Raw genomic sequence first — 262,735 nt, 5'->3', positions numbered from 1 at the left:
TCCAGCTTTTCCCCGCCAAACTAACCATCCTGTACTCTGTAATAATGCCAAAAGCCATACTGGTATGTAACCAACAGTATGTGTCATACGTAAACACAGACACGCACACACACGCACACACTTGTAGAGGTTATATTTAGAAAGCACTGCCTCAGCAGGACAGGGGTCCTAAATTAGCTGCTGCAGGGAGAATGGGAATGTGTCATGGATTATGCTGAGAAGATGACATGAGGACACATGCAGTTTATTTATGGACATAACAATTCTAATAAAAAAAGAAACATGATAAAACCTCTCTGCCTCAGTCTTTTACAACAGGTTACTCAGTCTTTTTTGAGATAACTGAAGGCTTTTCTATTAGCAGGCAGTGAAGAACCACAAGAGGTGTGTCTGTTCTACATTCAAACCCCTGATGAAGTAAGTGCATGGCGTGTGTACCACCATGGTGGATCTGGAATCTATTGTCAAAGGCACAATGAATGTTCAATAATGTGTTTTGTGTTGAGAAAGAGGAGGAAGCCAGCACAGTGGGGGTCTTTATGACACTTGGAGTCAGTGTGCTTGTTTATGGATTCTCTGTTTTTGTTTGGTAAAAGGCTGTGTGGAGAAATCGGGAACGTCTTGGGACAGATATATATTTCATACAGTAGTATAGTGTGTGTCTGCAATAATGGAAGTGTTAATATTATCGGCAAATGTGCCGGCAAAATTGAGTAAATCGAGTGGGCACTTTCATTTCTAAAATACTGTGAAGCTGAAAAAGTTCTGGCATGTATTTCTTAAATGTTAATGTAATTAAATCCAAGATGATGTAATTTCATACTCCAGCCAGCATCCATTATGTTATAATCATTATATACTGTGTATTATAATACATCAAGTCAGCTGGAGAGACTTTTTAATAACATCATCTGGAAGCTATTACACTCTGAATTGCTGCAGTCCTTAATTACCAGTTGTAAAGTAGTTATGTAGGTAGCCGGTATATTATCTGCTTCTCACGGTTGTTTATGTAGTCCATTCTATTTCTGCACGGGTCTCTCCTGCACAAAAATAGACCAACAGTACAATTTATGCAAATGCTACGTTCCTCATTTTGCTGGGTGTGTTGAGTTATGTTTTTTTGCATCTGAAGATGTATTGTATTCTCATATTGCAAGTGTGGGACTTTGCTTGTGTGTATGGGTGTCAATGTATTTGTTTGTGTGTGTCTGTTTTGATGTATGTATGTGTGTATGGTTGCACTATACAGAGTGTGGTGGGAGACCATTAGCCCTTAAAAGTGAACGGGAAGAGGATTGCTGATTGATGTGGTATGGGTGGGACTCTAGTGTACCACACACACTGCCCCCCACACACAGCTTCCTCCAGCTGTTTCTCTCGTAGATCTAGTACACTGTATATAATAAGAGTCTGAGAATATTAAATGTATGTCTGCGCTCAATTCCCCTCCTTCCTCTCCCACAACAAGGGAGGCATTACGGTCTGTCCCGGGGGTCCCAAATGTGTTTGTGTGAGCAGCAGGAAGGGAAATAACTGGGGAAAAAGATTTGCAAAGCACTGTGTGTTTAAGTTCTTACAGCTTTCATGCATGGCTAGCAATCCTGTATTCACGCATGTGGAAGAGAGACAGACATGGGTATGTGTGTGTGTGGTGGGGACTTTGTGTGTGTAATTAAAGAGATTGGGGACAAGGACGGCACAGTTCTCACACTCCAAATATATATATTTAGCTGCTCTCCCATGGGTACGAGCCCCGCAATTCCTGTCATACCAGGAACGCACACACATAAAAAATAAATAAACAGCATGTAATACTGATGAGGTCCAGACAGTGCAACAGTACAGGAAAGAAAGTATGAGTGGGTGTGTGTGTGCTGTGTCCATGGTACAGATGGTACTTCTCACCCCCTGATATGGAGGCTCGTGAGGGGAGTGTGTGTGTGTGTGTGTGTGTGTGTGTGTGTGTGTGTGGCATACCGTGAGTCAGCCTTTTGGGTACACTGAGAGACCGACAGACACGATAATAATCACCTCCACACATACTCACACACCACACCACGAGGAGACATACAGCAGACAGACTGGCTCAGCACACCCACATACGGCAGCATGTAGCCGGCTAAAGGAGAGCCTGATGATTAGGGCCCTTATTCAAGGAGAGAGGGGCCGATAGGGAGCCCGGCTCTCCCTGTAGGTCTTCAAACAACCGGCTAATCCCGACTGTAGCGCTATGATAAGCTAAGCACTCCAGTCCCGATTAATATACTCACTATCCCAAAGTTATACATAGTGAAAAGTCAACTCCACTTAGAGGTGCTTAGAAAGCTCAGATGGCTCTTAAAGGAGTACATCACATTTTCAGCAGATTGTCTAATTGGCGTATTTTACACTTTAAAAGGTGAACAGATGGACACAAAATCATCAATGTGTCCTATTACATTTTTGCACATCATTGACATTTCGCTTTCTAACTCACACCCTCTTTTTCTCAACCCACTGCCTTCTTTTTGAATGAATGTGTGTATTTTACTCCCACTCTTGTGTTACTCACTCTCTTTTGACATATCTTGCCCTCTGGCTCTAACCCTAACCACCACAAAGGTGTGTGTGTGTGTGTGTGTGAATGTGTGTACATACATGTTTATGTGTACTTAGGTATCACCGGATAATAAATATATATAAGAATACAATTAGAAGCTGGTCAAACCCAATTTCTCACAATCAAAAGTGATGTCTTTATATTTCTTGTTTTTTCAGCTAAATAAAATGATTAAAAAAACAAAGAAAAGCATTAAAATCTCCATTATTGAGAGGCTGAAAACAGCATTTTTCTACCAATTCGATTGAACTTATTTAATGATTCATAGTTGGCAATAATGGTCAACTAATTGTTGCAGCTCTGCTTTGAAATAACGCAATTGTTATTTTAAAAGCATACAATAAACACTATGTATGTATATGCTTAGGCATTATTGTGCGTATGTGGCTGAAAGAAAGGATGGTAAGATAGACACAGAGGAGGTGAGGTAAAACCAAGGGAGAGAAAACTAAGAACGCTAAAAGAGAGCCTTACCTGGTGATCAAGTGTAGTGTAGGCGGTCTCTTTCAGCATGCCACCATGACACCTCCCAGCTCCTGAAAACACAACATGGAGGAACAAAGGTCAGTCTGGAGGTCGAACAGTCAGCAGCAGGGAGGAGCTTCACAAAACTACATTGAATATTTGTTGGTTACTTAACCAGCATTCACGCATAACAGAATCAGTCACTGAGGACTGAGCAAACATAAGGTTTCCCTTTTATGTGTGTTTTTGGGACAATGGACCGTTTCTATTCTCAACTTTTGTCAAATCTAGGTCAAACACGTCTGGCATATTCCAGTGTGAGTTGAAGCAATGGTCAGCAATTCATCAGCACTTTATTTAAGGGTCAGAGGATAAACACGTTCTGCCTGACAACAGGAGTTTGTTTTTTTGTAATTCCATTGGCTCGTTTCATCATGCATGTGTGATGTTTGCTGACTGTTCTGTGGTCATGATGTTGTTGATATGTAATGTTGTGTGGCCTATGAAACCACAATGTGTGTGTGGGAGTGACAGCCAAAATGCACAGCAGAGCCTGGACCAGCGCTGTGGCCATCTGTGTGTGTGTGTTCCTTATGTGCCGCCTGTTCAGTGAGTCACAGTGTCAGTGCGGGGCCACATGACTGAGAACAGGTGGCACTCTGGTGTACCTACCCACCCCCAACACACACATAAAAACACACACACACCTCAGCTTGCACCCTGAGAACACTAGGCACCTGCGATCGTGCTCAAACCCTAAAGTGGACATGGATGCACACTAATGCACTACACACTCTGCAGAAACAGAGAAAGAGAGGAACAAATGTACACACACAGCTGTATGTGAGAACCCAAAAGTTATTGGGACGGTATTTAAAAGGGATTTGAACTTGCCAGCTCCTTAGTAGAAAGTCTGTACAATACAATCTCAAAAGAATTGTCCAGAGCCCGTACATTCTGCTTTCTGAGGTATTTTCTAAAACGTTTTGACTGTACTGTTGATCAATGTTTAAGTGTTAGCTTGGAACGATAAAGCAAATTATCTGCGTAAGAAACATGGTGTCTTGGTGTCTGCTTCCACAAATGAATCCGCCCAAGGAAACCATCTCTCTTTCATTACTATCATCTTTCCTTTCTCATTCTTTTATTTCCTTCACACACACCCACACATGGCAGAATCCATATGTTCCTCTATTGAGCTTGTTCACACAGAACCAAAGCATTATACATTGCCTAAGGCAGCTTGTGTGCATGTGTGTGTGTGTGTGTGTGTGTGTGTGTGTGTGTGTGTGTGTGTGTGTGTGTGTGTGTGTGTGTGTGTGTGGGACAGTTGTGTCAATACGAGGCAGATACAGCTGGCTCAGGCCCTCACTGATCTTGCAGCCTTGTGGTTAAAGCTTCAAACCTTTGAACTCAAGGTCAAAGGTCAGCCCCCCAAAGGGCCACAGCTGGCCACACTGTAAAGGTGGACAGGCTGCATGTGTGTGTGTGTGTGTGTGTGTGTGTGTGTGTTTGTGTACATAGTGGGGTGTGGGAGAATGTGGGTGAGCAGAGCCACCTTAAAGGAAGGCACACCAGAGACATCAAATGTATGTGTTTGAGGCAGAATTCTTGCAAGGGTAGAATATATTCTTTCATGACACATCGAGTAAATGTCACAAGCTTTGACATAATCATTTGACCTTGATCGATATCAGGGCTGTGGAGAGAGAAACAGGGGGAGGGATGTGAGAAAGATAAAAAGACAGTTTAAGAGGGTTAGGGACCTTAAGAGAGTTAAGGAGCGAGGCGTGGCAAGGCATCAGAGAAATACAAACGTAAAGAAAAATACAGTTTAAAATGATAATTGCATTGTCAGAGACAGATTAAGACAGAGACCATGTGAGAGAAAACATGAAAGAGATAATGAAAGGCTGAGCAGCAGAGATAGAAAGATATAGAAAGTGGTGTTTATCTTTTGTCTGTAAAGGTTAACCAGTGGGAGCATCTCCCTTTGACATTAACCGGCTCGGGGGGGGGGACGACGACGACGACACACAGACTCTGCTCACTCAGATGTGGAGAGCAGCAGAGATGTAGAGGGAGGGGTGGGAGGAGGAGGATAGGGTAAAGGACTTGAGCCAGACAAAAGATGAAAAAGTAGAGAAATGTTGAGACAGATAAGGAAAGAGTGAAAACAAACCAGGGCAGGACCAGAGAACGACAGCACTGTGTTAAACAGCAAGGGGGTCTGAAATGATGGTCCTTAAGGCAACAGATGAAATGTGATCCAGCCCAGTTTGAGTAGTAAAGATAAATGGGTTATAGGCTTAAAATGCACCAAAAAACGACACAGGTTTCAAATACAAGGGATTCTGGAGGGGTATTCTACTGACTCAAAACTTGTAGGAAGACAGACTGAATTTTCACTTATTGTGTTTCAGCGCTACTGCCGAAAGGGTTTAAATATCTCTGAACACCTGAATGTGTTAGTGGTGTGTCAGAGAGCAGCACATCTTGAATACAAGTAAAAAGCTCCATGCATCGAAGGTCCCTAGCTGGAATCTTATCGGGACATGGAGATAATGTGGTACGTATCGTGCCATTGGGCATCATGCTGGATAAATTATGCCACCCAAAGACCAAAAATATGAGGTCAAATGGCATGAAAATACTGTGACGATACACACATCCATGACATTGGACAAACATCATCTTCTTTTAAAAAACTAAAAAATTAAACTTTCAAAAGCGTCTAACTTACAGACTGCCTATTGTCGAAAAAACAGACCTAAAGGTTACAGTTACAGGTTTTCCAACCCAAAAACACACACGTCCTGTCACTGTACAAACACACACAAACTTGAAGTCAACATATGTTCAATGAATACGTCCATATGCTATAAAGTACACACACTTCTTTCCAACTGCTGCAAATGCACTCAGTTTGCAGCTTGCGGTACATATTGCCCTATTGTACAGTATAATCAGCCTAAGGCTTTCTCCTAATGGCACACACCTCGGCTTGTGTGAGCCTGCATGGCGTGAGGAGAGTAGCCGTGCTTAGGCTGCTCCAGCCCTTAGTCACTGGTGATTCAGTGGGTCTCTTCAAGTTAGGGCAGCAAGCCTCATACCTGCAGACACACACATACACCTGAAGTAGCATAGCTGTTGTAGCAGTGATGATAAATGCTGATAAATCTTCCAGTCTACATTCACTATGGGCCATCGCTTTTTGTTTGCTGTTGTGTGTTTGAAGTTGGTTAGTCTAACATTTTTAATCCTTGAATGACGCTTTAGCTATGTCAGCAGCGCTGATTGCATATACACACCAAGGAGCTTATCATGAGCGAGGACACTTTGTATCGTAAACATTTTCAGCGCGCCTTGGAATGCTGTCACACAGCATCCTGTTATTGTGCGTGAGATCAGGAGGTGGATAAATAAGGACATTTGTAAGTGGCTACTCTTGTTCAATTTGTTGGTAATGAATGACATAGTAAAAGACAAGTATACAGATTCAAGGAATTACAGGTGATCACTTTTCTTTTCCATTGAGTTAGTTGGCCAAACTTCCAAAAAATATTTTTAAACTTGCCACTTCAAATGCTAGAGGTCTACTTTATCAAATGTCATGCCACTCACACCCAATAAACTGGATTATGTGGAGTGCAACTTTTCTAATTTGGTGTGCATGCATGAGAGTGGCAACACGTGTTCTGTCTGTAAACATGCCTGTGTTTTCAAGCTCTGATCTGGCAGAGCTTCAGACAGCGAGGAGGAGTGTCAGGTTGAATGTGGTGGAGGTTTTTTGACTCAGTGAACTTCTGCCACATGGCTTCAGTAAAAGGTCATGGTCAAAACCACGCCTGGCTCACAAACCGTCACACCCACTTTAACTCCCACACACACACGCACATGTGCGACCAACAAATGGATAGACCAGGCAGACAGGCTGACTTCCTCTTTGGGGACAAGCAGGAAAATGACACCCACTTAAAAAGGCGGAGGGTGACAGACAGACTCACCGACTAGAGCCACAGCACACGCACACCAAAACTGTCTGAAAACTCAGCAGCAGTGAGCCCACAGCCAGACACATAGGAAGACAGAGAGACAGACCAAGAGGGGGAGACAAGAAAGAACAGTTGGTAATAAATCGTATCTAGACCAACACTAATGAAAACAGCCAGGCTTTGGCTGCAGCCAAAATCAAGACCTGTGAACACTAAAATTGTGTGTGTGTTTGTGTGAGAGACAGTTTGTGTGATGTTTGTACAAGCATGTGTAAATGAGTGTTTGATGAATATAACCCTTTTAACGCTTGTCATGTACTGTTTCCACCCTCACTGTCCTTTCTCTTTATCTGTCTCACACAAAAGACACACAACAAGAACACACACAAGCAGAGTGTGTTCCTCACAGCTGTAGGCACCATTCAGAGCCACAGCAGTCAATGTCGGCACAGTCTTGTGACGTCAATCCTCTAAGATTAAACATGGCCTTGTTGTCAAACTCTGTAACTCTGACCCTCCACCTCCATGCCCATGGCCACGAATGAATAACACAGAGGAGGGAAACTTGAATACTTCTTTCTCTAGTGCCACCACCAGCCTAAGGTTCCCATAGATAAGAGATTAAAACTGTGGGGAGAAGTTTTTACAGACTAAATAATAAAAGCAGACTTTCATAAAGTTTGCTGACCAAATGTGTTCTCCAACTAGTTTGAACCCCTTTGCTTTACTTGACTGGCATCAACAATGCAAATCTGTCTGTAAAGATTCTTATATATCTCATGTTTAACAGACTACAAAAATCATGGCTTTGTAGTTGCACAATTGTGAGTGTTTTAAACAAACAAACATGACAAGAGAGTAGTGGTGCTGCTTGGTCGAGCGTATGACATGCATCTTACTCTGTAGGGACACACTGTCATCAGCAAGGCATCTCCAAACACTAAAGACTGTTCTGTATATGCTGACATACTGCTGGTAGCTCAAAAACAACAACAACATTAGAGGCATGTCTAAACTTGCTCCACGCACACACCGTCTGGGAAGTTTGGTCCGAGGCGTCCCCTTTATTTGAGCTAAACAAAGTAAACACAATAGAAAAGAAAGAAAAGAAAGTGAACCTTTTGTTGAAGGTGAAAAGAGGATGGACTCTGATTAATATTCATACCAGCAGCAGAGCCTTTAAGAAGCTGTTTGGTGTGCTTGGATGTGCAATAAGAGGTAGGTGTGTTTAAGGCTGCAGGCATTAGCCCAGGATGCACTTTTACTGTCTCTGTGTGTGTGTGTGTGTGTGTGTGTGTGTGTGTGTGTGTGTGTGTGTGTGTGTGTGTGTGTGTGTGTGTGTGTGTGTGTGTGTGTGTGTGTGTGAGACAGAGTTGGAGAGTGGTCAGACAAGCCCTGCCAAGCCCACATACCACTGCAGAGGTGCTAAACTGTACTATCCAGTTGCACAATGCCATTTAAGTAAACCGTCACATACCAAAAAGACTGACTCAGGCTTTTGTAATCACACCGCTGCGTGTGTTCGCTCCAAACCGCAATGATTTCATACCTAATAAATATAAAAGGATAAAATGGAAATGTCTAATTATGCAAACAGCCACACTTGGTGAGTTTAACAATGCCCTGCTTGAGAGTGAAAGTCAGCTGAGAAGCAGCATGAGAAAGAGCAGTAGAGTGCGTTTGTATAGGTTACAGTGTGTGTGTGTAGCTTGAGCTGCATCTCATGCAACTGCTCACAAAGACTTCTTTATCTGCTGTGGTAGGCACACGTGATCCCCACATGGTGCTCATACCATCTTTACAGGACCACACACAAACACACAGTCTTGCATTTGTTCTTGCACAATATGACAAACTATCAATCACTTTCACCAGCAAGTAAGCATACAACCCCATAATGTACACACACAAACCACGCCTCCACCTCTCCGTCTCCATGGTGAGTCTCTTCCTATGTGCTGCTTTCATACAGGCATGTCAGTTTCTAATATGAGAAAACAAAGAAAATCAGGAAATCACAATTTCTTTGAGAATTGTTTTTGTGATCAATTGTTTATCGACATAGTTGCTGATTTTTCTGTTGATCAACTAATTGATCAGTCAACTAATTCAGAACTTAATTCAGTTCACGGGGTATTGCCATGACAATGAAACTAAGTCAAGCGAGGAGGTATTTGTTAACAGCATGGAAAATGAACTGCCTTGAGTGCTGTCATGTCAAATATAAATAGCCAAATACAGCTATAAATATTGTATTGGTGTGTGTGTGTGTGTGTGCTAGTTATAATATTTCTACTATTTGCAAATCGTTTATGTTGGCCGTGGAAAAACCTTATCTATAGGAATTTAAGTGCAGGAAGCCTTATGAGCCTGCAAACAAACACACACTCCTTGTTTATGCTAGTGCTGCATTTGATCCTTCTGCATCTTGTATTATGTCTTTATTTTGAGGTGTGTGCACTATGCATATCTCTGTCCTTTTGTTTGAAGTGTGTCTGTGTTCATAACCATGTTTCCAAGAGCATGTCTGTGTGTGTGTTTGTGTGTGTTTGTATGTGTGTAAATGTGTGTCCTTGACCAGCTGCACAGGGCAGAGGAAATGAGGTGGAACTCAATCTGGTCCACACCTGTCTGTTTCTCTCTCTCTAGAGGGAGGAGCCTTGGGCCTCGCACACACACACACACACACACAGGAACACGCACACACACCTTCATAAGTGCACTGTTCACATTCTGTATAAGCAGATAGATTATGCATGCAGCAGCCAGCTAAGGAGCTCGGATCTATTAATGTATGCACCGAGACGGTTTTATGTTTGTTTACGCTTCATGAGAGAAAGGAGACAGAGAGAGAGAGAGAGCAATGATGTGTGTTTGTGCTGCATGGAGGGGTGAGAGAGAAAATAGAGGGGGAGATTTTAAAATAGTGACACACATGAGAGAGCGAGAGAGAGAGAGAGAGAGAGAGAGAGAGAGAGAGAGAGAGAGAGAGAGAGAGAGAGAGAGAGAGAGAGAGAGAGAGAGAGAGAGAGAGAGAGAGAGAGAGAGAGAGAGAGAGAGAGGATGACAGAGACAGGCGAGGGGAGGAGACTCCTTTAGGAAAAAGCAGACCGGAGCGAGATATGAGGGAGGAAGATGAAGAGATAGGGGATGACAGCGTGAGCCACACAAGGACAGAGGGAGAGAGAGATGGAGAGGGAGAGACATTGCAGTTGCATGAGAGGATGGGGGGTTACTCCGGGACGCCACAACCTGGTGACATGACACAGATGCACTGTGCTACTGTGCAGAAGCAAAGAGGAGGAGGGTATACAAAGAGAGAGAACAAGATGAAGAGGGGGATGGTCATGTTTGAGCTCACTGCCTCTCTGCTCTGTTTCCACACTATTCTGTGGAGGTGCGATCAGAGGGAGAAGAAACTGCAGCTAACACTAAATGATCATTATAAAACATTATAACTAATGGGAACCTGGTACAAAACACAGCTGCTGGACACATTTGAGGAGAGGAGTTCACCACTGCTCGGCCCTCTCCTCTCTGGTTAGTTTTGGAGTTGACTTTAAGAATGAATTGCTGATCCTCAGGACATTGTCTAAATCCCTTTTTCATAAATCATTTTTGGGGCATCTGCAATGGTGAGCCCGGTGTAAATCAACTCCTACAAACGCACATATGTAGAACATTTCTCAACGTCTAGACTCCAAAGTAAGGCACTGGTCGATTGGAGTCAGGGTCCCTGAGCTTTGAAACCCTAATTTTTTGTCATTGAAAGTTAGATGAATGACCACGGTGAGAGCAAGTGAATTTCACAATTCCATGTTATAAGAAAGCTAATTCTGCGTCCTGATTTATAAAATCTGGAACACGCATTAAATAGCAGGAGATGAAGGTGGGCTCTCGTTCTACTCGTGTAAAGCTGGCTACACACCAACCCGATTTTGGGAGTCAGAGGCCGTCAGAGGCAGTCGGGCATTCGCGGCGCCCTACTCAGGTTGGTGTGTCCCGCACCGTCGTCTCTTTACGGCACCTTTTCACACCTCCCGATGCCTGTCGGCCCAAGCAATCACTCTGATTGGCTGTTCACACTACCGCTGCCTGCTGGTAAGGACAGTTATTGCCACTCGTCGACTGAAGTATTTGCGGTGTGTTCGTAGGCAGGCGACGTAGCTGACGTAAAAGTCGGGACGCCTTCGGTACGCGCTCTTTGGTCTCAGGTGGATGTGTAGCGGCCTTTAGCTCACCTGATTGAGTTGTCTCGTGTAGGGAAGGACTATCGGTCTGATTATTACTTAGTTTTATAAACTCTTCTGTCACCTCTCTCTATCCTTTTACAAGAGTCTGCTGCAGTAAGTGATGTTATGTCTGACCTTGTAAGATTTCTGTCATACATTTTACTTAAATGTGTCTCGGTTGCTAATTCAGACATGAGACAGACAAGTTCAATTGCATTTACGTTACCTTAAAAAAATGCACTTTCATAAGAGATAAACATATATTTATCAACATCTTTATGGCTGGAAGTAACAGGGAATATAAGAAGTGTAGTCTTATGATATTAATTGTAATGGTGTAAAAGCTGCCAATCATCACTATCACTGTCATTGTTTTACAGAAAGTATACTCATGTGATGTTTTAAAGTGGTGAATGCAAGAATGTTAAATAGATTCAGATGAACAGATTGTAGCATATAGAAAAGTATATGTACCGTCTTGTCTGCTTAATAACACATACGCCCACATATACACATACACTCACACAAAAGATCTCAAGTTGCATGCAGCAGAAGAATGGGCTTCTACCCACACACACAATAACTTGTATTTCTTTCAGTACGGAGTGCCAAATATTAGCATACATATACGTACGTATATACCATCCATCCATCCATCCTCCCTGTTCCCCCCATCCCTCCCATCCCCTGCTTTCCTCCCTCCCTCCCTTCACACCTGCCATGCCTACAGCAAGGTCACACACCTCAATTACACTGCGTGCAACACAAGCACACACACACACACACACACACACACACACACACACACACACACACACACACACACACACACACACACACACACACACACACACACACACACACACACACACACACACACACACACACACACACACACACACACACACACACACACACACACACACACACACACACACAGAACAAGGGACAGAGTCTGATAGGGAGGGGGAGATAAGAAAGGAGGGGGTGAGAGCAGATTTCACGCTACCCTGAGCACTGGCTAGCATGCACCGGTGTTTCTGGTTTCTGACATTTTATTTATGATGTGCAATGTTCACAACCTGCCCTTTCCTCTCTGCGTTATCTCTCTCTTTGTGTCTCTGGTTCCATACTCTTTGATTAATACCTCTATCAGCCAACCATAGCAATAGTAACAAATTATCTGCACGTATTACAAAAAACACATCATTTCATCTCTACTGATTTACACAACAGCATGGTTGCAAAGTCTGAAAAGCTACAATGATTTACTATGAATAGATTGTAGTTTTTGTATGTTTATTAGAAGGATTACAGTGTCAGGTTTAGATTCTAATATACTCAAAAACTGTTATCACCATTTTGATCAGAACAGCCTGCAGCAATGTAACCTGAGCAGCCGCTAAGAGACTCAATAATCACCGGCTTAACATTACTGACAGTCTGGATATCAGGCTGCAACACTAACACTAATGTGCCTTAAAAACACACCATGAATCCCAATGTGCTTAATAGCCATATTAATGTACTAGCGTTGAATGTGATCCAGCTCTTCGGGCTTTTTGTATCTGTAGGCAGACTGCTGTTCACCGATGCAGCCACAGGAGGCAACCAGCTGTGTTTACACTGTGGGCTAATACAGCCGCCATATGGCAACACACACACTGCTCCTGGAAACTGCAAACACACTGCCCAAACAGCCCACAGTGCATGATCAGCCCGGGTTTAAAACTACAGTGAGATGGGACATTTTGAATGAAAGACTAACAATGGAGAAAACTAATAGAAAGAGAGAATATGTTGTAGTATTGTGCGGGTGGTGCTCCAATATATCAAAACCGCCTACACACATCAACTGTCCGTTTTTTTAATTCTCAAGAATATATTTAGGGTCATAGTTTCGATGTTTCTGCTCAATGAATACAGGAAGAAGAACACTCATTATGCAGGGTTGGCCATCTGACAGAGATGGAGTGCACACACTGTAAGGCTTGTAATTCTATACATCAGTGATATAAATCCTGTGGGAGAGAGTCAGCCTGTCTCATGACCTCAGCCGTCACCCTGCCCCACCCAACCCACACACACACACTGTATCCTATCAGCACAGTACAGTATGGCAGCTTCCAGAGTGACATCTAACACTAGTCAAACAAAGGGAACAGAGAAAATCAATTACAACACCAACATTGACCCCCCCACGAAACACACTTCTACCTTCTCTGATCTTTGCAATCAAAGTCATCTGATCACAGTGAGTGTGTGTGTGTTTGTAAAGAAGAGAGAGAGAAAGAGAAACAGAGAGTGAGGGAGAGACAGATGCAAAAAGGCTTCTGACAGTTGTATTTCTATGTTTTGATTGACCTAGATTTACACATGTATGGTGCGGAGGAAGAAAAGGGAGAGGGGGATGAAAGGCAGGAAAAGGGGGAGACAGAAGGAAAGAAGAGAAGGCTGTGAACGGGTAGGGGGAGATACAGGAGAGAGGGAAGGAGAAGCTGGGTGCAGACAGACAGAGGAGGGATGGAGGGCTCAACTCCTCGAGACAGATCAAGTTACAGGTCTGGGGGCACACACACACACACACACACACACACACACAAACAACACACACACACACACACACACACACACACACACACACACACACACACACACACCACACACACACCACACACCACACACACACACACACACACACACACACACACACACACACACACACACCACACACACACACACACACACACACACACACACACACACACACACACACACACACACACACACACACACACACACACACACACACACACACACACACATATCCTTGTAAACGCTCCAGGGATATCTAATACTTTATTTTCTACACACACCTGCTATTTCTACAAATGCATGACAAAAAAAAGGACAACATATTATCTTCATACACACTAGAGAATTTGCAACAATACAAAAGAAAAAAGGCATTACGGAGAGGAAATTAGGCTGGTAATAAAGTAGCTAATTTGAAAGACTCAACTGCATCTTACCAAATAAATTGCCTCCTGTGTGTCTCAGCTCTGACTTGTGACTCATGTATTGAGAATAAATGGTGCAAGAGACATTGTGGGTCACACATGCGTACGCACAAAAGCCCAGTTATCATAGAAGTTACAGTACACAACTGAGAGGGGTCAAGGTTCGATGCGGAACTGGGTTAAAGAGGAGGATGATGCAACACACAGGGGATAAAGAAAGAGAGGGAAACAAGTGGAGGAGAAGAAGAAAGGAAAGAGGTTGTAGCAAGTTAGGAGAAGAGGTGGCAGAAAGGAAAGTATTAGGAGTAGGATGAGAAGACACTTCAAACCAAAATATCTAAAAGCAACACAAACATCGAATTGTTTCGTCTCTTCTCCTTAGAACAACCCCTCCAACTCCTCACAATCATAATTGGGTTAATGCATTACTGTAAGTAAATCAGCCGGATCGATGGAGCTCACTTTGGGGTCACTAGCATAGTCAATTATGTGTGTGTAGTTGTTTTGCATGTGAAGGTAGTGAACATCCATAGATGTGTACTAACTTGATTACTTTGTTTTGCCCATGTTGCTAAGCTTCTGCTGAATGTGCAAGTAGTCGATTGTTTGGTAAGCATTGGGTTCAATAAAAATGTGTTACTTAACCGTAATAAAAATTGGATCACACGTGTCTTCAGGAGCAGCCCTGGGGTAAATAGACATTATGATTAAGCGAGTAAAACTAGACAAGACAGGACTAAACACTGTGTGTAAGTCTTGCATCGTTAACGACAGGAGCCAAACACGTAGCTGCAAGCTAACCTGAAAGACCTTTTCATTCACAAGCTGTCGGCACACACTAACAGCTAAATATATCTACTTTGGAGAGTTGTCCCTTGCACACACACTCTCCATCCTCAGATGCAGACACAAGTAAAGAAAACACTTTTGCACAGACAATGAGAATCTGGGCAGTACCACACTTTATGAGAAACACCACAAATAAACAGAAAGAGAGAAGACGAAAAGGAGAGCAGAGATCTTCAAAGAGCCTGCACATTTATCCAGTGCCCAATTACAGAGTGCAGTAAAAACACAGCGCCAATTGTCATGTGTTTGTGTTTATGTGAATCTCTGTTGGTGCACTTTTATTATACATTCAGTTTTTTTTGTGGCACAATTAAGGCATTTAGCAGCTGCTCCTACCCAGAGTGCAACAGTAGGACACACTTCAACGCAGATATCATTAATATAACAAGCGGCTTATAATGAATACAAGCACTACAACAGAGGGGGAAAACACCTTCCGTTATCTCAGGAGCATTAATACGTCATTGTTGAGGAAATAAAGATGGGCCCAGTTTAGAAACAGGAGGAACGTTGAATTTCTAGTGTTTTACCATTATAAACAATTCTCTTTTTTGTCATCTTCCTCATTCCCTCCCCTTACATCATGCACTATAAAAACTCTGTATCCTCATTACAAAGCGAGCAGGCTTTAACAATCCACAACCCTTCACACGCATTATGCAAGAGACGCCATAAACATACACAGCCCCACTGTTGACCTTTGCAAAGGAGTGATAAAAATCAGCCAAGCAGCAAAGGACACACACACACACACACACACACACACACACACACACACACACACACACACCTGTGTCAGTCAGTCACAAGCTAGTGTGTGTTGTGTGTGTGTGTGTGTGTTGTGGATTTCACTCAGCCAATCCCCTGTCTATCCTCAGTAGTAGTGACACAGGCGTCTCCTGACTGACACAACTGGAAGCCATTACCTTAAATCAACAAACCTCAGCCCGTCTCTATCACACGAAGACGCCATGTGCACACTCAGCATTCTACCTTTGTGTGTGTGGGTCCATTCAAAATGTCTCAGCAAGGATATTTTTCTCTCACTGCCCAACATATATCTTCATCTTTCTTCATTTTCTTTCCACTTTTGCAGCTCAGATCCAGACCAGAGTAAATGAGAACCGCTGCAGGATCTGACCTTCCACCAGCCTGCCTCTCTGTCTCTCATCATGTCTCTGTCGCTCCCTTTGTCTTTCTCTCTGCTAATCATATACAGCTACCTACACAGGCTAGTTTCTGTGCTGGATATTAGCTCCAAGGCCAAAGCTAATCTGCCTGAACCCTTTGACCCCTCATAATAGAATTAACCACTTAAGCCTTATCCCTCTGTGCCTTAACGAACTGTGCTTTTGAATAATATAACTAGTGTAGTCAGAGATAAATCCTCAGACCAGAACATTCAGCCACATGATCAAATGCAACTACTATACAGTCTGTAGGTGTGTGTTCTACAGAAACACACTGAGCAACAGAGTCTGCATTTGTAAGGAATTGGCACAAATGATGGCAAGTATGCTTTGAACAGCTGACTGTTGTTCAAAAAGAATACTGTTAGCATTGCACCAATAGAGTAAATACACCACATTGCACCTTGAACATTTCTGAGACGACACAATGCCAGCTGGTTCCACCCACTACGTATACACAATCCTCAATACTTACTTCGAACATACTCTGTTTAAAGAAGTAAATATGCAAATCTGAATATACATCCATGTCTGAATTATACTCTCTGAGGCCACATGATGCAACGTTTAACTGTTTTACTAAAGCTATTACATTTCATGATCAACACTTACTTGCACAACGCCGCAGAAATACACCTGGGAAACACAGATGAACATGAAATCATAGAGCAGACATCTTTAAAGGTTATCGCTGAAGTTAAGAAGTATCTTTAGGGATTATCATTTTTGTTACTTTAAAGGATCGCAACTGAATGAACTTTCTTCTGCATGCCAACTACACAAGAAATACTTTCCAGGAAATATCTATGCCACAAGAAAACGCATACATATATATATATACAAAGACACACACTATCAATAAGAGTAACATTTATGTACATGAGTGTGTCTCCTCAAATGATTCCTTGAACCCAAGCTGTTATTAGCCCAGCTCCACAGACACAACCCAGCCACGGCGCCAGCCAGCCTCCCCTCACCTCCACCCCTCAACCTCCTCTCCTGCCTGTCTGCTCCTCTCCCTCTCCTCCCCCCTTTCCCCCTGTTTTAAACACAAGGCAGCCCACCCCTCCCCCTCTCCTCGTCTCTCTCTCTTCTTTCTGTCTCCCTTTTTCTTCTCCAGGCAGCACACTCAATCACCCTCACCCTCCTCCTCCCCCATGCCATCTCAGCCTCCATTCCAATGAATGCACAATCTCCCCCCTTCAGCTGTGGGGGGACTGCCCTGAGGCTGAGGAGGGGTAGAAAGGGGAGCATGCACACACAAATTCAATCACAAAAACACACTGCCCCCACCTCCTGTGTGTGTTTGTATGATCGTGCACATCTGCAGAGGAACACGGGAGCATGGTGGGTGACAGACATGGGGGGGGGGGGAGGTTTGGGTGGCGTCCTAATGGCTCTCTGTGCAGGAAATGGCTTGTTGCTACACAGACAGCCTCAGAATCAATTGTTATCATGGGCCAAATCCCCATATTTTATCTGCATCTGCAAAACACACAGCTGGGCCGGGTCAACCCCCCCCTCAACAAATGACTATGCAAAACTGTAGCCTACAGAGAAAAAGACAACAGCCATAATGGAAAGTAATTGACTCTTTCTCGCCACATTATAGATGCTATAACACTATCTAAATATAGATACAAATACTTTTATCAGGAGAAAATGTAGGCAATTGTTTTCAAAATGCGCATAAACATAACATCAAGAATGTTTTTGTAATGATATAGCCCACATGCGACAGCAATTTCATTATATGATTTTTACTTCTATACCATAAAAGTCTACTCAAAATCAGCAATGTAACCAAATGCATATTTTCATTTATCTGACCATTTTATTTGTCTAGTAATGTATCCTAGCATAATCAATTCTGCCATACCATAATATAATATATCATGCAATATCCTATGCAGCATTAGTGCTGGCTGTGTGCTGTGTACAGTAGGAGTCAGCCAGTGAGCGAGCAGCTCTGATGTATTCCAGCCCACAGCAGGCGACCCTGGCTGAACCGGGCCTGGCACGCCATTGGATATTGGATAATCGCAGTAGGACAGGAAGTGGTGGAGGAATAAAAAAGGAAAGACAAGAAAAAAAGGAAAGAGAAATGTCAGAGAGTAAAGGATGCTCTACTTCCGCTGGTAATGAACTAATGAAAAGAAAGAAAGGAGGAAATTCCCTAGGGGGGAACAGGAAGGGTGGGGGCAGCAAATGGAATAGTAAGAGGGATTTTGCCTTGTGTGTGGAAGTGTGTGTGTGTGCGCATGTGCAGGCCGGTCACTCACGTGTGTGTGTGCAGGAGTACTGTAAGGATCAGTTTACGGTAGTACGCGTCAGATGTCTTTCCAGTGAGGCTTTTATTCTAGGAATATTAGCATTGGTTTAGACACGGGGGGGGGGGGGGGCACTGATTTAATTAGGACAGGGACTGACACACACACAGTCACAATATTAGCTCCAGGCAGACGCCAGCACAAGTGTTGTGTTTCTCACACCCTCGCGCAGGGAGGGAGGAACACACACACACACACACACACACACACACACACACACACACACACACACACACACACACACACACACACACACACACACACACACACACACACACACACAACACACACACACACACACACACACACACACACACACACACACACACACACACACACACACACACACACACACACACACACACACAAAAGCCCTTTATATATCAGTTACGCACATACATTTACAAAACGGGTGCTGACCGCAGACCAGACTACTGATGAGAACAACCTGAAAGCCCCCAGACCACAACACACCGGTCAGGACAACACACACTTTGTAGAACAGGGCTGAGTGTATTTAACTGTGTGTAAAGAGCTAATGGGAGCCGGCATCTGTGCGTGCTTGTGTGTGTGTCTGGGCTTGTGTTCACTGATTAATGCTTAGGCTGCAAAGTCACAAGAACCAAGTTCAATACAGTGACCTGATTATTACACGATGCAGAGATCATGAGAGGATAGGTACTGGTGGAAACATACAAATGAGAGAAAAAGAGAAGAGGGGGAGAAAGAGAGAGGGAGATCTTTTGAGCAAACTGGCAATTTAATCAGCTAAGAGCGAGGAGTGAAGATGAAAGACAGAAAAAAGACACAGGGGAAGAGTGTGAAAGAGAGGTGGAAAGGAGACAAAGAGGTAAAAATGAACTACTTTTGTGTTTTGTTTCTGCGCCGGTGAGCCAGCTGGCTGCAGAGCCGTCGGGGGTATTTAAATCGACCGGCTCTGACATGTACCACTGGTTTTTAAACTAACACGTTGGGACCTTCAAGACTCTTCTTATAGGATTTCCTTTTGTTTCCTCCTTAATGACAATGATCTGCATGATTGCTGTCAGTAGAATCCCAAGCATACACTGTATAAGGATCTGATAGGAGCTCTTCCTGTCTCCTCCTTCAGAACACAATTACATATTTTTTCCCCAAAAGGGGCTCTGTGGTTCAGTGCTTGTCTATTTTGGGGCATGCTACACATGCAAAAGTTTTGGAAGCCCCGTGACACAAACATTCAAGCCCTTCCACAAAGACACACACAGCCCCAGCTGGAGCACACAAGCTCCCTTTGTGCTGCATTCCTCACGCCTTTTAGCCTTAGCTTCAGCCTTTAGCTTAGCTCCTCTCTCAATCTGCACACACACACAGCAACTTTCTCCTGCTTTTGTCTGCAGAGCGGCGGCGGTGAAACAGCTGAGAGCTCGGGGATAGGAAGCTTGTCTTACCGTGGCCGGCTCGGGTTGATCTCACAGAGAGACGCAGGGTCGGCTCGGTGGAGTAAAATCCCAGAGAGGTCTGTTAGTTACAGCGTCAGCCAGCTCAGCAGATTCCCACTACCTTTCCTTTCCTTTCCTGCGCTCCCAGCTTTGTGTGTGCCTTGCTTTTTCCCTTTAAACTGCACAGGCTGCCTCCCCCCACCTCCTCAGCTCACACACACACACACACACACACACACACACACCCCCCCCCCCACACACACAGAGCCAGCACAGAAAACATACACTGCTCCTGAATATGACACTGTTGTCAAAAGCATGCAGAGCTGTTGTTGTTATTATTATATATTTTGCTCTTATTCTACAGCCTGTAAGGAAATGAAGAAAGAAAAAACAAGAGACCAAAATAGAAATCCTTTGTCTTTCTTCTCTCCCTCTCTAAAAAATAAAAGTGTTTTAGATCCTCTTCTTTCTCTCCTCTGTCTATGTTTCTCTTCCTCACCCTCTCTCTATATTCTGTCTCGCTTTCCCCCCCCCACTCAGTAGTCAAACAAAGAAAGGAAAGGAACAGAGCGAGCGCACACTCACGCACAAACACACACAGACATACACAACACACATTCGCTTGCTGCTTTCTCTCTCCCTCTCTCACATGCACAGGCTCGGAGCCCAACCCCCCAGCCTGCCTCCCTCTGATTTTTTTTCACTCCTTGCCTTTCTCTAAACAGCACCTCCCCCCTTTCCTCCCCCCATCCCTCCCTCAGCCTGATCTGGCCTCGTTCTCATTCGTCTACCACCCCTCCCTCCCTTCCTCTCTCCATCCTTCCCCTCCCTACCTCTGTGTGTCAAACAGATGGGATTGGAGAGCAGAAGGAGCCTCTGTGTTCACTCTACCTCGATTTCTCTTCTTCATTAGTGCCATGTAGCCTGATGGAGACGTGCTTTGACCTACAGTGAGCTGTTGATTAAAAAAAACGAAACAAATCGATTCAGATAACCTTCAATTGGGGTTTTTAAACTCAGCAGTGCGTTCCTGCACAGATGTGAATTTATTGCACCGACATCTTCATGCCAACAGATGTGTGAACCCAGCGATAAAGGTTTAGCATAAAAGCAGCTAACATGTGGCTCGATGAGAACAATGGCCTCCAGGTTCAGACTCCAGATCTGGTACAACATGACCACTGGGATACATGGTTTCTGTTTTCCTGCATGTAGAGACTCCTGTCAGCCTGCGTTTGGTGTTCTGATTGGATTTACTGCATCTCATTTATCTCCCTAATTAAAAGAATTAGATTAGATGATTGCTTTACTGCCATTTCCTTTTTGTAAACTCAGTTATGATCCTTAACGGAACAGTTCACTAACTTACAAATTGGGTCTATTTTCCTAGTTTTGTCTTTCATATAAATAATATAAGATGGCATTGCACTTAACATGGTAAGTTGTATCAAAACTAACAGTTTAGACCAGCTTACAGTGCATCCGGAAAGTATTCATACCCCTTAACCTTTTTCACACTTTGTTATGTTACAGCCTTATTTCTAAATGGATTAAATTCATTTTTGTTCTCAATATCCCACACACAATACCCCATAATGACAAAGCGAAAACGTTTTTAAAGAATCTTTTGCAAAGGTGTTAAAAATAATTAAATGAAATATCACATGTACATAAGTGTTCACACCCTTTGCTTTGAAACTGAAAATTGAGCTCAAGTGCATCCCGTTTCCACTGATCATCCTTGAAATGTTTCTATTACTTGATTGGAGTCCACTTGTGGTAAATTAAATTGATTGGACATGACTTAGAAAAGAACACACCTGTCTATATGAGGTCCCACCGTTGACAGTGCATATCAGAGCACAAACCAAGTCATGAGGTCCAAGGAATTGACTGTAGACCTCAGAGACAGGATTGTATCAAGGCACAGATCTGGGGAAGGGTACAGAAAAATGTCTGCAGCATTGAACGTCCCAACGAGCACAGTGGTCTTCATTATTTGCAAATGGAAGATGTTTGAAACCACCAGGGCTCTTCCTAGAGCTTGCTGCCCAAACCAAACTAAGCATCGGGGGAGAAGGTCCTTGGTCAGAGAGGTGACCAAGAACCTGATGATCACTCTAATGCCCCTTTCACACCATCTCGGTTCCAGGGCCGGTTCGGAGCTGGAGCTTGAAAAGCACCTGTTTTTCCTGTTCACACCGCAGCGGAGCCGCCTCTAAGCTCCGGAATCCGGTTCGTTTCAAGCACCAAAAAGTTGTTGGTCTAGAAAGCAAGCACCGCATACGTCACACTTACGTCGGAGGCGGGGGCAGGGGCAGGGGCAGGGGCATCAGTTGTAATGTTATACCATAGTAATTAATGCTGCAAAGCTGGGTATGTTGAGCTTGGCGCATGCAGAGGCTAACAACAGCTAGCTCTAACGCCATCGAATAGGACGTATATTTACCTTCTTTCTCCTACGGAATCGTCGTTGAAGTTGATGATTGTAAAGAACTTTTGAATGTAGCATGTAACGACTGTAAAGTTGGTAGTAAAGTCGTCCCATTTCTTCCATTTCGTTTCGACAGAGCAAAACCAAAACGAGTAGCGCTTCAATACTATCGGTCATTGTTGTTGTTGTTGATGTGAGGGGTTTCCGCGCGGTTTGGCTTTATGAAGCAGGCACGCAAATGGTTACGTCATGATGCAAACGATGACGCAATGACGCAGCACCAGTCGGGCTCTGAGCGGTGTGAACAGAGCGGGAGCTGAACCGAAGAACCGGTTCCGAACCAGAAAAGCTCTAGCACGGAGCTAGAACGGGAAAAGCCTTGGTGTGAAAGGGGCATAATAGAGCTCCAGTGTTCCTCTGTGGAGATGGGAGAACCTTCTAGAAGGACAACCATCTGTGCAGCACTCCACCAATCAGGCCTTTATGGAAGAGTGGCCAGAAGGAAGCCAAAGGCACATGAAAGCCCACATGGAGCACCTAAGGCGCATTTCCACTACAGCGCGGAGCGCGGTTTAAGCGTGCCGTGCCCGGCCCGCTTTTGGATGCGTTTCCACTAGGCGTAGTTCTGGCTAGCGGGTACTTTTTCACAGTTTCTCTGGCTCTCCAAAATCGAGGTTCTTTCCGGGCCAACAACCGGGCTGAGTATGCTAAACTAGCGAGAGAATCGCTGGCAACTACAACAAAATGAACATATTTGACCGTGATTTAATTGTAATACACGTTTCAAAATGATGCCGAAGTAACAACATACTGATACCGGTTAGTAAAAACCATGAATTAATGCTTTGACAAGTCTGCAGACAGACGGCAGGCGAAAAACCTTTTAAAATGCGTGTTTTCTGAATGGAGATCGGCTAAGCTAACGTTGTATATGCTCCGACCATCCACACTCACAACGGCCTACAGACATAAATAAAGCAGCGACTGTATTCGCCATGACACAGACAGTCTGTGGTTTGTACTTGTTTAACTTTTGTCTAGTTTCTGAACAGATATGAGGAGCTCTGAGCTCTGAGGGCTAACAGCTAACGGTTGATGTTGGTTTTGTGTTTCGCATTGAAGATGACGTCACGGCTCCGCCTACACTGCGTTACTATAGTTACTACCCCAGTTCCTAAACTGTAATGGAAACGCAGCATAAAGTGAGCCTGGCCTACCAAGGCCTAACTATACCGTACTAAGCCGTGCGAGGCCCTGCAGTGGAAATGCGCCACTAGAGTACTCTCACACCATGAGAAACCAAATTGTCTGGTCTGATGAAACCAAAATGGATCTCTTTGGCCTGAATGCCAAGCATCATGTCTGGAGGAACCCAGGCACCGCTCATCACCTGGCCAACATCATCCCTACAGTGAAGCATGGTGGTGGCAGCATCATGCTGTGGGGATGTTTTTCAGCGGCAGGAACTGGGAGACCAGTCAGGATCAAGGGAAAGATGAATGCAGCAATGTACAGGGAGATCCTTGATGAAAACCTGCTCCAGAGTGCTCTGGACCTCAGACTGGGGCAAAGGTTCACCTTTAAACAGGACAACGAACCTAAGCACACAGCCACGATAACAAAGGAGTGGCTTCAGGACAAGTCTGTGAATGTCCTTGAGTGGCCCAGCCAGAGCCCAGACTTTACCCCGATTGAACGTATCTGCAGAGATCTGAAAATGGCTGTGCACCGACGCTCCCCATCCAACCTGATGGAGCTTGAGACAATCTGCAAAGAAGAATGGGAGAAACTGCCCAATGAAAGGTGTGCCAAGCTTGTAGCATCATACACAAGAAGACTTGAGGCTGTAATTGCTGCCAAAGGTGCTTCAACAAAGTATTGCGTAAAGGGTGTGAATACTTATGTTTATGTGATATTTGAGTGTTTTATTTTTTTATTCATTTACAAAAAATATTTTAAAACTTTTTCCACTTGGTCATTATGGGGTATTGTGTCTCGAATGTTGAGAAAAAAAATGAATGTAATCCATTTTGAAATATGGCTGTAACATAACAAAATGTGGAAAAAGTGAAGGGGTATGAATACTTTCCGGATGCACTGTATATAGAGCTCTTCATTTGTAAGTAAAAACCAGAAGTGAGCGCACAACAAAGATGGTAATAATTTCTCATGGCACAGAAAAAGGACGTACAATATAACTACTACAAGTACGGTAGGTCAAAGTCGAACCAGGAAGTTGATCTGATAACTGAACGTTTACAACGGACAAATCTTTTTCTCTTCCAAATAGATCAGGCTGACCTGGGAGTTTGTTTAAAACCTCTGCTCGTTTGATGGCTCGTGTTTCTTCGTTTCAGTTTTGCCTCTTTTTATTACCAATAAGAATGATAGCCAGTGCTACACAATAATTTTTCTGTGTTGTTCTCTAAGAGATTGAAAGTCGGTGCTTTCAGCATTGCATTATGGATTTCTTCCCCCTTCTTCCACTATTTCATTAGTGTGTGATTTCTAGTTTGTTTCCTCAAGGAAATCTCTTGACTGGTTGAACAAAGCAAAACTTTCCAGATCAATATTACTTAATGTGCATTTGATAAGTCTGACAAATGAACAGACTTGAATGCTTTCTACCACATAACCTTTGGATTGAATGTGTTGATACAAAAGGTACTGCATTTACAGTGAGCAAATAAACTCTGGTCTCTGCTGTGCTTTCAGGATAGGACAAGTAGTGCCCACTTGTTGACCTGTTACACTCACACTCAAAAATGCATGCTTCATGTTTCCTTTTTTTCATTGGAAGATGTCTCCTATAGATCACATTCATACACACTCACACCTGTGCACACAAACACACACACACTCTTGAGTGCCGGCTACATGCAGGAAGATAGAGTGGAGAGAAATAGTACATTTGGAAATTCGGGGAAGAGGGTGGGAAAGGGGAGAACGGGTGGGGGGGGGGTGAAGGTATGGAAAATACAGCATGGAGCCGCTGCACTCTCTGACCAGGGCATAGGCTGGAGGAAATATAGGAACTACTACTGCACTCAATGACTCCTATAGACCCCCCCCCTTCCCCCTCTCTCTCCATAAAGAAGCCGGGGCACCAGGAGATACAGCTTCAGACTGCATGACCAGAATAAAAAAGTAACAGAGAATACTAAAACAAAAACAGTGAGGGCCAAACTGAGTTTTATTACAAATGTGCCAGTTGTTCAATGCGTCTGCAAGGTTAACTTCATGAGAGCTCCTGCTGTAAAGCACGCACGCTGTTTAAAGCTGTTTGAAGGGAAGACATTTCATCAGAGAACAGCTGCAGTGGAAAGTTATCACAGCTTCTAATTAGTGATATACCATACGGTGGAGTCAGAACATCCTTGAACTCTGCGCATATTTATTAACACAAATACATTATGGGTTAATATTTTAACCTGATGTTAAAGCTGTACATCTGGTGTGTACCTACTCAATGATCAAGAATATTTCCCATCCAAAGCTCATTGCATCTTTGTCCATTGTCAACAGTTTATACTGTCCAATCAACATTTGAAAGTATTAATAAACTATGTAATTGAATGTTCTACGCTATATAGAAATCATTGTATTATTAATTTATCATAGATAAACTCAGAGGATTTGGTTATAGTTGTTTTCAGCCTCTCAAATGGAGATTTCCTGCCTTTCTTAGTTTAATATGTTATTAAATTGAATATAATATTTGGGTTTTGGACTGACGAAACAAGACATTTTAGGACATCACTTTGGGCTTTAAGAAGCTGGAATGAAAATGTTTTACTATTTTATGACATTTAAGGGGATTTACAGTATAACAAAACAACAAGTTTAACAATTAACCAACAAAAAGTGAGTTAATTATTAATTTGATAAAACAATTCAAATGCATAGAATAACTGTGCATCATAACATACTACAGAAGAGCCACTATTCTAGCCAATACAATGATAGAACCTGCAAACAGAAGCCAAGATTCACCTAGATAAATGTTTCTTTACCGAACATCACTGGGCATCAACAATACTTGCTCCAGGTAAAGTTAAAATGTTCAGCCTCACCTTGCAAATAACTACTCAACACAAACTAACTGCTCCCCTAGAGCATACATAGCAAACAGCAGTTTGAGTTGATTCATGTTTCATTGCTAGTGTACTGCCGTGGGCTCTGGGTGTGCTGTAATTAAGCCTCACAACACAATAACAAGTGAACCAGCACGTACACAGAGAAACAATCTATTTCTTAACTAACCTGTCTGACTCTCATAGGGCTTTCACACCAACGCGATTCCCGTTCTAGCTCCGTGCTAGAGCTTTTCTGGTTCGGAACCGGGTTTTCTTTTCAGCCCCCGTTTTGTTCACACCGCCCAGAGCCCGACTACCGCTGCTGCGTCATGACGTCACCGTTTACGTTGCTGATTTTCTCCCCAACGGCGTTCACTACAACAACAACAATGGGGAACTGCGTCGGGTCGATGATCGTATTGCTTTTAATCATACAAAGCCAGATTCAATTAAATAACGACTTCTACAACCTTATACTTTTCTGAGTGCCATGGTTAATTGTTTATTAATGTGTTTCAGCTGCATTTACCGACCGCTGAAGTGCTGCTCTTCCACCGGAGTTTATTCTCCCGTTAACTCACAAGGCAGCGGCCGCTGTAAAGTATTCACTGTCTGACTGTCACACAAGCAGCTGATACATATCCACAATTCCCCATAAGTGAATGTGTTTCAACGCTGTTATTAAAGTTTCTCTGGTATAAAATGGGTGATGTTAGCATAGCAACCGAAGCTAAACTGACTATCTTGACTACTTGTTGTTGCTATCCTATTGTGGCATAAGCCGTTTTCTACAGGCACATTTTACCGGCGTATTTTTCATTATGATTCTACTTGTGATAGTCGGACATGACAACCTGTGAAGCCCATGTATTGATTCCATCCGATAGCTGCTATAATACAAAACAAAACGTCTGCCTGCCCTCCACAATGATCAATAACAGCGAACGGATGGTCAAAGTAAGGTACAAATAAACAGAATCACACGAAGCCTGGTTAGTGTTGCCTGACTTTGTAAAGTGTGTTTTTTTACAAGTGTGTGGTTGCCTTCTAGTGACTTTGCTCAGCACTACTGCTTGTTACAACTTCTATTTGCCGTACCCTTTAACTGTTAGCTCAGGTTAATCTCGCCCCCCTCCGACGTAAGCGTGACGTATGCGGTTCTTGCTTCTAGACCGAAACATTTTTGGTGCTTGAAACGAACCGGATTCCGGAGCTTAGAGGCAGCTCCGCTGCGGTGTGAACAGGAAAAAACTGTGCTTTTCAGGCTCTAGCTCCGAGCCGGCCCTGGAACCGCGTTGGTGTGAAAGCCCCATCAGAGGTGAGCAACACTTTCATTTTTAATGATTCAAACCACTGTCAGGTTTAACTTATTTTTACATCTATCACATTTACACTAATATGTTTTCTCATTATTTGGCAATTAGTCTCCTGTCGCTTTTAATAGGTGCTAATTGTTTGATGACAGAAGTCGTGCTCTGTATGAAGCTGTGCATTAATGTTACTTTACCCCAAAACAAACCTAAAGACTGAGTCTTCAAATAAGAGTCCTACAATTTATCTAGTTAAATGAGGGCAAGTGAAACCAGGTGAGTCGATGCCAGAGAGCAAGGAGCAGAGGAGAAACCATCCAGGGAGGGAGGGAGGAGAGAAAGCTAGTCAATATGGTGGCACGTTACATAATTCTCTCGCTGTATTGATTTATCGCCTTGCTGATTTGGCCCCTAGCCAGTATGCAATAGCATTTTAATATTTGAGCTGGAGCCCAGACGGAGAGAGAGAGAGAGAGAGAGAGAGAGAGAGAGAGAGAGAGAGAGAGAGAGAGAGAGAGAGAGAGAGAGAGAGAGAGGGGGGAGGGAGAGATGGTGAGGGCAGATAGATGGCGACTGATAGGACAGTGAAAGAGAGGTAGAAGCAGGTTTAGTAATAGCTGGGAATTTTGGGACGCAGCCAAAATGACACCGATAAAGAAAGCGGAGAAAGAGGAAACAGCGATGGATAATGAGAGGAGACAGAAGGAAACAAAGCGTTTAGGGAGCGTTTAATTGAGAGAGATGGAAATAGCGGAGATTTCAGGGAGAGGAAACAAGTGTGAGCGGGGATGAAGAGATAGTGACAGATCAAGGGAAGGCGGGACACAAAGAATGTGTGTCAGGGAGTGCACCGCAGGTCACCCTTGTTGCTGTAATCAGCACTGTTATATAAGAGCCTGCAGCACTGGGCAGAACAGCCGACACAGTACAGGACAGACTGGGTTTACTGCACACAGTATGTCTTCAAACACGAGCACACAAAGTGCCTGTGGCCACATGCTGGATATAAACTTCAGGTTGCTCTAAAAGTGAGGGCACACTGGCTGGCTACATTTGAAAATACGATATTTCTCCGAGCTTTATATCTTGAATCTCTGAAAAAAATAAATCTCTGAAACTGACAAGCAGGCACATTCCACACAGCTATTGGTCAGGTGGTGAAGCTCTCTTTTTTCATTCTTCACACAACTATTTCTGTCACTTCTCATATCAGTTTAGTTGCCAGCATTGTGAACATATGTTGAACATGGTCCTCTTAAACTTCAACATTGACCCAGTAATCATCACATTTTGGGTCGAACCAACCAGGAGCACAAATATAGCCACTTTCTGGTTAAAACTGTCGTTTTTTATCTTCAAAATTAAATGGATTCAGCATCCTCAAGAACACCCAAAACTCATGCTAATTAACGCAACTCATTTTTAATGTGCAAATTGCCCAACATATGCAAGTTAGCATCCGGCAGCTCAAAGTGCTGGGGACCCATACTATACATTTCTAACATAAAACTTTGGGGTACTCAACATTTCCGGGTTCACAATAGGACTCTATGAGCTTGCGAACATGCACCACTGAGAGCCACATCATGTATGCATTCAAATAGAAATGAATAGTCTACCTGATCTTCAGATACTAAACAAGGTGACCTACGACCATAGTCACACTGTTCACTGATAGTACTGTTCTTCATGATTCCCTTCATGGAGGAGCATCAGGGCCTCTTGTTCCTGCTCCAACCCCTCTTTCCCCTCTGGCACTTCCTCCTTGTAGTGACATCTCTTTCACTACCTCTCTCTCTCCATTTCTGGATGAACTACAGACGGATGAGGGGAAGGAAGCGGAGATAAAGGCAGAAAACTAGATTAATGGGCTGAATGGAACGGAGAGGGAGAAGATGGAGAAGAGAAAAAGTGGAGAGAGGCTGAGCGAGAACAGGCTTTCCTTGTGCTACTGTGAATAATTTACTTTATTCCCCACTCTCTCCCTCGTTTAAAATATATATTCAAGATATATTCAACTGGGGGGGTGTGAGCTGATTAATTGCCAATTAATGTTTAACGAGGTACAGCTGTGTTCAATTAACACTAGTTTAGGCACCGTCCCTCCCGACACCCCACCCCCCCTCTTTCTCTCCCTTCATCAAATATCCTACCCTCTTCTTCCCCCTTCTGCTGTTGTTTCCTCACTTCAACAAGTCTTACCCGAGACAGATGAGAGAAAAAGAGAGGTTGATGCGTTGGAATTAAGAAGCTGACGGGACTGCAATTTCTGATCACTTATCTTTGGATGCCACTTCCATGTGTTGTCGATCAAAGACGTCTCTACGCATGACTTTATACTGTCATACATATTTTTAGTGTAGTGTGGGTTTTTCATTTCCCACGTAGAAGCTGCTTCCCCACAGGAAGTTGGCTCAGTCAGTCAGGCGGTGTAATGCACAGAGACAGACCACACATAGCGATGCACTGACGTTTCCATGTGGATATAGAGCACATTTGAGCATTAAAGGAAATAGGAAAGTTTCTTATTTGCCAAAGGTTAACGAGAAAGGAGTGTAAAAGTCACACAGGCGGGTTGGTACCACACAAGTAACGAAAAGACCATGGGTGTTTCTCAATGTCGAGGAGGCTTGCTTGGTAGCACATGTACCTCCGAGTGAGTTCCTTAAGAAGCGAGGCAAGAATACCTCCTAGCCTCGGAAAACGAAGAGTGGAAGAGGCTAGCAGGTGTGCAGGTGTGCGTCATATGAGAGCCTTACATTTTCCGCCAAAGATTTTGGAAATTGGTCCGTGCGCAAAGCATTGTGGGGATTTTAAGACCGCGGAGTCTACACATGTGCAGCCTCGAAATTTCCCGCAACGAAGTATGCCGGCCTCGGTAGAATTCCAACTATCCTGGACATTGGAACAGTCCTTCGGCGGGACTCGATGACGTAGTATCCTTGAAATAGTGGCTCTGGAGCAGCTTTCCTCGACATTGAGAAACACCCAGTGTTTCCCTGTTCCAACTCGTTATGCTAAGCTAAGGTAACCAGCTGCTGGCGGATGCTTTATATTAACTGCAGATATATGAGGGAGGTATACCTTCTAATCTCGGCTTAAGATAATAATGCTATTACAGTAAAGTTATTCAACGGGTTGGTGGATTGGAACGATATCATGTCCAAAAAAACCTAATGCTGTTGTTGAAATACTTTTTCCAGCTTTTTCCAGCTTTTTCATGGACATTTGACATGAGGAGGCCTATTTTTATTCACTTCAAACCGACAGATGGAAAACACCAATTTGCATGCAACATTTTTTGCAATATTTCACAGGTTTGCATAAAATTCATTTGACAGTTGGACTTAAACATAGCTAGATTTGAGAGAGAGGGAAGTCTGGCCAGTAATAAAATAAAATCAAACTACACTTGTTGGGCTGGGAACACAGAGTCCCTGCTGGCAGACAAGCACACACACAAGAACAAACACATACACACACGCAAGCACACAACGGCAACCTGTAGTAGACTCAGACTGGACACACATCACCCTTCATCCTACATTTGGGATCAAATAGTACCAATTTCAATTAAAAAAATCCATAAACTGCTTTACAAAAAGTAGACTTCAAAAAGAAATCTCCACAACTGTATATTCTGTGTTTTATATTTCATTTTATCTAATCGACTGAGTTTGACATTTTTTTTGATTTTCCTTCCTGTCAAATATTGCTTTTTTACCGACAAACATCCCTCTGATGCCTTTACTAGAGCGATCAGGTGTAGTTTGGTATTGGTGCGCTTAATGTGTGCAATCTGTGTCATTTGAAGCTGCCAACACAGATTTGTCCCTAGTGTAGCTTTAAAAATGCAACAGCACATGACACACATTTCATCAGTTCCATGCTCGAGCCATAGTGTATATTATGATGTGCTATGGATTCAGCGCAGACTGCCGGTGAACCCACTGACACCGAGAAATTTGAATTCTCCACCATGCCTCCATTTACCCTCCACCCCCTGCAAGCAGAGACCCACAGGGCTTCCTTCCTCTCATCTTCCCTTTTCTTCATCCTTCCTTATCTCTTTCTTCCTACTGCTCATCTGATCCATCATCTGCTTGGAGCCTCCCTAACGCACTTTCTATCTATGCCCGTCTCTCTGTCCAGGAAAATCATCAACATCAGTTGGTGTCAATTCAGATTTGTGTGCGTACATTGTCTCTATTGTGGGAACGAGATTGTAGAACCTGTCTGACCTGACTAGTTTGTGATAACTACACAAAAAACACACTTACACACAATGAGATCATGTCATATGTAGACATGATGTTGGGGAGATGAGCAGACAGAGAGCAATGAGAGAGTATTGCATCTGTCTGGTGGAGTGAAAGTGTGTGTGGCTGCCGCTGTGCTTGTACTGTATGTATGTCTGTCGGTCCCTTTTTTCCCATTTTGGCTTTCATCACAATCTGATACCTCCACCCATCTGTTCACAAAGGAGAGAGGGAGAAAAGAAGGTGGGAGCGTGCAGAGTTGGCTATCACTCTTCATCCCTCCTCTTCCTCTTTATCCGCTATCTTTCTTTGTCCTCTACCTCTCTGCCAGTCTCCCTCTCTCTCTTCCTCCTGCATGTCTCTCCACTCCTCTCCTCCTTTCATCTTCAGATACAGGCTCAGCTTCCTCTAAAGACCCAGCAGGTGTGTGGTGTGTCTAATTGTGCATAAGTGTGTGTGTGAGTGTGCAAAATGTGCTTTAAAGTCCTGCGCATGAGAGCTTTTTATATCAAGTCACATTGTGCCTGTACTATATGTGTGTTAGCTGTGTGTATGTGTGTAGGAGATATCTTGTTTCCTCTCGGGAGTCCAGACCCATTTCCACTGTCTGCTGTAGCAAACCAACCCAGCAGTGCATCAATAATCTATTAGGGTAGGACTCTGTGCACGCACGCACACACACGCACGCACACACACACACACACACACACACACACACACACACACACACACACACACACACACACACACACACACACACACACACACACACACACACACACACACACACACACACACACACACACACACACACACACACACACACACACACACACACACACACACACACACACACACACACACACACACACACACACACACACACACACACACACACACACACACAACACACACACACACACACACACACACACACACACACACACACACACACACACACACACACACACACACACACACACACACACACACACACACACACACACACACACACACACACTCCTCCTACCTGCCACTGCTGAGTGCACTCTGGGTGTGTACTGCCTGTTTCCTGTACCTGAAAAGCAAGCATAACACCAATATAAGAATTGATATACACATATATACTTCAAACTGTTTCTAGATGGTCTTTTCTTTGTTAACAGGGTTATAAACACTTCCTTTGACACAGGGATGTTCACAAGATTCTGTAACAAAGAACTACAGTTAATTGCAACACATTTTCAGTAAATGTAAGTAATATGCCTGATTTAACCTTAGGCATATCTAAAATAAAACACAGAAACACGGAAAGACAACACAGTGTAAATATGGATCAACTACTAAGACAAGATGGCACAATAGCTGAATATATAGAAGCATTACAAATAGACCGATCTGATGTAATTCTCCTCGTACATGTGAAAACTGACACACAAACGTAAACAAAGATTCTAACAGAAACCAATGTACTGAACGAGTGATTACAGCTACCAGACCAGAACATACACCCACTGTCAGTATATCGTCCTATCCAGAGAACACACACACGCATGGAGAAAATGTGATGGACACTCACAAATGCCCACACACAAACAACACACGGCCAGACAAAACACATAAACATGATACTAGCATGATGTAAGAAGGCGCAATATCAGACATCACCGTAATTAAAGCTAAAGCTTGTTTATCAACCAGTTAAGTAGGACAGGATGAGCTAAGCCCCAAAGATGCAGCTTGTTTACAATAACACACTCATTTTAGTCATGCACGGAACAACAAGGTTTTGTGCCATATACAAGGGGGTCAGGGGAAGTCCAGAGGTATTGTGGGAATGTTAAATTATAAATGAGAAAAGCAGACAATACCTTTTCATATTCATCAAATATCAACACATTTATTATGTTAACTAGTCTGGTTCTAATTTGATGTCAATAAGTAAACCATTACTTGCTGTTGCACCATCATTTTGTATGGACACAAATGAGACGATACGATTGACTTGCATCACAGCAGCTCCATTTGTAACATCAACATGGACAAATATCAAGACAATACATGCGATCACTGAGAGAAACTTGCTCAAAGATCCTTTAGCGTGCATTTGATCTTGGATTTCAGGAGACAGGATTGGATGACAATATCATAGAATATTGGAGATAAAGAACGGCAGGTTACTTTTACTGATAATCAGTACAGATTGATGGGAGTTGACTGAAGGCTAATGTGACCTAATTATGACAAGTTAACAGGACTACAGCAGGCTAGTGCTACTCGACTTCAAATGTAATAATGATAGTAGGAGACTTATTTTAAAATATTTTTTACGCCTTAGGGTCTAATTAGTAGACAACACATGCACAAAATAAAAAAAATATCAAGCACATGCCATTGTTGTGGAACCTTGGCTGCATACATTTGAGTTGTTTTAAACAAAAAGTATTTTCTTTTTTAAAATCTGGGTGTTCACCATGGACCTATTTATCTGAATGCATAGGTTTCAGCAGGACGAGAATGCAGGCCAGCATAATATACTGTAAATGTCTGAGAGAAGAGTCAACACATCGTGTTTTGGCTGATGTCTTGTTTAGTTAATTTATCACCTTATTTGCAAAACTGAAATTGGTCATGCTGTCACAAATATAAACCTCAAAGCCTTAAACCCGAGCAATCATTTCAGGTAAATCCTTAAATATTCCATCATCTACCATTTTCCTCTTTGGATAATCCCTGGATTCCTGCCTTTTGGAATTCCTCCACAGATTATCCCTTTCCTTAAACCACTCCAGGACCAAGGAGAGGGGGAGGAGGGGGAGAAGAGGATGAGGATGGAGAGGGGGGAGGAGGGGAGTCTTATTTTTGGAAGTTGGGAGTCTGTGAATCTTGCAGGGCTTGCAGTTCCCCCTGCGGACACGTTTTGTTCAGTCGAAGAATGCGTTCGCTCAATCTCTCATCTACCCCCCCCCCCACTCCCATCCCCTATCTCCTTCTTCCCTTTTCCCTTCTCCTTCTTTAGGGAACAGAGGCATGTAGGTAGACACCAACAGCCAGGCTTGCTTACAACACTCCCGTGATCTGCCTGACAACAGCCTGGGGGCCCACACATACACACAGTCACAACAGAAAAGGGACCAAAGAGATGCCCCAGGAGGGAGCCTTGAGGCACTCCAACCTGGTGACAAAGCAGTAGCAGCTTCCCTCCAGGCCCGGCCCATAAGCCTGACTAACCACAGGTTGAAAACAGCTCCACTCCTGTTTGCTGACTGCCTTTGTTTGGCAGAAAACAATAACTAGCCCCCCGCTCTCTAATTTACAGGGGAGTTGGCTCTAGTGGAATGTACAGTGGGAGCAGCTTGCATTTCATGACGGGGTGGAGAGATCCGCGATGAGGGGGGCTGGTTATCCGGCCGGAGAGGGGACTGCGTTAAGGGAAGGGTGAGTGAGTTCAGCTGCTATTTATAGATGACATGTCATTTTAAACTCGTGGTCTGTTCCTGTACTATGGTCAAGGAATGAAACACCAGCGGGGATACGTGGCCCCGCAATGTACTCATAAATCTGTGTGACGAAGTACAGAATCTGCAAAGTGGCCCTTTAATAAAGCTTTTAACGACCAAAGCTGCAGCACTCACCCAATGCACACAGAGATATCCACTTTCAAACAATGAGCAATGCAAACGCAGGAAAAGCGTATATGGAAATCCATATCTACAGCAAATATAAATCCTGAAAAACACACAAAAAGAGTATTCAAACAGTTACACAATTACTCCGCCCAATCAATCCATTGTCACCCTACTTAACCTGCAGGACATGGCGGACCGAGCGGTGAGGAAGACGTACAAAAGAGAAGGAAAGCAATCAGTGAGCCAGTGAAAAGCCTGGTAAGAAAGGGAATGGGAGAGGGAGAAGAAAGTGGGAAATATAGAGAACATATGGTGTATGGGGACCTAGTTTCCTTCCCCTTCCCTCATCTCCTCCGTTTCCCCTCATCTCACACACCTGGGACCATTACTCCTCATGGAATCAACACCCAACTAAAACTCTACTTTCTTTAATTAGTTTTTCGCTCTTCCTCCCCCATCCATATGCTCTCATCTCCCTCTCACATTTCCTCTCTTTGTTTCTACTTCAATCTGCGCCTCCCCTGTTGTCATGATGTCTTACTAACTTGGATTTGTTTTTTTTCCTCTCTGACTTCACAATTTGCCAATACATTTTTCATTTAGAATGACTTTATTAGACAAATAGACTTGGTTTTAAAGTATATATGTGGAGCTCGCACACTTCCTATGCCTGTGGCCTCTGTGTGTGCTGTGCAGGTATGTTTGTCTGGGTGTGGTACGGAGGATGTGTGAGGAAAACAAAGATTGAGGAAGTGTGACTATTCCTACATTCTAAGGCTTAACTAATCAATGAAGAAAAGATGGGGGAGAATATATACTGCTGGCACAGTGGATCCGTGCGTATGCATGAGATGGAGAGAGACATGACGGAAAACTATTCTAGCTGCAAGTAAAACCAAATTACATGACAAAAATACGAAAACATACCCTTGTGTGATTTAATGTAAAGACTATTCTGGACAATTGTCAAAACAAACATCATAAAATCACTTGAAGCCATTTTCAAAGCCTCCTGCACTGTAAGAGTACATCTACAACTTGTGATGGTTTAACACATTTAATTTTCAGCATTTAAAATGTTGTCTTAGTGGAACAACACATGCCTGCAATAACAAAATGAATACAAAAAAAGGTTACAACATACGTATGTTGTAACCTTTTTTTGTAATTGCATTTATTTATAACTAGTCTGGTAGCAGTGTAATGTAAATGCAATCACGTTTATAGTCAGACATCATGGGGGACTTTTGCATAACCCAACATGACGTGGACACCAAAGACTGCCAGCACATCTACGGAGTAAAGTGCACGTCTGAAAGTGGCTACTGATTTGGCTGTCTGCTTGGCTTTGATGTCTCTAACCCTGAACTCTAATGGGACAAGTCATTATACGAGAGTGTGTGTGTGTGTGTGTGTGTGTGTGTGTGTGTGTGTGTGTGTGTGTGTGTGTGTGTGTGTGTGTGTGTGTGTGTGTGTGTGTGTGTGAGAGAGAGAGGGACATAAACAAGGCATGAAGGAATTTATTGCTTACTTAAATCATAGTGACCTAAAACCAGTAATCCCACATCAAAGTTGTCCACTTGCTATGTACTACATGTGGTAACTTTCTCTTTAAATTAGGAACAAACATATACCTTTATGAATAGCATGTGTGTGTTACCCATAGAAAAAAGGAGTGTCAAAGAAAATGCATAGTTGAGATGTATAAAAGGTACACATGAAAAATAAAAACTTCACATAATTGTCAGGAGTGATTACAAGACACCGCAGGAGGAAAGTAAATGTGAAATATATTTCATTTTCATGTAATCCATGTGACCGAAAAGCTGTGGAGGAATGTACAAACTAGATGAAGCCTAACTAAAGCAGTGCATTTCTTTGTTAGGATGCAAGTAATTTAATTATGGGATAAGAATAGGTGGCGTAAATACACTTAGAGACAAGAGTAACCTTAAACCTGTGATTTATGCTTCCCAATAAGGCCCCAGCTTACTTGGGTTTCATGACAGCCATTATTATGAGTTATAGTGTTCTTAATGAGAGTTTGGGGAGAGAGTGAAATAATGTAGACAAAAATGTAAAGACAAAAAAAGGCCAAAAACTAAACATGACCTGCCAGCGACCGGGCGATCCATCAAACAAACTACAGGTAGAGACTCAGTAAAGTTCAATAAAAAGTCCAGTACAGCTATTGAGTCTATCTGGGGAGGAGCAACCCTTCAGGTTACATTTGGAAATTCGCACAGAGTAAATTAGGCCATGTAATGCAAAACCATGATCATGTGACTGTAGCGGTAATGTTTTTGTTATACTAATTAGAGGATGGAATGCAATGAAAATCAGTGGGCGGGGGCGACCAAAATGACGCAAAAGCACTAAATCAGACTGAGAAAGAAAATCCCACAACTGTGTTCACTGGTTTTAATTTTGTGTCAGAGAAGATGCGCGTTAGGATTTCATTTCTTACATTAGCTTCCCTCCTTTTTTATAGATCTCACCTCCCCCTGCCTGGTTGCTAGGCCACCTGATTTGGGCACGTGCAGTCTGGCCTGACATTTGACCCCCACAACGCTCTAACCTTCATGACCTCAGCACTGGTCTGGCACTTCATCTTACTGACCACTCCTACCACACTGCCCTGTTTATGTCTGTATGTGAGTGTTATGAGAGTGTGTGTTACATATTTTCTTCTACAAAGAAAACATTGATACAAAAAAGTTTGATTACCTCATTAAAAATAATTTAAATGTACAGCTCCTCCCTCTCGTTTAAAAGCAAAATGTCAAATGTATGCATGGGCAAATGCTTTTCAGTGAAAATATGTGTTGCAACAAAATCTCTATTCACAGGACACTCAAGTAACACTCATGTAAGCAGCATATATGACCACGATTGGCTTGCAAACTATTTGTGATGAAAATCCTGCTGTACCTACACCTTGCACAGTTGTGCTGAAACAGTCAAGTGGACTAACAATAAGAAAAACAGTAGAGGGACATGGACTTGGATTGGTCTTTCTGCGGTTTTTAACCTTCCAAATCTTCCCTTTCTAGACTCAGGGAAGAACATGTCATTACCAAAAAGTAGTTGTTTTGTATTGTATGAGAAAGATGCTCACATACAATACAAGTAAGAGCAAATGGTTGCAAAGAGTCTTGAGTTACAGCAGTATTGCTGCAAGAATTAACTCTGCACTTGAATATAGTTTAGAAAAAGCAAAGAGGCTATCTAACACAAAACAAGCTCCACACATAGCGACACACTCACACATAAATGCAGAGGCAGAGAACAGGTACAATTCTCAGCCTGAGTATCACAGGGAACCAACATTATTCCACCGTGCAAATATAGCACTGCACACAGAGTGGCAGATGGATTGTGAGTAAAGTGCGTGTGATTGACATTGTGTGTGGTGTCGTTCAGTCAGACACAGGCTCGCTGGGGAAGCGTCACGCCTTTATTTATTCATCAACCTTCTGGGAACTGGCAATAACAGACAAGGTCAATACATTATTGCACACACTAGCCTTCAGTCCACCTATAGAATGAGCAAATACAAATTAAATACTTCTCTCTCCTCTGCAAAACACACAGCCTATATATTCACACACACACACACACACACACACACACACACACACACACACACACACACACACACACACACACACACACACACACACACACACACACACACACACACACCACACACACACACACACACACACACACACACACACACACACACACACACACACACACACACACACACACACACACACACACACACACACACACACACACACACACACACACAACACTAGATTCATGAGCATGTACAGTTTGCATGTCCACAAGAACAGAAAAGTACATACAGTCACTTCACTCAGAAAACACAAACACAAAGAAAAAGATACACACACATTTAAAATGCAAAAAGTCACAGGTACACACACACCAATTTGGGGAACACAAGCATGTGCTACTTCGCATCTGGCTCTTCTTAGAGCAAGACACAAAAGAAGTAGTACGTGTAGTGAATGTGGCATTGTGTGTGTGTGTGTGTGGCATTTGGTCAGTGCTTTGATAGCTGGCGGATGAGGAGGAGGGCTCACCATGGGTCCAGACAGGAGAGAGAGAGGGGCCGCTGTCATACACATAAACACAAACCACATGCAGCTGTTCAGTGTCTGCCTGAGAGGCACGTGACACACACACACACACACACACACACACACACACACACACACACACACACACACACACACACACACACACACACACACACACACACACACACACACACACACACACACACACACACACACACACACACACACACACACACACACACACACACACACACACACACACACACACACACACACACACACACACACACACACCCCGTAGCAACAGAGGCAAACGTATATCTTGGGCGGCGAACAAGTATGTGAGACTTTTTCTCAACTATGTGCTTGAAGTGACTTGTGAGTCATTTGGCGGGTTGCGGGTCTGAGTGTGGGGTAAAAATAGCTGAGTGTGTCAAACATAGTTACAGAGTGATGATGAAACAACTGGCTGTACCAGCTGCTAACACACACACTCATTGTTTTGGATGCACACAGCATAAAGTGATTGTGTGAACGCTGTTACTCGGCGGTGCCCTCTCTTGTCTCTTTTGGTGTGTGTAGGGGCGTCTGTATGTCTAATCTTACTTGCCCCCGCTTTATCTGCAGGACACTCCTGTGCTAGTCTCACCAGATCAGAGAGAGAGTGTGTGAGGAGTGGGGGGGAGGACGCAGCATGAAGGGAGGGTGGGTGACCTGAGCGTTTGATGTTAAAGTTTGGGGCAGACCAAGGGAAAACTTCAAACACTGCATAGAATTAGAAAAGATTACCTCCCCTTTACTCACACACTTATTTCTCCAGTTGTGCACATGCACTCACAAACACAGCAGCTATCAGTCCACAACAGGTCGACATGACCTTCGATGGGAAACATAACAAAAGATAGATAAAGAAACAATCTGCCCTGTGTAAAAAACGGTCTCAAGCCAGCGCTGTCTCTTTCAGAGAAATACTGACCTGATGACAGACAGTAACACAAAGTAAGTCATTGAGGAGCTGCAGCAGAGACAATGTCAGAATATACAACCCAGTCTCACGGCATTTCGTGTTATAGTCACGAAATTAATTTAATCTATTGATTCGTGTTCACCAACACGATTTTCGCATTTTTTTCGTGTCACACAGAACGATTTTAAAAGCAATGTATTTCTATTGGTAGTATGTTTCGTGCCTGCAACACGTCTTTTTGTCCGGTTGGGTCTTGGAAGACCAGAAGCTGTGTGGTTCATAAAAAACATGTTCTTACTCAATATCTTACCCTAAGCCTAACCCTATCTCTTTTATTTTAAATTGTATAATGTGGGAGTTTTTTTGCCGTCCATGAGGAAAAGAAATGGCTCAGAGCCTCAGAATACTGACATCTGTATTTTTTGTCATCTTTTTTTCCTTCTAATTTGTTATTATTTGGTGCAGGCACGAAACATACTACCAATAGAAATACATTGCCTCTAAAATTGTTCTGTGTCAGAATATTGAAATCTGTATTTTTTTAAATCTGTTTTTCCTTCTAATTTGTTATTATTTACATTGCTTTTAAAATCGTTCTGTGTGACACGAAAAATATGGCGAAGTCGTGTTGGTGAACACGAATCAATAGATTAATTTCGTGACTATAACACAAAATGCCGTGAGACTGTGTTGGAATATAATGTAACAGGATGCGCTACATTAGCCTCAACAGAATCCAACTGAAGCCTTTAATGCAAGAGCATATAATTCAATAGATTGTAACTAACATCATTTTACAGAGATACACCATGACGATGTGGGTCTATGTGGTAATGTGATAAGTACAGATCTGCAGGCATATGACATGCATGAGTTTGGCATGGTTGGTGTATAGAAAGCTATTCAGTGAGCATATTATGGAATATTACAAAATAAGCTTAGTTTAAAGGTCCCAACACTAGTATTGAGACCAGTTACTGGTCTAACATCATGTCTCCATTGGGGTAACAATGCGATTAGTTGTTAAACCACTAAATCATGCACATGTACAAGAGAGCTTCTGTTTTTTGCACATGGTTGCGATTCCATTCATAATTAGCATTGTAGGCTAACATTGTTATGCTCGTATCTGTGCTTTGTTACCTGTGGGAGAGACTTACCTGTTTGACATACTTGGCTAAATAGGGACAAGTTTCCCTACACCTCAGAAGGCTTCCTACATCGGTTTTCACTTAAATGTTTTACCCTCACCTATCCAAGAACACTTTCCAACTGGCAGCTGTACTGGAGGAATTTGTGGGTCGAATGACTTCCATAAGAACATGGAGAGTGGCGTTTCAGCAGAGCCTTCATAAAAAGGGTTACACTAAAGGTTGGACTATTCTTGAAATGATCTAGTTAATATGATGTTTTTTCTGATCTAGTCTGAGGGCAACAGCGTTTATAGATCATAGATGGATTATAGTTCAGAACGACCACACTTAAAGGCAGGATGAAAGCTATTATTGACAGCAGTAAGATGTGATAATTGTCAAAAACACATATTTGGACAGTTTCAAAGACTTTCATGGTGTTGCACATGGTCATGAAATGCCTGAGTAGAGCAGAGAAAGCCATACATACATTGAAGAGAATATTCAAAATATCTCATTATTCAGATTATTGAAGATAATGAGGAATTAGAATAGTGTGTTGAAACTGTGCATATGTGTACGCTCATGTTGTATCTAAAAGGTTTGAAACCCGGCTTTGTTTGCGGGTATCCTCCTTAATGTGAGGCGTGAAGTTTGTGGTTCAGAGTCTATACGATACAGGGCAGAGTGGCAGACAGAGTGGTCATTCGAAAGTGATGAGAGATGAAGAAAACAGCCAAAGAAAGAATAATGAACATAAAGTTAAAAAGAAAAACAAGTTCAGTGAGTAAGAGGCAGAGGAAGTCACCATACAAATACAAGAGCAACAGATGAAGTTGAATATGAGTGAGAGAGAGTGACAAAGAGAAAGAAACACTTATCTCCTCATAAAGTTTGCGAGTCAACAAGAGTTGTTAGCAGCAGCACCGTGGGTGGTTGTGGAGGATGGAGCGCACCAACACACACACACACACACACCCTTAGTGAGTGATGCATGCTAGCCGGTCTGAGGGCTGGTGGCTACAGCTAGCCTTTATTGGTTAGGCAGCTGGTTTGATGTGGAGCCCACACACAGCGACAGAATGACAGACACACGGTAACACACACACCGCAGAGAGAGGGAGGGTGGGTGGGTGGGTGTGAGAAGGGGATGTGTTGAGTAGGGCTATATGTGTGTTTATATGGGAAAACTGTGATAGTACATCTGTGTGTGGGGGCTTGGAGAGGGACTGGATGTGTGTGAATATAGTGTGGGATTGAAATGTGTTGTGTGTGTGTGTGTGTGTGTGTGTTTGTGTGTGTGTGTGTGTGTGTAGGGAGGTTTTTTGCCTTTGAGCCTGTATATGTGTAAGAAACAATGACTGTGTGAAATGATTCGTGAGAAACCCTGGACATTAGTGAGAGATTAGATCCAGTGCACTTACACATAACACATAAGATAAACAAGACCAAGCGACGATCGACACACATTACAGTAATTCATAGAGCAGAACAAAAGGACAAAGAAACAAAGTGCAGAAAAAGAGAGGGGATAGTGTGGAAAAAAGGACTATATGACCCCTAATGATTGAGAAGAATAAGAAAGAGTCTAGAGAGAGAGAGAGGGAAATGATGGAGAGATAAACAGAGTGTGGAGTGCCTGGCTGTGTCCCAGCTTTGTCTCAGCTCTCAGGGGAGAGGGGGGGGGGGGGGGCGCTGGCAGAGGCAGGCAGGCTGGCTGCTCTGGCCCTCAGCCAGGCCACACACTGTGCCACACTGCCCAGGAAAAGCCCCGGTCTGAGAGGGACAGGGGGTTGAGGGGGATCGGTGGATAGACCCAAACGTCCGGGCCCCCCCAAAGCACTTCAGCAGGCCCCGGGGGGCCCATTGTGCCCCCAGCTAAACCACTTGACACATCTGGTCCCCTCAGCCTGGTGAGGACTCGTTCACCTTGGCACGGTGCTGCGGCTGTCTGTGGTCTGACCCGAGCTGGAGCTCATTATACAGACACAGCAAATATACAACGCTTACACCATTGGCTCTACAGCACAATATCACAAATGACAGCTTTGAATTATGGGTGATTACTGGCTACTAGATACTAGGAAAAGTCATATTATTGTAAACAAAATGTGTGCGCTTATGTATTGCTTTGTTACCATATATGTGATGCAATATCACAGTGCTTCATGCCACTACTGCTCAACATCTCCACAGTGTACACATTGTACAGATTGTTTTTACAATTAGTCGTACTCTGAGCTCCATGTTTGATTCAAATGGTATTATCTGACCAACAATACTTTTCAATTTACACTGATTTATGCATGCATTTTGCTATCACTGCTATATAAATAAACTGTTCTGTGATCCTGGGTGTGCTCTAATGGATATTTCAGTGCTTCTAAACTAACTGTAACTAACAATCATTCCTGTGTGTTTAACATGTTGAACCAACTAAAGGGATCGGGACAGGTGGGCCAACTGAAAAACTGGGCCAAGTTTTCTAAACTTCACATTATACATCAATGGAAAAAGTGAAAGGCGAGAGTCTCTGAATCAAAGCCAGAAAAATATTCAGACTGGGATCAGTTCCGCAGCTGCAGCAGAGGCCTGTTAAGATCAGACTTCAGTTGGAAGAAATTTGAGGACAAGAAAGAAAACTACAGCATTGAGCCCCAATCCGCTCTCTAATGAACACTGTTTCCCCATCCCTGCTAGGACTGATTGAAACCCAATGCTACCGCCCATATATCAGTCTCCTTTTTCTCAGATTGTTCAAAGCTAGACAAAGCTTTCTGTTTAATTTCCATTACTGTTCTATTCTTTTTAACCTCTGTGTGTGTGCATCTCTGTTTCTTTTCTGTTTTGTTATGAGACACATTCCCACAGCTGTAAACAAACCTTTCAAAAACAGACATCCAAAACATGTGTATTATGTGGTTTGAAAACATGTAATAGTACATAATCCTCAACAGGCCATAATGGCATAAAAACAGAGAACATAAGGTTCCAAAACTAAAAACATGTTTTTTGCTTTTCCCACTTCCTACACCTAATATTCCACATTCTTTGATCCCCACTGCTCACACTTCCTGCAGGTGATTTATCTGTGTTGAGTATGTGTACTGTATGTACTTGTGTGTGTGTTAGAGCATGAAACAGCCCGAGGGCACAGAGCTGACTAAACACCATTTTCCAGCCGCCTGGACGAGCCAATCAGCCATGAACCTCAGAACCTTTCTCTGAAGGATGGGAGAGGACAATTACCACTGCAGCGTTGCAATGCATTACATCACTGATAGAGGGGGAAACATGCTTTTCAAATGTGTGTTTGTTGGATGTATACAATTGTTTCGGCAAAGTGTGGAGACTGTGTGTGTATTCACCCGTATCCAGTGTCAACTAAAATGACCTCTGTGTTCAGTGTACAATCACTAAAGCTCAAGTTACCAGCAACCCTTCCTCTCTCTGTCTTTCTCCATTTAGATATAAGGTTACCACTGGCTCCAGACAGTGAGGCTAATACTCCTCCTCCCTCACCTCTCTCTCACCTGACCGGAGGAGGAGAGGCAGGGCTGGAATAAAACCATGAGAAGGATGAAGAAGTGAAATGGGAGGGAGGGGCGTGGATGTATATAGAAGGGGGAAAGAGAGATGAGGATGAGTGATTGTCTTGTTGACCTGCAGAATGCACACACACACACACACACACACACACACACACACACACACACACACACACACACACACACACACACACACACACACACACACACACACACACACACACACACACACACACACACACACACACACACACACACACACACACACACACACACACACACACACACACACACACACACACACACACACACACACACAAGCTGGGGCAGCCACAACAGTCAATAGACGGAAACCTAAGATGGCGGAAGATGGGGGCCCAAATGACCCCTCCCTGATCGCCCCCCCTCTTAATCAAACTATGCTAGGGGCCCCATCAGGGTCATGAACACACACACATACACACTCACACCCCTGACCCTGCCCTTCCCCCAAACGAGCCCCTCATGATGAGGTCACCGGCCGAGAGGTCAAATCACAGTGACAGAGAGAGATGGAGAGATTAAAAGGGGACACAAAAGTGATCTTACACATTTTACCCAAATCTTTTGGTATTGCACAAAAAAAAAAGCGGTGTTACATATACATATAAAAGTGCATGTTCTGGCTTCAAATACAGAGTAGTGTTGAGCAGAAGCTGATAATCACTTGCTGCTTGTATTTCTCAGACCCTAATTTAGGTTGAAAAAAATGACAACGCCCACTTCCTTTAACTAGAGATTAGTTTTGTTTAAAGGTGTGAGGAAGTTAGAAAAAAGCCATTTCAGTCCAGCCTACAAGTCCATTGTCTCCTTCAACATGTTGCAGTGTTTCAGAGTGACATCACATTACAAGAAACGGCAAAGGAAATGTCGATTTCACGAGAAGCTTGTTTTATTTTCCTGTCTCATTGTCTGTCTCACTGAAACAGTAACATTGTCAGTCTTTCTCTCTTGCATACACACACTAACAGAACACAAAATATATGGCATACATATAAACATTTGACACAATGATGCAACAGAGCCCTATTCTCTTTAAGTGGCCAAACCTCTTCCACTGGAGAGGTCAGAGAGTCATCAATAAAGCTGGAAGCAACATCTATCAAAGTTTTCCTGGGAGATAAACAAAGCGGACCCAGGCCATGCAATATTTCACACAGTTAGACTGATTCAGACTCCGAATCAGGCTGTATTCGGACCGACAATGTGACATTCTGGTCAAGTACTAGCAAGTACTACTTTTTTTGTAACATAAGCCGATTCACACCGGAGTACTTTTCACCGTACTTTTCACGTTTAGTTCCGTTAGTACCCCTTATGTCGCGTTCACACCAAAAAGAGCACTTAATCTCAGGAACTTTTACCCTCATTTTTAGTGCCTGCTGAGAGATGGTACTTTCCTGGGGGGAAAAAAGTGCCCCAGTTCTGATTGGCTGGGCGAATTGCAAACCACGCCCCGTACAACTCTGAAATGTTTTGTAGAGCCGCCATTTTATTATCCTGGCATTAGCATTATTAGCATTAGCATTCGCCCAGTGCACAAACGCAGAGAGACTAACTTATGGCAACACAAAATAAAACATGGGAGCGGTGGAGCGGTGGAGATGAGGAGGTGTCGGCGTTCTGGCGATTTACTCGGAAGGCTTCAGTAGAAGCTGCTGGGAGTCCCAGCAGCTTCTACTGAAGCAAGCCCCCAACTCCGGGGACTTCCGGCCGGGGACTCCGGGTGGCAGTATACGCCGTGAAGTTGTTTGCGGCCTACCAGTAAACCCAAAGAAGAAGACGACGAAGTGACGTCAGCGGCTCATTTGCGTAATCTTCCCTCATGGAAAAGTACTCCGGTGTGAACGCGATCTGTACTAAATGCCCTGGGGTAATAAGTGCCGGCACTAAATACGGCAAAGTACTTGGTGTGAACGCGCCTATAGTTGAGAGAAAAGTACCACGACAAGGCCCATTTGGCTGCTGTTTTGGAGCAATAGTATCCATAATAATAACAATGAGTTACATTAAAGCTTATCGATCTTTGTTTACGAATATATTCATGTTTTTACCAAATGTGAGCGTCTGAACAATGTAAATAGTTATGTTTGATTTCCTCTGCCGCCCCTAAACATCACACCTCAACAAATCAGATGTCGTAGAAACTCTCCCACAGCTGTTTTGACTTCTTTTGCTGTCTCATTCTTATCCACATCAACTTAGTCAAAGTGCAAAGTGGAGGAAAACAAAGAGTGTAGGTGATGAGATTTCATCTTGCTCTTTCTTTATCTCCCTCTAGCCCCCTCTCTTCATAGCCAGCATTATCTTAAACTGCATAATAATCGCCTCTCTCTCCTTCCCTTTCATCTTCCTCCTCCCCCTCTCCTCCCTACGTCTTTCTCACATCAAGTTTTCTACCTCTTCATTACTCCTCTTTCTTTTCCTCTGTGTAGGGGGATGAGAGGGATGATACACCGTCACTGTGCTGCATGGAACACTCGCACCCAAACACACAGTACATGTGGAAAGACGTGCAGAGTGATGAACGGAACTTTTGTTGTGTCAACAGATAAATATTGGCAGTCACAGTGCGTTCTGTTATTCACCATGACACTCGCTCTACCCTCACACTCAGTCTATTACTCTTCCAGTTTTCCTTTCTTTTGAATCTCAGGTTTTTTCTGCCTCCGCCTGTGAGGCAGAGAGAGAGAGATTACTGACATTCTATAATCCAAAGTCTCACTGTCACTATCTACCACGGACATTTGAATTGATGCAGACTTTGCTGCTTTCACACACACAGCCGCACATTCACAACATCAAACACTCACAACTTCCTATGACCCAAACACATGCACGTGGTGCTGCGGTGATGCAGACTTGTGTGATTCCCTCGGATGATCTCTGTTATTTGAACCCTTTTCTATAAATCTTCTTTACTCTTTTTTTTTCTACTTTCCATTTTCATCTAAGTTTACAGCAATAGGTAGAAAGAGAAACAAATACAAGTGGAAAAAGAGACTGGGCTTGGATGCTTTTTGCCTCTTTACTTCTGAGCTGCAAGCCGAGTGTGTCTATTTTTAAACCACAGCACAGAGGCTGGCTGCTTGATACTCTTCCAATAAGTCCCACTGCCTGGGAAACCTTTCAGTGTGTGTGCACATGTGTTCCATGTGTTCCATTGTTACAGAGGTGGAATACTCGCACGGAAGTGTATTTTTGGAAACACAGCAGCAGCAATTTTCTAAACTTGCCTTAAAGCTTATATTCCTGATTATTCTTTATATGTATCATTTCATTTCAAGCTGGAACTGTTATTTTGATGCAACACAAACGCACACACTATCAATAATAAGACCATAGTGATAGCCCAAATGAAACCAGTGGGAGAGCTATGAGACAGCTGGGGCTCCCTTTGATCACACACACACACACACACACACACACACACACACACACACACACACACACACACACACACACACACACACACACACACACACACACACACACACACACACACACACACACACACACACACACACACACACACACACACACACACACACACACACACACACACACACACACACACACACACACACACACACACACACACACACACACACACACACGCCTGTAATTTCTTTGTTTTCACGTGGAGTGAGTGAGTGCCTCCCTCTCCCAATTTTTCACTCGTCCCTCCTCTCCCTTCAACTCTCATTCTGAATAACTGATTGTGAGGATTATTATGAATGAATGATTGGGGGCTATGGGACGGCCATGGTGTGTGTGTGTGTGTGTGTGTGTGTGTGTGTGTGTGTGTGTGTGTGTGTGTGTGTGTGTGTGTGTGTGTTATGTCATCTCAAAGGCAGCCATGCTCTATTAGCAGAGTTTGATTCATAAGTAGGAAGCCTCACTTCAGTGATTCCCCTGGCAGCCATCGGCACAATAGATCCATTATACACACACACACACACAGTAGGAAAAAAAAAAGCAAGTAATGACAGCGGAAGGAGAGAAAAATGTGCCCCTGAGAGAGAAAGCTGAACAAAGAGAGGATGAGAGTCAGGAAACAGGAAGTGTGGAAGGAGGAAATGAGAGTAGGAAGGAAACAGGAGCGGGGGGGACATAAAAATGTGAAGAGAGAGCAGATGCTTTGTTTCTGCTTCTGTTTATTATTCCTGCCTTTCCAGAAATGAATACAAATGTCTTTCTTTTTGTTGCTGCTGCCCTTTGGCGAAGTTTCATTATTCACTATCATATATTCTTCTCTAGCTTGATCAAGATATTAAAATACTTTAAAATTGCCTGTAGACCAACATGCACAAATCAAATGCTGCAGGAATAAAGCCGGACAGTAGACAAGTCATCCAGCAGCACCGTCATGAATAAATATTTGATGATGACTCTATGTGACGGATGCCAACCCACATTCTCATGAGTGGTTGCACACGCAGTACCTCAGCCTACTCCTATGCACCATGAGTGTCATTAACACACATAATGGCACTGGAGGAGAAAGTGGTTGTAATAAAGTCAGAAAGATGCCACCCGGGCTAATGTAGATTGGTTTAATGTTCAAAAGGTGGGAAATTAAACAATACGGGGACTCATTTTTGTGGCGTCAAGGCAATCACTTGAAAAATATCGCAAACTGTCTCCGAAAGTTATCATGTAAAAACAATGTGCGTCACTCTACTAAAACCATTGATTCATATAAGGATAATCTCATCATGAGTAATAACAATAACTTCACCCACACCTATTGTATAAATGGACAAACAGGCACCAAAAGTGTTATGAGGCGCATCTAAAGACTCCAACATTGTTTTAATATTTTAGGCATCAAATTTTGCTTTACCAGGGTTTCCCACACTTTACTTGGGCTGAGATAGAGGACTCTCTGAGTGTTTAGATAGTTAACTTAGTCTAAGTTGTCAGTGGGTCTCAAACGGTTTGGTCACCATTTATGTAAACACATATTTCCATTTGAGGGGGGAGTGATTAGTAAAATATGCATGACTAAAAATAAAAAAATTAACTAGGTGAAAAAAGGTAAGATACACTTTTAAAACTTGTTGAGAGCTAAAACTAGTCTTTGCTGCTGCCTCAAAGAGGAGCAGAGAGGAGGGAGAGGAGGGAGACAGGAGAGGAGCAGGGGGGAGGGAGAGGAGGGAGACAGGAGAGGCTGATTCAGGAGCCCAGACACACTCACAACTATAAATGAACCAAAAATAAATAAATAAACAAGTTTCAGTGTTTTTTCATATTGGAAATGGCATGTTATTGGTTATGGCCATGATTTCATGATTATTGAAATGTATACAGTTATGTTTCATATAGGTGTTCCCATAGATCTAGTCTCTTTATTTTCCCCTCAAAATGCACCAGATTGATGCATCGAACTCCAAAATGTAAAATAAAATCTTACCGGGGGAGCATGCCCCTAGGGGTTAGGGGTCTGCTAACAAGCGACCAACAGAAAGGTTAATGTTGTTGCACGTCACAAAGGCACGTCACGTCACCTCAACCGTCACGTCACCTCAACCGCCACCCCCCCCCCCCGCTACCACCACAAGTATATTTCAGATCTGTGGGAAACACTGTTTACTAAAGCCACAGTGCCTGATCGCTCAAAGGAAAATACATTTGTTTTGCTCCAGAGGACGATATTTCTTTCAAAGAAATATATTATGAATCCTATCATAGATTTTACTGTTAGAGAGACAAACATTGTCAGCAGTAGGTCCCATCCACCGCCACCTAATTCACTTGTTTGTAACTTGATGTCTGACTAACATAAAACGTGTTTGTTGTGAGGTTTGTGTGCTCTCTGCAGGACGGGGACTGTACTCAGACAAAGATTGTTTGTGAAGGAAGAGAAGCTTTACTTTTTAGAACCACTTTAGAAATGCGAGTGGTTTTTGAAGACTCAACAACTCTAGACTCTATTCTTCCATCTAACTGATCGTGTGACCTCAATTTCACATTCATCCATTTATTATCAATAATTTAGGCTTATCTACTTTCTAGTTCTTAACCAGGACCTTCATTATTTAGATCAAGCTAATTAAGATGAGGTTTTAAGGGGTGTATAAAATATTGCCTTAATAGGGACTCATCGTACTGTATATCAGTAAAACTGTTACCCAAGCTGCATGAAAAGCTACAATAAGAACCCAAGAAATCAAGAAAAGACCATTTACTTACACCTCAGTTGTACGAGAGTTGGCATGGCAACCACTAGCACATAGAGCCATGCACTATGGGAATCATCAGCAACGAGTTGAAACATGCAATTGACATTTCATCAGATTGCTCGAGACGAGCCATCCTGTGCTTCATTTCCAATGTACTTGCTATAGTAAATGCTACACTTTTATATAGAAGCTGAGGATTTACTTTTACAAATATAGATTTTTCTCCCTGATATATTTTTGGGAATATTTCCCATAGTTTTATTTTATAAGATTTGTTTCTTATTTCATAATTTTAATTTTAATTTATTAAGGACCAGATCTACATACTAAGTGCTGCCTCAGCAGGCTATTTGTTTTCAACATGGACATAATGTAAGTTGTAGTCGAGGTGTCAGCAAATGTGTTCAGTAGAGCACAGATATATGGTGTGAAGGGAATGGCTGTAAGGACGCAGCAGTGTGGTATGGGGTACTGAGAGGGTGGAGGGGGGGGTGGAGGAGGGGGTTCAGCCCTACGTGACGCCAGGCGCGTACCCAATGCTACCTGGCTCATGTTCAAACACACACCCCACTTCAGCTAGAGAGCCCCAAATCCCTGGAGAGCTCCCCGACATGGATATACAGACATAATACACACTCACACAAACTCATTGTACCACTTAAAGACCGGAAAGATGCAAAAGCTGAGGTAAAAGGAAGTGTAAGTCCACATGAAAGTACAAATAAATAAAATAATACAAAAACACACAAAGGCGAGACAATGCACTTACTCAGAAAACACAAAAACAATAAAATAAACAAACAGACACAAAGTTCCATGCATGCATGCAAACACACACACAAACTCACACTCACACACACTACTTTGTGTGCAAGGCTTCTTTGGATATAGACCAGGCTCAGCACAACAAGCTGCATGAAATATTCAGTGAATTTTTCAACATGTGCTCTTTCCCCTTTCGCACGTGTAGAAGTGCAAAAAGAAAATGCAGGGGGAGACAGGAAGGAGGGGGAGAAGGAGTCAATGAGGGCAAAGGCAGAGTGAGCAGCGGGAGAGAACAGACGAGCGAGCCAGAAACTGACTGGGAGATGCAGAGAGAGAGGAAAGAGAGGAGAGGGAGAGAGAAAACCCAGCTGACTCTGATCCAAGCTACTCCCCTTAGCAACAGCCCTGGCTCAGCTGGCCTCCCATTGGCCAGCTGGCAGCATGCATCACAATCCCATGCATGGCGCTGCAGCCAATCGCTGGTTTCCTTGCAGCCCTGCATTTTGGATTTCATTTTCACCATGGCAACACAACCCTGCTCTTGGCCCTGGGATGTGGCCTGTGTAGTGTGTACACACACACAAACATATGCACATACCTTACTGTATATACAGTACAAACTTAACCAATCCTCAATGGTCACAGGCAAAAGCCTTTTCTCAGGAAGCACCAGAGATATAGAGCAAAACTCACATAGCAGACAAGCTAACTCAGCACAGCTGAAAGCTGGAATAAAAGTTCAACCTATGAAGATAACTCAGGAAATGCTGTGATGAGTACCGAATGACAAGTTCTAATAATAAGGATACACTGAATTCTACATCATCAAGTTAAAGTAAACAATCTCCATAGTCCTCCTTTACATCCCCTCTCTCGGTCCGAAGTGAAAAGCGTCTGAAGTTCCTTTTACAGTTACTCTTTAAATGCTCTAGGTTATTATTATGTCCCTGTTGAAAAGGACCTCTAGTCAATGTTAAGATTGTTTCCAAGTATCATGGATAGAGTGTAAAAATATTTCAGCAGCATTCACGGATGGAGCATATACAATTGCTTTACAACAGCAAGGTTATTTACAAGTGTAAATACAAATGTATTTGTCATTTTCTTTGTTATTGTTTCTGGTTACTGCAACTTGATTTACACAAGAGCTTAAAGCTGAATTGAGTAATCCTACCATTTTTATTTTTATTTAAAAAAAAACTTTGCACAGGAATACTATTATTTAATTTCTGAACAGCATGGCTTCAACGAGACAGTCAGTACTGGTACGGTATTAGTGCATGTGAAATGTATAAATCCTTAAAAAGAAAAAGTGACTACAGAAAATAGATGGACAGATGAGAATGAACCATTTTTGATAACGTTAACTCTAGCGCAAGTGAGAAGTCGAATGCTGAACATCAAGTACAACTTTCCAAGTTCATTCTTGTGTGAATACTTATTTATTTTATTTTTTTACTGTATGTCCGAGTTATTATACGTGTGAGCTGCCATTATTGGATCTGATATTAACTGAGGGGCTACAACAACTACATAGCAGCATAAAACACTAATACCTGTTCAAGTGATTTCTGTGTTCCTGGAGAATGGCACATTTCAAACACGCACACAGCCAGGCAGACAGACAAGGTAACTAGCTACATCCTCTTTGTTCTCTCAGTGAGTCGAGATATATAAAGGGAGTGAGAGCGGGAGGGAGACTATCAAAGATGAAAAGACACGAGTAGAGTGATAGTGGGGGGCAGAAAGACAAAGGGAGAAGAAGTGAGACAGGTACAGAGATGTAAGACAGAGGCCGGCTCCTGAAGAATAAGCAGAAGGAGAGACAATGAAGAGCAGCTTTTCTACAGACACACACAAGATAAATGGGTCTGCTGCTTAAAGAGCCAGCGTGTTCGCTCCAACAGTGTGTGTGTTCGGGAGTAATTGTGTGTAACTACAGAAGCCATCCATCTGGGCCATTGTGGCAGTGACCAAACTGGAGGTGGATATCTAGCAAGCCCTTCCCCTCCCACAAGACGAAACACAACCATCAGCTCCAAAAACAGCACTCAGGGTCAGTTGTCAAACTTAACAGCAGGTAATTAAAAGTAATAGCAGAGGTTCCCCTTGGGTTGGACGATAGGGGATGTATGTATCCCACCAACAGCAATTAGTCAGCCAATTACCCTCGGGCCTAATTATAACCGCCGTCCATAGGAAGGCTTTGGGAGGGACAATAATAGGCTCTTATGGTAAGTTGTGTTTATCTAAGTGATCAATAATTAGCATGATCACTGGAGAAGGTCAGCACCTCACATCAAAGGCTTGCCTCCTAACTGACATTTTTTCTGTGCTGCGGTTAATTGGTACAATAGGGGCAAAGTGGTGTTTTCTATTAACAGTTTGTAAAAGTACATATTAGCATGCCACATTGGAGGATACGTTGGGTGCAATGAATTTGAACCGACATGCTAGCCATTCCTAAACCCTGAAGTTACATTGTTCATTTTTATGCTTAGATTTGCGAGTCAAAATGTCTGTGGTCCTCAGGCAGGGTTACAATATATACATACAGTACATGTGACTGGTGGAGCTTTAGCACAAGCTTTAACGGCTATAGTTGCAATGTGGCATTAGTTGAAATTCCATGGACTTTTATTTTGTTGATTCAATGAAAGCTGAGAGGATAGTTCTCCAATGGGTGCATGTTGCAGCTCTCAGAAGCTCCTCTAAACGGGTTAGCTCTGATAACAGGAGTGGCAGCTGGCTTTCCAGGAATAAACTCCAGCACTGAACATGCACTCCCTGCAAGTGGATTCCACACATATACACACACACACACACACACACACACACAGATGAGCACATGCAAATGAACCCAGTGTGACCTATCTCTGTTTCCTGGGTTTTAAAAATGCATGGGCTGTGCCGTGGGTCTTTGGACAGTAAATGTAAAACGCATGTACACACACTGAGACAAGCTTCATTCAGACATTCATCTTTTCACTCATACATGTTCCCCGTGTTCTTACTATGTGTTTATTTGTGTGTGTGTGTGTGTGTGCTGTTTATGTCCCAGCTGCTCTGAGAAACATTTAGGCAGGTGAATGACACCTTCTCTGGCCACTTTGTTTAGGTAATACACTTACTTTAAAGCCCTCTTAGCCCCATAAGGGCTCATTTCCCCACTCCGAACTCAATGACCCATGCCAGAGGGAGAAGTTATGCTCATTGGTTCAGTATGTTTCTATAAATGCCACAAGATGTTTAGATAGAGCTTTAAGATCTTTTCTTTTTAAACAGGTAACACCTGAGGTCTGACTTTAAAGTCTGATGATCTCAGGTGTGTTTTACGGCTCTGCAATAAATTCCAACAAAGACTATAAAAAGATTGATATAACATCCACAGCAGTTCCTCCAGCAGAAATATCCTACTCCTTTTCCCACAATGCCTTTAAAAAAAGATAGGTATTCTATACATAGACAGGTTAATATGAACACAGTTATACTGTATCTGTGCTGCTCTATATCGCCCCCTAATGAGCCCTCCATGGACATACTATATTCAGCTCAAAATACTGTATATATAGATTTCTTCAACTACAGGGCAGAATAAGAACCAGCATAGGCTGTGTGTTTGTACAATGCCACTTGAATGCATGTGTTTAAAGTTAAACATGTCAGTGCTTTGTATACTTTATCGCAAATACAGACATTTTGAGTGTATTATACATGATTGTGTCTGCTTCGGGATGATCATTAAGCATCTCAAATATGTAGAGGTTAACTTCCCGTTTTTATTATTTTATATGTGTGTGTATGCATGTTTGATATTAGAAAAAGAGTGCACTATACTATCCAAACAAAGTTCACATGCAAGACGAAACAAGTCAAGTAAACGATGACTCCTGGAGTTAAGTAGAAGTTTTCTCACTGGGTACCTATAATCAGCTACCGTGAAACACTCAGATGGAAATAAACACTATTTCATTCTGAGCTGCGTTGCTGTTACCTTGAAAGTGTTGCGATTATAGGGACAGTGAAACAAACTGAGATGAAACTTAAAGTTGCATATTGTAGGAGAGACCGTCTCTCCTTGTGTTTTAACTGTTTATTTGCCTTTGTAAAGAATGCAGAGGGTGGATGTGATACTTTGATAGGCATAAGAACACCACTTGTGTTTCATACTGAGTATAAACAGGAATAATATGCAGAATTGTCAGGATGGGTGGTCAACCACGCCGAAACAATGGTTGGCAGGGGCTTATGTCACAAACTGTCCTTGATGCAACTTTAGCGCTTTTGTCATCTCATTTTCTTGTTTCTTGTTTCTGTTGATGCGTGGACTTTCTATTGCACTCTCTTCCTTTTCCATCACTCGTTCGGTACTTTATTCTTTGTATGTTATCAATGTTTGTGCAATGTTTGACTTTACTTACTTGAATGCCAGATCACCGTTTAAAAAGTGTCTCTTAGTTGTTTTTATTCGTGGTTTAATAAAAAAAGAAGAAACAAAGGCTCCATTGGCTTAAAAGTAGACTAGCCTTGTCCTAGAATAATCCCAACATATTGTTCCATCTTTCTTACATGTTGTAATCTTTTGCATCATGAACCTTGCCTACAAAAAAAGATCCCAGTTTGAATGTTTTTGTGAAAATGACGTGTTGAAAACTTAAGTTTACACCCCCACTTTATTTCCTGTAGTTGCTGTGTTTTTTTAAGGACTGGTTAACTCATACAGTATACATCATTGTGAGATCAATCAATACCTGGAAAGACTACGAAAAAATAAACTTACAATAAACAAAAACAATATCTTTGCATCACTGATCCTAGTATATTATTGTTGAGATATGAATCAGGGACAAAGGACCACAGCAAGGGGAACACACAGGCTTCACTTCATTTGCAAATACACAAGTCAAGTTAGAGAAAATAAAAAGAATAGGCTTCACATCTGATCTATAGGATCCTCTCTCTGCTCCTGTCTCTCTCCTCCTAGGCAGCCTCCCTCTCCTCTCTCCCTTCGCTGGCCTCTCACACACAAAGGCAGGGGGAGGCAGAGGTGGAGGAGGAGGAGGGGGGGGGGGGGGGGGAGGAAGGCACAAAGGAGCTGTGAGCTGTGGGCTTGCCCTGGGGAGAGGGAGGGTGATGGGGTGGATGGGGGGTAACAGGGGGTCAAAGGGGGGCCACGATGGTGTAGTAGAGGGATGGGGGGTAGGGAGAAACCTGAGAGTCAGAAAGCCAGAACAGGAGCTGGGGTAGAGAGGAGGGGAGACCTGGGGAAGGGGGGGTTCAGGGGGTGTGAGCACAACACAAAACAGCCTATAGCGGCAGAGATTTTCTTTTTGTCTCCACTTTGAAAGGGGGGCTGGCAGTGGATTTGTTCAAGAAAGGGATTTAGTTTGGGAAATGCACATCCACTATCTACCAAAGCCTGTGTAAGCGCTTTATATTTCTTTTTTTACAAGGCAGATTGTGTTCAAATCCTTTGCCACAGTTCCATTTCTTACTCAGAGCAGCAACAACACCTTCACCTGCATTACCATAACACGACATGTATGTTTCTTGATATATATATATGTAAGAAGAACATACTAATAAAAGGCCTGCTAGAGCCAATCAGGGGGGGAAAGGAGTCAGATAGTGAATTGTTGAATGACTTCAAAACTGACTGTTTGCAAAATAATATCTTGCTGTTGTTCCGAGGTGTCGGTTGATGAATCTATTAAAAAGCAACATTACCGCCTACCTATAGGTTTTCTTTTACCCTTTACTCACCACATTCCTTCCACTTGCTAAAATAACCACAAACTGGCACTAATCTAACACCATCTACCCTCCCTTAACTGCCCCTGAAACCCCAGTGGGGCCCTAAAACACAGGTGCACACATCAACACTGAGTCACTTCATACCAATAGAAGTCTAAGTATATACATAGCTGCACTATAAAAACAGAGTTACGCACATGCTGGTGGACATGCCAACACACAAACAAACACACACAAATGCAGCATACCAACAGAGGCCTGTGACAGTTGGGTAACTGAGGCCAAAACAACAACAACAACAACAACAAGCACAGCAGAGGAGAGGAGGCATGTTGGGCATCTTCCTCTTTGCAAACTCTGTCGCCTGGACAAACACACAGAGCCGACAAAGAGAACAAGCATACATACACAAACCCAATGCCCTCTCTGGCAGGAAAGTTATGTAAGAGATAGTTAGAGGAGCCCCCTTTTTTCACCACATCTTTCACCATTCCTCTTTTAGTGAGTGCTATCTGTTCTTCCACTTTCTCTTCTCTTAATTAGTTTAGTAAACTTTCTTTACATGGACTCAGCATTTCTTGAATGTGATTTTCAACAGCTGTGGTTCAAATGCATTAAAAGCCCTTTGATGGCATAATGTGGTAATACGCCCTCAGACCTCCAGGAGGTGGATGATGTCAGCTCCACCTCTCCTCCACACGCCACTCCTCCCTCCATGACACTGCTGATGATGACACAGGAGGAGGAGGAGGAGGACGATGAAGAAGAGTCTCTCCACCTCCCTCTCTTTCCTGTCCTCCTCCTCCTCCTCACCCACTGCTTCCTGCCGTCCTCCCCCCGGGCATCCTGACTCAGCTCTCACCACCTCTCTTCCTGAATCTCTCTCTGTTCTGAACCAAACACATTTGTCTTTCTTTTAAGCTTGTGCCCTTGATTCTCAAGAGTTGGATTTCACAAGAAAAGAAGGGAACTAAAGCTGCGACAGATTGAAGTTAACATTGATTAGATAAATAAGAATACTATTCTTATAACTGAACCCTAAATAATGATCTTTTTCTGTGCTTCCTCCACAGGGTTTGTGGCACATGTGGATGGCACATTGGAGCATTAAGAAGAAAGAATAGAAGGAGGAAGAGGAGGATGTAGACAAAGCAGATGTGAAACACAGATGCCAAATCCTAATGTCCGGTCCTAAGCCCTGCAAAGGATACTCACAAACTGTCACCTGCTTTCAACCATTCAACCTGAACAGTGTTACTCATATTTAATGACTAATTAACTGCAAAGGTCAATATTAACTTCAGATCAACAGAACATCCAATGTAAAACATTTAGTAAATCCTCAGTTATTTTCCCTTTATGTTTCATATTTCCTTTTCAAAATGTAAAGTGTGTGTTACTCACTATACCAACATCTGCAGGACAGTAAACTTATTGTAGTCTATGGACTCCTAATGCTCTGAAAAAGGTTTGCAGCTGAACATATGTCACTCATCTACCACGTCTTAAACCATAACCCTGTCCAAATAAACTGCTGACGAAACTGTTCCCAGGTGCACCATATGGAATTATTTCACTTACAAAGCCAACATCAAAACCCTGGTGTAATGGGTGCTGCCAAGCTCTGCAAGTCAAGTGAGGTGACATCATCATGGCTTTAGATTTACTATTGGTACTAAAGTTGTATTTCTCAAAGCGTAACAACGCGAGAGGGAACAGAAAAAGGCGACTCAGACCTAAGATATATAAGGTACACGCTAAATATCTTACATACTTATATCTGCCAGAATACAGGACTAGCCTTGAGGCACATAAGACAATAAAGTCATAAAGTGAGTGTGCATGCCTGTGTGTCTCAGAGACAGATGCAAGCTGATTGACGACGCTGTCACACTGATTGATGCCAGCGCTCACAGCTAAAGTTTTACCAGAAAATGTACAGTAACACTCACACACATCTGAACACAATCAGACATTCAAAATGACAGTTACTGTAATGGATAATGGAATATATATCTGCTCAACAAATGACCAAAAGCTGTCTTTAGAGAAAGGGAAAACCGGTGGCTACATTTTCGTCCACAATTTCTTAACTTTTTAAAGGTCCCATGTCATGGCCATTTCTACTGATCATAATTCCATTGTTGAGGTCTACTAAAATAAATGTATATTGTGCAATGTTCCAAACTCACATTGGTTTCTCATCCAGCATCTTTGTATAGTATGTGTATTCACTCTCTGTCCTAAACGGCTTGTTGGAGCTCCTGCCCCCCCCCCCTCCCTGTGAGCCCAGTGGCCGTCTGCGAGACAGCGAGACACAGCGAAACCCAGCCCGAAACACACACACACCCGCAGCCTGGCTGGGTTTGTGTGTGTGCCCAGGCTGAGTTCCGCGGTGTCTCGCTGTCTCGCCGACCCCACAGCAGTGAGCCGAGTGTGTGTGTGTGAGGAAGTCCGCGGATTGGTCCAAACGTAACGGCTCCACGGACGTAACGTAACGGCTCCGCAGATTGGTCCATTTGTACCAATCTGCGGAGACGTTACGTTACGTTACGTCACTATACCCGAAATACGTCACTATACCCAAGAAGAAAACAATGGGAAAAGAGAAATCCCCAACGAGGCGTTCTGGAGCAGCATAGACAGGTGTTTTCTGTGTTAAGAGTTTTACTCGCTACAGAGTGTACTTTGAGGGTTTGTGACTTTGCAGACCGTTTACATGCATAAAAACCTACATAACTCACAAGGGGACGGGTAATAACCAGAAAAGCATGACATGGGACCTTTAAGTCACTTTTAAGTAATGGATTGATTGTAAATATGAACCTGCATGATATAACTACACATATAATGAACAAAAAGTGGCAGAGATTGATAAAAGATGTGAAACTGTAATGTAACAGTGAGTATTCAAATAAAAGTGAGTGAGAAGAGAAATACTACTTTGTTTGTCACAGGTCATGGTATTCTTTTTCCATCCATACCTCCATCGCTCCCTCCTTTTACTCGGCTCTGTAACATATTTCCTGACAGCAAAGGTTCCAGACAGGCTGCGCTTTATATGTGTGTGTATTTGTCTGCAAGCATAATGGAGGGTGTCTACTTGGTCTTAAGCGGGAGTGTGCATGTGTGCATTTATGTGTGTAATGGATCTGATTCATGGGCAGCAGTAAATGTGTGTAATAAAGCTGAGCAGGCGGTGTGATGGAAAACCCCAGGTGTGTGAGGCACAGCGGGGTCTTGAGAGATGCTGGCATTACAGAGTGTGTGTGTCTTTGTCCCTCGGAGGGAGATCAAAACAGTGGGTGAAAAAGGTGTGGGGGTGTATGAGATGTGTGTCAGAGTGTTTGAGGACTGTGTGTGAAAATGAAACAGAGCTGGTGTTAGGCTAGGTGTGCTAGGCCTAAGTAAGGGTGTTGAATGTGCACAACTCAATTGACACGTCTGTGTGTGTGTGTGTGTGTGTGTGTGTGTGTGTGTGTGTGTGTGTGTGTGTGTGTGTGTGGTGTGGCCTAGCATTACTATACTTGTGGAGACCTAAATCTGGTTACACAGTCATGTGTGGGGACTCGCCTCCCTTATGGGGACAAAATGGAGTTCCCCATGAGGGGAATCATTACTTTTAGGGTGAAGACTTGGTTAGAGTTAGGCATGTGTTGGTTAGAGTTAGGCATGTGTTGGTTATAGTTAAGGTTAGGATAAGTCTCCAGGAAATGCATGTAAGTCAATGTAATGTCCCCTGAAGTGATGTATACATGGTATGTGTGTGTGTGTCTGTGTGTGTGTGTGTGTGTGTGTGTGTGTGTGTGTGTGTCTGTGTGTGTGCATGTGTGTGTGCTTGCTTGTCATTGTCCCTAGTCCCAATAAATGCAGTCGTTGTGGTGAAAATGGCAACTCCTCTACAGACAAACACTAATATCTACGACAAAGACAGGGGTACTCTTTAAACCTTTTACATTTCAAAGTCAAGTTTAAGTTGGATTAAACTTGACGCTAATCCAACGGCAGCGCCTTTCTAAGAGGGGACAATACAAAACCAGCAGGTGGATCTGCAGGTAGACAACCTTACATAAAAAATAGAAAAATATATAAGGAATCAAACCGGTTTTTGGAATAAATTGTTCTGGCAAGCAAACAACAGGCCAACAGAAACAGATAATAGAAGAAAGCTTTGAGTGATGCCATCAGAAACTAGCTTATTGTTTATTTCTGGTGTCAAAACAAATCAGCCATCATAATGACTCTAACTTCTAACTTCTATAACCAAAACACACCCCAGGCCCCAAAACTACTTGTATTACAGATAAAATGGGGGGGAAATGTACCTTATACAGTATTAAATCATTGGAAATGGTCCTTTCAGAAGCAAATGAGACACAATCCCTTACTAACGTTTCTTTGCTGAAGCAGTAAGGAAAGCTAAAATGGTTATATTAGAGAAAAGAAGCTTCTACCATGTCTAGGAATTCATATTTGTAAACTGAATGTTGAACTAAACAGAATCAGAGATTGCCAACAAACATACTGTACTCGTTTGCTGGATATTTCAATGTATTCAAGCTAATCAAACATGTCATTGTTCTGGAAGAAGCTCAGGCAAACATAGCCACTGCACAGACAAAACAGGAAAGACGGCATCAAAATGACTAAACAGTGAAATCATGTATCACTTCAGGCAGGTCAAAGCCAGGGGAAAAGGTCAAAGGTCTTACCTGGGCAGGCGGGATCTTGCAGCAAAATACAGGTGGCTCTCCTGCAGAAAAACACAGTATGTCAACTAAAAGTCTGATATGGATCAGTCCAATTAGTCTGCTGTTATTTATAATCTGTAATCCGCTGTAAGGCAATAGGGGGAAGATGCCTTTAAACTTTGTAGTGAATTTCAATTAATATGTTAAAATATATTTCACTTTTATTAAAAACATCACTTGTATTTCAAATTAAAATGCTATGGATTTAATAATGGGTGTATTTGAATGTCTTCTACAACCTATTAAATGAAACATAAATATCACAGGTTTGCTTTGCCATTAGGATTTACTTTTGTTTTGTAGAGGCGGGAAGTGTACATAATGTAGACGGTGGAAGCAGGGAGAGGCATATACGTGCCTTGATCCCTGCCGAGTCGACGCACAACTGTTGATTGGTGTCAGTGCCAAAAAACTTTTTAGGAGCAATGCGCTCATGGTATAGATGTAATTTGGTTGTGTGTGTAGACGGTGGAAGCAGGGAGACGCATATACGTGCCTTGATCCCTGCCGAGTCGACGCACAACTGTTGATTGGTGTCAGTGCCAAAAAAACTTTTAGGAGCAATGCGCTCATGGTATAGATGTGGCGCATACATCGTAATTCCTACTCTTTTCCCTCACCCTATCCTAAGGGAGTGCATGTACGTAGACACGTTGTGCCTCTCCACCTCTGTTCCTTACTTCTTACTTGCTACCCCTTATCCCTCAACCTATCCTAAGGGAGTGCATGTACTGCTTTCATGTACATAGACACGTTTTGCTGCTATAGGCTTAGACTGTCGGGGGACACCTTACTTCTTCCTTCTGTCTGTCTGTACCTGTGTACTCTCATGTTCCGAATAACCCAGCTTCCCCCAAATTTCTTTTTCCTGTCTATATCTACTGAGTCGTGGCTGATCCTGTTGCTGCGGTCCTGTGTCCTGGATCCTCTATCCTGAGTTCTGGATTTGAGTCCTGGACTTCGAGTAGTGGCTGAACCGGTCTCTGCGGTCCTGCCTGACTCTCATCATACTACTTCCCTGATGACTCCCACAGGATTGTTGACATCCTCGTGGATTCATCTTCTTATTATAGACACATGCATTTCCAAACATTTGGTCTACCGATGCTGTAAAATGTGTTATCTCTTCGATTTACACACGGCATCTATTGCACGTCTGTCCGTCCTGGGAGAGGGATCCCTCCTCTGTTGCTCTCCCTGAGGTTTCTCCCATGTTCCCCTTTAAACTGTGGGGTTTTTCTCTGGAAGTTTTTCCTTGTACGATGTGAGGGTCTAAGGACAGAGTGTGTCGTATTGTCATACTGATATTCTGTACAAACTGTGAAGTCCACTGAGACAAATGTAACATTTGTGATATTGGGCTGTATAAATAAGCATTGATTGATTGATTGATTGATTGATAGATAGTTAATATGAGGAAACCTAACTAAAATGTCCATCTTACCATTGATCCGGAATGTCTACCGTTTGCCATTCCTCAGCTGTGCAGTCCATCTTCACAGGATGCCATTAAACGTCTTGCCTACAGTAGTTCAGATGTTTCACTCATGGCTTCAGTCGGGTGCTGGTGGTTCTTCAAACATAGCACAACAATGGTTGGCCATGGTCCTGACTCTTTCTCTGTGAATGAGAAATATATATATTATCCTTTGTGTTAAGAGATACAAAACAGAACATATGAGCTGTAATCAAGCCGCTTATTGATGCGGAAAAGTATTCAGACACTAACACCTACATGGCCATTTTAGTCATTAAAGCTTGTTCCCCAAATGCACTGGATTCGTTTTATGTAATTGAACAACAACATCTATTCAAAGACCACAGTCTGATTTCCATTCCTGCACCGTGAGAAATTGGCAGCTGTTTACAAAGGTCACACACAGAGCAGTGATGGACTGCGGATGTGTCGCCATCTAGGGGTGAATACACACTCTTGCACTTTTCTGCAACAATGTGTACAGCTAACAACTTTGCCACTTTGTAGACTAATGCTGACTGTTCATGTAGTGGTAGACAATAAAATAACTACTGGAGACATTTCTTCAGTGTTGTTGGCATGTTATTATTCCTATCATGAACCACGCAGAGGCTGTTAATCTTCTTAAAAGCTTTAACAACTTATTGAGTTCCCTCCTCAAATAAATACCTATCATACAGGAGGAAATATATAAAGCAGTATGCAGGAATCACAAGGTATTTGAAGACATTTAACAACTGAGGTATAGATAGGGAAAAGAATATGCTGTAAGTGGGCATGTATTCGACAATATACTAATTGTACATGAAATGTGCAAAACACAAACAAGCAAAACAGATTCACAGCATGCCAGCAAACCAGTCAAGTGATGCTTAGTCAATGCTATTTTATCATTTATTTTATATAGCTAAAAAGAGAAGCACTGAGGAAGGAAAGGGCTGTTATCAACATCATTTACTGTGTTCACTGCAATACATAGAGTGGAATGACAGAACACTATTTTGTATAGGAAAATGTCACTGTTACTTTGGATAAGAGATTTTAAGAAACAGTCAGTTTAGGATAAAGCCTAGTATAGTAGACTACCGTTTTAAATGGAGTAGTACAATTAGTGCCAAAAGAAAGTTTAAGAGTCCACGTTCTCGTTTTCATATTTAAAGTAAAATACAACTGTCCAATATTCGCTTAGACTGGAACTTGTGGGCCCGAGACTTTCAAACATGCCTTTAAGTGATTTTAACCGGTAAGCTAGCTAGTAAGTGTTGCAGTGGGATGTTTAGAGCAGAAATACACCTTATGCTACCTGGGCAGAGACATTGTTCAGTACATTAAAATGTTAACTACACAGTTGTGTTGCATTTAATGTAGAAAGCTACGGTACAATACAGTAATAATAAAGCATTTACCCCCAACAATATCACTCTTGTTTTGTCCTACCGGAGCTGGCCCGCCACTGCAATTAGTTTAATTTGTTGCAGCTGCGAGTAGCTCCTCGAGTTGCAATGCATTGTGGGACATCAACAACACCGTCAAAACATTGCATTCATTTTTTTATTTTGACATTGAATTATACTTTAATAATTCACTTTTTTAATGTTGTGTCAGGACATTGTTGCTGACATGAAACATAGCTGCTCCGTGGATAGTCAAAGACGTTCACTACTTTATAATGTGATTTAGTAAAGTTTAGATGGTGTCTTTACTGACTAATTGTATTATCTAAAGACAGGACTGGACAGCCTTGAAGCAAGCTCATGACTTGTTAGTCTAACCAATTTAACAGTCCTGGGTCGCCATCCAGTGGCAAAATGTCGGAGGTGCTACAGGAACAGCCAAAAAAAAAGAGGGGTGGGGACAAATACAAATTCTAGGGAAGAAAATTCAAACACTCTTCCTGGAAATAGAAGAGAACCCGCCACAACTTCACCACATGACATTTCAGAAAGAAAATGCGACACGACCCTTCTTGCAACGCACGCGATAGTGCATTTCATTGAATAAGCCGCTGTTCTATTCCTCCTCCAACCAGCACGTTATCAGGCCACGCACTGTATATCACACCCACGGACACGATCCATTGCCTTTTTGTGCATTTAGAAATGTGTAAGGCGAGGCGATTGCGACATCACCAACTCCAGACCTACCTTGTTCCCGTAAACTATTCCCTCTTTACCGTAAAAACGTGACATCACCATACATACAGTTATATATATATATATAACATTTGGGAAAGCAGACTAAACAGCTGTCTGCAACACAGATAGGAAACTTACCGCCTATTCGTGCAAAGTTAGAGTAGTATACAAATCACACAGTTTTTGGAATTATGTAATAGTCTACCATCAAACCATCCTCTTAAAAATCACAGTATTTTGGCCTTCTGTTTTCATGACTGCTGTTACTGCTCTTAGTTTACCCGATAATGGCCTATAAGTGTCTCCTACAGTAATGCAAACTCTATTTTTGCTGTTATGTTGATCGCCTCGTTTAAGTCATATTACAGGAGGAGGATAGTTCAGGTTGTTTTCAATGGAGTATCATTCGTTGCAATTAGACAACACATTCTCTGCAGCCTCACATGCCAGCATACGCCGGATAACAATATGCGTTATGCTTACCTTGTATGTGTAATCCAAAATCTGCTGGGGAGGTACCGCGCTGACTGTAGTGTAATAATGGAAAATCTGAAAATATCCATCTCCTTTCCCAGCCACGGATGACGCAGCCCCCTAAAAAGCCCTCTCCCAAAAAACATTAAATCCCCATTCAGCATCCATAACGCGTGTAGGTGCAAACGTCGACACGGGGAGCACTGTACACGCAAATAGATCACAGCCCCGGCTGAGGAAATGTTCAAGTGTTCGCCCATGGGCAAGGCATGACTGATGGACTCATCACTGATCTTGCATCTCTGCACAGTCATATCGCCTTTCTGAAAGATTGCACAGCTCGTTTCCTCCTCTGAAGACCATCTGGTAAAGAATAAATCGCCAGCTCCTGTAACCTCCAAAGCAGCAATGGGCACGGATCCCTAATCATCCAAAAACACAACTGATATCCGTTTCCGAGACAGGAATGGTCCACGGCGATTAGGGCAGGCAGTCCTGAAAGAAATTGCGCAGTTTATATTCCTCTGAAACGGAGACTCTTTCCCTTCTGTCCCCGTTGAAAGGCTCTTTCCTTTCCTCCTCCTCCCTCCTCTCTTTTTCTCTCTCTTCCCTCATGCAGGTTTATTTTCGGTGGAAGAGTCTTGGACATTGCCTGCCCCGCCTCCATAGTCACTGGCAAACACACTGTACAACTTGCCCAAATTCCATTATTAACAACAATTCAATGGAGAACAACAAGTCCCCAGTGTGTCCCTTTATAAGTGTTTAGTTCAAGAGTCAAACTCCCTGTTGGAGGTAAAGGGGCCAAGAGCCACTTGGGGAATCAAAAGTGTTTCTTTGGAGATGTCTGGTAATCTTGTCAGGTTCCGGTCAATTCCCAAGAAAATGAAAACTAGGCCATGAGCATGTTGGGAAATCAAATTAAAGCCCAAGCCATTTAGCTCCCACACAGATGGCTCCTCAGGGTGCCTGATGCGTTATAAAGGGGTCCCCAATAAACTGCAGATTGATTTAATTTAACTGGTAATGCATTCAAAAGCATTCACTGTAATCTGATTAGACATTTCCCATGCTTTTTCTCTAATGTGACAAAACAAGTTCAAACATGTCTAGAGATCCGTTTTCCAGGGTTCTTGTTATTACATGGGAAATGTTGGATTCCCTCATCAAAGATATTCAACAAATGTCTACACTTTCTCAACATTTTAGAAGCTGCTGTTTTACAGTTTCTGAGTGGATAAGCAGATGGAAGAAGTTGACTTCCAATGCCTTTAAGAAAAACATTACAGGAAACAAAAATATTTGCTCCAAAATAACACATCATCTGAACACAGAGATGTTAGAAAAAGGAAAAACAATGCACAATGTTTCACTTTTAAAACTTTGGATAGTGTATTCCTCTAATCCAATTAAATTGTCAGACAGGAAGGTTAATAACCAGCGCATAACAATATATATATCTAGATTGTTTCCACATCATATTTACATTCAAGTTAATTTCAGCTGCTTTAATCAGCTTTCATCCATAAAACACACCTCCGAAGTCTGATATCTTTGTAACCAGCATGCTTGAGAATTAGCCAATTGAAATTTTTATTCAACATGTTGCTATGAGACCCCCCTCCAGCTCCCACCCAACGAGAGACCACCAGTGTACACACAGAGACTTGGGTCTGATAAAGAGGCTCTTAAACCCAGAGGAAGTTCGTGTTTGGTCTTTCATGGGGACAATCCTTACGTCTGAATACAACCTTGAGCTCAGCCCCCCCCCCCCTCCTCTCTGGTCCCCCTCTCTCATTACTGGACCATTCTTCCCCCCGGCTCACTTTCTCCAGGGTCCTTCTCTCGTTTTTCTCCCCCTCCCTTTCAGGAGTTTGGGCTGAGTCCTTTTCCAGTGGGGAAGTCCGGGCCTTCTCTCTCACAACGCTGAGCGACTCCAAACGTCTTGTAGGAGGCTTCATTAGAATTCATTTGTTTGAAAAGGTTCATTTCTCCTCCATTCACTCCTTCCCTCTGTCTTGTTTTCAGGTTGGGGGGGGGGGGGAGGCATGTTAGCATAAAAACATTCTTGACCTCACCTTGATTAACTGCATTGTTTGCGTGTTGTTACTGTGTGACAAATCTAATATTCACAAAAGGACATTCTTTTTTGATTTATTAATGTACCATTAAAATACTTTTGTTCGTAAAAGATTCCAACTGATTTGTGTTTCCAGGTCTGTCTGGTGAGTTAGCAAGAACAGGATACAGTATATTATGGGCTTCATGAAAACATTGGGAATTTCCAATGATGTAATTCAACTCATATTTTGAACATATTATCTACAGCCCAAGAATGTCATCAAGCATTGAACAACAGCTAATCAGATTACCAGAGAATTTAATGAGAACAGCAGACAGTTAGATGACCAGACAGACACTTGATCCAGATGTTGCAATAAGCAAGTTTCCAGTGAAACACTTCGCTTACCAGAAGGAGACTATTCCCTGTGTATGTGTATGTGTATATGTGTGTGTACGTGTGTGTGTATATGTGTGTGTCGGTTGTCGATGTTTGAGCAGGGTAAAAAGGGGGTCAGTGTGGAAAGACTGATGCCGGTCTGTACAGAGGCTGACAGACGAGACTAAAAAGGAAGTGAAGATACAAAGAAGCCTTACCAGAATTGAGTCAGACCAACTTCAAAGTATCAAAGAATGACTCAGTCCATTTATTGTCAGAGCCCAGGTGTGGTGACCTGTTTCATAGAATGCAAAACATTTGAGAAGTAACACAGTGTTTTAATTTAAAATACATTTTGCAGTGTATTGAAGCCTTGAGTCCATTTAAATCCAGTAACTAACAGCTAAAACAATAAATAATATTCCTCAGTAAAAAATAGTCAGTGGTTGTGTGTGTGTGTGTGTGTGTGTGTGTGTGTGTGTGTGTGTGTGTGTGTGTGTGTGTGTGTGTGTGTGTGTGTGTGTGTGTGTTAAGGCGTTTAGTTGTCCAGGCTCAAGAGTAGAGCGGTCCCTCTCTTGATCCAATGGTCTGGGGTCACAGCTCCAGATTTGAGTTCTATACCGACCACAAAAGAAGGCCGGCCTGATCCCCCCGAACGCACCGGGAAGTAGTAACACGGACACAGGTACACACCTGCACACACAAGAGAAACAGACAGAGTTGAGACACCCAAACCACAGTGCATGACATCACAGACTATATAAAAACAGATGGAGAAAATCAGAACTGATGATGAATAGTGCAGAAATCCTACTACTCACCCTTGGCCGCCTTCTTGCGGTTCTCCACAGGCTTGAAGTGGATAGTTGGGATGGGGCAGACCATCTGCATGGACTCAGCCTCCACCAGACAGGAGTTCCTCTTGTCCCAACCAGCCCCCTCCAAGAACAAACCTCGGATAAATACTCCATCCTGTAGGGGGAGGCAGGGAGTGAGTAGGGAAACAAGGGAGAAAAGGGAGGGGGGAATCATGAAGTATAAGGTGAGATATTAACACTTGGTTGGAGGTCACATTTCGTAAACAATGTTTATGACACACAGCCATGCCAATTAGTTAATGTAAAGTGGGAGGGGTGAAAACAAAGGAAAGATAAAGGCTACATGGGAGAGGAAGGAAAGAGGAGAGAGGGAAGAGGCAACGAGGAGGAGAGGAGAAGAGCAGGGAGGAAAGGGAAGAGAAAAAAATGAGATTGGTAAAAAAAAGAAGGAGGGGAAGAGAAGAAGAAACAAGGAAAGATAAGTTCTGACATAAGTCAAGAGTCAGAGAGCTTAAAAGAAGCAAGAAGGAAGCAGCACAAAAGACAGGAAGAATGAAACAAGATGAAGTGAGTGAGAAAAAAAGGGCTACAATGACAGACATTCTGAGGGGGGAGCAACAAGACCAATTAAACATCGTCTCACATAGTCACATTTGAATTGTAACAGTGCTTTGTAAGAGAATCCAAATGCAAGAGCAGATTTGAGGATAAGCTTTGAATGATAATGCGCTTTTCAGGAAAAAACACACAGAGTCAATGTTTGAGTGGAAATGAAAAATGTGATGAAAAGTGCCGATGACAGCTGAAAGCTAATGACTCAGAAAAAAAGTGGTCTGATGGTAAGTGTATGGAAATCTTTATGGAAATAGAAGTGTGTGTGGAGGGAGTCACCTTGGGCGGGTAGAGGAGGCTGCTGTTGTCCACAGTGGACACGATGAACTCCCAAGACAGCGTGTCCACTGATATCTGAAACACCAGAGGGACAAGAGTTTATTAACAAGGCAAGAAGGACATTTCCATTCATTGCAAGCAGAGACATATTTATTTATGTTTCAACTAAACAGTAAGTGTTAATGCGTGCATGTTAAATATATATTGCTTGAGGCAGCTAATGTGCAGTTAAGTGCAGTGGTTGTTGGCTGTGAGATGCTGAGAGGCTGAGATTAATGTATGGACTCAACAGAGCGAGAGAAAGGGGAACTCAGCAGGTTCTTTATGCCAAACCAGGCATCTCACAGGGGGAGAGTGCAATGTGTTTCCCAGGCTTTTTTTCTGTGTATTATGTGTGCTAGGAACATTAAGCAGAACTTAAACTGTATATAAACATCTTGTAGTTTTGATAATTGTTTCACAGTTTAAGCTTCTGTACACATATGTTGTTCACATATTTCCTAATGTATTGAGACTGTCTTCCTGCCTATGTGGATGCGGGTGTGTGAACTCTCACGTTGTGCTGTCGAGCAGAGGACTGCAGCACAGCGGTGAGGAAACCGTTGGGAAAGGTGAAGGCGGAGAGCCAGAACAGGGTGGGGGGCTGGGCCGTCAGTGCCCACTGTGCAAACTGATTGACTCGCTGGCAAAGATCCCGGGTCCACGCTGCCAGGGGCTTCAGTGAGGGGTACGCCTGGTGGACAGAGAGAGAGAGAGAGAGAGAGAGAGAGAGGGAGAGAAAGAGAGAGACGTGAACATCTACAGTCATTTCACACTGCAGCTGTTGGCAGCCAATTATAATACACGGGAGGTGTTGTATCACATTTTCTCAGGTGAGGTGTGCACGCAGTTAGTTTCAGACTTTTACTTCCTTTGGTTGCTAACATATTTACATTATATAACGAGAACCACAAAATATTAAGAAAATATTCTACAATATGACAATCATGATGTAGCCTACATGAAAGTAAAATAATAATTGTCATAGCTGTTTAATAACTCAATTACATTATTTTGTAAAAACATGTCAACGAAATGCATTTAATTAATAAATAATAAATAATTACATTACTCAGCTGCTTGCGTGTAGCTGAAGAAGATTGTGTAACTTTAGGAAGGTTGCCATATCTTCTTTTTCCAGGTTTCTCTGTGTCCTTTAATTTATTTTGTTGACTACTATACTAAACAAACTAACACTTTGTTGCATGTTCACACAACGATTCACACACACATTCTATAGACACACACCACGTGGACTAGGGGGATGAAAGAATTTGTGCATGTTTGAAACCTAGGGAGGGAGCAACCATACCATCAGTGATGATATTACCGCCATATATTTGCAATATGTTCATGCACATCTCTTCCATATTCTTTACATGCACATATGCTATACAGCCCCAACAGTTACAAAGAAACCCCCCCCCCCCACACACACATACAGCAGAGCCTTGTGAAGAAACCAGATACAAAATGGCCGGAGACCGAGAGGCAGGCAGGCCAAAATTAAAGCCATGAGTCTGTGAGCTCAGAACTAATGACAGACTGCCATGCCAAGGAGGGGAGGAGAAGAGAGGGATGGAGGGATGAATAACGAGGGCTGCTGTTGCTGCTTGGACCACATGAGGCAGATTGAGAGAGATGAGAGCTGAACGGAGGGCACGCAGCATGAAGTAGAAAAAAAAGGAATGAGATAGAGACAGAGACGAAGTAGACAGTGATTAAACCAAAGTACGCAAAAAATAAATTGAACAAGTGGCCTGCTTACAAGTGGTCAGTGGCATATTTAAAGAGCAGCTCAGCTGGAGGACACACACACACACACACACACACACACACACACACCACACACACACACACACACACACACACACACACACACACACACACACACACACACACACACACACACACACACACACACACACACACACACACACACACACACACACCTACACACACACACACACACACACACACACACACACACACACACACACACACACACTGTACATCCAGCAGTAATAAGCCACTGGCTGTAGCACAATGAGCTCAGGGTCTCTTTAGGGAAGTGGAGCAGGCCTTGGTATGTTTTCTTTGCTTATTACACTACGATTAGTTCACAGACAGTGGCTTTGTTCTGCCACTGAGGGCCAGGGTAAGCTCCACCTGATGCACACACACACACACACACACACACACACACACACACACACACACACACACACACACACACACACACACACACACACACACACACACACACACACACACACACACACACACACACACACACACACACACACGCACGCTTTAAAGCATTGCCTATAATGAGGACAGAATCTTGAGGAAACTCGAAGAAAAGCACAAACTGCCCTGAATGACCCCTGCTTGGTGGACACACACACACATGCACCCCCACACACACACACACACACATTGTGATGGGGCTCTGGCAGCATTCCAGCTGTGATTCTGTCCGAACACTTCATTATCACTGGAGCTCTCTCTGCAGTGACGAGAGAACACAGGGTGCTGTCAGCCTGGGTCAAGGGGCTGGAAAAGATTCAGGCTACACATAAGTGTGAGTGTGTGTTTGTGTGTGTGTGCTCTTAGACAGAGGAGAATAATACGTGTGTGTCTGTGCTGCCAGGCAGAGTGATGGCTAATTACACCTTTAATAACAGACCAGTACAGACAGGTTTCCAGCTGTTAGACTGTAAGGGAGCATGGTAGATTAGTGCTGCTCACAATCACAAAGATCAATATACATTAAGTCCTGCGTGAGAATTTGAATGGTCTCTGTTCAATGGCAGTGCACCATATAAATATGTTTTCATTATCCAGCCTAACCGATGCATGCTCCACATGTTTTATTGTTACCTTGTATGTTTCAATGATTTGCTTTATTTTCACAGCCCTCTTTTCTGAGTTTGAATCCGTCCCTGAGCAGTACTTTTTGTGTTGTGTTACTCAAGTCTACTCTATTCTCCAGAGAGACATTCATATTATTGATCCTAGCAGCACTTCTTCATTGTAGTCTGTCTGCCCACTTTATGTCGTGAGATAAAAGGAAGGCAGCAGGTGCAGCTTCGTGTCTCATTTCAGAAGGAATAAGCACCATCCATACATCCAAATTACGCCTCAAGCAACACAACAAGGAGGAATGCAGAGAATAAATAAAGGAAGTACAGCATACCTGTGTTAAACTATTCTCTGTAAACTCAAAATAACTTGCTTTGGAGGAGGACTTAAGAAGATTGTGTTGGTTAGTGCGTACGGTACCTTTTCCCACAGCGGTGGTACACGAGCGTCATATATGTAGTTGAAGGTCTCCTCCAAGCTGGGTGACATCACCACTAAGCCTTTTATCCCTTTGTCCAGCTCCGCCAGGGATGCACTAACACACACACACACACACACACACACACACACACACACACACACACACACACACACACACACACACACACACACACACACACACACACACACACACACACACACACACACACACACACACACACACACACACACACACACACACACATACACAGTTATAGAACAAATCTGTCACTTCAACACCCTTTTATTGTCGTCACTGCTTTCTAGTCTAGATCTATTGCAATTACCGTGCACTCACAGGCTGGGTGATTGGGCCATTGTTTGCTGATTTGCATCTTTATTGATAGGTGTAGCAGAATTCCCGTGAAAATAACTGGTTTTGATTTGCTTTGCAATCAGATACTTTGTTTCGCCATCAAAATGTGACACTTTGTTAGATATGAACTTCCTAGATGTACTATGATTTACTTTATTCATACTGTATCTATTGATGGTTGCCTACTTGGTCCCATGCTGGTCTGTGTTGTAACATAGACTACTTGAGTGTATTAGTTTGGGCAAGCAAACTGTGCATAGACAGAATAAAAGGAGGAGGGATAGTGACTGACAATTGTCTTTCTGATTAAAAATGAATTGAAGAATTTATAGAGGATAAAAAAGTCATCTTTTTATTTAAGCCTATTATTTGGTAAATGTTCTGTGTGTAAGGCAGTTATATTTTATCATTACGTGCTGGAAACATTTTTTTTTGATAAGTATATGCCAAGCAGACAGTATTTTCTTACATTATATTGCGCTTTTTCGCTATGTTACTCAATACTTTTTGCCAAATAAATGACTAAGTGTAATGCCTTAATATTTACATTCACATAATTCCAATCTGAAGTTAAGTTACCCAATGTCACTACTAATACACTGGCTATCTCTAGCATCTCTATTTAAACAGGCGCATGATTTGCTGCTCTTAGAGTACCACTATAACATGAGATGTGGAGTTCATACATGATGGTCTCCAGCAGGAAGTTGTATCTCTGGATCTCTTGCAGCAGCACCACATTAAGAGGGGTGGGGTTGTCCTGGAGGAGCGACCTTGTGCCCTCGTAGTCGATCATTGCTGGGATCTTCCCACGAACATCTGCCAACAACTCTAATACCTGCAATGACGTTCCAAAGAGCACACAATCAGATGAGACATGAGGCTCTGACCAAGCATTTGCAGCTGGGTAGAATTAGAGGACTTACAATGGTTCAAACTAAGTCTCTTGATAAACACACTCATACACCAACAACAGTCACGCTGTAAGCCATGCCACAACGAGCACAATAAAGGAGCGGGATGATGAGATTGCATAGCTGAAAGCGTCATCAGTTTTTGTTTGAACCTAGATCGAGCCTGAGATTGTTGTGCATATAAATAAATGGTTGGTCTCATCTCATGCCAGTCTATGACCTACTCCCCCCTCACCTTATCTTCTCTACTGGGCCCAGCAGCAGAGGAGCTGGTGACCTGGGGCTGCAGGGAGAGCAGGGTGTCAAACAGCGTCCTGGTCTCAGCGATCTGACTGGCAATGTCAGCATTAGAGTGCTGGCCGAACACCTCAGGGTGCTCTGTGGGCGGCAGCATGCTGATGTATTCCTTGTATGAGGCCTGGACACCGTCACGGGGGATGTAGTAGGAGGTTAAGGAGGAAAACCTGAGAGAAAGGGGTTTGCAGAATACAAAGTCAGGGATCCTGTATGTATTGGTTTAAAGAAGTATTGGTTTACAATTCCCAGTTTCCCCATAGAGATTAATGTCATCTTATTGAATGTACTTCAATGGAAAAATGCAAGTATAGCATCAAAAAACGAAATAAAACACTAAATAAAAAACAAATACTTCCCCTTTATATTTGTGATTGGTTGGTTATAAATCAAGGGAGTGGAAAGAGAATGTGTACATGTAAGTAATAAAGGAAACAATTGCCCTGGAATAATGGTACTTTAACGTGTTGAAGTGGAACAATGTGTCAGCATGTTTTAAGTTGTGATATTCTGATTGTGCACTTGGTGGTGCTGGCACTCTGCGAGCTGCCTGGAGCTGCATGGAGCTGCAGCAGGCAGTTTAAAGTGGCCTCTGTCACATTGACACGGCCACACTTGCTTTTAACGTTGAAAATATATGTTGAGGACGGTATGCATTCAAAGATTAAAATATGTCTAAATATCTGTGTAATGTGTGTGTTTCAACGTCTTACTTGAAGAAGGGCTGGCTTACGGCAGCATCACAGAAGTAGTCATTGATGTAGGTGGTTAGAAGACGTCTGTCCCAGTCATCCGTCACATGACCTCCATAGTTGACCCCAGCAATGAGGTACTTCAGAGCATCCCAGGGAATCTCCTCATACTCCTCCAGGTAGAGACTAAGCAGATTCTCACTCACCTAGAGGAAGATCTTAACAGGTTAACTCTGAAATGCAAAATACAGAACATAAGTAAAGCAAATCAAAAATCCTTGCTGCATGAATTATAAATAAACAGGGTAATAAATGAATTTGAAACAGATTGTTATGATCAATTACTCTGACAGGGTATACAATGGCTTTTATGACTAAAGCTGTCAGTATCAGAAGAGGCTCTGACCTCAAAGTCAGAATCGTTGAATCCATAGATAATGTTCCAGCCAAGCTGGAGGAACTTCTTCCTTTCCAGCAGGATGCTGTGAAAAAAGCAGAGGGAGAAGAGAATCTTCCTGTAGAAAACTGGTTTGGAGCAGCGGTTGAATTGAGCCTCCGTCACCAGCTGGTACAGACGCTTCATGTTGGCTTTCACACCCTGAGGACAGAAGAGGGCAGTGTTAACACTATGGAAGGTTACATGTAGGATGTTACGATTACTGTTAACATGTGTAGGACAATAACACTCAAATATCTCATGTCTGTATGTGTGAGCGCCTGCACCTTTGGTGGTTCAGTGGTCATCTTGATGCCAGCCTGCAGGATGCTAATGGGAAATTCGGGGTGTGGTGAGGAGCTGAGCCAGAGTCTGAAGTTTGGGTGGGGCTTCTGTAGCGATTCCACCAGCTTATCCAACTCAGGCATCCACGAGAGGGAGAGGTGGCAGTTGGCAAGGAACACCCAGTGACCTGAGCAGAGAAAAACAGGGTGTGAGGTAAACAGGCTGCGGATCACATTACAGAGAATCACACAATCATCTTAGGGAATACTTACTCAGAATACATTTCCTTAAATCTAAATTCCTGAAGCCTCATTGAGAAAGGGATTTCTTCCATTTAAATGTTCAAAATTATAATTATGTCTGGCTTAAGCCATTTATTTGTAATCGTGAATATAGCACCTATACTAAGTATTCCAAATAAGTGGTTATTTAAATATGTGTGGATATTGGATGTAGAAGTCAAGGAAGGAATTTGTCCAAATGTAATGTATTTTTTAACCAAATATCATCACTAATTCTCTATAAATATGACACCTAAAAGCATTACTTTTGTACAAGGCCCCAAACAAATGGTAGTTATTGGATTACACAGAATTCACCTGGAAAAGCCTCAGGGTGATACTTCTGAGCCGGTTTAATTAAATAGCTACTAAGACTATTCCAGCCTTATCCTATATTAGGATATAGGAGGCTTGATATCCTCCTCTGGAATTCACAATATTTTAGACTTCTGGAATGCAAATCTTAGTTGTTTTGTGTGATCAGGTAAGTACACTTTGTCAAGCACAAGCGACCTTTGAGACAAAAAAACACTTTTAAGAAACATAATGAAACATAAAGAAAGAACATCGAGGGTCTTACCATTCTTGACGCCCTCCTCTATCATTCTCTTGGCTATTGGAGCCTGTCCCTGGCCCAGAGAGAGAGCGTGGAAGTCCTTGCTCATACCGGAGGCCTCAGCCAGCTGCAGCAGGGCTCCTGTGGGGTCCACCCCAGGGCACAGGACAAAGACTAAAGGAGTCTTGCTGGTGGACTCCTCCACAACCTAGGGAGAGAACAGAGTTAGTAGAAAAAAAAGAACAGAGAAAGAAAGCGAGAATAAATGAGCCGACAAGGTGTACGTTTTGTATTGAGCGACAATCAAACAGAATTAGGCACATAGAATGTTTTGTTTCATTTGTTTCATTCAAATTCAAAGCTTCAAACCTAGCAGTCGAGACAGAAGAAGCAACAGGGGTTGAATAGATTACAGCAGACACTCACCGCCTTCATGTCGAGAACAGGCGGCTCCACAAAGCGAGAGCCGAGTTTGTTCACTATGAAGGAGGTGACGCACAAGGAGACACGGTCCTGACGCAGAGAGCGCACTATCAGCATCTTCTGGAGCTCGTTACAGTTAGTATCCCAATCACCTGGGAAGGAACCAAAGAGAGAGAGGGTAAAACAGGGGTAAAAGCAGGCAGTTTATTAATAAGATAGGATAATGTGTGATTAAAATCAGGAAATCGTACTGAACAAAGGCTTTAATGAGGACAAAGGCCAAGAAAAATCTAAAACAGTTAAATATTTCAGAAGAAATATTCATACTGAATAAAACGTAGTCAAATATAATTCTTACAAACGAAGAAGACATGAGTTCATCACCACCAGGGTATAATATACTGTGAGTCCTTTTTGTTTGCAGTGATATTGTATTGTGTACACTGTCCAGTCACAGCCACTCCAGCTGTACTGACATTCTTCCTATCAGCCTTGTTGTTTCAAAAGAAGCTGACCCATGTATAAACACACATATCTAATACAGAAACCATGTACAAGTTTGCAACACTTTCTCTATTGTCTCTGTCATACTTCTGCAAAACCTTGTGAATGAACACCAGTTTTTCTCACACACAAATATCAGACATCTGCGATTTAACTTCATTGTTCCTGGTGGGAAATATTTTAGTTTTTAACTAAATACGAAAGAAGAAAAGAAGAACCTCAACGAACACACACAGACCTGGAAGTGTAGAATTCTCTGGCTCAGCACTGGTGAACCAAAGGTTCCAGTCACGAGGGTACTGTTCAAAGGAAGCCATGATGCCCTTGAAGTTTGGCAGCTTATCCAGCTCTGTGATGTGGTCCCAGCTGGAGTCCACCAGCCAACTGGTACAGGGGTTGTCCATCTGATGCTCCCTATCGAGAACCTAGAAGCAAACCCATCAATCAGTCCCGCTTTCATCAGTGTATCAATAAATAGACCAAACAACACATCAATCAGAAATTCACTGGCAAAGAAAGATAGTAAAATTAATCCCCTAATGGCTATGGAAATCTTGGGAAAATGGCTTGATGATTTCATTCACAGGGGAATGCCTTTTTGGGCATTAAGTGTGTTCCAAGCTTTGAGAACAAAAGGTATGTCCTGTTGGATTATCTTAAATCGAATAAGGCAAAAACAAGAGTATGTTGTGTGTTTTCTTACGAGGCCTCCTCTGAGGAAGAAGCTGTACTCATCCATGTTGAGTTTGCCAGCCACCTCCAAGATTTTAGCACACATCTGAAAGCTGAAGAGCAGCTTATGGACTTCAAACAGACCACGACATGTGTACCTGCGGAGGAAAACACCTGAGTGAGATCATCAACATACAGGGTATATGTTTCCGACAGATCATATAAGAAACTTCCAATTTCAATAAATAAACTGATAGAAATGTCTTTATCATGGACCTTGTCTGATTGTCAAACATCAACATTCATATCACTTTGATTGTATGCAAACAGACACAATTCATAAAATCACCTCTTAATGTACCCTTGCTTACTTGTATACAGCGTATGTGTGGTAGTCATTGAGGTTGGTGATCCTCTCCTCCAGCTTGTGGCTGCGCTTGCTATTTTCTATGCTATGGTTGAACAGGTTAATGTAGGCATCCAGTGAGAACTGGTACATCGGGTCTATGCGTCCCATGTCGTTAAGAATGAAGAAGAGAATGGACGCTCGCTGGGCACAAGAGCGATAGGCCTGGTAAGAGAGATCATTTTAAGTTAAAAACACATACTGTATGCATAAAGGGATTTGATCATAAGACCCAAATCCCCCTCCGCCCCAGTCCCTTCATTCCTACACCTGACCTCTCTGGCAGAGTCAATGTCGATCTCAGTCTGTTCGCTGCTCTCCAGCTGCTCTGAAACCTCAGTGGATGTCACTTTGGATGTCTGCAGGGTGTTCACCAGCTGCACATCATCCAGTAGCGATCCAGTCGCCTCATTCAGCAGCCTGGTAGAGTAGATACACACATTCAACATACACAAAACAATATACAGGAGTAAAAACTGTACAATAAACAGAGGGAACTATTATTACTGGTACTAGCCCAATGACCTTAGGATCTCATCCTCCAGCTCCTGAAGGCTTTTCTTGCCGGCTGCAATGCTGATCACCAAAGAGTCCTTCTGTTCTTCAAGGTCTGGACGCTCCTTTCGCACCACAATTCCAAGTAGTTGGGCTTCCAGACCCTGTAAATTCACAATCAGATACACAAAGAGACAGTTTAAGGCAGCAGCTTCTACTCTCAAACGGTATGTGTACAGAAATAAGCTCAATTATGAACTGGAGCAAAAACAAACACAAACACACACCTGCTCCTTCACAGCAAAGTTGACGATGGTGGTCTTTGTAGAAATCTCTGGTGTGTAATGGGGGTTAGACAGTTTGGTGGTGATGTAGAAGCGAAACTCTGGATTGTACTCCACCTCCTTATCACCCAGCTTCAATATCAGCCTGCCGCCTTGAAAAAGCACACACAAAAACACACCCTAAAAGTTAGCTAAACATTTACTTTAAACACTTATGCCATTTTAATTTGTGTATCAGGGTCTGACCTATTCGTGTCAGCGACTTGTTAAGAATTGGGTTGAGAGAGGGGTCCAACTCCTCCTGGACATTCTGCAGCAAAACAGGATTCCCAAACTGGATGGCTTGCTCCAGCACCCGCAGGTAGTCTGGCATCTGAAAGTCGATCACCTTCAGACCCTGCACATGTGGACACACAGGAGGAGACGCAGGAGAACAGAAAGAGGCAGAGCGCAGAGATAAGTTACGTTATCAAATCAAAGCTTGACATTTTTATTAAAAGTTACGGGACAAATGTCATTTATATCAAAGTCCTTAAAGTCAGTTCTAAGTTTTTCTATTATACTATCAGAAAAATACACGTTTGAAAACTAGTGGTCTTCTGCATGCAACATGAGCATTTTAGTTGTAAATATATGTCATTGTTGGATAATTTGACAGAATTCACGGTTTTCTTCTGGAAGATCTTCAAGAAATTCTGCCGTTAACTAAAGATAGTAAAAATATTTATTATTTATGCAGAAATGTAATCATCCTACATAAAAGTTAGCGCGTTATTATTGTGTTAAAGCATTAATTAATTAACGGTGACAGTTATTTTAGCGCGCATTAACAGTTTTTTATTTTATTATTATTATTATTTTGAAAGTCAGCTACTCACTGACTCTGAATACACATACAGAAAATTATGCGATTAATCGCAATTACACATTTTAATCGTTTCCCAACACTAGTAAAGAAAAGACACAAAAACATTGAATAGGAATCAGAATACGATCCGCTGAGAAAAGACTTACCCTTTCCATCTCCATATTCTTGATCCACTTCAGAGATTGGCCTTGAGGGTCCACCATCAGCGGCCATCTTGAAAAAAGGTAAGGAAATGTTATAAGTCAAAGTGTATCTACAGTATGAAACACATCTTTTGTTTTGTCAACTTAAGAAACTGGACTACAGCTTATCTTAATAAATAACTTTACTTAAGTGTGTCTACATGTACTGACCGGTTTCCACGAGTTACGATAACTCCATTCTCAGTAGAGAAAGCGTCAGAGGGCAGGCCCTGTATGTTCCAGTCCCTCACTGCTGTGGGCCTGGACAGAAAAGCTGCAAAACTGAACCCTGGTGTGCAGGGGATGGCTAAGTCCAGTATCTGAGGAAAAGAAGCAACCAGAGAGCGAGAGGGAAATAAAGATAGAGAGGAGAAAGACAAAGAAAGAGTAGTGTAAATCATGGGGTTTGCTTGTGAAATTACATTCTAAGGATATGACTTTTTACTGAGCTGCGCATGATGTTATTGTATGTTTCTGAGGTGTGCGTCTCACCCCCTGCATCCAGATGGCGAGAAGCTCCTCCCTGTAGTTGGAAAGGAAGGGTCCCATGTAGGACAGGTAAGACGCTGCTAGCAAACAGTCTCCCACCAGGTATCCCATGTTTTCTTCAAGACCCTGAGGAACACACACGCTGATCACATCCGAGTAGGATAAAGGTTCTTGTTTTTGTTGTGTGTGTGTGCATGTGCATGGCTGACAGTAACTCTCTCCTCCCAGCGAACCCTCTCTCCAGCAAGTCCCGTCACCAGTTTGTCAGCTCGGTCCAGCTTCACCTCCATTTCCTCTGATTTCTGCCTTAAACTCTCCTTCGTGGCCAGCTTCTCACCAAGCTCCTTTTGCAGCTGGTCCAGCTTCTCCGCCACCTGTTCAAACACACAGACACACATCAAATAAGTTACAACCTTTCGCAAATGTTGCACTAGTATAGGCTGTTTTTGATATGGACTGGGCTCCATACCTCTTGTAGTTTGCTCTGGGCCGAGGCCATGGCAGCCTGTTTCTCTTCAAGCTGGGACGTGGCAGCATTCAGTTGGGCCCGCTTTGGCTCCACCACCCTGAAGGCATTCCCATAAACCTGGAAGAACAACATGCACATCCATGGATTTAGTTTTGCTTTCTATTTGACTTTTTATGTATTCGATTCGATTCACCACATTCCAAAACATTAATAGAATTTCATGAATAACTGAACAAATGTAATGCTATCTAATGAGAAAAAGATAGCATTACAGGACACAAATAACTGAACCATCAGAAAAGCTATACTAAAAAACAATATAACAAATAGTTCTCATTGTTTTGTGATAGCTGTTGCTGTGCTTTGTGTTTGCTGCTGTTAGTCTGCATACATTAAAATACTAACAATTGACACAATCATTTATTACAAATTATGAATCGCAAACTATTATGGCAAGTGTACACCCTCTTACCTCCATGGCTCGGACCCACATGCAGAGGGACTTGGCAGCCAGCGACACCTTGCCGATGATCTCCGGCTGGAAGTCCACCTGCCTGCAGTACCGGCTGATCTTCTTCAACACACGGTCCGAGATGTTGTCCTTGTCGAAGTTAACTAACGTTTTGATGAAGTTGGACTCACCTGTCAGAAACAAGGTCAGATTGTCAGAAAACCAAGAGGCTTAGTTAAATGAATTCTACCTTACCTTTATTACCTTGTTTTTGTCTATTTACACACATTTTGGGGATAGCCATTTCTAGTATAAAAAACGCTGAAAGGTTTTCTAATATAGTATTGGTGATTTATTTTTCAGTAACACCTTTCCTTCATTCTGTACACAATCTGTGCACTTCTGTTTTCCCAATTCAGTTTTCTCTCCTCCTCCTCCTCCTCCTCCTCCTCCTCCTCCCTAAATACTGCATGTTGCTGTCTCTCACCTATCTGCCTCTTGGCCTCTGCCCAGGTCGGCTCTTTGCCCAGAAGGGTCATGACCGCCGTCATCACCGTCTCCACCAGGGTCGGGGGGCGGCCATACGACTTGATCTCTGTCATGTCCTTCTTATTGAGAGACTCCAGAGCCTATGTGTGAAAAGAGGACGGAAAAGGATGAGGAATGGCAAAACATTTGTGGATGTAGGAAGGTAAGTCATAATGTTTGACAGCCAGAAAGTACACACACAACAATGACAAGGTGCTTACAGTGCAGCAGAGAAATAGAGCAGTCAGATATACACTCACCAAATATCAAGGGAATTATTTACACTAATGGAGAAAGGGTGAACACACAGATAACGCAGACAGAGGGATGGATTAGTAAACAGTCAACAGGAAGGAGCCTCACCCTCATGGCATCTTGCAGTGCAGGCAGGACCTCGTCCAGATCTCTCTGTGCGTTCTCAGCCATGGCTTTACACTGCAGCTCTTCTGCCTTGATTTTCTTACTGCTAGCACTCACCACCTAAACACAAACAGAATATGTGTAAGTAGGTTGCGAAACCACATAACTTCCTTGAACAAACGAGTTCTTTAATCCATTAAGTATAGTGTATATGTTTTTGGTGCTTACATCCTTCTGTTTGTTAGCTTCTCTCTTCTGCTGCACAATGACGGCCAGGTACTCGTCACACTGTTTCTGGAACTCGGCCACCTGGATCTTGGCTTCCTCCAGCTCTACAGACATAGCCTCCACCTTCACCCGCGTGTCACTGATCTTGAAGAGGCCATTACTCAGTTTGCTCACCTGCTCCCCCAATTCCTTGCGTTTCTCCTCCAACAACCTGGAGGGACCCACACATGAAGCAATTGTAAGTGGTGCGAAAACAGAAAAAAAAGAAACAAGAATAAATGAAGAACTCATTTCGAAGGTCCCTACTTCTTGTATCCAGACACCAGCTCCAGGTAGTTGGTGGGGGTCACATAATTATTTCTCTTCAGCTCCATTTTCATCCTTTGGGAGATGTGTGCAACCGACTGGTGTGTGGTCACAAAGATACTGGCGACCTTTGTCTGGATCTACAACATCATGCAGCATATGTAACAAGTTCATCAGGAACTTCAGGATACACATTTTTATGATTGATACATTGATCTGGTTATTGATGTTAGTGTCAGACCAAGGTTCAGTGCAGTTCGCAGAGATAGTAGAAACATTGATTTCTGTTTTCTACACTAGAAACCTTTTCATGTGAGTTTTTAAACAGTTCTCAATGTTTTTTGAAAATAACTGACCTTTTAATAATGTGGAAGGTGTTTAATTTAACATAACACTAAAGTGATATCAAGTGAAATGCTTTATGTCATACAAAATATTTACTGGGCATTACAAATTAGGGCGCTTCCTGTGAAAAAACTGAGAAAAAAGCACCAGTTCTACTGTGAAAAATCTATTGTGTGACGTGCATGCATCCCTCACCCCCTCAAAGGAGCCCAGATCCAGTCCATCCAAGTACCGCTCAGCGACTTCCAGCAGAGCCTCTTTGGGCCACTCACAGAACCAGTCAATGGTGGTGCAGTTAACCAGCGCTGGGTAATGGAGAATGCGGTCCCTGTTGGCAAACATTTATGATAAACTGTAATATGTGGATATTATGATGCCCCTTATAGCAATGTGGTCAGAGTTAACTAGAGCAGGTGCATTTGGCAGTTGGGTAGACAAAAAATAAAGCCATTATGAAAGCCACTATGGATGTCATTCGATGTCCCGTAAACTAATGCTGTCTTTTGTGAGAAAAAGCTCTTTATTTATAGAAAGACGGGCACGCTCATGGCAGTCAAAATTGCTTTTAACAGACCAATTTTTATATAAATTCCTACGATAAGTAGCATCAGCTGTACTACAGTGCGAGTGTGTGAGTTTAGCTGGTTCATTTGTGTAGCAGACTCCCTGAGCCCTGGTGATGTGATATGGCTCCTGCTAGCAGTCAGAGGGCCAGAGAACGGTGGTTAGCTCTGGGTAATGATGCCTGTGAGCCCAATTAGCGGCATTTTGTGTGACCAGTACCCTGTGCCACTAATTGGAAATGGGCCATTAATGCTTGAAAGGTTTTTTTTTTTGTTGAAGAAATGGGTTTGTAAAATGTATGTTATAAACAGAAAATGTGTGACCCCAGTGTAACTTTGAAAAGCTGCTGAGAGGGACTGCAGGGAATAGTTACCCTGTACATGACCACCAGAGCATAGAAATGACCTTCATTAACAAACATAAGTGCCTCGGATGTGTCTGCTTGCCTGGGTGAAAAATGCATCAACATGCATATTGTCTTTTCCTCTTTCATTCAGTTAATATAAAATAATAGCAAAACATGTCTAGCGAGAGAGTTGAAGACATGACTGTGAGTGCCAATATTTAGTCGTGTGTAAGAATGTAAAAATGATCCAATAAAATAATAACGTTGTTTATATAAGTTACTTGTTGTTAGGGCAACAATGCATGTACAGCTGGGACATTTTGGGATTGCAACATGATTCATGCTGTTCCATAAACCTGAGCAACAAGAGCTAACAGGATCCTCAAACAGAGGGGAAGAAAAAGATAAAGGAGAAACAGATTGTGCAGCAGGATTAAGACACAGTGTGCGGCGAGAAACCTGTATGTACCTGAAGGGCTCTCCCACTGGGCTCATACAGAGCACGATGTGCAGGTTGTTCCGGACTCGCTCTATCAGGTAACTGAACAAGGACTCAGGAGTCTCCACCACTTTGTCTTTCCTGGCAGACTCTGACAGAGCACTGCACACCTGGAGGTTAAAAGGCAACAATTACATATTTTAAGAATTGGAAATAGGTATCAAATTATTTGAGACACCCTTTTGGGTAGAAAGGATGCGGACACAGGTTTATATTGATGATGGTTAATGCTCAAACAGCCAAAGTGGATTTTTATGGCCGTTATTTAAATTTGTCCTTTGTTTTTCATGTGTTTTTTGTATGTGATAAATTGACTAAGCTATAACTGCATTTTGTTGTGCAGGCATGTGTTGAGGAATTAATATCAATGATCTCTAAATCTCTTAAATAAACGTTAATGATTTATAGAGGCACAAGATCCTACGGTAGGCAAGTTACAATTATATTGGAGGCTGTGTGTTACTGTAAACATTCAGAATTTAGATTTGACCAAACACGATTTTGCCCTATTCAAATGCATCTTAATGTAAAAACAAATTCCTGGGAATGTACTGTAATGATGGTGTTTGATGGAGCTATTGCATTCCTAGTATTTTATGTCAAACCACAGCCAAGATAATTTTTTTCACTAGGTTTGGTTTAAACATTTAGTTCATCCAAAAGATTTTGAAGACAATACAGACCTCAACAAACTCGTCCTGTTTGTAGAGGTTAGGCACCTCTCCAGAGCTCAGGACGTTATTGATATCCTCCAGGAAGGATTGGTCCACGATCTGTGTGTCATTGAACAGGAAGACTGTGGGCTTGTTGTCCACACCGGCCAACCGGTATAGCTTCTTTATGTCTGAAAAAAAGGATAAAGAAATCAACAATATATAATGACTGAAGATGGGATGTGAGGAACTGAATGACCAAAGACAGATTATATATTCAAAAATATTTTTACTATTTCAGCCAGGCACTAACATTTGTCATGCGTTACACTCAATATTCAAAAACATATGCTCATTGTGATCTTGTTAAATGTCCTTCTTTAGTTTCAGTATTTATTGTTTCAATGTTCCAACAAAAGGGGACACCGTCATGTTATAATTATGTATCTCAAACATCTGTAAATATAGAAGTAGTTTCTTTGATCTCACCTTCTCTGAACTCCTGTTTCCGGTATTGCTTGGTGACTTCCACCTCGAACACCTGGTATTCACAGATGTAGGCGGCCATCTTTGACAGGCTCTGTCTACCGGAGCCCCCCACACCTACAAGAAGCATGTTGCCCCTGAGCTGCCTGATCACACGCACAATGCGAGTTACTGTGAAGAGAAAACAAAGAAATTATCCAGATCATCATTTCTGTAGTTTTTTTTTTTTTAAACCTATATCATTATGTGACACACTTTTCTATTTCCATTTCCTATGAATAGTGTGGAATCTGTTCTAATATTAGCATATCACTTTATGGAGCTTCAGTGTCCCTGGTTATGCCTGCACACTGACAAACCAGCGCAACCCACACACACTAGTGTTGCTCCATGTTGTTTCTGCAGTAATGGAGTGCTATTGATTTGCAGTGGCGTGGGGTAAAGTGTCAGATTGACAGCAGTGTGTGGAGAGCAGAGCCTGCTGCTGAGAGGCCTTCTCTCTCCACTGCAGGGTAGCTTTGAGCTGCACCTCATGCACTGTTCTTTCAAAAGGAGCTTCAAACTAGGCCTGAATCATAAATCTGACAAACAGTGAACACAGCAAAGACACATCAGAGAACAGCACATGAGGACCTCTTACATTGACTGTGGTAATGTACGGGATTGATAATGGGATGGAGGGAATTGACTATTGAGGGAATGTTGTGTGTGTGTCTGTCTTCTGTGTGTCTTTTTAAATGTGTATAAAAGTGTGTGTGGATGTGTCTTATTGTGTTTTCAGACGCACTGTGTTCAATAGCATCTCGGAAGAGCACCAGGCTCATGGGCACTACGCCAGGAGTCAGGCTGTAGTCCTCCAGCTGGGTCTCCATGAACTTCTTGAGACCCTTCATGTCCGTTAGGTCCTCATACACGTGAGAGTCACTCATGAAATCACCTGACACACACACAGAAATAGTCAGGTATCAAGTATCTGTCAGAGTTTGTTTGCACTCATTGGTTTAAAATGGCTGTGTGCATAATGGTTAATGTACCAAATATTGGCGGTTGTTTGTTGGGGCAGATGCTGTGGAAGGTGAGGTCAAAGAGGGAGCCCAGTTTCTCCCCCAGTAGAGCAACAAATGCCTCAGAGTCACTGTGATCCACCAGTCGGTCTGAGACAACCCTGGAATCAACAACAAAACATCAACAACAAATATTATCCAATATAAACACCTAAAAAAGCAGCATGGTTTGCCTAATGTAAAGTTGATATATCCCAGGGCTCAGCTTTCGGCTAAATATGCATGACATCACTTTCATAATGAGGCTTGAAGTATAGTGAATATGTAATATTATGTGAAAAGGTAAAACATTTTCTTTCTTACCTAAAGCACTCATGGATCCACAGTCTAGTGATGCTGTTTTTAGTATCATGGAAGTCTGGATGAGCTCTAAGCAGACCTTGAAACACCTAGAAAGGGGAGAAATAAGGAGACAGAGAAGCATTACTCTAAGCAAAGTGGAAGAATTACAGAAATATTTGACTTCAAAGATACTCTCTTCCAATGTGAAACAGTATTTTAGGTAATGTATGTATGTGTGTCTGTGTGTGTGTGATGTGGGTACACGTGTATCGATTGGACCCATCTTAATGTACTAACGTGTACCTTAGAGATATCCCTGAGGTTGAAGAGGTAATGGATCTTGGCTGGAGTTGGAAGGAATCGAGCTGAAACAGCATAATACAGCTCTAAGGTGGCCTGAGTCAGAATCTCTCCAATGGGCTTCACCTCCTCCTTAAAGCCCTGGAGCTTTTGGTTGATCATAGTACTATAGATCCGCCTAATCTGGGACTCCTGCACAGAGAAAGAACGGTCTGTTTAAGATCGTTGCATCTCTTTAACTAAACACCAATGCCAATGAAATACATGGATTTAAAAGTTGTACTGGTGAAAGAAAGAAGAAGAGAAGAGGAATTGTATAAGGGATGTAATAAATTCATTTCATGTTAGCACATTTTTACATTCAAGGGTGAGGCAACTCAAGTGTTGGCTTCGTGAATGCAATATTGCTTCAGCCAATTTCAAAAGCAAATCTATTTTGTTCTCTTGAGGCAATACAAAAAACACTACAAATAGAATGAAATGAAGATGGGCTGGGAAAGGTTAAAAGGAGCACAACAACAGAGATGAAAGCATGCCAGAAAATTGAAAAAGACTCAAAAGATACAAGAGGTGAGCTGGAGAGGGAGTGAGCAATGGAAGTACACAAATGCACAATAAAAGACAAATAAGAAAAGATATGATAAAATGTCTGGCAGATGGAGACTTACCAGCTAAAATGTACAAACATTGACAACATATGTGCATGTCTCTTTTAGTTAAATGAGAAAACGGTCAAAACTACACAATATGATTCCTGGGTATTTTTATTATATTGCTTATTCCATAACAAACGTTTTCCTCAGTGCTTAACAAGGAAAGGTCAGATGAATTATCAGTAGGACTTACATGAGGGAAGGTCATATTGATGAGATTGAATCGACTCTGTAGGCGGCCAGAGATGTGAGTCCTCCCTCCACCTGGGGGCCCCATAGAGGCCATCAAGAACATGTCCTAACACAGCAGACACACAAACACAACAGAAAAGAGCACATGTATTGGCCTCAGAAGAACATACTCAAGAAATAAACATACAACACATGTAAAGGTCATGTCCCGCACACGGAGAAAGAACAATAATTAAGCACAAAAAATGCCATTACTCACCTTGACAAACTTTAAGGTCTGTTTCTGGCGGTCGTACCAGAAGCCGTAGTCGATCCAGAGATGGAGCAGCTCCAGCGGTGGCTGAGAGCCGAAGAGGTCGTGCGCTGGCATGTTGAGGTCGTCCAGGAAACACAGCAGGCGCTTCCCCCCCGCTGGCACAAACACGCCTTTGGTTCTCTTCTCTATGCGGCTCTCCACGATGGCCTGGATGTTATTAGAGGTGGTCTGCACAGGGATGGATACAAAGAGAGAGAGAAAGACAGAGATGCAGTAATTCAGAAATGGGAACAAATACAGTTTATTGTGAAAATGCATGTATAATTATGTATTTAGGAAGGTGTTTTAGTTTATTAACCAAATGAGACAGTGTCTTGGCTTGTTGGCTAAAAGGAATACATTGTTGTATCTGTATAATATACTTCATGTGACTGACAGAATGAGGGGGGTAAATATAAAACCTTACCTAGTATTATCAAAATCTTGACACTTTTGATGAGTCAATTGTGGGATTAATTTAATGGAATGTAGCTATGACATTCATATCAATACTTTTTGAGAGTTTTGAGCTATTGACACATATTGAATGCAGCAATAAACTGTCCACTGAAAGCAGCAGTCATGCATTCACTGACATACAATTACGAGTAGCTTAATACACTCTTTAAAATACAAACAAATGTAATGACATAAGGAAAGAAACGTAACTAAACCAACCACAACTACTAGTAGTAGTGTGTTTGTGAAGGTTGACCAAAACGTATCACAGAAGAGTGTGGAGGGAAAAGTGGTGGGGACAGCACTCCCGAATTGGTGATAATGGTGGTGAAAGTGTGGTGGAAATGAGTGCCTACATAATATCCCTTCATCACTGCTATTCAGCAATGACGTCGTCCACTGACTCTAATTGCAGTGAAGCTGAGATGGAGGCTATTCAAAGCCATGATGTGGTGGGATGGAGGCACTTTCATTCACTCACACAGACATTTGCACAAGCACCCCTGTACTCAAACACCTCTATGTGACTGTGTCTCATGCTGCAAGTGAGGGGGGAATATACATATACATATAAATGCATATTGGGGTAAAAAGATCACATCTTTTCATGAGAAAAACAGAAGCAAGGGGTAGATTCATGGAAAGACAAGAAGCCAAATGTGTTGTCACCCAAAAACAACACATTTCTTTGGAGATAGACTTGTGTTTTTGACAGTGTTAGAAGAATAGGGAATAACACAGACACACACACAGGCAATGCAGAGGCACTAACCTGTGAGGACATGTTGACAGTGAGGGAAGACCACTTGTTATCCAAGCCGTGCAGGATGCTCTGGGCCACTGAGGTTTTTCCAGTGCCCACGGGCCCGGTGAGTAGCACTGGGTACCGACCCATCACCAGAGCCTTAGCCAGGAAGTTGTAGCGAACTGTGTCCACTGTGGGAACCATGATCTTATAGAATGGAGCACTGCAGCAGGAATGGAAACAGACATGGAGGGTTATACCGTCTTTCTTTATGCAGATTCAAGAGTAATATTCAGTGGGTTGGCAGACAGCTGATGTCTGATACAAAGGACCACCAGGTCACTTACCTAGCATTGTATCGCCAGCCCTTTGGCAGTTTCTCTTCAAAGGAAGCCCAGGTTTTGTTCTTGGTGTCCACATAGTACTCATAAACCGTGTCCTGAAAGAGTTTACAATTCAAGTTTAGAGACGGTTATGTATGTTATTTAATTTTTGTGTTACAATTATTATTTGTATATTTGTTTTCGGATGTTTATATACATGGGCTTCTGGAGTAATCTATGCTAACAGTGGTTCATCTTTAACTATTAATTATACGGTTTTAGTAAATAACATTGTTATCTGTATGCATATACTTGTATGACATTTCTTTACTCTTTATTGTCATGCTTTGCTATTGTATTACTATGTTGGCACCCATCAATGCCCTGGTTCCATTTTTGATTTTCCTTTTTTAATACGTTTTGATTCTTATGTATTAACGTTTCTAGTTTCTTCGCCATGAGATTCTAGCTCTTATACCTAAAACAATGCTTATTTTTTTTTACAAGCTATGCTTTCTGCCCACATGTTTCAACTTTTTTGTCTTGTGGGTTTATATTAATATTGAATAGGTTATTTCTCTCATTGCCCAAGCCTACTTGTCCTTTTTATGCAAAACATAATTTAGCCGAGGAAATTGCTAACAGTACACTTAACACTGGCCAAGTAAGCAAACTAGTGCTGAGTGTTTGACTGATTTTGTATGTCACAAGTGTGTTAACAAGTATTATGCTCTATAGAGGACCTTGATGGGGAAGGTGCCCTCTATCTCCCGCAGGAAGTTGTCCATCCTCTTGCGTCCATTTTCATCTACAGATGCACAGACAGACCAGATGAGGCAGAAGATGAACCAAAGCTCCACCATCCTACCCAAGTTTTCTGTGTCCGAAGTATTCACCTGGAGAGAGGGAGAAGAAACATATTACTTACTCACATGCTTAGGCTTTCTTTCAGTTATGAGTCTAAAACCAAATGCCATTTTTCATGAATATTAAGTTATGATGGAAAGTGGTTGTCCATGAGAGGGGTGTGCAGTGGAGGCTACAGATTGCACTTTGTCTCACCCCATTGCTGGGTGTGGCCAGGGAGTCATAGAGGCGGCAGAGAGAGGTTACTCCGTTCAGCTCAGTGATGGAAATCAGCTCCTTGCAGTTTGTCTTCTTAAAGTTCAGTGTGCTCTCCGTGTATTTCTCAAACAAGCGCTTTAAATGGACCCCTTCAGCCTGTGGAGAAATGAGGCCCCAAATGATCAGTAGATATAAATGGAACAATAAGGGGTCCAGAAAACAAGGAATGAAATGGATGTCATTAAAAGAAAGTCAGTGCATTATTATGATGTAATGCTCTGCACCTTGTTTCGCTTGTCCAGCCACGACTGAACAAAAGGCTTCCATCCCAGGTCAGTGTAATCGTTGTAGACCATCCCACAGCGAGACACTGTAGCTGGAGAGGCCTGTGCTAGGTTCTCCGCTTCAAACAGCAGAGACACCTGGGACAAAACTATTTAGGAACTTTATCTAACTTTATACAATCAATTTAAACAAAGAAGGTCATTAGTTTGTAAGACGTTTCCCCTTCAAGCTTCTTCCTCTTTCTAATCATGTTAAGTAAACAAACATGCTGGTTATCTTTTGTTGGTTCTGTTCGAACCTGTTCAGGCATGGAGATTCGCTCTCCATTGATGAGTGTGAGCACCTTGTTGTCATCCATCACAGAGTTCATACTCTCTATCCACAGTGTGTCAACAGGCCCATCAAATATGATCCACTTCTCATCTGGTTTCTCATCTAAAGAAAAGTATTGACATTCAAATTATGAGTGACATGGAAAACCACATTTTTTAACACTACCATTTTTTTATGTATAGTATTACCACTCTAAAAGCAAGTGGAATTTGACTTTGTTGACAAAACTCTATAAGACAATATAAGGATTTCATTTGATGTTCAGTTTAAACATGTGTTTGCATGAACAGCAATGTGTGTTTTAGTGTCAGCACCTGCGCATGCTGATCTCATGAGTGAAGACAGAACTCCATCAGACCACTCGTTGGTGGAGAGGTCGTTTTCTCCATACAGCTCTCCCAGACTCAGGGCCTTGGGGTTCAGAGGATAGTCCTGTATCACAGGGACCAAGGCATAAAAGACAAATGATAAACAAAAAGAGCAATATTATGGCAGATTATAATGACTGATGTCAGCTGACAAATGAGATCAGTAGCTTTCATGGACATTTGTTTTATATTTTAGCGCCTGAATTGATCAGGGTAAAGATATCACAAACCTAGATTCATTTTAGTAACATTTTAAGAAACACTTTTTGTGTAGTGCTTGTGTGTGTATTGTGTGTGTATTGTGTGTGTGTGTGCCTACTTTCATTTGCATGAGCATGTAGGTGAAACACAATCAGAAATAGAAGGTAGAGTATCTCTGTGGAGACAGGCAGTAAAGAGGAACAGAGAGAGAGAGATAATGAGAGCCAGAGAGAGGTGAGGCACCAGAAATAGATATGCAAAAAGCACAAGGGGGAAATAGAGAACAAGAGGTAAAAATAAAGAGAAATAGGTAGAAAGAGAGCGAGATGAAATGTAAGGCTAGAAAGAGAAGCAGGAAGAAAACATGTCTGTCATTCTAAATGGCTGTTGACTTGTTTTGTGACCCTAAAACGTTCTTTTTAGTTTTAAGAAGCGGTAAATGACAGCGTGTTCTTGTCCATCCACACCCACCTGGACCAGCTCATAGTCAGGCACTCCTTTTTGATGCAGGGTGGTGAGGGCCTTCTGCAGAGTCCTCCAGGTCACACTCTTACCGCTGCCTGTCTTGCCCACCAGCATGGTGGAGTGTCGAGAGTTTTTGGTCTCATAAAGTTGGATGACCTTGGTCAAGGTGAAAGCATTCACCTGCAAACCGCTCTGACGAAGCTCCGCCTCTATAGCCTCCCTGAGCTGCAACACAATCACAGAAAAAGATAGACAGATGATGGTGACACCCAGAGTGATATTGTACAGAAAATGATGACATATGGACCACGATGTACCGAGTCAAGTTGATGATTTTTGTTTCTTATGCAGTTTATGACTGTGCTCTCAAAGCAAACCTTACCAAACACTAATTTTCTGCGAGAGCTGATCTGGACTGCTGACTGACCTTGCCATAATCTATGACGGGTGTTTCCACAGCAGGAAACAGGTCCTGGGTGATTCCATTGAACAGCGGCACGTCAGCAGAAGTCAGCTTAGCAATGTTCATGTCTTTCATCGCCATCAGTAGGATCTGTGGACAGAGAACATAATTACAACTATAATGGAAATGTTAGTTCATTTGAACGGGAGGACAGTTGTTAGTTTGGTTGAATTAATAGATCATTGTTTCGTATAATTTCACATTGTAGTAAAAGGTGTCGATAGATGATGTAGTTACAGCATCTACCTACTTACTTCTTGATCCGCCATGGAGTTGCACTAACTTTACATCTGGGAGAAGGCCATTTGATTTGACTAATTCAGACCATTAGACAGGTTTGTTGTAGAAAGTGAGCGTGACAAAGAAAGACCTACTTCTTCATCAGGAACGTTGCCGCAAAAGCGTCTCTTCTGTCCAGCATAGCGGAGCAAGGAGGTGAGGGCACGCAGGCCAAAATCATAGTGGTCCTGTTGGGACAGCTGCTGCACTGCCAGGGAGTACAGCGTGAACACCTTCTTAGCCAGCAGCTACGAGGACAAAGGCAGAAAACAAAGGTGACTCAGAGTAACAGAAACATCCACGCCCACCACTGATCATGTTCAGCTGAAGCTACAGTCGTTCTGATTTTACAACAAGATTATTATTAATGGCACGTACACTGATAACTCATTTCTAATGAATCCATCAGATTGATTTGATGATATTGCATCTCTATCAGTGTAGAAGAACTCAATCTCATGTGCTGATTGCCTGAGCTCTTCACATAAAAGAAGCGGGAATGTTTCATTAAGGCTGTGATAATTCGATGATATTCTTTAGAAATCGGTGCGATTATGAGCTGTGTACAGGGCGAAAATAGCACGCAGACTGAATTCATTAAACAGATACATACACTATACTATCTGTTGTTATTGAGAAGTGAGAGGGTTGTAGGGTTTTCTTATAGTTACAGAGTAATGCCATATTTCCATGCTCCTGAATAAATTGTGACTCTAAATTGTGGCCTGAAACCACCAGACTAATCCTGGTTACAATGAGTACATTTACTGTACATGCACACATGTAGTGTGTAATAGTATTATCCTGGGAAACGTATACTATGCACATTTCTGAAATCAGGGTATTATTTACTTCGCAACACACTATCAGGATACTCCGATGAAAATCCGATGAAAAACCATGCTATTAGTGTGCATGTTAACATATAGAAAGACACAGATACCAGTTTTTCCCCCAGCATAATACGAGTATAAAAGTCCTTAAGTTTCAGTACCTTGCAGTTGTTGAAGCCTTCTCCAAACAGAATGATCTCAGCGATTAGAGTTGAGTCTGGCACCACCATGGAGATGGGTCTGAACATGGCCTTGAGGTTATCTGGGAGCTCGGAACGACCAGCGTAACCTAGGGAAAAACAGACAGAACAAAAAAGATTATAAAGGGGCGGCTGTGGGCTAGTGCGCTGATCCTCAGATCAGGGGAGCAGCCACTGCAGTCAACATGCTGTTGTGTCCTTGGGTATTGTCCACAGTATTGATGTATTCCATGTGTAATATATGTAATATGTAATGTAAAGCGCTTTGAGCACTTGTCAAAGAGCTAAAATAAATGCAATTAATTATTATTATAATAATAAACCCTGAAAGAGCAATGTATCCTCTGGAAAATGCTTAAACCACTTTTGCAACGTAATGTATGCTTTTGGGCGTTTGTGTTGACCTACCAGGATTCATGGTGATAAAGATACCACATGACCAGACCAGGCGTATGTGATGTCCTTCAAAATGGAACTTTGTTTGTCCGGCTGAGAGGGCAGACAGGATGAAGAGGATCTGCTGAGCCACTACCGACAACACCTCAATGTTGATTCTGTTGAACTCATCAAAGCACCCCCATGCTCCTGTCTATTTAGTGTTGACACAATAAAATACATACAAATCACACATTGATCCAAAAACACATGTAGTTTCAAATCCATTGTTCCTACCTGTGCCAGTCCAGAGAACATGCGTCCCATGGATTGTAGTCCAGTCCTTCAGAGCAGTTGACTACAATGACATACATGCCGAGAGCTTTGCCCAAGTCCTTCACTGTCTCTGTCTTCCCAGTCCCCGCAGGGCCTTTAGGAGAGCCCCCCCGGTGCAGATGGAGGGCTGTGGTCAGGGTCATGTAACACCTGGACACAGAAAAACATGTAAAAACAGACGTTGGCTCTACAGATAATTATAGTAAAAATAAATATCTAGATACAAGCAAATATGATCAGATATTTTCATTTCAAGCAATAATTAAAAAATGTAATAAGCATATATCAAAACATTGAAAAAAAGACCTTTATTGCAATTATGAATCTACAGTACTGTTAAGACAATTCACATTCAAATGTGCATTGTCCTTTTATCTGTAAATGCACTAAGGTATATAATATAATCAAGTGATTACACTACAGTAACAATCCTAATCACTTAATATTTAAGTACACACATAAAACTGAAGTGTGACTGATTGATGTGCTGTTGCACGTGTTGGTTGGTGCACTAATTGACTGAATGATTGATGGCTACCTGTCAGTCAGTGGAGTGATGACGAGGCGTCCGGAGTTGCCCAGGTACTCGTAGCCGTACTTGAAACGTGTGTTAGTCTGTCGGATTATGCAGTCTTCGGATTCCTATTGGGAAGATAAAAAACATTTGAAAATGCAAGTTCAGTGGATGTTTTCTTTTATTTCCAACTTAGCTGATCGAAGCAAAAATGATCTTTTGCTGCTATTAGACAGCCAGCACAGAGAGTGATAGAGAGCGGGAAATGCTGAAAATAATGAGTAAAGTGTGAAAGATTGAGGGGATATGTTTGGGTAAAAGTGTTTTAAAGTATACCTTTAACTGCCATAAAAGAGGTTGACAGAAACAATACTTTTCTAAACCCATACCCACCATTAAAGTATTGCATTCCGCTTTGAAATGTGTAAATCATGGATACAAGTTTTTGTATGTCTTTTTCTCCACACCGTTTCCTGCTCTTGCACTTCTTGGAGCATACCTTGTCCCAGTAGAGTCGCAGCTGAGAGAGCCACTCAAAGGCATTAACGTCATTGCAGCCTGTCTTGGCCAGTTTATCAATGACATCCCGAGCATGAACCTCCACTGTGACCAGCGCTACGATCTTCAGACGGAGGACTTTGGACAGGTTGCCACGGATGAGCTCTGAATAGCAGTGAAGCATTGAGACCTGAAAACAGTTATGGCAAAGGCTCAGAAGTTTACTGGAATCCTTTTCTCTTCTTTAAATGATTATATTGGCTATCGATGGAACTCAAAAGGATGGTTTAAACATATTGAAAATAAATCTCTAACCGTATCAAAACACATTTTACATGCTACGGTAGTACAGAACTTTCATCTTGTTGGATGGAAAGATCATCACAGTCAGTTCACTCTAAATGATTCTAGCAACAAAGAGTTAACCTGTTTCTTCTTCATGGATTTAAGGGACGATTTGTCACCCCTCTCCTTGCAGGTGAAGAGCGCTTTAGTGACATCGATGGTCCACTGGATCTGACTGGCTGTGATCAGCATCTACAATTATAGGAAGAATACACGCTTAATTACTTTTGAATGTAAAGCTTTGTTCCTGTTGATACACATAGAGAAAGGTTAAATGGAGTTTAGAAGGAACTTGGATTAGTAAATCACTATAAGACACAGCTTTTCAATTTAGTGAATCAAGAGCATGTCACTGAATTAGTGTCAGTCTGTCAGGATGTCAGATGGGTGAATTTGCAAAACCACAATGGGCAGTTATAGAGAGAAAAGACAAAGAAAAATGTACCTGTCCCGGCCAATCTCTGACCCATTTGTCTCTCTGTCCTGACATCTTCTTCAGAGACACAAGGCAGCCGCTCAGATAATCCTTTAGTGTATCACGCATGCTTAACTCAATATCACACAGCCAAACCTGCATAACCACAAAACAAAATGGTGCTGACATCTCTCACAACTCTCTGTATTGTACACATTAGCACCGATGCTATCATGACTACACATCTATCAACAGAACACTCATATCAACACGATCATGGCATTGATCATCACTGCTGTACCTCCACAGGTTTGTCCAGATATACTGTTGCGAAGAAGCTGATAAACTCCCCATCAGCAGAAGACATCCCGACGGCCAGTGGTTTATTTGTCTATAGAAGAAACACACACACACACACAGAATGGCAGAATGGAGATTCTGTTAAATAATAATATAATAATGGTTTTTTCTAAGATTAAAAATAACTAGGCACATAGCACCGGAACAGCGTTTTTTTTTGTCTGAGGGCAATGCAACATGATATAACAAACCATCGTGCATTTAATAATCTCATCTTAAAAATATGTGTAGAATAAGTATTTTTAACTCATATTTCCTCCTCATGCAAAGGGAATACTAAGCGTACAGTAAGAACACATTGACAATAACCAAGCCTTTTAAATATGCTTGACAATTAAACAATTTCCATACAAATAATAATTTAGCTTACATAAAAGCCTTCTTAGATTTTGTACCAAAGTGAAGATGTTAATAAACACAGGCAGTGTAAATCTAACTGCGACTTAATGGCCTTAAATGAATCTTTCTTAGAATAAGTATGTATGTGTATGTTGCCATTATCTTTGTGATCCCTGCCTTGTCAATCTTCAGGCTCTTGATGTTGTCGAAACACTTCTTCATGTGGGGCTGCATGGCTTCTGGGTTCTGTGACTGCCCCAGGATCTCCAGTAAATCATCGTTGGACAGGAAGTAAAATCGGGGGAAGATCTGCCTCTTGGTCTCCAGGTACATGTCCAGGGCCTTCTGGATCTCCTCCAGCTTCACACTCATCTCTGACAGCTTCTCCGGCAAGCCTGGAAGCCAGAGAGGGAAAGCTAGTTGAAGACTCAGTTCTAAATATAATTGTATTTATCTGTCAGATGGTGTGAATCCATGTCCATGTTGTCGTACCGGCGTGGTGTGTCCCCTGCAAGGCGTTGTTATCCTCGTGGAGTCGGCCCATGATGGTCTCCCAACTAGAACTAACCTCTTCGAACTCTTCACACTCACAAGGCAGCTGCTCCCTGATGTCCTTACCTTGGAAAATGTTCTGGAGCGAGGAGAGACAGAGAAAGAGTGCTCAAACTCTCCAATAAGACCACAACAGATGATAAATGTGTGCTTTGACAGATGATGGGAATACCCCTGGAAATGAATGAATCATTTAACACAGTAGAGTATGTGAGTGCTTCCCAAACCTCCAGATAAATCCACTGACGCTGCACCGTGAGGATCATCTCGATGACTTCCAGCACCTGTGACAGCCGCCGCTCCCAGCTGTCCACCTCCCGCTCGAAGGCTTTGACAAAGCGAGAAGCTTTCATTGTTGACAGAATGACCATGTTGTCATCCAAGGCCTGGAAAACCTCCTCTGTGCCCCTGGGAGAGACCAAGAGGGAGAATTATGGTTGCTGAAGATCGCTTGAGATGGATTCCAATGGTGAAAGAGCAGGAATTAAGTTTATTATGTACAAGGTACAGTTAAGGTGGATGTAATGCAGTTTCTCAGTAACTTGATTGTCATTAGGTTTTTTTAATAATAATACTGTGCTCAAAAGGAATACTCCAGCATTAGTCATATTTCATTAGGTTTGGTTCAGACTTTTGGTAAATAAAAAAGTAATCTATCCAGTACACGTTTAGTAGGTTTAATTTTCAGTACCTTTCACATATCCTTCATTTTCTCTTTTCGCATTACAACCTCACAGTTTCATGTTTTTAACTGTGGGCAAGTGGCAGACAGTAGTCTTCCCCCCTCCTTCAAATCAGTGGCAATTTCTTTGGTTGCTAATAAAACTGTGTCTGAGATCTGACTAGATTCATTTGTGTATGCAACAGATGGCCTCTGCTGTCCTGCTTCCACCAGCCAGGCTGTCATTCTTCCTTCTCTTCTCTAACGACAAACCAACTCCCATTTCATTCTGACTTCTCCAACAAGGCTGTTAAAAGATGCATCATTCTGGCATCAATGTCACATATGCTCTCCCACTATACAGCCATGCTACAGAGGCATTACTGTAAACGCTAGATTGATACATCACCAGATGGCAGTTGTACTGAGCTGTGGGATCTAATGATGCATGTCAATAAGACATCATGAAGACACAAATCTATCCCCATTATATAAATGGAGTGCATCAGCCTGGGTTACAGTAACAGCTGCTTTAAGCGTTCAAGGCTTGCTTTCTCACATCAGCCGAAAGTGGCCTTTGTCTTTGTAAGGTGTGATGTCCAAGAGTGTGTCCGTCCAGGTCTTGATAATGTCCTCCAGGCTCTTAATGATCAAACACAAAGAGTAATGTTAGCATACAGGACACACACAGAGGTCCTTTAGAATCTTTTCATTTTTCAACATAAATCTAAAAATGTTTCTCAATTGTCTTTTTATACAATCATTCTTTGTAGTCTTGTACTTTGGAAGTATGTATACAGACTAGAATAATATGATACCCTGTTAAGAAAGATATTTATGAGATTTTTTTCATGGGTACAATGAACAGAGGCGAGAGAAGCTACACATCTGCCCACTGAGCATCAGTGTAGACTAGAGGAAGTGACTGGACCTGTTCTATGGAGAGTTCCTTGCTGGAGGCTCCAGAGATCTCACAGATCTTCTCAGTATACCTGTCCAGGCCCAGAGATATGATCTTATCCAGGGTGAATGCAGTGCTGGTTTGGTCAAAGGAGCACTGCAGCTCGTCGCAGATCTGCTTCCAGTGCCTGAAAGAAAGGTGGCATTGAGAGCAGGGTTTGTCCTGAGTGTGAGTTTACATTTGCCCAGTAAGTCAGCAAATGAAAGTAAAGTGAAAAGTAAAGAAAGCTACCACCTCCCAGGTAAGACACTTCACAAACAAAACAATAGTTCCGACCTATACTCTAATGACAAGGAAACACATGTAGATTCTTTAAGTCAATACCTGTCTCTCATGGCTGGGTTCCTCAGATCAGCAATGAGAGGGATGATCCTCTTAAACTGGTCTATTTTATTCTTGGTGAAATCCACAATGTTCCACTCCTTATCCTGCAGGGAGACAAAGATCAGGTCGTCTCTACTGTGTAATATTTATGTTAGAACTGCTGCATTTTGACGATATTTTCATCACATGCAGTGTGTCCTGAGAGCAGGGCATATAATGTTTTAGCTGTCATTGTAAAAGGAGTCTGTTCATTGTGACATTATTCAGTTTCCTTTGAAGTGAGACCATAAACAATGTCCAGCTTCTAGATAGTATAGTACTGATTAATGTATTGTTTGGGCATGAGTCCAGTAACGTAAATGTCTAAACTGACACAGATTATATATTATAGCTAAACCGTGAGTGTAGTAGCTCATCTGCAGGACTGACCTTTAGTTCTCTCTGGAGTTTGTTGAGTGTTTTGAACATGTCCTGCGCTGTGCTCTCCATGTTCTCCGTCCGCAGGGTGGCAAACTGACCGACCTTCCAGATGTTCCAGTTGGCGTTCCACTCCTTTGTGATCTCCCAGACCTGCTGCAGGTGTTCTATGTCCTGTACAAACCATTTAAACACACAAACGGTCGATATATAATCATGTACATAATTATAATACTAATATTCTAACCCATCCTAGTACCAGGAGTCTAGTACTAGGAGCAGTGGGCAGCTATTGTACAGCGGCCCTGCATTTGCAAAATTCCTTTAATGGCAACATCCTAGGTCTGAATTTATAAACCCGTCTAAGTCATGTCCTGAAAAAGAGCATATACTGTACTATCAATTACCGTCTAAAGAATGCTAACTCACTTATGCTAAGCCAGTTTATCTCAACCACACAATTCCCACAGAACTGTATAAGCTTGTTTATAAGTATATAAGGGCTATGAGGTAAGTGCTTTGCCTTTTCGAGCGCCCGGATCTTCTTGGAGGGGGGCTGTTCCATTTTAAAGAAGTTCAGCCCTTGAATGAGGGTGATCTCTTCCTGTTTCAGAGCCTCCAGTTGGCTGTGATGCTCGGCTACTTTGTTTAAGGCAAACTCCGTGCTGAGGGAACTGTCAAATGGACCTGGATATGAAAAATGTAAATGAAATGAGATCAATAACCCATGAAAAAGCATACAAAAACAGAAAAACACACAGATTGAAATGTCCACACACTATTATACAATGCCTACTGAATACTACCTTTCAGCTATATCATATATGTGTGTTAAAAGAGGGAGTAAGAGTGTGTGTGCGTGTGTGTGACCTGTGCTGTTGAACTCCTCCATAGTGCTCTGGGTCTTCTTCTTGAACTCCTCAGAGGAGAGGAGGAGGGTGTTCTTAAACTTCTCCTTGTCCTTCTGCAGCAGGATGTCACTGTCAATCAACACCTGCTGGAACCACACCCAGTCCTCGTTCAGCACCTCATGCAACTCCTGCACCTGTGGGTCACCAACAAATGTAGTGTTCGTTTGTATGACAATCTGCAGTACTATCAGAGAAGAGTTTTTACAATGTCTGTATTTGGCTGAAACCCTTAAGTGTCTGTGTACACAAATCCAACAGATGTCATTGTTTTACTTCAGGGGAGGTTAACACTATACACTTTTCTTAGTCCTTTCTCTCTTTATCAGGCAATGTGCTTACAGCCTGTTCCACTGGGACCTCGTATTTGTCCAGGATAGCAAACTGTTCGTGGATGAGAGGAATCTGAGCCTCTGTCTTGGCCAGGTTGCCCTGAAGAGTCTCCAACAGCTTCATGTTCCCACTGAGCTCTGCCAGTGTCTGAGGAGGTTTTTTCAGCCTAAACACACATATAGAAATAATCAAAACAAAGAATCATACCACTTTAAGCACAGTATATATTTTCCAAATGTTTACAGGATCAACATTTCCCCCTTGGGATTCTATATTATTTATTTTCATACATATGTTTTGTTCTGTTTCATTGTTGTTTCATTTCTTACCTATTCTATATTTACTTTTCTTGATTTGATTTTAAATTGGTCCTACTAGGTTTACGTTTTGCACCAATACAATACATCGAGTCCTTGTATGTGAAAAACGACTACGCAATTAACCGGATTCTGATCTTCCCTTAATGACTGAAAACAACACTGAAGGTTAAATCAATAAATAGTTATGCAAAGGACTTGTTAGATCTCTCTCCCTCTTCACCTGTCATCGCTACTCTCTGTAATAATCACATACAAATCTAAAATATAAACTCCTCTCCATTGACTCCCCACCTGTTGGCATTGTCTTGCATGGAGCCATGAAGTTCTTTGAGGCGGGTGCTCGCCATGTCGCTGAGCAGCTGAGTGAACTTGGTTTGCCACAGGCTGCAGAGCTGCGCCAAGGAGGACTTGAGAGGGGAACAGTCCAGCATGACAAACCGGATGGTCAACACCGTCTCTTCCTGCTGAACACTGTTGGCCTTCTCTGTGTACCTGGGGGTAAAACAAGTCACAACTCACAATGTAGTCCAATGCTTGGAGTATCAAAAGATGCATAGAAATGAACAATCAAAGAAGGATGTTCCTGCCTGTGTATATCAGCATCAAAAGTAGTGACTGGTGGGTTTAGTCTCTTGTAGCGTTGTATAAAGGAATCCTGATTGTTCTCCCAGATATCCCTGTATCTGTCCCACGTCTTTAGATAGATCTGCAGGTTGCTGGCATTGGCTGTCATCCCCGTGGCAACTGCAGCCTGAATCTTCTTTATCTCCTCGTCTTGCTCTAAAGGGTTGATGGCAAGGGTGACAACGGAGACGGGAGAAGAAGCACTTTCGGGTCTACATTATTCTCAGCACACAGTAAAAACAGATCAGATATTCACAGTGGTACTCTTCTTGGACATTGCAAAAACGTTGCTCTAACCTATGTTGATGTGTATGGGATTCCCCTCTGACTGCTTGCCGGAGAGAACTTCAGACAGTCGTTTAAATTCTGAGATGGTGTTGATGAGCTGAGGCATAATGTTCACAATCTGAGCGAGCTTTGCGAGCGTAGGGGAGATCTCGACCTGTCAAAACACACGCAGGTCAGCATCAAGAGAACTACCCCAACATACATTTTGATATTTTCCATAGCACTTAAACAGATAAATAGGGGTTTGATGGTACCTTCGGTGTACTTGTGGGAGTTGCCTGGCGCATTGCTACCATGACTTTGAACAAGGGATTAGGTGAGGTCTTGTTGTCTCCATTGATGGCCCTGGAGAGCTTCTTCATGGAGTTCTTGATGTTGCTCCTTAGAGCTTCTTCTACCATGTGATTCACCTTCTCTGTATAGATCGCCCAGTGCTCCTCGACCTTAAACACCATGGTACAAACATACACACATGACATGGGACTGCACATTTGTATGTTTGCTGTACATGATATCAAATAAAACATTGAAAACATGTCTCGCTGTCGATACGAACAGAAAGAGATTTGACTTAATGATAAAGAGGCAGAATGCAGTGTTTGCTCTCTTGCTTGTTGTCATTGAGTTTTCATGAAAACATTTTTAACATTTTTCAAAATGTTATGTTGATTTAAAGGGGACCTATCATGCAAAATGCACTTTTGTACGTCTTTTATACATGAATATGTGTCCCCGGTGTTCCAGGGAACTCACCAAGTGTCAGAAAACACAACCCTCTCTATTTTCCTCCATACCCAAATCTGTAAAAAAGGGTCTGATAAAAACTGATCCAGATTTGAACACTGTCCTGACGTCAGCACAGTGGCGCTACGGCTATTGGGCCAACTCTCCACCAATCAGGAGGAGACAGCCACGGCCATTGCCGTTCGAAAGCGCTGGAGACGCTGTAGTACATATGCCAGGCCTGTAGATGGTGCTGTTCTCACAGAATCAGCCCTTGCAAAAACAGAGCTAACATTTTTCAAATTGAGCGAAATGAGGCATGGCTAAAATGCATGATCTGTTTGGTATTTTGAAGAAAAAAAATGTATAAATATGCCTTATATAGGTATGGTCCTACACTATATTATTCAAATATAGCATGATAGGTCCACTTTAAACATCACCTTCAGAAAAAGAGCTGAGCTACTACTTAACAGTTTCAAGTTAAAAAATCTTGCACCATTATCATGTTGGCTTATGCCTACACCTAGCATACAAACATTATTTTCTCACATAGAGGAAGCACAAAATAATAATCTTATACATGTTACAGTGTTCCAACTATTTCCTAACAGTGCAGGAAGAATAACGCCAGTAGTGAAGGAGAAAGAGCACATACCTCAGGCCCATCATTGGAGAAGGTGCTGTGGATGTGAGACATCATTTCAGCAATATCCTGGTGTGCTGAGCGCAGTGTTTGGAGTTGGCTCTGCTGGTGTTTCTTCTGGTCATCCTCAAACTCCAGGTTCCTTCGAATTGCAGGAGAAACACCCAAGATTCAACCAACACAGAAAAACAATGTGCATCACTTGAACGGTAATATGCAACCCATGTGCATCACTTCAGACAATTGCAAAAGTGGTGAAAATGTATGAATGATTTGTCAGTAATATAGTATGGCCTGTTTCAAGATAATTAGCTCGATATTGGAACTAAAGTAAAGGGGATTTCAAAGAATGACAGCATAGACTAAATCCACATGACAACGCTGAGTTTAAGGATGAATGAATACGGATGAATACAATTAAGGGGTGTCATGTTTAAAATCAACTCATAAAAACAACTTTACCCAATGTTTACAGTAGTTAATGAATTTACATTTTAAATACATACACACAATATAAATTGTAGGAACCATTTTGTAGGAAGTGACTAAAAACATGATGAACCTTTCTCTATTTTGTGTTTTACTCTGTTAGGCATCCCATGCAATGAGGAAGTGAGTGTTACCTGAACACAGTCTTTCCATCCAGTCTAACCAGCAATGTTTCGCTGATTTGGCAACAGAGGTTGGAGATGGATAGGTTGGATAGTTTGTATCCATCAACCAACAACTGAACCTATAGTGTGATTAAGATGAGAGAAGAGGAGAGGAGTTTATCAGTGACTAAACACCACTATCCAAGAATATGATCCACATCTGTTGAGGATACTTTGAGGTACTTTTATCCTGTTGACACCACTTTTGTCATTGTGAATCCAAACAGACAGTATTTATTACAGTAACTGTACAGGTGGCTATATCAGTTATGCATACACTTTGTGTTCCTACCTTGTTCACGTGCTGGAGACCTTCCCGGATGAAGATATTAGAAGCCCCTTTAGAAAACCACTCGAGCTTGGTCAGCCCCGGCTGAATTTTCTTATCAAGGAAATGAATCCGCTCGCGAAACAGACCTATCTCATCAGGAGACAGCATCCCAATGACCCTGATACACACACACACCCATGCAACGTACACACACCAACACAGAAGGGCATTTAGTTAATTTCGGTGTGCTCAGTTAACTGGTTAACAACTACAGACAACTGCTGAGATTTTGTGTGAATTGGAGTGAATGTGTTTTCATTTTTAATTATTGTATATCCTATATTACCAGCTAAGAACTTAAAATTAAAAAGCTTGGTAAAAAAATGTATATATATATTAGGGCTGTCAAGTTAACGTGTTAATAAGGCGCCACTAATTATTTTAACGTGCGATTAACGCATGTGTATTTGTCCTCGGCCCGCCCCGTAGTTTCAGAGTCCAAAGGCTTGACGTTGTTGTTGTTGTTGTTGTTAGTTGGATGGTGGGAGTTTCTAGCGAGAGATATGGATACAAAAAAAGGTGTTTTAAACAGCAAGCCAAGCACACAGCTGATGCTGACAGCCCCGCTCCTGCCGCTCGCTTGCAGCAGACCACGCTTGAAAGTTTGCCGGGGAGACGCCTGGAACACGGCGCCTACGAGCAGCAAGCTCTCAACAGCGATAGCTAAATGGGTGGCGGTGGCTACAGCTTGCAGGACAATTAACATTGTGGAGGACGAGGGGCTGTGTGAGATAATTCGGATCGCATCCAACGTGTCGACTGCACATCACACATTATTTTGACCCTAGGTGGGAACTTCAGTCTCATGCTTTGACTGTTATGAAGACAGAGGAGTGGCATTTCGCCGACAACTGTAAACAGGCTTGTCTGTTTGAGCAACTGGCTCAGTGCAGAGAAGTACACAGGGTTGGGAGAGAGTGTAAGAGAGAGAGAGAGGTTCCAGGTTGTTGTGTTGAAAATATTCAGGAGAATATTTGTCATTGTTCCAATGATAATAAACAAACATTTGCATAAAGCATATTTGTCCACTCATATGTTGATAAGAGTATTAAAAACTTCCTCTAAGGTACATTTAGAACAGATAAAAAATGTGGGATTAATTTGCGATTAATCGCGATTAACTATGGACATCATGCGATTAATCGCGATTAAATATTTTAATCGACTGACAGCCCTAATATATATATATTTGATAGACTAAACTACATCAGGTTTGTGGTAGTCACAGTCCCTTCCAAGAATCATTTCTGATTTTTACAATATTACGATACATCAGGCCCCTGATATCATACATCAATTGTTCAGTTAATTCATGTTTTCGTCCTCTTCTGCGCTTCTGTGTGTGTGTGTGTGTGTGTGTGTGTGTGTGTGTGTGTGTGTGTGTGTGTCAGACCTGTTGTAGTCCCTGGTCAGCAGCAGTGCTCTCTCCCTCAGGCCTCGGAGTTCGTCCCTGTCCTGGTAAATGTCAGACACACACTGGGGGATCTCAAACTTCAGTCGATCCCAGTAGTGGATCTCAGAGAACAGGAGTAACAGGTTGCTGGACAAGAAAAGACACAGAAAAAACCAAAATGAATTAAGACGTCATGTATGTAAACATTTGATTAGCCTTAACATTAATATATATTGTGTACGAGCATGTCATAGAGTGTATTAGCATCAGTACTTAAGACACTGAATGTATATTTTAAAATGAATGACTGGTGTTGTGTGTAAGTGCTGCTTGTTTCACATACTTGTCAAAGTTGACCTCCAGCTTGGCGGTCTTGTCCTTGCAGCGCAGCAGGAGTGGCTGCTCCAGTCTCTTGAGGTACTGTGTATCCAGGTTCTGGCTCCAAGCGCTGAAGTGCTTCTTCATCCTCTCGTCAAAAACCTGAACCATCTGGGCATTGGTTAAAACGACATGCTTGCGGCTGTTTGACTCAGGCATGAAGTGGGCCTTCTGAAGCACCTGGAGGGGAACAAAAGAGGACAAATGAGAAGAAAAATCAAGGAAGAAGCTCCAGAAGGAGAGATTAATACCGTCTGTTAATAGAGAGCATATGGTTCAAATTCAACCAAAGCAGAGTCAGAGTTCTAACTAAACATCTTACTTTGCATCCTGCTTATGGTGGTGGAAAGTAACGGTTGAGTACAAGTAGAAAAGGGAATAGAGTAGCGTATAGTCTAATGAACTCACCTCCATGGGCATCTCTAAGCGTTGCTTGAGGGCCCTCACCCAGTGGGCCTCGCCTGCCATCCGGGCCATGTGGTCAGGATAAGACCTCGTCCTCTGGTTCAGCTCCTTGTTGGCCATTTTGAGCTCTTTGTGAAAGATGCTGTACACTTGCTCCATCTTCTCTTCTGTTGTCCGCTTAATGGCCTGGGTAGATAGGATGGAAGTGAATGAGTACACGAATTGTACAAGAGTAAGAAACCGACAATAACCCTGTATAGTTATTTTTAAAGGTTTAATTAATATAAGGTGATAGAAAGTGTTAATGTATTGATATATGTTTGGTGGTTTAAAAGTGAATTGAGTGAATGTACGTGTGTGTTTGTGAGATACACACCTCTCGAGTAGACATTGGCCTAAAAATGTCAAGAAGCCGAACTCCTTCCTCCACTGTGGTCACCGTCTTAAACACTGATTTGATCAGGTTCTGCATTAACATTTCCAGATCCTTCACCAACGCACGAAACCTGTGTGTACAAGCACACACACACGCAAAAACATATCCCCTGGTTATCAAAATTGGAAAAATGTGCACGTCTTGCCAATTTTTGTTTGTGTTAAGAGATTTGAATAAGATTTGCAGCCTATACTTTCATAAAATTAAACTTAGTCCTAGTTTAAATGTGTTAATGAGAAAAACACCTACTTTTTGAATGCATTTCCCCATGTGGAGCTCTCGACATCAAGGACGCCCTGGTCAAGAGAGTGCAGGTTCTTCAGGCTCCGGTGGAAGTTGCCCTCTATCTCCAGGAGGGAGTGGGTGAACTCTGGTCCCTGGCAACCGCTGAAGCACGGCAGGGGCCTCTGCTGACCATCCTCCCAACGGGCAAACTGATACTGGCAGTCACATACCTGCACAAAGCAAGAGAAAATGATATCCAAAAAGTCAAGACATTGTGAAATGACGGTTGATTTGAAATATAACCAAGGTCATATACCATTCATTTATGGAGAATTGATTCACAACATGGCTTGTTCAATAATAGCAGGGATAGAGGGTAGATACATATTCTCACAAAGAAAATTGGAAAGAAATGAGAAAAGCAAGTCCACAAATGCTACAGTAACCCCTATTACTGTATTTGTCTCAGATCTGTTGAAATTGCAATGACAACACATAATACAATTGGACATTTCCTATTGTGGCGTAATGTGTGTCAATGCAACCTCACTGCAATCATTCACAATACTTATACCTTTTTTTTCAACCTTAGCACTTTTCATGGCATAACATTTGCAGAAAGATACTGTAACAGAGATGTTCAATGAAGAAACATTGCTTGTAGAATTGTTATTTTTTTGCTGAAGACGTGTGTGTGTGTGTGTGGAACATTTACCTCAAGCAACTCTTTGAACCTCTGAATCGAAACATCAAACACCACAAAAATGCTGGTTTGGTCCAAGACCCATCTTTTTGGAGAATACCTGATGTAAAAGCAGAGGTAAAGTTACAATATTTGAAATCTAACACATATAAGTTGTTTGTGAAAAGAACTGTCTTGCATTCCAAAAATGTGTCTGCCTCTAACCCTAATGACAAAGCGTAGAGTCACTACAAATGTGAGATATTCTCCTACTTTTGGTGAACCTGTGAGGCATGCAGGTAAATGTCCTTCCAGGCCAGGCAGCACTGGATACAGTCTGTGAGGTTCTGCTTGCTCGATAACACATAGCCCCCAAAGAGCTTGTCCAGAGAGAGGCTATTGGAGCACAGGTGGATGATCTCATTAGTCATCTGCAACACAACAGAAGAAAAAAACGTTGTCACTTTCAGCTTCAGAAAATGTCCATCATCAGCTATGGAAAAAAGGATGTTTTTTTGTTTTACTGCTCACCCTATCAGGCAGGTTATCAATGTAGCATCAGCCACAGCAGCAGATGTATGCACTCAAACACTTACAAAATAATTAGATTGAACAGCTTGCAATTGAAGTGAAATGATCCAGCTCTTCAGGTAATGAAAACTGTGATCAGGCATTGAATTCAGTGCATTCACTCTCAGGGTGTTGTAACTGATGTGTGAACACCCAGAATGAGTGGAAGTGGTTTTCAGTAACAATGATTCTCACTAGAATAGAAACATATTTAAGTACAAGGTGATTCACAACTTGAATTCATGATTAATCTGATGCGGTAAACTGCAGGCACCTTGCGGAATAGACCAGTGATCCTCTCGCTGCTGTTGTAGTCTGTGGAGTTGACCCAGATGATGCGAATGAGACTGACAATGTGTCGCAGCTTGGGAGCAACTTGGCTAGGCTTGAGCTGGGTAAGCTCTTCAAATGGCTCCTTCAGTATGGACAGGTAGAGCAGGTTGGATTGGGCCTGCAGAGAGCATTCCTAGGCAAACACAAACACACAAAGTGAAGATGATAATATGCCAACATTTTCCAATTGTTGGTAAAGTCATGCGTTAATGTTGTAATAAATAGCAGAACCAGTGAACAAATATCTTGTTGGTCAGTGAGTAAGAGTTGATGAAGATATTCTAGATGTGTAGTACCTGTATTTCCTTGGCCAGATTGCTGAAGCGCTGTTCATACATAGAGTTGGAGAGCTTCAGTATGTTCTGGATGTGCCTGACCGCTGGCTTTTGTAGCTGCTGGCTGACGTTCAACAGCTTGGCAGAGCGACTCTTCCAGAAGGCTATCTCCTCAAGGGGGCCGCAGTTGTCCTTCATATTCGTTATTGCTTTTGCATTCAGTAGCTCCTTGATCTGATCCGTCCAGCGGACCGCAATAACTAATAACAGAGAGAAAAGGTGTAAGAAAAGGTAAATAGATGCAAGTTTTCTCCATATTTTAAATTAAATGAATGAATATATAAGAAAGAGAAGAGAAATAGTCCGGATAAGAATGACAGATGCAGCAAAGGATGGAAGGATGGGAATATGATGAAGGAAATGTTAAAATCAGAAAATTGATGTTAAGGAGAGTTGATGAGGTATTTGAGAAAGAAAGACTACTGGTGGAAAAAGAGTAGAATAGAAAAAAACAATAAACAAATTAGACTGATGTGAGTGAGAGGCTGTGAGCCCAGTACAGCATTAAATACAATCTCAAGAGTTGGAAAGTCAATGTTGTTTTGAACAAAAACAGGTGTGACCTCCTAGATACAGACTCCACAGAGATGGGAGAAAAAAAGAAAGGCACCCCAACCCCCCTCCCAAACACACAAGCTGTATCAGGATCTTACCCTCCATTCTATCCACCAGCTTGTTGTCTTTGCTGGCCACCTCAGGGCTGCACTGTAGGCCTTCCATTGGGATGTATAGAACTGTGTAGCCCTCATTGTGAAACACATCATCTGTAAGAAAATAAAATAGTGTAACACTGGAGCGCATGTGGCTTTGTGAACATTTCAGCATTTATGTTATCTTGTGACTTGTCATTTAATTGTCTTAACTGTCTCTCTCTCTGCTCCACTTAGGAACCCACCTGTGATGCTAGCAAGATAGCAGTGAATGGCGTTGGTATAATCATTCTTGGTGCTCCTTCCACTGAAGGAGGTGAGGGCAATTGAGGGGGCATGCAAACAGGTCATGTCATGAAGAACCTTCTGGTTGGAACCGCCTGTGCTAAACTGTATCACCGCATCAAAGGTCTCAGCTGTGATTATGGTTCCTTCCATGCGGCTAAAAGAGGACAAGGGCTGCACCACCTGAAGAGATGAAAAACACAGTAAGGTAGTTGGATTTTGGATTGAGACATTCTGTACAGGAAAAGAGATCTCTTGGACAATGGTTCATTTGAAATACAATTAACAGTATTAAAAGTGAGAAGAACATTGTGCCATACCTTTTCAGGCATGGAGTATTCCACATGCAGCTTGTCATGCTCGCCCATATAGACCACCATGGTTGTGAGAGATGTGTCCACAATAAATGGATCCAATGCCAGCTCATTTTCCTCTGTCCAAGACTCTCTGGTTATACCAGAAGAAGCCACACATTGGATAAACAACTGTGAAAGGAGATTAAAGGAGGGGTACAGGGAGAAAAAGATAGAGAGAAAAATTATGTAAAAGGTTGTAATTTAGATGGACAATATCTGTGTTTATCCCACAGAAGTAGAACAAAAAATATTCCAACCAATAACCAGCTTTACCGGACGAATGGTTTTAAAGTATTCGTCATCCATTTCTTTCCAAGCTTTCTCCACCTGTTATCACAAGGAGCACACAACTGAAATGCAGTGACATAACGATACATTTTTCCAAGTTTCGTGACTTTTTTCCAGAGGTGGAAGAAGAATTACTTAATTATTGCACTTGAGTAAAAGTAGAAGTACCAGAGTGTAGGAATATTCTCGAAAAAGTAAAAGTCCTGCTATCAAAATGTTACTCAAGAAAAAGTACAAAAGTATTGGCAACTCAAAGCTAAAAGTACTCATGCAGATTGGCCCATTTCAGAAAAAATATATATGATGTGTTTTGTATATAATTATTGATACATTTAAGTATTATCAAAGCTGGTAAAGGTGCAGCTAGTTTACATTACTTTACATGCTGCAGGGTAGCTTGTGAATTTACTCCAGGTGTAACTAAAGTCTTATTATATTTTCACATCATTAATCCAAATCTGCAAAGTAACTAAAGGTATTAAATAAATGTAGTGGAGTAACAGTACACGACATACCTCTGAATTGTTTAATCTACTTAGTTACTTTGTTTACACCACTGCCTTTTTCACAATAACTATTTCAGTCAACATTGTTTATTTTCATATTCGTAGTTGGCTGTAGAAATGTATTTATCATTTTTGGGTGTTGTAGATTGGTGTAACAAACGTTAGCTAGCAAACTTTTAGCAACTAGTTAGCTTAACGGCAGTTTACCTTAATGACCTCTCCGCTAACAGGCACAGCCGTGAAGTCCTCACGAGCTGAAATACATGACAACTGCCAAAGTGCAATTATTTACTCAACAACTACAGTATCCGGCTAAATTATGTTATTAAAAGTCATTATTTACGATAGCTACGTGACTTTTCTTTTATATGTTCCGCGTTTAGCATCCCCTCAGTCAAACCTTTAGTTTGAGTATGCATGTCTCCATGGTAACGTTAGGTTGTCTGGGTAACGCCGGAGTGGGGTTGGGCATTACACGAGCATGCTCACGACTCACGAGACATGCTGAGTTTAGGGTGAAGGTGGAGTTGGAGGGGGCATATTTCCTGCTGGATTAGTTTGTTGTAGGTCTGTGGTCCGGCATGGTGTCTTCCAGTTCCAAGCATTCTCAAGTTAAACTTTTTCAAAAATAATAATAGCTGTCCTGGGTCGCCATCTGGTGGCAGAACGACTGAAGTGCTGCAGGGATAAAGAAGTGTGGAAATTACAACGTTGACACGAGGTGCACAGATAAAAGTTATAGAAACATTACATTACATGTTACTTGTTAGATGCTTTTATCCAAAGCGACTTGCATACTCAATACTGTGGGCAATCCCCACAGGAGCAATTTGGGGTGAAGTGTCTTGCCCAGGGACACAATGGCATGCCGACTGCAGTGGGGTTTGAACCTGTGCTCCCCTGATCCGAAGACATACGCGCTAGTCCACATGTTGAAGGCATGACGATTCACTGATATGCATCTCTGTACTGTCATATCACCTTTCTAAATAATTCCAGTGCTCATTTTCCTCCTCTTATGTTTGCATCTAATAAAACATACACGTTTGGCATCAGGGGCGGACTGGGACTACAAATCAGCCCGGGACTCTCGACCGGCCCACTTCGGTACCGCCGGCCCACCTCGGTAAATGATCAACGGGGGGGGGGGGGGGGGGGGGGGGGGCAGTGCTAGTGAGTTATCCGAGCGGCCCACCTCGGTGCCGCAAGTAAATACCGCGAGGAAATTGTCGACGGGGGGGGGGGGGGTGTGCTAGTGACTTATCCGAGCGGCCCACATCGTCCGACCGGCCCACTTCAGTACCGGTCCATCGGGATTCGTCCCGAACGTCCCGATGGCCAGTCCGCCCCTGTTTGGCATCCATAATAGAACAGCAGAAGTTAGTGCTTCTTAATGTGGCTTCTACAATGAGCCTATGAATAGTGAAGGTAATAATCATTAATCCCCATGAAATGACTGGCAAAGACAAAGTATGACTTGCCCCAATTCCATATATTATGTAACCCAACTAGATCCCAGGTTTGAATCATTATGTTTAGGAAGTTAATGAGAGCTAATTGTCACTAAAATGAATCACAAGTAGTTTTTTGAAGATGTCTATGGTCTTGTAAAATTGTAAAAAAACACAGTTGTCTTGTGCCCGGAAACACAATTCATATTCTCCTATTAGACAGGAAAGTGAATGATTGCACATCTTAAAGTTTATATTACCGGTGTACTATGCATAAAGAAAAACACCTCCTAAATCTGATAATTTTGTTACAACCCTACCTGAGACTAAACCACTTTGAATTTGAATCCAGCATATTTCACATATATAGCGTAATACAAACAAACACACCCACACACACAGAGACTTGGGTCTGATAAAGAGGCTCTTAAACCCTGAGGAAGTTTGTGTTTGGTCTTTTATGAGAAAAATACTTACGTCTGAATATAACCTAGAGCACAGCTCCTTTCCTGTCCTCTTTTCAGGTTTGGGGATTTGCATATTAACATACAAATATTATTTACATCACCTTGATTAACTGCATTGTTTCTGTGTGTGTTTTGTTACTGTAAGAACGTTTATGTGTGTCTGAGTGTTAAATCAACAGGATAGGATAGGTACACAGCCTGGACTAAGGTCCGCATGCATGTTGAATGCAAACACATACAACAATGTATGGATAAGAGGAATACAAGCACCATGTACACAAATGCTTATACCATATAATTACAGACTGAACACACAGACACACACATACAGCAGAGCTTTGTGAAGAAACCAGATACAAAATGGTCAGAGACACAGAAACAGGCAGGCCAAAATTAAAGCCATGAGTCTGTGAGCTCAGAACTAATGACAGGCTGCCATGCCAAGGAGGGGAGGAGAAGAGAGGGATGGAGGGAGAGTCTGTGAGGGGCTGCTGTTGCTGCTTGGACCAGATGAGAGGAGGCTGGAGATATACAGCATCACTTAGTAAAATGAGAAAAGGGAGGAGGGTTTGATGAGAGCCACAAATACAAATACATCTTAAAAAGATACAGAGTAACAGAGAGTTCTGTACTTTATAAGTGGTCGGGAGAATAGAATACAGAAGCTCAGCTGGAGGCAGCGGCCCTATTAGCTGCTCAATATTGCAATAAAAGAGAATAGACACACACACACACACACACACGCACACACCCACACACTTTTCCAGCCCCTTGACCCAGGCTGACAGCACCCTGTGTTTTCTGCCCACTGTAGTGAGAGCTCTGGTCATAATGAAGTGTTCGGAAAGAATTACGGCTAGAATACTGCCAGAGCCCCATCACAGTGTGTGTGCATGTGTGTGTGAGTGTGTACTGTCAAGATGCATTTTAAATGGGGGCATACCACAGAAAAACGTTTGTTATTAAAGTAAGCATAAACATTCAGGTAGAGAAATGTGATTACAAAAAGGAATGATTTAATAAAGCTGTAACTTCTCATGTTTTGCTGCCACTTTAAAACACATTGTTTCCTAATACTTGTGTTCCTGATTCAGCATTGGCTTTTGTTGTCTTGTGTTATAGAAGACTGCTCATTTTCCAAAGAGCAGCTGTCTCAATATTATTGATCCAAGCTGCACTTCTTCAGTGTAGTCTGCCAACTTTATGAATAGACAAAGGGAAGTAAAGCAATGGCTTCACAAGAGGAGGTGAGAATTACTCATAACTTAATTGAAACCCAAAACCATTATAAGCCTTAACATAACTGGGTTGAAATGATAATGTCAGATGAGTGTGTGTGTTTCTGTAGTGAGGGTATGGCCCCTCGAGCAATGCTGAAACACAGGCGTCATAGCAGTAAAAAGTCTCCTTCAAACTGGATGCATCACCACTGAGCTTTTCATCCTTCAGTTCCACCAGGGACACACAGACACAATGTTCATCTGTTATGTCTTCGACAGCATGTGGCAAATAAGGGAAGTGTAAACATATTGTGGGTTTACACTCACCTGATTACACAAATATATGTTTGCAACTTGATATTGGCCACAAGTCAATTTAGTAGAAAAAAGTAGAAAGTATAAACCTGTGTAACGCACCAGGTTAAAAACCTCTGCAGGTGGATGTGGTTGACGTTAAATCATTTTTTAACATCAACCACATCCACCTGTTTTTGGATAATTTCACCCATTTGCTGTGACATTTGCATTGATGTTAATTTCTACTTTGTTCTGGTAGAAATGTATTGGACAGTATAACGAAAGGTCAAGTACATAACTAATTGACATGAGGGACTTAGTGATATGGCTTTAAACCATTATGACAGTATTAAAAAAAGTGTCATCATCTGGCGGTTGTAAATAAGAAATAGCATTTTTTCTGCTCAACCACCAGAATTAGAGATTAAATCTTCTGAGCGGGTGTTTGGATATAAAGTGAAGGGACATGAGCGCCTTTGTCCATTCCTGTAAGTGATTCAATGAAAGAAGAAATGACTAAGTGTTCCTGTCAGTGTTCATCAGGTTGCCATTGTGTCTATATTTCGCAGGCTTTAATAATCTGACAGTCCACTTGGTGGTGCTGACACTCTTCGACCATGACGATATTCAGTTATTGTGCAGCCGCAGTGCGTTTCACCAGGAAAAATATTTTTACGTCAGTGGACTGTATGCATTTGGACAAAATAGATGCTTGTAAATGTAAGCAGTGTACATTTACATATAGCAACTAGGTATTTTATACTGTGGTATAGTTTAAAGGTTCAGGTCACAAACTATTCTGTCGGCTGGTTTATTATCTCATAAATGTACAAGAAACGTTATGCAGACACATTAAGTTGTGGCAGAAATATAAGTGTGTCAGTGTGTGTGTTATAGTGTCTTACTTGAAGAAGGGCTGGATTACAGCCGCTACACGGAAGCAGTCATTGATGTATATGTTAGAGGACATTTGTCCCAGTCATCTGTCACATGACCTCAATAGTTGACCCCAGCAATGACCTCAGCAGTCCCAGGGAATCTCCTCCAGGTACAGATTCTACACTCTCAGTCACCTAGAGGGCATCAAGAGGAAGATCTTAACAGACTGACTTTGAAATGCACGATACAGATCAAGGCGCAAGGAAAAAATCTCTGCTGCACAAATTAGACGGGAACAGTCAGGGATATAAAAGAGAGGAAGACATTGTAACAATTGGATTTAGTCTCATACATTTCAACATTTTGTCATCATCCATTAGTCTAACTGGCCCTCACTCTGACAGGGTATGAAATGGCCTTTGTGCTTGAGATAAGACTATATTGTGTTTTATTGCAGATTACTGACAAAGAGAGCATCAGCCACGCATACATTCCAATCAATCATCACGGCCATAACGGCTACCACATCATAGTCATTGCCGCTCAATCGTTGAGCAGTTCCACCGTCTTCACTGCGTTGATGGCATATCATCTGACTGCAGATATGCCGATAACTGTCATCGTTCCCTTCAGAATCAGAAGAGGCTCTGACGTCAACGTCCGATAGACAGTGTTCCAGAGGTAGAAACATGTCCATGCAGAGCTATGTTAAGCTCCATATTGACATTTTTTTATTCATATGTGTTTGTATTGGATTTATGGAGCTCAAAGACAATACAAATACATGTATGCCAATAGTCTGTGGACCCTTGAAGCTTTTTTTTTTGTTGCTGATCCACCTGCTTGTCCAACTCAGTGTCCAGGAGACAGAGATGGGACAGCTCCTGGTGCTGAAATGAGATCTAATATTCACATAGCAGATGAAGAGCAGATTGAAAATACAGACAGGAAACATGGGCAGTAAGATAGAGGCATGACATGACACAAAGTTCACAACACAGCTTTGATAAGGTAAGTGTCTGAACCGCTGAGCCACCAAGCCGATATTCTTGCACCTTTTCCAGTTACACAACATTGTCAGGAAGTGCTGGCTTTGACATCATCCAAGCTTAATGAGTCACTTAATTAATCAATCAAGTGCATAATGTACAGTCAATGATAGAGTGTTAAGGGCTAATCAGACCCACGTACATGCCTTGCCGTGTTTCATAAATAGTGACATTTTCTTTCAAGCTAAGCAATTGGAATTGGAATCAAATAAATAAGGGACGAACTGTCTCTTTGCTGAATAAGCCCTTGCAGACATAAAGGAACAAGTGAGAAATGAAGGAGTAGGAATGGGTAGTTAATGGTTTCAATGGGATGTGCAAATGTAGGTGAAATTGTTTGCATTAGCAGGTTTTATTGAACATTTTAGTAAGAATCATTCCTCTGTTACAAATCACAGACATCTTGTGTTCCATTTGTACCCAGGGTGTTAGGACTGTTTTGCATCTAAAGCAAAGAAGAAGGAGGACATGGAAGGGTGCAAATGAATCAAAGAAAAGACAATAAAAATCGACTTCCCCAAACAAACAAATTACTTGATGTATAACAGTGACATTTCCCTAGTTGCAGAGAAGCGCGTCTGAAAGGCAACAAACCATAGAAGCTGACAGTCAGGCCTCCACTGGTATAATAAATAGCTGCAAATCATGCTGATGAGCATGAGGGAGCAGGGAGACAGTGGGTCGATACGGGGAGTGAAAGAATCATCTGAATAAACCAAATCAATCAAATATTCAGAAAGTATTTTGTGCACCTTGTCAAGCGCAAATGACACTGGAGCAGAACAAGAAAGCCTTGTGGGAGAAAACACCCACCACTGCTAAGCAACAGAACAAACCAGAGACAGGAGAGCAGGCTGGACGTCACATCAAAGATGGTGTCGTACTGTTCTCCACTCACTCCTCTATTATCCCTGTCCCTGGTCCAAAGAGAGAGAGAGAATGGCTCATACCAGGGGCCTCAGCTGCAGCAGGGCCCCTGTGGGGTCCACCGCGGGACCCAGGACACGGATCAGAGGAGTCCTGCTGGGGGTAGGACAGAGAGAGTGGAGTCAGCAAAGATGGACAAATAAAAGAGAATGGATCAGCCGACAAGATGTAACTCACTTCACACCTGATAGTAACCCTGTGGTGGGCTTTGTACAATGCAGCGTCACAATCAAACACAATTAGACAAGCATTTGCTCTCAAGTTAAAATGACAACACCATTGTCTCTGCAGGCCATTTTAGCCATCAAATAGGCTGGACTAGTGGGTGGGCTCAGTGAGACAGGCAGAGGGCAGAGAGGAATGGGCAGCCACATGGAGAGAGAAGAAGATGACAGAGGAAGAGATAGAGATGGATGGGATAACAGCTGACACTCACTTTTTTAGCTGTCGGAGCAGCAGAGAGCGATAACAATAAACGATGAAGCGGTGACGCGGAAGGAGATGCCGTACCGATGCTCTCAACATCTTATGCACCTTAATACAGATAATTATCCCATTCATCTAGGAGGAGGAGCAATGGTGAGGAAGAGTACAGATCAGTGATTCAGGGGAAACATTCAGGGATAAGGTGATGTGAAGCAAGAGAGGGCAGGTGAGATATGAATGAGGCAGAGAATACATCATGATGGGAGGGTATTTAGAGAGGGAAACATGTAAGAAAGTATGGCTTATTTGAGGTTTTTATAAAGAAAACTTTATCAAAGTCGCAAATCATGAATCATGACATAATTAACTGAGCTAAATAAACACTAGATTCTAAGCTGAGGGGGAAATAAATCTTGGCAGCAGCGGAAAAACCTCCTGTGATCATATTAATATTGAGCTCAACTTTGTCAAATCTAATTCCCACTGATGAAATGAAGCAAGTGAAGTGAGTGACAGATATCCACAAACCCACACACTCCCTTGCTCTCTTCTCTCCTCAGTGATCAGCCATGAATAGATCCTCGGCTGTCAGAAAAAGCAGAGGAGTATTCAACATCACCGAGGTATAATACGTACACGCTGGCAGGGGGACTGTTGTGTTAATCAAATACAAAAAGCATACAGCTGTTCTCAATTGTCAAGCGCAAACCTTGAAACTTGAAAAGCAGGAAAGGCAGACACTCTCATACACCTGCCCTCACACATGACTTTCTGTTTATTGTTGCTGGTGGGTAGAACATCATTCTTTGCAGCAGCAAAAAAAAAAACGTCATACAAACCTGGTGGTAAAGGAAAAGTTTTTAGAGGGTTCTGTTTGAGGAACAATTCCAGCTTATTGTTAATCTTAACTGTTTTATAAGCATGAAGTAATCCCAGCTATCCTACCTGATGCAGTTAATCAGTAAGCATACGGCTTGTCCATTCAAGAGGCCCTGTTATGCTTTTGTCCCGTTCCTGTGCTGTGTTATATACCTTTTTGTAAATGGTCTGCAAAGGCTACAATCCCAAAGTTCCTGCTAGAGGGAGTTTCTCCATGCCTGAACACCTCGATTGGACTCCTTCGTTTACTTTCGTAACAAAGTGACATCACTGTGTGCCAAACACATTGTTTGCGATGTCGTAGGGACATTTCTAAGCGGTTGACCAATCAAATTAGAGCCGGTCAGCTAACCAATCAGAGCAGACTGGGTGGGGGCCAAAATAAAGACCTTTTTGAACATTAAAGCTTGTAAACAGTAGAGGCACAAAATACAATTATGAAACCTGAATATTAGCATCAAAGAGCCCCTTTAAGAAATGGCAAGGATAGTAAGTTACGGGAAAAGTAACATTCTTATGGGACTCACTTTGGAAAAAAACATACTGTAAGCATAACTTTTATACAGTTCTACATTTCAATTCACAGTGGAAAGCCTTTAGGGCATCATTTGTTCCAAGCCTTTGAAAATAAAATGTTTGTCCTGTTGAATTATCTCAAATCAAAAAGGATAAAAACAAGATGTTTGTGCGAGTTCTGTGTTTTCTTACAAGTCATCCTTAGAGGAAGAAGCTGGACTCATACATGTGGAGTTGGCACGCATCTGGAAGCTGAACAGCAGCTTTTGGACCTAAAACAATCCACGGCACGTGCACCTGTGAAGAATAGCACACACAAAAAGTGTTACTCACAGTGAAGCGAAAGAGAGATGTATTCTATGAAACGATAAGGAGTCGTAACATGGATCTGTGTGGATTACACGTTAAACACTATTAGACAAAACATTTTTTTTTACATGAATAACTGTTTGATTTTATATCTCCAAGCCATCGAGAACGATTTACATAAAAAAGGACTCTTTGGTTAAACTGCTCGCAACCCATTGCCATACAGTATGTGATAAGTAATGACGGATCTGAATGATCTGTTATTGTAAAGGCATATTATCTTGTGTTTTAAGATCAAAACATGCACGTTTATCTCCACAGTTCTGTGGTTATATCTTATTGTATTTCATAACTTTTATTTTCTCCCTACAGAGTCTATACTTTTATGTAAAATGTCCACTTTTTTTTAACATAATGCATGCAAACATGAGGCTGCACTTTGTTAAAGTGGACCTATCATGCTATATTTTAATAATATAGAGTAGGACCATACCTATATAAGGCATATTTATACTTTTTTTTTTTCAAAATACCAAACAGATCATGCATTTTAGCCATGCCTCATTTCGCTCAATTTGCACTTTTTTAGCTCTGTTTTTGCAAGGGCTGATTCTGTGAGAACAGCACCATCTACAGGCCTGGCATATGTACTACAGCGTCTCCAGCGCTTTGGAACGGCAATGGCCGTGGCTGTCTCCTCCTGATTGGTGGAGTTGGCCCAATAGCCGTAGCGCCACTGTCCTGACGTCAGGACAGTGTTGAAATCTGGATCAGTTTTTATCAGATCCGTTGCAGCCCCTTTTTTAGAGATTTGGGAATGGAGGAAAATAGAGAGGGTTGTGTTTTCTGACACTTGGTGAGTTCCCTGGAACACCGGGGACACATATTCATGTATAAAAGACGTACAAAAGTGCATTTTGCATGATAGGTCCCCTTTAAGTTACATTTTTAACAAAAAAAAGTTCTATGGCTAATATTACTGCATAATTTGTATTTGTATTACTTTTTTCCTGTCATTTCAAAAGATCTCAGCAAGCCCAAACCTACAGCTCAATCAAACAATGTCATTGTGCGATAAACTAAATACAAACTAAATAGTATCCAGGGTTTAGGCAAAAAGTAATATTACTGATTCTGATACGCTGATACTACTGTGTCCTGTAGTCCTCCATAGTGTGTACTTTGGTTTGTTCAGTAGTACTGCCTAAGGTCTAATCATGGTGCTCTATGTACATGCAAGTTCATAGTGGCAGTGCCAAAGCTGGTCCTGTAATGTTAAGAAGAAGCTGACGTAGAACAAAGTCAGAGGTAAAGTTTGATCCCAGCAGAGAGCTTAGGAGAGGTTGAGTGAGGGGGAAAGGAAGAAAGGTAGAGAGGCAGGGAAAGGGAACAAAAGGGAGGCCGCTAATAGTTTGGAGGACTGAGGAATAAAACATTTATAGGGTAAAATAAGGTTCCCTTAGTCCATCCGTCAGCATGCTGCAGTGGAAATGAGTCTTTGCCCCAGCCTGCTCTCCACCTCCACACTGCACTTCTGCTTCACCAGCCGTTCAGAAGAGAATCACTCTTCTGTACAGCTGTTCAGAAGAGTGATTCTCTTCTGAATATGTGCCCTTTATTCTACAGTCAATATTTCCTACTTGTTTTATGTAAGTCTTTGTAACAATTTACAAGGAAAGTGCTGTTTTATTCTCTATTTCAAAGACTTTGAGGAATGTATAGTGAAGTGTACCATTCTTTATCGGTTTAGCATGTGAGTCTGAATTTGTCACAGCATGTTCATTTGTATCTTAGAAATGCTTCAAATGTTTACTGATCCTCCCTCAGCTCTTTGTCTCTGTCCTTGGCTTTTGGAACTACTTTTCCACTGACCTCAGCACTCCTTTTCATCTTCAATCAGTCCCCTTTCCCCACCTTTGACTTTCTTTCATCCCTCTTCCTTCCCCCATATTGCCTCCTGCCATGGCTCCTTGCCATCCCTCGCCCTCTCTCCTCCTTCACTTATTTAGCTTGTATTCCCTACTGCTTGCTCACCCCTCACTTGCTCACCCCTTTACCCCTTCATCTTTTCCTTGGTTTCCTCAAAGAAAAAGCCAATGGGATTGTTCCATTGGATTTGTGTAATGTACAAAGCTATGCAGGAAACCCTATATATATCATGAGAAGAAAAAAAAGTAATACATCCATAATCTAAATTCAATACATATTACATCATTCTTTTATTGTTAAAGAGTTAAAGTATTTATAAACTAACATGCTGACATTTTTTATTTAACTAACCATAAATGTTGCAGACAAGGATTGGACATTATGCCCCCTAGTCTCTTCGTTTTTCTTATTAAAATTAAATTTATTTCATGTCAGATACTAACTTATTTTGCAAATTTTTTATTTAAAATGTCTTCTACTTACCCTCCACTTATTTTTCTTGCTGGTCTATAACAACAAATTCTTGCAGCTTTCCATTTCTTATTCCTTTAACTGTCTCTTGTTCTACTCGTCTTCTTTACCACATTTTCTAAACTGATCCTTTCCCTATCCCTTCACTCAAATGTACAGTATACTCCTTCCATCCTCACACCTCGCCTCTCTGGTAGCAAGTTGATCTTCACTTTGGTGTAAATGTAATTTCCAAGCTGCCGCGACACCTCAGCGTGAGCCAGTCTACTGCCAGCTCTGTACAAAGCCATAAAATGTCAAATATATGTCAAGCGAAAAAAAGCGTATTACTACTATGTTTGCTTTATTTTAAAAAGAAAAGTCAAGTATATTGTGTTTCCAATAATCAATGCTGACGTGAAGCACAGCAGGGTTTGCCTCTGTGGAGTTTGTTCATCCTAATAATCATGTTTTTAAAAATTGAATTTTAAAATACTAGTCTTAGCCCCATAAGGGGGTATATGGATGAACAAAGAGGCAGAAAGTGGTATTGATTATTGTCAGGTCAAAAGGAACAGACGACTCAGCTATTAGATAAATACGGCACTCTGAAACGCTGCAGTCTCAATCTATATCTGCCACCACTCAATTGTCCCTAAATGTCACGCTGTGGCTACATTGTGAGCTGGCCGCTGAATGAAGAGCGGGCAATGAAGCAGAGCATTGACCTAGAGAGAGGGAGAGACAGAATGAAAGGTCAAGAGAGACCAAGAGACCGTCTGAATGGCGCATGCTGGGAAGAAATTGGCCAGAGAAAAGACAGTAAGGAGAGGAGAGGTTGTGTGGAGATGAAGGACATTGTGACGACAGGACGATTAGAAGAACGATGACCTAAAGATCAGAATGGAAGAATGGCCTACTCTCTGACTTTGTCCTATCACACTCTTCTTTTGATAGTGCATACACCTTTGCAGCGTCAAAAGACACAATTACCACCTAAAGAAGTTCACAGTACGTTGGAGTCACTTTGTTGACACAATGAAACAGAGACAACAGCTAAATGTGTATTTTTCCACAGTGTGTAAAGCATCAAAACCCAAATCCATGTTTTAACTATCATTTTAATAATACATTTTAATAAGAATAATTGTATTGTTTATAATTTGAGGCTACATTTACTAATGTTTGTTTTCCTGATAAAAAATGGTGTTTTTTTGTAAATGTTTGTTACCTGATTAGCCATAGCATTAAAAACAATTTTACATTTTGACAGGGTATTTCAATGTTTTATTTTGGCAGCCTGATGACTTTTCCTTACATTTGGTTCAAAAGGTCTGCCTTTAAAGTGTAAAATAAAGAATCTTTAATGCATTAGGACATGTATCGATTCGATTTCATGCATCTTTAAATTGCTCTATAAGATTATTGCTGAAATAAACTGCTCCATTTTAATTCAGACTTAACAAGAAGACATGAAAAGGCTTTACAGACCATACACACACGCATATGAAAAGTTTTAAATGTAGAAATACTTTAGAGGAAAAGGGAGAGCAGAAGTCACAGTCGTTTTTAGAAAACAGGAAGGATATAGCTCCTGAAAACATTCTTTGTAGCTTTCTCTGGCTTTCCACTCCTGATGGCTTTATCTGACATCCAGTCAAAGTAAATACCTTCAAATATCACCAGCCGTCGTCAAATGTGACCATAATGCACTTTACTGCCATGCTTCAGTTGATAACAGCTAAAGACAGTCTGGTTTCCATTATAAATGTCTGTACATGGGCTCAGGTTCATGTCTGGCAACATTACTTTCCTTAACCTGCTAATGTTGGAGGCTAAACTGCTTCACAGAGAGAAAGCATGGTGAAAAAAGAACATGGGAGGTAACCAGTGGAAGAGGCTACATTGGATATAGCCTGGAATGGTAAGCGGAGGTGGGGTGGTGCCCCTCTGATCCAACAGATTGAAGCTTTCTGGAAAAACACTCAACTACTCCAAGTTTTTTTTCTATGTGTTGCTCCCCACTGGCTCACACTGGGAATAAAACTGCTATGGGTTGTTAAATACCAAATGGAGCAAATAAAATGCGAAGCCACTTTTAAAGGTAGTAACAAATGCATAGGGAGTCAAAGGAACTATTCCACCAGAGGCAAACAGGCGTAGAGGTGCCCTACAGGGGACACCATTTGAGTTCTCATGAAAAAGAGGGAAAGTGCGGCTTCGGTTTGACTGCAATGTAACACAAAGCACACACTGTCCCTAAGAAAGGGATTTGTACAAATAGATTGTAGTCCATGTCCTCATCTTAAAACAACCCTGCATTTCCTATGGGGGAAACTTAAAGGGGACCTATCATGCAAAATGCACTTGTTGATGTCTTTTATACATAAATATGTGTCCCCGGTGTGTCGGGGAACTCACGCAGCGTCAGAAAATAAAACCTTTTCTCTTTTCCTCCGTACCCAAATCTTTAAAAAAAAACAGGGGTACAACGAGCGGATACAGATTTGCTGCCGATATGACGTCAAATCGGCGGCGGACCCACAGAAATTAGCTATCAGAAACAATGCCTGACGTGTTTTGGACGTAATCTCGTCTTTGTTTACATTAGCAAGCCTCGCTAACACTCAGAGCTAACCTGTACTGGATAGCACATGTGTTTAAAAAGCAGGAAATAAAAAAAGGAACTCACCTTGCATGAGCTCCATACTGTTTCAGAAATAATCCTTGATGTGGTTTAGAACAGGATGGCGTTTTATCACAGCAGAATTTAACTTTATCTCCGGTACAATTCTGATCAGGCATTAGCTCCGCCTCCTCTTTTTTAATTTTTTTAAAGCTAAGGACCCAAAATCCGCGTTTCTCCAACAGGGCTGCAAAAGAGGGGTATGAGCAGTATGAGGCATGGCTACAATGGGTGATCTGTTTGGGATTTTAAGCAAAAAACTTCACAGACATGTTTTGTATAGGTATGGCCCTACAATATATTTTTCCAATATAGCATAATAGGTCCACTTTAAATGTCCATGATATTGCTCCCTAAAATGAAATTGTCATCAGTATAGACAGAACATTTGAGATGGATTTGCTTTATTAGCCAATTGGGTAAGCAAAGACTTACTGCTTTCATCTCTACTGCAGGGCTGGTTCTTGCTGACATCCTGAAAAAGATAAAAATATAATGCATACACGATGTAGATCTAAAAAAAGAAAAGATAGCTCTGAGGACAGAATATTAGAGCATATTTGAAGGACACATTAAGTTGTGCTGCTGTATCTCTGTTTGCTCATCTGATAACTGTTTGAGTCATTTTGTTGGCAACACATGCAGGAAGACCAGAGTCCCTCACAGTTGACGCTCTGTTTGCTTTGTTTTAAAGTGTCTTTGCTTAAGTCTGCTCACTGGACTGCAGCTAATGTCAGTCAATAGTCCTTTAATGACAACCTTACTGTACTGACTGGTGACCCAGTAGAGGATGTGTTGGAGGGCATGCCCTGATGCTGCAGCCCATCACCACCATCACCTCAGACAGGAGCCTGATCCCTGGGGAACACCTTGGCTTTAATGCACCTGAGGAGAGGTGTGTGGATGTGTGTGTTTTCTACAGTATATCCTTTGAAAACATACAATTCTAGCTTATCATCTTGACACAAAATCCAACATATAATGTCATTGCAAGCGATTATTAACATTTGAATGATGTTTACACCACTTGTGATATATTTCAAGGACAAACAGACCAGGTCAAGTTCAAATATGTTCTCTGTTTCATTTTAAACAAGTATTGGTTTCATTTTGTTCTACTCTTAGGAATGTTTCCTTATTTAGTGACCTTGCTCTCCAAATCACCATACTGCTTTGTGTCGTTTGCCTTCTATCTGAATATTAAAATGTAGCTTAGTGAGTTTTCACCTGTACGCCAGTAAACTTTATTATGCTTTACAGCACTTGAGAAACATGTTTTTCACATAGCGCATCTCTTCTTTTGTAAGCATCTAAATAAAAAAACAACCTACGGTGATATTATTGTGAAAGGGTGACTTTGAATGTCTTTATAGGAAACTTTCAGCTGCTGTAATCCTCTTCGATAAGTGAATAAATAAATATATATTGTCAAATGAAAATAAGTTTGGTTTCAACCCACAGGCAAGGGTAAGGACATTTCAAAACTCAAAAGCATAGGTGTCAAACACAGTTGTGTACAGAGGAAGTGATGAAGAGTATCTGGAGGGCTTCTGTCTTTCATAAACTGACAGATATGTTTCTGAATGAAAATTGGTACTTGGACAGATTTCATATTAGCAACAATATTCCAAAGCTCAACTCATATCCTCAACTTTTGAACCTTTCCATTTATCAACACATTTCTCGGGTGAAGAGGAGTTCAATGAAAGCGGTCCCAATCTCAGCCAATCATTCAGATGACATTTTTGCTTCTCCTCCAACTGAGATAATAGCCTTATTAATAATCATAATCATAATTTGGCCATGCTATGCTAATGCGGAAGGCAAGAAATAAACCAGTTTGAAGATACTACAAATGATTCTTTAGGTTAGATGTAGATAGAGTAGTTCCTGTTTCTCTGTGACTGTATGCCATGTTCATTTTATTCAGACTCTCTATAGGCAATAGGAAAGGACAGAAAGTAGATGCATTGGATGGCCACAGGGTATATTTCTTGTTGAGTCAGATTTTATTTTATACATCTTTGATCTGGAAAATAAAAGACTAGACACCTAACACATTCTATTGGCCTTTACATTTTGGCTAGACAGCCGCTTGGCCACTGCAGGGAAATCCATGTTCCATCCATGATTTGATCAGTAAATCTTCTGAATGTTAGTGTATGAATGCTATTTAGTATGATTTGACAATGACTTATAGATTAGGCCTGCCCCTTGCTTACAAAAGGACATGTTACAAATTTGACCTTATTAAAGCCCTATTTGAAAAGTTAGAGGAACACTAGTTTTTTTTAATGTGTCCTGCAGAGAACAAGAAAGTCAATACATCTATCTTGTAGTTATTGTAATATTTCCCTCAAAACTGCAAATGTCATCATAACTGTGGTGCTGGAAGAGAAGTCAACGGGCACCGAAGTCAAAAGGATTCAACGCCTGGTGATCATGGATATCAAAACAGAAAATGTCTCTGCAACCCCCAGAACAGTTGTTGAGATATTTGAGCTTGGAAAAAGTTGGACATTCAGAATATTCTTACCTGTGATCCCTTTTTTATGAGCAGCACATGATAAGTTCTTTCTACAATGCAATGACATATTTCTGTATAACCTTGTGATATTGTGTAAAAAGCATAGTCTCTCCAAATGTGCCGTAAATGTCATGGGGTTATTTTAATATTCACTGTGTGTTTAAAAAAGTAGGACAACCATTTGTGGCAGAAGAACAAATTCAATTTGAGTCGTGACACCAACGTATTTCACGTTATAGGTAGCATGTCGAGAATGTGAATATGCTATCCAAGGCTTACCTTCTGCTGTAGGATGATGGACAAGTATTGGTCACACTCTCTCTGGATCTCCACCACATGCTTTTCTTCTCTACAGACATGGCCTCCACCTTCTCCTGTCTGACCCTGATCTTAAAGAGGCAGCAGCACAGCTCCATCACCTGCTCTCCCACATCAGTGCATTTCTCTGGAAGGACACTCTCTCTATAAACACCCACACACACAATCATATGAGTGACAGTGGCTGTTACAGAGACAGGTGTTTCAGTAATTGAATAGAGGGACGGAGAGATTTATTTACACATGATTTCTAGACAGGTGGTATTTGAAAAGGGATTGAAGAGAGAACTCAAACAATATGGGCCACAGGGAAAGAGACTTTGAGAAGATATTTCTGTGAGTCTGTCTAACAATACTTACATGTTGATATACAGTAGTTATTGGTTGCTGTAATTACTCCTCCTGGCCATGGGGATCAATTCCTAGCATTACATAAATGAAGGAGGAAACCAGTGACAATGTGCTCTTCGTCAAAATAATGAACTTGAAATCAAAATAAATAAATGACTCTTGCAAAATACTGATAATAAAATGGAATTCAGCCAGTCACTATCAAACTTAATTTACTTTTCACTTAACTAAAGACAGATTATTTATTGTCCTCAGGTAGAGGGAATTTGTTCCCACAGCCTGAACGCACGTAAGAACAATTAAAGAACATTCATCACACAAACATTGCCACAAGGAACACAATGCTGTCAGCTTATTAAATTATGATTAACCATTATGGGAACAAAACAATAAAAGTCTTACCATCATTACAAGAAGCAAAATCAAGCATTGTGGGAAAGTGCTGCCAAACCTTAACTTGAAATGAGGTCTGAGAGAGAGGCGAAAGCAATTAAAGTCAGGTCAGGTTTAATGGGCCCAGAAATAAAAAGGGTCCTGATGAGGAGAGCTGAACAAAAGTCTCTGTTCCTGCTCAGCTATATTCAGGTTACTGCCTTCTTCCTCTCCTCTCTTTCTCTAATGGCTAGCCTTGAGCTCTGGTGGACCAGATGTATAAAGCTGTTAAAGTCCTCGTCAGAGAGAGGAGGATGAGGCTCTAGTCATACTGAGTTAAGAAACATCAGTCACTAAAACCTAAGAACACCAGGAAGACATCATTTTGGGTCTCTCACAGAACCAGTCTGGTGTAGGGGGCAATTACTTGGTATACAAGGAGGCAGTTCCTGTTAGCAAAACACACACATTCAAATGAGGACAACATTTAAAAGACTAGCTCAGTCATTTTCTACGCCTCTGCCTCTGTATGAATGTGTGACTGCTATTTGTATATGTAAAAGCGCTTTGAGGAGTTGTAAAGACTGGATAAAGTGCTACAGTATATCAATGCAGTCCATTAACCATTAACCAGTGTGTCAAGTAGTACAGTAATGAGATGAGCATCAACTCAAGGATGTTTTTAAAAGAGTAAGATTGGATAGGCTTTAAATAATACTTTGTTCTTAAAATGGTTATTTGCATGATGTATTAATATTGATTTCTGTTGTTAATCTTGGTTCAAATTGACCTCACTTCATCAAGGCTTCTCTCAGTTTTTTCTTTTCTTTTTTGAAACAGATGAAAACAATTTCTTTAAGTATTCAAGGTGCCGCATGGTAAGTTTTTGATATAAAAAGGATAATTCTGGGGGTGTTGTATTCCTTTAAGCAGCATGACCCAATTCAAAGGCACTACCTACAAATCTGTGAAGCAGGGGGAGTGAGTCAGTGAGTTAGCTGGTTAATTGGAGCAGCAGGACCCCCTGAGATCTGCTGATGTGATATGGATCCTGCTAGCAGCGAGTGGTCAGGGGGCCAGGACGCCTCGTCACCCGGAGAACAGTGATTAGCTCTGGGTAATGGTGCCTGCCAGCCCAATTAGCAGCATTATGTGTGACCGGTTCCCTGTGCCACTAATTACAAGCGGGCCCTGAAAGTGGGTGAGCGAATCAGAAAAAGACAGAGTGAAAGAGGTGTTCTGTGAGAGAGACTGTGTGTGCGTGCAGACAGCTGACCCTCTCTGCCACGGCATCCGCCCTCTCATTTCCAATTACAGTGAGCCCCAGGTCTTCGCTGCAGCATCGCCCAGCTTACTAGACCTCATTTGCTCGACACCTAGCGTCAAACAGCCATTAACACACTGATTCATGGTGGACACGACCCACTGTCCTCAATGTAATATTGAGCAGCTGAGAGGAGCTGTACAGCTGCATAATTACATGTATCTGAGGGACTGAAAACCACAAGTGTACTTCAATTGATTCTTTTTGATACATCATTTAAAGGGTATTAGCTTTACAAAAGTCCCGATGAACAAAAAGCACACAAAAGCAAAATCACTAAAATAGTAACACAAAACAGTAGCTCTAATTTGTCGCTAATAACAATAAGTAGTATTTTAAGGTAAATTCCACAGAAAATACTACTTTGCATGAAAACGTATTTCTCTAAAGTTAACATAAATGATGCCAGAATGCTGTGGTGTGTGGCACTGGTTTATGCTATGTACTTGCCCTTATACAAAACATTCAAAAAATACATAAAAATGATATAGATATACCATCTGCCACTACTAACATTAGCAGCCCGTTCCTGCAGACAAAAAGACCAACCATTGTTTTGGTTTATTCACATTTGAATAGATTTTTTCTACTAATCAGCAGACCTTGGGATTTATTGTTGACTGCAGGAACTAAGGGACAACATTACAATGACACATTGCCTCAATATACATTAATACATTCAAATTAACTTGGATTTAACTTTGATTCAAATTGATTATTTATTTAAAAAGATCAGTATTTGTTTTCCAGTTTCTGCTGGATGCTGGATTGATCAGGATGTTGCACTTTACAATTAAAGCCCACTTCATCACAACATGGCCATGTAACGTGAGTTTTCTGAAAGAGAGAAAAGACTGCTGAGAGGTGTTTGAGTTTGTGCTTTTGTGTGCTGCTTTTTTCACCCTCGTGTACTGGCGAAGCGGGTAAGTTGTTTTCGTGTGAGTTTTAATAGAATATAAAAGTACAGCACAATGCATCAGAAATATAAAACCTTGTTGTTAAGGAAACAATTCACATAGAGGTGCTAGCGGGGAGCTGAAGTGCCATTAAGAGCAGGGGCTCTTCAGCCTAGAAGCACAGAAACATGATTCACACTGTGCTCCTTTTCATAAACCTGTGTGTGGACCGCTTTGAAGTTGGTGTATGGCACGGTGAGTACCTAGCAAAACACATTAGCAGATGAAATGTTCTGCTCTAATTATGGTTGTACAGACAGGGCTATTCATCTGTGTTAATGTACTCATTGAGGACTGCAGGTCAGGACAGTGTGAAACAAGAGAGAACAGGATACTCAACGGGATGAGAAGATAAGAGACGAGAAGAGGAGGAAAAAGGGTGCAGGAAAGTTTTGTGTACCAGACACTTCTGTTTTTTTACATTTTATTTCCATCAGTTCATTAATAATTTAAAACTATAATTGGAAATAATGGAAATGTCGTCTGTATTAATATTTTATTCCACACTCGTTGTGTAAGTTGTTCCGGGAGGAATTGATGAAGTTTGTGAGAGGCTTTTGCATCATGATCCTTATGCTAGATGCCTAACAGTTTTAGTATCAGATGTCACTTATACAATACATCTACAGCATTACAGTTGGGCTACATTTCACTTTGTGCAGAGGACTTTAATAACTACCTTTCAACATTGTAAATCACAACTTTAAAGCACCATATGACATTTGGGCAGCCAACAGCCTCAGCTGTGTATAACACTAAGCTGTAAAACAGTTTGTCTATGATATGTAGCTCCCCGTGTCAGGATGAGTCACACCTGTTGTTTTAAGCACTTAGAACGCTCCCTGCTTTTAATTTAAGGCCTTTTCCGGAAACAGAGTGAGAGCCAGAAAACCCACATAAAAAATAAAGTTATAGTTTTTACACATTTCTACAAAATAAAGTGATTTCTTTTTGCATGATTTATGGTAACTCCGATTCTGACATGGTGTTTGCCTAGATAGAAATGGTTTTATAAGCCTCGTGTAGTTTACAGCACGGTCTTGCAGTGTAGCAGAAAATGCAAAGCTGCTGATAAACAAACCTTTTAATGACCACAGAATTACTACCTTGGTGTTTAAAGGAGCCAAATTCTTAATTAAGATATTGTGTCCCAAGTAGTTCGATGCTACTTAAACCAAATTGCTCTACTGCTCTGATTTAAGTCACTTTTCAAAATCCAACTTATTCGGTATTTTGTAATTCCACAGTTGAATAGAACTGTTTGAACATGAGAATAAGACAAAAGCTGCTTCTTGATGTCTGTAGGTAATGGTTGGAAACACACCTTGTGTAATTAGGGTAAGAGCATATTGTATGATGGTAGAGGTTATTCATCAAAATCATAATTTAAGACATTGAGTCAGGAACCAAACCGTTTTTTTCATCAAGTCATTAACTACAAATCGTGTCAATTTTCTATTGGGCAGCTTTAATGGATTGGAGAAAAAAAATCTATTTGTGGGTTTGGACAGCCTGCACCTTAGAGCATCTGGTTCATCTGAGTCATATTCTTCCCGTTTCTTATACTGAATTGTCTTTTAGCGAACTGGTCACGTCAATAGTAGAAAAGTCATATGAGGTACAGTCGTTTCAAGAGTTTAAAAAAGTCCATACACATGCTGCTGTACAGAAAGAGTATGCTCCGTCAACCACAACTGGATAAATACAATTGGAAGGAAAACAGGTAGCTTGATTATTGCTAACAGATGAATGAATACAAATTACCTCTGCTTTCACATTCCAAATGTCACTTTGTTGTTATTGAAGTCTGGAACAAAGATGAAGAAGGAAGGGAGCTAATTTTAGCAGTGCACCAGATATAAGATGACAGCAAATAACTGTGACAAATGGCGTCTGTGTAAAGTGTTCCATTTAGTGGAGATCAGCACCATAAGGGCGGAAGTCTGAGACGATTAATATTTAATGTTCAGACAGTCCCTGCAATATAATTCACTGCACAAACGTACTTCTTTTACTCAATCTGAGGGACAACAATCTCTATACTTCTGCTATTTTACGATGGTTATAAATCCACTCTCTTTTTGGATAACGTTTGAGTGGAGCGATGGTCTGAAAAATACTTATGGAAGCTTTATGAGGCCATGTTTCGATCTAATCTTTTTCATTTCCGTCTTTTGTTCCAGTTTTTACTTGTTTTAATTTCTTGGAGGTTAGGGTGATATCCTGAGTAAAAGACATCAGATATAGACATGTTCAAGAGTGTGTGTGTGTGTGTGTGATCTCACCTTGTCTGCACTATATATGGCTTCCTGTACTTCCTGTTGACTTCAGTAAATAAAGGTGGCACTTTAAGGCAAGTTTTGTCCAACGACTGTGGAAAACACACAGATAAATACACAATTACACACAGGCGGAACAAGCATGCTGGTAATCATTTGAGAAAAAAACCAAACAGGTGCACACTGATTCATTCTCAGGAATATTATCAAAGAGAGGCATATCAGCAGGTGCCTGTCATGCTGTGATTGGAAAGTGACTATTTAAAGAGCAGAAAATACTACTGGAACTTATTCACAGCCTTGAGCATGGGCAACGGAATAAACAAAGTGCGTCTCTTGGAAAGACAGCACAATTAAAAAACAGATTTTACTTCTATTATAGGAGTTAGATTATTGTGCATGTGATACATTCTGCCAGATTGAAATCAGACTGTTTTGATTCACTGTCAAATTGGTTAATTTATTCTACTTTGTATTGTCCCCCACCATTCATTCTTTGTCTACAAGAAGGACTCAGATTTCTTCAACAAACCCACAATTCCAACTGCCACGTAACAGACTAAATGTACGACAACATAAATGTACCATATACAAAAGCAGAAGAGTGTTGCTCCATGTTGTTTTCTGCAGTAATGGAGTGCTATTGATTTGCAGTGGCGTGGGGTAAAGTGTCAGATTGACAGCAGTGTGTGGAGAGCAGAGCCTGCTGCTGAGAGGCCTTCTCTCTCCACTGCAGGGTAGCTTTTAGCTGCGCCTCATGCTGCGCTCTTTCAAAAGGAGCTTCAAACTAGGCCTGAATCATAAATCTGACAAACAGTGAACACAGCAAAGACACATCAGAGAACAGCACATGAGGACCTCTTCAATTGATCGTGGTAATGTACGGGATTGACTGCACAGAATGGGATGGAGGGAATTGACTGTGTGTGTTGATGCATCAGGGGAATTCTTCTGGGGACTCGAAGGAGCAGCAGGCTCATGGGCACCCCCCGGGAGTCAGGTGGTAGCCTGGGTGTACAGTATAGCAAACTGGATACAGCATTGGAGGCGCTGCCCTGTTTATTCCTATGAAATTTGCTCAGTGGCATATGAAGCCAAAAAGATATCCTGACTTCTTGTACGTTGTATCATCCAGGGACTTGAGCCCATTGACGGGTGCGCTTGCATTTTCATTAAAGTCCGCCTCCAATCCACTCTGTCATGGCCGTACTCTGCTCAGTCAAATATAATAAATGGAAAATGTGGCTTTTCTACAACTCTTAGGCCCGAATGAATTCAAGAAAAGGAAATCAAGTGTTTGTACTGTGACGTGAATTTACCTAAAAATATCATTATTTGCTAATTCACGGACTTCTCTTTCCTAATGTAAGTACATTTTTTGGCCCCAATGACGACATGGACAGACATGGAAGTGAAGTACCACCATTTAGCCACTACAACAATGTGCTTCAACACCTGGCTCACCTCCTGGGGGTTTGGATTTAAGTCCCACAGCTGGGTTTCCATGCACTTCTTGAGGAACTTCACATCTAGTAGGTACACGCCAGACTCAGCCAGGATCACCTGACAAACACACACATGCACGCACACAGAAACAACATCAATATCTCATCATTCATCACTGTCATCATCATTCTGTCCGATTACTTTTGATCGATTCTTCAAGCCACTATTAAACCACAGTCCACCCTGTAATCCATCATTTAATCTGTCTGAAGAGTAATAAATGTGCCAGATGCTGGCAGTTGTTTGTTGGCCTCAATGTCACTGTGAGTCAAAGACGACGCTGAAATCAAAAACAACACAGATAGAAAAATTGGTGATTGTTGCAAAAGCGGTGCATACAGTTTTAACATGAAATACAATCAAGAGCAGAATTCAACTTGGGCAATCTAATACAGATTAGAATGAAATGATCCTCTCCGTTGCAACACTGTTTCTGATTTAGAGTGATTAAGTGGATTTATGTATCATATCTTTAGCAGCAAGTGTCTCATTTTAAAAAACACAACAATCATTAATATGCTGAGATAAAAATGCCAAAGAGGCATATATTAACTACCCACCTCAAGACAAACAACAAATCAAAATGAAACTTTATAACTAATCAAAGACAAACAGTAAACAAATGACAATCAAAAAAAGGAGAGAAAATTGGCAGTATCCATGAAGCAACTTCAGAAATTACAATTATTTGTATATGATTAAACAAGATAAACATAGCCACAATGTGTCTGGTTTCAGAGCAGCAAGGCATATGGTTGAATAAAGTAGAGTGTTTGAGACTTTAATAAACTACAATAACACACTTCAACCAGGAAAACATCAATATTCCTGCCTGAAAAACAGTCTGACATTTACAGAAAATGTATAATCATCTGTCTAGTGATGACACAAGAAGCTTTTCTCAGACACATTTCGCCTCTGCGAGAATAACATGAAATGCTGTGTGTGTGCAGCAAAAAAAGTGAACACACAGATTGGCCAAAAACATCCTGAAACCTAATTGGTAGGCCATGAATACAAAAAGAAAAGCCGATGAGCATTGGCTAATACTATGTTCTGCCTCTTTATAACCATTGATTTGACCATGGCAATGTAAGCTATAATTATGTGAACAATTGTAATAACTTTGCAATGGATTTCATTCCATTAGATTTAGTTGCTACATTTTCCATAGAAATGTCAGCCCACAACTGATAGTATTCTCTACATATGGATCAATATTATGGGTGAGGATCAGCGTATATTGGGCAGTAATCCAGATTGAGCTATTTGTTGTAAAGGTATAACAATATGAGTAATCTATGATTATGCTTTAGGGTGGATAATACTTAGGAGATTACATAGAAAGATAAATAGGAGCGGTGCTCACACTCTATTGATGTTCAAATATCCAGCTGATAATATCACAAGTCTGGAGGGACCAGCTAGCAGAAAGAGAAGAACTTGATCATATACGCACAAAACAAACAAAAAGGTTGACAAAAAATAAAAGATATATTTGCATTAATCTTCATTCAAATGTTTTTAATAACTAAATAGCTTATTGAAATCAATTAGATCTTTTGGACATGTGTTATCTTTTACCAAAATAACCTAAGTACTGTATAACACAGGCTGGCTACAGAATATAGTAGAGTGCAGTACCGTGTTAATGTATATCCTACATACTACAGATACCCATGTTATGTTGAGATAAGATAAGATGACCCTTTATTAATCTCCAAGGAGAAATCCACTCCACTCTGTTATTGTATTCACATTACAATACAATACACACATGCATACGACCTATATACAGTTTAGATAGGTATGCCTAAACACATGCATCTTTATAGAGAGGTGAGGACACCTCAAACTGGAACCTTTTCAGCTTCCAGTTTATTTTTGGTGTGACCGGGACTTGAACCGGCAACCCTTCAGTTCCCTACACACTGAGCTACTGCTGCCCCAACCAAGACGAGAACTAATGACTTACAGGACCCAATAAAGACACAGGTCCTTGTATTCTTCTAAAAGGGACCATAGTTACCAAAATGAACATCGTGCTGTTTTGAACAGGAATTACAGTATGATTGGTTCTGCCTGATCTGGGGCTCCTGCATAAAAGGAGAACACTGGCCTATTCAAGTTCTGTTCATCTTGTAAATTACATGGATTTGATGTCATATTAGTAAAAAGGGCATACATCAATGAAAGATGAGGGAGAGTAACAAAGTCATTTCATGTTGTCCACTTCACCTACTCAAGAGGCAGGGCAATAATGATTTCCTGAATGCTATATGGCTTGAAAAAAGCAAGTGTATCTAGTTTTCTTTTGTGACCGTCGATGAGAAGAGTAGAGAGAGGAAGAAGCTGGGGACAAGTGGCCGAGGTAAGAAGGAGCAGGAAAGGTTGAAAGGAGCACAGCAACAGAGATGAAAGAGTGGCAGAACATTGAAAAGACTGAAAAGAGACAAGAGGTGAGCTGGAGTGAGCAATGAGTGGTGAGAGCAGGGGAAGTATATATATTTAAAAAAAGCCATATGAAACAAGAAAAAAACAAAGAAACAAAGAGAGGTTGAGGAGGTAAAAATGAGATGGGGGAAACATTTGCAGGCAGCCTTTCAGTCAACCATAATCTCCTGGGTGTTGGATGTGAGAGAGAGAGAGAGAGAGAGAGCGCAATTTTGCAGTGGTTATCATTATCATCACAGCTATAATCATAATCAGGGTAATTCCAGTATGGGGAGATGGAAAGGCGGATGGCAAAGGGTGATGGAGGAGAATAAAATGTCAGATAGGAGGAACAAGGACATTACGGGGTGTAACCATGGTGAAAAGCGCACACGGGGAAACAGTAGGTGGATGAGAGTGAAATAAGGACAGAGGGAGCAGGAAACAGAGAGATTGCTAAATGAGACCGAGGCGTTTTTCATTAAATCAGATCACAATTACCAGGTTTACAAAGCCTGTGTAATGTTAGTTTTTAGGGCGCCGCAATGTGATGGCAACTTAATGAAAGAATAATATAATAAGGATGTTTGTTAGGCTACAGCAGAGAACGAGGTCAGAAACCCACTCATATATGACCCTGTGGAAACCACCCTGTTATTACCCAAATTAAAAAACAGAGTTTTTCTTCGGTTTCGATACGCCTTTTTCTACTATCACTACTACTACTATTGACATGGAAAGACAAATACTTGACATATTTCACAAATAAAAAACACACGAAACTGAGACAAACTCTGAAAATGTTTGACTGTTTCATAACAAAGAAACCACATGGAAAAAGTATCTAACTTATCAAAGGGTACTGGAGAATATTCAAGGCCCTGAATAATTATGCGGTTTAATACTCAGTATTATCCCACAGGACATAACACTGCTACTCCTGAGCTTGCACTATTATTATTGTTATAATCATTGTTTTGTATGTGTTTGGGGAACCTGTGACCCTAGTTTTTAATTGCACACCAACACTGTAGCCGTGTATATGATATTAAAACCTTTGTACCTTGAGATATTCTTTAAGTATGACTATAGTAAAAAAGTGCATATGGGTAAATAGGAAAAGTGTATTTAGTGACACAATGGGCCTTTCTCATTTCTCTAATTCACCTCCTCGACTCCTATCCTCGTGTCTTAGTCCCGCCCATAGGAGATGGGAAGTCCGGGGGGGACCTCCATGGGACCTTATTTCGGAAAAAGTATGTATTGAAGTCAATGGAGAGAGAAAGATTATCTTTCAATCCTGTTTGAATTGTGCCACGAATTACACATATGATGTTTGTCAATTTAAAAGATAATTTTACAAGTCAAAAAAATAAAAATGTGTCGTAAAACTGTGAAGTAACACTTTTTTTTGTGTGAAACCGCTCAATGACCTACATCTCCCGTCTCGCACCACACACCAAGACGGCCGTCACGTTGGCACATTTCACTTCTTTCTTTCAGAATGAGGCGAAAAGTATTAAAAGAGGTGAAAATCAGTGTGGGCATGTTGAGAGCTGTACATACACACAAGGGGAGTTAGTCGGTTCCGTAAGAGCCAGCATGCGGGACCGGGATTCTAGGATTTGTAGTCTTTCTAGTTGCATATTTTTCCTAGTCTTATATTTCAACAGTTTTACGACAAACTGTGACTTTTTTGACATGGAAATTATTATTTAAGATTGACAAACATCATATGTGTAATTCGTGGCACAATTCAAACGGGATCGAAAGATAATCTTTCTCTCTCCATTGACTTTAATACAAACTTTTTCCAAAATAAGGTCCCATGAGTCCCACCGGAAAAGGAGGGACTTCGCCTCTCTATTAGATGTCCTTCAACATGGCGCGCTCAGAAAATGGGTTAGGATTAGGGTTAGGGGAGATACAGAAATGTGAAATTGTAGGTCTAATTGTCATATCACACACGTCTTTGCAAGGAAATTATCAAACAAGGTTCCTATACACAATATGTCCTGCACACACAAACAAAACAAAAAAGCAATTACTTATTTAATGTATGGGTAGGATGCGAAGGAGGCAGGAATGCAATGATATCAAACCTACACACCGACGTGTCTTGCCTCCAACCCAAAAGGCTCTCTCTTAACAAACTTAAAGGAGCGTTTCACAACAGAACTCTAGTCCATTGGTGTCTGGGAGCCAGAGCGGTCACATGCAGCTGTGTTATGTGCTGTTTACACGAGAACGCAAACGGTTGTATCCGCTACTTTTCTCTTGCTTTTGGTGTATTTTGTGGCGAAAGTACAGCGCCACTTACAGGCCCGGCATATGTACTACAGCGTCTCCAGCGCTTTCGAGCGGTCTCGTGTGAGCGGAAGACTTTTTTGATATCGTATTCGGTTTGTTTGCGTTTCGTATGCGTTTGCGTGTAAATGGGGTCTTAAGGTCATCAAGGTGTTTCCACCTGCAGAACAAACACACTTTTGCTTTTCTATTTGGTTCCCTCTACTCCGGCCTGGATATTATTAGTGGTTGTATTGACAGTGGTAGATATACAAAGAGAAAGACAAAGAGATTCAGAGAAAAAACCTGACAGTTCTAGTTTTGCTCCTCATGTAACCATGCATTCAGTTGTCTGAGCTGTTTAAATATGAAAGATGAGTGCTTATCAACCTTCCGAATATTAGGTGTACTGCTGCATAAAGGAATGGTGAGACACGCACAATGAACCACTAAGAAAAAAAAAAAATACTTGGCCAGCTTAGAGTGAAAAGAAGAGGTACATAGGACATTTCTAATTAGGTTATATATTTCCCTCCTACGCTAAACTGCCCAACATTTGTTCTGAAACATATTGTAATGCCCTATTGACACTGTAATTTCTGGAATTATTTGGATGCTGCCGTGTTTTTGTGTTTTTTTTTTTTGCTTTCAACGTTTTATTATTTCTACTTTAAGGGTTTTACTGACTACAGTTTCAGCCTGATTTCTTGATTTGCAACGTTGAAGCTTGTAGTTGTTTTGTCTTTGCTTGTCCCTAAATGCTGTATTTAAAGGTGCTTTTGTAGAAGTTATAATAATTGTTATATCTATTATCTAAAAACTTTGCAAAGATTTAACACTACATGTACATGTTATGCATATTTAACATCAACTCAAGTCAAGCATCCGATAATAATGATAACTCCACTCTTTTGCTCCCTACCACTGACTCTCCTACAAAGACACTAATAAATTCATTTGCATTCACCAAACTTTTTCTGCACAGATTTGTTTTTTTTCTGCATACATTTACATGGTTTTAGCACTGCAAATGCCCTTTAAATAATACAGTAAAATATCCTTAAAACTAATATGAATAAACACATAAACAAATCACTGTAACAGTGACGCATTCAACTGGATTCAAAGTAATATTAGAGTCAGAAACAACATTTAACCCAGCAGGCCTTAAATTGTGTAGTTACAATAAAATGTCTCCTAATTAGGAAATGTGTTGTATCAAATACAATATAAAACTAAAATATATATATTTTTCCTGCTGAGCTAACACAATACTGTAAGAAAATCAATCCAGACTATTCCATACAGAACTCGCTAACTCTCCGTTTAACATGATAACATTATGGCTCATAATACATGCAGGAACCAGAAACAAATAGGAGTAAGGTATTGAAATGGGTGTGAGAGTAAAAGAGAGAGGGAGGAGGAGATGGATTATCATGGGCAAAATGATTCAAGCGAGGTGAAATGCATCAAATTGGAGAAGATAAGGGAATAATAAGAGAAATGGAGCTATTAAAAGAGGTGCATGAATCTGAGCAAAAAAAATGGAAGGAAGAGGGAGAAGGAAGCACTTATGGAGACTAGAGAGAGAAAGATGAATAGATTTGAGAGTAGATGAAGGGCAGAAAGTTGGAAAAGGCAGAGAGGGGAAAGAAAGAAAGCAGGTGTAAGATTCATGGAGAGCACTTATCCCGAAATATATATGAAGCCATGGCAGGAAATGAGACAGATGCAGAGAAGAGAGGAGGGAAAAATGGCGGGGAGAGAGCTGCCAGGTTAGAATGACTCTCCCTCAGAGTAGTTGCCTGGGAAAGTTTGGTGGTAATGGTGATGGATGTAGAGTAGGAGGGTAGGGGGGGTGGTGGTGACGAATGGTGATGATGGCGATGGTGGTTAAGGTGGAGGGGTGATGAGTGCCTCCATCATCCCTGGCTCTCTAATAGCCCTTCATCAGAGCTGTCCAGCGCTGACGTGACTCAGCCTAATTGCGGCGCCTTGGAGCTGCGCGTCACTTTTACCCCAACCGTAGTGAGGCCGAGATGGAGGCTATTCAGAGGCCCAGTGTGGAGGCAGGCATATACACACACACACACACACACGCACACGCACACGCACACACACGCACACATACACGCACACACACGCACACGCACACACACACACACGCACACGCACACACACACACACGCAGAGAAGACGCACTCAACACCTGGACTCATTTACCTCTGCAAGGCTACATCCATGCTGTGAGTGAGGGCAGCTTGTCCGCAGATATATTTAGCTGACAGGTGAGTGCTAGCATGTGCATATGTGGGTGAATTTGAGTGTATCTATAGATCTGTCCACAACTGTGTGTGTCTTGCCATTTGGACATTAAATAGTGTCCATATCAGAAAAGACAAGGCCTACGTACAAAACTTTTTTTTACTAAAAGTTACTCCAGCAACTTGTTATTTTTCAATACCAATGAGATCCATATCTTAATCCCAAGTATTCTATAAAAAAAATATATCTTCATTTTATATAATGCAGTCGTTAACATTATTTAGTTTGAGCGTCCCTGCCTTGTTAATGCCAACATCTTTCAGGCTCCTTGTTATCTTCTCTTTCCTCAGCATTGCCTCATGGCGCCATTTGTGCCCCATAAAAGTGCAATATGTCCCAGTCTAACCCCTAGATTCCACCGGGTCCGTCTGCGGCGCGTTACGGACGCGTTACGGACGCGTTACGGCTGCGCCGCGGTGCTCAAGGTGATCGCGGCCACTCTAGTCAATGGGTGCTATTCCACCACACGCGGCGCGTTACGGCTCAGACGCGTCCCAGAAGCGTCCCAGAAGCGGCTCGGCGCAGGGCTTTTCTAAAATTAGGATCGAATCCTATTTTTGTCGCGGCGCAGCCGTAACGTAAGGTCGGGCAGGCAGGAAGTGGAACGTTCAGAGCTATATAGACCTATATATATACACACACACACAAACTCATTTTGCAGACCCTATCCCTCCGTAGTCTTTCAAGTAGGAGGAGAAATGCCAGCGTTCTCCTCCGGTTTACAGGCACTGTGTAAATTATATATATAGAATAATTATGATGGTGAATGCACTAAAATACAGCAACACATCTTTGATTCATGTCGTTTATAACTGGAATATTACAGTTATTATTAACTTTGTCTGTACAAAGTAGCCTGTCCAGGAAATATGCCCAAATCAACAAAAACTGCGAGCCGGCAGGCAAGACGCTCCGCTTCTGAAATGCTTCTGAAACGCGCCTGGTAGGGTATGACGCCGGAGGAGGCCGGACCAAAACCGCGGCGCAGCCGTAACGCGGCGCAGACGGACCCGGTGGAATCTAGGGGTAAGGTGCAACAAAGCTAACAGGACATTCTCATCTTATAGAATGAAACAGGGACATGCACTGTATATTGTAGACATTAGCATTCATCATATATATATACTTTCAATTCAATTTAGATATTCAATGTGGTTTGACTGCAGGAACTGTTGCTTTTTTTTTAAAGTGACATTTTGTACACTGTTTAGTCAAAACCACCTCTGATAAGCAGTCAGTGAAGTAACTAAACTGACAAACAGGGAAATGGATGAAAGAATGAGCGGAAAGCGGGATGAGATGAGACAGGATGGATAAGAGGGGGGGGGGGATCAAAGCATGACAGCAGAGAGAAAGACGGAAGAGATACGGGATGAAGGGTTAGAAAGGAGAGACAGATGAAAGCATGAGGGGTAACAGGGATGACACGATAAAGTGAGACAGGTTAGGTGAAATGAGAAAATATAACAGGAGAAGAGAGAGTGAGGAGAAAAGAGGGATACATATAATGGTGACAGAGAAATAGGTCAAATGGATTAAGTTGCCCATGTAACAAAGAGCAGAACATTTGAATAAAATAATCAACACAAATATATATTTTTTCAATACAATTATTATGTTGTTTACAGAAACGTAATATACAATTCATCAGGGGGCCTGGTAATCGTATCTTTTCCATGCATCATGCTGTAGTAAGACAAAGAAGTCGGTGTTATACTGTATAGTAAATAATACTAACATTTGACTTAGAATAGGTTTTACATACAGTACATTACACACAGAGACGATGGAAATGAGCTTCCATGTAGAGTTGGGTGCACAGAGGCTAGGCAGTTACTCACTTGGCAGCGTAGCACCAGCCCTGTGGCAGCTTACCTTCAAAAGGAGACCAGGTTTTGTTCTTGGTGTCCACAGAGTGCAGGGAAAAAGTGTCCTGAAAGAGTTCAGAATGAAAGAGTTCAAGGCATAAAAGGTCCAGACAGTGTTGGTTCCTGCCAAGAGAGGGATTTCAATTTGTTGGACAAATAGGCAGCAAGAAGGACAAATAGCCTGCGGTGTGCAGACAAGTGCTATCAGGGACATTTGGCTCTATAGATACAACCGTTTGCGTTCTCGTGTAAACAGCACCTAAGTAGCAGCAGTGGAAATGTTGAAAAGATAGGCTAAAACAGATTGTAATGAATAAAGGCACAGTATCCCAACTTTACAGATGTATATCTTTACCTCCTGTGGTGTGAAGTTGATTAAACATGGTGACATGATCTGGGAAAACACCCAGTGTATAAAAATGGAGCACTATAATGGCACTTTATTACTTATCACTAAAGTCATCCAGATGAAAATCTTATATTGAATATCTTTTTCACAATTTTTCAGACTTATGTTTGCGCGGCTGTCAAGAGAAGGAGATCAACATGTGTTGTGCTTCATTTAAAATTCAGACATATTTCTATTCCCAAAAGTGTGTTTGTGAGGAGTTAAACAGTCTGTTCACAGTTTTAAATAAATGCGCTGGCTGTATTTATAATCAGTAACCATAGCAACAGTGTTAACAGGTCAAAATCCCCGTTTAGAATTGAATGCAACAAGTACAAGTCAACATCTAATTACAACAATGAATGACTTCAATGTTGAAATTAGCCTATTTGGAGAATATGAAAAGGGAGAAACAGCACAAGGAAGGCGAATCAAATCATGAAAAGAAAATGAAAAAGGAGAGAAACACAAAAAACAAGAAGAAACTACACAGCTGTGGCTCTGAATGAGAACATATTTTGGATGTATGCTGCTGTTCACAACCGTCATATCAAATGTCCTGTTTGTCAACGGCAAGTAATGTTTTTGACTTTGTCAGGAGAACATGGTATAAGTGAGATAATGCCCTTGGAGGAGACCATAATCAAGAATTAGTGACCTCCCGTTGTCCATTCATTCCTGATAAAGGACACCTTGCCGGGCATTATCCCTTACTAATTCTCTGTGGGTTAATAACTACAAGAGACCACTATGGATTTGACTTATGAACATATTGATTATAGCAGCTTTAGGGGCCTGCAGAACAGCAGCACTGTGACTCATTCTGCCATGCAAAGAGAGCACCTCATGCAGAGAGAAAACTGAGAAGTTCTGAGCTTCAACATACATTTGTGAACTGCCAGAGTGAGCAAACTTCTACTAACCCACTGATGGGATCAAACGCACACACACAACATGGAAACAAAGGAATGCATGAAGCAAGAAGTATTCACAGTAACCAACCACAGAACAAGTTCTCTCCAAGTTTCCAACTAAGGGAAGCAGACGGTGATATACGAGAGTGACAAAAACAACATAAAAGGTGGACTACAAACATTGATGTCATGTTATTTCCATTTCACAGACATCACGAGAAGCTATTCTGCATGACACAAATGATAACGCTAATGCAGCGAAGTAGGACACATTTGTCAGTTTCACCATTTTGTTCCTGATTTAATTGTATCGAATGCCTTCACTATACACAAAGATTTTATTGGAATGGTCTTTCAATCTTAAGTTTGTAGAAAGTTCTCTGTACAAATATATATTATTTTCTGTAAGTGTTTGTTCAGCATAAGGAGAACAAAAGTCTGTACAATGGTTCAACCATACTGACTTGTTGGCGTAGTCATGCACGTAAGACGGTAATAGTAGTTAAATATTTTAAAATAGCCATTATTGAAAACAGGTTATAACAGGCTTTTTGAATGGCAGTTACTTCTAACGTCTTAAATTATTTATAGATGATTTAACCTAATAAAACCTGAAATACCAGAATTACTTGTGTGTAATGTCATTTTTTTATCTCCACTTCTTATGCAGGTATCGATCAAGACTAAACATCAGAAACTGGGAGTCATATCATTATTCTAGCTATTTAATATGTGGAACTTAATTATTACATAATGGCAAGAGTGGTAGACTAATGGCTGTGCTGCTCCTATGAACACGCAAAGACATTAGTTTAATCAACTGAGGTCAACATGGAAGGGGTGCTTTTAATCAATGGATGCTCATTCATCTGGAGAAATTGTTATTGTATCCAGAAAGTGAGTTAATAAGGCAGGTTAAGTTTGATTAAATACTTCCAACATTGTTTAATCGTGTAAAACACACAAACGTGGTGGTCATTTGTTGGCTGTCACCTTTTTCCGGTTCACATGTGTGTCGGCTAAATGGATCAAGCAAAGAGGAAGTTCTGGCTGTTTTTGTTTAAGCTATTAAACCTGACCTGTTGTTGTTCTTCTGCATGGTTACATTTAAGAACAAAAACCCAAACAGCCTCAGTTTGTTTTCTTAAAGAACTCTTAGTTGTTGCAATCAGTGTAAAAAGTATATAAACCAGGCAGTCAAGGCATTATATATGTTAAGGACTCTATTCTTACCTTCATTAGAGAAGATGTCCCTCTAATGATGAGTGGGAGTCTTGTTATCATCAATGTCATATCCACAGAGTGTCTGCAGCTATGTCAATGCACTCCTCATCTGGTTCCTCATCTAAAGAATGAACAAGAAGAAGAGTGTGGGGGCAGAACAAGGAAGTTAAAGTACAAATACTGGTAATGATGACGACTCAACACACTCAATACTTGACTCACTATAGGTAAGATCTTTTCATGTTGGAAGTAGTTTACAGTGTGTGTACTATACGTTGATCTTTCTTCTCCAAGTGACTGGTAAAGTGCAATTCTAATAATCTAGAAAACACTCAAATGGCAAGTAATTGATCAAAATGTCAATATAAATCAAAGTTCTATCTAAGGTATCATTTTGAACCTCTAAAAATACTAATTATTTGTTCAAACATGGCATTTCCATATTTGAATGTCAACCAAAGTTGGACCATAATGTTATAACTAGAACCTTTTTCCCATGTTATTTGAATTCATGCTCATGAGTCCTCTCCCATTGGCATATCTGTTCCACTCCAAACAGAGGAGTAGGACAAGTCCAAATCATTTCAAATGGCAGACTAAAACAACAACAAGCAGAGAAAGACAGACACACAGAGGCGGAAAAGCAAACACACATTTGATGAGTAGAACTGTCTCACAAGACTTCGGGGATTAAGAGTGTTAGGAACATAAAGGTATGGGAAAGATAAACACGTTGAGCTGAAAGAAGAAGTCAAGCGTTCAAGCAGGCATACACAATCACACATTTTTAAACACATATATTTAGATTCATGAACCTGCTAGGGCACCTGCACACATAATCACATAAGGACAGTTGCAAAAGAAAAAAAAAAAGATGGCTCTGATCAGACGAATGAGAGAAGTTTTTAATGATTGAAGCATTTTTCAGGTACATTTTTTTGTCACCGTCAAATACCATTTTTTAAATCAAATGAATTGGGAGGTTGGCTTTCTGTGAGTCATGTTTTAGGATACCTAAGGAACCTAGGTGACGTAACCTACCATAGTTACTGAGATCTGAACAGAAAACTTGGAAGCAAATTATTGCAGTACTCCAGAATTAAGGTAAGTTGTTTTCATCAATTTGAAATGTTAAATTAAGTAAAAGGTAGTGTACAGTTCATGCTTTGCTTAGTCCTCATTTGTTGTTTGCCTAGCAACAATATAAAAAAAGAAGCACAAAACACACTCTTATTTGGGCCTTAGGAGTCCCAACTACTCCACAAACCTGGGGTTAGAATTCAATAAAGTGCTGGAAAAAGAAGATGTTAAGGAAAAATTGAGGCAAATTAAATGTGTGCACATAAATGCAAGCGGACACATGCAAGTGCAAACAGGTGATGGCATGATTGATTTATAGATAGATTGGCGGCTCTGTCTCAGCTGTTGAATCCATCTCCTCTCAGCGCATGGACTGCAATGCACAAACACAGCTGGGAGCAGGCGGAGGGGAACGGGCGATCAGAGCGAGAACAGTGCCGAGATAAATATCGAGTCACTGTGATAAGAGGTGGAAGGCATGAAAGGCAATGAATTTGAAAGAAGAGAAACCGGCGGAGCAATTAGAGGTGGTGAAATGGAACAGAGCAAAGGAGGGAGGAAATAAGGGGCGTTAAGGGGATGAATAGGATGAATAGATGCAGGGAGGAACGATTGTGTGTTTATTTAAACGCTACAGTGTGTTTTTATTTGCTCTAGTGTAATAATTACTACTCAGATTTGTAGTGTGTCCTGCTTAAATACATTGAACTTTATATGACATACATCCGTTTAAAGAATTGGACATATTATTTTATTACACTCTTTTTAAATCAGTTCATCTTTGGGAGGTATGTTTTGGATTGAGGGGATGTTCCTGGCATTTACTTGGAGGAAGTAAAAAAGTCATCTGTATTACAGTGGTACGTTCTGTCATCACTGCAGCATTTCATTGCTGCGGTGATATTGCTGGTAGTTCTTCTTTGCTAGCTCAGCTTTATTCTGACATTTTAGTTATATATGTTTGAGCCACACACATGAAGAAAAGGCTGACATTACAACCACTGCACACTCTCTTGGTTGACTTACACATCGACACAGAAAAAAGCTCAAGGAAATGGCAGTGGAGGGCAGTGGTGAAGCGAAATAATCTTGTAACAAGGCAGGATGTTATTTGTAGATGTACCTGGGATGAATTTGGACCGATTGCACATTACCAACCCTCCCCATTTTCCCGGGACGCTCGTTTTTCATTGCAGCTTTCCTCCTGGAGTCACAATTATTATTATTATTTTGTTTGGCATTGAACAACGTGTGTTTCCACAGAGACTCAGGCCTCATATTACTAAGTAAACAAAATGCCTAAAATACCTTCAGAATTCTTTAAGAAAAAGGGTAGTATTTCTTCAAATCTGACTTGAAATGTTCACCTGAGGGTGTGGTTTGCCATAGAGTGGAAAGTGGTGCTGAATCTCTTAGGTGTAGAGTCATGATTTTTTTTTGTATGAATGGATGAAAACGGATGAATATCACATTATGCCAGAGATGAACATTGTGTACATGAGTATTATTGTAGTTTAAATACAAATGTTTCAAATCCTCTGAAAAACTATTTTTGTTCTCCCTGCTTTGGGGGGTTAAAGTCTGGAATTGCATTCTGTATAACATGAGATACAGAAGTAACACAGGTCTATCTTTACAGATGGACAGAAGCTGATTGGAGAGCCTCTGTTCTTACCTGCAGTGTGTGTGTGTGTGTGTGTGTGTGTGTGTGTGTGTGTGTGTGTGTGTGTGTGTGTGTGTGTGTGTGTGTGTGTGTGTGTGTGTGTGTGTGTGTGTGTGTGTGGATGTTCATCAGAGTGAGTTTGGCGACACTGTGAACGCTGATGAAAGGGTAGCAAGCAAGGTACAACACATGTGTACATCAGAGTCATGAACTACCAACAGCAGCCAGGTACAAAACGTGGGCTTACAAACCAATCTGATCGCGGCTCAAAGAATGTTCACTAAACAAACTGAAACGAGAGGGAACAGAGAGATGAGAGCTGCTGTCCCTAAGGTGAACTATACAAAGCATGATGAACACAAATAAATGCACATTACACAAGAGCAAGAAACATAAGAAAACGTTTTTACCTCTGTTGGCACTCGGATTTGGCGTGCTCTTTCAAGCTAATGTGCATCTGTATATGGAGGCATGAGTGTGTGAGGGCCATAGAAAAAGATGTTTTTGTAAGTGGTGTCCCAGCAGAGGAGCGCTGTGTGCCAGATGAGAGCCCTGGACAAAGGTTAGACGGATAAAAGAGAGAAGAAGGCAGAGAGACATGCTCAGGTGCATCAAAGGCAAATGTTTGTATGATGGAGAATAAGAGCAGGGGGAAAAAGAAGAGGAGGGGAAGTGCAAGTATGATAGGAAGAGGAGAGGAGGAAGGAAAGATCGGGGGGGGGGGCGATTTGGCCCTTCTCTGTGATTCTTGGTATCTCCAGTGAGCAGCGCTGGGCCTCAACAGACCAAAAAGAGAGAGGGGTGGATGGGAGGCAGAGGAGGAGAAATGTCTTGAGCTGGCTGGCAGACACCTGCCTGTAACTCACCAACCGCCTGCCCCCCCCCCCTCACCCTCACCGTCCTGTAGGGAGGAAGCAGTTTGGGCAGAAAGGGAGGCAGTGAAGAAAGAAAGGACTCAGGAGAAAGCAGCGGGGTTTCCAGGTAATGATGTGTGAAGGCTAAACACGGACACGGTTTCAGAGAGAAAGCCAGCGGGAGGGGGCCGATAGCTCTGATAGGCAACAGGACACAGCTGTATGAAAGATGCCCCTCCTCTCTCCAAACACTCTCCACCTCATTGTGAGGAGATGACGGTGTGTGTGTGCGTGTCCAAAGTACTGCAGATACTTCACTTCCAATTTCAGTCGATATGGCACTTCTATCTCAATCTATCTTTCTGTCTACCTCCCTCAACCTTCCTTGAAATATCTTACTCTTTTCAGAATAGCACCTATGTCTCTCTCTATATATATCGTTAGAAAGAACATTGTGCTCATTTTCTATTCTAACAGTGCAGTGCGTTTACATTTCTCAAGCACTTTGAAGTGCCAGAAAAGCGCTAGATGTTGGCCTCATGACTCTCCACCTGGTCTAAGCATCAGGGATTTGAACACGTATGTTTAAGATGTTTTTCAAACCAATGTGTGCTTAACGGCCCGTCCACACAGCAGCGTTAAAAGAATCTTGGAGGTGGGCGTATTTGAAGCTTGGGGATTTTTTGCGAGCAAGGCACCAACAACCAATCACATGAATCTCCCGCCCCCGACATACGAAGCAAAAAAGCCCGAAGTAAACTGGATATAAACTCCCCAAACAGGCGAAAACCTACCACTGTCTCTGCCACCTCCCTCCATTCCTGGCTCCTCCGGTTTGTATCCCGGTAGGTAAATAGGGACTGGTCGTAAAGCACCGGGTGATTCGCTACCGCTAATTTCTCCTCCATTTTTTGGAATATGAGGAAATGACCTGCGGTATGTCTCTCCCAGCATACACGCGGTTTGATTGGCTAGCGCTTGAACTGTCAGATTTGCATACACAGGATTTGATTGGCTGACGCTTCCACCTCAGCTTCAAAAGTTGAACATTGCTCAACTTTGAATCCTGAAAATCCTGAAAATCTCCGCTCTGCTGCCCACAATGCAGTTCGGCGAAAAGTGAGGCAAAGTGACGTCACCCCATTCAAAGTGAATGGGCAGAAGCGTTCCAAGATTTTTTAACGCTGCTGTGTGGACGGGCCGTTATAGTGAACTCATTTAAGGAATGACTGGATGCATAGGTTGCAAGCTAGCGAGCATCATAGCTTTGAATAGCAGTTAAGTGTGTGTACAGTTTAGGCTATCTGTCAGTGAATAAATGCTATAACTCCAAAAGACCAGGTCCCAGCCTGTTGTGCTTGTGGCCTGATGACTAAAAGACAAAGGTGGCAAGGGTTAGCGCAGAAGCTAGGCTCACTTAAAGTGGGAACACCTTTCAAATTGACCATCCACTCTCATTATAATGAAAATATGCTAATCCAACTTGGACTAAAAGCTTTCTGGTAAACACCCTGAGAAAAGCGTCAACCTTTTCAGGTTTTAAACGTTTCCCACTGGAATATGTGGGTGCCAGACAGAACTCTGCCAAGTACAAAATATCTTGGTGCTAGTTCTGACAACTTTCAATTCAAACATCTTTATCATCTTGAGTAAGCGGCGCAACAAGTTGACATTATTATCTTATGAGGTGGGTATGGCAACCTGTTGGAGAACAAATGCCTTTTAACTAGATGTGGAGCAACGGTAGCATTCATTGTGTCCGATGTTCACTGTTGTTTAGCTCCGCTTTGGTCTCCACCAACCCCTGAGGGAAATATCTAACTCTCTAGGTGATAAACGCTCAACTTTGCTAGCCAGCTAATTGCTAACTTTGTCTGTGTGTTTGGTTGGATGGCTAGTGTAAGATTCGCTTATCAGTATTTTCAGAAAGCAATTTGAACTGCATCAGATTTAAACAGCTGTGATGTTATTATAACTTTGTGCATCCCTTGTAGATAAATACTGGCCAAGGTCACAACTGTACTCCAGGCATTTCACACTTCGCACAATGCAGCACTGACTTGTTGGAAATCCCATCATTTTCAAGCCTATACAGCAAGAGAGCATCTACTGTACAAGAGAGCGTCAAAATAAACCTCTCTTTTCTTTCTCCTGGCTCTGTGTGTATTGAATGGTAAACTTACACAGTGTAAAAAAACACATTAGAGTTACAATATAGTGTGCAGGGTCAAATCAATCCATTTTCACAGCAGCTTTACTAGCACAGCCTGACAGGGACATACGGTACTACTGAACCAGTAGCACACTTTCCTGCACCCATTCTGAATGGAGCATAATAGAGATGCCAGCAAAAGCCCTTTGGGTCGAGTGCCAAAAACAAACCGTCATCCCAGTGTGCACAGTGAAACAAAGAAATGAAAGTTTGTAGATGATCATTTTAGATTACAGGCGTGCAATAGAAGCTCGTAAATGTGTGTTAACATTACGGTGCAAGCCACAGATTACATTTGATTTCCTCATGTACCCATTTAGCTGTTTTCAACTTCTACTAATCATTGCTTTATTAAAGAAAATATGCGAAAGAGCCTGAATTGAGTTGACATTATACATTTGAATTACAGTAACAGTGTTGTGTCGTTAGTATCTGTACCTGTGCAGGCTGAGCTCATGAGGGAAGAAGCATTCATTTTTTCGACTTCCATCGTCCCATTGGGGATCTAGGAGAACATGAGACGTAAAAACAAACAACAGCGCATGGTAAGAAATTGTCCACATGAGGAAAGGCAGAGATAAAATACTAATAGCAATATAGAAAAGATGATGAGAAAATTGTAATTGCTCACGTAATGACACAAATGCGTGTTACAGGGGGATCATATCACTAATGTCTTTCTTGTTTGTCAGCTATTAAGGATTGCATGACAAATAAATGAAATGTGTTCAAATGTAACAGTAGGTTTCCAATGAACATCTGCTCCATTTGTGAGGAGGAAGCAGGCGGTGTGCCTATTCCACTTCAAGTGACACAAAGAATGAGGGCAACTGTATCAACGTGCAAAACCAAAGCAGTGAAAACTTAAAAAAGAAAAAGAATTCAAAGGTGTAGAGACATGTACCGGCTTATTTGTTCCAGGGTTTGAATGACAAAAAATATAATTTGCTATAATTGAACAGGAGCTATCTGAGGAACATCTGCTCCTGAGTGGGGATCATTAGTGACAAAAACATGAGTTCATGGTGAAAGAAAAAATAGACAAAATACAAAAAAAAGAACAGAGACACACATATTAAAGGTTTTGTAAGACTTATAATCACACTGCCAGATCATATGGCTTTTTACTCACTTAAATAGAAGAACAAAGACATTTCAGTAACAGATCTTTACTTTGTTGGCAGCATGCCGTCTGTTCCTGAAATGTGTGTTTTTTTAAATATCTGTAATGACTAAAGTAAGAAAGGACATCAAATGATACATACAGTAAATAGATGATGTGAATACGCAAAGAATGTGGAATGGTTCATTTCCTCAATCATTTATTTTGAGATTCAAATGGTGCTCTGTGTATTATTAATATGTGCCTGCACTGCTTCAGGTGAAATACTGGAAATGGGTTTCAGGGACGAAGGAAAACAATCTTTGACGAGGTTTGTCTTGATATTGCGGTTACACTTCCTGTTTAGTTCAGCATGTATCTCATGATATCATTGATTGGACTGAGGATGAAGTGCCATTTAAAAACAGGCATCTGTGTTTGTATGTGCAGGTGTACCGTATGTCTGTGTGGGCGCATGTGGGTGGGACAGGTTCGGGAATAGAACGTATCTGAGCAGAGACACAAGCAGGAGAGAGGAAGAGAAGGAGACAGATAATGAGAACCAGGGGGAGGTGATGCTGGCATGGGGAGAGGAAGATAGAGACCAGAAATAGACATGCAAAGAGCAAGGTGTTGAGTCAGAAAATGAAAGAAGAGATGGCAGGCATGGAAGGAGGAAGGGGAGAGAGGGAGAGAGGTGGGATACAGTGAGAGGAGGATTGGAAATGCGTAAGAAAGATGGAGGGACAGAGAGAAACAAGAGCATGTGATATGAAATGGGAAAACAGGAGAGATGTTGAGTGGGAAATAAAGAGAGACAGAGAGAGAAAACAGTTATAGAATGAAAGCAAGGAAGAGTTATTAGGAGACAGATGTAGGGAGTGAGGAGACAGAGAGAAAGAGACACAAATAGACATGGAGGTTGAGTCACACTGGGAACCTAGAACAAGCTGAATGCGTACAGAGTTACAGAAGGAACCACAGGGAGCATCACACACGCACGCACACACATACACACACTTTGCATATGTGATGTGGCGATGCACTTCTCGAGTGTGGAATGGGTAAGCAAGGGCAAAGAGTACTTATAAAAGGCTCATAAGAGAGAACAAGACGGGGGGTGGAGGTTAAGCTCGACATGCTTAGAGTGATGATCACTAAGCTAGATGTACACACACACACACACACACACACACACACACACACACACACACACACACACACGAAAAAGAAGGGGACATAGTGATGCAGCACCGGTCCTCTCCTCCCTGCTTGGCGTGCCTGGAAACCATGGCAGCAGCAGTGTCTCACGCCACACACACACACACACACACACACACACACACACACACACACACACACACACACACACACACACACACACACACACACACACACACACACACACACACACACACACACACACACACACACACACACACACACACACACACACACACACACACACACACACTTGTAAAGGAGGTTAATCTTCCCTTTCCTATCCCCTGCTCCATTTCCTATTTAGAACAGCATCTGGAAGTTGCTACAAGAGTGACACAGAGAGCGAGAAAAACAGAGATGAGGAAGAGGAGGAGACAGATGATGGCCATGGAGGGATGATGAGAGTTAGACCACAGCGTGTGTGTGTTTGTTTATGCCCTCGAGAGGCATCAGCCAGTTGCAGGAACAAGCGGGGTTGACAGCAAACGGCATAGTTGTGTCTGATGCGCCGTCACAAACATATTGTCACTAAAAAGCACAGATAAGCGGTGGCAATTAGCGCTGCTTGAGTGTGAGGGTTTCTGTGTGTGAGGTAATACAGCAGTAAGTGCATTTGTGTCTATAGATTAATACAAGAGAGGTGCATAAGCATATATGGGTCTTTACAGCCTAAATGTGTTTAGTTGTGGTACAATGGTGACACTACAGTACCTCTGGGGTCTGTCACTGTCATCCAGCCAAGTGTGTGACTTGATTTTCATTTCTGACTAAAATACCAGTGAAGATGAACAGATTCGAGTATTGAAAGACAAGGAAGGGAAGTGAAAGAAGCATGAAAAAGAGACACTAATTGAGCAAAAGAGGGTTAAAGTGCAGTGCAATCAGGAAGTGCAATATGAGTTAATAGTTCTTTTCTCTATTAAAAAAACCTGAAACCTTCAAATGTTGTCACCACCAGCTTACATGTTCTAGTCCTTCATGGTTGTTGCGCTAGCGACATCATCATCATAGAATTTAAAGTGAAGGTCAGCGTTTTAAGCTCCTAATTAGTCATTTCATAAACAAAGTGCTGAATTCTAGAGTAAACACAACAAAAATGTGTCACTGTCCTAATATATACCACACTGCTTAAGTACTTGTATGTGATTAAAGAGTCCACTCCTCTTTCCAGGAATGAATACCCTGTGTTTGAATGTGTTATACGGTGATCATGGAGGTTTAATGACTGTTTATGTCAATGGAGTTTGGTGGCGGAGGGGAAAATACTGTCAAATGTTGTATGTTAATGAATTAGAACGAAGAGAGAACGTGTTATCACATCCATATTGTCAGAATAAGTTCATATTTAGCCATGACAATGTTTCCACTAGCAACAAGTGACATGACACAAAAGCAAACAGACAAAATCAAGCGAAAGGGAAACAGACATTATATTTCTGTGGTTTCCTTTCCATGATGTTGTCTGACACTTTTAATAGTCCGAGCCTGTCAGTGTAAACAAAAAGTGCTTTTAGTGGACACACATTGATGGTGTGTTTTTGGCCAGAGCGATTACATTGTGGACCGTTTAGCTGCTGCTGTAGCTCAATATTGGAGCAATTTCAAAAATTGTTGTCCCCATTAGTCATTTAGACAGGTTAAAAAAAAAGAAGAAAGTTACCCTTTGAGGATTTATTTGAAGTAAAAGTGCAGAAAGCCTCTGAATGTTATATGGCACTGTGTATATTATGACACTTGAAGGCGGATCCTTGTCTCCAGTCACTCACAATATGTCACTTCCTCGTCTGTCTGTCTCACTTAAACGTTCTGAGACTCAATGTCAACAAGATGATTCACATTGGGGCCTTAATCCTCCTCACTTGGCCCTCCTGATCCATTTGAAAAACTCTGAAAAGTCACACACACACATTGTGCGAGACTCCTTTGAAGCATAAAGGGTGGTAGAAAGCAAAGTAGCTCTTGAAACTCATTAGATGTGGGAAGGCCCGCTGCAGATGATGAGATACACTCAATTAAACAGGATGGGGTTCTACTGGGCCCGAGGGAGCCATTCTAAACCAGTAGGAAGCGAAAACCATGAGGGAGAGAGAAGATTTGGATATGTGGGATGAGCATAATAGAGTTGACAGATAGATCTGAATGCTTGGCAGTGTGTTTAAATGTGTGTGTGTGTGTGTGCTGGATGAGCTGCAGCCCCCCAGGGACAACGGATGTGATCATATGTTGACGACGCATCCTGATAGGTGTGATAAATGCTCCGACACGTCTGTGTCAAGGCGAAGGGTGTGTAATTTCCTGGAAGGGCCCCCCAGGGACGTGGGTTGTGATTTTCATAGTAAATGAGAAATGGATGGACAGCGTAAGACAGAGAGAAAGAGGCAGAGGATCATGGGGGACTTGGGAATACAGGCAGATAAAAACAAATAGAGGCTATTAGTCAAATAGATAGTTCCTTACTCAGATGGTTATGATCTCAAGATAATCTACATGGCAGTGAGGATGTTATATCAATACTGAATGTGTATGGATATTGTAAAAGTATATTGTCCACTCTCTTTTTCACATACTGGTGACCTTCTTATGCTTGAAAACCCCAAAGTTGTCCCACAAAAGTAAATACCTTTTCACTGAGAACATATAGTTTGTCTGACTCTGAATCAGGCTTTGTTTCCTGGAAGACTAAATAAGAAATAGAAGAGAAACTAAAACTATTGGAAGCAGAAAACTAGTTTCGTCTAGTTTTTTGTCTCTAAATGCAAATGCAGACTAGCACATAAAGCAGAAAATATAGTGGAAACTGAAAAACAACTTAGAAGTAACCTCAAATGTGTACAGTCCTTGAATAAAATGTATCTATTTTACATTCCAGACAGTTCAAAAGATATTTCATGAACATTTTCCAAAAAGGATCCCAGGTGGCAGGTTTATTATCTAGCACTGAAAGCCAGTCTGTTTAAATTCTATTACATCTCGTGTCCTGTAGAGACCCAGCAGCAATAGGCCCACAACCTATTTCTAGATCCGGCTCGGGTGGAAGAAAGAGGTCAGCACTCAGTGCAGCCGGCAAGATAGGTCACACATTGTAATCTACAAGAACTTGTTGTTTTCCTCCAGGCGGAATCTGGGCTATTAAATGCATTTTCTGGTGATTGTGATTAATATTCAGTCACCACATTGCACTTTGTAATGGCCTGTTGCCTATTTGGGTACTTTAAGATCCCCTTGTGCTTTCTCCTGACCTGGTAAGTTGGAGACAACAGAAAAGCAAGTGCCTTAAGACACTGCTTTACTCAGTGACTTTTTTGTAGAAGACATTTCAAAGGCATTCAGTCTTTACTTAAAGGTCCCATGTCATGCTTTTCCGGTTATTACCCGTCCCCTTGTGTGTTATGTAGGTTTTTCTGCATGTAAACGGTCTGCAGAGTCAAAAACCCTCAAAGTACACCCTGTAGAGAGTAAAACTCTAACACAGAAAAGACCTGTCTATGCTGCCCCAAAACGCCTCGTTGGAGAATTCTCATTTTCTATTGTTTGCTTCCTGGGTTCTGTGACGTATGAATACCCAAATCAACAACAAATGACCGGATTGGCCCAAATGGACCAATCCGCGGAGCACCTCACACACCAGGATCTCTTGGCTAACTAACAGGGAGTCCCCATTGACTTGCATAGAGCTCCCTGAACGCTGGTAATAGACGAGTTGGGATGGCGGAGAAATGCTCTCCGCAGAGCCATTCTCACAGCGTTATAAACCTTTTTCTTACTCAATATCAAGCCACACTTATTGTTTTTACTTCGGCTGTGAGTGTTTGTGTGTGCTCAGGATGAGTTTAGCTTGTTCTCGCTGTATCGCCGACCCGGAAACATGTCCGCTCCTCGCAGCAACGAGCCTCGCAACGTCCCGACCAAGAGCACACAGGGAGGGGGGGGGGGGGGCAGGAGCTCCAACAAGCCGTTTAGGACAGAGAGTGAATACCTGGTGAATACACATACTATACAGAGATGCTGTATGAGAAACCAATGTGATTTTGGAATTGCACAATTTAAATCTATTCTAGTAGACCTCAACAATGGAAATATGATCAGTAGAAATGGCCATGACATGGGACCTTTAAGGTGTACTAAGGGGGACATACTCAAGGTCACACCTTAATAAAGAAAAAGTAAGGTTAAAAGGTCTCAAACACAAAACCCTGAGGTGCAATCTAATTGTTGGGGTGGTCTTTGTGATGCTGAAAGTATTCAAAACAACATTAATGGCCCATAAAAAACATGAGCTAAATCTATCAATAAATTGGATAAAGAAAAAAACATTAACTTAAACGGAGGTCTACAGGTAGGAAATAAGATTAATAACACACAAAAATGTCTTTAAGTTTGTGTTTATTTAGAGAAAAGAGCTTAAGTTATCAGTTGTTAAGAAAAATCCTAAACTTGAATACCAGTTTGGGACTTTCTTTTTTCTTAAATCAATTGTATTGGGACTGTTAATTCAACTTGCCCTGTGTCTCTATGATGGAATATGTTGGAACTATTTTATATTTTAGGGTTAGGTTAGTTAATTTTTACTTTATCCCAATAGTTATTATATTTAAAATACTGTCTGCTTAGGGTCTGGGCTCCTATACTAAAGCTTCAGATGGCTTATCAGGGTATTCCATTTCACATATCTCCATAATATGTTATGCTTGTACTTACTGATTACTTTGTAATTTCAACTGAATTGTATTGAACTGAACTGAAACAAACAAACAAGTGTTTATACTTTGAGATAAAAGGAGACTTCAAAGAAAAGCAAACCAGAGACAGAACAGGAGGAATGGAAAATGGGAAGAGAAAAGGGCTAAAATGTGGACTGTTTGAAAATAGTACAGATGCTGACTGATGTACAGAAGTGAAAACAGAGACAGACAGGCGGAGCTGCACAGCGGGGGGGGTTCAGTCCCTCCCAGAGCCTCCTCACAGAGAGACGAAGACGTCTCCAGCAGCACATTCTGACGGAGGTGGAAATGAGTAACCAGTGGAGCCTGTCACAGCAGATGGCTGAGAATCCATTAGCTAATAGTGGAGGAGCCTCCCAGCCAAACTAATGACGCCCTCATTACTACGCTGCACGCACCCCCACCCAGCCAATGGACTCTGGCTGGGCCTTTGTCTGGATCGACACACACACACACACACACACACACACACACACACACACACACACACACACACACACACACACACACACACACACACACACACACACACACACACACACACACACACACACACACACACACACACACACACACACACACACACACACACACACACACACACACACAAATATATGCAAACACACATCCAAGGGAGGAAGGTGATGTATGCAGGGAGGGGACATTTTATGAAAAAAAAAAAGTGAAATGTGCAGACAGAGACTATCCCATCCATCTATCCATCTTTCTACACACATGACTGCCACCTCAAAATATGCCATCTGCTTTTCACAGCACGGAGAGATGAGAAACGAAGCAGAGATGAAAAACTCAATACCACAGCTGCATAAATAATTTAGCCTGTGTGTGTGCTCTGCATGGGATAATGCACAGCTATTCACTCACCTATCTGTAACTTATCACTTGTGTTCATAAACACACTCCGGCACATGATGATGGGCGTGCACACACACACAAGTCGGCACAAAAACCCTCTGCAAACTAAAGAAGCGACCAAAGTTAGACAGACGATGCAGTCTAAAAATGTTCTAACTTTCTGCAATCGTAAGAGGTATCTATGTATGTTTTACGGCCACATTGAATATTTAGAGGAGCTGATAGCTCTCAGGACCCTCTCTGGGGCCAAATGAACTACATCTGAACTGTGTTTCATCTCGTCTCAAAGGAGGATGTTGCTTCTTTGTGTTTTCCAGTCAAAGAGGAAATCACAAAGGCATACAGTCAGAAAACAAGACAACACAAGTGTTCTGCTGACCTAGATCAGTTTACCTTGATATTCTCTATAATGGATTCCACAGCAGTGAACACGTGGGTGATTCGACTGAACAGTGGCAGGTCATTCAAGGTCAATGTTCATGTCTTTCATTGCCGTAAGCAGGTTCTGAGAACATAAAAACAAGTGCAAACATAATTTCACTTTTGAATGTTTGACCAGGAGAGTGCAGCTATTGTATGTTTAAAGTTTGCCTATATTTGCACTTGGCAGTGAGGACAGACAGAGGAAGGGCACTAAAGGAGAGGTTCACGTTCACATTCCTGCTAATGCAGCCGCAGCAACCGCCTGATATTCCCAGGAAAGTTTCTCCTCAACCTGTCAGCCATCAGGGCAGCAGCAGCTTTGCATAACTCATTTGACACTGAAATGCAAGCTAATAGGCTTTTTAACAAGTGCGACATTTAGGGGTAGAAATGTGAGAAATGTGAAAAACAGTGTCTTTTATTCGTGGAAGATTGGCTCACATTGCCCCAAAAATAGAAAAGATTGTGCGATCAGGTACAAAATCTTCTTGAGGTCTTCTCAAGTTTGCCGTTTCAAGTTTTTCCCTTTCTTTGATACATTTTTGATCACAGCCGGATCCCCTGTGGGGTATTAGATACACATTTTCCTGGTGTCAAGCGTGAGTGGGTGTGAATAATCGTGCGCAGGTGACTGTAAGGAGGTGTGAGTGGATGTGGGAAACCTTCCCAACAGAGCTCAAAGGACAAGTATAGCCAAAAGGGGGAACTGTATTCCTACTGTAGAGAGGAAGTCTGACTGGCAGAAGATGAGCATATGAGTTCAGGTAGGAGTTGAGTAGAGGTGCTCACACTGCAGTCTGCATGTGCCAATTGCCTGTGAGACTTTTCCTTGATCTGTGAGACAGAGCCATGCAATCTGAATGAAGGGGTTAGCTGAGGCAGCCCAAATAGAAGCTGGGTAATAGACAACAGTTGTCCAACAATGTTTTTGGTTTGTCTTGAAAATGTTTCTCCGTGACCTCAGCCATAGATCAGGTGCATTTTTCAATGGCTCCTCAGGTCTGCCATGGCTAATGCACAGCAGAGAAGAGCAGTGTGTCCAGTTTGCGACCTCAGAACTGCCTCGGCCTCTTGCTGATGGTTCAGTCCTGCAGGATTTGTCAGGCTGTGACCATCAGTGTGCACTGGAGCAGATTGAAACTGGATTTGAATCAGAGAATTGACAGTTGGCAAGTCCAAGAACACAATAGTTTACCTGTGAAAAGTGGAATGTCTTTTGATTGGTAGTCAGGCTCTGCAGCAAAGGAACTGTAAGGCCGCAGTCATGCAGATGTTCAACTGTATCTCTCACCTCTGGGCACACAATTTGGGCAGTGACCAAAAGGATAAGATCATGGGTAAAAGCATCTGCAAGTTGTTTCCATTTCAGGATGCTTGGTCCAAAACATTACCCATGTCATCTCCCAAACACAGACTGTTTCAACTACACAACGTCGATTTGTTGATTACTGTATGATGTGGTTGGACTCCACTAAAGCCCAGCCACAATGCTCTACAAGATGACTGCTACAGTCTCAAGCTTTGCCACGAGAAGTTATCAATGAGGGAAGAACTGTCTTTAAAAAGTGCTTTTCTATTTGTTCATTTGGACTTCTGTTTACTCTTTCACAACTGTCACTGCATCGCAAGTCTCTTGTTGTACCGCCCGGCTTGAATTTGACTGGGACATATTTGTTGCATATATAGTATAGGTTGATGAGACATGGGGGTGTAAGTATGACTGACCTGTTTAGCTTGACCTGTTTGGTTGAAGGGAAGCACAGTTGTGCCTTTTAGGGATTTTGAGGGGCTTTGGAATGTGACATTTGATAAATAAATGATAAATGAAAGCTTTATGCCAAATTTGTTTGTGAATAAGGGAAAATATGAGGTTAAGCTTTTGCTGTTTTTGACCTCTGGAGGGCCGCTTTTTTCCTGATACGTTAACAGGAAACACATTTTTTAAATTCAATTTGACAGAAAACTAGGATAGAACAAAGGACTTCTATTCCGGCTCTCTGTATACTAAACCTGCTCAGCTTATTAAAGGCTGGCCTCTATCCGTATGTTCTCACATCATAAACAACTGTTTTACATCAGTCAACGTTTGTATGTCAAATAAATTCTTCGCAAAGCGTTTTCGAACAAGAGTTTTTACCTTTATGCTCACAAGTAAAGGGTTGTAGCTGGTCTGTACTACATTTTTTAACCCAAATTACGAGAATAAATAAGAGACTGACCTCTTCATAAGGGGCACTGAGGAAAGAGCAACATTTATTTTCACCGTGGTGGAGTGAGAGTGGAAGGCAGGCAACATCAGACTGGTTGGTTTAGACAGCTACAACATCATCTGGGAGTACAGGGTGAACACTTTGTTAGCCAGGAGCTAAAAGAGAGACAGGTGAAGGGGACTGTTAGAGAAGGATGAAGACAAACAAGGGCACAGCAGGAAGGACGTACTGTATATAGAAACACACAAACAGAGATGTAATAACACACAAAGACTGGGAAGAAGTGTAAAAGGGAGAATTCTGTATTATATATAGGTTGTCAGCTTTGGATAAATAGGATTTACATTTGCGGTATTAACCAGAGATGAGCCAGGGTGACTGTGAAGGGCAGTGTGCCAGAAAAGCATGTCATGAAACACAAATCCATCAATTTCTATTCCCTGCCTGGGAGGACTTCAAAGACAGGTCTCTCACCGTGCATCCATTCAAGCATATAGTCAGCTAGCATTGCAGCATGAAGAGTATAATGTGAGCTCAGCACAGTGCAGGTCAGCCTGTACAGTATGAGGACATCCACTCAGGATACTCCAGCTTGTTATTGCGTAAAACCCTATTTATTTGTGGCAGTTGTTTATACGTATTACTTTCTTTAACCTATAGAAATACACTGGGTTCAGTCAACAGTAACATATCTAAGGATTGAGAACGAGACAGGGAGTACTGTATGTGAGAGTCAAAAAGAAACCATTCTCTGACTAATATTTCATCAGTATGCAGGACACCTGGGCCACTACGTCAGTTTGTTCTCATCAAAACCTGCTCCTTGCAGCTCATGAGCCACAGCAGTGTGTGAAGATACACAATACGTGCACATAGACACACACAGACACAGCGTGGCTGTCACAGAACGCAGCACAGATGATGAGCTTGTGGGAGGCAAATCCCCAAATCCAGACCAAAGTCTCCTGCAGTGCAAGGTAGGTGTTTTTATACCAACGTGACACAGTCCTTGTCTTGTCGGCACCTGGCGAGTATTTAAAGGTAGGTGTGTGTGTGTGTTCAAAGCATACAATTATTTGAGCATTATAATCTCAGTGCTTTCCAACCGGATCTTTAAGCTTCAGTATAACAACAAAAAAGGGATATACTGTAACTTTGGATGCTAAAATCCTTGGTACAATTGAGTTTTTTTCTTTATTTAAGCGACACCTTAGTCACAAAATGACCATTAGTCCTCGCCCCGTGTATTCTAAAAGGAAAACTGCTCATCTCACATGCCTCCATGGTGAACTCGCAGAAGCGTGAGAATGTTTATGTGGAAATGCATTTAACATTAACAAATAATGCATGTTTGCATCATAGGATAAACCTAGGCTATAATGCACACGTTGTGTAAATAGTAAACACTATTTAATATCATTTTGTGATTGTTTCACCTCAATTTATCAAGATATTGACTTTGTGGACTGTGGAAGCTTGCGAAAAATAAACACCACAAACATTTTCTTCAACAATTTAAGGTAACAGGGGGTGAGTAATTGACATATAAATGGTAATTTTGTGGGAGAAGTATTCCTTTAAGCAGGGAATTACAGCTGAGGTTAATTTGGGATATGGTTTAGCTTCAGGTAATAGTTTGCCGTGTAGTAGTGAGGATTAATGTTTGGCTCATAAAAATAAGGCTCGGTAGCGTTGCTGGAGGAGCCCGTAAAATAATCAAGCTCATAAACCACGGTATTCAGCAGCACTGGGCGGTGATTGGCTGTGTTGTTTCTGTCTTAATCTGTTGCTGTTTGCACTGCTGCTTGGTTAACACTTCTTATTCTCTTTCTGGCACATCATTACGGCTCCAGCGGGATCCAGCATGGTGAGATTGGTGCCATGCTAACATTTAGCCTGATATATGTGTGCATCTGTGCTCGTCTGTGCAAGTGTCAATGTTTCCTTGAGTAATGGAGATACTGCTGTTTGCTCAAGTTTTGCCAAAGTTTGTGACGGAAGTTTAGAGAGTGTGTGTGTGTATTGGTGTGTGGGCGGAAGATGGATTTAGTCTCCAAGGAGCAACATAAGTGTTCGCTTGCTCGCACATGCTGGTTGAAAAACACACATAACATCATCACCTATGCTCCACAAAAACCTGTCTGCACACCATCACGCACGCACGCACGCACGCACGCACGCACGCACACACACACACACACACACACACACACACACACACACACACACACACACACACACACACACACACACACACACACACACACACACACACACACACACACACACACACACACACACACACACACACACACACACACACACACACACACACACACACACACACACACACACACACACACACACACACACACACACACACACACACACGTGAGTCAGCAGTAATCCTGCTGCAGCTCTGGCCCAGAGAATCATGTGTCTGTGGTAATCATCACGTGTACATACATACACACAAATGCACACACACACATAAATCCTTGCACACCTTGGCCCTGCACCAAACCCTATAATGACACTGATCCCAGACCAGCGCTTGCTGCTTAAAGGAGCTTGAAAATCAGTGGGTAAACAGATGGATCAACACCCACCGCTGATCTATGTTCAGCTGAGGCTCCAGCCGCTCCAAATCATGGGATGGCACGTTTCCCATTCGGAATCACTTATGATTATGAAAGTGGCAATGGAGACATTTGTGTGTTAAAATCTATTTTTTTTTTAACTATATGTTAATCTATTTGAAAAAAAAGTCTCCAAGTTGGTATCTTTGACATGAAAAGGCAAGCAGGGTATTTTTAATTGAATCCATCAGATTGATTTGATGATATTGCATCTCTATCAGCGTAGAAGAACTCAATCTCATGTGCTGATTGCCTGAGCTCTTCACATAAAAGAAGCGGGAATGTTTCATTAAGGCTGTGATAATTCAAAGATATAGAAATCAGTGCGTATTCAGAGCTGTGTACAGGGTAAAAATAGCATGCAGACTCAAGTCATTAAACAGATACATACACTATACAAGGCCTTGTTACTGAGAGGTAAGAAGGATGGAATGATGTATCCTTACAGTTTTATAGAGACATTTTATCTCTATGTGTTTCCTAATAAATGACAACAGCTTGTCGCTGGCCTACCACCAGCAGGCCAATCCTGGCTAAACAAGACGATACTGTCAGCTTTGTTCCAGCAGAGTGAATGAGGAGCCAAATCTGGGTTTTGTTGAAGAGAATCACAATGGCACACACACGACAAGTCAGTGTCAGTTAAAGTGATTCTGCACTTCTAACAGTCAAAGATAGGGTGATTACGAAAATAAATGACAAGTACGGTACATTGTGTTGGAATAAAACCGTCTAAAGAAGCTTCAAGCCTCTGCTCGCTGATTTTCATATTGTTCTAAAACAAACGCCAATCAATGGATGCTTAAAGGCATCCAGCCAGTAATCTGCAGCACCATTGTTATTGTCAAAGCTAAAAAATACAGCATTGGTTGGCCACACAAAAGAATCACAGCCATTTTAGTCGTGTTTTCCTTAAATAAGATTAAACACATTTAAGAATACCAAACACAGCGTTACTGTATGTGTTCAAACTGAATTTAGAAACATCCCAATTTCACTATAACCAGTGTGTGATTTGAACTCTAGTAATCATCATCTTCTGATGTAACGCTTTATAATCAGCATTTTCCCAGTCATTTATATATTCATTCTCATCTTCCTTTGCACCTGTAGTAGGTGAACGCATTATGCTGTGCTTGCCTATATGAATAGATACTGTTTACAATACAAATACTACTGTAGCAAACACAACAACTCATTAACCTAACAATGGGCACTATTCCTTTGGACAGAGTATGCTCACAGAGCAGATGTGTTAACTTGTTATTATACTGACAATGTTATGGTTTTTGTCAGCCTAAAAGTAATGGTCTAATTATAAAAGGTACTAATCACATTGTAGACTGGATCTTGTGATGAATGAGTTTTAATACTCAACAGGAATACAAAAACTGTACTGCCATGTGATATATTTGCCTGCCAAACTGTATTGCAGTGGGGTAGTTCATTGACTGATATGAAAAAGGTTGATTGTTGTGCTCAGGTACGTGTTGGTCATTGCACTGTTGACTGAATGTCATGGTAAATAGAGCAATGACAAGCTTTCCACAGTTTCCTGGGTAAATATAGGTGTGTATCGGCTTAAATCATATAAAAGTAGCCACGTTAATTTGCATGCCATGCTATGTTGTACAGGGTAGCTCAGTAGTGCCTTTTCCCCTGGTCTATAGAACTTTACAATTCAAATGAAATGTACACAAATCTACTAAAAAGTTTTACAGATATCAAATGTAGCTAGTATGGCTAAGTTAGCCTGCTATCTTCTGTCTACAAAAGTTAGGTAAAAGCAGGCAGTAGCCAGGTTTCCATCCGGTATCACTTATTTAAACTCCAATAATCTTTGGCTGTAACATGTGTACTCAAAGTTGACTGCAGTTTCGACTGAAAGAGCATCCAGACATGGCATTGCCAAAAGTTTAAGGCAAAATCTCAACCTCCACTCGCCAAAATCTTCAAACAAAACTGCTAACGTTAACTGGAAGGCGATTTCAGTCTGAATAGTGAAGTGGCAATGAAATGGCTATTCTGTGTAAACCAGCAATCCCCCACTCAATCCTGTTGGAAGAGCAAACAAACTGGAAAATGGGCAAGTAAGAGTGGATGTTTTTCTGGTCTCCTTCCAACTCAAAAACTCATCTCTTGCTGCTGTTAGACGAGCCAGCATTGTAATGAGTGTTGGTAGAGAGCGAGGAAGGCTGATAATATGAGGAACAAATGTGAAGCAGAGAGAGGGTGTGAGAGCGCCAGCATTCTTTATAAGTGTTTTCTTTCACTGCCACACACTGTTGAATGTGTGAGGCTATTCATCCGCTCCGTCTTGTTCCATCCCACCATTGATTTAGGCTTTCAAATTTCATTAAATAGCAGTGGTGGAAAGTAACATTGAGATTTTTAAAGATTAATTTCCTCTGCATGGCTTCAAGCAGTCATCCAATCTAGCAAACCTCTAAATGGACATTAACAACCACTTTCAGAGGAACTCATTTTCTGTTTTGCAATTCCTGCTTCTTTCCAGCTCTCCATCTACATTTGTTATTTCATTTCTTTTATCAACATAATATTTTTTTTACTATCATCCTAAGTGCATTCCTTTTCCAAAATTATTTCCTCCAGTATTTCATTCAACAGATGCCTTTTAAACAGCACCAAACTGAGATCGTCCATAATTATTAAAGTGGTTTTATATCTTGTAAGATGTGGTGCTAGTTTCAAAATGTTACTTTGTCTGTTATTTATAATTGAAAGTACTTGTAAGGGATGGGTGGTGGAAATTAGTTTTGCAGGGATGAGGATTTGTAAAAAAAACAAAACAATGCATTTTGTTATTTGTGGATAGCAGCTATAACAAATGCAGTTGGATTAAAAATAGGGAAATCCATTTGAATTGCTTCAGAATGCATTTTGTGTGACCTTCAGAGACAGTGAGACGAGCATGGCATTGCATCCGTCTCAGGTGCTATTGTGAAAATGCAAAATCAGAATGCGAGATTAGATAGGAAATAAAAGAAAATATGTACCTTTCCCGGCAAACCTCGGACCCATTTGTGTTTGGCATTTCTCTTCAGGCTCAATAGCAGGAATGTGTATTCAACTCCATACGGGCAAACCTACATGCACACAAAACAAAATGTGGCTCATTACCGTCTGTATTGGATTCATTACCTCCAATGTTATCACGATAACGCTCAGATCTATTCATCATAACAACATCATCAGCCCTCTGAATGCATTCATTGGCATTTTCGTCTTTTTTCCCTGTTTAGTCTGGCCTTGAACAGATAAAGCGTAGCTGATCTAACTTACTGGAACATTTCGTGTCATTCTAATGATCCCACACATAAAAAATACATCTTCTAATGATTGATGTTTAAAAATGTATGCAAGGGTTAATGTCTGGCAGGGTTTCATTAGTGCTTTGTTGATAAGCGTACTTCTTTCATTAGGTGGGAGGAGGTGGGTTACACGAGGGTCATTTGTCCCCGAGCTTCTACTTTGGATCCTTCCGTGCTAGAGCCTCAAATGTCCTCTTTTGAGATTCTTGATTAAATCTTTTTAAATCACATCCAGGAGGTAAAAGTTATGTACTGGTGTCACAGGCCAGTTCATCCTGAACATCTGATTCATTATGATGTAAGACGCTGAAACGGGAAAGATCAGCAGTCTGTCACACTCAATAAATGCAGTCAGGAGGAAAATCTGATAAAGCCGGGCATGAGATATTTTTAAACCCTGAAAGAAAACTCGTTTAGCATGGGATTCAGTAAGAAAAGGGGATTTTTTCATAAATCGAGTAATAAATGTAACTCGGTCAACATAATTTAATTAGTTTCAATCCAAATAGGCCTGTTTAAAACTGAGATGAACTATTTTCATCACCTTATATTGGAAATGTTTGTACATGTACAATGCCCTTCATTATTCACATTATGTTTTTCAACCCTTGTGTCTTAAAAATATGACTTCGGAAGTCTTCCCAAGATTAGGTCATGGTGGTTTTTCAAGGAAAGGTAATATTGTTAGTCTTATCTGGCAAGCAGCTACTTCCTGATGTCCTTTCCTCAAATCATTCTGAATAGGGATGAAGAAGAAAGGGAGGAGAGGTGGTGGAAATAAAGATAGAAAGAGAAGGAAACCAAATTATTAAAGGATGACAGGAAGAGAAGGAAGTGAGAAAACTAAAACCAGATGGCTGTCACAGAGATAAGACCGGAAAACCTGAGTTCAATGTGTGCTGAGGTTTCTGGAACACTTCAATGTCCTGGTCATACCTGAGAACCACAGTGAACAAATGTCCTTCAGGCTATGTTGAGCCGATCAAAAGTCCATCCTTTCTTTAATCTATTCTTCTGAGTTTAGTCCACCTCAGCAGTGTAGCTCTCCATACAACAACAGGCTGAAGCTTTTCATTACACAAGGGAGTGAAACATATTGGAAGATACTTGATAACTGCAGTCATAGCGGTACCGAGTGGATACACACTTGTTTTCCTCCTTCAATTGTCTAATTGAACTTGAGCCATCTGCGTGCTTCTAGTTTTTCTTGTATTTAAGCAGCTTACAGTATACAGTTTATATTTTGATTTGATTTTCTAAACGGGGACCTCCAGTTCCAATTCAATTGTGTCTGTCAGGACTGGGGCGGAATATTTTTTTGAGTGTGTCATCCCTAATCCGAAATAGAAACATAAAAAGCAACTGTTGGAGAAAGGGAATTTTCTATATCAGAGCGCAGCTACACTTTGTGGCCTTTTCGCTGGGTGGCTTGTATAGCAGTATTTATCTTTGATTCTCAAGATTATTAAGCCTGTTGGTGACGATAAAATGTGTTAAAGAAATAGTGCCGTATTGCCCTCTGCTAACAGTAGAAAAAACAGATTTAAAAAAATCAATACCATGTGGGATTGGACTAAAGATTCTCCTCAAGGAATATTTCAGATACAAAATATGTTAATGCATTTGCAAACAGGCGCTTACATACCCACTAACACACTCTATTTTAACACTCTACCCCACAGGCGCCTTTCTACATACAGTAGATGTTCCATATGCCATGAGCACAGTATGGCGCACGCACGCACGCACGCACGCACGCACGCACGCACGCACGCACGCACGCACGCACGCACGCACGCACGCACGCACGCACGCACGCACGCACGCACGCACGCACGCACGCACGCACGCACGCACGCACGCACGCAACACACACACACACACACACACACACCACACACACACACAACACACACACACACACACACACACACACACACACACACACACACACACACACACACACACACACACACACACACACACACACCACACACACACACACACACACACAACACAGGAAAAAGAGGGGACCATAGTGATGCAGCACCGTCCTCTCCTCCCGGCTTGGCGTGCCTGGAAACCATGGCAGCAGCAGTGTCTCACGCTACTAGCAGCGTCGCCATGCCAACAGTGGCGGCAGCTTTCTGTGGGATCAGACTCGCCGGGTGACACCTGACGATATGCAACACACACTATATACACAGCAGGGAGCCACAGGAAGAAAAATGGAACAAAGGAAAGTGTGCAGGTCAGACTTACAACAGGTGGGTAGAAATACATGCCTGGATGTAACAACAGCATGTACACACACACACCTTCTTGCAGGTGTCAATGAAGGGCAACCTTTTATCCATCTTTTCCTGTTTTAAGTGGCATGCTCCATGCTGTCTATCTAATTAAGGCTTCCTGAATATGGCTGTCTGCAGGGTGGGCACACACAACACACACACCACACACACCACACACCCACACACAACACACACACACACACACACACACACACACACACACACACACACACACACACACACACACACACACACACACACATCTTCATCCTCCTTTCAACACAAATCACACATCTAGTGCACACAAATGACAAGAGCACTATATCACTCTCCACACGCACGGAGACACACATATTCAGACTTACAAAACACACACACACACATCCACTACCCACATATTAATAACCAGGTCTCCAATGTCAATTTGAGCTCTCAAGGACCATGGCTGCTGAGCGAGGCAGAGGCCACAGCGAGAGGGGGGGGGGGGGGGGGGGGGGGGGGGGGGGGAGAGGGAGAGAGGGGGGGGGGGGGGGGGGGAGAGAGAGGGAAGAGTAATGGCGTAATGCATTCAGGTTCTTATTCATGCTGATTCCCCCGCTGGGTGCACAGACTCATTTACCTAAACAATACATTTCAGACAGGGCAAAGAGGTCACAGGTAGGGCTGGGGGGGTGTGTGTGGTGTGTGTGTGTGTGTGTGTGTGTGTGTGTGTGTGTGTGTGTGTGTGTGTGTGTGTGTGTGTGTGTGTTCGAGGTTGAATGATAGCCTGCTTTTGCCCCGTTGTGTGCTCTGAAAACGTGATTTTGATGTGGGAGAGGAAAGGCTTTCTGTACACGTGTGTGAGGCTAAAGAAAAAGATAGCGGTCACAGCAGCGCATGTAAAGCCAAGCTCTGCCATTGCATTGGCTGTCTGCATCTGATAGAGAAGAAAGAAGGCATAAAAAGGCAGCCAAGTAAAGGCAAAGAGAGAAAAAAGAGAGCAAGGGAAGAGAGAGGGCCCTTGAGAGAGATGGAGGTTGAAAATGGTGGTACTTGACCTCCAGTGTGTGCTCCCTTTCATTTATCTGTCTCTACCTTCCTGAAGGCTGCCACTGTTCTTTCTGTATAATACTAACTAAAACTAATACAAAAACACACATATAAAAGATATACTTTACCTATGCATGTATAGGATCTATGGTTACAGAAAGAGAATAATGAAAGATAATACCGGTAATACCATACAGCTTGTAAATGTATATTAACATATTACTATTTTTTTTAATTGTGCTATAATCCTAAATGTGTGGAAAATATGTCATGTTGCTTGTTGTTCAACCAAACAGAACCGGGATCCACGACTAAACCAACACATATTGGTGTTAAAAGAACCTTTCATAATGGAGAATCAGTTTGATAAGATACGTTTTGGGGCGTATCCAGTGATTTCAATAGCTGGAAATCAAGATACTCAATCACATTGATGGAAGAATAATATAACAATTCAATATGCCATGACACACTTCTGTTTGCTGCAATAACCCCTCTGTAAAAGGCTTGGGTACCCAGAGATATTAAAGAGCAAGCTACCATTCATTAGAGAATTGTGGCTTCATTTGACCTAACATACCTGAAGGTAGTTGTGCACACACGCAGTATTCCTGTGCAACAAAGGGGCAACATTCTATAAGTGGTCACCTTGAGGAATCAGAACGGTTGAATATTTCTATAACATGCTTAAGTGTCTTGCCCTGGTGGACTTCATTGTAGCTTACGTTGGTGAGTGTTAAACTAATCACAATGGGGATGAAGGCTGAACCACATAAATATGAACACAATATGTTGAAGCAGAAATCACTTGACCTTAAATGTGCACTAAAGCAACCGTGCACTTATACGCTCTGACACACAGGATGTTCTGATTCTGTCCATATTGTGCTGTGACCTTAGGTGTGTGCCTGTAAACACGAGCATTTACCCGGCCTGACACTCACACACGAAAACACTCGTAATGACACGCTGACTCGACGCGAGTGGGCTCACAGTGATGAGCTACGACCCAAAGAATACGCACGCAATCCATCCAGGCACAATAACAAGCACAACCATTTGTAATGATGTCCACTGTCCTATTAGCTTGACATAAGAACACAAAGGCTGCCATAATTACTGCGACAGAAACAACTCTGAAAGCGCAAACTTATTGACCCAGGACCCCGTGCACATTGATCTATCCTGCTTTAAACTCACACTTTCATAAACCACATGCAGCGTAACACACTTATCGATCTGGATACTTAAGCACACCAGGCCGAGGTTTATCCTGTTGGCCCATAATACCGGTTTCATGGCGGAATTTAGCTGAAAGGCAAGGCAATAGGGGGACTGAGATTACACACACACACACACACACACACGCAGATGTCCAATGAGAAACAGTCATTACTGCCATGCTGTTTAGCCTGCTGAGTCTGTGTGTGCATGTTCCATCACACAGAAAGGCTTGGAGTGTTCCCTATGAGCGCGGCAGCATTATCTGTTAATGAGAATGTCTGTTTCTGTGTGTGGCGCTTTGCTTTACTTTCTGGTTGTTTTTTGTGGGGTCTCTCAGACATTTAAAGAGTAATAATATTGTTCAAGGTTTCCTGCCCAATGTGTTTTTGTTACTTTAAAAAATGTGTACTCTGTGTGCACGTTTGTGTGTGTGTGGCACCTGCCTCGGGGCAGGTTTGCACAGCGCGGTGTGCTGATCCACAGCAGGGTTTTTGCGGTGTGAGGAACAGGTGAGAGAACAGAGAAGGGAGTTGACAAGATGCCCTCCCAGCGCTCACACGGCACCAGAATCACATCCCGATACACGCACACACACCGCTGCATGAGGGGGGGGCACAAGGGGGAACGAGAGCAAACACTGTTCAACATATTTTTGCAATTCTAGCACAAGAGAGAAAAAAAAAATGCTGCTGTGGAGAGCAACATACACAAGCCCGCAATTGTTTAAAAAGTCTCAGTTTTCCAAAGTTGCCAGTCTGGCATGAGTTAAAAATCAGAGAAATATGCAGCAGATAATTGGGAACATATCCTCACAGCACACTGTTTACATGAGCCTATGTTTTTGTGCATTATGTCTCCAAGGGCTCTGAGCATATTTGACAGCATCTAGAACATATGAGAAAGTATGTTCCACTGCAACTATGCTGCCATCCAGTCAATATGTGGATAAGCAGTGTGTGTATGTTATGGGGATTAGGCAGGTAGCTCTGTGTACTGCGTGTGCATATGTTTTTGAATAATATACATGCTTGGAAAGAGTAATCCTTGATTATTACTCCATGTACTGTAGGCACATGCTCGAAAGGTTGTGTACAACCACGGAGCTGTTTTCACTTAGACCAATCTTTGTGTGAGGATATTATTCACAGACACACAAACAAGCTCTATTTCCATTTACTGTAATTTGTTCTGAATTTGTTGGTAGGACCTCCTTGCGATAATTTGTTGTCAGAGAAAAAGGTCAAACAAATGACATAATTACTTTTTTTTGGAGCTTCTAACATAAACCACGGCTGACCTATGCAACCATGATTATAGTAGAAGATGATTTTTGATTCACTAGAAAGCCGCTTGGCTGATTTACAAAAATAATAATGGTTTGGAGGCATGTACATATTTACCCTGACAGATAGACACATGTATCCTTAGTTTTAGTGCATTTCAGATGTTTCATTTTCTCATCAAAGTTGGGAAAGTAGTCGCGGAACTCGAGGTTTGGTTTGCACGATGACAGGTTTGATTCCATCTGTTTCTCTCCAAATATTATGAGAGCGAGCAAGATGCTTATCTGTAGGGCCGTTTCTCCTTTATTTAATAAGCTTTGTCTATTTCCTCTTGTTTGGCTCAAAAGTTGGCAGCAGCCTTGTATGCTCCTAATTTCTTCTTTCACCGCTGTTGTTGTTGAGGCTGTGTGGGCATGATTTTGTGAGAGCAGTAGACAATGCACTTGCAACTCTGCAATTTGGGGCTCGTTTGTTAGTATGAACTCTGGTGGGCTTCGAAAAGAGTTGCTGATCAAACATGTGGCATGAACTCAAGCATATCCATCAGTCATGTTTCTTCTGATATTTCCCATTAATGTGTATTTTCTCTCATTAAAAACATTGAATGTGTTGCTTTTCTGTTATTTTACTCTCTAACCTTGTCATGGCGTCACAGTCCCTCTGCCTCTCCCCCCCACCCTCCCTGCTCCCCTCAGTTGTGTTTACCGCGGGCCAGTGGCTGACTGTAGCCTTCCCCCCTCTGCCCAATCAGTGGCACTGGCTTGGGCTGCTAATTGAATTGGGCTGGAGGTCTAATTCTAATGTGCAGCAGATGGCCGGGGCATTCCTGCATTCAACCAGCCGCGGGCCGCACTCTGTTCCACAGCGCTCTGCCCAGGGTAATGTAATCCACCGCGGAGAGGAGAGAGGGGCAGAGAGAGCCACTCAGTCACCTTGAGGTTACACACAAATGGGCAAGGTCTCTAATGTTGCCTTAATTGCATTCACTAGGCAATTGAGCTATTACCACACAGCGGTTCCCATTCTCACACTTCTATATCAATCTATAGCGTTAAACAAACAAGCATGCATATAGACAACCATGTAAGTCACTGTATGCGACACACAAAGGCATCTAAACACACAGAAGAAAACAGTGGGGTAAACCATCACTGGATGGCAGTGTTGAGCTGCTCTGGGCGTCAGGCTCGGGTGATGCTGGGGAACAGGGTTCCACTGAAGACATAATAAAGACACAAATCAATGGCCGTAATTTGGAGAGAGACTCAGCTTGCGTTAGAGTTATAATTTCCCTGGTTTCTGGAGCTGCATTGGAGAGTAAACACTGTGAGTGCTAAATCACAACAGACAGAGCGAGAAGGAAGGAGGAACAGAGGGAGGCAGATAGTTAGAGGAAGAAATGGAGAGATATAAGGTGCAGAAAGAGAGACGGGGATAAAATCAGAGCTGCTAATGTAATAACAGCCCAACACTGAGATGGGGAACATTGCTTCTCACAATGGCTACTATCACCAGCTATCAAGTGCATCGGGGACGAAGCTTCGGGGAGCGCGTGTGTGTGTGTGTGTAGCGGGTGTGTATGTGTGTGCACGAGCAAACACAGCGTACTTTATGCTTGCACGGGGCTGCGCTTACTGTTTTGAGATGACTCCCCAGAGTGCAGCCTGAGTGCTGTGAGGAAGATTATGAGTAAGATAGAAAGCACACATGAATTTGAGCTTTGTTGTGTGGCAAGATAATCAAAGATGGAACTCTTTGTCGGAGCGGCTAAGTGTATGTTTTGCGAGTAAATGACTGACAACTCAAAACAGCCATTTGGGTTGTGGGTGTGACATGAGCTCTTTGTACAAAGATGTTTGATTTGTAAGCACGTGTGTTTATACATTTTGGCCCAAATGTATGAGCTCAAGTAGTTATTTAGATGCAGCTCTACGGATGTTCAGTGTTTTTGCGCTTCGGCCCGGGAAAAGTCGGAGATAATTGGCTGAGGGTGTGGGTGGCAATTGCAGGTGATTTGGTTAGTGCACAGTTTATCTTGCTTTTCTCTTATTATAGACACACTATGACAATAAACTCTACCTGCAGAGCTAACAGACAGACAAGGTTGGTGCTGGTATAACAAGTAAAGACAAACTCATTGCAGTATAGTCTAAAATGTTGTTGATTCGCTGACACCATAAACACTGGATCTGCTTTCCATGTAGATGTGACTATGTATTATGCCGCATTTCCACCACACGGTCGGCCTCGGCCTCGCTCGGTACTGCTAGGCCGCGTTGGGCCTTGTTAGGGCCGGCTCACTTCATGCTGCGCTTCCATTACAGTTTAGGAACTGGGGTAGTATCTATAGTAACGCAGTGTAGGCGGAGCCGTGACGTCATCTTCAATGAGAACCCCAGAAAAACAACACAGCCGTTAGCTGTTAGCACTCAGAGCTCACAGCTCCTCATATCTGTTCAGAAACTAGACAAAAGTTAAACAAGTACAAACCACAGACTGCCTGTGTCATGGCGAATACAGTCGCTGCTTTATTTATGTCTGTATAGGCTGTTGTTGTGAGTGTGGACGGTCGGAGCATATACTGCGTTAGCTTAGCCAATCTCCATTTAGAAAACACGCATTTTAAAAGGTTTTTCGCCTGCCGTCTGTCTGCAGACTTGTCAAAGCATTAATTCATGGTTTTTACTAACCGGTATCAGTATGTTGTTACTTCGGCATCATTTTGAAATGTGTATTACAATTAAATCACGGTCAAATATGTTCATCTTGTTGTAGTTGTAGCCCCCTTGCCAGCGATTCTCTCTCTAGTTTAGCATACTCAGCCCGACTCAGCCTGGTTGTTGGCCACGATAGAACCACGATTTTGTCGGGCCAGAAAAGAGGTGAAAAAGTACCCCCGGGCCGGAACTAGGCCTAGTGGAAGCGCAACCAAAAACGGGCCCGGCACGACACGGCACGCTTAAACCGCGCTCCGCGCCATGGTGGAAATGCCCCATTAGTGTCAAAAGGGTTACACTTATTTTATTATTATCGTTATTTAGGGGTTTAAAGGGTCTGTCCACCACTTTAAACCTCAGTTTGTGTCTCCGACATATTTACATTTGAGTCACACAGTATGCATTTGTTTTGTTGAAACTTAGGAGTTCTATCATGCACCAGACAGCATCGTTTTTCCAGCCAGATGGTGAGAAGAGTCTGAGGATTTCGGAAATACCTTCAGAGCAGCGGTAAGTGCTGCTAAACGACCTTCTGGGTTTTTCCACACAAATCCTTGTATATATGTTCAGAGAAACGGATGGCTCTGTGACTCGAATGCAAATGCACTAGTGACTTCTAGTTGTTGTTTTCTTAAACAACTGTTGGATGGATTGCCATGTGATTTGGCACACACATTTGTATTTTCCAGATTTCTTTCTCAAACGACTTATCATGTATCAATTAATCTACAGAATGGGGTAGAAATTATGCTTTCCGTGAGCTGTTTTAGAGGTACAGTATCTTATGCTCTCTGATTACACATAATTCGTCTTTGATTGATGTTTTCAAATGTATTGTGTGGTGCAGAATCACTTGTATTGTGGCATTGGATTACAAACAGGATTTGTAAATTGTAAATACACTCATACTGATCTCTACCCAGCTCAAAAATGAGCAGTGATGTCTATTTCACCTCAGTTATCACCAGTAGCTACCACACACACACACACACACACACACACACACACACACACACACACACACACACACACACACACACACACACACACACACACACACACACACACACACACACACACACACACACACACACACACACACACACACACACACACACACACACACACACACACACACACACACACACACACACACACACACACACACACACACACACACACACACACACACTTCAATCTCCAGTGGGCATGCAGGTGATAATGTCTCATTCTGTGTCTTACTCATATTGTCCATAGTATCATCATTAATCATTTCTCCCCCGCCCAGACACGGCCATCAGTTATTGAGAGGTGCAATAATTTGGAATTGATTTAGTCCCCCCCACATGGAGCCTGGCACAGAATATAAAGAGCTCCTCTGGCAAGACAGCAGAATAAAAAAACGAATGATAAAGGGCTGTCAGCATCTGAATCTCTACTCTTCTGCAAATAGCTGTGAGATGTGTCTCTTTCCTTCTCTTATTGTCTATTTCTGTCCTTCCTCTTTTTGTTGACAGCACAACTAGGAAGCAGGGCTGTAGGGAAATTGTTCCTGTTGTGTGCGTTTACTTGTTTGTGAGTCAGTTTGGAAGAGGAGGAGGAGGAGGAGGAGTAGAGAGGAGATGGAACCTGATGGATGGAATCTCTCCCCTCCTACGCCAAGCCCCTTGTGTTAACAAGGATTCAGATTTAGGAGAAAGAGCGTCACAGAAAACCTGGAGAGATAGTTAGAAAGAGACAATGGGAGAGTGAGAGCTCCAAGCTGAAGAGCAGACTACTGAGCCTCTATAAATAGGGAAAGATTGACATACAAGGGTTGATAGACCCTAATAAAGATCTGCCGTCTCTATTATTTCCGCCCCCTTTCTCCTCTAGACTTCTCCTATTGATTTAACACCATATCAGCTGGCATCAGCATCATTTCTATGAACATTGGAGGAAAGATTTACATTATACATTATTATGCTATAGCAATTGCTATAGCATAATAATGTATAATTGCTGATTAGGTATATTACGATAATGTCCATACTGTATTTGCATTTCAAGTTTTATTTTTTAGAACAAAATATTGTGGGAGCTGGGACAATATGTCCCCGCCAAAAAGTAGTCCAATAAGCAGCATGATGACGTCAATGGAGCATTGCAGAAGCTATTGATGCCTGTCAACTATGGCATACTGTTATCAATTCCAATTATTCCATTATCGCTTCCAAATGTGAATTGGCTCTTGATATCGAACCGTCCTTCTGAACTTCTCCCTGCTCTTCTTTTCCAGTGCCTTTTATAAACTCAGCAACCAAAAACAACTTCTACTGTCTTAGCTTAGAGAGAACAGATTATTCTGATACGGTAACAGGTATTTCAAATATTACAACTGCCTGTCCATCTTCAAAAGACACTGACAGCTTTATTTACCTCACAGAATAGACAAACTGACTATTAATACGGACAGGGTCTTATTCCCAATGCCTGTAAATCTGATCATGTTTATGTACAAAGCCTCCCTGATGTCACTTCCACCCCCATTTGCCATGTTAATTTATTGTTGCTGCTGTTTGATGTTAATGCAAATTCCACACTTCCTCCATCTGTTTCAGATTTACAGTCCTTTCAGGGAACATCATCCTCTCTCATTGCCGAAAGGCTTTTATTGTGAAACATCGACAGGATATGTTAAGTTTGATTTACAGCAGATTTACAGCTGCTAAGAGCGTGAGAATTAATAATTGAATAATATTAGTCAGTGAGGGAGAATAGAGGTACACAGTGGTGAATATGGCATGCCTATATTTTGCTAGTGCCATATAAGTGTACACATTATTTGATCTATTATTAAAGAACTGTCTATTATTCAGGATATAATGGTATATGTTTGTAATCATCCCTTCTCTATCTCAACCTCCCTCCATCTCCTTCTATCCTTTATTGCTTAGCTTTGTCTTTATACTCATGCACTGATGTCTGCAGCATTTGTGTGTGTGTGTGTGTGTGTGTATTTGTGTGTGTGGCAGCAGTGTGGCGGAGGCTGGAAACAGGTGGGCGAGCGGAGCAGGAATGACACCTGGCTGACAGCCCCAGGGAGGGATGCAGCACTTTCATCCCTGTCACGTCCCAACCTTCTCTCCTCACCATCATGAACTTTTAGACCGTATATACTGTAATGCTCACACGCCAAAACATAGCATGCATATACAGGATACAGCAGCATCTCTTCGAGGGGAGAACGACAAAATCACTTTGAAATCATTTTCTATTCCCCAAGATGTACCCTTATACCTGAGCCTCCCTTTGTGCAGGTGTCTGTATTCAACATGTTGCGGTGGTTTATGCTGGTTTAGTTTATACAATGCATAAAGTTTAGTCCTGTATCTGCTTCTGCTGACATAAAATGAAAAAATAATTCTAATTAGAGCACAGCTGCTATTTATAAATTATGCAACACCTCTTAGAACTTAACCTTTCCCTCTACACCGACAACATGTTGCATTATTTGGTTTGGATAGACACACTAATTAAAACACAAAAGATAGGTAGTTGCATTGAACAATGGTATCAAAAGTGCCTCAGGCTTGTTTTGAGCTCTAGAAAGTGCAAAGAAATCTATATGCAAGTTCAGTAAAACACACATTTTAAACAAACCATGGCTATACTCCTCTGATATTGTGCAAAATGTTAACATAAGTTCATAAGTCAGTGCTAGAAGCTCTTTAGGTGTATTAAAAAACAATTGCAATCAAACCCAACACAACCCAAACTCGACAGATCCCTAAAATGATGGGAAATGTTCTCTTTTAGGGCACAGGGGGTTGCGAAGAGGGCATGTAGGTGATTGTGTTTCTATAGTAACAACCCCTGCTTGCCTGTCTCTCTTCAGCATATATCACAAACCACTGCTATCTCATTGGTTGCATTTCAAAAGGTCAACAGCAATCAAGGTCAAAGTTGAAGTGATTTGACCTTTGGTTCTAACTATTTGAAGCGGTGTCGATGCAAACCATGCCGATTCCACCTAAATGCGCTCCATAAAAACATTTTATATTTGAACGCGTAGGTTGTGTGTGCGTTAGTAAGCATGGTTAAGAAACAGAGAGCATAAAAGAAAGAGTGATGGTGATTGTGAATTCAGCGTTAATGTTATATATACTGTGAACGTAGCAGGGTAGCATGTGTACAGTTTATTTGTTGGAGAATAAATGCTACAACAAATGTACACCCATGCCATTACAGTTCACGCTTGTGTCTTGGCTGCTGATGAAAGTAAAAGGGTAGAGCTAAGCTAGCATTAACAACGACCCTGGCTCACTTAAAGTGGACCTATCATGCTATATTTGAATAATATAGTATAGGACCATACCTATATAAGGCATATTTATACTTTTTTTTTCCTTCAAAATACCAAACAGATCATGCATTTTAGCCATGCCTCATTTCGCTCAATTTGACATTTTTTAGCTCTGTTTTAGCAAGGGCTGATTCTGTGAGAACAGCACCACCTACAGGCCTGGCATATGTACTACAGCGTCTCCAGCGCTTTCGAACGGCAGTGGCTGTCTCCTCCTGATTGGTGGAGTTGGCCCAATAGCCGTAGCGCCACCGTCCTGACGTCAGGACAGTGTTCAAATCTGGATCAGTTTTTATCAGATCCGTTGCAGCCCCTTTTTTAGAGATTTGGGTATAGAGGAAAATAGAGAGGGTTGTGTTTTCTGACACTTGGTGAGTTCCCTGGAACACCGGGGACACATATTCATGTATAAAAGACGTACAAAAGTGCATTTTGCATGATAGGTCCCCTTTAAAGGGGCCCTTTTATGCCTATTTTCAGGTTCATATTTGTATTTAGTGCCTCTACTGTGACATGTCTCCATGCTTTAATGATCTAAAGCTCTTTATTCTTCTCATACTGCCTGTGCTGCAGCACCTCTTTTCACCCTCTGTCTGAAACCAGAGCCCAGTCTGCTCTGATTGGTTATCTGGCTGACTGTTGTGATTGGACAACCACTTAGAGATGTCTCGCCCCTTAGTCTATCACCTACAATGTGTTGGAGCGCTAGCCAATAGAAGCGCGTGAGTTACGTGGTGATGTCACTATTTGACGTTTCAGGCAGGGCGGAGTGTGTGGGAGAAACTTAGGGATTTTAGCCTTTGTAGACAATTAACATGCACAAAAACCTATATAACACCCCCCTTTAAGGTCGGTTGCCCTTTAAGGTGGACCAGCTATTCTCATTGTCGTAATTATGGACTTGGACAGCAGGCCTTCACTAACCTGAGAAATGGACAAATCTGTTGTTTCATTGCTGTTCAGGCATTGCTCTTGTTTTTTCCTTCATATTTCAATTATCGGATTCATTTTCTATATGGAAGCTAACTGAATCTGACGTAGCAAAACCTTCAGCTTCCACACTGACATGCACAACTCTCAGCAGTCAGCACCAATTACACACGACCCTGCCAGCGAGCAAAACACATGAAAGTTATGGTTCAATTAGGAAAGAGGGTAAAAATAATCTAATCCATAAATTAGCTAAAGTCAATTAGTACAACTCACCAATTAAGGACAAATCTGTTACTTGAGGGCATAGCCATAATGAGGTTGCGGGAGGAGCCACACTGAGACTTTGTCCTTGCTTGTTTGTGTCATGCTTGACAAATACCGAGCTCTGACCATGTTTTTGATATGGAATTAGACTGCAAATTCAATTCTGTCGGGACCGAGCCCCTGTCTAGCCTCACGAGAAAGGAGGACAGACAGAGAGTAAAACAAAGTGAGGAGAGAAAGAGAGTGTGTTTGTGTGACTATTTATAGATGCTGCGTCAGTCTTAATAGAGTTGAAGCTTGTGTGTTTTGTGGTGCAGAAGGACTGATTTTCATTTATCTCAATGCTGGCAAACCCCCAGAGTTTTTCAGAAGGGCAGATGTATTTATAGATGACTGATCCTCATTTTAAAATAAATAACTTGAAAGGGATGATTACCTCAAGCAGCATTACAAAAATCCACACACTGGCATATACGTTCAATGAATCCCCGAGAGAGATGGGCAGAAAACCAATCACCTGATTTCCAACACATTCTCCCATCACCTCCTCTATCATAAACTTGATCTCTTTAAGCTCATTGCCCTTTGACCCCCTGCCCCTCCACTCAACCATGCCTTTAAGGCTTTCTCGTCACCTCAGCCAGTAGGGACCCTCATGCTTGTGAGGTGCACTGTCAAGAAACGTTTCATGCCCTGTCATGGCGATTCCCTCAAGATGCTTTAATATCAAAGTTGAAGTGTGATGCTATCAGACGGAAAACATCTTGGATGAAAACAGTCACCAAAGAGGGAATACAAAACCAACTTTTTATGATGGCATGAGGCAGCACTAGAGGCAGGCAACTATTGATCTTTGCGACAATTGAGTGCTGCAGCGCACGCACATCAGAGCCCGAGAAGCTTTTAAAAACAGGCGTGATGATCACAGCATGTAACGCCGACTCTTTTATGTGTTCCCTCTCCTCTTTCGACGTCCCCTCCCTCTACTCTACATGACTCGTTGGTGAACTGTGTGCTAAGATTTGTGGGAGTGAGTGGGAATTACTGGGAGGTCTGAATTAAACACCTTTGACACCTCCCTAGGCCAAGGTTATTCACACACTAAATCTGCACTTTTGTAGCTTCAGTGAGTGCTGGGCTGCGTGACGGGGGGACGGGGGGGGTGGGGGGCTGGAGAAGGGGCAAGGGGCAGCGCTGATGTTGACACTGGTTGACAGGCAGACGGGGCTGCTCCACAGGCCGCCCCAGGACAGCCGGCCTGGAAGGCAGTGAGGAAGGAAGCAAAGGAGCCACTCAGCCTGTTCCTCTCTCCAGTCCTTTCTGGTCTGGAGGAAATTAAGCCTTGTCTCCATTTCCCCCTACGCTTGCCTGACTGAGCTCTAACCCTCATCCAGCCGGGCATTGGAGATGTTGGGGAATAAGCTGATGAGCTTCTGCCAGAGGCTACGGGCTACAAGGCTATAAGAGCCGCCGTATCCACTTAACCCTTTCTTTCCCCTTGCCGGCAGGGCCAAATGGCCTTACTTGAGGTGATCACCACATAGACCTCGGCACCTGGCAGCCATTCATCATTCCAGCAGCCCTGCAGCCTTTGATACCCTGATACAGCTCTAATGGTGTATGCAAGAGGCGCAGGGCTCACACACACATTCATGCAAACAAAACTCAGGCTTGAGGAAGAACTACGATTTGAAAGGATATCCATTTTGCCCTTTGACCCCCAGAACCATAACAAGAGGCTCATGTGGCTGACCCAGGAGAGCGGCACTGTACTGACAGATAGCGAGGTCAAATGAATAACTTAGCCATGAAGAATTCAAACACTAATGCTGCTGACCTTTGGATAGGGGTGAGAACAGGGAAGAAGACGAATGGGGAAAGAAGAAGGGTGCCAACCTGTGAGAGTAAAGGTGAGTAAATCTGTTAGCCAGGAGGAAATGCTTCAAATCATAGCAGGCAGAAAATATGAAAACAAAGGCGGCTGCACAGCAGGCATTGGCACTTTCATTTTGCTTTACAGCAACTGCCTCTGTACCCATTTTTTTTACAAAAAAGGTGAATCAATGAAAGCTGGTAAAGGAAGAGAAAGCCAACTGAGAGTCAATGTGAAGAAGGAGACTGGACCTGTTATACACGTAGATCTCACTGATCCTCTCCGCAGATATGCTCTTCAACAGAGTGACTTCCCTGCTGGCTTTGGCTCATCACAGATCTGCATCCAGTTTCTGAAAGAAGAGGGAATTTTAAGGTCAAATTAAAAGGCAAAAAATACTTGCAAAAACAGAGCTCAAGTGCACAGGGCATTCATAAAATATAAGTATATAAGTTATCGTTAACAGAAGTGGAGAGTTCAGGCTTAAGACATCAGTAACGCTGTAATGCCCATTCTGGTATTGTTACAGTAGCAACTCCCAATTGTATTTTTGTTTTTTACAAAGGTGTACAAACTAAATAAATGTTACAGCCTCTGCTTACAGAGCAGTTTGATAACACTGTATGTGAATTATACATGACCTTAAATAATATCATTTAAAATATATAAGTCTAAAAAACTGGAAATACTCTATTTGCATGAAGTGAATTGCATACAAAAAGCGGATAAGAGAGCTGTTGGAAGATTTGTGTTAAAACTTGTGTCACTACATTGTTTAAACACTTTAACTTGTTTTAAATTAGAAACTGCTGCTATGAACAGCCATTATTTGCATATTTCACAGGGTTGAGAACATCCAAGAAAATAATTATGTAAACTGGCATGATGGATGTTAAGTGTATATACTGTAGCAACCACTGTTATATCAACTAAATCGGTAACACTGTACATGCATACTATTAGTAGTGATGTCTTTAGAACTGAAGTAGTAGATCTGGGTAGTCTTTTGAACCCAGGGTGAAATGCGGAGTGAACACATGTTTCTCATCTTCTGTCAGACATGGGGTCTCGTGTGTGTAAAAGTGGAATTAATGGTATGCCACAGAGGTAAGTTAAATGTACTCAAACCTGAATGTTTAAGGACCATGAATTGCTTATTCTTCGTAAAAAAACAGAGTATACAAAACTAGGCCATTTGTGAACTGCTTACATATGAATAGAGAGATATATCTGGGCATGACGGATGTCTCCCTGTGCTCTGAGCTCTGTACGGGAGCATCATTAGCACACCGACTGACGTGACTGACAGCTGGTACTGAGAGCAGAGGGATGGAGGGTGAAATAAAGAGGGAGGAGACGGAGCAGAATCTGTGCCAACTATCACCCTCTGGCTGTTCTCCAACGTTTTAATCACAGCAACAGTGCTCTAACTCTGCAACCCCTCAGAGACCCAGGTACCTTAGCCACACTTGACATTAACCACAAGGCGAATACACCCATGGTTAATACAGACAAGACTATCTTCCTCAGTCGATTTCTTTCCCTTTCATTACCCTCGCAGACTACCGTAACAACCAGAGAACACAAGGAGCAAAGCATGTATTTTAAATCCCTATCTCTTTTTTTTCTTCACTTCTACCTTTGTTGTTTTACCTGCACCTTAAGATCTAATCCTCAGTTTTATTTTTAATTTATTCAATAAGTGCATTGAGGTCAGGTAGGCTCTTTCAAAAAGTTACATCAGCTATGATAAGACCCCTCATTTATATTTGCTTGCCTTGTTGTCAAAAACAAGTCGTGCCGTGTCTAAACTCATGCAATTTGGCTGGCAATCCTAACAAAATGGAAAGGATGAGCCAGGACAGAGTATCTGGTGTTAAAAAAATGAGAATAGTTGTCTTTAGAGGCAGTTTGTATGTTTTCCAATGTGGTAAAACTTGACCAAAGTTAGGACAGAGAGCAGCGAGGTTTGGAAGCTCCTCTGGGAATAGAGCTCCAGACACTTATGAGGGTAAAAAAGACTGAGAGGAAGACCTCGGAATGTCTTAGGAAGGAATGGACTAACCCATGTTAAAATCGGATTCTGTAGGACATGGTCATTTGCAAAAACTTCATTATCCCTCAACAGCATCGCCCTATAATCACTAGTAATTATACTGTACCTTAGCTCTGTGATAAGAAGAATCAAACTCAGTATTTAAAAATATAAGAGGAGGCTGTTGAGTTTGAAGACACTACGGGGGCTGTAGCGTCCCCAGCTGAATAATGGTCATACTCTCGAACTGATGGTATCCTTTTATTGTACACCCTTGCATGTATACATTAAGTATCAACGTACCAACGTAAGAGCTATGAAAAGAAAGAAAACACAATAATTAGCCACCATCTCACAGATAAAACATCTCCATTCCTTGCATTTTATAAACGTTACATTTCTAATACAAACTAAATAATGCAATTATAGCTCACTACTGCCCCCTAACTAACAGAGCAGAACACATGTAGGCTAATATAGCAGTTTTGCTAATTCAAAAGCATGGACTCAAAACTACGAAATAACACCACATAATATCAATACACATAATAATTAAAGTAATAACAAACCTTGTGCCCCTATCAGCCAGGTGCTAAAAACCCAAAGTAACTAATTATTCTATGTTAATTTCTCCGTCATTACGTCATTACACGTGTTTACACCATAGACTGTATCAGAGCCGTATAATAGAATATTCTATCTATATGGCGCTGGACTGTATAGAGTGGCGAAGTCCCTCCCACTTACTTCCGGGTAATGGGACCTTATTTCGGAAAAATTATGCATTGAAGTCAATGGGGAGAGAAAACTTATCTTTCGATCCCGTTTGAATTGTGCCATGAATTACACATATGATGTTTGTCAATCTTAAAAAATCATTTCCATGTCAAAAAAGTCACAGTTTGTCGTAAAACTGTTGAAATATAAGACTATGAAAAATACGTAACTAGAAAGACTACAAATCCCATCGCGTAAGTGATGTCACAATTGTTTACCTCCACCATTCAGATACCTAAGATCAGCGCAATATAGATATAATCTATCTATATGGCGCTGGCTAAGATAAGATAACTTTAACAAGATGCCTGTGTGCTTAGTACCAGGTTGTTATCATACCAGCAATGGGTCTTGCTCGTTCTTTTGCTTCCCGTCTGATGAAACGACCAGGAGTGGCTTGATCAAGTTAGCTACCTAGCTAGTAGCTAGCACGTTAGTTAGCATTACAGCCTTGTCATTTGTATTAGCCTTAACATGAAGTAACATTAAGTAACCCAAAATGTTAAACAGTAAGAGTAGTAGTCATATTTCGTGAACCCTTTGAATAGTACTGTCACCGGTGTGATCATTCTATAATACACCATTTAATTCCGGGGGAGAAATGCTAACGCTAACGTTAGCATCGGCGATCTTTTCTACTTCATGCTATCTGCACAAATGGTTGACATTAAACATTAAAACGACCAGGCAGTTCAGAGAGAATCAAAGGAAGGCAGGCTTTGCATGACATTCTTCAGGACGTGTTTCATTGTGGTGATAGTGAGAATAGTCAATAGTTTTGTTGACAAGACAGTAGTGACGGCCATCTTGGTGACGTGTGTTGTTGACCAGAGATGTAGTTCATTGAGCCTTTCACACAAACAAATGTGTTACTTCACAGTTTTACGACACATTTTTTTTTTTTTGACTTGCAAAATTATCTTTTAAATTGACAAACATCATATGTGTAATTCGTGGCACAATTCAAACGGGATCGAAAGATAATCTTTCTCTCTCCATTGACTTCAATGCATAACTTTTCCGAAATAAGGTCCCAGGGCTCAACCGGAAGGGGAGGGACTTCGCCAATAAAGGGGACATGATCAAATAGGAATATAATTATCTTTTAAATAACGTTAACTAAAGGGAACAATCTATTTGACACAGCTGAAGCTCTGGCCTTCCTTAAAAACTAACTAATTTAATAAAAATCACAGTTGTATTACACACAATGCACTGTTTTTTGAGAACAAAAATTGGTAAATAATGCACCATAATACATTCTGACGAAAAATAAAAATTATTATGAATACAAATAAAATAAAAAAAGCCTCCCGTGAGTTACTACAAGCTATAAAGTAGATTTTAAAAACGTTTTATAGAATAAAAGCTCACTGCGGGACGTTGTAGAAATGCGTGTGTGCACCACGACAAAGGAGCCTCATTCACTTTACATTGGGGTTGTTTGCGTGGTGCCCACACGTAAATGTAGCAAAGTTCGTGACTCCACCACGCAATGCGGTGTTAAGGAGTCGTGGTGGAGTCACGCATTCTGGTGAGACCAGGTTGGCTGCAGCACCTCTTCTCACCCTCTGTCTGAAACCAGAGCCCAGTCTGCTCTGATTGGTTAGCTGGCCGGGTCTGTTGTGATTGGTCAACTGCTTAGAGATGTCCCGCCACTTAGTTTATCACACACAATGTGTTGGAGCGTTAGCCGATAGAAGCGTCAGTGTCACATGGTAATGTCACTATGTTACGGAAGTAAACAAAGGATTCCAATGGAAGCGTTTCAACCCCCTCTGTAGAAAATGTTGGGATTTGAGCCTATGCACAAAAGCCTACATAACACACTACAGGAAAGGTAAAACCCCCAAATCCTAAAAGGGCCTCTTTAACCTCTTAAGGACGAGGGTCCCCCCAGTGGACCCCCCCCCACCGATTTTTTTCGAGACTGTGTCTCAGGGCTTCTTAACATTTATGAAACTATTAATGTGTAGCACCAGATTAACGGGAAGAATCTCAGCTAACTGAAGATATGAACCATTTTTACCAAAACAAAACACAAGGGTAATACCAAGCCTCTGAATTAGCACTAAGCGAAAAAATGCTAACGCACTTAGCACAGAACTCAAGATAAAGATACCCTTATTACTTATCGTAACTGCACATACAATATATCCGATTAAAGCTGAGACTCCACAGATAGGTATAGTAGCATCACTGAGCGATCCGAACTCGCGACAGGGGAAGCAAACACAGACATCACAACACCTACCTTTACGGAGCTTTTACGGGAGATCGTCTCACCGTAGCTGTCAATCTGATCAAAATACGTGTTCAATGGCATTAAAACGAGAAGAAACACGGCTGAATCGGTTGATCCATAGGTTAATAATGTATCTGTCGCTTTGAAAAAACGATTTATAATCCATAATTCCATTTTTATGTAAAAATCGGAGAAAAAAGGTTAGCTGCTAATGGTAGCCACTACTTGCTGCGAAGTATGCAGCTTCCGGTTTTGGCCACGCGTCACTCTCACTCCTTATTTGTTAACGTGTTGGTGTGTGTAGAACTTTCCCTCGATTCCATTGGCTCTAGCGGTTATAAAGAGATTTCATTCATCAAAATCGAGCAAGGGGGGCCAGAGATAGGTCAAATCCACCCAAATGACCCCAGAAGTGGGGGTTTTTGGCTAAATCTCTCTAAAAAGGTCAAATTTCACTTGTTTTGCATCAATCTTGATACAGGGTACTTATTATATGTTGTACTTTGGATTCCTAAAGCTTTTAGTCTACTAACCCATCATCCAAGGGTAGTTTTCACTATCTGTAAAAAATAATTTTTGGACGGACACTATAATTTACAGTTTTTTACTATGTTCAATCTGAATTTTCTTTAAAATAAAAAACATCTATATTGATTCTGACTGTTCTACATCCAACTCACAGGTTTATCATTACTTCGAGAACAAAGATTATTAATTTAACCCTTTTAGAAGGGAAGATATGGTCATTTGTTCTGGGAATGCCATTTTCGAGCCTGAGACCTGAAAAACGGAAAGAGTTACAGGTATTTGGACCACATTTATTATGACAAATATATCGATTCAAAACAGTAGCTGTAACTCAATGCTGAGAGGGATGATCCTCTCGTTCTTAGAGATATCTGTCCCACTCCTTACCCTGCAATCAGACAAAGATCAGATGCTCTTTATACAATGTTTACGACAGGAATAATGAGGATACGTTTTGGGGGGAGATTTGCATTTTGTGATATTGGCAGAAAATGTTGTGCATCCTGAGGGAAGGCCATAAATGTTGGAGCTGTCACTGTGAAGAAAAGTCTGTAGGTCAAAAGCTACAAAAGAACTTCTAATGACGTCCCCTATGAGTCTGCTGACTTTGTATTAATTATAAACGCAAAAAGTGTAATTCTCTCTACAGAGAACACGATCAAAGTACAAGTTTAAGATTGTTCTGTAGTGAGCAAATTCATTATTTTGGCATTTATGTTGCGTTTGCATAAAACAAAACCTAATTTGACCCATGTAATATACTGCTGACATAATCTGCAGCTTTATAATGAACTTCCTGTGAACTGACCTTTATTTCTCTGGTGGTTGGGGAGGTTTTTTGTCCTCTGCTGGGCTCTCCATGCTCTCCATCCACAGTCTGGCAATCTGATCAACTTCCTAGATGATCCAGTTGGCATTCTAGTTTAATATTTACACACACACACACATACATACATACAAAAGCTTAATCATGGCGTGTATTCTGCAAAACACTTAGGGCTGTTACAAGGCTAGCGTTCAAAACACGAAGCCCTTCCTCCAACATCCATGGCTAATACATTTATGCAGCTTTTGTTAAGCCACAAACTCACTTCTATGCTACACTGCACAATAAATAGAAACTCAGCAGGGAACTGAGCTGATCAACAAAGAAGCGTGAAGGAATAACACTTGAACAAACATCTTCCTCTTCTGTTGTAGTGTGCAAAACATTAAAGCACAGGGAGGTCTCCAGGTAGAACACGCTACAATTGGCTCAAGAACGTTAAAAACAAAAAAAACTGAGGAATACTCAGAAATGCCACTAAAGTCAATCAGGAGGGAATAACAAAGTAGAGGCAACAAATAAATAAACATGTTTCCTCTGCTTCCATCTAACCTGATTCACACATGTTGGTCACACACTTGGCACCCTCTCCTCCTGTGGATTTACTGCTGAATCTGTTGGAGTGTGAATGAGGTCGGGTCATGTCAGGACAACAAAGTGTGTGAGGATTAGCGACTTGGTGGTGATACACACCTTTCCCAGCACCATGGTTGTTTTTGTAGGGGAGCAGTTTGATCCGGAAGAAGCCCAGGCTTTGGAGGATGGAGCTCTCTTCCAGGCTCTTACGGCACAGACATTACATTACATGTTACTTGTTAGACGCTTTTATCCAAAGCAACTTACATACTCAATACTGTGGGCAATCCCTACAGGAGCAATTTGGGGTGAAGTGTCTTGCCCAGGGACACAACGACATGCTGACTGCAGTGGGGTTTGAACCTGTGACCACCCTGATCCCAACACCAAGGCTCTATCCACTGCACCACACGCCACGCCACATGCAAACAAAATGTCTAAGCAGGTGCACAAACACACATGCGGTGCAAAAATAACAAACACGTGTGTCTAAAAGAGTCTGCAAGGAATAACACGTACTAGCAAGCGTTGTGAAAACATCCACACATTGGCAGAGAGATGGTGCAGAAATAGCTAATATCATCTTAATGAAGTCGCACGCCTTGTTCATGCGCACAGACACACAAACACACTCCTACTGATCTGACACATTACATGTGCTTGCGACATTAAGCCGCGCCGCTAATTTAAGACCTCTGTGACAACATGCTCGGAGATTTGAGACATAATTAGACAGTGGAGGAGCGGGAACATTGTGAGGGAAGATGGTTATCTACGTGATGTTTAGTTTAAACGGTAGCCAAGATGCTGTGTGTGGGTTGGGGGGGGGAGAGAGAGAGAGGAGGGAATAGAAGATATTGTTGGATATTTGATGTGAGGAAAAGGAAGGGAGGACAGAGGGAGTGAAGGGAGAAAAGGGTGAAATCAAATAATGTATAACACAATAACCACATATCTACATGTTTAAACATTGTTATTACACAATATTATGATATTTAGATTTCTCGAACTTGACAAATCCAGTACCATAAAAGGAAATAGAGCATATTGAAGTAAAGTGTGTAAATTATGTCAGTTTATTGCCAGATTGCCAGAACTTTTAACACGTTTACTATTCCTTAGCATCGCATTGAAAGGATAAACATCAAGTCCAATTGAGAATGTCAATTTGTTTTTTTAAATAAAAACATCACCTGCCTTTACTTTTTAAGATAGCATACAGTAATCTATGTTCTTTTGCAATTATTAGCTCTTTCAAAAGATCAGCTGTGGGAATACAAGAGGAGATTCAGGGAAGGTTAAAGGAGTAAAATGCAAAAGGAGACATATGTGACACACACACACACACACACACACACACACACACACACACACACACACACACACACACACACACACACACACACACACACACACACACACACACACACACACACACACACACACACACACACACACACACACACACACACACACGCAAGCTGACTTTTGCGACAGCTTTGTTTGATGGGATATTTGATCTTCGCAGCTTTCCCTTTCCTCCAATTTACTCATAGTCTGGACCGACATCACTACACAGCTTAGTGGCGAGGTCCCAGCTCTTGGGCCCCGTTGAGACACACTGAGACACACACACTATATTCACATCTGCTTTCGCCTCGGCCCCTAACTGCACTTTGCTGTTCTTACTGTCGTTGGAAGCTGGACTATTCTGAAGTGAGCGGAGTCCTAATTAGGAACTCACAGGATATTAGAGATCTTAATGTCATTCATATATGGTCTACTTTATCGTAATTGAGCGAGCTGTATGTGGAGGGTAGAAAAAGTGGCAGAGAATCAAAGAAGATGGATGGAAAGGAAAATGGAAAACAGACAAAGAGACTGTGTAGACAGACACAGCTAATGCTTGGAGAGAATGAGGAGGTGAACATTTGATGAGACTGTATTTCTATTCAATTGTCACAGAGTTCTCTCTTTCTCAGTCCGTGTGTGTGTGTGTGTGTGTGTGTGTGTGTGTGTGTGTGTGTGTGTGTGTGTGTGTGCCCTTCACACAGGCACAGCGATGTGGCTGACCCAAATGACTGGGATATTATTGGGAGAGCGAGAGAGGGAGACCTCTGCTGAATACTGATGAAGCTCGGCACAAAGCTGCCTCCTGGCCACATTAACCTGCCGAAGACTTCCTTTGTTTTGCTCCAAACACTTCCTACATCCTGTCTGAAGGGGTTTCGGAAGTCACACTGCAGACAGAGAAGAGGTATAGCCTTCAAGAAGCTCAGGGTTGCCAGCGTGAGTAGGACCGGCACAGAAAAGGGAGGGAAGGAGGTGCTTGTGTATATCAGTGGAGTGGTTTGTCTCTTCTTAGTGCTACATTTTGCAACAGGAAATACTTAGAAAGAGGAAATTGCGCAGGGAAATAAAATATGTTTAGTGTATGAAACACTTTTTAAATGTGTAGTGGTAGATGGAGAAAGAGGCAAAGTCATATTGTGAGAAACTAAAAATGGATCACACTTTCCACCGCACTTGCAACAACTAAAGAAGGAGGCGAGGACGGATAGAGAGGAAGTGGAGCGTAAGGATGAGAAGAAAGTAGGACGAGAGGTTTGTGCTCTTTCATATGCCTCTGCACAGCACGTCGTGTTTTGTTAGTCGATGTGTGTGCAGTGTGATGCCGGTGTGCATCTTATGTGTCTTTGTAGGTGTGTGTGTGTGTTAGCACAGGAGATTTCAATTTAATCTTTAATGGAAACAGCAAATAGGGGAACAAATAAAATGCGAAGGAGACGAGCGAATCCTTCCAGCAGAGGCCCAGTCAGAATGGATGATGAGGCTGACATGAAGTAAACATTGTGCTACTCACAAAACAAGGTGGGTAAAAGAGGAGAGGAGAGGCAGAGACTCAAGGGGAACTGGGGTGAGCAGGGAGGAGGAGAAAGCAACTTGGAGGAGGTGAGGAAAAGAGGAGTATCCAGGAACAGAGGAGGAAATAGAGGAGAGGACGGGGGATCAGTCACGGTGTGTCTTCCAGTCGGAGTCCTCACTTATACTGTGGCAGGGAGCAGCCGTGGAGTCAGAAATCATCAGGAGCAGGAACAGATTAGACACAGGCTATTGGTTCTGATGAGGCCTCGCATAGATCAGTGATGGCTCAGTAGGGAAAGAGGAAAAGAGAGCGGGGGGGGGGGGGGGGGGGGGACATTCAGAGCTAAGGTGTAGGCTTTCAGAACTGCTATTTACACTATTAGTGTAGATTCCCTACAGACAGAAGGTAATCATATGTTGTTGTAAATAGAAGCTGTTTGTGAATCCAATCTAGTAGAAGAATATCTATGTAAAGCAGTTGTGTATAGTGTGGAGTACACCAGTTAAACTAGCTAAATGTAATTTAATATATGTCATACTTAATAGTTATATCTTATGTTATGTGGTTGTACGCTTAAAATGTAACTTTTTGGGGTTCAGTTCAAAGCGAGATAAAGAAAAACACCCATAACTATGAACGCAGACACAGTCACATTCTAATAATCGCTTTCTATGCTGCCCACTTCAGAATATTACAAAAATGGTTGGCTGAACCATATTCCTGATATACTGTAATGTATGTCCCCAATATAAATGAAAGAGGGAAATCTAAGTGCTATAACTGTGGAGGAAACACATAACAGTAACCAGTAAACACTCACATCTAGTAAACACACATGGTTGTAAATAATTATCTTTTTTTCTTGTCAGTATCTGTTTTTGTTCTGTGGTTTTCATAATGTCTTGTCCTAAGTGTCGGTCTCTTCTTGTTATTGCTCCTGACAGTAGGATGAAAACAGAGGTGTAGAGAGGGGCCTCAGCCTGCTGACCACCCACAGGGTCAGTCAGAGGCCTCGCATCATGTCAGACAGCAAAGAGACCCCCAGCTGAGTCAGCAGGTCTGTGGGGGATGGGACTGATGGACAGATACAAATGTGAACGTGCACACTGGCACACAAGCACAACACATAAAGCCAGCCTCAAAAAAGATGGTACATCTGTGTGTGCCGGGGAAATGCCAACACACATTGATAGGTATGGATACTTTTAATGAAGGTTTTCAGGCTCAGTACTTCTTTGTTGACTTTTCTGTCATTTGGTAAATGTCACGGGTGAAATGAACAAGTTTCATTACAAATATGAGACTCTTTTCATCTCTGCAGGTAGGGTTGATTTAGCAACCTGGCACAGGACTACAGGATGGAAATGAGTCAATCTTGGCTCACGATTTCATTCTAATGTTGATTAATGTAAACTGTCCAACACAAATGAATACAAATGGGAGTTAAAGAAGGGACACACAAAGATAACCAAATATAACCATTCATTAACCAAGCAGGGCTTTCAACAATGTAAAACACTTTGAGGGATGATATTGAGAGTTGACAGTCTAAAAGGAAATAACCAACTAAATCATAAATGATGATAAGATTTACACACAAGGTTAAACGTCTGCATTATTCAAAGAGGATGAAAAGGATGTCAATCACTTGTCATAGCCTTTACAGTCAGCTTTCATTGTCATCATTAATCATCAAATATATTTCAAAAGAACGTGGTTTATGCTTCCTGTTAAGTTTTGGAGACTAGAATAATCCAAGCCAAAGAACATTGACGATGTCTTCTTGGTGGCACACTATCTTTCAACTTTCTTTTGTTTCATCACCCCACTCTTGTGTTTTCAATATATGTGTGTGTCAGAGTGAGATAGTGTCTAACCTGTGATCTGGATCTTCTTTTGGAAGGGAGAGAGGATGAAGCTGTTCTTGAATGTGTGCGACAGCCACCTGATAATAATTCCTAGTATGAGGCAGCTGTCAATCAACCGCTGCTGGAGCCACACTAATGCCAGCTCTCAGTCCTGTGGGGAAACAAGTGGCAGGGTGGACATTTGATGAACACATTTATTAAAAACAAATGTTCTTCTCCATATCAATGTGGATATCAAGCAACGTGCAGCCACATTGGTTTTATCATAAACTTAAAAGGCTCCAAAATGTCCTTCAAAAGCTTGTTCCTGATTAACATGAAGGTGAAATGATGTTATGTTTATAAATTCTTGGGTCACATCTTTCTATCTAAGAGCAAATTAGTAATTTCCCTCGCTGCATCCCTGCACAATTAATACGATTAGAACAACAAAGTATGCCAGGCATTTCAATTTGCACTGAGATGATATCAAATATGGATGGAAAGCACCTTCTGTCACTATCTGATGTTTAGAAGACATTAAATGTAGACAGTATTATTTAACAAACTGTAACCTATGTTTAGGACCCCATAAGCATGTGTGTATATTTTTATTAATCAGTGAGCAGCTTACTGCCTGTTCCACTGGGGATTCACATTTGCCCAGGATAGCAATCTGTTCATGGATGAGAGGAATCTGAGCCTGTGTCGTAGCCAAGCGTCCCTGGAGAGTCTCCAGGAGCTCCAGGCTCTCAGAGAGCTCCTCCAGCGTCTGGAAGGCTGCCTCTCACTTCTTCTCAACTAACATGGAGAGGCTCACATGCCGGCATCAGACAGCTCAGCTCTTCACAATGTAACATGGCCCAGGCACAGTGACACTCCACATCTTACTCTTCTGTGATCATTTTAGATATTTACAGACAGAGTTTATACCAACCTTTATGTGTACATAAGGGTGGACTCATGAAAGGAGAAAATACAGAGATGCATACTGTAAGAGGTGGTTCAAAGTTTTTGCAGCATAAAAATAGTGATACACATGAGCACCTAAAATAAATATATTTAAAAAAATGCACTATAATAAATCCTTCACTATGAAGGTTAAAAAGTTCCGTATTTGTTAAAACTGTCTTTAAAAAGAATAATAAAAACAAGTAAGATGTAAATGTTTTTATAAAACATCTAAAAACCCAACATATACTGTAAAGATGGAGCAGGTACGAATTATTACCATTAGGTATCAAATCGAAATGTACTATTTATAGATACTTTTAATACAAATAATTTGGTGATCTATAACAAAAACTTAGTTTAAGCAATATTACTATTCATCATCTCGTTTACTTACAAGGCTTTGTGGGATCTGAAGTCATTATAAGAGTTTATATCTGTAGATATTTTAGACATCCTTGTGCAATGTCAAACTCATTTGGTTACTTATTTGTTCTTACATCAGAGAGTGTGCTTGTACGATGTCTAAAATACAATCACAAACTGCGTGGGAGAGTTTGCTGATGGAAATTTAAATAACCTCATTTAAAAGTAATACATACAACCACCTTTCCTAACCTGCAATCATGTATAATAGCGCCACAACGAGCAATACAATGCTAACTTCATTTGTGCAATGGATGAAATGAGATGAGTTCACGGACGGGGGGGCTTTATCGACATGGGTGTGAAAGCCAAAGTGCTGAGGCAGGAGACTGTGTGTACACACGCAGAACACTGTTGACACGACAGCCATTTACATACCAATGTCTTTTGACAAATCCATAAGGCGATAATGCATACTTGCACTGTGGATGTGTCTGTGTGAGCCCAGCTACATGTTTGCAGAGATTGTGTGATAGGACTTCAGTGTATAGATTCTACAGAGGTCATATGGACAGCGTTCTTTGCTCTAACTCATCACATTTTCTTTGCTTTTCACCACTAGCTCTCCCTGTGTGAATCATTACAGCTACTCCATGCCTACAAGTGTTGTTCGGTGCTGGAAAGCTCTCTGAAAGCTCACGTACATTTTTGTCCTGAAACTCAAATCCTGAGGTACTCCCCGCAGCCGAGAGTGTCCAGGTGTATAAGAGTAAATACTGGCAGAGCTGTAAGTGCTCGCAAATATCATGTTCATTCTTCTTCACACATCTACTGCTCCTTCACGTTAACTGCTTTCAGAGAACGGCTCTGCATACAAACACTGAGTGTTCTTTTTTCATTTAAATGTGTATCACTCTCCCGTTTTAAATGGGAACTTGCACTGCAGGTGTTTCCACACACAGCAGGAAGTACTGGATGGGCGATAGTGGAAGTGACATTTCAGAGTTTACTTCACTTTTTCATTCTAAGAAACAGCATCCTGTGAAATTACTTTTACTAACGTACATCCCTTGTGAAGTATAGTATCAACGATAGACAGGATTGACTCTTTTTGTGCTGTGTTGGCAGTACTGTATGTAGCCATTTCAGCCATCATTTTGCATTCTGATGCAGCACAGTTTACACCACACACTAATATGCAAAACTTGAATACATTTTCTATGTTTAAAGAGGCCATAAGGTCCACCCAGATCTAGGACTAAACTAAATAAGCAGCCTTTACTACAAATCATTTTTCAATCTGAAGATGTGTCCCATTTCATGTTTTCCGAAGTGGCCCTAATGCTTCGCCCTACAGAGGACCTGAACCCAGCTGAGTGAGTTTGTCCTCCCTAAATTAAACCATCTCGCCTCAGAGAGACCAAAGTTAAAACTCTTTAACTTGTAAAGTCAAACATATTCAAGCTCATGGACAGGCTCAACACTTTAGGAGATCACAATATGACATATTACGGACATCTGGCAAATAGTGTCTCATGTTGATATTAACTTTTGTAGATCCATACATTATTTATATGATGCAGTTCTTTTTTTATTGCTTGATATGTGATATATGTGCCAGTGATTGCTGACCATCTGGACACATGGACACGCAAAGTTAATGAGGATCATCCAAACACAAATAGGCAGGCTGCTACAAAATACTGGATGTGTCCTCTAAACTGGAGCTGAAGCAGCCTGCATTTCTTGGCCGTGTTTGGAGGCTTTGAGGAGGGACAGGCCCTGTTGGCTTCTCATGATATATTTATTCTAGAAATGCAAGCTCTGGAGAAAGCAGTGCCAGTGAGGTGGAGGAAGAGACCCAATCCTCTGGCTTCCCTCTTTTCTTAGGAGGAAACAACACATACTGCCACATTACTGACATCTTTTATGTTTGTAATATTACCCATCTTAGTCACACATTTTCATCCCACCTTCACATTAAACAACTTAACTCATCTGAAACCTTACAGAATGATTAATACCGTACCACTTCTGTTCAGATTATAGCATTTAAAGGACATGTGTGTAGGAATAAGTGGTACAAATATGTGGACTAACTAATGACATGTTTATTAAATTATTGACTCAAAAGGCATTTGGAAGAGCAGCACACTTTCTTTTTTATTTGTGATAGTATATTTCAGAAATCAGAAACAGGTTTATTGCCAGGTAGGTTCACACATACTAGGAATTTGACTTGATGTCATGGTGCATACATAAAATATAAAAAACAAGAAATCTAATATAAAACACAAAATCTTTTACACCGTAATAAAATACAGTTAAATAGCAATAAAATACAAATTAAATAAAGCAGTAATTTACATGGAAATAGAATGCTATGAATGCATTTTTGCATATAAACTATGAAATGTGAAATCAGAATATGTGCAGAAAGGAGTATGACATTGTGTGCATTAATGTAATGCATATAGTCTATAATGTGGCAGAGGTAAAGTGTCAGCGGGGGGGCCGGACCTTGTTTAAGAGGCTGGTAGCGGAGGGGAAGAAACTGTTTAGGTGGCGAGAGGTTCTGGTCCCGATGGAGCGCAGCCTCCTGCCAGAGGGGAGGGGGGCGAACAGTTTGTGTCCAAGCAATAGCTCACGACAGGCCGTGGTATATGCTAATGATATCACAGCTAACGTAATGTAACAGCTGTAACGGTTGTAGCTTTTTCTCAGACGCGGAGAGATACTGACTTGTAAAAAGTAACTACAATTCTACCCGTGATATACGCTCATTATATCACGGCTAAGAACCAATCAGATTGCTTGATTTGACTTGTCCGTTTTATAAGTTATTTTATATGACCAACGCCAGTTGAGCAGTGGTCATCTGGTGTTGCAGAGTCACTAAAGAAACATTTGATAGTTAGAAATGTCTTTATATAACTTAAAATGTTGTTGATGTTTGTTTGTAATTATATGTTTTTGTTTCCTTTGTAGGTTATCATTGATCATTATTTCATATGTAGGTCAAATTACATTATGTTCTGATCCTTGCATTTGGCTTGGTTTGTCTTTTTTTATTTTGAAATGGTTTAATGTTAGTGTTTCTGTTTAAACCCTAGGAAGCCGGAACCACTTTGATGAAGCTAAAATAGGTTTATATAAAGAATAAGAATATCCTACACAATCCCGATGATGCCCTTTATAAACTCATAAAAAAACAGAAGAGGAAAAACACCTGTGATGGCAAGTACATATTTTCATTAACGCAGTACCTTGGTGTTTATGCAGCAATGAATGAGAAGAAGCCCTTGTTGTTGATCTTCCACATCGTCTCCTGGCACAGCTCCTAACACCTCAGTGAGACTGCAGGAATCCAGCTCCACTCTGTAGCCACAGCAGCCTTTCAGTTCCTCATCGCGCTCTAAAAGATTAAAGAGGGCCAGGGGGGAAAAGGTTACAAAGTAGAAACACATACAGAGAGACACACATGCCAACAGAGCATAACATGCCATTCTTTTTATTCGCTCAAATGTCATTGTAATTCTGTAGTTCACCATATGGCATACAATAGCACAAAGATCCCACACAGATGTCTTATTTCAAGAGAAAACCGGCAAAGGATGCTAATGATTTAGCTCAAGATATATACCTTGAATTTCATAGCAAAAATATTGAACCAACAGGCAAGCAAGTAGTCCCTGCTGTCAATCAAACATCAGTACATACAGCTTGGTGATATGTGCAACCACTCTCACTCTCACACATCTCATGACTCGTTTGAAATAGATGGTGGATGGCCATGTGTGAACTGAGAAGAGATAGAGAGAAAGTGGTGTGAAGAAGAGGCTCAGGTTTTTCAGATGAAGAGGATAAAGAGGTGTGGATCAATGGAAACTGTCCAGCTGGGGTTACAGGGGTCACTGAGGGAATATGTTGGATGTTGAGGGGAGGAAAACCAACAGGAAAGGCTGAAGATTAGATTGCCTGGCTCTAGGCTCGTGAATTCTCCTGACAGAAATGTCACACATATGTGTTCTTCAACCTGATTTTAACTTTGTGATTTTTGGGCCTGGTGCATTTCCTTTCCCACAGATTTGATTAAACCAGTCAAAATTCGACATCTGTTGCTATTCCGTCACAGTGGAGAACCGTTTTATTTGCAAACACATGCTGACAATCACAAATGCAAGATGAATATTTGATATCAACAGCAGAGGTAGAGGAAATACAAATATTCTAATCAAATAGAAAATGACTGTTGCCTTTCCAACTTTCTAGTAAATGGAGAAAGTCGCTCGTACAAATGTACTTAGAATATATGTGATTGAGTCAGATGTTACCTCAAAATGTCTAAGCAACACTAAAGGGAAAGAAGACATTGTGTGGTGGTAGAGACACTAAAACACAATGAAAAGGCAAGAAAAAAAGAGCATGACACTTCAAAAAACGCTGCCATACTGTGAGGGTTACTTTCAATGACATTTGAAAAATCAGCTGAATTAATGTGAAAATGTACTCTCAGTGGTTCACTCTGACACAACCACAACAAGTAGATACAAATACATTTAAATAAAGAAAGAGTGATGATGTGAAAAGCAGAGGCAAGAGTACTCTGGAGTGCAATTAAATAGCCGCTGGAAAAAGGGTTACACTGAACGATTTGTCAAATATGTGTTCTACACGTTCCAATAATGCTGACTACAGTTGGCCATTCTTAAAAGAAAATCCCACTTTGTTTTGTCTTGTTTTAATCATTCAAAACAAAATAAATGTAAGAAAATACTTTTGTGAAAAGGCAGTATACTATCAGAAAACAACAGCAGTTTTGTAGCAGCAGCCAGTGTTTTGGATTCCCTTCAGAGGTTTATACAAATCCTTGAAAGAAAGTTAACATGTTCCCAAGTGATTGAAGGAAAAATGGTATTGGCAGCTATGAGCTAAGTTTTAAAATAATAATCCAGATCACCACATGAACGCTATAAAGTGAAGACATTTCTTTGGATTGTGTGGTTTGTTTTGAGTGGTGAGTCTGGAGAATTGTAACATTTTGACTTGCTTGATGAAGTCTTTGTTGGTAAAAACACTGTAAAGAAAGATTGGGAGCTTGGAAAATTCATCTTTTTGTTGTTCTTAGTGTCTTTTTGTCCAGCAACCAGCCGCAAGAACATACATATGCACACTGCTTAACTCTTGTGGAAACATTATTTCCCTGAGGGAAAGTTCTTAAACATGAACATGAAGTGAATAATGTACAACAAGTCATTTTCTGTCCAGAGAGCTATTAAAGTCATCGGTAAAGAGCTGAGCTTCTGGCAGGTCCAGGAGAAATGGACAAACACACCTACACTGACGTTTATCATCACACACACAACTTCCCAATTGACATGAATATTAACCTCCATTGAGATCAATGCGTTCAGCCTTGAGGCAGGACTACTTGAACACGTCTCTGTTTCCTTTTTTTCTTCTAAACAAAACAAAGTGGAATCCAAACTACGACTCCTATCTCGGAAAACTTCATTGATTTTCGTGACATAAAGAGTCATAAGGTTTGTTGTTTTCTAAGCCAATATTGTTCTATAAAGGCTATCCGGTCCGGAGCACTGAACACTGAGCAAAGTTAATACGTTGTGATGTGTGCTATAGCTTGTCTCTTTAATGCAGGTTACAGTGAAACAACATGCATAAGGCATGACTCACATGTCAGTCCAGATTTACATCAACAGTGCTCTGTGTGATCTATAATCCATTTCACTGTGTGAAGTATTACTTTGTGGATGAGAGTCTGTGTTTACACGCTCACTTACAAGATATTTTCCATACAAATAAGAGTGGTGGTGTGTGCATGTTTTTGCCAGTGTGGGCTGTTGGACAAGGACAAATGGCTATTCTCCCATCCTATCATGCTGTATACAAGGTGTTGCCTTGTCTGCATGGGACTCTCAATGTGACTCAGACCTTGGAACTGCAACAAAGCTAGGGCATCACACAGGGAAGATAGATGACTTTGTTCAGCTCAAAAATATGAAATTCTTCCCTTTGTGTCTGTGTGTCTGAGAAAAAATAATATTGGTACAACTCCCACGTCTGAAGTAAATGTCAGAGCAAGATAAATAAATCTCTACACATGCCTTTATCGCCTGTTGTTATTTTGCATTCCTTATGCAAAACCTCCCTGCTGCGGGGACTATGAGTATGATAATATGCCTGCATGGCGGCCATCATCTACTCCCCACAATACAACACTGCACATGATGGGCTAGCTTGTATATGTTTGTTTCCACTCTATCATGTCTACCTATAGTAATCAGAAAAAACGCAATATGTGTTCGTAAGTGATTTTTCTTTGGAAGTTACGTTTATGGTTGGTGTACATGTAAATAATAAACAGAGATGAGTATGTATTTAATGATTTAATAATAAAAAGCTTTTATAAGGACAGTTACAAGTTCTGTTTGTGATTTCAACAGATGCCGTCAATACGGCAATAAACCAGTTTAAAAAGGTTAGGAGACACTGAGTGACACTGTATGTGTTCCAAATAATACAATTCATTTGTACTGTTACCCTAGTTAGAGCAACTAACGCCACTTGAGTTCATTCACATGGGACCAGCGCAACCTCCAGATTGTTTTAGCCTACTAACGTTAGCATTTGCTAGCCATCAGTGTTATCTTACCTGACTCTACTTGTTTCAAGATGTAAGTCTGGGCAACTGAGAATTGCAAAAACGTTTTCCTAACTAAACATATTTGTCAAAAGAAATGTTAACACAGAAAGTAAACATTTTAAACTTCTCTCATTCAAACGCGCACATTGTAGTGATACGAAGCCACACAAATGTTAAAGTTGTTAACCTCCGGTACTTACACAGATGTGTGTACTGTATGCAATCATCCTAAAAACCTGGAAATAAATAATGACAAACTTTCCTGGACTCTCCCAAAGTAGAGATGGTCCAAACTTCTTATTAACGACATTTCCTGGATATTATGAAATGTCTCATTAAATCATGAATTCCTTTGGTGGAAAATAACATCTAATTATCAGTTAAATGAGACTCATTAAGCATTTGAATTATTTCCTTTCGATTCCAAAACAATGTGTCAAAGCTAATTATTCTTCACAGTAAACATGGAACACCTGGTATGGTTTACAACAACTCTGCTTATCTTAACTGTTCCAGAATCAATAGATTTAGATAGACATTTGGCTTATTATGGCTATTGTTTAATGAACTGTTGACAGATTTGTCCATCTTAGATTCCCAGTTTTCTAATCTCAATGTAGCCAAAGGCTATAGTTCGTTCATCAGAGTTAATCGAGGGAAGCAACAAGTTGGAAGGGAAACTGCTTTGGAAAGTGAATGGAATTAGACAAATCACTTTTGATACCAATACAAACACAATTTCAACACTGAATATTAGAGGCGGGTAGATGAGACTTTGCTATTAAACCAGCATGCTGTCTGAACAACACATGTACTTTTTCTGCATCGAACACACTGTGAGCGTATTTGTTTGTATCCCCCGGTACAGCTGGAGGTGTTAGTTACCTTAGCTAGGGTGTAGGTAGCTCTCTGGTGAAGGGGTACTATTACCCTGAAGACAACTTCCTCTCTGAGGCTCTTCCAGTTCTCCTGGAGCCTAAACACACAGCGAGGGAAAGCAGAGAGCCAACTCATTAGATACAGCTACAGACTTAGTTGGATAAACCTCTTACAGTCCTCTTGGAGTGGCTGAGAAAAGATGCTGAAGCGTTAATGACACTCGGAAAATGAACTCTCTGCATTATTGGGATTTTTTTGGACCGTACTCCCGACCACAGCTGGTAGAACCCTTTCTGTTGGCATACATCTGTGGCACGGCTCAGCAATGTCAATGCTCAATAACAGTCAGTTGTTCGGTGAAGTGTAACTATTATATGCAGAGAAACGGTCACATGCAGGGCTGTGTTTGTTGTAACGGTTTTGCAGGCAGCAGGGCAAGAAGGAATTTCAGCGCTCTGACAACACTGCTGAGTACACGGTTTGGAAACGGTTCTGCTGGAGCTGAGCCTCTTGGTGGTCCTAAAGCTTCCCCTCGTCTGGAACAACGGCAGGAACATTTCCCTTGATACAAAGCAATACAATAAAAATGTGCATCACTTGCAAACAATGTGCACCGCTTCAGAAGACGTCTCAGTGAGAGCAGAGCTGCAACTAATGTAACAACAAGTCTCTAAGAAATGTTTTTAAATACATTTTAGAAGTGTTCAGCGATAAGGGGGATCCTAGGGTGTTATATAAAACATATGTAGCCTTAGCTAACTCGTTTGCCGTGTAGAAAGGGGCTGCAAAGTTATATGATATGTGATTAGAGCATCAAACATTTGAATGCATCTTAAAATATCTATGCTGCATCCTAAGTATTATTATTATTAATATTATTATTATTATGCGCCGCTTTCCCCTTCTACTCCAGTAGGACTCAGGTAAGGGTGTTTTTTCCGGTTTTTTCTTTCCCTTAACTGTCAAGTGGGAAGTAAGTATTTTTTGTAAGTTTTTGTGTTTCTCTTATTTTCCTAAGATACTGCAATGATTGGCTGTGAATAAGAAAATATGAAGGACATACCATCTATTGCTATGTATTTATTTTTTGAGAAAGGGGCATGTACTGTAATATAAGATTATTTCTTCTCCCTGCTCCTTTTCGGGCCTGGTGTGTTTACAGAGACAGTTTTGTAAATAATTGTTATACATTGAGTGCATACCAAGTAATAAGTATGCTTGACAATGAAAAGTGATGATAATGCCCTCATTATTATTCATGCATCAATATATACAACACATACAATTACAACTAATGATACTGCATGAAATAGTGAAGCATGTTATGAGAAAAGCATTGTGTGATTATGAGATAAAGCTGTGTGAATGCAATATGATTTTACTAGGAATTTCCTCAAAATGCACTCAATGTGCTTTTCATAGAAAGTGTTGGCAAGAATTCCACTGAGTTTGACATCACTGCATCTTTTCTTCCCTCCCTCAAAGGCCTCGTTCTTATTCTTCCAACATCCCCCTCCTCCCTGTCTCCCCCGTCCCTCACTATTTTGCTCCCTGCCTCTGCTGGCTGTGCTGCAGATCAGAGGGGCGCTCATTACATAGGGAAATCATGACTCTAACATCTCATATGCAACAAGAGCGCTCCATATCCTCTGTCTCACTCTCTGGTTAGAATATCTGCAGACAGCATCAGGCCAATATACATGCAACACTTTGCTATTCAAATTGTGAGAGCAGAGAACACATTCCCACTCTCTCAACTCTCTCATCCCCCCCCCAGCCTCTCTCACTCGCTGTCTGCACTGCTGGACCTAATTCCTAAGGAGAGTAATTTTTGCTCTCACTCAAAATTCCAGATCCATGCGCCAATCTCCGGATTTGACGGCTTTCATGGGGATAAGGCACAGCGTGCAGCATAAGCCCCGGCGAGGAATTTTGTTGGTGAGGAAGGACGATGACTATTCTGAGCCTGTTTAGATCTCTTTTGCAGATTCTTTCCGTCGCTCTTACGCTCTCCGTCTATGTACCTAGAAAGGCGGGGACACACGGCCAGACTTTTGACTTTGCGCACCGCAGATCTTGACATTGGCTTGATGTCGGCCTGATCTTAAATCCTTGGGGAGGAGCGCAGTGGCAATCCCTGCCAATGAGCATTAAGTTTTCATTAGGCATGCTCAACCTGCCGCGGCTCCAGCTGCCCCCTGGCAAAAGCATCCCGAGGCTTTTATTATTGTTTTTGAACTGCAGGCCAACAGCAACCCATGTACAGAAGCTCTGCAGTGTGGATGTGAGTGTGTGCTGTATCTGTATGTGTGTGCCATATCCAATAAAGTTTCCCATTCTAACAGTTAATGCCTTTTCCTCCCCGATGAACCGTTAAATGAGTGCAGATGAAAAGACAAACATATTCACTGACACACATGCATGTACTCTGCACACTCTTTTCCCTCTGGTCATAACTGAGTCCTATGCGAAGAAGTCAGCACGGCATCCATCTTTCCTTTTTATGACTTGTGTTGAGTCTGACACCAGATTTCCCCCCAAACAGCCTATGCTTCACGCCCTGGAGTGCAGCCAGACCCCAACAAAATGCAGATGACAGAACGATGACAGCAAAGCAGCAAGAAAAACACAGAGGAGTGTAAGTGAGTGAGAGACTGAATGATAGCGGTAATTAGGAAAGAGGAGACGGCGAGGAGACTACTAAGAGAAGAGCAAGAATGTAAATACGAGGGGGAAGACAGAAATATGATGTGAAATAGAGTAATGGAGGCAACAGGACAGGAAAGTGTAACTTTATCCAATGTTACTTTAGAGTTCCAACTATTCGTGCCCCCGGCTGTGTTGAGGTCACAGAGGTTGTGCACGTCTTCATAAATCCACATACAGTTCAATGCACATGACCTATATTCATCAGCTCCCTTTTCTCTTCTCTGCTGGGATTGAACATCGACAGCTTTAGAACACCTGCGTACCCATGTTGACAGCAAAGATGATAAATGCTTAATCTGTAATATACTTATTGTGTAATTCAGTGTGATCTACATCGAAGGAGCTTTCCTTTGTATAAAACGCTCGGCTCCCGTTTTATAATGCTACCGTTTTCGTTTAGCACATTTCATTAGGCCCGCAACTTCGCAGTAAACTAGATTTAATCATGTTGTCCAACTCGTTTATTGAATACCCGCACAAACAGACGCCGCCTCACACTCTTGTTGCTATATTTACGAGGATCACTGGTATGCATTTCCACCAGTGCTCAGACTTTATCTTAAGGCGAGTAACATTTTTGTATCCATGGAAGGTTAAATCGGACAATTTGTTTCCACTTGCATTCATATACAGTAGCTGTACACAAATACAAGCCATGGAATACAAACACATTTGATGCACACTAGGATATTCAAAGAACATAATGTCTGTCTCCTCAGAAGAGCATTTGCAGCAAGTACAATTTAGCGGTTTGTTTAACCTCGGTCCTATTTGCCCTCAGTCTAGTTAAAACTGTGAAATTAGCCAGTGATGAACTGTGTGCATCATTTGGACATCTTATTTTAAGCCATTTGTTGCCCCCCCCCAAGGTCATGTTAGCAGTGAGTGACTAATGAAATTCCCTGCACAGCCACAAGCGAGTTACTTTGAATTAAGTGTCACTCTGGATTTATTTATCTTATTCTAGAATCATCTTAAGACAAACACAAGAGCTTGGTGAGTCTCATTTGCTCCCCAAACAAGCCAAACCCCTTAGACACTATCATGTGCACACACACACACACACACACACACACACACACACACACACACACACACACACACACACACACACACACACACACACACACACACACACACACACACACACACACACACACACACACACACACACACACACACACACACACACACATATTAACATATATTAAGTAAATATGAAAGGTTTTGGGTCACTGGGTAAGTATTATTGGAGCATGAAATATTATCTTCTAAAAAAACTGCTGAGACGGCATGTGTGTGTGTGGCTTCATCAGCAGGAATGCCAAGCAGGGTGTTGTATAGCCAGCCAAATGTAATGGTAAATGTTTGAGGGGCCGTGCATTCTGACAAACCGTTATGAAAATGACCTTTTTTCTTGTTTTGTGTTTTTATCTTATTTGACAAATGATTCAAAGGGGATCAGTGTTTCATCTACAGAGAAATAGCAGGCAGAAGTCTGCCGGCATTATCTGTGTTTGCTCATCCACTTGACCTTAGAGAGGGGCTCTTCTTGGGTTATGAACATTCACGGCATGCATGGCTAGCTAGATCTGTGCTGGCTCAGAGACACCCATACTGAAATGCACTCGCTACGTGGAGGTGTACTTTTCTGATGAGTGTGTGTGTGTGAGGCTCCAGGCTCTGTATACATATGAGCTCTCTGTCTGACAACACCAATACCTCCACATGATTATGGTGTTAGTCAAAGTTTTTTTAGTGTTTACTCAGGGCTTGTCATCTGCTCTCCCAAAATGCTTGTTTTATTCAAATCCCCTGTTTACAAAATGTTTGTGATTAAAGCAGGGGGAGGGGGGGGGGGGCTGTTGAGGTATCAGCATGCATGCAGTCTGCCACAGTGTCCTTTTTGAAACGCCCACCAGGAGTCCACAAATGATTTTCAGGCGGTAAAGCGGGTGGTCTACAAATTGGAAGATCAGTAGTTCGATCGCGGCTCCTCCAGGCCTCATGTTGATTGTGTGAGTAGAAGAGCATTTGGATTAGATCCTGATGAGCAGGAACCTTGATTCACTCACTTATTGAAGAGCTTAATGTTGACATGTAGTGTAAAACGCTTTGATTGGTTGAAAGACTATAAAGGTACTATAAACATGCAAGTCAATTCAACATAAATCGTTTTTTTAAATATTATTTTCAGGCCAGTTTAGTCATTATTGGAAATAGAGATTTGAAAGAGGGATGATAGATAAAGGCAGAGATTTGCAAAAGGTCTATAGGCCGGATTCAAACGAGCGAATCTGAGCCCAGTACATGGGCCGCCAGCTGTACAAATTGAGCTTTGTGTCGGTGTTAAATTTTTTTGTTATGTATAAAATTAATCATATACAGAAGCCAAAAGATGCATAGTAGTATGCAACATAACTTACAGTACTACTAAAATGATCTTTAAGTGAACAAAACTGTGTGAGAATGGCTGGATTAATGCATGATCGTTGTGATAATGCTACAGATGGTAATAATCATGATGCTTATAACACACAAAAACATTCAAGACCACAAACACTGTATTTGAAGGACTGATCTGTCAGCACTGATGTAATTGTACTTCTTAAGTATTCTGCAGTATTTATATTCAGTTGGGTGTTGTGTAAATATGTCAGAGCTCACCAATAGCAGTGCTCCTTCTCTGACCGCCCCTGTGGGTATTCTCCGCTGTGTGTGTCAGGCATGAAGGGGGTCTTCTGAAGCCCTGAGGGGAAGCAAAGGGACAACAGAGTATAGGTTAAAGAAGGGGGGATTCGACTCAGACTATAAACAGCAGCTTCTCCAGTTCCACAAACAAAGCCTGTTCACAAACTGTTGTCTGGTACATTAAAGTAAAAATGAAAAAGCCACACAGATAATCAAAAGCAGGTGCTACAGACAAGTGCTGGAGAGAGTTATTTGAAGTTGAAAGTAGTTCATCATTTGAGGAGGGTTAACTGCAGCTTTAATTTGGAGCCAGCGCCTGATTGTGCCTGACCAAATGCCAAGGCCAGACTGGACTCCATCTTGGTTTAAATGCCTCAGGCTTCATCTATATGGGAACATGTTATTCTTCTTTTCCTCTCAATAGGACCACAAGATGACATAATTTTGTCCGGCAGTGGCTCAGTCAGTAGGGGTTTGGACTGCACCTGGGCCCTGCCGTCCGTGGTGCCCTTGAGCAAGGCACCGGACACCCCCCCACTCCCATTGCTCCCCGGGCGCTGTGCAATAGCTGCCCACTCCTCCTAGTACTAGACTCCTGGTACTAGGATGGGTTAAATGCAGAGGCCAAATGTCACTGTGTGTGCTGTGACCATTAAAGAGGGTTCTATCTATTCTATGAAGCAACAGCTTGAAATACAAATCTGCTTTCCTGGCCTTACCAGCACTGTTGTGTGACATTTGAGAACCTATCACCTTGCTGTGGGTAAATGTGTATACATTTACATACAAGCAGATCTAAATGCATTCAGGTTAAGTATTAGAATGGATTAACATTTGCACATGTCAAAATGGACAAAATGTGTGTGTTTATATTGATAGTGGGAAAAGCTGAACCCATCAAATTCGCACAGTGCACTTCATTTTAACTGTATTGTTGTCGGCAGGCTCATGAAAAGTTAAATTAGAGTATGTTGAAGTTAAACGCATTGACAACCATGAGTAAAAATAGCAAAAAATAACAGCTGGGTAGTAGATGTTACTGTAATGATGCCACTGTGTGGTGGGAGCATCTGGGAGGACAGGAATACAAATCCGCTTCTGTAAAGTGACAACGATCCAAGCATCTGCAGGCAGGCAATCACATTTAAATTGTCTGGAATAAGAAATAAGAAACAAAACAAATAGTAGCACACATTAATATCCCATCATCTGAGTGAAATGCTTTTAGAAGGAGTGTGGCACTTCCACATGTCTCTAAAACAGCATATGTTAAACAGAGAACAAATACATGGTATTAGCTGATGTGCCTTTTGAAAGATCCATTTATCAACACAAGATCTTTTCTTGACGTTTAACCTGGTATAGCATCATTGGCAAAATAAGAAATACCAAAATACTTTTACAAGACCTAAAATAAGTAAGTAAATCAATAAAAGTAGAAAAGTATTTAACATCAAGATAACCTAAACTATTGTGTAATGTTAGTCTGAATCTTAAAGTAAGGAGTCCCTAAAGCTGTCAGATACATGTAGTGAAATAGAAATGATGTATTTATTTTATAGTATTTTCATTGTGGTGGGAGTACAAATACTTACAATTATCGCAGTGGCACCACATTAACGTAATCAATTTGGATTCAGGTTGTTATGTAATCATGTTAAATAGTTGCCATCTCATTTATTTGATTACACTTTTATTTATGAACACAACAATGTCTTGTTCTGCTTACAACAAAACAAACTATGTGCAGTATTCTGACCTTCAGGAAGAAAGGAAAAAAGGAAGAGCTGTAAAGTACCATCTGAGAGAGGATCAGTACCTGGGGCTTTATCTCTTAATCATTAGAAGCTAGTTTTCACGAGCACAGCGCACAAAAAAAGACATCATATTTAAGATTCACAGTGCAACACAGCAGCATACATATACAGTACTATCCATTTCATTGTTCACAGGAGACCGTTGCCCGGGTTTGCACTGCGATTCTGTCTCGTTTTTCAACCTTAATACGATTCTCTTATTCCAAAGAGAATATGAGTCAAATGGATGGCAACACAATCATATCTGTGTACAATTAAATCTCCCCTACTGTTGTTCATTTCTGCTCTTTGTGTTTCCAGAAGGAGATTATCATTTTAGTATGAGCTCTTACTGTTTTTGTACTTGTGTGTGTGTGTGTGTGTGTGTGTGTGTGTGTGTGTGTGTGTGTGTGTGTGTGTGTGTGTGTGTGTGTGTGTGTGTGTGTGTGTGTGTGTGTGTGTGTGTGTGTGTGTGTGTGTGTGTGTGTGTGTGTGTGTGTGTGTGTGTGTGTGTGTGTGTGTGTGTGTGTTACCAGAGGCAAGGCAGCTGTGTTTAATAGTGACCGAGCCGCCAAGGCCACAGCTGAACCCGAAGCCACAGTAAGAGAAACATGCTAGTGGGGGCTCGGGGGGTTTTAGTCTGGGCAAAAAGTACATTTCAAACCCAGAACAGCACTATGATGGTTTGAAAGCAAGTTGGCCTTACTTAGCCTCCATTGGCTCTCTGAACACAACCACCAATGCATTCCCTCACTGAAGAATGACCTAACAGGAACCTCATTCAACTAGAGTTCTATGTGCGGCTAAAGAAATATACTCCCTTCCAGTATGACGACGTGACTTCACTGCTCTTTTCAAGTTGAAAGTTCACATTCAAGAGCTTTTGGTCTGCTGCCGTGAAATGACTTCACCTCGATTGTATTACACTGACCTATCTCTCACATTTTGCTCGCCATTTCAACAGTTTACAAGCAACAGCCTGCGTGTGAGAGAGAGAAGGAGAACAGAAGGAAGGAGAGGGTGAGAAACAGATTGCATCCACTAGTTTTTAGTTTTGGGAATGGATCCATTGAGATTTTATCCACTTTTGGTTCAAGTGCCAGTTGCAGTGCGACAGTTTTGTTCTTTTCTTTGTCTGGGTAACATCTTGTTTCTTGTTGTTCATTTGGGCACAGAGTTGTAGAACGTTTCCATTTGAATAAAGACAAACCAGTTAGATGGCTCAAAGTACAAATGTTCAACTTACAATTGTAATAATAGAAACCCCAAGATTGCAGCTAAGGGTGGTGTAAATATGATTTACCAGAGCAAGAGGCTGCCGGGGCCATCTTTCAATGTTTGTTTGCTTGCTGAAATGCTAATATAAACTACACAAAATGCCATGCTTGTCTGGACAATTGTCTTATATAAACAAACCTGTTATGAGGAATAGATTGCCACCATAAAATACCTAAGAGCTTCTTCAAAGCCGGGTGGAAAGCTATTTTATATGCAGTGTGCATTTCAGCCAGGACTGAATACAAAAGACTGGCTGGTAAAAAGGATTTAGTTACAATTTGTGTAACTTGTACTTTTAAGTATTACATGTTCTACAAAAAATGTACAACACATATGATGCAACTCTACTGTATATTTAATTCCCATTTAAAATCAAATCAGATATAGATGAAGAGTGAATGTATATGTTTCTGAACAGATTACTAACACGGACCTATTAGCCTTCTGTTATACATTAACTTCATCAGACATGTGGCTAATACAATGTAGCTTCTTCTTACTGTTGGCAGGCAGATAAACCATCTGTCTGTCTCTATCATACTTCCAGTGACAGTATATTTACATTTTCATTATAGGCAACCACATACTGATATTGTCACTAATTATGGTACCTGCATGTTTTCTGCAGATCAGAACCCTACAGCAGAGTAAAGAAGGGTATTTGATTAAAGAGGCCCTCTAATGTTTTTTGGGGTTATCCCTTTTCTGTAGTGAGTTATAGGTTTTTGTGTATGTAACTGGTATGCAAGGGTTTCTCTCCCTCACATTCCCCCCCCCCCCCTCACCTCCCCCTCCCCCATGCCTGAAACACCTCCATCGGACTCCTTTGATTATTTCCCTAACATAGTGCCATCACTATATAAGACTTCTGCTTCTATTGGCTAGACTCCAACACATTTTACACGATAGACTAAGGGGCGGGATATCTATACATCAGAGCCGGCCAGCTAACCAATCAGAGCAGACTGGGCTCTGGTTTCAGACAGAGGGTGAAAAGAGGTGCTGCAGCACAGGCAGTATGAGAACAATACAGAGCTCTTTGAACATTAAAGCATGGAGACATGCCACAGTAGAAGCACAACATACACATATAAACTTGAACATTAGCATCATGTGTCCTCTTTAAGATTCTCTGAGTGTTAAATGACCTTTGCTTGATAAGACCCAACAGTCTCCCCAGCACACTTGACCTCTGAGCACTACTGCTGTGATGTTGGCATGAATTAGGTGGCGAGTACAAAGAGGGAAGAGACAGATCACTGTGTTAACTAAGTCTAAGGGCCATCACACAGTGGGACCCACCTGCTTTCTGGGACCTGGAGTTCTGGTCCTCTGGTACAGCTTCAGATTAACAATGATGTACACTTCCAAAAGCTTCTCTCCTGTGGTCTTTGATATAGAAATAATTCACAAGGACAAGAATATGAGGACCAGTGAGTATGAGTGTCAGGGATAAAAATACAAAGAGCAAAGACAATGGAAAAGGAGTCTTTACTCAGGAGAGTGGTGTTTAGATCTATGGGTGAATACATGAAGTTGTTTGAGCGTGAGAAAGAAGCTTGCAGTGAACGCAGCACACACTGGGAAGCTGAGACAGACCTCGGGGCTCTCAGAAAGCTCAGAAATCAACGGAGGGTGGATAATCTACACACCGAGACTATTGTGGGAAAAGTGCCCTCGCTCTCTGTGTATTGAAGTGATAGAAGGGGCAGTTCTCCATGGTCCATTTAGGGGAGTGGAATTGACTTTGCAGTTTAGTATGACCCACCTACAGCAGAGACCACATCATTCTACAATTTATAGCCAGGTAAAGCCCCTCCAGACCCTTTGCTAATGCACAAAACCTACATACATTCACTTATGCATGTGAAAACAGACATAATTAGCAGAATAGAGGAAGTGATTACATCAAAAGCACACACAGACGCACACAGACACACACTTTGTATAAATATACATAGAAGAGGAAGGGGTGTATTGATTTGACTAATTTCAATGTGCTGAGTTGCTATGAAACACCTGCCCCAGACACAAGCGCAGCTGTTTGTCTTGGCAACAACATCACAACCCTGTAACCCCCCATGACCCCAATCCATCATCCACAGTGCACACACGCAATGCACACACACACACACACTTACACACAGATACACATGCTGCCAGTGGACCCCTTTCCCCAAGACCTTTAGTGATGTGTCAGATGAGAGGGGGAGGGACAGTGTGAGCAAAAACCTCTGCAGGGTCAGGTGACCACCTTTCTGACTTTACTCTGGAAATGCACACAGAGATATTCATAAATAAATATGAACACAAACTGTATATGCAGAAAGGACACACATACATTCACATATGCATGGCACAGAGGCAACACATCCATCTTTGATCATGTTATTCAGATAAGAAGTCAAATGACCTGCTGTCATGGCAGCTCTGAATGACAATGAAGGGGCGTTCCTGCATGTCATGCTCCTGGGAGAGCAAAGGCCCCCAACACCGATAAATTACATAAGTGCACACACCCCCACACACACACACCAATGCAGTATTCCAAGCTCATTTATCTGAAAGACACATACTAACTACGCATTTAATATCACATTTATGGACATGCACATCCACGTGGACAGGCTGTCTAGACGCAAGACTAATTTGATGCAGCTTCAAGCAATAGACAGCAGCCATTAGTCCATAAGGAGGAGCTCTAGACTGAAACAATGCAGCACTGTGTGTGTGCATGCATATGTGTGTTGTACAGAGCTATGGGGTTTAGCTTTTAGTAGATTATTATTGCTTGATCAGTAGAAAATGTTCCTTTTCAAGTGTGTATATTTTATTAATTTGAAAAGAAAAAAGTGTTTTTAAGCTACAGAATCTACATTTCTACATCATGTTGACTAATTGAGGCACTGCGGCATGCCTTACAAATGGCTGACTATCTATGACTATAACAATTAGTTTAGACAAAGAAACTGTCTCCAGCTGATACATCCCCAATCAACGATGCTTTTATGCGGAGAAAAAGATGATGGACTACAGCGGTGTGGCCGGATGCTGGTGGGTGTGATGTTTTGCATACATATGCATGTGTGAAAGGGAAGAAAGCTGATGTTGCGTCCTGTCTGACAACTGTGAACAGAAACCCATTATTACGTGAATAACGGCAACAATATGACACCCTTGCCTGGATGTGTGTGTGTGTGAGTGAACTAGCATAACGGCGGAGATATTTCGCAGGGCAAGGCACAGTCTCGGAGGGAAGAAACAAGATGGATTCTCAGCCACTGAACAGCATTCATCTCCATTACTTCAGCAACACCATGCATCTAAATTCTAGGGATGACAGCCCAGGGATTGTATACCAGTTATCAGCATGATCTTCTCATATCAAACATTTAACGCCCTCCTTGCTCAAAGTTAGTTATTTTTTCTACAGAGAAACACAAAGAAGAGGATGTTCTTTCAAAGTACTCTTTAAACATTGCAGACGAGACAGACTTATTTACTCCTAAATGTGGCATTGATGCGTGTTCTAGTCTCTTAATATCCCTTGCACTTGTGCTTGGCATTCTCAATGACCAGCTTAAACTGGACACCTCAGAAGCACATACAAAGAAGGTGTTTTTGAACTAGGCCAAAGCAAATCCCACAGAAGCCACTCTCTCCTGTTCTGTCTACAAATGTGCCAAGGACCACAAATATACCTCTCTGTATGGAACAGTCCCTAATGTTAGACCCCGTAGAAAACTCTTATATCACGCAAACAGACAAGGATACAATAACATTTGCATTAAACAACACTACAATATTTGTAGAGTTAAGTGTCTGACATACACATGTACACACTGACCTACAGGCAACTCATTGCAGCAGGATTATTATTACCCATTTTGTGTCATTTTGGGTAATTACACATTGCCCTTGGCCTACTAAAAGCTAATCATCTTGTGTAACACTTGAAGATGGGCCTCTAGTTATGTGTAAGAAGTCATGCCTAATCAAGCAAACACAGTTTAATATTGCTCTGTATTTTAAAGAGAATACACTAAACAGACATTCATGAGTTCATATCTTTAAAAGCAAGCCTATATTCATGTTTCAATGTTTCAATGTTTCGATTTTAAACATTTTGACCTCATAGCACTCCAGTGTCATAAGAGAGCATTTTAAAGACTGTTAGGTAGTCTGTTAGAGACATTTGTAGATATACTTTACTCTTAAATTAAAATGATTTCATTTGCATTGGCTCCAGCAAAAAATAATAGTGACACATGGTGGTTTAAAATGTAGGCGTTGTAGTTTGTTTTAAACGCAAATTAGAAAAATACCCAACAACATGTCTTGTATATGAGCTCTGACAACTCTTATTAGTCTAATAATAGTACTGACACCAACAAGGCCACAAAGGTCACTGGTCTCCATATGTGAAGAAACAACGTAGAAACAGAAAACAGGGAATAAAATGCTATTGTCCTTTAAAGATAAGCAGCAGTACCTGTTTTAATCATTGTGCCAGGTGGTGTTTTGACATCCAGGTTGGCAGTGCCAACAAAGTGCAGATCTCTAGTCCATGGTGGAAGTTTCTCTGTATCTCCAGCGGGTAAAGAGTGACCTCTGACCCCTTTTGCCCTCTGCTGACCCGGCACTCGAATGGGCAAGCTGCTTCTGGCAGTCACATGGCCAAATGATCTCCCACATGACAAAGCTGTTATGGAGAGATGGGTTAAAAATAAGGACAAGTATGAATAAGATGTAAAGTATCAACACTCTCTGCATGAGATAAAGTAGTATAATCGATGGGGAATAGCTGCAGATGGGCCATAGAGATGAAGTAAAGAGCAAAGCCGATACAAAATAAACACATATATATATATATATATATATATATATATATATATATATGCATGCATTGAGATTGTGTTTGTGTAATGTATGTACGTGATAAGAATTTATAAAATACTGTATGGTCTGAAGACTGAATGTATTCAAGGTCGCGTCCCATGGATTTGGAAAGGAGGATATCTGCATTCAAGGATATCTTCAGCTAAGGTCCACAGGGAGGGTTGGTCAACAATGGCACTGATAGCAGTGAGATGTGAAATCATGAATGGAATGGGAAATAAAATGAGAAAACACAACCAAATGTTAAGCTGAAACGTGTTAAAGGTCATTGACACGCCAATGTATGAGGGCGGTGGTGAATGGAGCTGCATCACAACCCAGAATTAAATTAAATTATGATACAATATTTTTCATAAGGCTCAGCAATGTAATGGAATAGAAAAGGAAAGGGGCAACATTGCTAAGGACTGAAACAGTTTGGATGGCAAAAAAGGTATTTCTAAACTGAATTAAATAAAAACATAACGCATGCAGACAGTGTTTCAGGTATATTCAAAAGGAGAAAAACGCAAGTAGCAAAAGCAGCATGAAAATACAAAATGAAGTTGATGGTATTGAAGACGTCTGACATCAGCAGCATGAGCCTTCAGAGTAAAGAATGAGTGTGTTTATAGATGTTTGTGTGAATTCACCTCAAGCAGATCTCTGAACCTTGGAACAAAGACATGCACCGGAGAGAAAAGGCTGGTTTGGTCCAGGGGAGAGTCTTTAGAGAACACCTGATGGGAACAAAGATGACAGAGAGAGGAAGAAGAGGAGAGAGAAAAGAAGTGGAAGCAAAGGGAGACTGATGAAGAAATAATGAGAATGTTACAAGGACAGAGACATACACAACAAATGTAAACAGAGAGAAGGAGAAAGAGCAGAACAGAAAGTCAAGCTGTCTTTCAAAGAGATGAGCACCTCAGCATTTTGGAGCCGGGTCTCCAGCTGTCACAGAAAGTGCACAGAAACAAAAAGCCGGCTGTCGCCGTGGCAAAGCGCCATCCATACAGACTGAGGGATAAAGGTCAGAAAATGATCTGTCATTGGCATAATTGCATCCGCTGAAGTTTGTATCGGTGGCCTGGCATTGCACAGATTGCTTTTCACACTTCATTCTTCCCCTGATGGAAAGGTAATCCTGAGGACACAAATGTGTATAGTTGCTGCTCACGGTGGAAATGCTGAAAGAGGGACAGATTGACATCAGGTAAAGCCAAGGTGACACCTGGTACACTAAAATGTGTCCGCAGCAAGGTGATACACTTTCTAAAGACATCTAAGGAAAAAAGGGATGCTTCTTTACTGAACTTTCAGCAACTCATGCTGCTTAACAACATGATCACACTCTGTACTGACAATCCAGTTGCTGACCTTTTGCTCTGATATTTTTAGTTACCTTCACATCACTCCTCCGTTTGTGAATAATTGAATCGTGTTCTGTTCAACCTGTGGGGACTCAGGTACATGGTTGAACTTTGTTTCCCCCCCCCCAGTAGTTTGTCTGCAGCTAGAAAAGGAAGGGGGCATTTCTTCACCATACTGTCAAGGTGCAAAACCAGGAACCCTTAAATGCCTTGCAGCTTTCCTTTCTGAACCTTTGTGTTATGGTTACACACACAGAGGAAGACTGTATTTCAAGGCCGACAGCAGGTAGGGATTTTTGCTGCATCGCACCTGAACCAACACAACACATATACAGCATGTATTGCATTGCACAACTAGCAAGAATTACCAAACAGTTTCAGTGAGATCATTACCAAGCCATCCAGTGGCTCCAAAAGCGTGACGTTTATTTAGTGTCCATTGGTTTGACATCATTTTATTTAATATACTGTAAGAACAATTATTTCATTTTTAGATAATTGGCGTCGGCTGATGTCTGTGTTCAAAAGTCATATTACTTATTTATTTTTCATTCATACGTTTTTTTCTTTTAAGAAAAGTGAAATGTTCTGATAATCTGACATTTATTTAGTGAATACATTTGTTTTATTATTTGTAATTAAATTAAATGTAAGTGCACTGCAGATCTGCTGAAGCAAACAGAACCTGAAGACAATAAGAGAGATAAATAAATGTTCAGAAAGATCAGCAAATTCACATCTCATTTGTTATTATAACTTTGTTGTATTTTCAAAAAACAATAACAATATACCAGCACTATACTGTATATCAGCCACCGTCCGCCCTGCTTTCTAAATATTAGATCGTCAATTAAAAAAGTATAATGGTCAATAACTTATTATGAATAAGCCATTAACTAAATAAACCATTAATTCTATAAATGATGAGTTGTGTCAAAAAATACTCCACTAAGTACATGAACTAAAATGATAAGGGATTATTACTTCTGTTCATATTACTGCTGAGGGATGGAAGTATCTACTCAGGTATCATATCAGATGATTATAGTAATTAAACTTAATGAATTTATAAATCAAATATCCACACTGTTGACTTGAAGCAGATGCTACATTAAAAACACCAGCTTTTTTGCACCACTATCAGGAAAGGCTGACTTAAGTCCTATGATATAATTATAATAATAATTTAATAAACAGCCAATTTGATTTGCTATATTACATTTGCAGTGTTGCATGATTTAAGGGAGATCAACTAAAAAGCGAGTTAATCTACTGAAGAAAACACATGATAAACCTTGATGTTAGTCAAGTATATTCATACACACGCAGACACACATGAGCGTGCTGCACATACATTTAGTGTGGAGGTATGAAGGATGGTGTTTTACATTGGTCTGAACTGTGGAGAATGGTATTTGGAAAATGAGCAGGAAAAATGGAACAAGGAGAGGGCGCACATCTGTGATTGCGTCTCTAACTGCAGATGAAAGGAAGTCGTTTGAAGTTGATGTGGTGCTATTTCTCCAATGACTCAGATTAAACACTGATGCCTGAGCCGAGCAGCACATTCATCACTTCAATGATACTTTTAGTGGCCGTTCCTCTGCTCAGGCGGAAATTAACAGCACTCTGGTGCCCGGTGTGTGTGCGTAAGAACTGCTCACTCACACACACACACACACACACATACACACAATTCTGCTCACATACTGTACAAAAGGTATGCAGGTGTGTTTGCTATGTTAAGTCTATGTTTTTCAATGCTTCTACTATTTCTCAAACAGGGGACAAAAAATAAGCTTTCACACCGTGTCCTCTCTTTACCTCATCAAACTCACCGGAGGAGTTTGAGACTCCTAAATGACGCCATTAAAACATTATGATGAATCATTCATTTACCGGGTTGATTATAATTTAAATGACGGATGAGACTTGTGAAAAATGTGATCCTTGTAATGGGGTTTAAGAAAACGCCAGAATTTCCTCCATAGGTGTCTAAATAATGACTTGTAGCGAGAAGGAGCCACCACTTACATTGTAATGTCTAACCCTCTAAATAAATGAACCTTGTATGATTCCAAAAATCTGGAAATATTGAAAAACAAATAAAAACTGTCAATTCTGTAAACTCGTACTGGAAGCATCAATCTAAATGTCGTGTTATCTGTAAACTCGTACTGGAAGCATCAATCTAAATGTCGTGTTATCTGTAAACTCGTACTGGAAGCATCAATCTAAATGTTGTGTTATCTGTAAACGGACTCAGACAACAGTAAGCAGCTGCTAGTTTGCAGGCTCCTCAGGCATATAAGGGAATACATTAAAAAAGCGTACCCCAAACTTCACAATTTGTTCATCACTACCTCATATTTCCTTTTATGACATTTGCATGATCTTTAAATAAAAAACATTTGTCTGCACCACATCTTCTCCAAATGACCCACTGTGTCCGCAGTACAAACAATTATCTGTTGTGTTTATTCAGAGCTGATTTGTGACTATGTTCACAGCAGTGTTGGGCTCAGAGTATGGCTGTTTGTTCTGGTTGGGTGCAGATAGGAGTCTGGCCTCTAGGGGTCTCTATTGGGGTCTAAAGCCCCTTACTTTTATGAAGAATCAAATAAAATATCTTCGGTTTATACCCAATGATAGGTTGATGTGGATATAGGGTTTCAGTTTGTGTGTATGTGTGAGCACTATAAATCCACCCATGCCTTCAGAACACGCAGTACTTTGCTGAGAATCTAGCTATGCACAAGTCTGAATCAGTGTAATTTGATCAGTGTGGCCCTAACCTCATGGGATAAATACCCAATAAAAGAAATGTTGGCGTCTGGATAAGCGTAAATCCATCCAATTTGGGGCCTAATTAAGTGGGACTTACATAGCAGACTGGGACAGTCGGTTATAAGGGACAGAAAAATGACCGGAGGCATCAACGTCTCCGCTGTCTCAGGAGAGCACGAGATCCAATAAGGATGGAAATAAAAGAGGGGTCACCGTGGCTTACTTGAGCGTGGAAGCACATCATTATAATAAAGTGACACACGCACACGAGAATTCATGTGCAGGCTGCAGCATAAAGACAGACTTTTGCAGCTGAAGTAAGTCAAGTGTGCAAAAATAAGGCTATGCTAAATGATTTTGGACCCATTCCAGTTTGGTGACCCTTGACACTTAGCAGAAGGTCACATAAGAGAATCAAAGACATAAATACCTGTACATTTAGAAAAACAAACAATCTCTTATTTGTATACCACCCTATAATATCCCATTGTGAGCTACAGCAGCTTTTAAACAGCCTTTCATATCATATTTCCCATAGGCACAAAAGCACAGTTTGTTGCCTCAGCTACAAACAGCCACGGTTGCAAACAAACATAAACGCCCAAGATAAGCGCTATCGCATGATCGTAAAAGTGTTGGTGGGGGGGAAATGTGGCCGCTCCTTTATGGATAAAGATATACTCGAGTCACGTCAGGCCACAAAACAAATTAGTCTCCGTCAGAATCCCTTCAGATGTCTTCCTGTGCGTTTCCAGATTTCACAGGCAGGGTAAAAAATAAAGAAAGGCCTCCTGCGATAGAGACAGAGAGCCGTATCAGGAGGTCATCTGTGCTTCAAAAGGGAAATATATGAAATGCATTCATCTCAGTCAGTGGGAGTGCCAGTGCTGTGGCTTCCATGTGCTGAGGGATAGAGACATCTCCCTCCCTTATTCTGGCCCACCGCCTTCTGAGGCATTGTCTGGGAAAATATCCCCTGTAATAGAGCCAATGATGAAATACAGACAGAGAGGTGTGCGTGTGTGTGTGTGTGTGTGTGTGTGTGTGTGTGTGTGTGTGTGTGTGTGTGTGTGTGTGTGTGTGTGTGTGTGTGTGTGTGTGTGTGTGTGTGTGTGTGTGTGTGTGTGTGTGTGTGTGTGTGTGTGAGTGTTTTGCATTGATGCAAATGCAGAGAAAAACTCAATCGCTGCAGTGTGGAAGCGAAGGAGAAGAGAGGACAGTGAGAGGGGGGTGATGAAAGGAACAACAAAGCGGAGGAGAGGGAGAGAAAGAAACAATAAGGCCACCCTGAGGACAAAGAGGAGGGGGGGGGGCAGACTGCGGCCAACCTCACATTCATCATGTGTCACCACGCCATGCTTATACAACCCTTACATTCACATACAAGATAGATGTAGTATCGCACGCACACACACACACACACACACATGCCCGCACACACACAATATCAACTGACACCCCTGAGGGTTAAATAAACTAAATAAACTGTTCAGTGCGTGGCTTCAAGCCCATACTGTATAGCCTAATATAAACATATATGTTCCAACAGTAGAGGAGAGGTTTGACAAGAGCAAGGGAAGGTAACTGTGATTCATGGCTGTTTTCATGGCAAAGTCTCAGCTTTGATCGATCTGCGAATGTGTTTTGCACTCCTGTGTCTCCTTGAGTCGTTAAATTGGCTGTTGAGTGAGAGGCGGAGGACGGGAGGGTGCGAGGAGGAAGGTGAAGGAGAGAAGGAGAGGTGGTGAAGGCGAATAAAACTAAAGGAAAGTAGAGACAGAAGTGAGGCAGAGTGAGAAGATGGGCACAACTTGTGTGAGCCATGAAGAGGGGCTCAGCATCTGGATGATTACCTTATTAGGAGAGGTGTTGTGTGATCATGAGACCTAAAGCTGTTGTCTCTGACTCATCCTCACGGTCCACATCTCTCCATCGTCCTGATGGTTCAAAAAGAAAAAGGAAATACATTCATTAGTGCCCATTTCCACAAAAGTCATTAAATATAATTACACAGTAAGATTTCCTAACAGCTTTGTAGCCTACAAAGAGACACCATCTCCACATTTAAGAGTAGGGTTAAGACCTCTATTTTTTAATAAGGATGAACACCCTCCTGGGACCTGTATATGTTTTTGTATTTTATTTCATTTGTATATTACATTCACATTACCTCATCGGATAGTCAATGTTGTAATTTGTAGTTTTTTGATATGTACAAACTGTGTTTTGTGATTTTGGGCTGTATATAAAACATTTTATTTCATTTAGTTAAATGAAAACAGATTTAAGTGAGTTTAAATGTCAATTTCTTTTTTAAATCAGCATTTATAGAAATATTCAAAAATATTGATTAAACTGCAATTACAGCCTATTCTCCAGTTTTAAAGTGTCCAAAAATCACATTATTTCACTTAATACTGTGTGGGAGTGACCAATTTATGGCCACAAAAACATGTGAAAAAGAATGTGCTTTAAGAGCAGGAAAGGTGAGAAAGACGCAAATGCTCCAGTCTGGCTGCCGTGGTGCTGGTGACAATTTGCCAGTCGACTTTCAATTTATGACTTCATTCTGAAGCGTATTCCATTTGCCACAGAGGAGGTTGCATTCCCCGGCTGATAACTAATTCTGTGACAAATTCAGAGATGGTGGGATCCTTGGGGGACTAATAAATGGGTTTCCAAGCTGTCAGTATTGTTGTGTTGACATTGCATCTCACAGCACTTCACCAATTTCCCCGGATCGTGCTTTTCACAGCAGCAAATATGTACGGGTTGGGCTGTGTCAGAGCCGCTGAGGTGTGTTGTGATGTTAAAGTCCTTTTTTTGCTTATTCACTCTGCATCCCTTTCATGCCCTCTTCTATGGGCCACCAACTCCTCTCATCTATTCCACACAACCTTCCTCTTTCATTTCATAGCTTATTTCCCTTCTCTTCTGGCAAATTGGTTTGAACTACTTGTCTCTTTTTATTTACTTTGCAAGCATTTTCTGTATAGTACAAAGACCGGAGAGCTAGGAGTAGAGGCGTTGTAAGCACATGGCATGCGACCTATTGCTCCGAAGCAGTCGCACATTTGTAGCCTTGTTGACTTGTCCCTTCTTCTTCCTCATTTGCCGTCCCTCCCGCCTGTTTCCCTCCATGCCCCGCCACTGAACCCGGTGTGCGGACTGACTGTGATATTGGCTGTGTGGGTGACAGAATCACTGGTGTTATATCTGAAGGGAGAGAAACAGATCGGCGTCTCTTTGCTTGACACCCTCCCTCCTTCACCGGCTGCTGCTGATGAAGGAAGGCCTGACTGGAGATAGCAGCATTCATTTCTGTTTTTAAAGTATTGCTATCTTTCACCAGGAGTTCACGGACTCATGGAAATCCCATAAATAAAGAAAACTGATGCTGAGGGAAATCATTTTGGTTCTGAAGGTTTTGGAAAGTTATGACTCGTCTCCATATTTCAAACGTATGTATCTGTCCCGCACCACACGTCATTACAAGCCGTATCAGTCAGACAAACTGAACTGAAGACAGTGATAGAAAAAGGATGATCCACTCTACATCCCTCTGCATCATGCAAGAACAAAGTGAAGATACAACTTCGGGTCATATTTAGTCACTGATGCAACTTGACTCAAAAACTCTGTAAAGACATAACTTAGACATCACTATGATCAGCAGTATTGCAAGTTGAACCACTGGAAAGAAAGCACCTTAGCATAAGTATTAGAGTTAGTGGATTAATTTCAAACTGCAGGATCTTTATCAAACACGGTGGTTTGTTAGAGAAAGCAATGCAGCAATGACTTCTTATTTAAATCTAATCCCAGGAGAGCAATTTGCACTTTAAGAGTGATCGGACGAGGAGCCTCAGATAGGAAGACCAAATAAAAACTTCTACTGGGCCATGACGTGGATCTTCTTGATCCCCCCCCCCGTCTCCTGCTGTGCTCATCCTGCCCCACCACGACCCCAGCCATCGATCAGGAACTAAGCGCCGTCTTTAATTGGTTGGACGAGGTCGATTGCCCGTGCAGACAGCGAGAGGCCCGAAGGGGTATCGGAGAGCCCAGAATGTGTGTGTGTGTCTGTGTGTGTGTGTGTGCCAGCCAGTGAAAACACTGGGAGCCCTTCACTCTCTCTCTCTTAGGGCAATCATAGTAATGAAGTGAAAATCTGTGGTTCAGAAAACCACTGACCCAATGATTAACTGACAACTAAAGGAAACAAATAACTTAAGGCGCAGTTTCATGCGTGTCCCCTCCCACTGACTCCATTTAAAAATGTTAACTTGTTTTGTCTTTAATAAACCAAGGCTGCCCAACTAACAAAGTGTTGGTAACTCTGGGTGAAGCTTAGAGGAAACAAATAATAAGCGTTACATCACAACAAGCATTATCCAATATCGTTCTTTAAACATAAACATGTGAGGACCATTATAATGTCCAACCAATTTTGTCATATAACCCAAGCCTTATCTGAATTGTGGAATGTGAGTGTACTTTATGGTCTTCATTACTAGAATAGCCGGAGTATGAAATGCATGCAAAGACAGTGGGGGGGGGGGGGAGGTAACTGGCTGACAGGAAAAGCAGATGTTTGCAGTGATGTGCTGTCAGCGCAGCGCTCTGGGTATCACTTTGAAGTAAGCAGGCACTAACATCTTTTGTCATTTAACACAACTGCCCTATTATACTATCATTTAGTAAGAAGAACGAGTCTTTATTATCAATAGCATCAGTAGCAGAGGTAGTGCGGTGATATCTGCCACGGTCACATTTTCCACAGAGGTGATGAATGTAACAACAAGACAAGAGTAATCACAACTACTTTTGTATTCCGTACTGGTGATGAGAACAGTCAGTAGTTATTGTAAGGCATATGTAAATGCAGATTAAAGACCCATTTATTAAGGAGTAATAGAACCTGTTGGTAAGCGTGTCCTAGCCCCTAACTCAAAGCTCTGCCCTTAGCTGATGTGATAATAACTACTTGTATCTGCTGTAAATGTGGCTCCTAATCTAAACACCCACTTAACACTTTGTCTTGTGTCTTCTACAGGGAGGAAAGGCTTCTATCCTCCAATAAGGACTTTGTCTGATGTAGTAAATTGAATTAAAATGAGTTCTAGAGAAGGAGTTGAAGCTGCCTAATCCGACTCAGTAGCTCACTCCCTGTGGAAGCCTGTGTACTGAAACTGATCTCAGGAACGATGTGATTGATTCAAGACTTTTAGAGAGAACACACACACACAAAGCTGAATAAATGTTTTAAAGAATAATTAAGGAAAGTATTCAAATGATAAATAACAGCATATAAAAGGTTCTATGTCTGGTATTAAGCCCCTCTGAACTGAGCTTAGACTTGACTGCATGTTGAACTAAACATACAGAAATATTGTGCTGGTTGGGACTTAAATATTTAAAATTCAACTTTGACCCCTATTGGCTATTATCAAATTCTGGATGATATAGTTTGCCCTTCTGTTAGGGAATAAGGTTTATGCACCATTGCAGGAGAACAGAACACACCTCCAGTGATACCATTGTATAAATAATTGATGGACTTATTGTCTATTTGGCACTCAGGATTGCATTCATGTCCGTCCAAAAATGTTTTAATCCTTTTAGATGTTATTAAGTTATGGCAAACAAAGTTTTGTGAGGTGAGAGTGACCATGAAGTGTAGCTTGCGCCATATCTTAAAAACATTTCCTCTCAGGCATTCCTTAGAAATCTTTTAAATGTATACACAGCACAGGCCGTCCAATTGATTCACCACACCTCTGGAACGTTTTTTTTGTCTTTCCTCCAAATTCTTCTTCAATTATCTTTGTCATTTTACAGTTGTGTGAAAAAGACATGAAACGAAAGAAAGATACACAACACAGTGAAAATGAAGACGTGTTTGACCTAATATTAATGCAAAGCTCTACATGGATTTACATTTTTTTGTAATGAACATTTCAAAGACTTGTATCAGTGTGTGGAGTCAATACATGAGTGATACTGTTCTTACTTGAGGTAAATCTGCGAGGCATGCAGGTAAATGTCCTTCCAGGTGGAACAGAACTGGATACACGGTGAGATTTTGCTGGCTGGGTATCACACAGCCCTTTAAGATCCTGTCCAGAGAGATGCTTTGGAAGCACAGGCGGATGATCTCATTACTCATCTGCAACACAGCACAAAACAAACACTGTCTCACACACTTGTCACAAATAATGAGCTTCGGGGGAGCAAGTTATAGACACTGAGATTTACATTTATTACACGCTCAAGTGCTGAGCTATAATAACAAGTCACTGTTATACAAAACCCTGGATACGAAGGAGTCTTACAGTACAAAGTCATTAGCTGCAAAAAGAGCACAAACAGCAAGCAAAACCGAGGTATTAGCTTCTTCATTACCCGCTCCAGAGCACACGTTCTGGTTTTATAAAGCTCAGCTGCAGAAAAGTATTACACTGGCTGGAGTGGACTGTCTCAGAGTGCATTCTGGGTCCACTGTGACACTCAACTTACTTCTCAAGGTTGGCTAAAATGACTAAAACATACACATACAACTACATGTGAAAGGCAAACCAAAATGAATACAACATACATTTTCAGTTTGTGTTCAACTTTGTGTTTGATGGTTTTGTTAAATCTGATATGTCACTGTCACAATTTGACTTGAATGTTAAAGTTAATTTTCATGTATGGTACCCACATGTAAATAACTATTTTCCCTTTCAACATATTGCTGGTTCATTGCAAATGAATCATTATCTGCTTTTCAATAAAACACAAAAGGGTCTGCACCAGGTTAATGCTATTGATCATTTTCAAACTGAGATTATAGTTCAATTGAAAGCTCAGAAGAGAATTCACAAACACATGTCAACCAAAAACTAAAATAAACATAAATACTAATACAAATATTTTATTTTAGCCTTTACATGCGTAAAAGGCACCAGTACGCCATTCAAATATATGACAGAAGCAATTAGATAAAATGAAATAATATTTACAAGTAAAAGAGTTGACAGAAATACAAAACAAACGTAAAAATAATAAAAAGATTACATTTATAATGTAAAAAAATTCTGTGAATTCTCTCACATTTAAGTGAAAATGGAAATGCCATAAATAAAAGTCATAAAAGAATGAAAGGGATCATTCTATGACAGCTTGGATCTGGTACCTCTTGACTCTCCCACCAAAGGTCACATATGGAACGGACTTCAATTGACAGACCTTAAACTTACTTTACACTAGAGGCCTTGCCGTGTAACACTTTGCGTGAACTGAATATTTGATCGCATTCATAAGCTTAAAGCCCCAGATTGAAGTAGTTAGCTGCATATATCCCCTGCAGGTTCAATCTAACCGCCAGATGTGAGCAGCGCAGGGCCGGGCACATCTGTATCGATTCAAAAGCTGACACTCGCACAGTCATGCTCACATAGGCACACACACACACACACACACACACACATTAAGACGTGAATAACACACACAGACACACAATGAAGGTTTAAAGTGAGTGTAATTCAAGCAGGCGCACATTTCATAAAAGCCCCTATTTGATGTGCTGGGTGCCAGTCAGGCATGCTGTCTGCGGCACACACACACACACACGCACACACACAGGTAGGAGGTTATAAGAGAGGAGGAAGTGAGGCGAGAGGAAGAAGAGGGTGTAATTATTGAGGATGATGTGTATAGAGGGCTATGTGGAATGACAGCTTCCCTTTCATTTCTCTGATCACTGGTTTAATCCTGACAGACCTACATCGGGCCAAGGAGCTGCTCTGTCTGCCTGGGCACACACTTCCTCACTAACTGCGTGTGTGTGTGTGTGTGTGTGTGTGTGTGTGTGTGTGTGTGTGTGTGTGTGTGTGTGTGTGTGTGTGTGTGTGTGTGTGTGTGTGTGTTCACACCTCTGTACGTGCATGCGACAGGATAACACAAAGCCTATGAAGGTGTTTCTGCATTTGCTTGTCTGAAAACATTAACGTTTTTTTGTGTGTGTGTGTGTGTGTGTGTGAGCAGGGTGCCACAGAGTGTGTGTGAGTGCTCACTGCCCAGGAAAATGTGTTGCACCGGCTGATTGCAGTGGCAAGCAAATGCTGCTTTTAATGAAGGAGGGGGAGAGTAGAGGGAAACACAGGAAATTAAATTGATATGTAAATGACGGAAATTCTCATTTGAGCTGAAGGTTGAGAGTGCTACAGCATTAACCAGCTTATGAGTTAATAATGATTTTCCCCTCCCTCCCTCCTTTTCCTTCTCAGTTTGACTCCCTCCCTCTCTCTTTTAGAAAAAAAAGACGAGAAGGGGAGAGAGGCGAGTTAAGATGAAGACAACATATGTCCCTGGATCTTAGCTCTCCAGAGATTTCCCTAAGCCCTTGTCTAATCAGTTTTCTCTGAATCTGGACCTTTCACAACGACGTGCGGTAAAACAGATCAGTCTTGACTTTAAAAGTACATATCCGCTGGTTGTTTTGTTCTAACTACATCACTCACTTTTGGGTTTTCCCTCTGTAAAAACAACCAGATGGTGTTGAATATATCTCAGATGGACATGGAGGAGACGAAGGGTGGCGGACAGCTTGTAATAGCGGTGTAGCTCTGTGAAGCGGGTAGTAACAAAACAAAGACAACATCAGCTGCAGCTAGAGAGAGCACCAGAGGCAAATGACTGCAGAATGATCACTGCAGCTATTATCAACCACCAGGGTTATTATTCTCTCTCCCCTGCCTTTGGTATTAGCTGGAACGAAACAGCCATTGTCAAAAGTCCTTGCCCTGCAGCCTTCAGTGATTGGAAAATAATATGAAACCAGACATTGTATTGTGTTCCCCAGTGCAAAAAAGAGAAGAAAAAGGGGGGAAAAAAGAAGAAACACAAATCTGCAACAAATGAAGAAAATGTTTGAGGCCCTGCAGGAGAAAGAGGGGGCAGTGGCAAGTCACACACACACACACACCCACACACTATGAATACAATACAGACTCACAGTCGCAGATGTGTGCACACAACCGGACACACTAAGTGCATGCATTACACATAAAAAGAGGCAGACAACCACACAAGCTACCATGACACAAATGGACTCTGATTAGAAAGTATTAGCCAAAGAACATCAGACACAAATGGAAACCACATCAGTGATCCGGTTCTGCTCCAGAAACAAAGGAGAGGGCCTTACTGCCTGACGGAATCCTTTTGCTCGAGAAAATAAACAAGGCATTTTCCATCTCTATTATTTCATACAACTCGAGGGGGAAGAAAGCCTCCCAACCATAAACAGAGATGGAACACACAAAGTGAGCGGTGCTGGAGGAGAGGCTGGGGCCGGCTGAGCTGCATAAAGCACAGAGAGGCACAGGTTTCCAACTTCCTCCATGGCCAATGACAACAGGCAGAGAAAGCAGGTTACATATACACAGTTACACTCCAAGAGCTGTGCTTTTTTTAAACACACACTTCAGTATGCAAACATACATGCAGAGATCCGGGTCAGCAGAGAGGCGTGCAGACAGCTGGCCCACTCAGCACAGACAGGCTACCTTTATCCGGCAGCACGGAACCAAGAAGGCTGTAAAATGTATTACCTCCACCTCAGGTATAAGAAATAATAAATAAGTGAGTAAAACTACTCAGAGGGCACAGAAAAGCCTTTTGTGACACCACTGAGAAGCACTGGAAAAAGTGACAACACGAAGCCAGATGTGAGATGCTCAAGGCTGACTGATATACCCTGGGTTATAAAGCCATCACACTTCTCAGCATATTTTCTACAAGTACAACATGGTTAATGTAATTCTACTCCACACACCAACTAACTCTCTTGGCAGCAACTGAACAAGTGCTCTGGGTGGTCATTGGTGTGGTTTAAAGGTACTTATGTAAATGATACAAAAGGTTAATATAGGTCTTTCTGAAAGAAGCATCCAGCTAACAGTGCTGTCAGATCATTGCAGACACATCCTTACTTCAAAGAATAATGATTCATCGTGTTTGAGCCAGTACACCTCGTTGTATTATCAAATGAATAAGTCAAAGAGACGGTAGAGAAGGAAATGATGTCGAAATAGTAATCAAAGACAAAGAGAAAAAGAAAAGTCAGGAAACAGGGCAGCAATGGATTGTAACAATGAGAGTTCAAAACATAATTATTCAAGGTTAAACATTTTTCCAATTGCTCTGTGGAGCTGTCAATCGGAATAAAAAGAGCCGGGGTAGAGAAAACAGTGATCAGCCCTTTTTTTTCCGGTGCATTCACTCTCAGGGTATTGTAACTCTGATGTGTGAACACCCATGAGGAGTGGGAGTGGGATTCAGTGATGATGACGCATTATCAGAACAATTCTGAAAACCTAATTCAACTGGAGAGCTGACCACAGCTGAAAGGACACTGATGGGTGAAGGTTGTGGGTTAATGTTGCTCCACTGACTCATCTGTTACATGATTGCCTGTGTAAAGGACCATGGGGCTACTGTACTGCAGCACATCTATGAATAACCTACAACAAATGTGTCCAGGATATTAAAAGTGGATTGAAAAAAGGAGGCTGTGTCTGTAGTATAGGTATAATATAGCTGGCCCTAGGCTCTGGAACACTCTGCCCCTCCATGTGAGGTCGGCCCAGACCCTAGGGGTTTTTAAATCAAAACTAAAAACACACTTCTTCTCTCTGGCTTTCTAGTTAGAGCGGAGCACGACTCCTGACTTTTCCGTGTGTTTTATTTTTATTTTGTTTTTTAAGATATATCTGTTGTAATTTATTGTCGTTTATTGTGTTTTGTAGTAATGTGTTTTTATTACATGTACAGCACTTTGGCTCGACCAAAAATCGCTTTTAAATGTGCTTTATAAATAAAACCTGATTTGATTTGATTTGATATAAGCATCTGTGTGAAAGTAGTTCAGACTGAGCATGAGAAAACGTAGCAATGACCCAAGTTGATATGCTTGTACCTTGCAGAAGAGACCAGTGATCCTCTCCCTGGATGGAGTTTACCCAAACGATGCAGAAACAATGTGTCGCAGCTGCAGAGCAACTTGAGCTGGGGACGTCTTCACCCCGAACAAGGTAAAGCAACAGTAAAGCATATCACATATCCGTTATTATCCATCCTTCTACTCTCTTTTCTGTTCACTCTTTTCAAGGACAGTGGCAGGCTGTGCTTTACACATATTTTGCATTGTACTGTATTGCTAGTGAATAATGGAAAACGTCAAGCTTTGCTCCACATTTCATATACATGAGAAACAATAACAGAGTGGAGTGTGTGTGGCTCCTGTGTGTGAACATCACAAGGTTATGATACCGGGGTTATAATTCAACATATTTAGATAATATAAGTAAAGAAAAATGTCTTGGATGACATTTAGGGAAACTGTTTTAACAGCTGACATATGGATAATATCTGAGTAAAAGAAGTGTTCTGGTTGTTATGCTTTCAGAGTTGTGGGATCTGCATTTGCATTTCTCACCGTCCCTGTAACATCCAACGTCATAACACTACTTATTGTGCAATCTGTCTGGCCAAATGTTGCATGTAATACTCAATAAACAAAATTGAATTGATACAGTATCACAAAACAGTAACACATTGCGGTACTGAACTTTATAGATATTTTCACACCCCTGCTAAATACATTCATTAAACTCAAACACGGGCTGCATTGTCCTTTACACAGCGAGGCAACTGTGTGTGTTATGAGCATTAGCCGGTGTCATCAGTCATGGAGTGCCTAAATTCGACTTCCAAGCAGGTGCTGTTGGGCAGGGTCGGCCCTGCGGTGTTAAATGGATTGTTTAGCTTGCTAAGCCAAGTCAGAGCTGTAAAGCGCAGTGGATAAAGCCTCAATATCCTCTGTTTGCCAATAATTCATCATACCGTGCCTCTACGGTGGCTTTAGACCAGCCAATATGCTGTGGTGGCCTAAGTTATGTGCTGTGTCACTGCAAACTGCTGCAAGCCACACTTTGCGAACCATTTGAAGCAGAGATTAAACTTACCTGAAACAGTAATGACCATTGTTAAAGTGAATGGGGCTTTACTAAATAGGAAAAGGCTGCATAACCTTTCTATACCAAGAATGATGTAAGATGCATTTTGTTGCAACCTACAAAATACACCTGTTTCTTGCAGTATTATTATTGTTCTGCATGTTACATTTCGGCTAAAAGTTTACAGTACAAATCTTATTTTATGTGACCAACTCCTCGAGAAGTTTATCTTTTTGCAGGAAGCCAGATATATATCAGTCTTCCACATCATTTTGTGAGCATTCAGTGGCGCCGTGGTCTGAAGTGATGGCAGAAAGGGAAGATAAAGGGGTGAAAGAAATCAAGTTTGGACCAAGGGAGCTGAGAAAGGGTTGAAAAATGGACACAAGAGAGAGATTGTTTAGAAATGGAAGGAGAGGTATGACTGAGGTACAAAGAGCCCAAGACACACACAAAAATGTGGCTGGATGAAGGTGAGAGGTGAAGAGCCCAGTGCCTCATTAAATCCAAACCTTAAAGAGTGAGAGTCAGGAGGCAGATGCTGCAGCTTCAATGGCGTTTTGAACAGAGAATCACAAATCAAAAGATAAAGTCTGAGTGACCTTTCAGACAGCTTCCCCCAGAGAGACCAATGCAGAGACAAAGGCATCCACACAAACATACATACACACCCTCAGGCTTCCTCTCCATTCTCTGTACTGGCTTCTTGTCCTTGCTGGCCACCTCAGGGCTGCGCTGTAGGCCTTCTCCCACATTGTCTGCTTAAAAAAAACAAAATGATAGAAGCCATTACACATCACAGAGCCACACCGAGGCTTTCACTGGAATACTCTGGGGTGAGATAATGCAGATCATGCAGTAAAAGAAATGTTTGTTTTCTTCTCAAAATACAGAAAATGAGGTAAAGTCATATATATCATCTCAGGAGAGCACTGCTCTGAAGGTTTGTATACCTCGTGCAAGAAAAAAGGAAGTGCATAAAAGTGGAAGGTATCAAGAGAGTAGCAATCTTTTAGGTATTTCTGTGTCTACAATCAGAAAGAGCTGTAAAAGTCTTTCACGGAATGAAATATGCAACTCACTCTTAGCACTGAGATCAAATGGATTTATATCTGCAACCCTTAGCGGGAGAAATCTAAAGTGCTTACAACTTCAACAGCAAATGGACAAGAGAAAGCCAAGAAAAACCTCAAATGGCGTACACAGTATGTACCACTTAGGAATGTGCACAAGGTGAAGAATGACATCACATACCGACATGGAGGAAACAATCAGTCATGAATGAAGAGCAGGTGCACGAGTGAAAGCAGAGGGAACAGTATGTGTGCAAGGTTTTAATGCCATAAAGAATAATGAGGGACTTGAAAGGCCGGTGTATTGGTTGGACCACAGCTCGGTGTTATCAGTGAGTATCCCTCGATCAGGGAACAGTAAGCATCAACAGAAAAGAAACACATCTTACCTAGTGGCAGCAACATGCAGCCCTCCATTAGCCTTACACACAGGAGATAAGCAAGACAAGGACACATGGAGGAAAAGAGAGATAATGACTCCAAGCACAGGAGGTAAGCAGAACAGCTGAAGAGCACATGACAGAAATCAGTGGGAAAGTGTTTATATTTAGCCAGTGCCTATAGTTATCTTCCCATGCCTGTGTGTGCTTTATGTGGACATACAGGCTTTCTATGGTCATCTAACCTTTGTGAGGCTGCAGTGAATCCTTGAAGACAAAGTGATTGAGGTAAAGCCTTGCTCAGAGCCAAATAAGTGCTTTGCATGATTGCTTCCACTCACTCTGACATGGGAGTGAAATCTGTGTACCCAAGAGCTATACCATTACCTGTGTTTCTCCCGTTACATATTTCTGCTGTGAGACATAGGCGGCAAACCATCGAGACGTCGTTGAATTTGGAAAGTTTCGAATAAAGTTTCTAGAAAGCAAAATATAAATAAATGTTTACTGTACCTCCCAGGCCAGATTTGAGAGTCTGGGAATTTTAAATCCTTGAATTGTCTTTGATTGTTGGTGTATTGACTGAAAATGATATAGCAAAATGAGAATGTGCAGGGGGCTGAGGGAATGAAAGGGATTTCTGTCAGGATTATCCAATCTTTGTCTGATTATCCGGGAAACATGGAGCCGTGTCAGGTAGAGGCGGCTGTAATTGTGGGTGTGCGGTTTGTGTTTACTACCAGTGTGGGTGTGTACACATGCGCTCATGTGCCTTTGCACGAGTGTGCGTTGCTCCTTGGAAAGCAGTGGCGTTTTGTACACTGATTGAGATCATTAGCATGAGAATTGAACCATCACAACGCACCAGTACGCTGTGTGATTACCCCCCCGTGTGTCTCTCGATTCAAACAGTCAGTGAGCATTTACCTTCCTGGGTTTTCAAACAACAAAGAGCATATCTTTGGCTGCGACATGAAAGAACAAGTCCAAATTGTGGAGGAGCTTGTCGTTCCACATGAAGCAGATCAATGGGTGGCTGTCAGACAGACATTTTGTCAAAGGGGATCATCTTTATTGTGAAGCAGTCCTCTTTCAGAAAGGGAAATGTTTAATGCGTATGGCTGTTTCATTTGTGGGTAGATTTAGTGAACCGCTTCGTTAAACTGCTGTTAAGGAAGGTAATGGCTAACACATGTGATCTTCTGAAGAAAGGAAGAATAAAAACCATGTCAAAGTAGGTGCATTAGATCCTGGACCACACATGATGAAAACGCTTTTTAAAACCCTGATCAAAGAGTTATCACTGAATATTTTATACCAGAATCTAGGAATGTGCCAAACTTCAGGAGGAGGTGAGCAAAAGTGAACGGAGGATATGAATATCTGTGGCTGATTAATGTTGTAAAGAGGAGACCCATACACGTCATCTTTATAGGATTTTTTTAGATCTAGTTTATTGATGTTGTGAACTGCCCTTTTCTCTCCCACTGAGGTACCCACCTGTGACGCTGACTGGTAGCGCTACATGTCGCTGGTCTTTCATGCTGTTTTCCCAGTAGGTGCTGAGGGCAACCAAGAGGGCATGCAAACAGGTCATCCTGGTCCGCTCTGGGTGGGGTCACCCTGCACTGTGCCAAGCTGTACGGACACATCAAACGTCTCCTCTGTGAGTTCCAGTCTCTGACACATGGACCTAGTAGGCCAGCTGCTCTGCCACCTGTCCAATGTCCATGAACAAGAGAAAAGCACAGGAGAAATTAATCAGAGAGGTGAGGAGAAGTGGATATAAAGGGCTGAAGGGAGATGAGTGACATAATGAAAGACAAGATAGAAAGGGAAGAGGGGAAAATGGGGAAATGAGGAAGCAAAGGGAAGAAATGGAAATGAATGTTGAAATAAAAAAAGCACAAGAAGAATGAAATAGTGATGTAAAAAAAGGAGATATGGGAAAGACAAAGAGCAAGATTATAATAAGGATGCTACATTTCCAAAAGGCACAAAACACGCAGAGACACCCTGAAACTCATCATTAAATGAAGGCATTCAGAGAGTCTCTTTTGTGATCTCTAGAAAGCAGGAAACCACTGCGGCCATGAAATGGGAGACACTTTTATTAATTCCTGAGGGTCTCTTTAGTTGCAGCTCACTTGGTATTCAGGGACATCATTACCAAAATCTACAAAAGCTCTTATCAGTGATAATACTACACAGCTCTGCACCCATGTGTGTATGGGTGTGTCTGTTTCTTTGACAAGGCTAGGCAGCAATCTCTGCTTCACATCTCTTGGCTTCTGAGAAGAATGGGCAGTCCGGCTTTTCGACAGTGTTTTTGACATTTCCATTAGCCGGGATGAAAGCTTAACAGGTATCAGACAAGCTGGACAAGGCAGCATAAAGAACACCTCTCTCTGATGAGGACATGCAGGTACATATCAGACTAACTACACATGGCCAATTAAAAAAGAATCACAGCTACATTGTTTCGTCCATCACTGCCTCACTATTTTCCCTATCAAAATGTGTTAGCTCCTTGAACTTGCTCATAGGAATTAAGCAGCCCCCCCAGGGCTTTTCAATGTCAGAACATTCATTATAGGGCTCAATGGGGCACAACTCTTTCATTAAGGGCTCCATAACACGTATCACTGGGGTTCAGTTGCTATCTGTCCGTGCAGCACTCCACTGCAGCCTCATTTGGTTGGGGAGGGGGCGTCAGCTGTACCTGCGAGGGCACGGAGGACCCCGCCCGTTGCCACGCTGATGATGGAGGTGCCCTTGGTGGAATTATACAGCGTCTTTTCTGTCCCCCATCAACAGGTCCTTGGTACCACCAGAAATGATCAGTCTAAGGACAGGAGGAAAAGGAACTTATCAACTGTGCAGGAAAAGTTTGAGCAATTATACCTAATGACCTGTAACCCCCAATTATGACAATTTCAATCATAATTGGTAGGGGCTGTGTTATAAGTTGATGAAGAACTCACCGGGCCCTATTCCTCTACAGAAATGAAAACACACAAGCAGGTGGTGCCTAATCTAACTCCAATATCACCTAAATGCTATCACTATGCCAATTATACATGAAGCTGTCTGGTTGAGTATTGCTAACAGGCGGCTACAGGCACAGCAGAATGTGTGTCATTGTAGATGCTTTGGAAATGCAATGCAGTGTGTTCCAAGGCAGGGAGTGATAATTCATTGTATTAATTTCACTGATGAGGACGGTGGCTTTTTACTTCATTATAATTTGTTAGCACTATTGAAAAACAAAACATTGATTTACACTTCAAAGACAAATACCAGCAACTCATTTGGGCAAGAGAGATTACAGGGAAACAACTAAAAGAACACATTTAGCACTTAGCATTGTTGTCGGATTTTATTTATGTGGGGTCTAATCACCCGTTGCCAGTATTTTTAGTTATGTAAAAATGTTGCACCTTTTGGTATACGTCATGTCAGTGATATCCCATTTATAGAATATATAGTTAAATAAGAGGATTTCCAGAGAAGAATATTTATACATTTTAATTATTTCTCCCTTGCATGCAGGAATTTGAACTCAACAATTAACAAATATGCTGTTCCTATGCAACATGAAAACATGAACAATTATCAGCTGAAAGAAACTGAATGACTCTGGTGTTAGTTGAGTACTTATATCATGTCTTGGACAAATACATTTTGTTCACATTTGTTCTATAAGCCTGAGAAAACATCTGGTGGCTCACAAAATCAAGCTTCCATACACTGCTTATGAAGCATTCTGAGACAGTTAGTCTGGATGGCAGTATGTTTTTTGGCTTACGATGAGAGTTGTTCATGTACACAAACATTGATTGGACTGTAGAAGAACCCAAAAATAACATTTGTCTCGCATTAAGTGGTATTCCAGTTGAATGTTCATCTGCAATGTAGATAGTGTAACCCTGCAGAGTGCCACTGTCGGTGGTTGGGAGTCCCTGACCTATAATTCTTCATCACTGACATGGATTCCATTAACCAGTTTGAATGTTTTACCAGCTAACAGATGCACCGTTTGGCATATGTTCCTCTACTAAAGCGTTCTCTGGCATTCATCTTCTGTTTTGCTCAGGTAAACAGAATACAAGCATCGATACCACATGTCTGTACATGTTGTACTGGCACCTCACTGGCGACTTTTGCAAAGAAACAAAAGTTGATAATCCTATCTCCCCTCAGTTTGGGATTTTTGGTTTTACTCCCTTTCCAGAGTGCATTCACAAAAAACAAGCCTTTATTATCTTATGATAGGAATGAACTATTACAGGACCCTCCTTTTTAGATAGAAATCCTAAATTAGAAGGGCGTAGATCTGGGAGCAGCCCTAAGGTCTGTATGGCAATGACAATGAAGACGGGGAGTAATATTAACACCGAAATATAATGATGGAAAGGATACTGAAACCATTTGATGACACTTTCAATTGCTCCAGCCCATTTAGAAAAAGGTATCAACGGCCAAGATTATTCATTTTGAATGTGATGGAGGTTTTATGTTCGTCTCTATAGAGGCCTACAAGGAGAAATGCGACCACTGGTGGAACTGGCTATCATTTTGCTAAGGGTGCCTTAAAGACTGAGGCTGCAGATATGTCTTTAGATACTTTAATATTATGGATTTCACATCAAATAGCCTGGCTGTGTTTAGCTGTGTTTTTTTAAACTTAGATAGCCTCATGACAAGTGTGCTGACTGAATATTCAAATAATGATTTACAGGATTTGTTAAGATGAAATATAGGGTTTGAGAAAGGATGGGACACAGAGATGAGTTCAGGAATTGTTTCTGTAAGGATTTTTCCTATCTTTGAAGCTTGGACCTATCATGCAAAATGCACTTTTGTACGTCTTTTATACATGAATATGTGTCCCCGGTGTTCCAGGGAACTCACCAAGTGTCAGAAAACACAACCCTCTCTATTTTCCTCCATACCCAAATCTCTAAAAAAGGGGCTGCAACGGATCTGATAAAAACTGATCCAGATTTGAACACTGTCCTGACGTCAGGACGGTGGCGCTACGGCTATTGGGCCAACTCTCCACCTATCAGGGGAATGTGGGGTTGGGCCACGGCCGGCCATTGCCGCTCGAAAGCGCTGGAGACGCTGTAGTACATATGCCAGGCCTGTAAGTGGCGCTGTAGTCTGCCACAAAAGCAGCGAAGAAGACTTTCCGTGCATGGTTACCATGGTTACCCTTCTGTTTATTCTCCGCTGTGGCTCTTTTTCTCCCTCCCCGAGGCAAGCGTTTGCTCCTGCTGCTTTAATTCAATGCAATCCCTCCCCGTCGAGGCAAGCACTGTAATTCTCTCCGGTTAGTCCACCAGCAGATGACAAACACCCACCTCTCCGCCTCTTCCAAGGAACGAGGGGACCGTGCGGCAGAGTTTCAGTTAGGTTTTCTTTCGCCGGTCAAGATGTCCGTTAAAGTTTAAATCTCCCGGACAACATTTGAAAAGTGCCGGTCAAAGGTCTTCTTTGTTATTTATTGAGCTTTAAAACAAATGAATAACGACTCTATATAATAATATAATAAAACACGGAGGACGGAGATCTATTTTTCTCCCCCTCTTCTGACTTGATCAGAGCACGCTCAGAGCGCTCCCCTCTCCTGCAGGGGGCGTGGTCAGCTGCAGCTCACAGAATTAGCCCCGTGCAAAAACAGGGCTGGAGAACAGCAAATAGAGCGAAATGAGGCATGGCTAAAATGCATGATCTGTTTGGTATTTTGAAAACAGAAACGTATAAATATACCTTATATAGGTATGGCCCTACAATATATCATTTAAATATAGCATGATAGGTCCACTTTAAGATACAACAAGCAGTTTTTGTTCTGCAATGAAGTTCTTGTGGTGTATATGCAGCAACATGCACCCAGAACATTTTAATAGACCTTTGAAATGCAGTGAAATACACTACTGAAGGACACCATTTTTGTATAATTAAATTGGCTTCACATTGACAGAATAATCTAATCTTGCTATTCTCTCTTTCCTTTTTGTTATTTTGAGCACTGTCATTACTTTTGACAGTAGCCTGGACTTAATGGGTGATGGAACTGTGATGAGACCCACTTTTGTATAAATGGAATGTGAAAATCCAAACTCCTGAGGAGAAATCACACAATCACTTCCTCCCAGAGGTAATCACATAATTACTAAATGAGGCATCTTTGAGGAGAAAAGATACAGGATAATTACAAGATGCTTTGTCATCTTAAAGATTAGCTGGACACCACAAACACATTCATAGCATGAAACTGTGTAAAAAGTGCAGAAAGGATTTGAGTTTCACCTTGTTCGCACAAGATCATAGCATCTTAAATTCATTTTAAAGGCATCAGGAGTATTTACTTGTATGTATATATTTTGAATTTGCATTATCCTAAAATTACATCACACTAATTGATAATTGATTATATTAAATAATTGATTAAATAATTGACCACTTTTTAGTTGAAAATGAAACAACAATTGCATGATGCATTTAAACACAAAGAGAAAATATGATCATAATATTTTAGTATTGTTTATGCACAAATAATCCCTTTTGTGTCTCGTTGCTTGCATGGTGTATACATGTCCCTGTGTGTACTGTAGCTATCGTTCTAATTTACCTTCAGGTTGGACCTCCTGCAGTGATGATTAGAGACTTCAGTCTGCCATACATGGCCTTCCTGAGTCCTCCTGATTTAGCTACGAAAAAAGGGGAGAAGTAAGGTCAAAGAACTAAAACATTAAAGCGCTCTAGTCCAGGTTGAGAGTGTTCAGTGCCACGGCTTTTTGGTTTTTCTGAAATTAATACATAAGGAATCATAATAGCTTTTAAAGTTTTAATCAGGACCCTAACAAGTATGCATGGAGCTTGAGCCCATAACAAATTTACAACAACCATCTTCCCCACCGACTGCTAATCCCAGGATTGACAGCTGCGGCCTTTAGGGAGCACAATGAATAATTTGTGGGCAGAAAGAGCTGCAGGCAGCCGGACAATTCGGAGACAAAAGTAATAAAATGGTGAAGTCAACAGCTTCATGAACTATTTATCTTCCTGGGACTGATATGTCCTCCTCCAGTCTCTTTCTGTACTGTTCCACTCCAGCCACCTCACTTGTCAAAGCCCACAGCAGTCCGGTTTTTATTGAAACTTTGATTCAGTTTCCCAAGTTGTCACTTTCTAAGGATCGTGTGCAATAAAGGAGACAGGTTATTGGGGAGAAGGACAGAGAAAGGGTGTAATGAAAAAAGGAACCTTTGCTGGAAATAAAAAAGCCTGACGCTATACAGTGTGAGTTGAGAGCAAGCTCAAAAGTTGACAATGATCAATAACATTAATATGGGCTGCTGCAGACAGACTGCTTCAGGCAGATTAACTATCTGCTGCTGAAAAAGACAAGACAATGGTGACAGAGTAAAGCTATTGTGTGATATTTATCCTTTAAAAGTGCTTTGGTCGGCTTGTGGTTGATCCCACTGATCAATTATGGGTGTAAAGTGAAATAAATAAATTAAATGTATAAATAAATAAATGTACAAAATGGTATAGAGCAAATAGTTAGGATTCTGTTTTATTGGTGCTAATGTTAACATGTCTGTGACTTCTTTAATAGATTAGATAATAGCTTTAAGTCATGCCTTTGTGATCAAGCCTATCGAAATTGCTAAAGAAATAGGTTGCCAGAACTTCAAGATACTCTCAAACATGTTATTATATAAACTGTGGTATTGGGGTTTCTCACCAAATAAGCAATAGAGTGCATTGCAAGCAGGCAACAATAAACTATATTTCAAAAAATTGTTATATTAAAAGATTGGGTGATATTACTACCATGCCAAAACGGACTGTGCTGCAACGATAGGGAACGCAGGTGAAACTAATTGTGTTAATTACTGCTTCCATTTAGTGTCCCAGTAAGCCATGTCAGATAGCCAAGTTAAAACATACCAAGGCCAACATGTACTAAACTCATTGTGTTATCTAATAATTACACATTCCCTTATGGAGCATGCCAGAATGTCTACCGAGAGTCTATTATTATCATCTTTAAGCTTTAGGGACACAAATAAAGCAGAGATGACCTGCCCTTTGAGAATGCTTTACACATAGGCCTACTGGTGTTTAAGTTTAAGTAATACTTACACATTACTTTTGTTTTACAAATATTTGAGGTAACTCAATTAAGAATGATAGGCCACTATTAATTTTGTTGTTTCTTATCGACAAAAATATCGACGTCATATATTTGAACATACTTTTTGTATTAACCATATAATACAATTTATTTCTGCAAGTACAGTTAACGTAATTTCTGTATATTTATATTTAACAAATATGTTTTAATGTAATAAACATGGTAACACCAAATAAAATGGCACTGACTAGCGTAAGAGTAATTAGCCAACTTTATTAGCCAATTAACAGTTAGCTTACCTGTAGCTAACATAAGCTAACTCACAGGCTTAATGCGGAAACATAGTTGTTTTATCGCCTTTTACAACTTCACTGCAACGACATAAAAAAAAAAAAAGTTAGAATTAATTGGCCACAACACCGTTCTTTCCTGCGCACTGAGCCCTCTGGGCCACCGTACGTATCTCGATAAATACGTCTCATACAGTTTGTTCATTTTGAAATAACTGATGACAAACTCACTGGTGTGATACACTTTTATAAAAGACCCATATAAATTGAAACAAAAATATGTCGGATGGCTGTAGGAACGAAAAAAAACATCTTACCTTTTTGAGTGGTGGACAGTAACTAAACGTAACATTTACTCAAGTAGGCCTACTTCAGTACACTTTTAATGTAGGATATTTCCATTACCTGTAACACTTGTGCTCGACAACATCTCTGAGGCAAACATTGCAATTTTTACTCCAAATTTGAAAACATTAGATAACAGTATGGATAAGACAGATACAGTACATAATACTCCATTTAATCAACAAAAATTGATCAGGTGTTATTCACACATTACATCAACAATTCAAAATGTAACACTACACTATAACATTGTGGGCTGTTGTAAAGAAAGAGTACTTACCTACATGTTAATGCTAATACTTTTATAGCTTTACCTTTTTTAATGGATACATTTCTTTTCTCTGGTTTTATTACTTGTACTTAAGTAAAAGGTCTGAATACTTCATCCACTTGTGCTTGCACACAAATTGATGTATTATTAAATTAGGTATCAGCCTGTAACCTTGGCATATTTTTGATTATGTAACTAGTTTGTGTTCAGAGTGATATTTTTAGCATTTCGGTCTCATTCAGCATTGGTTCTATTTTGTTTTCAGGACGGTACCTTATTTTTAACATCTATGAATAAATTAGAATAATATTATATAATTTATCATATTTGCTTAAATTACAGATTTTATACAAAATAAACTAGGTTTGTTTTAATAAAGAGTAACAGGAAGGCATGTCCCAGATTTTAAGAGCCTTACAGTATGTGAACTCCTGCTAAAGCTATGTTAACACTTGTTATGATCATTAAATGTCTGAAGGCCATTTTGTTATCTAAATAGTAGAAAAAGTGCATGAGATTGAATTGCATTTCCCTTGTAGGTTTAAATCCACATCTAAAAATTCTCCCAGGCAGTTGGATGTGTGTCTCTACACAACACAACACAAGTAAAATAAATGGCTGTTTCATGTATTACAGGCCTGCCTCTTATTTTTGACCTATCTCAAGCTTTTAACGGGACGAGCCACTGTAGCATTTCTGTCAGCATTTGACCCCTAGTTGAGCAGAGCCACTTCTATGATTTCCTCTAAAGGGTAAGTACTGTACTGTAACTGGGTTGACTGCTCTGAGTGCTCTTTCGTGGTCTCACCCTCTTTTCTGCCACTTTGAATGTCCAAGAGTTAATCCCATCGTACAGAGCGGCGGGAAAGACAGGGAGTTCATGGTCCCACTTTTATCATGATTTATTTAAAAATGGAGATTAAACATTCAATTCCCTTCAAACCTTTTTTTCATGTGCGAGAGCGAGACAAAGCTCTGTTGGTGATGATCACAGAGAGCTTGTATTGCAGCTCACCTCAATTACCTGTCCAAAATGTTGCTGTAGCTATCGGCCAAATGGTGCTCCCGGGTGCTGAAGAGAGAAAACACACAAACTGTCAACATGTATCGAAAAGGCTCTGAATACAACTCTATTTCATTGTGGTATATATCAAGCATGGTGGCATGATCATTTGCACAGATGCTTCTTTTGAAAACAAATTGAATAATTCAATTTATGGATAATTATATAAAAAAAACCTATAGGATCTTGCACAAATGACTGGTTTACCAATTATTTTGTGTTGATTAGTTGGAAACCTTCCGTGCCTGCTGTAATCTGGAGATAAATGATTTATTTTGTGCAAAGTATGGCTCAGTGACATCAATTCGAAAGAAAGAAAACACAAGAAAAACATAATAAAAGTATATGAAAGCTGCCCAAATAAGACGTGTATCAAGAAGCATGTGTGCATTTCAAGGCTCACTCCACAGACCCCTGCAAACTCATGCTGTTCCTCTCATATAGTTATACATTTGGCCCTTAAAAACATTAAGTCTTAATACAAAAATGTGTTATGAAATGGGAAAAAAATGGGAAAAACACAAAAATATGTACAGAAAGACAGGATAGAAAAAAACATCATACATTTTTTACGAGTGCAATTTCCCTCTAAAACCACTCAATAAGTACATTGACGTATTTTACAAACCCGTATATACTGTGAGTAGAGAGATGTGGCCCTCTTACCTGGTCTTTGTGAGCGGATGTGGACCTGTATGTGTTTGTCAGTGTTCTGCACTGAATGCATTGTGAAGGTGAGTCAGCGGGGAGCTGCTGTTGGAACGAGCAGGATTGATGTGCTCACAGCAGAAGGCCTCGGATCCATCATAGTCCTGTCTGAACGGGGCTCTCGGGTTTATTCAGCGCGCTGTATACCTGCGGTACGGTGCCCTTTACAATCTCTGCTGCACAGGAGGCCCCTGCAGAGGTCATTGTAGTAGCTTTATTCACACACGAATGCGCACGCGAACAGCACAAGAGCACAGACGTGCACCACACCCACTGTTGCCGAGCAGACCTGTGCAGAGGGCTAAATTAGGAACAAAGCTGTAATACAGGGGTGTTACTGGAGAATGAATGATGTGCATCCGATGGACCAGATGTGTGTCTAGATGCTTCTAATAACCCTGTAACACATGTAACTGTCAATAAAACAGATATTTGTCTGGTACCACACTGAAAGCATTACAAAAAGAAAAAAAAGAATCACCATACTTTGTACAGCCCAGAATGTAGGAATTGAAATTAAAATACATTAAATGTTGACACATGATGAGTTTTTTACATTTGCTTGTTGGAAAGCATTTTTGCTGAGTGTGTTGACAAAGTTGTTGTTGCACTTTCTAAGCACTGCAAGTCTATCGTGTGTTGTCCCTCAAAATTCAATAACTGAAGCTGCTTCAGGGTTTTTAAATCTGTTTTCATACACCCTTGAGGCTCAATGTCAGCCAATTCAGTACAGGGTAAAAGCAACACAAAAAAAAAAAAAAGCTTCTTGCTTCAGTGCTGTCAAGCAAGATGGAGCTGCGGAAGTCAACGTGAATAACATATTTATAAAGTACATTTAAAGCAGTCAAATATTTCTAGAAATATTTCTTTAAAAGAAATGCACCTCAAATAATACACCTTATCAGTCATTCCCATATCAAGACAATCCCCACTGGTGCTTAAAAAACAAATATACAAAAAAATCAATACCTCTTCGAATTGCTGTAATCATCCTAAACGTAGTAAGTCGTTACATTTAAGTCAAGCGATGTCAGTCATGTTCGTGGGGCGACGCTGTCATTGATCCCTGCTGGTATTAAGAGATTAAAAGGATCCCGTCCTCTCCGTGTTGTTGACAGGCGTTGTGACTCATTACGGCTATTAGCATTAAGCTGGCTCATCAATAAGCACTTGGTTGATCCATCAGTCTTCCGCTGATCTAGCCCAGGGGACCCCGCCGCAGACCCCTGCCAGCTCCGAGAACACCGCATGGGCACCCTTGATCTGTGGGTCAACTCACACGCATACACACACACACACACATTCACCTGTTTTCCTGACAGGGAGGAAGTGTCACTGCGAGCCTCTATTCATTAACGCTCTTTGATGTTGAGTGTAACCACGACTGCATGTTAGTGTTTGTCAGTGCATTCTTGTTTGACATTTTGTTTTGTGGGTGACGAAAAAATACTCTCCAAGTTAGTGTTTTCGCTGAATCCGTCAACTTAAGTAACGTCTTCTACTGTATTTTTATGTGCGCCGTGTAGGTGTCGGTATGTGTGTGACTGTGTCAGTGTCGGGGATGGCAGTGTCAGTGTCAGTCAGCCTGAGAGTATGCAGTGTCAATGTGTGACAGGCAGCCGTAGTCTGATGTGATAGCGTACCACAGTGAATGACAATGTCTCAACTTACAAACCTAGTCTTTGAGAAGGAGTGTGTCGGGAACAGAGCGAAATAAAGACAGGGAAAAGAACAGAGGTTTGTGGGTGTCACAGTTCATCGTGCAGGGCCTCTCCCTCCGCCTGGTCCAGAGCTCCCATCAGCAGCAGGGCTCCAGTAGTGTTGTCTCTGACGAAGAAGATGAAGGGGTGATCGCCGTAGAACAGCTTGGGCTTTTCTACGTTGTCGTCTACATTGGTGCATCCTTTCCCAGCTTGAGGAGCCAGTTCCAAAGAAGCCCAGTGCAGAACACCCCCCAGGTGGAGTTTCCCCTTGCCCTTGTCTGACACCATGGAGAAATCAGCCACCTTCTGGTCCCACGCTTCGGTCAAACCCAGAGCGGACAACTGTTTCTGCAACAAGAAAAACACAGAGTGATTGAATTTATGGACTGCTTAGAATTAATTATCCCCAAGCTTTGAGGTCATACTAAATAGAGAAGTGTGTGCGATGAAGCAGCTGCCAGGACACTGATCAATTATGCACGCAAAGGAGACCAAACAACGAGTAGGAGGGAAGGCATATTGTCAAATGTCATAACGCTGTGACCCTCGGAAGCGGGGGAAACCGCACTGAACCCGGCCACATGTTTAACGTAAACATAAACCCACCAAAACAGTGAATCAGTAACTTCTCTAAAGGACTTGTGGATAGTATTGTTTAGTATTGTTTATTTACTTTCCAACCCCGATAATTCGAGATGGGAAGGAGGCTGACAGTTGCCCTTGTTGTGAGCAGGCAGAACAAAGTGGGCGACAGGCAGAGAGGAGACGGAAGGAGGAAGCGGCGGGTGAATAATTTAAGAGTGACGCCCCGTGACCCCCGGCACCTCCTTTGTTTTGGCTCTGATATGAATTCCACAGAAAGTCGTCGTCATGACAGGTAGTTTATCCTCCCATGGCAGAGGGCCACTCACGGTGACAGGCTTCTCCAGGGGGCCAGGTGAGAGCATGTGTGGGTGTGAGCGTGTGACTGTGCGGACGAGTGGGAGGCCACGACTGGAGGACAAGTTGCAGAGGGAGATGAGTTTTGAGTTTTTTTCTAGCATTGTTACACTTTTTGCTAATTAAACTCTTTTATTGGATATATGTGTTACAGGCAGACACGAACAGTACATTTAGAAGAGTTGTCTAGGTGACTGTGGGTGCTTCCTTTGGCTTTGTTTTTCAAAACCACATTGTTATAGCTCAGTATAATACTGCTCACATGCTAATGGACAATTGTAATAATCCATGTAGAATGTCTGCTTTTCTACTTAGAAGTTGGGATGTGCATGCGAGAGGAAGTTAGGCTGGATCATGTCGGCTTATGCCTAAACACGCAATAAGTAGATGTATATACAGTTGTAGGCATCTGTCAATCCCATTTTAGTGTTTGCATGCAAAGCTCCGCTCCACACAGACACACACCTCCTGCTCTAATGCACTTCTATTGTCCTCATCCATTATTGCTCCACTCTTCCTCTCTCCTTCCACTCGCTACCACTACATCACTGTCTTCCTCTGCTGCTCTGCCACTTGCCTGGCATCCTCATCCCTCATCTGCCTTTATTCTATCCCACTTTGTCTCCCTCTCTCTGCTCCTAACTCAGTCTCTTCTCTCCCCACCTCATCCCTCTCTGTGTCTGACAGTTCGCCTGGGCCCGGTATCCATTGCTCTCGCAAATTCTCGATCTCCATCTGAAATCATTTCCAGGTTTTTACACTCCTTATCTAACGAGGAAACAGAAGCAGCTGTAAGCGGGTGGACTCTGCAAATTGTAAAAGACAAATGTGTGAGTGTGTGAGTGTGTGTGTGTGTGTGTGTGTGTGTGTGTGTGTGTGTGTGTGTGTGTGTGTGTGTGTGTGTGTGTGTGTGTGTGTGTGTGTGTGTGTGTGTGTGTGTGTGAGGAAACGCAGCTGGTTTCTGGGTGTCTGCCTCATTCACTTCTGCAGTATTCCGTGAGGAGCGTGATCTCTTGGCCTACGGTAGTGCCGGTGCCACTATGGAGCATATAAATAGTACCAAGCAACCCCACCTGACCTAGCCCTCCCCTCCATCTCTCCTAACCTTCCTGTCAGGGCAGGAACACTTGGTAATTCTTTATTTCAAGATATAAAGTGTTTAAAAATTAAGGAACCCTGTGGCACCGCGATGGGAAACAGACCAGGTGTCAGAGGATCCTATGGAGGTCACGTGAGAGATGTGGCGCTGCATTAAATGGTGTGAAAAACCTTTGGGAGGTGCCCTTTCTCTCTGAAGCGCCACATGAATCTTAGATGGAACATCACTGGGCAGACTGCTGATGCCTCGCACACGGCATCAATGAGCTATTTGTCTGAGAATTTACAGCCACAGGCATTGTCAGCCAGTGGTTTCCTCTACGTGTGTGTGTGTAGGTCTTACTTAGCTTACAGGCACCAGCCCTCAGGTGTGCAGCACTCCAGTCTGCATCACATTATTTCAGCTCGATGGTTGAGCCCACTAAGTAGCGTGTTGGGTGAACCTGTGGGCGTTTAAAGGGGATAGGTTGTGGCAGCCGGGACATGTTACAGCTCTATCTGTGAGGAGTCACTTCAAGTAAGAGCGGCCTTTATAATGACTGTAGGAGGAGAGATGAGAAGAAAAATGGAGATAAGACGGGGCGACTATTGTCTGCTCTTTTTAAATCAGCAGCTGCTTGTGAACTATGGGATTTAAACTGGGAAAGGAGCCTTAGGGTGACCAAAACTGAGGTAGGACTACACAGAGCACATAGTAAATATGTCAACCGACATAAGAGTTTTGTTTCTCAACAGTCAAATATGAGCACCTTCTTAATACAAAGTAGGACCACAGACAGAATCAAGTTGGCACTAGGTTATTGCTCAAATTCCATGAAAAACTATGTCTATGATTTGTTGGAAAATAGTTCAATAAATAACCACTCATTATTTCATAAAGCCCAATATGACATCTTAAAAATGTTTTTTTCTGAAGACTAACAGTCCAAATCTACAAAATGTCCAGTCTACAATGATATGAAGCAGGTACATAACTAAAAATCATCACAAAGAAGAAGCTGGAAAAAGCTGTCTGAAAGAATAAATTGTTCAAATCCAAATACTTATAAATCAAATCACTTGTGTTGTTTGTTTTTCTGTTAGCTACAGCATTTCCTGTCTGCCTCTTCATTTGTCCAACATAACAAAATAATAATAATATGAACATCAGAATTAAGGCAATTTATTTGTACATTATTGAACACCATAAACTGTATGATTTCTTCCTTCCACTGTCAACATAAACCAGAACTAACCAATTGTGACACCTACTGTACATTTTGATTGAATAAACCAACCATTAAAAAAGACTAAGACTAGAAATCTTCTCATCTCAGTTTCTCTCTCATCAGTTTCCACCTCCTGTTGCCTCTGGCTTACCAATCACACTCGCAGACTGTCGCCGCCTTAAACAACTACAGACGTGTTCTGCTTAAATCAATACTGCCCTTTACATTCTGTGTGGGTGGAAACATGCAGTTTATAGCACTGGCTTCATCACAGCTCCATTTTATGGACACATCTGATGCAAGCTTTTAAAGAAAGAAGAAAATTCTCTTTCTATGAGCTCTCCTGAGGCTTCTTTATTGAGTCTCGTCAGCAATACCACCACCGGTGTGTTATCTACATGGGCTTTTACCTATTTTGCACAACACACTCTATGTGTCTCATTCACTCACTCAAATACATGCAACGCTTTTTATTCCACAGGGCTACTTAAGCGCAAATGAAAAAGGAAAAAAGGAGCCGCAGCTTTGTGTGCGATATCTAAATAATGGCCATGAAACACTACTGATTATTCATATAAAGCGGGGCTGAGGTAGCTGTGTTAAAACAGCTGTCCCTCGACACTGTATACTGCCGAGTGTGCTCTTGTAAATATTTGATGGCCTTTTGACCTCATTATCCGTGATTGAGTGAGCTCTCCGGTGCGCGCTCATATGTCTTAGTCACCGGCTGGAGATATAGCCAGGATGGAGCTCAAGCTTCACCATTAGTGTGCATGTGTGTGTGGCCTGGTCAGTACTGCATCAGAGACAGAGGGAGAGAGCGATGAGGGTGGTTTATCCAGTGACCTCTGGGCCAGGCTTGTTAAGAGAGTTCTCCGGCTACAGACTCCGACAAAGTCTGCCCTTCAGCGAAGGAGAACGCCGCAAATAGGCAGACGGAAAGAAGGGAAAAAGGCAGATTTCTGCAGTTATTTATAGTACTCTCAAACACTTTTAACCTTGTCCCCGAGCAATCATTGACCCCCCTCGTCATCCTCCACCTCTGCTGCTCACTTCCCATCCGAATGTCATTCCTATGTAGGTCAGCAGAGCCAACGTGCGGCCGCTGACTGATGGCGTATTACAGTAACATGTGAGACCTACATAAAGGAATTAGATCTGTGGGACTGATAAGACGGGGAGGACAGAGGTGAGGGGGGGAATGGGTGCGTTTGGAAGTGGCAAATCCGTGCCACATGACCCAGAGGTGCTTAATTTGGTTTGTTCTTATCTGTGTCCTTGCTCAGCGGACACTGGAGTTAGGGTTGGCGTTACACACACTACTATGATCATCTGTTTGTCTAGATGCCGCCCTCCTATCCCAGGAGTCCATGGCCATCAGAGGCACTGACAGACAGAGTGGTAAACAGTGTTAACGCGCGGTGATGAGCAATTATTTGCCCGTACCAATTGGAAAAATGATCGTCAGAGAGGACATGGCAGGCTGGCCACAGGGGCTTGACAGACGGATGAAATGAGATGGGAGTGGGTTGAGAGTTTGTACAGTCCTTTCATAATGATTCCTCAAATGCACCTTCTTTTCCTCGAGAGAGCAAACAGAGGCGGACAACTCTCGACGAGTCGGAGAAATAGAGGCCAAAACATTCAAGTGCGTGTCCATAATTAGGTTACATAATGAGAGCAAAGCTACTTTCAGTCAATATTTTTTCTTCTGTCTGGCAAACTCTCAAAAGACGATTTGTGTAACAGTTTGTTTACTGCTCTTTCCGTTGCAAAGTCATGGCCGTGTCAAAGGGAGTTGTTTCAAGCTTTAGTTCTAGATTACAGAGTCCTCCCCAGAGCGCCCTGACAATGTTAATGTCAAAAGCGTGTTCCTCAGGGCATGGCGAGCAGAATAACATGGCACATGCACAACTCTTCAGAGATGTTTGTTAAACCAGAAAGAGGCCAAAGTGGATTTCATCAGTCCATGATGAGGTTACAATGTACATCTACAGAGGCCGTGGTAATAGATTCCAGGCAGCGTACCCTGTCCTAAGGAAATGGGTTTTTACCGACATTCTGTGTGTCTGTCAGGTTCAACTAACCTCTCTCTTACTGTGTCTTTCTCACTCACCCACAATATTTTCCCACCAGCAACTGTCTCTCTCTGACTCAAAGAGTATGTCCAGACTCAATGCAACCTTTTAGAAGCAGTATGACTTCATGCAGAGTCAAGGGAAAGACGCAAGAGGGATCTTGTTCTGAGCTACTGGAAGTGATGTGAAGACAGATCCATGCAATATGAAAATGTTTCAACTTTACAATTATCTAGAGGTTGTATGACTTCACTTCAAAATCGTACGAGGCAACATTTAAATGGAACAAAAGTTGAGGAAAATTCTTTAAGAAATTAACGGAAAAATGTGAGTTCTGAAATGTAAGTATGGAGAGTAAAATGTCTTTGCATCCAATCTAAATGCGTTTTAAGGTCTGTCCTTAACTAGTTAAATCTGTAAACACTACTGTGTTTTTCTCACCTCAGCCTGCACTACTTGACAAAGTTACTACGACATCAGCATCGTGCTTCCCTATGCAAGTGAAGAAGTTAACATCTATTAAGAATCTTTTTGCTCTCAGGGTACAAAACATTTGTATTTTGAGCCAATGCTGATGAACATTTCTGCCAGATTAAATGGCAAACATTGCCCTTGGAATATGATTTGTGAGAAAATAAACTCCACTCTGTGAACCCACAGTTCAAGTGCAAGTGGGAGTGTTTCAGCGTGATAAGATCAAACCAGGACCAGAAGTATTTGAATCATGTAGCTTGTGAAAAATCAGGAGACACGTACATCAAACTAGACTCTAGGCAACTGCAAAGGAAAAAAGCTAACCTGTCGAACCATGACTGCAGGTAAGGTCAGCGCACAAAGCTTGAAAATGAAACTTTCTTCAGCAGGATATTCTCAGCGGTGTGGAGGCTGCGTGATTCTAGCAACTTGTCTGTGACCTCGCCCCGTGTTAAGGACCCTGTGGCCTGGTCAAATACATGTTCTTACGCTAGCTCGACAACTCTCCAGCCTTTCAGTCGGCGGCCCCCGACACAGCCTCTGGTTTGGCCTGTGTGAACCTTAACAAGCCCCATGCACTTATATTAGCATCAGCAGTCACTAAGCTGCTGCCTGTCTGTCTGCTTTGACTCAGACCGGCTACCTGCTGGCTCTGAGGCTGAGGGCAGCACAGACTAACAGCTGGGCGGTGGTGTGACCCTGAGAAAGGAAGTCTGTGGGAGGGTTTGGAAGCCCACTGAGGAGGTATGGTCATCTCCAGGCCTCTTGACCCTATACTAGGGTCTGATTCCCTGCTGAATGATTTTTCAGCCCAATGCCCATCTCCTCAAGGGAGAGTGGAGAAGCGTGGGAAGGAGTGACATTTAAACCCCCCTAAGTCAGTCCGCAATGAACTGGAAGGGGCAAGGCAGGCCACTGATTCAGTTACTGGGAGGCAGAGGAAGAGGACGAGAGAAATGGAGGAGAGAAACAGAGGTCACAGGTGACGAATGTATTGAGATGGACAAGAAAGAGGAAGAAATGACATGCAACATGGAGGAAGAGTAGTGAGGAAGAGTAGTGAGGCAAAGGGAAGACATGAATGGCAAAGGCAGAAGGAGACGTGGAAAAACCAAAGGCGAGGATGAAGAGGAAACCATGAGGATGGATATCGTGGAGATATAAGAAACCGTATGAGGTGGATTGAAGGGTGATGCAGTTTGCGGAAATAAATGAAAAGTAGAAAGTAATAAAATAGACAACAATTGAGGCTGCTGCAGGGATCGACTCGGTCAAATCCCACTATAGTACTAAAAAGCTGAGTCTCAGATAGTCAGGGATATAAAGAAGCCCCTCGCAGAGTTTCTTAGCCTATCAGGTGAGGAATAAGACATCAGCTCCAGCTTTTATCAAGACATATCCGAGCATTCAGCATGAGAGATACCACTCTAGCCTGGGACTCAAAATGTGAGATATATGGGATGAGGTCAAGTTTATTCCATCTTAATGTAATGGTATCTTATCTTTAAGAAAACTAGATTAAACTACTGTAAGTTTAACATACCTTTTAACTACCCTGACTTTAAATTCATTATTAAAGTGATGAGTATTTGAAGAACTTACATACCCATTTTTGTTACAAATATTACATCAAATACTGATGAAACTAGAAGTGTGTTGTACTGACCTTCAGACTGAGCGTGCTGGTGATGTTGACCTTGGGCAGTGAGATGGACACACTGGTGATGTTGGTCTTCTCCATCTACTTGGTCAGCAGCTCGGGGGTCAGGAGCTTCTCCAACCTCCCCAGATCCTCCACATGGAAGGGCATGAGGAGCACCATGCTGGCCTTGCCCCCACAGAGGGGCGCCTCCAGAACCTGCACCATGTTTTGCACGTCCTCATGGTAACGGTAGAAACCTGGAGGACAGTGACAGGCGGAGGCATGCACAGGAAGATCAGAGAGGAAAGGAGAACATTTTCCATAAAGTGATATTTACTGCTTTTCGACAGTAAAGTGTGAATCAGCAGTTCTCTTGGAAGTTCAGCAGCAAGTTCTCACCTGCCTAAAAATAATAAATTATATTATAATTAAGTAGTATATACTGTAAAGTTATCTCTCTAACATATTTTACTGCTGCTACTGCAGGACTTTCCTCTTCCTTGTTGTTTGATAAAGTATAAAATATGAAAAGCGTGTTAAATAAATTATAGACACAAAAATTGGAACGCCGCAAATTTGGATTTTACAGATGTTCAAACAATTTCACAACTCAAATTGCTGCGTTTGTTTGCTGGCAGGAGGTCCGTAGCAGCAGACCGTGTGTGTTCTTTTACCTGCTCTGTGCATCATCATCACTTTGGTGTACTTCTTCCCCAGGAAGGTTCGAAGATCTTTGCCCCCCTCGCTGAACTCTCTCTCCCACAGCCCTGAGCAAACACACAAACAAGCAGAGGACATTTTGAATGCAGAACATCAGAGCCTGTGAGGAAATACTTAATGATTGGAAGAGGGGAAGAAGTGGACAATAGGTTAAACAATGCCATGTTCATAAAATACATTCCGACCTCACGCACGGTGAAATCGGCTGACACTGCTCATGAATCTTCAATATCTACTGCCCCTCATAAAGCGTCTACTCTTCTCAAAGCTGCCGAGCTGAGTGCTACACTGAGGCAGTTACGAGGTCCTTAAGGCCACATGGTCCTATTCACTGCTCACCACATCCCACTTGGCCCTGCTAACCCCCTGACAGCTGTCAATTTAGAAGGGGCTGAGAGTGGTGGAATTACTGTTGTAATAACCTCACAATACATTCCCCAAGCCGCTGGGCCATTCAATGGTGCGGGCATGGAGCGAGGAGGTCGACAGATTATGACTTGTACTCATGTCACTCTTTGCGAGTGACGTCTGACGCCAGCTAGGGCCGCAGTTAACGATGATTTTCATCATAAATGATCGATTAACACACTTCTGACACAATACTAAGGTGCAAGAAGGCCAAATAAATCTAATGGTTCATCTACCCTGATAATAGTCTATAGTTGTATTGCTTGGCTATGTCAATAAAGACTATCATTAAAGGCTTTCTATTCTCCATCGATACTCAATTATTAGTCCGAAAACAGAGAAAGTTACGTATTACATGTTCCCAGAGCCCAAGGCCTTCAAGTTGAATAACTCAATTTAAAAGTAAATATAAAAGGAAGTCCTTTTGTGGATTCTGAATCACAAATTAAATAAAGTAAACCCAGCTACATGCCAGATATTCTTTGTCATTTAAGTGTTTGGATTTTCTGCTGGATAAATGACTTAAAAAGATACTCTGCACTTCTTTTAAGTAAGGCTAGGTCACATCGCCAGCAAGGCGAAAAAGAATGTTCAAAATGAATGAAACCATGTTCCGTTAGTATACTTTTCCAAAACATTTTGAAATTGTAAAGATGAAGGACTTATTTTCAACCATACTGCCCCGATTGAGTCACCGGTGATATTCATCAGACTTTGCAAAGCTCCAGAGCCAATAAAACAGTTTTTTATGGGCTGTCTGGAATTCTTTATGATGAGTACACTAAACTTGTGTAAAACTGGAGCCACCTTAAATAGACTTCCCAAATAGTGGATGTATATTATGTTGATCAACTAATAGACTTCTTGCTCGAGCACTTGGCGTTCCCAAAAACCCCCAAGCCCTCATTGTGCTTCAGCCAATAACAAGTCACAGCATTACAGCTCCAACATGTGAGTTTCCCTTCCAGGCATGCTAGCGCAAGTCACAGACATTCGCTCCGCTTCCTGTAACATCGGAGATTGAAACATGATCGCGCTGGAATTCAAAAACAACTGGTTGAAGATTACCTGAAGTGGCAGCCGTGTTACTGGAATGATGTCATAATGAGGAATAACCCCTCCGCAGTATGTATACATGTTTGAATTGTGTAGTTCTAATGACCTCACCGTGTGTGTGGTTGTGTCTAGAGCAGCAGGGCCTGCTTTGGGTTTGCACTACATTATCCTCTTTTATAGGACAGCACTGTAGCGGAGAGATCCCTTGAAACTTGAATTCATTAATATCCATCAACGATAAACAATGAGAAAAATGCACAGCCAAGAAAACCAATAGCTCACAGACTTACCAATTCATACTGTAAACTTCAGGCTAAAAGCAAAGGAGAATCGATGAGACGGACCCGCTCCCTCTGCTCCCTCATCAACTTTTGATTACAAGAACTTGTGGTATTTCAGAAGCTATTATTAGAGATAAAATAAGTGGGAACTTGTTGTTCTCGCTCGCCCTTTCTTTCCTCTTCTCGTTCCCCGTGCTATCTTGTGTATACGTTTCCCCTTTTTCTTTTCATTCACAATCTTAGTTTCCCTCTTCCGTCTGCAGTGTTTGTGTGTCTAAAACAGGAACAAAGCCTGAATTAATTAACTAGTGTGGACTGAAACTCCCAAGGTAGGCCTTTTTACATCCCTGCACCATGTCTGTCAATCTCGTTGGCTCTCTCAGCAGGCCACCCTTTCTTTACTTTCCTCCGTTTTTGGCCATTTACTTTGCTCCCATCTCTTTATCCTGCGTCTCTTTGTCCCCTTCCCACCCAGAAATCTCTCCCTGCACTGCTCTTTCTCTGCAGTGCTCTTGTAGTTCTCTTTGCTTTTAACGTCTCTCCACTGTAAACATGTTCCACTACTAATTGGCCCTGACCTTCCCTTTCTTTGGATGCTGTGTACAGCCCGGGGAAGGAGGGACAGCAAAGAGCTTTTTTTAATTCATCCTTCAATAATTAACTAAAGGGGAAGTGAAACAAACAGGAACGGGCAAGGAAGCAGACGACTGTTCAGTGCCAAAAGAAATCCCGGCGACATCTCTGAAACCATTACATTATCACACACTATGAATTGCCTAAGGACCGTGAAACCAAAGACAAATACAAAAAGTTACAAGCATCCAGAGGGAGCTAGTATGAGCAAGAAGAAAACTATCGACCACTTGTGAATTACGAATCAAAACTAAAGGAATCCAATTTTAGGTAATCTAATTTGTGTGCTCCAATCTGCTGTATAATCTAATTTGTATATTTCCCTTAACAAAATTAATGAACCGACCATTGAGAATCTGCTCACAAAAAAAACGAATTTGGTAATGAAGTCAAAACATCAAACAAAGGAAAATTAATTAAAATGCTTATCAATGTATATAGTCTGTCAGGGAATGTTATTTTCAAAAGGCTGTCTATCTGTTGGCAGCCTGTTTTCACTTCAGCCGCCTCGCCTTCTTTGCACCTAATAAAAAGAATACCTGCAGGAGGAAACAGAAGGAAAAGAGGCAGATGGAGGCAGATAAGGACGTGAACAGGAGACATGTGGAGGAAGAGGAGACAGGGGTAGATCAGACACGTGATAAACAATGACAAAAGCACAAAAACAGAGAAAAAGGAACGAGTGAAACAGA

The 262,735-nt window shown here is 41.7% G+C and overlaps 2 protein-coding genes across 2 annotated transcripts in view; both read right to left on the bottom strand.

Moving 5' to 3' along the window:
- Window positions 1-70,133: 70,133 nt before the first annotated feature.
- Window positions 70,134-232,948, bottom strand: dnah2 (dynein, axonemal, heavy chain 2). Its single transcript, XM_034136540.1, is given in 94 exon segments — window positions 70,134-70,288; window positions 70,417-70,567; window positions 71,305-71,379; window positions 71,861-72,037; window positions 74,629-74,743; window positions 75,691-75,842; window positions 76,154-76,382; window positions 76,926-77,110; window positions 77,311-77,502; window positions 77,628-77,812; window positions 78,487-78,670; window positions 78,889-79,037; window positions 79,628-79,814; window positions 80,093-80,219; window positions 80,433-80,632; window positions 80,743-80,887; window positions 80,993-81,126; window positions 81,250-81,398; window positions 81,493-81,643; window positions 82,261-82,327; window positions 82,468-82,616; window positions 82,789-82,911; window positions 82,995-83,159; window positions 83,255-83,371; window positions 83,727-83,896; window positions 84,193-84,334; window positions 84,597-84,713; window positions 84,822-85,032; window positions 85,128-85,267; window positions 85,668-85,800; window positions 86,852-86,991; window positions 87,565-87,725; window positions 88,024-88,191; window positions 88,808-88,957; window positions 89,055-89,185; window positions 89,388-89,473; window positions 89,670-89,858; window positions 90,513-90,617; window positions 90,771-90,995; window positions 92,038-92,233; window positions 92,358-92,449; window positions 93,077-93,229; window positions 93,396-93,554; window positions 93,683-93,820; window positions 93,982-94,118; window positions 94,331-94,448; window positions 95,057-95,275; window positions 95,478-95,603; window positions 95,888-96,040; window positions 96,787-96,914; window positions 97,234-97,414; window positions 97,498-97,532; window positions 97,535-97,686; window positions 98,075-98,178; window positions 98,550-98,738; window positions 98,975-99,085; window positions 99,339-99,464; window positions 99,610-99,699; window positions 100,185-100,402; window positions 100,500-100,638; window positions 100,787-100,967; window positions 101,780-101,862; window positions 102,152-102,308; window positions 102,506-102,609; window positions 102,935-103,096; window positions 103,446-103,609; window positions 103,793-103,967; window positions 104,173-104,329; window positions 104,775-104,975; window positions 105,071-105,263; window positions 105,405-105,549; window positions 105,650-105,838; window positions 106,777-106,906; window positions 107,388-107,497; window positions 107,710-107,866; window positions 109,142-109,288; window positions 109,485-109,699; window positions 109,928-110,110; window positions 110,301-110,430; window positions 110,610-110,815; window positions 111,301-111,388; window positions 111,541-111,698; window positions 112,112-112,303; window positions 112,467-112,705; window positions 113,159-113,269; window positions 113,401-113,623; window positions 113,761-113,925; window positions 114,070-114,123; window positions 120,904-120,976; window positions 130,882-131,064; window positions 136,209-136,294; window positions 137,667-137,765; window positions 231,527-231,682; window positions 232,880-232,948. Coding segments are annotated over 94 exon segments (13,980 nt in total).
- A 17,308-nt stretch (window positions 232,949-250,256) lies between these two features.
- serpinh2 (serine (or cysteine) peptidase inhibitor, clade H, member 2) overlaps window positions 250,257-262,735 on the bottom strand; it is a 15,192-nt gene continuing 2,713 nt past the window's right edge. Inside the window, 3 exon segments of the mRNA XM_034136682.1 lie at window positions 250,257-251,854; window positions 258,970-259,202; window positions 259,620-259,712. Of these exon segments, the coding sequence (XP_033992573.1) occupies window positions 251,552-251,854; window positions 258,970-259,202; window positions 259,620-259,712 (629 nt within the window). The 3' untranslated portion in view covers window positions 250,257-251,551.

This window comes from Trematomus bernacchii, unplaced genomic scaffold (genome assembly GCF_902827165.1).
Source record: "Trematomus bernacchii unplaced genomic scaffold, fTreBer1.1, whole genome shotgun sequence".
Classification (NCBI taxonomy): domain Eukaryota; kingdom Metazoa; phylum Chordata; class Actinopteri; order Perciformes; family Nototheniidae; genus Trematomus; species Trematomus bernacchii.
The sequence above is the reverse complement of the archived record's forward strand: the minus strand, read 5'-3'. Positions and strand labels throughout refer to the sequence as shown.